This window comes from Drosophila miranda (assembly GCF_003369915.1).
Source record: "Drosophila miranda strain MSH22 chromosome Y unlocalized genomic scaffold, D.miranda_PacBio2.1 Contig_Y1_pilon, whole genome shotgun sequence".
Classification (NCBI taxonomy): domain Eukaryota; kingdom Metazoa; phylum Arthropoda; class Insecta; order Diptera; family Drosophilidae; genus Drosophila; species Drosophila miranda.
The window spans coordinates 3006829-3295186 of NW_022881603.1; the positions used below are offsets into that span (position 1 = coordinate 3006829).

At 44.4% G+C, this 288358-nt stretch overlaps 12 protein-coding genes, 1 long non-coding RNA gene, 1 other non-coding gene and 7 pseudogenes across 25 annotated transcripts; 8 read left to right on the forward strand and 13 right to left on the reverse strand.

Annotated features, from left to right (window-relative positions):
* Nucleotides 1-10388: 10388 nt before the first annotated feature.
* Nucleotides 10389-26037, reverse strand: LOC117190482 (annotated as a pseudogene).
* LOC117190483 lies at nt 16048-18328 on the reverse strand. The gene is made up of 2 exons (XM_033395551.1): nt 16763-18328; nt 16048-16685 (listed from the first exon to the last, which is right to left on the reverse strand). Exon 1 carries the CDS (start codon nt 17834-17836, stop codon nt 16961-16963), a length of 876 nt encoding a protein of 291 aa, XP_033251442.1. The 5' UTR covers nt 17837-18328; the 3' UTR covers nt 16048-16685; nt 16763-16960.
* A 2033-nt stretch (nt 26038-28070) lies between the features above and the next one.
* LOC117191259 lies at nt 28071-31058 on the forward strand. Its single transcript, XM_033396177.1, has 2 exons — nt 28071-29302; nt 29380-31058. The coding sequence occupies exons 1-2, from the start codon at nt 29295-29297 to the stop codon at nt 30800-30802; spliced, it is 1431 nt and encodes a 476-aa protein (XP_033252068.1). The 5' UTR covers nt 28071-29294; the 3' UTR covers nt 30803-31058.
* A 2467-nt stretch (nt 31059-33525) lies between these two features.
* Nucleotides 33526-36359, forward strand: LOC117191949. Its single transcript, XR_004474119.1, has 3 exons — nt 33526-34592; nt 34651-35004; nt 36245-36359. It is a non-coding gene; the product is annotated as an uncharacterized LOC117191949 (long non-coding RNA).
* Nucleotides 36360-45693: 9334 nt separating this feature from the next.
* LOC117190190 lies at nt 45694-50393 on the reverse strand (annotated as a pseudogene).
* An 83-nt stretch (nt 50394-50476) lies between these two features.
* On the reverse strand, nt 50477-54661 carry LOC108159994 (serine protease inhibitor 42Dd). Its single transcript, XM_033395839.1, is given in 5 exon segments — nt 50477-50734; nt 50788-50921; nt 50982-51308; nt 51311-51676; nt 54252-54661. Coding segments are annotated over 5 exon segments (1068 nt in total). The 5' UTR covers nt 54399-54661; the 3' UTR covers nt 50477-50640.
* On the reverse strand, nt 51700-52969 carry LOC117190775. Of its 3 annotated transcripts, XM_033395836.1 has the most exons (3): nt 52414-52790; nt 51966-52356; nt 51700-51873 (listed from the first exon to the last, which is right to left on the reverse strand). In XM_033395836.1, coding segments are annotated over exons 1-3 (402 nt in total). In that variant the 5' UTR covers nt 52415-52790; the 3' UTR covers nt 51700-51863. The 3 variants fall into 3 exon arrangements, with proteins under 3 accessions (XP_033251727.1, XP_033251726.1, XP_033251725.1); XM_033395835.1 differs by lacking the exon at nt 52414-52790 and adding an exon at nt 52809-52969 and having other exon boundaries at nt 51700-52386; XM_033395834.1 differs by having other exon boundaries at nt 51700-52356; nt 52414-52796.
* LOC117190776 (serine protease inhibitor 42Dd-like) lies at nt 53063-53927 on the reverse strand. Of its 2 annotated transcripts, XM_033395838.1 has the most exons (3): nt 53561-53927; nt 53387-53500; nt 53063-53313 (listed from the first exon to the last, which is right to left on the reverse strand). In XM_033395838.1, exons 1-3 carry the CDS (start codon nt 53816-53818, stop codon nt 53299-53301), a joined length of 387 nt encoding a protein of 128 aa, XP_033251729.1. In that variant the 5' UTR covers nt 53819-53927; the 3' UTR covers nt 53063-53298. The 2 variants fall into 2 exon arrangements, with proteins under 2 accessions (XP_033251729.1, XP_033251728.1); XM_033395837.1 differs by lacking the exon at nt 53063-53313 and having other exon boundaries at nt 53325-53500.
* A 21-nt stretch (nt 54662-54682) lies between the features above and the next one.
* On the forward strand, nt 54683-57787 carry LOC117190774 (annotated as a pseudogene).
* On the forward strand, nt 57777-62332 carry LOC117190194 (annotated as a pseudogene).
* A 3550-nt stretch (nt 62333-65882) lies between these two features.
* Nucleotides 65883-142245, forward strand: LOC117190536. The gene is made up of 6 exons (XM_033395589.1): nt 65883-66105; nt 100112-100711; nt 128314-128423; nt 131321-131514; nt 137941-138070; nt 138148-142245. The coding sequence occupies exons 2-6, from the start codon at nt 100547-100549 to the stop codon at nt 138221-138223; spliced, it is 675 nt and encodes a 224-aa protein (XP_033251480.1). The 5' UTR covers nt 65883-66105; nt 100112-100546; the 3' UTR covers nt 138224-142245.
* LOC117190537 (pre-mRNA-splicing factor syf1 homolog) lies at nt 103770-104459 on the forward strand. Of its 4 annotated transcripts, none has more exons than XM_033395590.1 (2): nt 103770-104085; nt 104150-104459. In XM_033395590.1, the coding sequence occupies exon 2, from the start codon at nt 104211-104213 to the stop codon at nt 104442-104444; it is 234 nt and encodes a 77-aa protein (XP_033251481.1). In that variant the 5' UTR covers nt 103770-104085; nt 104150-104210; the 3' UTR covers nt 104445-104459. The 4 variants fall into 4 exon arrangements, with proteins under 4 accessions (XP_033251481.1, XP_033251482.1, XP_033251485.1 ...); XM_033395591.1 differs by having other exon boundaries at nt 103770-104053; XM_033395594.1 differs by having other exon boundaries at nt 103770-104053; nt 104150-104441.
* On the forward strand, nt 142241-142759 carry LOC117190195 (putative deoxyribonuclease TATDN1; the record flags this gene model as incomplete). The annotated part of the gene is made up of 2 exons (XM_033395255.1): nt 142241-142485; nt 142543-142759. Coding segments are annotated over 2 exons (366 nt in total), but the record flags the coding sequence as incomplete, so codon positions are not given.
* A 1775-nt stretch (nt 142760-144534) lies between these two features.
* LOC117189757 (protein MTSS 2-like) lies at nt 144535-231740 on the reverse strand. Of its 6 annotated transcripts, XM_033394834.1 has the most exons (18): nt 230824-231737; nt 186526-186779; nt 159409-159470; nt 158444-158517; nt 154852-155306; nt 154524-154781; nt 154322-154402; nt 153865-154176; nt 153575-153589; nt 153254-153371; nt 152184-153008; nt 149872-151740; nt 149052-149188; nt 148595-148861; nt 147485-147827; nt 146246-147109; nt 145475-145626; nt 144541-145108 (listed from the first exon to the last, which is right to left on the reverse strand). In XM_033394834.1, exons 2-18 carry the CDS (start codon nt 186595-186597, stop codon nt 144983-144985), a joined length of 6030 nt encoding a protein of 2009 aa, XP_033250725.1. In that variant the 5' UTR covers nt 186598-186779; nt 230824-231737; the 3' UTR covers nt 144541-144982. The 6 variants fall into 6 exon arrangements, with proteins under 6 accessions (XP_033250727.1, XP_033250725.1, XP_033250726.1 ...); XM_033394835.1 differs by lacking the exon at nt 146246-147109 and having other exon boundaries at nt 144550-145108; nt 230824-231735; XM_033394836.1 differs by lacking the exons at nt 145475-145626; nt 146246-147109 and having other exon boundaries at nt 144535-145108; nt 230824-231738.
* Nucleotides 167741-168490, reverse strand: LOC117189759. Its single transcript, XM_033394840.1, has 3 exons — nt 168239-168490; nt 167992-168168; nt 167741-167935 (listed from the first exon to the last, which is right to left on the reverse strand). The coding sequence occupies exons 1-3, from the start codon at nt 168476-168478 to the stop codon at nt 167756-167758; spliced, it is 597 nt and encodes a 198-aa protein (XP_033250731.1). The 5' UTR covers nt 168479-168490; the 3' UTR covers nt 167741-167755.
* On the reverse strand, nt 171517-171589 carry Trnak-cuu. The gene has a single exon. It is a non-coding gene; the product is annotated as a tRNA-Lys (tRNA).
* Nucleotides 171790-172685, forward strand: LOC108159419. The gene is made up of 3 exons (XM_017292686.2): nt 171790-172103; nt 172163-172339; nt 172404-172685. Exons 1-3 carry the CDS (start codon nt 171843-171845, stop codon nt 172572-172574), a joined length of 609 nt encoding a protein of 202 aa, XP_017148175.2. The 5' UTR covers nt 171790-171842; the 3' UTR covers nt 172575-172685.
* On the reverse strand, nt 195285-197088 carry LOC117189758 (annotated as a pseudogene).
* A 9056-nt stretch (nt 231741-240796) lies between the features above and the next one.
* Nucleotides 240797-242284, reverse strand: LOC117191319. The gene is made up of 2 exons (XM_033396220.1): nt 240990-242284; nt 240797-240919 (listed from the first exon to the last, which is right to left on the reverse strand). Exons 1-2 carry the CDS (start codon nt 242070-242072, stop codon nt 240890-240892), a joined length of 1113 nt encoding a protein of 370 aa, XP_033252111.1. The 5' UTR covers nt 242073-242284; the 3' UTR covers nt 240797-240889.
* Nucleotides 242285-265474: 23190 nt separating this feature from the next.
* LOC117190200 lies at nt 265475-270828 on the reverse strand (annotated as a pseudogene).
* An 88-nt stretch (nt 270829-270916) lies between these two features.
* LOC117190201 lies at nt 270917-272448 on the reverse strand (annotated as a pseudogene).
* Between the last annotated feature and the right edge of the window lie 15910 nt (nt 272449-288358).

The window sequence follows — 288358 nt, forward strand, 5'->3', positions numbered from 1 at the left end:
TTACGAACTTCCGTAAACGGAATTCTCGAGTATTTTCGAAATATATATATGTCTTATAAAACTTCTATTCCGGTATATAAAACAACCATATCCGTGCCATAATTTAAAGCGGATCGGCTACTAATTTTACTTTCACGTTGGCCTTCTAGTTATATAATTATCATATTTTTCTCTTCTTTCCAATTTAATTTCTTTTACGCCATATTCTCTACACTTAAGTCCTATATACATATACACATATAACTAGGTATAACCTGCGACTATTTCCTCCTTCTTTATTTAATTACTTTATGCTAAGTTTATACTTATCTGGAAAACCATGAAGTCCAAACCCTTAAATTTTGAATTATTAAATAATAATTAGTAGATAATAATGGAACATTAAACCTTTCGTGGTTTGTCCTGAGTAGAGCCTGAGGAAGTCCGATGATCAAATAGAGATGCGCTCGATTAGGGTTATGCTGTCGATTAAACGGCATACAAAGGTAGGGAGGGTAGAGAAGGGGTCAAAGTCATCTGAGTTCCCCAAGAGCGACGGAATATAGCCTGACTATTTGTCGGTAGTCGATTAACCAGTTAGTTAAAATTCCCATTCTTTTCTTTTTGATTTCTTTTGTAGAGTTCCTTTTGAATATTAAATCAAGTGTACCTAAAACATCTTTGCGAATGTGTTCGTATAGCAGATAGGAGAGTAGGAAAGATCCCACGACATTCCGGCGAGCTAGTTAGAGCATAGCTAGAGGTACACGTACACGTACACGTACACGAATCCTGCTATACTATTGGCGTCTGACCGTCAAAAAAAGTATGTACAACCTCCATCCGTACATACAATCTCACACCTCTACGAATATGAATTTCTGGCACATTACAAATTTGAACTTTAACACCTTCCATGACAGCCAACCGTGTGACCTCAGGCGCAATTTTGTGTAAATAACAAGAAAATCACAAAAACAACGACATCGACCTCTCTGCGCCATGCCCCAAGGCGAGGACATCCTCCTTTCTGGGTCCAAAACTTTGGCTTCTGCCATTTGATGCTCTTGCTGGAGGTATAATGATTATATACCCAAAGGAGAAGCATTTCCACTGGCATAGGGCATTGCACAGACCATTCTCTTTATTCACTCGTTATATATTTATATCCTACGGAATCGTAGGAACAATCGGCCAAAGAAAATATAACCAAAATTGAAACAAGTGAAACAATAGACTGGGAAGGGTATCCAAAGGCTTCCGTCATCGAGGCTTACCCTCCTTTCTTTATTGTATACATATACAAAGTGTGTCCGTGTGTCTGTTTATCTAAGTGTTGTTGTAGTTGGCCATTATGCGCATAAAATATAAGAGGGTTGTTCATATACCCAGCACAATGGATGCCTAAATCTATGCTGAGGCATGGAGAGATGGTGAAAGACTTCTGCCGTTAGCGCGTTTGAGAGATTTATTTTAACATTTTTATACCCGATACTCAAAATGAGGATTGGGGTATATTAGATTTGTGGTAAAAGTGGATGTGTGTAACGTCCAGAAGGAATCGTTTCCGACTCCATAAAGTATATATATTCTTGATTAGCATCAATAGCCGAGTCGATTGAGCCCTGTCGTCTGTCCGTCTGTCCGTCCGTCCGTCCGTCCGTCCGTCCGTCCGTCCGTCCGTCCCCTTCAGCGCCTAGTGCTCAAAGACTATAAGAGGTAGAGCAACGATGTTTTGGATCCAGACTTCTGTGATATGTCACTGCTACAAAAATATTTCAAAACTTCGCCCCGCCCACTTCCGCCCCCACAAAGGACGAAAATCTGTGGCATCCACATTTTTAAAGATACGATAAAACCAAAAACGCAGAATCGGTGAGGATGACCATATCTTCTACAGTGCAAAATCTGAACCAGATCGTATAATGATTATAGCCAGAATCAAGAAAACAATTTCATTCTTTCTCGCTCTGTCTCTCTCTAACACACAGGTTTCATGGTCGGCTTTGCCAATTGCAGAATATGAGTTCAAGGATCTCAGAACCTATAAGAGCCAGAGCAACCAAATTTGGTATCCACACTTCTGTGATATCGGACCTTGACCGTTTCGTGTCCAAATTTCGCCACACCCCCTTCCGCCCCGCAAAGGACGAAAATCTGGGGCATCCACAAATCTCAGAGACTATTAAGGCTAGAGTAACCAAATTTGGTATCCGCACTTCTGTTAGATCTCACTATAAAACGTATATCTCAGAATTTCGCCCCACCCTTTTCCGCCCCCACAAAGGACGAAAATCTGTTGCATCCACAGTATTGCACATTCGAGAAAACTAAAAACGCAGAATCATAGATAATGACCATGTCTATCAGATTGCTGAATCTGGATCAGATCATATCATTTTTATAGCCAAAAGGAACAAATCAATTTGCACTGTCTACGCAGCCCCCGACGTCACGCTCAGACTGATTTTCTGTCTCTCTCGCACGCACTCCTTGTAGTTTCGTTTAATATTAGCGGCGTCTGCCGGAGGAGAGCCATACTGACTTAGTATCGGGTATAACTGTAGAGTTGCGGTCTCCGCAGCAACTCACAACGTTCCCCCTCGTTTTTCTTTTTGCCCTGGGCTCTCCCTTTTCCCCCACCCCTCCCACCAACTTCTGAATTCCTTTTCCCTCCTTCTTTTTTTTGTCATAAACCATTTGGGGAACTGTGAATGTTGTTGCTGTCTTGTTACTTACAATTAGGCGCACGAGTCAGCAGAAAGCTGGGGAAAAGACGGCAAAATTGGAGCTGGCAACACTGGAGGAAGGCAAATGGAAAACTAAATGAGAAAAGCAAATTGGAAAATTACAAGACTGGCAAATGCATGGGGTCAGCGTTTATGGAAATTGAAAGGAATTGAAAAGATTTTAATGCACATTACGCAAAAGTTTTTAATTTCAGCAAAATGTCAGCAACAAGTCCGAGGCTTGAACTGTCCCTGGACAGTGGAGAGAGGACAGTGGAGTACCCCCTATCCGCGCTGTATCTAAATATGTAACCTTTTTGAATCCATTCCTGGTACATTTGTCAGGATTCTAGGGTTAATTTCAGTACCCGCGAGAGACTGATCTGATCTGATGGAATGAATCTATAGGTTGCTCTAGTTCGATTAATCTCCTAGAAAAGACATCCTGAGTCCCAAATTCGAGAAACGATGGCCTTTTATGTTCCATTATGGGCGGCAAGAGGTGGGGAAACGAGATTGTCAGCCCAATGGGTTAAGAGAAGAAAAGGCCATATAGCCAGTGCCTGGCCTCGCGCCGGAAGTTTTGTTTTTGGCAAAACAATAAACCGAAATTATGGTCACTGACAGCTGACATTTAAGCCAAACATAGCCAAACCAAACGGAATTGAAGGCATTCAAACGGAAAACTCAATCCCTTGCTGAGCTGTAAGTGGCATATACGAGGGGGTGCTGGAGCTGACCGGAGGCGGATGGAGGGAGCCCACAACCCCAATCAATTTTTCAATGAAGTTCTTTAAAGTTAACCCTTAATTTGCAATATCATTTTCGAGCAATTTGTGAAGGAAGCCGGCAGCTAATGCAGCATGACCACGAGCAATTTCAGAGAGAGGAGAAACGAGACGAAAAACTAATAATAACGAGGTGGAACGTTGTGAGTTGCTGCGGACACCGCAACTCTACAGTTATACCCGATACTAAGTCAGTATGGCTCTCCTGCGGCAGACGCCGCTTATATTGAACCACACGACAAAGAGTGCGTGCGAGAGAGACAGAAAATCAGTCTGAGCGTGACGTCGGGCGCTGCGTAGCCACTGAAAATTGATTTCTTGCTTTTGGCTACAAAAATGATCCGATCTGGTCCAGATTCAGCAATCTGATATATATGGTCATTATCTATTATTCTGCGTTTTTAGTTTTCTCAAATGTGCAATATTGTGGATGCAACAGATTTTCGTCCTTTGTGGGGGCGGAAGGGGGTGGGGCGAAATTCTGAGATATACGTTTTATAGTGAGCTCTAACAGAAGTGCGGATACCAAATTTGGTTACTCCAGCCTTAATAGTCTCTGAGGTTTGTGGATGCCCCAGATTTTCATCCTTTGCGGGGGCGGAAGGGGGTGTGGCGAAATTTGGACACGAAACGGTCAAGGTCCGATATAACAGGAGTGTGGATACCAAATTTGGTTGCTCTGGCTCTTATAGGTTCTGAGATCCTTGAACTCATATTTTGCAATTGGCAAAGCCGACCATGAAACCTGTGTGTTAGAGAGAGACAGAGCGAGAAAGAATGAAATTGTTTTCTTGATTCTGGCTATAATAATTATACGATCTGGTTGAGATTTTACACTCTAGATCATATAGTCATCTTCTACGATTCTGCGTTTTTGGTTTTATCGTATCTTTAAAAATGTGGATGCCACAGATTTTCGTCCTTTGTGGGGGCGGAAGTGGGCGGGGCGAAGTTTTGAAATATTTTTGTAGCAGTGACATATCACAGAAGTCTGGATTCAAAACATCGTTGCTCTAGATCTTATAGTCTTTGAGCACTAGGCGCTGAAGGGGACGGACGGACGGACGCACAGACGGACAGACAGACAGGGCTCAATCGACTCGGCTATTGATGCTGATCAAGAATATATATACTTTATGGGGTCGGAAACGATTCCTTCTGGACGTTACACACATCCACTTTTACCACAAATCTAATATACCCCAATACTCATTTTGAGTATCGGGTATAATTATAAATGGCGGCACAGAATTCTTTGCAAACACTTTTTCACGCTTGATTAATTTCGGTTCGGCAGTTGCTGCCGGTTCGCACTGTGCCGTTGCCCTTTCTTATTTTTATACCCGATACTCAAAATGAGTATTGGGGTTGTGAGTTGCTGCGGACACCGCAACTCTACGGTTATACCCGATACTAAGTCAGTATGGCTCTCCTCCGGCAGACGCCGCTAATATTAAACGACACGACAAGGAGTGCGTGCGAGAGAGACAGAAAATCAGTCTGAGCGTGACGTCGGGCGCTGCGTAGCCACTGAAAATTGATTTCTTGCTTTTGGCTACAAAAATGATCCGATCTGATCCAGATTCAGCAATCTGATAGATATGGTCATTATCTATGATTCTGCGTTTTTAGTTTTCTCGTATCCTCAATATTGTGGATGCAACAGATTTTCGTCCTTTGTGGGGGCGGAAAAGGGTGGGGCGAAATTCTGAGATATACGTTTTATAGTGAGATCTAACAGAAGTGCGGATACCAAATTTGGTTACTCTAGCCTTAATAGTCTCTGAGATTTGTGAATATCCCCAGATTTTCATCCTTTGCTGGGGCGGAAGGGGGTGTGGCGAAATTTTGAAACAAACTCGTCTCGGTCCGATATATTAGGAGTGTGGATACCAAATTTGGTTGCTCTTGCTTTTATAGTCTCTGAGATCTAGGCGCTAATGTTTTACTCTAAGCAAAGCCAGCTATGCTACGTGTGTATTAGAGAGAGACAGGGCGAGAAAAAATTAAATTGTTTTCTTGATTCTGGCTATAATAATTATACGATCTGGTTCAGATTTTGCCCTCTAGAAGATATAGTCATCTTCTACGATTCTGCGTTTTTAGTTTTTTCGTATCGTCGAAATTGTGGATGCCACAGATTTTCGCCCTTTGTGGGGGCGGAAGTGGGCGGGGCAAAGTTTTGAAATATTCTTGTAGCAGTGACATATCACAGAAGTCTGGATCCAAAACATCGTTGCTCTCGCTCTTATAGTCTTTGAGCACTAGGCGCTGAAGGGGACGGACAGACGGACAGACGGACAGACGGACGGACGGACAGACGGACAGACAGACATGGCTCAATCGACTCGGCTATTGATGCTGATCAAGAATATATATACTTTATGGGGTCGGAAACGATTCCTTTTGGACGTTACACACATCCACTTTTACCACAAATCTAATATACCCCAATACTCATTTTGAGTATCGGGTATAAAAATATAAGAGGCGGCAAAAAGCGGCAGCGGGTAAGCGAGTCTGAGTCCAAGGCAGTCGCAGGTGGGTGAGGCCATACAAATTGTTTTGAATTTAAATTGGACAACAGTGGCAGACATTTTGTTATCACATATTTTGCAGCTTTAATCCCCACCCAGACAGCCACTGGATCAAACGGAATGTGTAACTACAGCTCCAAGGTTGAGGCAAGGAGCAACTGTTGCCCCAATCCCTCCCACCCGTCAGCCCTGTCAATCTGTCCCTGCGCCTGCACCTTCACTTGCAGCTGAAGTGCAAATGTGCAGTGTAATTAAAAGTGTGTGCACGTTCAGGCCAGGGCACAAGCAATTCAGACAGAAAAGAGCAAGCGAAATGGCAATTTCTGAGGCCCAACCTCTGCCCTGCCCTGCCTCGATAGTTGGCTGACTTTGGGGAATATGAACTCTGGTTGCGGTGGCTTACTAATACCGATTGCCGGGGGCGGACGGTATTCAGTTGGCCAATCCATAACCATAAGCCTACCTCTGCAGCTGGAGTCGTCTCTCTCTCTCTCTCCCCCTCCCTCTCTGTTAACTATCAATTAACATTTGCCAAGGCCATGAACCGATACGATACCGCAAGAGATCCTATCCCTTTGAGTCCCGTCCAGGTAAATTAGTTTCCAGGTGAAATCAGAATCGCAATCAGAACTACAGCCACAGTTGAAAAGGGAGTCGAAGAAGGACAAGTACTCTAGTTGAATATGTGATAATTGGGTTTTTGCTTTTTCGATAGACTGCACAAACGTCCTTAGTCCTTGGCTCTGTAATTTCAACCTTTGCCGCTATCCTGAAAATTGCCGGACAAAAAATGAAACATTTCCATAAAATGTATGCAGAAAATAAAACAATTTATCCATTGCATGTGTGAAACGGTAAATCAACATGTGTTGAAAATATTTGCTTTCAGGGAGAGAGATAGAAAATATAATATTCAGCAAAATTCAGACAAGAATAACTTTCATCGAAGCCAAAGTACTACCATAAATGAAATATTAGCTTTCGCCGATATTTCAGCAAATGTTCAACAGTGTTAAATTTTTGATTCGGATTTTCAATTGCGAAACCCAATTTATGGCTATGTCGTGTGGCAGTGCTTTAATATAGACAAATGAATATTGCCACAATGAACGCCATTAAACCATCTGCGACGTGGGCTGCTATCCGAAAAGAAAGTGCGAACAAAGTATAAATCTTGGGCCAGCATTGTCTGGGACCCGGACCCGGAGGCGGAGTCGGAGCTGGAGCCGGAAACCAAATCCAGAGGCAGATGCAGAGGCAGAGACACAGCCAGGGCCAAAGCCAAAGCCAAAGCCAAAGCCACAGCCAAACATCGAAGCACTTAGCAACTTCCTAATTTATGGTCCTGTCTGACAATGTGCAGGGGAATGTGACGGTCCGCACAGACATACTCGTAGAGCACATGGCAGACGATTAGCCACAGACGATTGCACTGAAACAAAGCCTGGTGAGGGAGGGGCGGAGGGCAACGATTGGTTGCAGGATTGGGATGTGGGGGAATCCCAGGCAAATCGATTGCCATTTAAATATTTCTGGGCTTTCGTCTTTGCCACTGAAGCGAGGCTGACTGGCATCGATGTTGGTATACTTTTAATTAAATAATGCTGGATTGTTTTTGAGCTCCTGCTTATAGGTGCTCCTGCTACCATATGCATATGCATATCTCCTTTTTGGCATTTATTGGTAGAGTAAATGCTCAACGATAGTCACGTAGTTGGCAAGAGTTCCAGGCGAGAGCCACAAATGTTCGCCAAATGCAAAGTTGTTGCTTTGTTTTTCCACACAAAAATAAAATCAGACGAGGGGGAACGTTGTGAGTTGCTGCGGACACCGCAACTCTACAGTTATACCCGATACTAAGTCAGTATGGCTCTCCTCCGGCAGACGCTGCTAATATTAAACGACACGACAAAGAGTGCGTGCGAGAGAGACAGAAAATCAGTCTGAGCGTGACGTCGGGCGCTGCGTAGCCAGTGCAAATTGATTTGTTCCTTTTGGCTATAAAAATTATCTGATCTGGTCCAGATTCCGCAATCTGATAGATATGGTCGTTATCTATGATTCTGCGTTTTTAGTTTTCTCGAATGTGCAATATTGTGGATGCAACAGATTTTCGTCTTTTGTGGGGGCGGAAGGGGGTGATATCGATATCGATTTGATATATGTACATATGTATGAAGGGATGGCAGGGAGCCCACAAAAAGGAGGCCTGGCTTTCCAGCAGCAACAGCATTAGGGTCAATTACCGCTGATAACTGAATTGTCAACACAGTAAGACTTCCCTCCAAAACACATTGTTTCGCTCCCAACTAGCAGTAAAAGTAAGTATCTATGTGATACCCAGTGTATGTGTGTGAGTGTGTGTGTTTCTTCTGTGGTGTTTGTGAGTGGGTGCACTTTCATTATCTGTGCAAATATTTGCTCAGAACGACAGTTGGCAGTCGTCTCCTGCCGGTCTCATGCGAGAGTGGCCAGCTCGACACTTTTGGGCTTCCTAGCGCAACTTTTAAGCAGCTTAGTGCTCCCGCCGTCCGGTCCCTGCGAGCCTGCAAAGTGAAAGTTATTGTAGAGACGACACACATCCGCACGACCCTTGCGGTGCACATTTCATAAATGTGGTAGAAGAAAACTATTTCCATGTTGTTTAGCTGCGTGCGCTTTCCCCGAAGTTTCGGGCTCTCATGTTGTCCCTCTAACTTTTTGTCTATGGAAAACTATGCTCGAGGTGCTCCCAGAGGACGGGGACACGGCCAAGGCAGCCCCTCCGATGGGTATGTTGTAAATATTTGCCTTTGTGGCACGGATGCAAGCACGTCTCATGTTCTGACTTCAGTACCCACCTGAAGCGACATTTTGCCAGGAAGTTGATGTGCTAACTGTCGACTAACAACAAGAACAGCCATACAGTTAGGCCACACTCCTAACAATATATGGAAAATACTTACGTGTGCGTGTGTTATTGGGAAATTTTCAATTTGCAATTGGAAACCCACTGCGTGGGGAGGTGCGTGTGGGTACAGCACCGAGTACGGAACAAATTTCATACTCGAGAAAGCTAATTAACTTCTCTTTACGAGGCATAAACTCCTTTGTACATTGTATATACCTACATATATATTGTACGTTTCTTTACGTATTAAAACGACGAGGGCCGCGCCGCACACTCCCCACCAAGGATGGGGAGGCCCGTGTGAATTTACGACTGGAATGTCAGAAGGGGGAGGGGCAGGGATGTCTGTCTGCTGGTACTTAGCAAGTTGGTGTATTTATTTAGCACGTGTTCCCATCTCCTACCACGCCAAGGACCTACGAACCGGTACATTTTCGACTTGCTTTTAATTAAGAAATGCCTTGCAACTGTTTTGGCAATCATTGAGCGTTAAGCGTTGGCCCTAATGAAAGGCACTCGGAGGGATAATACGAGCCATTAGGGGGCGGATGTAAATGAAGGTCTTGATTCTTAACGGTAGAATATCACGATCTGCTGGGTCTGGCCCCCTACAATGCAGGTAATAGCACCATAAAGTAAGCTGTAAATTTCTAATATTGTCATCAGCTCGAGTGCTCTCCCGCTCTGTAGCTCTGTAGCTCTGTTAACGTGAGACCGGCATTGGTATGGTACGGTTATGCATATGCATTCCGCTCTCTCAACTGCGCACTCTCTCGAGCTCTGTTCCCTAGTCAACAAAATACCTTTTGCCCATTATCAAAACTTTCATTAAGCCAAATTGCATAAATAAATTAAATAAAATTGCATACTCGGTTTCGGAGAACACTCCATTATAATACCCCCCCCCCCCCACACACCACACACACACACACACACACTAGGATGTGTTTAATTAAAATGTCAGAATCATTTCCATACAGATTTTAATTGCATTTTTTGGTTTCTGAACCAATAGTATAACTATTAACACATGTAAATGTAAATACATGTATGTAAATGATGCTCAAAAGCCTGTTTAGGCAGAAATGAAATGCATTTGCATATTTAATGGACAAAACGGACAAAGACAAAGTCCTGACATCTGTATAGTGCTCGACCTGCAGCATATATTGAAAAATATATTAAAAAAGGATAATTATCAAATTTCCTGACCCAGAAATTATTGAAAAGGAAAAAAGTGCCAAAGGATTGTTCTGGCATGGTTTGTATATTGTTTTATTCCGTATCAAATTGTAAATTATTTGTATGTATATAGAGTACATTATATATAGTCTGCATTATACAATTCAATGTTTTGTTACAAAATCGGTAGGCATTTACAGATGCTCGCGCTCGGTATCTTTGTAGCGGGAAACATTGTTTGTTTAACATAAATAAAACAGAAATTAAAAGAAGGCTTCTTAGATTGGTTTTTTCGTTGGTTTCTTATATTAACTTTGTTGCTTTATTATTACAATTTCAAATTATTTCAAAAATACAGCTTATTTTTAAGTTAAAACGAGAATTACTGACATCAAAAGCGAATCATGTCTGATGCTGCTCAATCCCCAATCCTTTCGCTCACTAAATAAGTAATGTTTTACACAACAATTTAATGGCGAAGGCGGATGATCGAGTGGCGGGACACCAGCTAGGATGGATCGCTTCGAATCTATGATAGTCTATTGTCATGAATCTCTCCCGTGGCGGTTCGTACAAAGATGAAGCTATTTATAGAAAGATTTTGTAAATATCCCCTCCCCAGTTCTAGTCCTCATCCTGTGGCGTTGCTCCTGTGGAAGTGGACGCATGGTCTTTGGCACTTTCGCTGGCTTTGCTGTCAGAGGCGGATGCTGCCGCGGACGCTGGCACCGAGGGGCCGCTTCCACTGCCGTTCTTGTTACGCGCATCCGTCTCATCGCCATTGCCTGCATTGGCCTTTGCCTCCAAGGCGCGAATGCGGTTCTCCTGCTTCACGATGATCGCCTTGAGTTTCCGTATCTCATCCTGGATGCTTCGCAGATCCTTTTCCTGTGAGGGTTCAAGCCATTGATTAGTGGGAAAATCTCGCCCGCGAGTCCAAGTACTTACCGACAAAACCGCTGCCGGAGGTCCACCCTCACTGGCATCATTGTTGTTCGCAGCTGCGTTATAGCCGATGCTCAGACTGCTGCTGGCAGCTCCGGAACTGCCACCGCCGCCCCTGGGCTTGTTGAGTATGTTGGCCTTCTTGTTGACCGACAGAGACTTGCTGGCCGATGAGGAAACGTAGCCACCCTGTACAATAGAGACGCGATCCTGATTAGGTTTATTAGAATATCTGTTCGTTTCGGAACACAACAAGGAACAATGAACACAACAACAAGCGCCACGCGGCATGCGTATTAAGGGCGAGTTTAAGCCAAGAGAAGTACAAAAGTTTCGTTTAAGAGCGGTCTGTTAAATGGTGGATTCGTGTGCTGTGTGCTGTATGCTGTGGGTGCGGTCTGTGACTGTGACTGGTTGTGGCTGGGAAGACGAGACACAAACGTATATAACTCAGAAATCGGAGAAAGCAGGCAGGCGAAGGCAGGACAATCTGGTAGTCAATGACGGGCAGAGCAGCGCAAAAAGGCAACTAGAAGAAGCCGTTGGAATACTTTTGCATGGGGCAACGACACAGAGGCAGCGGCTGCCTCAACAACTTCGAGCCGCATTGCCGCCTGTGTGTGAGCCCTGAGAGCACGCATGCTGGTTCTTACAAATCCGATGACCGTACACTCTGTGTGCGGGCGGATCAGCTGGCAGAGAGGCCAAGGCTTTCCTGGACCCAGCAGTGAGCGCTGTATTCCCAACGTTAGGTAGGCAGAACGTGCAGGTGCAGGAGGGTCGCAATGACCACTTACTTTGAGCGAGAATGTGAGGGGATCTGCGTCCTTGCCGTCTATCCACTCCTCAGCCGTAGTGGCGGCGTCCTCCGCCAGCGTGTCGGGATAGAGATCCTCCTGAAACAGGTCAGACTTTCGGGGCACGGTCATTGAGATAACCTGGCAGAGGCCGTTGTTGTTCATGCGATAAAACTTGGCCACCTCACAGGTGGTCACGTCACAGCCGCGCTTTGGCATCAGGCCAATGCCTCGTTGCGGCTCTGTCGTCTGAAATGTGTTGATGTAATGAACGAACGGTGGCTCTGGCGTAACCTGCGGATGTAGAGTTGAAGAGAGTAAGAGTGGTAGGTTCGTCTATACGCTTCCGTTCACCCACCTCGAAGTACCTAATGACTGAGTCGCCCTTGCCGCAAAGATAAATCACATTCGTGTCTGCGTCGTATAGCGGGAACATTATGCCGTTGGACGTATCAAGCTCGACCATGACAATAGGCTCGTTCAGGGCGTCCGGGGCTCTGAGCGAATACTGACGCTCCGAGCTCCGGTTGAAGCCGGTGGTGAAGATGAGGCCGTGGCGCAAGAAGATTGCGCGCGTCGCCTTTGAGCCCTCGTGACACATGGCCTCACTTACCAGTTCGGCGGTGCGCGGGTCGTAGATGCGGATCTTCTTGTCCTTGCAGGTGGTGACGAGCTTAGAGCCGTCCCAGTTGAAGCAGGCGCTGTACACGATGTCCGGATGCGAGTCGATGTGGACGAGGATCTCGCCAGTCCCCACATTCCAGATGACAACCTAAAGATATCAATTTATCAGTGAGGGATATATCACTGATATCACTACATAACAGAGGGATGTATTTAGAGATGCTCACCTGATTATCCGAGCCGGCGGTGAGTAGAACGTTGAGTGCCGATGGATGCCACAGAACCAGACCTACGCGACGCTGATGGAACACCATATCAACGACGGGCTCGGTGAGGGTGCGCGACAGTCCTCCATCGGGAATCTGCCAGACCTTCACCACACAATCCTCAGACCCGGAGGCGATCACATTATCGTTATGAGGGCACCATGCTATGTCCAGCACAGGTCCCTTGTGTCCGCCCACCAGCGGATGATCGGCGGCAATGCGTCCAACCTGAAAGCAGTCCACGAGATTGCCATTGGAACGCTTTGCTAAATTTAATTATTAATTTTTACGGCGTCATCGCCAAACTCTGACGACATCAACCGACATCTCCCCCCACGACCCATTGGCCCAGTTTCCGGATCATTATTTATAGCCGACTCCATAGCCGGCTGCATTCATTTCTGCTAAACTGCTAAATGCGCTAATCTCCGACGCACTTCAAAGCATTTCGTAATTCACGAACTTCATGCTGGCTGCCCCTTGGCGGCAAGCAAGGAAAATGGTCGCCTTATAGAAGAGAAGATGTCGCGCGAATACGGCGAACAGAGTAGATAATGTTATTATACCACGCGCCAAATAGACTGTTTATAATATTGGCGCAAAAGGTCCATGGATGTTTCGTGCTTTTATGATTTTATTTTTACTTAATTCTTTTCAACCTCCTCGTCTTGTCGATACCGCCAAAAGTGCCCATTGAACCCCAGTTCCGATCACTCGTTCTCTCATAGTTCTAGTTCGCAGAACTAGAACTATCGGATGATAATTCATATCGATACTTACGATATTTCGTACAACGTTAATAGTAAATACAATTGTAGAGTTATAATACTAAACAATCTAACAGCTCGGCCATCCTGACAATTAGATCGCCCTCGATCGTAAATATGTAATTAAGAGTAATTTTAATTTAATGTGTATATATATAAATTGTTAACTATTTAAGTAGGAGTCACTTTCACACTGATTACGCCAATCTGCCCATTTCCTTAATCGGCATGCCTCTATAATGCCCTCATACGGGATTTGACTTATTTGGCAGTTTTCAATGTCATTTAACACATATCTGTCGTTCGGCAATACCTTTTTGATGATGTACGGACCCCTGTACTTCAGAACAAATTTTTTATTTGTACCTATTGTGGTGTCAATGTTTCTCATTACAACGAAATCGCCTTCCAAGAACTCAATATGATTTTTGTGATTCCTTTCAAAATACTCTTCACTCTTCTGCTGACAATGCTCGATTTTATCCAAAGATTTCTTACGTACTGATTCTAAATTGAGTTCGGTCTTGTTTATCATCTAAGTATTCTGTTAACGCGTCAATATTACAACCCCTCTGTTGGACTCCGAATAACAACACTGAAGGCAATTCTTTCGAGGTCGAATGGACTGAGTTATTAATTGCATATTCAGCCTTTATTAAAAATTTGCTCCAATCTTCGTGATTTATTGGCTCAGTTATTTTGGAGAGCATAGCTTTCATAGTTCTGTTAACCCGTTCTACCTGACCATTCGCTTGGGGTGAAGCAGTTGCCAATTTCACGTGTTCTATATTATTTTCTAGCTAAAATTTACTAAATTCTAATGATGTAAAACACGTTCCTCTATCGCTGATAATTCTACGTGGACGACTATAAAATTGAAAATACTTTGAAAAACATGTGTTGACTTCTTTAGTGCTTGTCGTATTTACAGAAAACAATTTTACAAATTTCGTAAAGGCGTCAATGATAACTAATACATGCTTCTTCTTTGATATAACAGCGGGAAGTGGTCCAAAATGGTCTACGTGTAAGGTGTCGAATGGGATTGGTCGCTTAGGAATATTGTGAAGTGTTTGATTATTCGCATGTGTGGGGACTGAAAACATGATACATTTTAAACAATTTCCTATAAAAAAATCGATTTTAGATCTCATATTCGGGAACCAATAATGTCTTAAGATTTCTTTCATACATTTCTCGGTTCCTAAGTGACATAAGTTTTCGTGAACTCTTCTGATTATTTGCGTTTCCATTTCAGCTGGGACATAAAACAGCTCAACGTCGTTCTCACCTATTTTATAAACAATTCCGTCGCTCAATGAAAATTTCATAACAGGTCCATGCTCCAATTGTTCTTTTAATTTTCCTATATGGTTGTCCCTGTTTTGTGTTATCTGAAGCTGAAGATTAATGTCGTCGCACTCAATCACGGAAACTATTCGGTCTTTGCTTTCATGAATTGTCACTATTGGTTCATATTCAAAATCTTGATTAAGCGCTGAAGGATATCTACTTAAGGTGTCCACATGGGACATATATTTTCCACTACGATGTTTTAAAGTGTAATTATAATTTGCTAGCTCTATGGCCCATCTGGCGATATTTGAATGAAGACGTCCCTTTCCTAAACATAAAACTACTGAGTTACAATCTGTTATAATTCTAAACGGAATCCCTTCTAAATAAATTCGAAATTTCCTCAATGAATAGATCACAGCTAACGTTTCCAGTTTGAAACTTTCGTATCTTGCCTCTAGTTTTGTCGCTCTCTGTGAAAAATATGCTGTTGGGTGAAACTTATTGTCATCTTGTTTCTGCAACAAAATTCCACCAAAGCCTTCACTACTTGCATCACAATGCCATTCTGTTTCTCGATTTGGATTATACAGAGCTAATACTGGTGACGAAATCAGTTTTTCTCGAAGATATTCAAAAATTTGTATGCATTTGTCTTGAAGCTCAAACTTAGTTCCAGGTTTTGTAAGTTCTTGTAATGGTTTTGCTATTTTTGAGTAAGCAGGGATGAAACGCCTAAAATAAGAGAATAATCCCAAAACCTTTTGCATTTCATGGCGATCTTTAGGCAATGGCAGATGCTTAATGGTTGCTGTGTGTTCACAGTTTGGGCTTATTCCCCTACCAGAAAGGGTATATCCCAAGAACTCAATACTTTCATAACCAAATTGACATTTACTAACCTTAATTTCTAGTCGATATTCTCCGAGAATTCTTAAAACTCTACCTACTGTTATAAGATGTTCGTTCAACGACTTGGAACCTATAGCGATATCGTCCATATAAACTACTACATTACCCTCGCGAATTATTGGTTGTAAAATGAAATTAATAAATCTCATAAATACTGCTGGTGCATTCATAAGTCCAAAAGGCATTCTTGTGTATTCATATTGTCCGCTAGGTATGACAAATGCTGTATACTGCACCGAACTCTCTGCTACTTTTACTTGGTGATAACTGTGTTTCAAATCTAAAAGTTTAAAAATTGTGTTCCCTTCTAATCTCTCTAAGCAGTCGTCTAGTACTGTCCTCTTCTTTTGTTATTTCAATACTATATATATACGGTATATCTATGTCGGTTCTTTCTAATGATTCACTTGCCATATGCTTTTGCTCGTTATCTTTCAATAAAAGGTCAATGTTATTACAATTCAATTGGTCACTAATCTTATTCTCATAATTTTCATCCTTTAATAATCCATTATTATTGATATCTGATAACATCATCTCACTATCTCTATTTGTCAATACTACATTTTCAATTTGCTCACTCTCAATGTTCACTAATACTCTATTTTTATCTAAGTCACTGTTCACTAATACTCTATTTTCATCTAAGTCACTGTTCACTAATACTCTATTTTCAATTGAGACCATATTGCTTTGCGTAACTCGCTTTACATTTTCAATTTCATTTTCAAAAATTAATTTTATTCCATAATTTTCAAGGAAACTGCGCCCCAGAAGGACATTACACGAAATATAGTTGTTTGGTACAACGAAAAATATAAGTTCTTTTTCAATGTTATGAAAAACTAAATTGACAAATATTTTTCCAAAAATGCTTATTCTCGAACCGTTAACTCCAAAATACTCTGTCGGTCTTAGTACACCATCAAAATTTTCATAAGGTATCGCCGAGCGCTGCATCAAATTAATAGCGCTACCGGTGTCCAACATGCCAGAAAGAAATTTAATTTGATACCTGCGTTTTATATCAGTGTAAAAATATACCACTACCTGATTAACAATAGGAACAAACATATTGTTCTCCTCTCTGTCGTCCATTGGCGGGTTGCTGGCTGTACCCACGGATCGCTGGGTTGGCATAGGCTTCTGTTGGCAATCCTTCACCTGGTGCTGCATGGATCCACACTGGAAACACGATCCCTTCTCCCGATTAGGTGCGGGACACGATGAAGCATAATGGCCATGTGCTCAACAATTATAGCAGCGCACCTGGCTCCGGTCATTTCCGGAAGCGGTCGTCTCAGTACGCTTAAAATTCGTCTGGGTACTCTTCCTCAAAGCCTCGTATTGTCGAGCTAGCTTCTTAAGTTTTCCGATGGTCGACGCTGAATACAATAAGGCGATACTGGAAGATCGATCACGAAAACCATCAATGATGAACTGCACTGTCAATTTCTCTTCGATGTCGGCACGCATAGCAATTTCTTCCATGCGAAGAATATATCCCATTACGGAGTTTTTCTCCGGGTTGAAAAAGGTTTCCTTCAACAGAAGTACCACGTCGGCAGTTGAATTGCTGCGGCCAAAAGTTTTAAGGAAGTTTCCCTTAAACTCGTCGTAAGTCTTTGATTTGTCGACACGCATGAACAAGTCCGCCTCTGTTCCCGCCTTCATCAACATGCGCACACAACGAAGCTTAAAATTGCTGCTTTCGTTCACGCCTCCGCAAATCCGTTCAAAATTCAAGACCCATTCAGAGGCTTCATCATTTTCACTGACAGAAAAAGGGGCAATAAGTTGCTTGACCATTCGGATGTCATCGGTCATATAGTTGTCCATTACCATTAAGGCAGCCAGTTTCTTCTTTTTCTCAGCCACCCTTATTGCGGCGTCAAGTAATTCTTCTTCTTTCATATCGTCGATCTGCTCATTTTCAGACACTTTTCCATCCGATTCAATATCCGATTTATTCACCGGACTTTCAGAAACTTCGTCCATTCCACCACTTATGGCAAGCTTACGAAGTTGCCTTAGTGTTGCGCTGGCTGGAAAAATGACCTCCTTCTCCAGCAACCACTCTACAATTTTTTCTTTGTCAATGTTTGCCATGGTCTCCTCGGCCATTTATAAAATGTCGGGGATGCCAGTAGACAAATACTTATGTAGGCAGATACTTTAAAGGGCTACGATCCCACTTCTGAAGTTATTGGCGCAAAAGGTCCATGGATGTTTCGGGCTTTTATGATTTTATTTTTACTTAATTCTTTTCAACCTCCTCGTCTTGTCGATACCGCCAAAAGTGCCCATTGAACCCCAGTTCCGATCAGTCGTTCTCTCATAGTTTTAGTTCGCAGAACTAGAACTATCGGATGATAATTCATATCGATACTTACGATATTTCGTACATGGAAAATATATGTCCCATGTGGACACCTTAAGTAGATATCCTTCAGCGCTTAATCAAGATTTTGAATATGAACCAATAGTGACAATTCATGAAAGCAAAGACCGAATAGTTTCCGTGATTGAGTGCGACGACATTAATCTTCAGCTTCAGATAACACAAAACAGGGACAACCATATAGGAAAATTAAAAGAACAATAGTAAATACAATTGTAGAGTTATAATACTAAACAATCTAACAATAATTATAATCTTTTTCAAAATAATTCACATTGAATTCAGTGATAAGTGATATATAACTGTGATCTTTATTGGTATATCATATGTCCTTAAAGGACGCATACTTGAATTCTCAGAAGTTCATTTTAATTTCATAATTGTGGCTACACAAATTAGAGTGCTTACGATCCCTGATATTAAAACATATATCCTAGAGAATCCCTTGCCACATGAGAGCCCTGACCACTTGACAGGCCTCACTCGTCCGTTCATTGTCGCTCCGCCTTCCGGCCAAGCCAAATCCAGTACTCATAAAATATGTAAAATAGAGCGTGTGAAAGCCGCTTTACATCGAAATCGACGCTTAAAAAAACGGCAGCAAGCTGAAACCAAAAACTTTCGTAGATGTTCGCCGCACATTTTGCATTCAAATTTGTTCCAATTAGAACAGCGCCCGCCGGAGGCCACTGCCTACAATTGCCTTTTGACCAAATGCGGCCAATGGATCATCGTGGCTGAGGTGGAAAATAGTGGCTAGTGGAACTGTGCTGCCCACGCATCCATTTGGACAGGGACAGGGACAGCGACAGCGACGGCGAGAGACGACAGCTGTACGGATGCGCATGTGGCTCGATTTGGAATCGATTATTGAAGAGTGAAAACGAAACTTATTGGAAATCATAAGAATAATATGTACTTTATGGCCAAATAATTCCCACCAGCAGAGTGTGTTGCAATGCAAACATTTTCCCAAATATCATTTGTGGTCTCTCTGTCTCGGTTGTCTCTCTCTCTCTCGCTCTCTCTATCTTTTGCTGGTAAAATTAGACAATTTGGTTTGTCATGTTGGCTCTGGGCCAAATTACAAAAGTGCGCCAACCAAAAGAACTGCGAGAGACTCAAGAAAGAGACAGAGAGAAAAAAAGAGGGACAGACTCATCCGCAGAATTCATAACTATAAATACATATCGGAGTATCCATCCGAGTATCCGAATCGGAGGGAATCAGGCGAAATCCATCGACGTCACTCGCGAGTCGCCCGTCCAGTCCTCAAATGGCTACAAACTTTATGCCAAAAAAGTACCCTATAAATAGTTGGCCATTGTCCGATTTAAAAATACGTACTCGGCCAGAGGCTACGCCGAGTGAATATTTTTATAATAGGGCTTTCCTATACAGACGCTACAGGGCTGGGGCTGGGGCTGGCTATGCATACTCACTTTATTGTGTGGCAAGACGATAAAGGCACCACCGCCCGCCGACTCCACAATGATGGCCAGGAACTTTGGATTGACGGCGCAGAATGTGGAGTCCCAGCTGGACTTGGAGACGCGTATGTTGTCGTAGCACTGCTCCCGCTTCAGGGCCTGGCCAATATAATTGCGAAATTTTTAACTGCGTACCACCCGAAATGACATCTTGGGGCTGTGCTGGAGTCGGCTCTCTTGGGTTTCGCTTGGGTTGGCGGCAGGTCAATGGTCAGTCGGTTGAGTTTCTCTGCGTTTAAAGCTCTGCAAGAAGAGAAAATGTATTTAACTCTCTCTCTTTCTCTCTCTCTCACGCGGTCTGGGCATACTACTTCGAGGGGATAGCGAGAACTAAGCGAAATCTGAATTTCGAGAGGCGTATAAACGATCATTAGCTGCGCTCGAGTGTGTAGTGTGCCGATGTGTTTAACGCGTTTTCTTTCTCCGCGTTTCGCAGAGCCACGATTTGTTTTATAAATTTGCTAATGCCTTGCCTGCTTGCTTGTTGCGAAAATCAATAAGCTTTCCCATTCGAAGATTACCAACTATTGTTGCATCGAAGTCGGTTATGGCATCAGCTTTAATAATATCAATTTTTGCGACTCGAACCGGAAATTGGATAAAGGGGACGCCTAGAACAACGCTTTCACCCGACACCTGCCGCAAAGGCGCCACTCTCGTCAGTGAGCAACCAGCCAAGCCGAAACGTGTCGAATTATCAGTTTAGTCAGAGAACAACCTCTCGGAACTCGGAACCCCTTTTTATATGACATCATAATGCTGAAATATAACCATAATGAATCGGCTGCCAGCACGTGAATTATGGCACAAACCTCCAAGCCGCCAAACTGACAAAACTCCGAAAGAGACTTCTAGATAGCCCCGGAATTCGTTGTATACATTTCTGGGTTGGGCTGCCTTCTGTCCTCTCCCTGTCTCCGTTCCGACCAGCTTTCGTTCTTAATCAGAACGAGGGGAACGTTGTGAGTTGCTGCGGACACCGCAACTCTACAGTTATACCCGATACTAAGTCAGTATGGCTCTCCTCCGGCAGACGCCGCTAATATTAAACGACACGACAAGGAGTGCGTGCGAGAGAGACAGAAAATCAGTCTGAGCGTGACGTCGGGGGCTGCGTAGCCAGTGCAAATTGATTTGTTCCTTTTGGCTATAAAAATTATCTGATCTGGTCCAGATTCAGCAATCTGATAGATATGGTCGCTATCTATGATTCTGCGTTTTTAGTTTTCTCGAATGTGCAATATTGTGGATGCAACAGATTTTCGTGTTTTGTGGGGGCGGAAGGGGGTGGGGCGAAATTTTGAGATATAAGTTTTATAGTGAGATCTAACAGGAGTGTGGATACCAAATTTGGTTGCTCTAGCTCTTATAGTCTTTGAGCACTAGGCGCTGAAGGGGACGGACAGACGGACGGACGGACAGACGGACAGACGGACAGACAGACAGACAGACAGGGCCCAATGGACTCGGCTATTGATGCTGATCAAGAATATATATACTTTATGGGGTCGGAAACGATTCCTTCTGGACGTTACACACATCCACTTTTACCACAAATCTAATATACCCCAATACTCATTTTGAGTATCGGGTATAAAAAGTGGCGCAAATTTTTTTTACTTTTATGCTTTGTTTTGCTTAAAAGTATTCATATTTATTAGTCGGCCACAGCCACAAAAGTTTGTCATTGACCCGCTAAAATACCAAAAAACCGAAAACCGAAAAGAGCCCTCAAAGCATATGTACGTGTATTTCTCGCCACAAGGTTAGCCCTTGGCTGTTTCGATATCCGTATCTGTATCTGTTCTGGGGTGTTGGCCAGCTCTCGCTTCAGTGTTTGAGAGGCGGCTCCTATCCTATCGCGACGGCCTCTCTGCTGATAAAGAAATATCAGCTAGGAGCTGCCTAAATACAGCAAAGATAATTTTCAAGTGATTCAGCACGTCTATAGCAGCTTTGAAATGTTTGGGACCAATTGGAAAATTCTCCAAAACGAGCACAGAATGTGTATATAGCCAAATATCTATATCTATATCTATTTCTATATGGCATGTATCGGATATTTATGTGAACACCTTCGCTTGCAGGCGGGAAAAATTGTTGGCTGAAGGTCAAACTTATTAATAGACGAGGGGGAACGTTGTGAGTTGCAGCGGACACCGCAACTCTACAGTTATACCCGATACTAAGTCAGTATGGCTCTCCTCCGGCAGACGCTGCTAATATTGAACGACACGACAAAGAGTGCGTGCGAGAGAGACAGAAAATCAGTCTGAGCGTGACGTCGGGGGCTGCGTAGCCAGTGAAAATTGATTTGTTCCTTTTGGCTATAAAAATGATCTGATCTGATCCAGATTCAGCAATCTGATAGATATGATCATTATCTATGATTCTGCGTTTTTAGTTTTCTCGTATCCTCAATATTGTGGATGCAACAGATTTTCGTCCTTTGTGGGGGCGGAAGGGGGTGGGGCGAAATTTTGAGATATACGTTTTATAGTGAGATCTAACCGGAGTGCGGATACCAAATTTGGTTACTCTAGCCTTAAAAGTCTCTGAGATTTGTGAATATCCCCAGATTTTCATCCTTTGCGGGGGCGGAAGGGGGTGTGGCGAAATATAAGGATATATAAGGAGTGTGGATACCAAATTTGGTTGCTCTAGCTTTTATAGTCTCTGAGATCTAGGCGCTAATGTTTTACTCTAAGCAACGCCGGCTATGCTACGTGTGTGTTAGAGAGAGACAGGGCGAGAAAAAATGAAATTGTTTTCTTGATGCTGGCTATAATAATAATACGATCTTATTTAAATTCTGCAGTCTAAAAGATATGGTCATTCTCTTCTGCGTTTTTGGTCATTCTCTTCTGCGTTTTTGGTTTTCTCGTATCTTTAAAATTGTGGATGCCACAGATTTTCGTCCTTTGTGGAGGCGGAAGTGGGCGGAGCGAAGTTTTAAAATATTTTTGTAGCAGTGACATATCCCAGAAGTCTGGATCCAAAACATCGTTGCTCTAGCTCTTATAGTCTTTGAGCACTAGGCGCTGAAGGGGACGGACGGACGGACAGACGGACAGACAGACATGGCTCAATCGACTCGGCTATTGATGCTGATCAAGAACATATATACTTTATGGGGTCGGAAACGATTCTCTCTGGACGTTACACACATCCACTTTTACCACAAATCTAATATACCCCAATACTCATTTTGAGTATCGGGTATAATTAAATCATCTTCGGGCGAAATTTTAGTTTATTTTCATATAGAAACATTCACACAACGAAGCGATGTAAGTCGCATTTGATGTGTTTATTCATTTCGTTGGCATTGCTGGCATTTTCCATGCCTGAGCTACCAACCTCGCCCCAATCCTCCTCCTCCCTTCCCGCTCCGGAGCGGCAAACCCCATTGCATTTTCATCTAAGATTTCCAAATGCCAAAAATGTGGGCGTATCATCGGATTCTCACACTTGCACTTGCGCTTGCCTTTGCTTTAAAGTTTAAACAGAAGCCCTGCAGCGATAATGGTCCTCCACATAACGGAAGTTGATACTAATACTTAAGCACAATTGTATCCATACATATATGCATGTAAATATCGTATAAAGAATTGTATAGGAGTCTCGCCATGCGGGTGGTGCGATTGAGTGCTCAATGTCAGATTAAACAGAAATGCATTAAAGTGGGTGGAAAAAGTCAAAGACGACCGACATCATTTGATGATGATGTTGCCTTTGGGACATGCCATGCCCCATGCCTCCATTTGATTGCTGTTTTGGTCCAGCGGGCAAACGGGCTCCCTAGTTCCCGATCTCTCGAGCGGCACTGGCCACAAATCGACTTAATGCTTGATTGCAAATCTTGGCGCTTTGTTTACCGGACAATTCTAATTGCTAACAAATGTGGTCGTGTCGCTGCTGCTTGGCGGCGTGACTAAAGCACCCGGTGCCCTCTCAGCGGGAGAGAGGTTGCAGGGATAGAAAGAGAGCGCAGATGACTCGACGGTGCAGTCAATTAAGCGTAGTAATTTTCAGCAGCCGCCACAAATGCAATGCTGTCGAATGTGAGCGCAAATACACAAAGTAAAGTGAAATAAAGTTCAAGTGATAGAGGAGGGGGGATGCTTCGAATGCTCCAATTGTGCCAATGGAGGCCCCGTTACAGTGTTCCATTGTGAATGCGGCAGCGTGGCATCTAATAAGCTCACAATGGCGAAGGTGTCATCATGGCATGTACTTGCAACACTGAGGCATGCAGCATGCCTTCATGCATCCATCCATCCATGAGTCATTCGACTAACCGCCACTGATGTCCGATAAGTGGGGAGGAGGAGACCACATTGCTTATCGGCTGTCAGCTGCATTGAAAACTTTCGCTGCCGATGATGTCATTGATGCACTGGGGCAACGTCATTGGATATTCGTTTAAGGTTCATCAAACTGTTTGTTTGTCCCCTCTATGAACTTTGTGTTTGACTGGAGATTAACTTGAAATTTTGACAAAAACCGCGCAAGTGTCGGCTTGGTGGGTGTCGCCGTCGCCGTCGCCGTCGCCGTCTCCATTGCCGTTGCCTCTCCTGTTTGAGTGAAAGTGGAACTCTGTTGCTCAAATTAACTACTTGCATATGCAGCCCGCCCGACACCGCCCGTGATCTGTCTTCCCCTCGGCCACATGAGTGGCGGCTGTCGCTTGTTTTTGTTGCTGCTGTCTTAATTGCACAGCGATTCAGCCTCTGCTTCTTCCCCACCGTTTTGTCTACTTGTTGCTATTTTCTGCTTAGTCAGACTGGGCAGCAGGCCGTTTGTTTGGTCGTCTTTTTGAACACTGTCGTTTAATTTGCATATTTATCTCTCTCTCTTTCTCTCTCTGTATCGCAGTGTGTGTGTCTGGGAATGCGTTTATGCATTTGCTTGTATTGCGATATGCACCCTCTAGTAACAGGCAACTAGTTCCGCACTGGTGCCGCACTAGCTACCATTCTCACCTCCCTGGTTCCAGATCGATTACCCGCAATGTATTTCAGCGGAGAATTTAACACATGCATGTCCTAGGGAGGAACCACCCCTGGTTCCCGCTCGATTACCCTTCGATTACCCGTAGCTAGTTGCAGCTTGCCTCAGCTGATAACCGCAATAACCAATAACAGCTGTTCAGAGGCGAAGAGAAGGAGATCGCCATCTAAAGCAGCGTATAAACGTATTGTGTGTGTGTGTGTTTGATGCCAGTGCGTCTTTCATACAATATTTTGTCACTAATTGGTGTTGGAATCGCGCCCAAGAGCAACAGAGACAACAGCCACAAAAACAGAAATAACTGTGCGTGGGGGCGTATGCTAGCTCGCACTTTCTAAGACGCAGTCGCGACGACACCGTCGCCTCAGCCACCGCCACCGCTGGAGGTCACCCGTTTTTCACACTTGTTTCACACACTCCCATGCGCCCAGAACAGACACATGCTGTGTCTGATATTCTACGCTTTGACCAACTTGGAGCCACAAACGTGGCTCCGTTTGCTACAAATATTTCAAATTTTAAATTATCGTCTCAAGTTGGCGCCCACATCACGCACTTCAAAACGCTGCCGCATTCTCTTCGACCCCCTCTGGTGTAACTTGTTGCTTCAGCAAGCAACAATTGGCACATTCTCTCTATCCCCTTTCCTTTCCCGCTCATCCGATTCAGTCACAGTCCCTCTCTGGCTCTTTCTCTCTCATCTCTCACTACTCACTCTCTGGGCATAAACAAGCCGAACATTAGCCGGAAAACTAACACAAATTACAGTCAAAGCAGAAAAAACAATTAATACAGTAAAGTGCGAAGCAACAAATTCGGCTGCTGCTTGCTTGCTTTCCGATTTGTTTGATTTCCTTTTCTTTTTTGCACATTTTTCGGCATACGTCGCTATCTCTGTTTCTGCTGCTGCGGCGGCGCGTCTAAAGACGCTGCTTCTCTTTATTCCCTTTTTTGGGTATTGGACTCATATAACACCGTGCGAGAGTGGGAGAGAAGTAGTAAAATTTTTATAGCTGCACTCTTCACATGCACTGCGCTCTCCGCTCGCAAACTGCCGCAGTAGTCGCACTTATATTTTTACCGTGATTTTTAATGATTTTGTAATACGCGCGTTTATTGCTGAAGTATTCAATTGATTAGGCCGCTTTCTGGTCAGATAAATCACACAGTTCTTCAGTTGCCACACTACAAGTTGCCTCTAAATAGCCGCCGTGATTCATTTCACTTGACATTTAATTCTGCTGCCACACTTGCCAGGCCAAAGTCGCCGCAAGAAACCAAAATACCATCACTCGCACTCTCACTCATCTGGAGATTTACCTTTTGCCAGCGATTTGCAAATAGGTTTCCCACAGCAATTTCGGACTTTCAATAACAATTTTGAATTGAACAGCTAGCTGAAGATTTTTCAATGCGCCAACCAGCAGTGTGACCGCGGATTTATCGTTAGAATATACCGTCCGACCCTCAGAAATATACCAAAATGTACCGTCTCATTTTAAAAATATACCGTAAATACACTGACGAATACTAGTTCTATTATACATATTCCTCGTTTTTGATGTTCCGTGGAATATTACTAGCTATTTAGAAAATATAGTCATGCCCATATAATTTTATCCGATTAGTGAATCTATTTTCTAATTGACTGGTTCATTTTAAACACTGGCTTTTATTGCATTTTGTGTATAAAAAGTTTTTTTTATCGAAAATGGGCAAACAAAAACAACGAAAGAGGATAGTCGTTACTATTGTTCAATTTTGATATTCCGTCGAATATTATTAGCTATATAGAACATTTAGCCATGCCCACATAAATATATTCGAATAGGTCAAATCAAAAAAACAAAAGAGGATAGTCGTTCATATTGCTCAATTTAGAGATTCCGTTGAAGAAATCGGGCTAGCTAAAATCCTTAATTCTGCCACATAATTTTATCCCATTGATTAATAAATTTTCTACAAGAATGGCTAGTTTTTAGTCCTTGCTATTATTGTAAAAATAGGTTTAAACGAAAAAGTTCAACAAAAAAACAGTCGCAATGATGCGTGTAAGCCGTAGTATGGGCCTTTGTATACCCTATTTCGTTAATTTAATATGAAGATAAAACGTAACTAGGTTAGGTTAGGTAGAGGCGGTTGCAAGGCTCGCTCGGAGCCCGCCACACTTAGGCCGGTTTCGGCCCATTGTGATACCGTTTGGGATCATTCCCTTCCTGCAAAGTGAGACTTCATGTCAGCAGTTGTTCCAGCCAGATGCTCTTATAAAGTTAGCGATCTTTCTGGGACATAGTGTAGACATCTCCGAGATGTCGGTTAGAAAGGCAGATCCTAAGTGTTGTAGCCTTCTTCTGCTGAGAGCTGGACAGGAGCAGAACAGATGTTCCAATGTCTCCTCCTCGTCTCTGCAACTACGGCAGAAATCATTATGTGGGGCTACCTGTAAGCGTGGGTGCCTATTAGCCAATGTCCTGTAAGGGAACGTATGACTGCGCTGCACCTTTTCTGCCTAGTTTGCAGATCTCAGAGGTGCGCTTTTATCTATGGTCGGCCATGATAACCACTTAACGTCTGCCATTCGCTTGTATTACTCCTTTATGATAAACTTACAGGTTGCCATAGGCATAAAAATATCCTCCTTATCTTGTTAAAGGCGGGTTGTAGTACCAGATCTGGCCAGCTCGTCCGCTATACAGTTGTTATAGAGGGCTGATATGTGACGGCCCATATTTGGATGGACTTGTTTGTGTGCACAGAGCTGTAGCTTATCTGCATGCAAGGGAATAAACGGGAATAAAGCGAAAGCTTTTGACGGGAGAGCGAGCTTTGGGTTATCTTGGTGGGTTATCTAGCCCTTGTTCTTTAGAATGGGATGAAGAAACAAAATCAAAGCACAAGCGCTGGATCATTCGATCCATGGAACTAAATTGTGGAAGGTCAGTTTGGTGGTACGGCGAGATAAAAGAAAAGAAAAGAATAAAATGTTATACACGTGTCTGAAAAAAAAAGAAAAATTGAAATCAATAAATCGTCGAAAGTAGGGTGCACATGCCAAGCTGCCCCAAAAATTAAGATCAGTGTGCCGAAAAGCCGAAAGATCAGTGATTCTCCAAAGATAAACCCGGTTTCAAGCCCCAAACGGTAATTACATAACCCCCCGCTTTGACATGTGGCTGATAAAATTTTTCTTCGCCAAAAGGGGTCTGAACTTTGCCGGTCGATCTCGGTTTCTCCAGTGTAATTTAATATTGACGAAAGTTATCCAACGGAGGTCAAACTTCTGCCGCACAACGAAAATTTGCGATCAACCTTATTTTTGACCTTGGCAGAGGACATACAGTTGCCTCTGAAATTCTATGTCGTGGCCTGGATAGGCACAGACATATCCATATCGGATGTCTTCAAGGAAAATGATTGACACACACACACACACCCACTGAATTCAACCGTAGCTACTATTGCTATTATTATTATTTTTTTTGCATTTAAATTTTGTACATTATAATCTAATCTAGGACACATCAATGCATGCAGGCCTGTTGCAGCGATGGAAAACCAAACGTAAGCTACCACTAAAAGTAAGAAAAACACCGCTTTGCTTATAATTTGATTTGTTCTTCTAAGCTTTTCTCCTCTTTATATATATAAAAAAACCCCTAAAATTAAGTTGCTGTAACTGTAGATAAATAAGATGTTATGAAGATTTGAGGTGATGCTGCGGATGGTTGTTAGTTGGAGTGGAGTTAAAATATGAAAATACACTGAAGATTGATCAACATGAAATTGGAGTAGAATAACTATACAGGGGTATTGGGAATGGGGAACATATAGAGGTTTAAGGGTTAACACAAGAAATAGGCGAGCAGAGTTAACATGGTAGGGTGGGTAAACGCGGAGATTACAAGACCTAACTCTGTGCGGAGATGCATATGGCACTATTGATTTGATTTGTATAACACCTAACGGCCAGGTTAGCACCAGAATCTCTTGTATGTGTTTAGCTGGAACAACTGAAAGATCCCCCCATCCGACGAGCCCTAGCCGAAAGATCCCACACAGTGCTAACCATAACATCTATGCAAGTTGTCTAGTTTGTGGAATGCGTCTCGAAAGCTACCACACCAGAACACCGGGACACATTACAAAAGTGGCGCCCAACGTGGGGCACGATACAACAACAACCGTAACAAAACTTTGTGTCTCAGTTATTGTCAGCATATAGAATTTTTGCTTTTGTTTCCTTTCCGGAAAACTGCAATGGTTGGTGCAAGTCACAGTCCATTCTGTCCGAAACGATGAGGGAGCATCGGGTCTATATGCGTGCCAGGAGCTAAGTGGAAGAAAATTGTATTAATGTCTGTGGAAATCTTTAAGATTTAGAATGCTAGTCATTAAATCTTGATGCCCGGAACAATTGGTATATTTTTTTTCTGAAGCTTCAGCTCGTGTTGAAGACAATATTTTTTTTTTAATAGTATATTTTGGGAACAAGTCATGGTGTGATATGTATTGCCATAATCTTTGTATGTTCCAAATCTCAATACCCTTGATCCGTATAGTTTATTTTTGGAGTGAATTTGACATTTTCGAGCATTTATTCGGTAAAATTCTTAAAGATTGATTTGTGTGTGCACCATGGCCGTAAGACGAAGCTTAGATATGACCACATCCACAAATAATGAACAGGTTTGCAGAGTCTGTTCACACCCAATGATTTCATTGGATTTAAAACTCATAACACGATGTAAACATATTTTCCATAGAACATGCATTTTGAATTGGCTTGATAAGTCGCGATCTTGCCCAACATGTCAAAACAATGTTACAAGAAACAGTTTATTAGAGGTTCTTTCCGAAAATGTTGCCGACCACAATCTGAACCTGGAAACAAATAGTTTGGAGAGGATTCTGTTAACTAATAGTCAAAAGAAGAAAAAGAGACAGTCGCAGCAATCAAATGAGATAGTAGATCTCGAGGATAACAGTAACGTATTGTCTAATTCTGCTTCTGCGGATAACCCAAACCAAGATGTAGGTTTCTTAGAGCAGAGAATATTATCACAGGTAGATCATCGAATAACTTCGCAAATTAGTCAAATGCAGTCCATGATCTCGGAACTGTCTCGTCAAATTTCTAAGTTAACAACAGACAGGGCAGGAAGAACGGATGCAATACCTAACTTCCATACCAATGCAGATGATAATGGAAATAACAATGAACCTGATTGGGGAAGAAGAACTACTAGAGCTTCGTCACTTAATCTAGAAAGAGATGTACCCACCTTCATACCCAATGAATATAGAAATAGTAGCAATCTACCGGAGAGAAATGATAGTTTCAATCTAAGTCGCGATGTGGGAAAAGTAGAAAATTTGATTAGTAGCTGGAAAGTGCAGTATAATGGCTCACGCAATGGTATGCCGGTAGGGAAGTTCATATACATGATTACAGCTTTGACAAATGATAGCTTACGAGGAAACTTTGAAGTGTTGTGCGAACACATTCATATTCTCTTTAGTGGCCGAGCAAGTGAATGGTTCTGGAGATACAGACGCACTGTAGACAGAGTAAACTGGTCCGATCTTTGTAAGTCGCTGAATTCCTATTTTCTTGAACCGCTATCTGACGATGACGTGAGAGAATTGATAAGAGATCGCAAGCAGCAAATCCGCGAAAGTTTTGATGAATTTCATAACGGAGTTATGCATTTAGTAGATCGCTTACAATACCCTATTAGCGAGAGTCAACTAACGTCAATTCTGAAACGAAATCTGAGACCGTTTATGAGAAAGGAGTTGTTCTATATAGAAATCAATTCGGTTAGCCAGTTGAGAAAATTAGTCCTTAGACGAGAAGCTTTTAGTGAGGAGTATAACACCGCTAACCCGAAAGCAAACACACGAAAGCAAATTAATGCATTGGAGTATGACCAAGAACGTTCAGATAACCATCTAGGAGAGCAAGAAATTTGCGAACTAAAAAGAACTAGAGCCTTAGAAGAGATTCAATGCTGGAATTGTCGCAGGTTTGGCCATAAACACGCAGATTGCCAATCTGATAAGAAGATATTTTGCTTAGGTTGCGGAGCTGAAAATATAATAAAACCAAATTGTGAAACCTGTCAGGAAAACCGAAGGTTGAGCGGCAACAAGAACAGCAGTTACCGCTCAAATCCTCAACATTAAATAAAGAGCATTCTTCTTCTTACTGTCCGAAAGTCAATATAATTCCTAAATATTTAAATTCTAAAAATATTCAAGGTAAATTATATCCAATAGTCCCGTATCATAAAAGACTTCGAAACTATGAAGAAATAAGAGAAAAAATATTTGGTAGCGATTTAGTTAAAAAACCCAGTTGTGTCCGAACTAAGAGAAATACCATTCGTTTTCGTAACGTTATAAGAAAAGTTAAAGATAGAATGAGGGGTATATCGCTGAGTCTAGATTCGATTGTTGATATAAAAAAGGATATTACACCATTTGTAAAAATAGATATATTTGGTAAGACTTATGGAGGATTTTTAGATTCTGGTGCATCAGTTTCATGCCTTAGTGGGGAAGCTGCAAAGGAATTTATAAGCAAGAATAGGCCCCATATTGCAAGCAAGTCGCAAGTTGAAACAGCTGGAGGACAAAAATACAACATTCTTGGTTACGTAGAAACTGAAGTAAGCTTTAGGAATCAGACTAGATTGTTAACCTTATATATAATTCCTGATTTGAAACAAAACCTTTATCTGGGAATGAATTTTTGGAATACTTTTGGCCTGATGGAGAAACTAGCGAAAACTTTGTCAATAAATAAGATTGAATTGCCAGAATTGTTAAATGCCGAGCAACAACAACGCATGGAAAAGGTTGTGGCTTTGTTCCCAGATTTTAATACGGAAGGCTTGGGGAAAACGTCTATGTTAGAGCATTCAATCGAATTACTTCCATCGGCAAAACCAATAAAACAGAGATATTTTTCAGTATCCCCGGCTGTGGAAAAACGGATTCATGCGGAAATCGATGATATGCTTAGTTTAGGAGTAATAGAAGTAGCACCGCCAACTTGTTCTTGGAGTAGTCCCGTTTCAGTAGTACAAAAGGGTATCAGATTTCGTATGTGTCTAGATTCGCGCAAGGTCAACTTAGTGACGATAAAGGATGCTTATCCACAACCCAAGATAAATGGTATTTTATCGAGGTTACCGAAAGCAGAATTTATTTCATCTTTAGATCTGAAGCACGCCTTTTGGCAAATAAATCTGAAAGAATCTTGCAGAGATCTAACAGCCTTCACTGTACCAAATCGCCCTTTGTATAGATTCAGAGTCATGCCTTTTGGACTTACGAACGCTGCACAAACAATGTGTCGATTAATGGACATGATTATTCCACCCCATTTCAAGAATAGAGTCTTTGTCTATCTTGATGATTTGTTGTTAGTTAGTGAAACATTTGAGGATCACCTTGGACTGTTGACAGAAATGTCCACTGTGTTGAGAAATGCAGGCCTGACGTTGAACTTAGACAAATGTCGCTGGTGTGTTCCTAAAGTTCGTTATCTTGGTTATGTGATAGGTAAAGGTTGCATTAAGGTAGATACAGAAAAGGTCTCCGCCATCAGAAATTTGCTCCCACCTCGTTCGGTGAAAGAACTCAGAAAGTTTCTGGGATGTGCGGGTTGGTATCGCCGATTTATAGAAAATTATGCATCCCTGACAGCACCACTCACAGACCTGACCAAGAAGGTTAAGTCTTTTCAATGGACTGAGGATGCACAACAAGCCTTTGAAGAGGTAAAACATCGATTAACCTCAGCACCGTTATTAGTCACACCCAATTTCGAGAAACCATTTATAATTCAATGCGATGCATCCAATATCGGTGTCGGTGGAGTCCTGGCCCAGTTGGACGAAGATGGCATAGAACGGCTAATTGCATATTTTTCTTATAAGCTAAATCAAGCCCAACAAAAATACTGTGTAACCGAATTGGAGTGTTTAGCTGCAGTATTGAGCATAGAGAAATTTAGGGAGTATGTAGAGGGTCTGGAGTTCAAAGTCATAACGGACCACGCTAGTTTAAAATGGCTTATGAGGCAGACAGACTTGAATGGCAGACTAGCTAGATGGGCACTAAAACTGCAGCATTTTAATTTTGAAATAGAACACAGAAAAGGAAGCTTGAACATAGTCCCAGATGCCCTTTCTCGACTACCGACTGAAGAGATAAGCGAAATAGAAGTGGTGTTGCCTGAAGTCGACCTACAATCGCCTCACTTCTGGTCCAATAGCTATACCAAGTTAAAAGATACAATTACAGAGAATCAAAGCCGTTTGCCAGACTTGAAAATTGTAGATCGTTACATTTACAGGCGAACTCAGTTTTACCAAGGAGACTCAGTGTCAGAGTCAAACTGCTGGAAACTTTTGGTACCATCAGAATTGACACAGTCTGTATTGTATAATGCACACGCGCCTACTCATAGTTCTCATGGTGGCATCGGAAAAACGTTGGAAAAGCTTCGTCGAAATCTTTTTTGCCCAAATATGATAAAAGACGTCAAAGAATTTATTGCGAGATGTGAAGCTTGCAAACAAGTGAAAGCCCCAAACATAACTCTCAAGCCTCCAATGGGAAATCCTGTAGTCTCTGAGCGACCATTACAACGGCTCTATATGGATTTCATAGGACCTTACCCTCGATCAAAGCAGGGAAATATAGGAGTATTTGTTGTTTTGGACCACCTAACAAAGTTTCATTTTTTGAAGCCGTTGAAGAAATTCACTGCAGACCTTATTATAGAATTCTTAAAAACAAATATATTCCATGTATTCGGTATACCTGAAGTTATAGTAACTGATAACGGAAGCCAGGTTAAGTCGAATATATTTAAGGGATTCATGCAGGAGTATGGGATAAAGCATATGTTTACTGCAATTTACAGTCCACAGGCTAATGCCTCAGAGCGCCTTAATAGATCAATTATATCTGGTATCAGGGCTTATCTAGGGAAAGACCAACGGCTATGGGACGATAAGCTCGGTGAGATATCCTTCGCCTTGAGATCTTCACATCATGCCGCAATAGGATTTTCACCATATTTTGCGTTGTTTGGTAATCATATGATAACGCACGCAGACAACTATGAATTGCTGAGGAGGATAGAAATGCTTAAAGAGGGCGAGAATATTTTGACTACAGACAAACTGCAAATTGTTAGAAACAAGATCATGGAAAACATCAGTAAGGCATATAAAACCAATAAGAGAACGTACGATTTGCGCACAAGATACGTTACGTTCGAACTCGGCGAACACGTCTATAGACGAAACTTTGCCCAAAGTAACAAGATCAAGGCATTTAATGCAAAATTAGCTCCTAAATTCTTGAAGGCAACTGTAGTTCGAAAGTTTGGTAACCACTGTTATGAATTAGAAGAAGATGGTCAACAGATAGAAAAGTTCCATGCCAAAGACCTACAAAAGTGCGTAACTTAAAAGATGACCGTTTTCCAGCTTATTTTGAACAAGTAGAACTGCTTAAAAATAACCTGTGGTGTGACGGCCAATATTTGGATGGACTTATTTGTGTGCACAGAGCTGTAGCTTATCTGCATGCAAGGGAATAAACGGGAATAAAGCGAAAGCTTTTGACGGGAGAGCGAGCTTTGGGTTATCTTGGTGGGTTATCTAGCCCTTGTGCTTTAGAATGGGATGAAGAAACAAAATCAAAGCTCAAGCGCTGGATCATTCGATCCATGGAACTAAATTGTGGAAGGTCAGTTTGGTGGTACGGCGAGATAAAAGAAAAGAAAAGAATAAAATGTTATACACGTGTCTGAAAAAAAAAGAAAAATTGAAATCAATAAATCGTCGAAAGTAGGGTGCACATGCCAAGCTGCCCCAAAAATTAAGATCAGTGTGCCGAAAAGCCGAAAGATCAGTGATTCTCCAAAGATAAACCCGGTTTCAAGCCCCAAACGGTAATTACATAACCCCCCGCTTTGACATGTGGCTGATAAAATTTTTCTTCGCCAAAAGGGGTCTGAGCTTTGCCGGTCGATCTCGGTTTCTCCAGTGTAATTTAATATTGACGAAAGTTATCCAACGGAGGTCAAACTTCTGCCGCACAACGAAAATTTGCGATCAACCTTATTTTTTACCTTGGCAGAGGACATACAGTTGCCTCTGAAATTCTATGTCGTGGCCTGGATAGGCACAGACATATCCATATCGGATGTCTTCAAGGAAAATGATTGACAACCGTTGATTGAATTCAACCGTAGCTACTATTGCTATTATTATTATTTTTTTTGCATTTAAATTTTGTACATTATAATCTAATCTAGGACACATCAATGCATGCAGGCCTGTTGCAGCGATGGAAAACCAAACGTAAGCTACCACTAAAAGTAAGAAAAACACCGCTTTGCTTATAATTTGATTTGTTCTTCTAAACTTTTCTCCTCTTTATATATATAAAACGAGGTGGAACGTTGTGAGTTGCTGCGGACACCGCAACTCTACAGTTATACCCGATACTAAGTCAGTATGGCTCTCGTGCGGCAGACGCCGCTAATATTGAACCACACGACAAAGAGTGCTTGCGAGAGAGACAGAAAATCAGTCTGAGCGTGACGTCGGGCGCTGCGTAGCCACTGAAAATTGATTTCTTGCTTTTGGCTACAAAAATGCTCCGATCTGATCCAGATTCAGCAATCTGATAGATATGGTCATTATCTATGATTCTGCGTTTTTAGTTTTCTCGAATGTGCAATATTGTGGATGCAACAGATTTTCGTCTTTTGTGGGGGCGGAAGGGGGTGGGGCGAAATTCTGAGATATACGTTTTATAGTGAGATCTAACAGAAGTGCGGATACCAAATTTGGTTACTCTAGCCTTAATAGTCTCTGAGATTTGTGGATGCCCCAGATTTTCGTCCTTTGCGGGGGCGGAAGGGGGTGTGGCGAAATTTGGACACGAAACGGTCAAGGTCCGATATCACAGGAGTGTGGATACCAAATTTGGTTGCTCTGGCTCTTATAGGTTCTGAGATCCTTGAACTCATATTTTGCAATTGACAAAACCGACCATGAAACCTGTGTGTTAGAGAGAGACAGAGCGAGAAAGAATAAAATTGTTTTCTTGATTCTGGCTATAATCATTATACGATCTGGTTCAGATTTTGCACTGTAGAAGATATGGTCATCCTCACCGATTCTGCGTTTTTGGTTTTATCGTATCTTTAAAAATGTGGATGCCACAGACTTTCGTCCTTTGTGGGGGCGGAAGTGGGCGGGTCGAAGTTTTGAAATATTTTTGTAGCAGTGACATATCACAGAAGTCTGGATCCAAAACATCGTTGCTCTAGCTCTTGTAGTCTTTGAGCACTAGGCGCTGAAGGGGACGAACAGACGGACGGACGGACGGACGGACGGACGGACGTACGGACGGACAGACGGACAGACAGACAGGGCTCAATCGACTCGGCTATTGATGCGGATCAAGAATATATATACTTTATGGGGTCGGAAACGATTCCTTCTGGACGTTACACACATCCACTTTTACCACAAATCTAATATACCCCAATACTCATTTTGAGTATCGGGTATAAAAACCCCTAAAATTAAGTTGCTGTAACTGTAGATAAATAAGATGTTATGAAGATTTGAGGTGATGCTGAGGATGGTTGTTAGTTGGAGTGGAGTTAAAATATGAAAATACACTGACGATTGATCAACATGAAATTGGAGTAGAAGAATAGGGTGGGTAAACGAGGAGATTACAAGACCTATTGATTGATTTGATTTGTATAACACCTAACGGCCAGGTTAGCACCAGAATCTCTTGTATGTGTTTAGCTGGAACAACTGAAAGATCCCCCCCATCCGACGAGCCCTAGCCGAAAGATCCCACACAGTGCTAACCATAACATCTATGCAAGTTGTCTAGTTTGTGGAATGCGTCTCGAAAGCTACCACACCAGAACACCGGGACACATTACAGATAGCAAATTGCTGAGCCATCTCGTGAAGACATTTGCGGCAGTTTGCCACGGTGGCCGAGTTCGACGAAATCGCATTAAGTGATTTGATCGCATAGATGTTTAGCTGGGTTGCTGTGGCAGTGACCGTTTGAAGGCAGTATAGAACCTACCTGATTGCTGTAACTTCCGCTTGGAAGAAACGTAACTAATAAACACCTTTTCTATAATTGATATGTTTTTGAAATATTCATGCATATGATTAGTATCTTGTATATATATGTGTATGTATGTGTATGTATATATGTATATCTCGATCCTGATACCTATTCTTGGTCTCTGTAAGAATACAATAAACTGCAAAATATCTTTGTGATATTTAAAACAGAGACTTAATTTTTTTTGCATTAATTGGAGCATGGGATGACAAACATTTTCTCAAATCTATAATATCCATTTCCCCAAGGGTATGCCAGAGCATGATGCAATTATACAAGGTGGTCTCGTCGGCAAAAGTTAGTCCCTTAACGTATGCTAGCAATAAGTGCGAGTGAAGGGCACATAGTATAGTGAGTGTGAGTGAGACGGTATATGTTGATGTTGATTAACCCTTAACAGGCCCGTGGGTTTTAAAATTTAAAAAAAAAATGATTTTACTGATATATTAATATTTAAATTTTATGCAGCCATTAATAATTTGTCTTCAACATTTTTAGTTATATTAAAATGTTCTTTTACATAATATATAAAGATTACTTCTAATTCTGTGGTATTTTTTTTATATGCTTTTTATAATTTTGTTGTTGTCGGGACATAAGGGTTAAGAATATATCAAAAAATTCGTCCGTGAACAACCTTCATCATCATGCAGTGACGATAAGGGACAACACGAACGAACTTCGGCTCCCGACGAGACCACCTTGTATAAGTGCATCATGTGCCAGAGTATGGAATGGGACTCACTGTCGTCAACCGGTTATAACCGATTCAAATAATACGACGAATTCCTTGAATTTGATCTTCCGTCGAATAATACTAGCTATATAGAACATTTAGCCATGCCCACATAATTTTATCCGCTTAGTGAATCAATTTTCTACTTGACTGGCTTATTCTAAACACTTCTATACCGTTGAAAATAAAAATTTAGTAGATTGACAAAATATACCGATATACCGTAAATATACCATCGCTTCAATTGTGACCTCAAAAAAATATCGAAAAGTATTAAGAACACCGCAAACGGTCACCCTGCCGACCAGTGCAATAAAATATACGGTCTTCCCCTCAATATACCAAAAGATACCGTCTCATTTTTATCCGCACCACTAACCATACAGTATACTGGCGCTAGCCAGTGTGTGACGCTTTCGTTGTATGAACTGGCACATCTATATACTATATGGTTAGTGTCCGCACTTAGGCCACTTAACCTACATAGCCCCCTTTAGTTCAACAGGTGCACAACTGAGTTAAACCGCGGAAAATATTACTGTTTGTCAATTCTTCTTGTAAATCCATCCTACTCTTTACAAACAAAGAATCGTACAATATCTTTCAGCTAAGCTGAGCTACAATTTTTCAAGATTCATAATTTTTGTGGAGATTATTTTAATAGCCACTGGTGGGCAATGAGTTAATCGTTCTCTGTCCATGTTAGGAAATCATATTTTTCGATTTTTATATTCGATGTAATATTACTAGCAAGCTTGGAGCCTCAGCCATGAACACAAAATTTAGTTTTATTGATGAATCAAGTTTAAGTAATTCTTATGGGATTGTGTCTGAAATACGGCTTAGGCAGATAGGGTCCAACAATAAAACGTAAGTGAAATGTTTCGTCTTTTGAACATTTGCTACCAACTGCGGGTATGGACATATTTATACCCTATTTGCTTTCTGTTTTCCTAGCTGATTTTAAAGGTAATTAATAATAACCTCTCTCATATTGAATTGTTTTATTCCTTTTCATGCAATTGATTAGTGCCCTGTATTTGTATATGTCTCCATTATAATACCCGTTCTTGGTCTCTGTGAGTTGACCAGAAAATGCTTAATTAAAGCAGAGACTGACTAGTTTCTGCAAACATTGGATCTATAATATATATATATATATAATATAATATTTTGTATCCAAGGGTATACCTTGCTAATGATAATGGGTTCAAACGTAAGTAAGTATGAAATGTAGGTAAATTATTGTGATGAAAAATCCGATAGATATTTTTGTGCGATATAACGGAATTTATCAGGTTTCTATTTCAAATGAACAATCACAATCATGGTTCAAAATTCCATTTTTTCTAGCATAAATTCTTAACATGGACGTTTAAGGACTTTCTGCTGTTTTTTTTACCTATTTCGAATACCAAGAATTCCTAATATTTGTACGAAATTTTATTACCAACATATTTTCCATGCTGCAGCTCTGAAACTGTTCATGCGGTCTAAGAAACTGTGGATGCGCACTCCATTTGAATTTCTGTTGCTGCTTTGTTTGCCGGCGGTTTATTTGTTCCTGAAATGGCTTTGCTGTTAATTTAATTTGTATCAAAAAACACTGTGGAGATAATGTTTTTTATCCCCAGTCGGCCGACTAATTATTTCGAATTAAATAAAACTCGGCGCAGAAATAAAATTACGATATGTTCTTTAATGCGTGACATCCAAATTGCAAGTGTGGCTTGCCTGCCCTTTACATTGCCGCTCCGATCGCTAAGCGCAGCTTCGCTCGGCCGACGTCGGTAGGCAGACGCAAAGCGGAGATAGCGAAGAGCGAGCTGGCAGAGAGCGTTTAGCAGGGCAAGCAAGCGCAAAGCTTTAACAAACAAATGAGTGACATAGACATAAGTAACAAACAAAATAAGCGGCTGAGGGCCAAGAATTAGGTGCTATTTGGCAAGCAGCTCATCGGCTGGGTTCTGCTCCGAACATTCACCCCCCGTTGAAAGGCAAAGGCTTTCAACAGATCCGTCCTGAAGGGGCAGAACCGCTATTTTTCCAACGGCCCTCTTGAAAAGGCCCTTTTGAGTGCGGATGACGGCTACTCTGATGGTTCCATCTTTTCCTGGGATGACGCTCTCAATGCGGCCAAGCGGCCACCTTAATGGTGGCAGCGTTTTCTCCTTGATCATGACGAGCGCTCCTAGCTTGATGTTTGGAGACGATGACCGCCACTTGCTCCGCTCCTGAAGAATCGAAAGATACGCCGTGCTCCATTTTCTCCAAAACGCCTGCTTCATTTGACACAGCCGCTGCCATCGACTAAGTAGGTTGACCCGGAGATGCGCCACATCTGGCTCGTCGAATGCAGCTTTCGGGGCTCCATTGAGAAAGTGGTTTGGCGTGAGCACATCTAGATCATCGGGACTTTCTGTAATTGCATAAAGCGGACGGGAATTTAACAAAGCAGAGATTTCACAAGCCAAGGTCTGAATTTCATCAAGAGTAAAAATGTAGTTCCCGACGATGCGATGAAAATGATATTTAGCTGCTTTAACAGCCGCCTCCCACAAACCCCCAAAATGAGGTGAGCGAGGGGGGATGAATTTCCAGTCGATTCCACTAGAAACGCAGAGATGTGACACAGCCGACGTATGAGGATCGCTGAGGAACATTTGCCGAAGCTCCAAAAGCTCATTTTTTGCTCCTACAAAATTTGTAGCGTTGTCTGACCAGATGATTCGAGGTTTGGGACGTAGACTTATAAAACGCCTTAATGCTGCCAGAAAGGATTCTGTAGATAGATCCCGAACGACTTCCAAATGAGTTGCTTTGGTGCTAAAGCATACGAAGACAGCGATGTAACATTTGATAGGAGGCCTGCTTCTGACTTCCGACTTGTGATAAAAGGGTCCGCAAAAATCAACGCCCGTTGTGTGGAATGCTGGATTAGTCCTTACGCGATCCGCAGGCAAGTTTCCCATGATATGTTCCCTCAGCACTGGCTTCAAACGAAAGCATCTAACACATTTGCGAATGATTCCCGCAACATATTTGCGTCCGCCAATAGGCCAGAATTTTTGCCGAAGCAGTCCGAGCAATCCTTGAGCTCCTGCGTGGAGAAACCTTTCGTGAAAGAAGATAATAATAGAGACAGTGACAGGATGTCCCTTAGGAAGCAGGATCGGGTGCTTCGCGTCGTAGTCCAATTCGGCATTTTGGAGGCGGCCTCCAACACGCAGCAATCCAAAGCTATCCAGAAATGGATTCAGTGAGGCCATCGTGCTTTTTGGGGGTAGGGCCTGTTTGCTGGCGAGGGCCCTTATCTCTTCCGAAAATTGTTGCTGCTGTATTGCCCTTATGAGCAAATGCGTACCATTTTTGATGTCGATTACGGTAAGTTGACCCTTCGACCGCGCTATGCCTTTGTCCTTGAGAATGTAGAATCGATATATGTAAGCAAAGACGCGCTGCATGGATCCGAATGAGTTTTGAAATTTGCAATCGTACGATACATCCCTTTCGTTTGAAACAACCAATGCTGCATGACGACGTTCTGGTACATCGGTCGGCAATTGCAAGCCTGCAGGCCACTCTGAGCTCTCAAGACGCAAGAATGGTGGTCCAGAGATCCAAAGGCTGCTATCCATTAGTTCAGCGGGCGTGGCTCCACGTGATATGATGTCGGCAGGATTCAACTTTGTGGGCACGTGATGCCAAGTCATTCCAGCGGTGAGCTCCTGAATCCGCTGAACTCGATTAGAAACAAATATATTAAAATTCAATGGTGATTCTCGAATCCAGGCAAGGGCTATGGACGAATCCGACCAGCAATGTATTTGGCATGGAGCTGATAATCCCTTAACTATGGTGGACACTAGTTCGGCTAATACGAGGGCAGCGGACAGCTCAAGCTTGGGGATAGTCATACTTTTCAAGGGCGCGACTCTGGATTTAGAGCATAAGAGATGACTTTGCACAATGCCAAGAGCTTCCGAACGCATGTATACACAGGCGCCATATGCTGCTTGGCTCGCATCACAAAACGCGTGCATTTCTAATCTGGCTTGCTGCCGAAGCACGTAACGTGGAAACTTAAAGTTTTTAACCATCGACAACTGCGAAGTCAGCTCAATCCAAGTCGTATGTAGATCCTGGGGCAGGCTTTCGTCCCAATTCAATTTTAGGCTTTCGTTCCATAGCGACTGCATAAATATTTTAGCTTTTGTGATGATGGGAGAGATGAGCCCTAGAGGATCGTAGAACCTAGCTAGTGTAGACAGGACCGAACGCTTCGATATTGGGCCTGCAGCGGTTCCGACGTGAGCGAAGCTAAACAGAAGATTGTCCGTGGTGGGATCCCAAACTAGACCAAGCGCCTTGGTTACTTCAGTCCCGTCATGAAAGGTAAGGAACTTTTCGCGATCCGCCTCCGATACGCCTTCCAAAGCAGCGGGTTCATTGGAACACCATTTACGTATGGGAAAACATCCTTTCGAAAGTAGCTCCTTTACCTGCTGACGAATTTTGATGACAGAATCAATGCTGTCCCCTCCAGATATGAGATCATCGACATAGAAATCTCTTCGAACAACATCAGCGCCAAGCGGAAAACGCAACTCTTCATCATTTGCCAATTGATGCATAGCACGAATTGCTAAGAAAGCGGCAGGTTTGGTTCCGTAAGTAACAGTCTCCAACTTGAACACCTGAATCTCCTCCTTCGGGTCATTGCGCCATAGGATGCACTGCACGTGCGTATCGGGATGGGAAACGCGTACACAGCGGTACATTTTGCAGATATCGCCACACAAGGCGACTTTAAAAAAGCGGAAACGAAGCAGAGTTATCAGAATTTTAGGTTGGATGGTGGGTCCAGCCATAAGCGCATCATTCAGTGATACTCCAGACGCTGTTTTGGCAGATCCATCGAACACTACGCGTAATTTGGTGGTTGTACTATCCTGCTTGTGGACGCAATGGTGAGGCAAGAAGTACTGCGGGAGGTCTGACTGCCGCGAAGCTGGCGACATGTGTCCTAAATCACGATACTCCTGAAGAAACTCCATATATTTTTCCTTAAGCTGTGCATTTTTTGCTAGCTTCCTCTCCAAATTGAGAAATCTACGTAGCGCCTGCTGATACGATTCTCCTAATTCCTCTAGACTGAATTTGGTTGGCAAACGCACGGAGTAAGCTCCGGACTCTAGGCGAATGCAGTTTGTGACGAAATGCTGTTCGCAATGAACATCTTCCTCCGAAATTGATGAGGGCGAATAATCTCCATCGACTTCCCAAAACCGCCTTACAATATCGCACAAATTAGTCTCGCAAGCGGAGATGACAGGGGGATCTTCAACGGCTGCTAGCGCCGCACGGGCTTTCTCAGAGTTTTTAATACTTCCTGACACTATCCAGCCAAGTTTCGTCTTCTGCAATGTTGGCAATTGGTCTGACAGTCGAATCTGTCCAACGCACATTAATTCGAAAAACAAACCAGCACCTATCAACAGATCGACACGCTGGGGCTTGGCGAAATTAGGATCAGCTAGTTTTAGGTTATTTGGCATTGGCCAATCCTTTGCGTCTAGGCCGAAGTTAGGCTGCATTCCTGTGATTGAGGCAGTGATAATTGCAGAGAGGAAACCGCGATAGCTTTCGTCTTGAGATTGCAGGACGATGTCCACAGCCTTGCTGGATGGTAGAATTGACTCTCCAATACCGGCGATTTTAACGTGAGACGGGTGAGGATCTAACTGCAGCTGATTGGCGAGTCTCGATGTTATAAAGTTAACCTGAGAAGCGGAATCTAAAATGGCACGACATGGAATAAGCGATCCAAAACGGCCCCTGACATATACGATTGCAGTAGCTAGCAGCACGTTTTGGCTAGGCAGAGATTTTTGACTCGAGGGGGGAGGGCTAATATATTTGCTTGCTACTAGGGCACTTGCAGGATCATGCTGGGTCGATTCCGTGCTCGGCGACGGCAACTCAGCGTCAGCGCCCGACTGCATGTGGAGCAGTGTGTGATGCTTGGCTTGGCAATTTCTACATGCCCCTGACTTGCAGCGTTGCAATGAATGGCCTTTGTTGAGGCAGTTTAGACATAAATGGCGCTTCTTCACCTCCTTGTATCGAGAAAAAACAGGGAGATCTATAAATGCCTGGCATCGGGATATGTAGTGATCGGAGGATTTGCAATACTTGCATGTTGAGCTATTATGATCGTTAATGGAGGTGATTAGGGTGCTAGGTTTACTTTCTCCCACCTGCTGGCTAGGAATTGTTACCATAGCCGATCCCAAATTTTCCAGCATCCGACATCTTGCTTCCAAGAATGAGGCCATGCTTGACCACCGAGGCAATCCTGACGTCGGCAAGTTCTCTTCCCATTTCTCCTTGGTCTTGTGGTCCAATTTCGTGCCTATGATGAAGATCAGCAACCCATCGGAAATCTCCTGCGGGGTCGCCAAGGTCTGAAGCGCACGCAAGTGCGAATTGATTTTGTCGCTGAGCGCGCGCAAGCCGATAGCTGAGCCCTTCTCCACCCCTTGCAACCCGAAAATAGCCTTGACGTGTGCCTGAAAATGTAACAGTTTATTATCGAATCGCAACATTAGCAAATTCAACGCCTTGTCGTAATTCTCCTCAGAAAGTTCCAAGGAACGAATCGTATCCAGCGCAGCACCATCTAGACATCCACGAAGATATTGGAATTTTTCGATGATTGGTATACGATGGTCTTTGTGCACCATTGTCGAGAACATCGAGTGGAATTCTGGCCAATCCATGTAGTTCCCCCGAATCGCGGAAGCTGCAACTCGGGCATTCGAGAACGGCCTATACTATTATAGGCGAACAACGATGCGTTCCCCTCGAGAGTATGCCGAGCCGTTGAATTGGCAACATTTACCGTGCGAGCCGCCATCAACTCCCGCGACAGCCTGGACCTAACCTTGACATAAACATTCGAAAAGTCCAGCCGGGCATCATGGGCTAACTGCAGGAAATCCAGCCTTTCAAGGCTCGTTTGAGCGGCATCGAAATCCGCATTCATTCGCTCGATCTGCTCTAAGCGAGCTTGAAGTTCTGCCTCATCTAACTCGGCAAGCTCTCCCTTGGTGAGAAAGCGATCCATGGCCTTTAGTTGGCGCGCGATGGACTCGGCCTTGTGCTTGTAGAAATCTACATCACTCGGCATTGCTGCGTTCGCGACATTGGTAGGCTCAGGTGCTGCCATGTTGAGGTTTTAAAAGAGTCACTCAGCACGACCGAAAAAGACACCCTGTATACGTATAAACGTGGGAACCGAAAGCAAAGGGATTACAGCTAATGCCTTTAGCTGTGCGGCTGTGCGAGCTGTCCGATTCCGCTTTGTACTCCGCTTGTGTGTATTAGTGAGTTCGCTGCACTGCCTACCGCACTGCACTGACCGAATTGTCGCGACAGAGAAATTAATAGCCAGCAATGCGTGTATGTAGGTGTATGTAAGTGTGTTTTAGCACCGAATTGTGCTTAACCGCCGAAAATTTGCTAGGGCTAACGAATGTCGATCGCGAATGATTATTAATTGACACTGCAACTCAGAGATCACGTCGGGGTCACCAAATTTTATGTGGAGATAATGTTTTTTATCCCCAGTCGGCCGACTAATTATTTCGAATTAAATAAAACTCGGCGCAGAAATAAAATTACGATATGTTCTTTAATGCGTGACATCCAAATTGCAAGTGTGGCTTGCCTGCCATTTACATTGCCGCTCCGATCGCTAAGCGCAGCTTCGCTCGGCCGACGTCGGTAGGCAGACGCAAAGCGGAGAAAGCGAAGAGCGAGCTGGCAGAGAGCGTTTAGCAGGGCAAGCAAGCGCAAAGCTTTAACAAACAAATGAGTGACATAGACATAAGTAACAAACAAAATAAGCGGCTGAGGGCCAAGAATTAGGTGCTATTTGGCAAGCAGCTAATCGGCTGGGTTCTGCTCCGAACAAACACCATGTCCACACACCTCTGTCAGTCATAAACAGGCACTTTACCACCTCCACCAAGGGGTATTCCAACAGCAGCGCTACAAAGGCCGCCACCGCATGTGTCAAAACGAACAGGACCACAACATTGGCGAACTAACCAACAAAGACCTCTGTCAAATGGTTAATTTAAATAATAAATTCACTAACCAAAGAGAAAATAGTCACGTAGATCGGCTGCCGGAAGTACCCGGCCACGACGCGCAGGACGACAATGTGCCAGAGGAAGACTTGGAAGGAGATCCGCGCCAGGGGTCGGAACACCGGCAAGGTGCAGAATCTATAGGCGATACCTACCACCAAGCAGTGAGAGATAGTTAGTGGAATAGGTTTGCTTCTCTCAACCACCCACCTCCCACTTTGCTGCACATGAAGTATACGAATCCCCCGCAGATCAGGACACACAGATTCCTGTACAGGCCCGCATAGAGGGCCAGCCACAGTGACGGCTTCTCAAAGTCGTGCCTGATGAATATATAGCCCGAGAGGAGCAGAGCCAAGGCAGCCGGAACCAGCAGCCACAGGCCCAGCTCGTACTTTCGTTGTCCGCGATAGACAACGGCATTGTTGCGCTGCTTCAGGTAGAGGGTTCCGCACACAAAGCCCAGCAGATACCCGGCCAGATAGGTGTAAAAGGGCGGATATATCTGGTAGAAGGTGTCCGATTGTCGAAAGTACAAGTAGCGATATGTCCTAAAAGGATCACATGAAACTGTAAACGGTCACAAAACGAGAACCGAGAAAACTTACTCTGGTCGCAGGTGGTAGACGGCGTCCAGTTTCAGGAAGTATGTGAGCAAGGCAGGCACACCGAAAGCCAGCAAGAAGAGAATGACGTAGATGGGTTTTACCAGCATTGGAAGCCTGAAAGAACACTTGAGTGTGTGCAGATCATACCACTGAAGTTCTAATACTTTTTGCCGATGATAATAACGATCAGGAAGAGCTCAAAGAGCTGCATGTCTGCCGCCAAGTACCAGGTTTGGTGGGAGCACTGCAAGGAGAACAGTCTTATGAGATATTCCAGGACACGCTCAGGTGAGACATAGTACCCACACTGTCCTCCAGCAAATGGTTGTTCACGAAGAAAACATTCTTCCACCAGTTCTCGCGGCAGAAGACTCGCTCGGCCTCCGTCAGGTGCCGCCAGAAGGGTCCATTCTGCAGGAGGGCCAGGAACGAGCCATTGAACAGGATCAAAGCCAGGAGCGAGGGCAGTAGTCTAAAGTACCTGTAGAAGAACACCCGAAAGTAGACTCCGATGCATTCCAGGACTTTGGGTGCACCAGCTGCCATCGGTGAAGTTCACATAGAGTAGGAAGCCGCTTATCACAAAGAAGATCTGGATGAATACGCTGCCGTTCTGGAAGATCGACGTCTCGAATCGAAATAGGAACTGCTCGTAGAACTCTGGGTTCTCAATCTGCATCGTCATGAAAACCATCAGCGTGTGGCCCAAGATCACAACAAACACCAGGGTCAGGCGATAATAGTTGCGCACCAGCGAGAAGGAGGTGAGCAGCTGTTCCCCTATTAAGATCAAGCCATACTAGTGAGAATGCACACCTCCAGTGAAGGCACTACCTACTACGATGCTGTGGTCACTGCTGATAGAAGAGGTTGCCCGCCTGGGAGTCGTGCTTGCTCAGAAGATGATCATAGAGGGTGGAGAATACAGTGATCAGCAGGATTACAGCTATAAGAGCGTAAACAGTCAGATCAAGGACATCTGTGGAATAGAACAGTGAGTGTTAATCCACTTTGGAATCTCTGTGTAGGTGTGAGATACTTGCCGTGCGGCAAGCTTTCGCCCGACTTAACTCGATGAGGCTGCGCACACGCAAGGAGTATTTCTGGCTAAATTCCAGATTCAAACAGCTATTGACCAGTGGATCGTTGAGCAGTCGCTCTGGCGCAGATCGTCCATGCACTCTGGAATAGTAGGAGCTCAGGTCCTCATCCAGGACCCCTCCATCGTACAACTGCTGAAGATCCAGTTGACAGCGCTCCAGGCAGATACCCCTGAAGAGCCGATCGTGCCGAAAGCGATGCTTGACATCACGGGAGAGACCTTCGATTTGCTCCCACAGAGTGGAGCTGGCATTCGGCACGATCTCGGCATAGACCAGGCAGTAGGTGTGGGAGTCGCTTCCCAGGCAGAGGTCGTAGTCGTCCAGCTGATACAGGGCGGGCATCCGCTTGTATAGAGTCACTGAGGATTATCCTTCCCTCGATTATCCTTCTATAAAGGCGGTAAACGGCCACTTACTATTGAGCTGGTCAGAGGAAACGATAGCCTGGCCCCATCCTAGGCGGAGGGAGGCTAGAACAACTAGAGACTGCAGCAAGCGGAGCATCTTGGGTGTGTTCCACTAAGCACTCCAAGATCAACTATTAGGAATCTTTGATCGATTGGTGATACAGAGTCACCGATTGCATGCTCATCTTTCATGCATGGGTGAGCTCTCCCAAAGGTATTTCTATAAATTACTTGGAGTTGACGAAAACAACTATTAAGTGTCGCGCGATTATCTTTATTTTATTATTTTAGCATTGAAGCTAAGTGTATCTCAAGTACCAGCAGATAGTTCAGTGCCTTCATGTCGTAAAGTACGTGTCGTACGTACCATTGAATCTGCGAGGAACTGGATTAAATATTGGCAAAGCTTTATTGAAAACGGTGCTCTTACATGCTGGGATAGTACAAATGCTTGTGTATGTTTAAGATCATTGATCTTGTGCAGTCTTAAGTTTTAGTTTGGTCTGAAGATGAGATTTAAAGTTTTAAAAATTTTCCAGCAAAGAGAACTGTCAGGTCCTTGTTTATGATGGATGCTCGGCATAAAAGTGTTTGGGATCTGGCTGGATTCTGGGGATCCGGGAACGCATCATCAACATACCTGTAGATGCAGATGACAGTAGGGTCTCGTAGTATCGGAATAGCATTAAATTTTATGGGTGTGGGTGGGTTAACAGCTCAAAGTTGTAACAATTTTCCAGAAAATAGAATTGTCTGTTTTTGTTTAATAATGGATGATCGATATATAAGCGATTGGGGCCTGCCTGGGTCTGGGGAACCGAATTAATCACCATTGTTATACCTGGAAATGGAGCAGTAACACAGGACTCGCATGCTTAAATGGATTACATTTGTAGTATAAGGAGGCCACTAGGTTATAGTCGCAATGGAGTGTGTACACAGTTTAGATCTTTGTCTGTTTGCCGGCAAAGAGAATGGTCGAATCCTTGTTGATAATGTAATAGTTAAATGGATGATCTGCATAGAATCGAATGGGTTCCGGCTGGAACATAGGCATCGAACACATCATCCTGGAAAATGGAGCAGAAAGACAGGACGCACATGATTGAATGTATTGCATTTGTTGGGATGTTAGAAAGTCGGGGCTCGCACGATTATAAGTGGAAAATGGCAGTAGTCGTTGCTTGTTAGATGAATGATTCTAAAGATGGAATTTGATTAATATATTATTTCCTCAATTTTCCACTAATTTCCAGTTGAACAATGCATAACCCTAACAAAGAAACCCGGACACAAACAAAGGTCGAGGAACTTTTAATTTACATTAAACGAGGGGGAACGTTGTGAGTTGCTGCGGACACCGCAACTCTACATTTATACCCGATACTAAGTCAGTATGGCTCTGCTCCGGCACACGCCGCTAATATTGAACGACACGACTAAGAGTGCGTGTTCTCCCAGGTGCCCTTGAAGTGGATGGCAGACCACATTCTCGCCAGGCTTCAGCAGCGACAGCTTCTGGTACACGTTCAGGGAGAAGATGGCCAGCCGGCGTGAGAATTCCACTTCTGTGGTTTCTGGCATCGTGACGTCGTGACTGGCGGTCTGGACCGGCTCGACGAACGGAGAAAGGGTGATGGTAAGGAAGAGCAGCGAGAGCAGCCAGCAAGCTGCAAGGGAAAGAGTGGAATGAGCTTTGATTTCATATGAAGATTTGTATACAATATTTATGTAATTTTTGTGGACCGATGAGTCACCTCCACAAATGTTCGTCACTATTCCACTATGTTTTGCCGTCTCGATGGGGATTTACACGACTCTTTTATCTGAAATATTTACTGCGTCCGCTAACTGTTGATTTGAGCTATGTATCTCCAGTACCGCCCCTCTTCTTTATTTTCGATTTGTTTGCTTTTGTTTTCTTTTGTCCGCTGCCCCCACGCTCTTGGTTCCAAGTGAATGGCGCTCTCCGAGTGCTCATCGATTTTATGCTTTTATATCTGGCCACACCACAACAACAATTGGTTCTCTTGCCGCTCACATCCAATATATGCATGTGAATATATCCAAAGTATAGTAGCACAAGGGGGTGCATTCCCAGAAAGCTCTCTTGGACATTATTTAATAATAGTTATAATAAAACAAGTCATTTTTTAATTTTGATGTCACAGCTGCACAAAAAACATCTATTCATTACTGCTTCTCTCTCGCATCAAACAGGTCGTCGAAGACCAGAAAAGAGGGAGTACAAACCCTTCCATAATTGTATCATGCCTATGACATCACACCAAAACTAAATAAACTGGTTCTTCTCTTGATATTTACCTCCACTGCTATTTCTCTTAGCTCTGTAACTTTAATCAACGCGCACTCTTCTCTTCTCTCGTAGCTCTCTTACCATTTAATTCCACAGGTCTATGCATTCTCCAAAGTGTACTTTTCTAGCGCTAATTAGTGCATTCAATCAACCTATTTCCACAAATGTACGTTTCATACTGACTCCAGTGTGCTCTTATCAGCCCAAGCCTGGTTCTGGCACACAGCGAGCTCCGCTTAAATATTTCTAGAATGCTGATAAGAAAACAAACCCCAATGTTTGTTTTTTTACTGTTTCGAAAATACTATCGCGTAAACAATATAACTCTATGCACCTTTAAAGATTAGAGTTGTATTCTTATTCAATTAATTTTAGAATAATAATTTATGATAGAATAATAATTTATGATAGAATAATAATCTATGATAGAATAATAATTTATGTTACACCCCAGCCGTCACGCTTCCCACAAAGAGGATGACATGAAAGAGGATTACGATCACAGATCGTATAGTGGAAGGGTCTGTTGGCGTGAAAGGCCTTTGGTCGATCCACTGGGGTGGCGGGCAGGATTCGCATTACCATAACAGCAGCTAGTGAGAGGAATGGAAGTGTTAGTCCAGTAGAAACTCCTTCGGGCACTCACCCATTGCGGTGAGTTCCCACCTCGTTGACATCTATGAAGGCTTTGTGTAACATCTGGGAGACCTTGATGGCCTCCTGGGACTCCAAAATCTGGCCCAGCTCGGCCTCGTCGCTGAATATACGCTTCATGCCCATCTAAGAAACGTCAAGGATCTTACATCGACTGTTTTTCAACAAACTATTAGCCAGGCTAACCTTCTTAAAGGCTGAGGACAACTCCTGCTCGAATTCGACTCTAAACTTTGGGATCTTGACATCAACTTTTATGAGGGACATTTCGGATGTAATAGCCTTTAAGGAGGTGGTCGGTAGCTTTTGCTCCAGAGTCTTCAGACCTGTACTTTCGTTGGGCAAAATTATAATCATGGATAGGTATGCGTATAACATTTTGATGGCTCTTGCCCCCAGTTTGGGCAGTTCCGCATACATAAACTTGTGCACAACCTTCATCATGGACACCTTGATGGGCTTGCCCTTCTCCAGGAAAAACTCCGCCTCGCGCGTATCCTCCTCATCGAACCTCAGACGCCCTTAAAGTAAATGGCATTGACTAGGACCAGGCGAGTGCTGTTGGTCAGGGCGCCCGGGCTGACAATATTCTTGATGAGCTTGTTGGTCTCCTCCTCCACCCAACTGTTGATGGTCTCCGCAGCTGAGCTGCTCCTGAAGTCGATGCTCATCGGCTTGGAGTGATACTTCTTCTCCAGAATACTGGCAAACCTCTGATTGGGCTTGCACTCCTTCATGATGAACAGCTTGTTTGCCATCTTCAGGGCCTTGCACTGCCGAAAGGCAGAGAATACAGCCTCGAAGCCATCGGCTATTTTGTCCACATTGCTGGCACTGAACCGCAGTCCCTCGTCCAGTTCCCGGGCTGTGGCCGTCCCCTCCTCTGCCCCCATGCGCACTAGTGAGAATGCACACCTCCAGTGAAGGCACTACCTACTACGATGCTGTGGTCACTGCTGATAGAAGAGGTTGCCCGCCTGGGAGTCGTGCTTGCTCAGAAGATGATCATAGAGGGTGGAGAATACAGTGATCAGCAGGATTACAGCTATAAGAGCGTAAACAGTCAGATCAAGGACATCTGCGGAATAGAACAGTGAGTGTTAATCCACTTTGGAATCTCTGTGCAGGTGTGAGATACTTGCCGTGCGGCAAGCTTTCGCCCGACTTAACTCGATGAGGCTGCGCACACGCAAGGAGTATTTCTGGCTAAATTCCAGATTCAAACAGCTATTGACCAGTGGATCGTTGAGCAGTCGCTCTGGCGCAGATCGTCCATGCACTCTAGAATAGTAGGAGCTCAGGTCCTCATCCAGGACCCCTCCATCGTACAACTGCTGAAGATCCAGCTGACAGCGCTCCAGGCAGATACCTCTGAAGAGCCGATCGTGCCGAAAGCGATGCTTGACATCACGGGAGAGACCTTCGATTTGCTCCCACAGAGTGGAGCTGGCATTCGGCACGATCTCGGCATAGACCAGGCAGTAGGTGTGGGAGTCGCTTCCCAGGCAGAGGTCGTAGTCGTCCAGCTGATACAGGGCGGGCATCCGCTTGTATAGAGTCACTGAGGATTATCCTTCCCTCGATTATCCTTCTATAAAGGCGGTAAACGGCCACTTACTATTGAGCTGGTCAGAGGAAACGATAGCCTAGCCCCATCCTAGGCGGAGGGAGGCTAGAACAACTAGAGACTGCAGCAAGCGGAGCATCTTGGGTGTGTTCCACTAAGCACTCCAAGATCAACTATTAGGAATCTTTGATCGATTGGTGATACAGAGTCACCGATTGCATGCTCATCTTTCATGCATGGGTGAGCTCTCCCAAAGGTATTTCTATAAATTACTTGGAGTTGACGAAAACAACTATTAAGTGTCGCGCGATTATCTTTATTTTATTATTTTAGCATTGAAGCTAAGTGTATCCCAAGTACCAGCAATATCTACCTCCACTGCTAGTTCTCTTAGCTCTGTAACTTTAATCAACGCGCACTCTTCTCTTCTCTCGTAGCTCTCTTACCATTTAATTCCACAGGTCTATGCATTCTCCAAAGTGTACTTTTCTAGCGCTAATTAGTGCATTCAATCAACCTATTTCCACAAATGTACGTTTCATACTGACTCCAGTGTGCTCTTATCAGCCCAAGCCTGGTTCTGGCACACAGCGAGCTCCGCTTAAATATTTATAGAATGCTGATAAGAAAACAAACCCCAATGTTTGTTTTTTTACTGTTTCGAAAATACTATCGCGTAAACAATATAACTCTATGCTCCTTTAAAGATTAGAGTTGTATTCTTATTCAATTAATTTTAGAATAATAATTTATGATAGAATAATAATTTATGATAGAATAATAATCTATGATAGAATAATAATTTATGTTACACCCCAGCCGTCACGCTTCCCACAAAGAGGATGACATGATTACGATCACAGATCGTATAGTGGAAGGGTCTGTTGGCGTGAAAGGCCTTTGGTCGATCCACTGGGGTGGCGGGCAGAATTCGCATTACCATAACAGCAGCTAGTGAGAGGAATGGAAGTGTTAGTCCAGTAGAAACTCCTTTGGGCACTCACCCATTGCGGTGAGTTCCCACCTCGTTGACATCTATGAAGGCTTTGTGTAACATCTGGGAGACCTTGATGGCCTCCTGGGACTCCAAAATCTGGCCCAGCTCGGCCTCGTCGCTGAATATACGCTTCATGCCCATCTACGAAACGTCAAGGATCTTACATCGACTGTTTTTCAACAAACTATTAGCCAGGCTAACCTTCTTAAAGGCTGAGGACAACTCCTGCTCGAATTCGACTCTAAACTTTGGGATCTTGACATCAACTTTTATGAGGGACATTTCGGATGTAATAGCCTTTAAGGAGGTGGTCGGTAGCTTTTGCTCCAGAGTCTTCAGACCTGTACTTTCGTTGGGCAAAATTATAATCATGGATAGGTATGCGTATAACATTTTGATGGCTCTTGCCCCCAGTTTGGGCAGTTCCGCATACATAAACTTGTGCACAACCTTCATCATGGACACCTTGATGGGCTTGCCCTTCTCCAGGAAAAACTCCGCCTCGCGCGTATCCTCCTCATCGAACCTCAGACGCCCTTAAAGTATATGGCATTGACTAGGACCAGGCGAGTGCTGTTGGTCAGGGCGCCCGGGCTGACAATATTCTTGATGAGTTGGTCTCCTCCTCCACCAAACTGTTGATGGTCTCCGCAGCTGAGCTGCTCCTGAAGTCGATGCTCATCGGCTTGGAGTGATACTTCTTCTCCAGAATACTGGCAAACCTCTGATTGGGCTTGCACTCCTTCATGATGAACAGCTTGTTTGCCATCTTCAGGGCCTTGCACTGCCGAAAGGCAGAGAATACAGCCTCGAAGCCATCGGCTATTTTGTCCACATTGCTGGCACTGAACCGCAGTCCCTCGTCCAGTTCCCGGGCTGTGGCCGTCCCCTCCTCTGCCCCCATGCGCACCATTGCCGCACACATTTGTATGGATAGGGGCGAGTAAATGAGATTCTTGCCGGGATTCGCATTGCTTAATTGCTCATGCAGGCCATAGCCGAACTCCTCCAGGTTCTTGGTTGCACTAGGATCTGTCATCGTTGTTTATCGGAGCAACTTCTTATGCTGGAATATAATGGATGGGTTACTCATTCCCAATATCTCTCTATAGCTTTCTCTCTTTCTTCCAGCTTTCTTCCCAGACTAGCTATCGCCTATACTACTAGAGCCTGAATCGCTCGTCTTCTGATTAATATCAGCCTAATGTTCTCTCTCTCGCGCTGAGGCACTTGCTTCCTCTCTTGGAATTTATCTAATCGAGACACAGTGCGCTCTGAGTACCGGTCTGAGTCACGATAATCACCCACACCGCTGGGCGTTAGTCAGCCCCGTACCGCCACCCGAACACCTACCACCGAGAGCTGCACTGCTCGATTCCGTTTCCAATATTTAATTATATTTCTATCTCCTCGTCGAGCAGTAAGTAAACAATCAATCAGAGCGTCGCTGGCATGGTGTAGAGACTCTGTTATTCTCACCTGCTAAAGCCAATCAACTTGTGCCTTTCATTCCCTGCAAGCAGCAATTGGCGGATTATCGGACAGCTCCACGACACAAACAAATTAAAAACAGATTCCAATTTGACACAAGTTTCCAAACACTAAGCAAAATCGAAGTTTTTATACCCGATACTCAAAATGAGTATTGGGGTATATTAGATTTGTGGTAAAAGTGGATGTGTGTAACGTCCAGAAGGAATCGTTTCCGACCCCATAATGTATATATATGCTTGATCAGCATCAATAGCCGAGTCGATTGAGCCCTGTCTGTCTGTCCGTCCGTCCGTCTGTCCGTCCCCTTCAGCGCCTAGTGCTCAAAGACTATAAGAGCTATAGCAACGATGTTTTGGATCCAGACTTCTGTGATATGTCACTGCTACAAAAATATTTCAAAACTTCGCCCCGCCCACTTCCGCCCCCACAAAGGACGAAAATCTGTGGCATCCACAATTTTAAAGATATGAGAAAACAAAAAACGTAGAGTTGTAGAGAATGACCATATCTTTAAGACTGCGGAATCTGAATTGGATCGTATCATTATTATAGCCAGCATCAAGAAAACAATTTCATTTTTTCTCGCCCTGTCTCTCTCTAAGACACACGTAGCATAGGCGGCTTTGCTTAGAGTAAAACATTAGCGCCTAGATCTCAGAGACTACAAAAGCTAGAGCAACCAAATTTGGTATCCACACTCCTAATATATCGGACCGAGACGAGTTTGTTTCAAAATTTCGCCACACCCCCTTCCGCCCCCGCAAAGGACGAAAATCTGGGGATATTCAAAAATCTCAGAGACTATTAAGGCTAGAGTAACCAAATTTGGTATCCGCACTCCTGTTAGATCTTACTATAAAACGTGTATCTCAAAATTTCGCCCCACCCCCTTCCGCCCACACAAAGGACGAAAATCTGTTGCATCCACAATATTGCAGATTCGAGAAAACTAAAAACGCAGAATCATAGATAATGACCATATCTATCAGATTGCTGAATCTGGATCAGATCAGATCATTTTTATAGCCAATAGGAACAAATCAATTTGCAGTGGGTACGCAGCGCCCGACGTCACGCTCAGACTGATTTTCTGTCTCTCTCGCACGCACTCTTTGTCGTGTCGTTTAATATTAGCGGCGTCTGCCGGAGGAGAGCCATACTGACTTAGTATCGGGTATAACCGTAGAGTTGCGGTGTCCGCAGCAACTCACAACGTTCCCCCTCGTTTTATTATCGAGTGAGGCGACTCATCATATTATATAGTACTCACATATGTCGCCCATGAGACAATTTCACATCACGATATCTATATGGGCTATATGGGAAAAAAATTTGTTAAAAGTATTGGAATGTGATTTCGACTATCGGTGCCACAACCATCCATCTATTGAACGTCTATTTGTATTCACATTTGCTGAGAAGCTCATTGACATTCGAAAGTGAAAAAATACACCAAATTTATTTTAAAAAGTGAGATAAAATATATTTTTGTACTTGCAGATGACGCTGGCCGAGGATAGCAGAAATCAGTTTTCTCGGGAACTGGTGGATGCCATCACCAAGAATGTTCTCCAGCAGAGTAGTCAGCCAGGCGTCAACACAGTCTTCTCGCCGGCCTCCATACAAAGCTGTCTGACGCTGGCCTTCATGGGGGCATCCGGATCGACGGCCGAAGAGTTGCGGAAGAGCCTGCACCTGGGACCGGGCGACAAGGCGCACATTGCCCGATCCTTTGGCGAGTTCTGGACAACCAACTGCAACTACGGCGATAGGAGACCCCTTCTGAACTCTGTGAACCGCTTGTATGTGAACGAAACGCTGGAACTGCAGCCGGAGTTCAATGCGTTTGCCTGGGACTTCTTTAAGTCCAAGGCAGAGCCGGAAAGTTCTCCGACGCTGTGGCCGTGACGGGGCAGATCAACTCCTGGGTAAAGGAGCAGACGGAAGACAAAATCAGAGAGCTGCTGCAGGCCGATGCGGTCAACCAGGACACGAGTGCGGTGCTCATCAACGCTCTGTACTTCAAGGGCAAATGGAAGAAGCCGTTCACTCCCGAGATCACACAACAGGTCGACTTCTTTTTGAATTTGCGAGACAGCGTCAAGGTGGACATGATGTACCAGGAGGACAAGTTCAAGTACGCCGAGCTGCCCCTCTTGCAAGCACGGGCCGTGCAGCTACCCTACGAGAACTCGAACATCTCCATGCTGATCATCTTGCCCGACACTACGTGCGGCATACTAGATCTGGAGGAGCGATTGAAGTCGGTAGATCTGGCCGATATTGAGGGGGCCATGACCTTGAATGATGTCGATATAGCCTTGCCCAAGCTGACCATCGAATTCGATGTGGATCTCACGGACGTACTCAATCACGTGAGAAGACGTGCCCCGTCTGATGATCCGAACTGATCTGATGTTTTTCGGTAGCTGGGGATATCGGAGGTATTTGGCAACGAGGCCAATCTGGACGGACTCTTCACCACAAAGACGGGGTAGAAGATCTCGGCGGCCAAGCATCGGGGATACATCAGCATCAACGAGGCAGGGTCTGAGGCAGCGGCCGCGACATGTGAGTAGATTTTCCCCTATTCCGGCAATGACGTTTCTAGCTAATTTCTTATGCTTACATGCTTCCCCTTGCAGTCATGAAAATTGTGCCGATGAGTCTGAACATAAGCAAGAAGCTGTTCAAAGTGGACCAGCCATTCGTTTTCTATATACGCAGCAGCCAGGCGGTCTTCTTCGCCGGTCGCGTCGTCTCCCCCAGTGATCTGAAGAGAGAGTCCATTGCATCACTGGACACTTCAAGTTCTGCTAATATTAGCCAAGAGAGTAAATAAAAATCATTTGAGAACCCACACAATCGTTTCAATTGAGCTGCAGTCAGAGCCCGCAATCTTCTACTAGCTCCCGTGTATAACACGTCTCAGAGCAATCTCCGCTCTATTCATAGGCACACTCATCGGCGAACAGTTCTTTGGAGGCAATCAAATGAGATTCTACATGTGTAAGTTGGAGGCTGAGATCAATAGCTGGCTGAGTCTAAAGTTCACGCTACCCCCATCTCGCCGCAGGCCTTACGCTCTTCGCAGCCTTTGTGGCTTGCCAAGCCTCGGAGGAGATTTACCAAATACTGGCAAAAGATTATTATGCCAGCAAGAATCTCATCATCTCCCCCTACGCCATCGATACCATCCTTAGTCTGGTCTACATGGGAGCTGCAGGCGCTACCGCCACAGATCTGCAAAAATACCTGAAATTATCGTCAGAGGACAAGCAACTGGTGACCAGCAAACGAGGTCCTCGAAGGCCTCTTACAGCCACGAGCGGATGGTTCCACCTTGAAGCTGGCAAACCGCATTTATGTCAACGATCGTTTCCGTTTGAAGGAGGAGTATAACCAGGTGGTTCGTGACGCCTTTCATGCTGATGCACAGATGTTTAGCGTCGCCGGCGGGGTGGATCCGACAGAAAGTATCAACAAGTGGGTACAGGAACAGACGAATGGCAAGATCTTGAATCTTCTGGAGCCCAACAGCCTCAAGCCCGACTCGATGGCAGTGCTACTGAATGCCATCTACTTTAAGGGTGGCAGTCCAAGTTCGATGCCAGCAACACTCAGGAGGGCAATTTCTGGGTGACGGGAGAAGAAACGGTTCCCGTTCAGATGATGTCTCAAACGGGTTACTTTAAGGCCCGCTACTTCAACGATCTCCAGGCACAAGTGATCGAGCTCCCGTACCTGAACTCCAACCTTTCCATGTTTCTGTTCCTGCCCAAGGAACGCGATGGCCTCAGAGCTATGGAACAGAAAATCTCTGGCTTCTCTCGGCATATGCATTGTATGGAGGCTGTTGTGAAGTTGCCTAAGTTCAAAATAGAGTGCGGCGAAAACCTTAAGGGAACCCTCCAAAAGGTAAAAAAAACGAGGGGGATCGTTGTGAGTTGCTGCGGACACCGCAACTCTACAGTTATACCCGATGCTAAGTCAGTATGGCTCTCCTCTGGCAGACGCCGCTAATATTAAACGACACGACAAAGAGTGCGTGCGAGAGAGACAGAAAATCAGTCTGAGCGTGACGTCGGGCCATTGCAAATTGATTTGTTCCTTTGGCTTAAAAAATTATCTGATCTGACCCAGATTCAGCAATCGGATAGATATGGTCGTTATCTATGATTCTGCGTTTTTAGTTTTTTCGAATCTGCAATATTGTGGATGCAACAGATTTTCGTCTTTTGTGGGGGCGGAAGGGGGTAGCACGAAATTTTTAGATATACGTTTTATAGGTAGATCTAACAGGAGTGAGGATACCAAATTTGGTTACTCTAGCCTTAATAGACTCTGATATTTGTGGGTGCTCCAGATTTTCGTCCTTTACGCGGGCGGAAGGGGGTGTGTCAAAATTTTGACACAAAACGGTCAACGTCCGATATCACAGGAGTGTGGATACCAAATTTGGTTGCTCTGGCTCTTATAGGTTCTGAGATCCTTGAACTCATATTTTGAAATTGGCAAAACCGACCATGAAACCTGTGTGTTAGAGAGAGACAGAGCGAGAAAGAATGAAATTGTTTTCTTGATTCTGGCTAAAATAATTATACGATCTGGTTCAGATCTTGCACTCTAGAAGATATAGTCATCCTCTACGATTCTGTTTTTTTAGTTTTCTCGTATCGTCGAAATTGTGGATGCCACAGATTTTCGCCCTTTGTGGGGGCGGAAGTGGGCGGGGCAAAGTTTTGAAATATTCTTGTTGCAGTGACATATCACAGAAGTCTGGATCCAAAACATCGTTGCTCTAGCTCTTATAGTCTTTGAGCACTAGGCGCTGAAGGGGACGGACAGACGGACGGACGGACGGACGGACAGACGGACAGACGGACAGACGGACAAACAGACAGGGCTCAATCGACTCGGCTATTGATGCTGATCAAGAATATATATACTTTATGGGGTCGGAAACGATTCCTTCTGGACGTTACACACATCCACTTTTACCACAAATCTAATATACCCCAATACTCATTTTGAGTATCGGGTATAAAAATAGTCCACTATACATGTGCCTCGTTAAACCTCACCCTTGCAGTTGGGAATCCGAGAGCTGTTTACCGACGATTCCGATCTGAGCGGCCTATTGGCAGATAAGGCCAACGGGAAGATCAGCAAATTCGCTCACAAAGCGGTTTTGGATGTCAACGAGGAGGGGGCCGAGGCCTCTGCCGCCACAAGTACGTGCGATTTGCTTATCAGACCTGATTATGGGTCTATGATTATACTCACGTACATAAATGCTTATATATTCGCTCGAGCTTCACCATGGTGCTTAGCTTCGATCATCCCTTTGCTTTCGTCATACGGGATCAGAGAACTATCTACTTCCAGGGTCATGTGGTCAGCCCCTGAGTAATCGTTATGCTGTGTACGGATGTCAAATTAAACGAAAATATTTTCAAAACATATAAACAACAAGCGGGATCGCGGCAAGGGCAGCGACACTACTTTTATACCCGGTACTCAGTCAGTATAAATGTGAACTTACGATTTAGGTAATTTATACAATATATTTTATATAAAAATATAATTATTAAAAATATAATATAATAATTAATGTGAACTCTCTCTCTTTTGAAATCTCTGCTCTTAAGGAGTTTGCCAAGGAGTTTGACGACCCGTACGTTACGAAACAACTGTACATCTCGTTAGTACGTCCTATATTGGAGTATTGTTCTTGTGTGTGGAGCCCGCAGTATAAAGAGCAGCAGGCTGTTATTGAATGCGTGCAAAAGCAATTTTTAATTTTTGCCCTTCGGAACTTTAACTGGGACTCGGGTAGAATCTTGCCACCCTACCGGTCTAGGCTAAATCTTATCGACCTGCCGTCGTTGCACCATCGCAGAATATGCAATGGCGTAATGTTCGTGCACAAGCTCCTTCTTGGGACTGTTGACTCCCAAACTCTCTTGGGTCAGATTGACTTGGCCGTTCCATCCAGACCTACCCGTACTTTTAGGCCTATCCGTCTACCCATAAGTAGGTCTAATTATGCTGATCATAAACCTTTTAGGGTTTTATGCCATAATTATAACTCCCTCTGTCAAACCCTATCCCCTGAACTGTCTCTTAAACTAATTGCATGCAATATTTATAATCATTTAAATTTAGCTAACTTTTAACTTATCTTTTTCCGCCTTTAATCTAAGTACCATTATTAACAGATAATTTGTTAATTTAATAAATAAATAAAAATAAAAGGTAAAAATTGATGAGAGATTGCGAGCTCTCTCAATTTTCAATTTTTCAACAAATTTTTCTTGAGAGATGGAAAAAACATAGATTGAGAGAGAGGAACCCCGACCGCTAGTTATGTTTTAGGACATTTTATTTTTCTTTGCAACATACTGGTTCTTATTTATTTTCATACCCGAGGGCACGACTGCAGAGGAGCTGAAGCAAGGCCTCGCATTGGAGGGAGCCGACAAGAATGAGGTTGGCCAACGATTCGCTCAGCTATTGGCCAAAGGACAAACGAAAACTAAGGAGGATGAGGATGGCGTCCAGTTCAACTATGCCAACCGTCTCTACGTGGCTGAGCGCTTCAGGCTGGCCCAGGCCTATCAACAATTGGCCGCTAAAGGCTTTGACGCAGCTGCCGAGAAAGTAAACTTCGCTCAAGGCTCGAAGGTGGCCCAGAAAATCAATTCCTGGGTAGAGGAGCAGACCCATAATCAAATTAAGGACCTCATTAGCGCCGACTCCCTCGACGCTGAGACGGTCGCCATCCTGATCAATGCGATCTACTTCAAAGCCGACTGGGTGCACAGTTTCGCCGAGTACAAAACGGACCTGCAAGACTTTATCCGCCATAATGGAGCAAGGGTCAAGGTGAACACCATGTATCAGTCCGACTTTTTCAGGTACGGCGAGCTGTCCTCTCTGAAATGCCCTACAAAGGCACGGACATTGTGTTCCTGATCATTCTGCCTCTGGAGGAGCAGGGACTGCCCGAACTTGAGCAAAAGCTTAGTGGACATGACCTGAACGTGATTAGTTCGCAGTTGCCCAGACAGATGGTGGAGATACAGCTACCCAAATTCAAGTTCGAGTTCGATGTCTCCCTGAAGCCTGCACTGAAGGAGGTGAGTATGAGTTGGAGAAGGAGGAGGATATGAGAACCGATGTGTAGCCGATGCATGATGCTTTCAGATGGGCATCGAAGCCCCGTTCGGTCCTCAAGCTAACTTCAGCTGCCTGCTCCAGACCCCGGACCCCCTGAAGATCACCGAGGTGAAGCACAAGGCTCTCATCGAGGTAGACGAGAACGGAACCACTGCCAGTGCCGCCGCAGCAGTCAAGGTCTCACTAGAGTCTGCGTTCATGGGGGAAGTACAGCAGTTCACCGCAGACCACCCCTTTTTCTTTGCCATCAAGGACGCGCAGAGCACCTAATTCTTGGGCCACGTTAACCAGCCCTAAGCTGAAGTTTTGTTGCGGTAAGTGTTTCCAATAAATTGAGTGAAACTTAGCAAGTTCCTGCGGTCAATAAATGCCATCTGATGTCAAGTGCAAAAGACAGACGAGTTGTTGATTAGTTTCGGTTGCATAGTGCTGAGGGCCACGGCCACGGCCACGTGAAAATGCTGTGGCTGTAATTAAACTCTCCCGAGCTGCAGTTGACATTGATTTGGAAGGCGGACTTGGTCTTTGTATGCTCTTGGTCGTACGCCCGCCGCCCGCCTGACAGTTTGGCAATACTGTATCAGTCCGGCAGGTGTGTACACGTATGTGCAGCGGCCCATATATCAAAGTTAGTATAGCTATCAATCCATGACACAGCAGGCAGCAAATGGAGAGAGAGAAGGAGGAAAGAAATACGAGAATCTGCTCAGGGAAGAGGAAAAGCTGGGAATTTGAATGGCAGTGGTAAGTGGCCAAAGACCAAGCACACGGGCACACGAGACGGATGGACACACGAGCACACGGGCACACGGGACAGATGGAGACGCAAATGGCTGAAACTGTGTTGGCGATTTGCTGCAATCATCTACATGCAGCTTACAATTCCTCTTGGTTCGCACTCCCCACTCCCACTCCCACCACACCACACCGAGTGCATCTAGATTGCTGTTGTCTGTGCTTTTTGTTGGCTACTTTTTGGCAAGCGAATTGTTGGCGTGGATTTCTTAAGACCCTTGACGGATGATGGTCCAGGACACACACATACATACACACACGCAGAGAGAATCGGATCCTTTTGGCCTGACCTCTTGTGGCAGATATTTGCATGTTTCTAAACAGGTGTAAATTAAATTTGAATACTTTTACGGCTGCCTGGGACAGCGCTGGACAAAGGCCGTCTGTCTGCCTTTCTGCCTGTCCTGTCCTTGTGCTTGTTGTCCCTGGTGGCAGATTTAATTCAATTTTGTGAATTTTACATTGCTTTGAGGGCAGGCCATAATTAAAGTTTATTGTTTGTCGATTCATGTCGAACAGATGCAGCTGACTGCAGGGAAGTGTAGCAAATGAAGCCGTTGTGCACGCGTTCAGAAAAATGTCAATTAAAACCATGCGGTTGCTTTGTTTCATCCTTTTGAATTCAACAGTTTTTTCCGCTTCTGTGCCACTGTCGAAGGTCGCTGCGACTCAGGCCGATACGCGTTCTCCCTGCTCAGCAAATGTCGCTAATTGGTGGCTAGGGCAATGCCAAAAACTTCGACGGCGTTGTCTTTGTCGTTGTCCTGGGCAACGCTTCGAGTTTCCGTCAGCAAATTGAAATTGAAATGACAACGGGACAGAACGGAAACAAAAGACAGGAGGAGCCAGAAGGAGGTGGAGCAGCCGCAGTTCCAGTGCGAAATGAAAGGGAAATGCAACTCGCGAATCTGCAAATAAGAAATTTAACGACAACACCCAAGGCTGGGGCTGATGTGGCCTCAGAGGTAGCTCCTGCAGGTGGAGTGGCAAGGGAAACTAATACGCTTCCCCGGACCTTCCTGGGCCACTGCCTGCACATGGGGGGTCTTGCATGTGTGGGCATTCCTGCGTTTGACAGTCCTGACGGCTCGCTGGCTCATTTTGCCCAATTGACGGTTGATGGCTGACGGCTGATGGCTGATCCAGCATGTGCAGCTGTTAGCCCATACTGTGGATGGTGATGGCAGTCGTAATTGTGCAATTAGTTATCAGTTGCAGGTGCACTCAAAGGGAAAACAAACTACTTGTTTGCGTTTTTTCGTCCAATGCATAATAATTTTCCACATGAGCGAGTGACCGCAAAAATTCTAAACTTCATGGCAATCCTTTCAGCTACCAGGTGGCCTTGTACGAATACACACAGTTATTCCATATGCAGCAGGCAGCAGACAAATGGAACTGGCCAAATTGTATTTGTAACTTCTTTCAAGGACGTATGACAAGTTTGGTAATTAAGGAATTATGTCAGCCATCCAGAGGGTTCTCTAACCACCGCTCCACCTCTTTATACGAGTGAATGCGAGTATGTCTGCTGGAGGCAAGGCATATCTTGATTGCTTTCGGTTGCCTTGGTTTTTACACATACATATGTATGAATGAGTCGTGTGTTGTATATTGCAGTTTTGCAATTGGTATTTAATTTTCAGGAGTCACTCTGTTAGGACTCGAATCATCTTTCACTGTAAGGACTCCCAGTTGCAAGTGAAATATTCATTGAATACAGGGACAAGGACCGCCCACAAAGCGTAAACTCCTGCAACACCCACACCGCACCTCACCGCACCTCGCCGTACAGCACCACACCATACAGCAGCACAGTTACGTTACATGGCCAGGGCACCACAAAAATGATAATAAAATACCAACACGCTTCGGTGGCTACTGGACACAATTTACCGCTCGTCTAGGCATCGTTGATTCCGGGCCAAAAAAGGGCGAAGCGTCAGGGAAAACAAGCTAACGCTCTCCTCACGGATAAAAGTACAACCGGACAGCCGGACAGCTGGACAGCCGGACAGCAGCTGCCAATGTGCGTATCTGGACGTGGCAGGTTAACGAAATACTTCAGCCTTTTAGCTGAAAGTTGCCTGCCTGTCTAAAGGGCATCGCTCCTCTACCGGATGTCCCTTTTTGGGCCCTGGCCGACTGTGTGTGGGCGGGTGTTTGGTTGAAGCTCGGGGCGTTGCGGAAAAGTGCTAAACATTGTTAACACTTTAAATTTAATACCTGCTATTGAATATTAACGAGGAGTGCAAATGCAGGATTTACTCAGAGGCAGGCAATTATCACGCATACGAGTTGCCTTCCACTTCTGTTTCCTCTACGCTTTTCTTTGGTTAATTAACATTTGTTTGCCAATTTTGCCACAAGCAGACCCACAGCCATTCAAAATACAAATGAAAATCTGTGCGAGACACGAGAGAGGCTTCATTCAGCCCGGCTGTGCCTTTTATTTCCGATTCAGGTGCGTGTCCAAACATTGCCCACTTGGAGTGGTTCTTCTGAATCCTCTTTACTCTAATGGACAGCCACAAAGTGGGAGAATGCAAAAAATGCTTTAGTTTGTCTACTTATAAATTATTGCTAGGTAACCCTTTCGGGCCAAAAAGGATTAAGAACAAGCACGTGGTGCACAGATTCTACAAAGCTACAAAAGTTTCCCCTGAGATATTTCGCTGATAATTAGATGCCAATCCTCCCAAAACGCACTCTGGCCTTCTCCCAAAATTAAACTGTCAAAGGAATTATTACTACCCAAACACGTTTGACAAGGCCTGAGGGGAGCATGAGGCTACACAGCTCGCAGCCTTTCCAGCATGTTGGAGGCGTCATTAGCGTCAGTCGAAAGCTCTGTTTCTGAGCCCGACTATTCGTAGAGAGGTCCTGTAGGCAACCTCGCAGACGCCTGCGCCTTGGGAGGTTGCAAGGCTTGTTGGGTTGCATGTCCAACCTGCAACATGTTGTGTTTTGAATGCCTCGGCGGCAAGTGTCCGTGTCCTGGCCGTATAAAAAGAACGACCCGAGCTGACAGTCGAGCAGTTTGAAGCTTGACAACAACGCGCGTGTTCCGCGATCGCGAACAGAATCCTCTAAAGGAAGCGCTGAAGAAGCGACGGTTACACTTGTAGTTCGTCCAGTGGTATTTTCCAGGTGTCTGTGGCTTTTGTGCTCGTGATCAGAGATTCATGAGAACATAAATCAGAAGTTTAATCAATCTCACTTGCCGACTTGCAGTTTTCCCGCCAGTTACTTCGAGGTGATTAGGTATACGACAGGTAAGCCAGAGGCACAGAGCCCACAGAGGCTCCTACTTTGACCTACAAAGACCTGCAGGACATGTCCCCAGTTTGACTGTGTGTATGTGTGAGAACGTGCGGTCATTTGGAATGCGTCCAGGCACCGTCCATGTCCATCCTCTCCTGCATTTTATAGCCTTATTAAAACATAAACAAAGATAGTGGCTGAAACAACGAGGCACGTTCCGTCTGCGAGTGCGAAAAGGCAAAAGGACTTTAAAGTGCCTGAGAGCAGAGAAGTAATTACTCGTATCTTTGCCGCCCCCCACCACCATCCATAGGTGTCTTCAATATCCAATTTTAACGGCAGCATCCGCTGGAATAATCAAAATTTATCGCAGGCGCATTAAATTTGTAGCTGCCGCAACTTTCACTCCGAATCTTTAGGTTATATTTTTCTGGGGGAGTAGAGAAAAAGAGTCTTTACGGCTGTTAACATCTCTAAGTAAGCTCTAAGTTGCCTGTAGATCTGCCTTTGTGTGTTCCGGCTGGGTGGAAAACGCTGTGCCATGTTGTGCATTTTTATTACGATTACACACGGCTCGCACGAGACAGATCCCACAAATACGGAGCCGAGATGGGGCTGCGAGCATCCACAAAGGCATCTCTCGTAAATTCTAAATTTGTCAAACAAAATATGAGCCAAAATAGAAGCCAAAATCAAACCCTCTCTCCCGCCAATCCAGTCATAGCTGCCTTTGGGTTTCTATAATCGGATTTAGCCATGTTACCTAGCAGTTTCATAGCCTGTTCTCCTTTCGTCGTGCGGATCCGGACGGAAGCTATTCATCAACTGTGATTCGAGGCACTCTTGAAGCCAGGCTGTTGCAGAGGCAGAGTTGGACATGAAGTGTAGAGTTGGACGGTTGCCATTGCCGTTGCCTAGCTCATCCTATCACATTTATTTTGTGGCAATAGAATTTTAATTTGGTCTCAAATTTCGCTGCGAAAAGGCATTTCTCATCTGCGTATTCATTCATTCATCTAATGTCTTTTTTCAATTTGTAATTCCATATATTTTCCGAGTACTTGGCAGTGTTTTTGCGCTTTCTGATGAAAGGCAAACAGAGTGCTGGGAAAAAGGTTTATCACTCCGGAGTCCGGACCCTAGAGACTCGTATCTAGGAATTCGGCAGTATACAGAAACCCAAATTGTTTGCTTTACTCACTCCCGAGTATGAATAAATAATTCTACGTTACAAGCCAAGGTTTCCTCTGGCTGTGGAATTCAGTTATTTGGGCGCATTAGGATAAGGGGGGCTGACTAAGCCCACTGCTCACCTGTCGCCTTCATCCCCTATGCCTCTGTTCCATATGTTTATGCTGGATTAAATGTTGTTGCTGCCAAACTGTAAATGGGGGATAGCGCACACCCACATAAAGCAATGCAGATATAAATATGTATGGGTGTTTTATTTATTGTATCTTTAAGCAGAGCCCAGCAGCTGCTAGAGAACAAACCCAAGGGACACCCACACCCCGCCGAACGACCGCCCACTATGTGATAATGAAGTCTAGACCGGATGGCAGAAGTGCGGCGGCATTCGCCATAGTTTTCCCATAGAGCTACAGCTCTCCTACAGCTCTGCTCCGATCAACATGATATCAAAGTCAAGTTTTCCCCGTATTTCTGTGTGTGCATGTGGCTGTGTGATTGTGTGTGTGTGGTGGCCTTGTTTGGGACTTCTGTGGTTCATTACTTCGACCGCATCGTTATTATTTGTCAGGCACAAAGGAGCCCGTGTCTGTGGCGTCTATTAATTATATTTGCCTCATCTAATTGATAAAGGGAATGCCTGCCAATCTCTAGGGCCCAAGGTTGTTCATATTTTCGGGCATTTTGGGGCATATGATATGTGACTGGCACCTTTGAGCACCTGCAATTAATTGGCAGCTGCTGGGGACTGCTACTGCGGTATTCTGGCTCCCAGGGACAGATACGCTTATTTGCATATCACTCATACGCAGTGCTGTACGCACAGCAGCTCAACCCTGAGAGCCCTGGCAGCTGCTGAAAATTGCAATACTTATGGAGAGTGAAAATGGAAGTGCACATCAGAGTATGAGCATCAGAGAACGAGATAAGACCACTATATACTTGCAAAATATCACACTTTTAGACGGGGAAATCAGTTTGTTGTTGAGATAAAATTAAAAGCACATAAAAGGTTCAAAGCTTCCACTTGGCCTGTCAATGGCAACGGTCTAATCCTGTCCGGTCCCATCTTTTCCCATGTGTGTGGCCCTCGGATTTACGCCTTGATGCCACCATTTCCACTTACTTTAATACAATTTTTCTCGTTTTTCCGGCAGCACTCTGAGCCTCCAGCTACCCCTCAACGGGCCCTCCACTGCCCTGCCAATGGCTTCATTGAATTTTCACCCACAACACACTTTTGGGGCACAGAAGCTTCTTGTTGCTGCGGTCGCATTTGATTAAAGTACCGGACCGGACTCGGCCGACCCTTCCCGTTGTCTTCCACTCATTGATGACGACGAGGACATCGATGAGAACGGTCATGTTTGTGCTTGTGCTGTTTTTATGGTCTAACGGATTTTGCTTTTTGGCCTTCCTCCGACCATTCCCCTTTGCCTCGCGCAGACTTGTGTTTTTGAAACTTTATTGAAATTTTATTGCACGAAATTTGTGTCTCAACAAGGGCAGCTGGGGAGGGGCGGGGGGAGAGGGATGGGATGGGATACGCTCAAAGGCACTGAATGACCATTAAACGCTTTGTCTACAAAACTGTGAAGCCTTCCAGGAATGTGGGCCAATAGAAAGCAAACAAATATCGCATTATATTAAAAGCAATTTCAACTCCAGCGACAAAATGCCCATTTGACTTACTTCCCAGCCAGAGAAGGGCCCTCGGAGATGGAAGATGGAGTGTGAGGCAAAAGCGATTGCGGCACGTTGCTCAACTTGATATTATAATGGGCTGCTGACACATAGAATATGCAAAATGAGCCAGCCCACCACACAAATGTGCAGAACAATTTGCAGTAATTGCACAATGATTTCAAGCAGCCAGAAAGCTTTTTGCCTGCAAACAGAAAATTATGTAGAGCGCCGACAGTCCCAGTCCCAGTCCCAGTCCCACTCCCAGAGCGGCAACTAGGCAGGTGGGCCAGTCCGGTGGGCTGGTGGGCAGCCGGTCGCTGGGGCATGTGGAATGTGGCTGGTGCTGCTGGTGGGAACACTTCAGTCACATTAGCAATGCATATTTACGTTGATAACACGGTTGAGTGAACAGCCGCTGACGTAGGGCTGCGAGGCTGCCGCCTGAAAGTTGCACTCGATCAAGTGGAAAATCAAAACTAAAGAAAACCTCGAACCGAAACCGAAAACAAGCCATGAACTCACTCGAAGGGCGACTTACTGGTCCAGAGGGAGAGTGAGTGGGAGTGCATTCCAAGAAGGATTCGGTGACCAACTCAAGATAGCTGACCGCAAACTGGAAGGACGTTGAATGGCACCAGGATACACACCGAAACTTTCTTTGGTTCAATTTCAAAGTGTCAGATGCAGTCAGTACAGCCTGAACACTAACTAGGATAGATCGAAGCCGAGCGGGTGCCATAGAAGCAGGGGAAGCCGTCTGTCCGGTACATCCCAACCCTCCTGGGGAGCTAAAACTGTCCGTGCCCTTTCCCTTTGAGCGGACATGGTTGTATGGAGGAAAAAATGATGGCATATGCCTCAGAGAATCACTCACCATGTCCGCAACTGCGTTCGTCTTTGCCTTTTCTCTGGCTTTGGCTTTGGCTTTGGCTCTGGTCATTGACAATCTCTACGAAACTTCTGCTCACTGCCACTGGCGGCCCCTTTTTGTTGCCGTTTTTTTCACCCAATCACCTGTCCAAGTCCAGAGCCAATGACCAATCCTCCAGCCTCCGCAGCGGTTGCACATGCAGAGCACAATCAATAGGATTGTATATCCGTCAATGCAGCAGTCGCTGGGATGTTTCGAGTGGCCAAATGAATTTTCTAAAAGTTTTCTCGCCGTTTTGTGCATTTCCTTTTTCCCTTTTTATACCCGATACTCAAAATGAGTATTGGGGTATATTAGATTTGTGGTAAAAGTGGATGTGTGTAACGTCCAAAAGGAATCGTTTCCGACCCCAAAAAGTATATATAGTCTTGATCAGCATCAATAGCAGAGTCGATTGAGCCATGTCTGTCTGTCCGTCTGTCCGTCCGTCCGTCTGTCCGTCTGTCCGTCCCCTTCAGCGCCTAGTGCTCAAAGACTATAAGAGCGAGAGCAACGATCTTTTGGATCCAGACTTCTGTGATATGTCACTGCTACAAGAATATTTCAAAACTTCGCCCCGCCCACTTCCGCCCCCACAAAGGACGAAAATCTGTGGCATCCACAATTTTATAGATATGAGAAAACCAAAAACGTGGAATTGTAGAGAATGGCCATATCTTTAAGACTGCGGAATCTGAATTGGATCGTATTATTATTATAGCCAGCATCAAGAAAACAATTTCAATTTTTCTCGCCCTGTCTCTCTCTAACACACACGTAGCATAGGCGGCTTTGCTTAGAGTAAAACATTAGCGCCTAGATCTCAGAGACTATAAAAGCTAGAGCAGCCAAATTTGGTATCCACAATCCTAATATATCGGACCGAGACGAGTTTCTTTCAAAATTTCGCCACACACCCTTCCGCCCCCGCAAAGGATGAAAATCTGGGGATATTCACAAATCTCAGAGACTATTAAGGCTAGAGTAACCAAATTTGGTATCCGCACTCCTGTTAGATCTAACTATAAAACATATATCTCAAAATTTCGCCCCACCCCTTTCCGCCCCCACAAAGGACGAAAATCTGTTGCATCCACAATATTGAGGATACGAGAAAACTAAAAACGCAGAATCATAGATAATGATCATATATATCAGATTGCTGAATCTGGATCAGATCAGATCATTTTTATATCCAAAAGGAACAAATCAATTTGCACTGGCTACGCAGCGCCCGACGTCACGCTCAGACTGATTTTCTGTCTCTCTCGCCCGCACTCTTTGTCGTGTCGTTTAATATTAGCGGCGTCTGCCGGAGGAGAGCCATACTGACTTAGTATCGGGTATAACTGTAGAGTTGCGGTCTCCGCAGCAACTCACAACGTTCCCCCTCGTTATACCCGATACTCAAAATGAGTATTGGGGTATATTAGATTTGTGGTAAAAGGGGATGTGTGTAACGTCCAGAAGGAATCGTTTCCGACCCCATAAAGTATAGATATTATTGATCAGCATCAATAGCCGAGTCGATTGAGCCATGTCTGTCTGTCCGTCTGTCCGTCTGTCCGTCCGTCCGTCTGTCCGTCTGTCCGTCCCCTTCAGCGCCTAGTGCTCAAAGACTATAAGAGCGAGAGCAACGATGTTTTGGATCCAGACTTCTGTGATATGTCACTGCTACAAGAATATTTTAAAACTTTGCCCCGCCCACTTCCGCCCCCACAAAGGGCGAAAATCTGTGGCATCCACAATTTCGACGATACGAGAAAACTAAAAACGCTGAATCGTAGAAGATGACTATATCTTCTAGAGTGCACATCTGAACCAGATCGTAGTATTATTATAGCCAGAATCAAGAAAACAATTTCATTTTTTCTCGCCCTGTCTCTCTCTAACACACACGTAGCATAGCCGGCTTTGCTTAGAGTAAAACATTAGCGCCTAGATCTCAGAGACTACAAAAACTAGAGCAACCAAATTTGGTATCCACACTCCTAATATATCGGACCGAGACGAGTTTGTTTCAAAATTTCGCCACACCCCTTTCCGCCCCCGCAAAGGATGAAAATCTGGGGATATTCACAAATCTCAAAGACTATTAAAGCTAGAAGAACCAAATTTGGTATTCGCACTCCTGTTAGCTCTCACTATAAAACGTGTATCTCAAAATTTTGCCCCACCCCCTTCCGCCCACACAAAAGACGAAAATCTGTTGCATCCACAATATTGAGGATACGAGAAAACTAAAAACGCAGAATCATAGATAATGACCATATCTATCAGATTGCCGAATCTGGATCAGATCAGATCATTTTTATAGCCAATAGGAGCAAATCAATTTGCAGTGGCTACGCAGCGCCCGACGTCACGCTCAGACTAATTTTCTGTCTCTCTCGCACGCACTCTTTGTCGTGTGGTTCAATATTAGCGGCGTCTGTCGCAGGAGAGCCATACTGACTTAGTATCGGGTATAACTGTAGAGTTGCGGTGTCCGCAGCAACTCACAACGTTCCACCTCGTTTTTTTCTGATTTCTAGACTTTTTTCCCCCAGCAATGATGGTATCAAATTGAGTTCGTTTTTTTTCGCTGGGCTTTAAGCTGCTTTAAAGTACAAAAGTGGAAAATCAAGGAAATGGTTGACCCCGAGGGCGATTACAGAAATCGATTGCAGACTACGGCGTTTCAGATTTCTCCCCACTCCTGACCCCACATGACAAATCGGCACAGACCTTTTCGTTGGGCATGGTTATCCAAGCAATTAAATTCGACAAACAATGAAAGCATAAAAAAGACATCAGAACAAACGAACTTATGGGCAATTTGGGGCCAGCGAAAGAATGAGATGATAAAATTAGGCAACAGCAACGGCAACAGCAGAGGCAGAGGCAGACACAATCAGGGCAGCATCAATGATGATTACGATTACGGATATTATTATGTTAATCGAGATTATGATTACAGTCATCAGCGCCTCATCAGGCAGGCCAGGCCACAATCTGCTTCAGCGCCATCCCTGTTCCTGTTCCTGTCCCTGCCCCTGTCCATATTCCCATTCAAGCTCAACTTCAGCCGGGACACAGACACACAAATCTCTTGACAAGGCAGAGGCTGCCCCAAAAGAGGCGTGCCGTGGTCTGGCTGTGGGAATGGGGGAATGAGGAAAACGGGGATGTTTTAATGCCTACACTTATACATTTTTATTTGTTGGCATTCCGCAATTTATGTTATATCTCTTGTAGCGCCTTCAAGGGAAACTCCTACGAATGCTGGCCGCGGGCAGAAAAAACTGTTTGCCTGTCCGCCACTCCCTTAGCCAGGTCGTCTGTCTGGTTGTCCGTCTGTCAGTCGGTAAGGCCGTCACTCTCTCTGTCCATTTGTTGGTGTGCTCAAAGCTCTGTCAATGGCTGGCGGGCGGCTGGCTGGAAGAGCGTCGAGCTGCCATTCCCAGGCGGCTACACTTTGAGAAAGTTTTCAGGCCTCAATGTGGGCATGGAATCCCGTCAAAGGGCATTTCAATGAGCCGAAGGGGGAGTGGAATCTGCCAAGAGGCCAAATCAAATTATGTCCACTTTGTTGTCCTGACACCATGGACCTGACAAATCAAAGTACGTTATGCCCGAGATGTGCTCATTAGGTCTGATATGATGATCTGAGTGTCATCTTATTGTGCTCGTCATTAGAAGTGCGTGTTCCGGTTTCTCTCTGAGGATTGAGGACTGAGGACTCACATCGATGCGTATGCGCAATGTGTATTTTGCAATTTCAAAGTTCGGCGGGCCCTCTTCCACAGGTATAGGAACACGGGGAGCATTGACTGAGATAAGTTTTTTCTTCGACTTTCAGAAATTCCTGCGGTCGGTTCGTGCCTCGGCCGTTGTAATGCTGGGAATGCTGTTTGTGATTTTTCTTGCTTGCCCTTTCTTTTTGCACATTTTTTACCATGTCGCAGCAGTGCTTTCCCCCTTCTCTCTCTCCCTTTCGCTGTACCTACTCCGTTGTTTATTTTTCCGTGTTTCCGCTGCTCATTCTTTCTCGAAAGTCACTCACGCGTAAGGCACGTTGCGTGCTTTATGAATCTCCCCTGGGTTCCTTCTCTATTACGAGTACGAGTACGAGTACAAGTACCTTCTAGACAGCTTCAACTTACTTCTCTCCATCTATGAGCGATTCTCTCTCCTTTTTCTTGCTCGTGGCGTTCTCCTACTTATTTCCGGGTGATTTTCAACTGCGTCCTTTGTGCTTTTCCTCAGAGCACCATTTCCTTCTCGGCACTCTTGTTTATTAAGTCTAATTCAATTCTGTATGAATTTTATTTGTTGCTTACATTAAGGCGCGAAGTCCTGGTCTTAGCTTCGTCTTGAAGATCTAGGGTTCCTTTTCAGGAGCGCTGAGAAGGGCTGAGTGGGGAGGGCTGTCGTCGCAGTTGTAATTACACACTTGCCCATTTCGGGAAGGGAGGGGGAGGGAGTTCTTCAATGAAGGTTTTTAATTAAAACTTCGATAAATAAGCTCAATTTATCCAGGAAGAAATTTACAATTTAACAAAGGCAAAACAACGCTCTTTCCTGTGTCTCTCCATGTCGCTCCATGTCCCTCCCTGCCCCTCCGTGTCTCTGCCTCTCATCCGCTTGTGTGCATTTCTTTGAGAGTGCAGATTTCCCCCATTTTAATTGAAATTTGCCAAGGCAAGGCGGAGACATGCTTGGTTACACAACGGCGCAGGCAGAACGAGAAGGATGCCAACAAAATTAATTTGACAAAGTACATTCAGAGGAGAGGGGCAAAAATCGTAAATAAATATCTATAATATTGCATTGGCCACATTTTTCATGGCTCTAGCATTTGCAAAGTGCATTCCTGCTCTGATTTGGGTAATTTGAAAAGGCTTGATTGCATTTGCAGCAACATGCATATAAATTTGAGTTAGCATGTGGATCCCAGGCAGGGGACTCCTCTGACTGGAGGAGAACAAGTGCTGTTAGGGTGGCTCATAAATTTTTATCGCTCTTGACATAGACACACACACACACGCACAGAGCCCTAAAGACAAAGAGAGCGAAAGAGCGAGCGCCAAGTAAGCACACATGAGCTGCCAAAATTGCTAGACACACAGAGACACAGGACGCAGTGAAAGTGCCCCCAAGTGGATCGGAGACGGGGACAAGTCAAATCAATTGACGCCAAGACGCATCTGCACACAGATTCAGACACAGTCACAGCCATTTTTATTGTCATTGTGTTTTCCATGTGTGCGCGTGTATGGGTGAGCCATACGATTAACCTACAAACAGAGGCAGGAGGGACAGAAGTCGGAAAAGTCTGTGGCAGGTCCACATGCAACTGCAACAGTTGCACACTGAGCCAGACATACATGCCCCATGGACGTGTGGACGTGTAGATGTGTGTTACGACCGACCCGACGGCGGCGACAATCGTGAACAAGGTTTACACTCTTTTGGCCAAAAGGCAAACACAACGAGTGGCGGCAAGTGAGTAAGTCTGTTTATGCCAGTCTGTGTCCCCTCTCACTTACCTCTTTTTCCACTCACCCCCTCCAGTGTCTCTGGTTTGTTTGTGTTTTTATTTTCCGGTTCAACAGATGCTGACAGTCGATGACAGGGCAACCCGAAAAAGGGCAGCGCGAAAAATCTGCACCTGCCCCAGCTCCAGAGCCAGCCCCGAACACCGCTCCCTCTTGCGCCTGATTAAGTTTTTGCATTAATTTTCTTGCATCCTCGACGATGTCCGCCCCTTAGATCGGAGCTTTAGCCCTCGTCCTCGCCTTGCTCTGCCTTGTTTGCTTAGCCATTAGCCGTGGAAGCTGTGACCCGCGTGGCATGGCTTTGGCTTTGAGGATGCGGGCGGGCTCCTAGCCGTTTGCTGACCTTTCTCTCCGCAGCTTCTTCTTCGGCTTCTGCCAGATTTTGCCTTGCTGGCTTTTCACGCTTCGGCTGCAATCAAATTTATAGGATGCCCCCTGAAACTTCTCCCCCTTCATCAGCAGCACACAAATCGCACAAAGTCGATTACGAAATTTGCCTGTGGAAGGCAACCTTTTTATACCCGATACTCAAAATGAGTATTGGGGTATATTAGATTTGTGGTAAAAGTGGATGTGTGTAACGTCCAGAAGGAATCGTTTCCGACCCCATAAAGTATATATATTCTTGATCAGCATCAATAGCCGATTCGATTGAGCCATGTCTGTCTGTCCGTCTGTCCGTCTGTCCGTCCGTCCGTCTGTCCGTCCCCTTCAGCGCCTAGCGCTCAAATACTATAAGAGCTAGAGCAACGATGTTTTGGATCCAGACTTCTGTGATATGTCACTGCTACAAAAATATTTAAAAACTTCGCCCCGCCCACTTCCGCCCCACAAAGGACGAAAATCTGTGGCAAAAATTCTGGCTATAATCATTATACGATCTGGTTCAGATTTTGCACTGTAGAAGATATGGTCATCCTCACCGATTCTGCGTTTTTGGTTTTATCGTATCTTTAAAAATGTGGATGCCACAGATTTTCGTCCTTTGTGGGGGCGGAAGTGGGCGGGGCGAAGTTTTGAAATATTTTTGTAGCAGTGACATATCACAGACGTCTGGATCCAAAACATCGTTGCTCTAGCTCTTATAGTCTTTGAGCACTAGGCGCTGAAGGGGACGGACGGACGGACGGACGGACGGACGGACGGACGGACGGACGGACAGACGGACAGACAGACAGGGCTCAATCGACTCGGCTATTGATGCTGATCAAGAATATATATACTTTATGGGGTCGGAAACGATTCCTTCTGGACGTTACACACATCCACTTTTACCACAAATCTAATATACCCCAATACTCATTTTGAGTATCGGGTATAAAAAAGAGGGACGCAGCAATTTTCTGCTTTATTCTCTGTGATTTTTCCCTGTCTGATGATTTTGAAAACATTTGCAGTTTTCGGGTACTCGAGCAGACACGGCCTGCAAAAGTTTACAGAGGCCCTCGCTCTTTGAGTTGTTGATGACATGTTTGGGTGCCAGATAGAAACAACAGAAAATGTCAACAGCAGGAAAGTTTTCATTTGCGAAAAACAGGAAAAATTAATTCAAGTTCCGCTCGCTCCCTCAGCGCGCTGTGCTTTAAAATGTAAAGCGAAAACTTTTGGCCGGTCCCGCAGTTCTTTTGCAATATATTTATGTATGTTCTCTCCGGCCCCGACCCCAGTCCCGGTCTCGGTCCCGCCCCCGGCCCATGCCAAGGCACAGATGTCGCCGGTACTCGTACTCGTAGGTTGCCAACTGTCTTGCGACTTCTGCGTGGGCCTAGCAGATTTAATTAAATTTTTCTGTGTAGCGGAAAACATTGTCAGGGCTGCTTCTTGCGCCAAAGTTCGCCGGGTTGCTGGGGCACTCGGAAAAGAATTAAATTCTATGATAGATAGTCCCCCATGGCATACGCATATTGATATTCCCCTGCCCTTCCATGCAACTAGCATCATGACTCCGATGCATTCAGAGTTTCTCTCCAGCTCTTACACACTACGAGAGATTCACGTCGCATTAGCCAGTGAAAAAGCGTCTATTCCTGGCCCCCTTTACGCCAGGTTCTTTGAGAGCGATGCAAATGAATATGCTCACCACTCACCACCTGTGTGGCCGGCAGCGCAGGGATTTCCAAAACGGTGAAACGGGTGAAGCAAGGAAAATGTTGTATGGAGCAACAAACTTCACTGGCAGACAGATTTCCCATTAAAGTTTATCAGCATCACAATGTAAAATGGCGGTGAATTTGCACTGTACCTTCCAGAGAAGCGGCAGAGTCAAACAAACGAGCAATAATCTTCGTTATTTTTCTGCATCAGAATCAGAACTTCCCTACGCTCGTACTTAGACTGCTGATAAACACTTCATTAGTATTCCAGAATGAACCCAGCAATTAGATATCCTACCAACTGGCTCAACTGGCTACTCTGTCCGTAGAGAGCACCTGGCACGCAGGATAGGCAGGTGTTGAATATTCAGTTACGTATTTATCAAAATTTTTCCCAGCTATGTGCAGTGGCCCCAAGGCGACCCCAAGCCCCCGCAATATGTGCACTTGCCTGGAATAGATTGCATTTTCCCTGGAAACCTAATTATATCATGTTGAAATTAGAGGAGGTGGGTGGAGAGCAGACTGCCGTGTAGTTGTGCGAGTGTAGCCGGCGTGCTGCCCAGGTGCAAACTGCTCTTGACTTGGAAACGAGGGGGAACGTTGTGAGTTGCTGCGGACACCGCAACTCTACGGTTATACCCGATACTAAGTCAGTATGGCTCTCCTCCGGCAGACGCCGCTAATATTAAACGACACGACAAAGAGTGCGTGCGAGAGAGACAGAAAATCAGCCACTGCAAATTGATTTGTTCCTATTGGCTATAAAAATGATCTGATCTGATCCAGATTCAGCAATCTGATAGATATGGTCATTATCTATGATTCTGCGTTTTTAGTTTTCTCGAATGTGCAATATTGTGGATGCAACAGATTTTCGTCCTTTGTGTGGGCGGAAGGGGGTGGGGTGAAATTTTGAGATACACGTTGTTTGAGATGCCAAGCTTTTTTGGCACCTATGTGTTTCAAAAATGAAAAGAGATTTTGGGTTAAACTTTATAATTCGTATTTAATCTTGGTGGCTTAGCGGAAGCCGATTGCTTGCTATTGCCAGATAAACTTTATGCGAGATCGATATGCAACCAATGCGCAGAGGGGTTAGCATAGAACTAAACTATAGACGACGGCGTTAGATCAATGTGATTGCCGAGGTGGCGGCAGCAGATCAAAGTAGTTGCCGAAGTGGCGGCGGCAGATAGCCCCTTTAGCGGGAGAGCGCAGCAGCTCTGCAGAACGTCAACGTTTTACAACATAGGCGGCTCTCTCTGCTCATACAATAATAATGTTAAAGTTACGGTTATTCTTCAGCGGCTGGCCCGAACATACTCCCCCCGTTGGGAGCTAGTCTCTCAACAGATTCCTTAAGGGGCAGCAAACATAGCCGAGGGACGGCCCTCCTGATGTTTCCTGAGGATGTCTTCAGGTCAGCGACGCGACACACTCCGTCCTTGCCCAAAACGACATCGACCACTCTAGCCAGTGGGCAACGCATTCGAGGAAGATTTTCGTCCTTCACCAGAACGAGGTCGTTCTTACAGATGTTTTGCGCGGGGGTACGCCACTTCGCGCGCTCTTGCAAAAGAGTGAGATACTCTTCGCGCCAACGGCTCCAAAATATTTGCTGTAGTTGGGTGACCCGCTGCCAGCCATCCAGACGATTGTAGTTCAGCTTCGTTAGGTCAGGCTCGAGGATTTGCTCATGGGGGCCGCCTAAAAGCAGATGAGCAGGAGTCAAAACGTCTAAATCATCAGGATTTTCTGAAAGCGAGAGCAAAGGGCGAGAGTTAACAATTGCAGTGATCTGACAGATCAGAGTGCGCAGCTCGTCGAAGCTAAGCACAGATGGTCCAACTGAGCGGTACAGGTGATATTTTGCGGTCTTCACGGCCGCTTCCCACAACCCGCCAAAATGCGGAGAGCGAGGTGGGATGAAACGCCAGTCGATCGAGTCAGCCAAGCAGGATTCGTGGAGCTCCTTCATATGCGGTTCGCTGAGACAAAGCTTCTTTAGCTCCAGAAGCTCGTTCTTGGCCCCAACGAAGTTTGTCGCATTGTCCGACCAAATTTGACTTGGCCTTCCTCGAGTGGAAGTAAAACGCTTTAGTGCGCCTAGAAACGATGCTCATTAAGTCCTCGCTGAGGACTCACTCCGCTTGCCTCCCCGGACTGGGAACGCGCCAAGTGTAAAGTGTTTGCCCAAGTGGCGGACGGCCAAAAGAACGCGACCTCGCCCCGTCAAAGCTTATTTATAGATACGAGTACCTCAACAAAGTTTTTAATAACACTTAAGTCGGGAAAATAAAAGGTGTGCGCCAGGATATTCGCCGGGCAATGCAATAGGAGGAGAGGAGGCAGACACACACTTGAACCCAGCTCCCTGGTCGCTGTTCTCGTCGGTCATTTGCTGTGATTAGTATAAATGTGTAACAGGTAGTGACCCATTTTCCGGACACCATTGAATCAGAAAGAGGATATGGCTTTAAAGACCAGCCACCGCGGGGAAAGTGCTCCGGATACACTCAGCGGATAAAAGAGCATCGGACACCGCCATGACGAAAAAGACAACCGATGTTACTACGTTTTCGAAAACTTACACTCATTTTAGTACAAAAATGTGGGATAGGATGGTACAGAAAATAGGATTATAATATTGATTTGTTGATTTTTCTCAGTGTAGCTCTGGGTCTGCGCTTGTGAGAGTTTGTGTCCATGTCGGCAAGAGATGCTCGCGTGAGTTGAATCCACTTTTTGAAGCCAGCAGCTCGTTTCACGAAGATTAACATCAAGCACACCTCTGGGGGCGTCATGTGTGCGTGGAGGGCGTGTTAGACGGAGCCATAAAGAGCCGCCATCATCGCTGTAATCAACACTTTAAGGCCAACACGCTTGTTGGCCCCGTTTTGGCGCCACCATTTTGTAATCATTAAGCTGTGTCGACGACCCTTAGAGCGACGAGAGAAAGGGGTATTGTACGACGGGACGCCAGCCTGACCAGAATCGACATTGGTATTGCCACCAGCCTCATAAAATAATTTGTTTATAGCTGCGACCGTTTTTGGCCCCATTAGCAGTTCAAATCCATGGCAATAAATCTCCGAGCTGGAGGCAGGCCAGGCGAACTCCTTTGCAGCAGAAAGCCTGATGCCAGATGCCAGACATAAAAGCGTATTTTATGACTTAAGCACCACAAAGCCACATGACGCACAGCCCACGGGCGACGGCAAAGACACACATGCGGAAAGTTAATCACACATAAAATGTGATACTTTACTACAAAATTCGACGTTGGACCCAATAAAGTTTCCCAATTGTTGGGCTGGCTCAATTTCGTCGTAACACAAAATAAATTGCATTTTGTGGATTTTGCATTAACAAATTACAAACAAATGAAGTTTCCCCTAAAAACAATCTCAATTAGTTGTGGTCCGAGTGCTGCTGGCCACAGCATTCCGGCCAGAGCCATTCCAAGCTAAGTTCACTCGAAGAAAAGCAGGGAGCGAACTAATACCCTTCGGGCTAAGAAAAATTTCAGGTTATCTTTGAGCCGCACAGCACTAATCCATCATATCCTCCTAGAAAACCAGAAAGAAATAAACGGTATTTTCGTGATAAAACATGAAATAACACCCTTCTTTATTGCTAATCGATCCACAAAGTAAATGTGTGCCATCAATCCTTTGTGGCACATATTTCTCACTGTGTGGCTGCGGATAGCTAAAGGTTAACGCATGTCCATCATCCGCAACAGAGGCAGTCAACATGGCCCCGGTGCGATCGAGCGGAAGTACGCAATCTCACACACACACACACACACACCACACGCACACACGTACATATTCGGGACCCCAAGCCCTGGCAAACTTTTCTGCGGAAGCTTTTGTAAGAGCGGTTTCGAAGAAGTTTTGATCTACCTGCGGCATTTGAGGCATTTTAATCAACTATGGGCCATCAACTTGGCATGGGGCTAATAAATATTGGGAAACTCTCTGGCCCCCAGTGATTGGCGTGGCCTGGACTGTGTCCAGATGCAGATGGGAAAGTTAGCTTGCCATTCACAAGTGACAGACGGACTGTATCTACATATCTATCTTTTCCGTTGTAATCCCCCAGAGATACTAGCAGTTTTTAGAGTGAGTCGGGGGTTGTTATCATGTCACATACTCCATCTTGCCATTGCACACAAATCCTTGACTCCTTGAGTGCATCGTTCTGGCCCATTGGTGTGGGAAGCAGGCAAATGTGCTTTTGATGACATTTTAAATGCTGTCCGTCGTGTCAGGGAATGCCAAAGCAGCAAGAGCATCAGCACTAGCATCAACCACTCTGGCCTGATCCCGATCCAACCTTCATGAAGCTAATCAACCCGTTTTCCCTATTTTCAATTGACGTGTTTTCCAGCTTGTGATTCCGTTTTGGCTTTTGGCCTCAAAAGAGAGCTCAACTCATTCGTAGAAATCGAAAGGGGAAAAACATAAATTGGTTTCCAACAAAGCTAGCATAAAACGAGGTGGAACGTTGTGAGTTGCTGCGGACACCGCAACTCTACAGTTATATCCGATACTAAGTCAGTATGGCTCTCCTCCGGCAGACGCCGCTAATATTAAACGACACGACAAAGAGTGCGTGCGAGAGAGACAGAAAATCAGTCTGAGCGTGACGTCGGGCGCTGCGTAGCCAGTGCAAATTGATTTGTTCCTTTTGGCTTTAAAAATTTTCTGATCTGGTCCAGATTCAGCAATCTGATAGATATGGTCGTTATCTATGATTCTGCGTTTTTAGTTTTCTCGAATGTGCAATATTGTGGATGCAACAGATTTTCGTTTTTTGTGTGGGCGGAAGGGGGTGGGGCGAAATTCTGAGATATACGTTTTATAGTGACATCTAACAGAAGTGCGGATACCAAATTTAGTTTTTCTAGCCTTAATAGTCTCTGAGATTTGTGGATGCCCCAGATTTTCGTCCTTTGCGGGGGCGGAAGGGGGTGTGGCGAAATTTGGACACGAAACGGTCAAGGTCCGATATCACAGGAGTGTGGATACCAAATTTGTTTGCTCTGGCTCTTATAGGTTCTGAGATCCTTGAACTCATATTTTGCAATTGGCAAAGCCGACCATGAAACCTGTGTGTTAGAGAGAGACAGAGCGAGAAAGAATGAAATTGTTTTCTTGATTCTGGCTATAATCATTATACGATCTGGTTCAGATTTTGCACTGTAGAAGATATGGTCATCCTCACCGATTCTGCGTTTTTGGTTTTATCGTATCTTTAAAAATGTGGATGCCACAGATTTTCGTCCTTTGTGGGGGCGGAAGTGGGCGGGGCGAAGTTTTGAAATATTTTTGTAGCAGTGACATATCACAGACGTCTGGATCCAAAACATCGTTGCTCTAGCTCTTATAGTCTTTGAGCACTAGGCGCTGAAGGGGACGGACGGACGGACGGACGGACGGACGGACGGACGGACGGACAGACGGACAGACAGACAGGGCTCAATCGACTCGGCTATTGATGCTGATCAAGAATATATATACTTTATGGGGTCGGAAACGATTCCTTCTGGACGTTACACACATCCACTTTTACCACAAATCTAATATACCCCAATACTCATTTTGAGTATCGGGTATAAAAAAGAGGGACGCAGCAATTTTCTGCTTTATTCTCTGTGATTTTTCCCTGTCTGATGATTTTGAAAACATTTGCAGTTTTCGGGTACTCGAGCAGACACGGCCTGCAAAAGTTTACAGAGGCCCTCGCTCTTTGAGTTGTTGATGACATGTTTGGGTGCCAGATAGAAACAACAGAAAATGTCAACAGCAGGAAAGTTTTCATTTGCGAAAAACAGGAAAAATTAATTCAAGTTCCGCTCGCTCCCTCAGCGCGCTGTGCTTTAAAATGTAAAGCGAAAACTTTTGGCCGGTCCCGCAGTTCTTTTGCAATATATTTATGTATGTTCTCTCCGGCCCCGACCCCAGTCCCGGTCTCGGTCCCGCCCCGGCCCATGCCAAGGCACAGATGTCGCCGGTACTCGTACTCGTAGGTTGCCAACTGTCTTGCGACTTCTGCGTGGGCCTAGCAGATTTAATTAAATTTTTCTGTGTAGCGGAAAACATTGTCAGGGCTGCTTCTTGCGCCAAAGTTCGCCGGGTTGCTGGGGCACTCGGAAAAGAATTAAATTCTATGATAGATAGTCCCCCATGGCATACGCATATTGATATTCCCCTGCCCTTCCATGCAACTAGCATCATGACTCCGATGCATTCAGAGTTTCTCTCCAGCTCTTACACACTACGAGAGATTCACGTCGCATTAGCCAGTGAAAAAGCGTCTATTCCTGGCCCCCTTTACGCCAGGTTCTTTGAGAGCGATGCAAATGAATATGCTCACCACTCACCACCTGTGTGGCCGGCAGCGCAGGGATTTCCAAAACGGTGAAACGGGTGAAGCAAGGAAAATGTTGTATGGAGCAACAAACTTCACTGGCAGACAGATTTCCCATTAAAGTTTATCAGCATCACAATGTAAAATGGCGGTGAATTTGCACTGTACCTTCCAGAGAAGCGGCAGAGTCAAACAAACGAGCAATAATCTTCGTTATTTTTCTGCATCAGAATCAGAACTTCCCTACGCTCGTACTTAGACTGCTGATAAACACTTCATTAGTATTCCAGAATGAACCCAGCAATTAGATATCCTACCAACTGGCTCAACTGGCTACTCTGTCCGTAGAGAGCACCTGGCACGCAGGATAGGCAGGTGTTGAATATTCAGTTACGTATTTATCAAAATTTTTCCCAGCTATGTGCAGTGGCCCCAAGGCGACCCCAAGCCCCCGCAATATGTGCACTTGCCTGGAATAGATTGCATTTTCCCTGGAAACCTAATTATATCATGTTGAAATTAGAGGAGGTGGGTGGAGAGCAGACTGCCGTGTAGTTGTGCGAGTGTAGCCGGCGTGCTGCCCAGGTGCAAACTGCTCTTGACTTGGAAACGAGGGGAACGTTGTGAGTTGCTGCGGACACCGCAACTCTACGGTTATACCCGATACTAAGTCAGTATGGCTCTCCTCCGGCAGACGCCGCTAATATTAAACGACACGACAAAGAGTGCGTGCGAGAGAGACAGAAAATCAGCCACTGCAAATTGATTTGTTCCTATTGGCTATAAAAATGATCTGATCTGATCCAGATTCAGCAATCTGATAGATATGGTCATTATCTATGATTCTGCGTTTTTAGTTTTCTCGAATGTGCAATATTGTGGATGCAACAGATTTTCGTCCTTTGTGTGGGCGGAAGGGGTGGGGCGAAATTTTGAGATACACGTTGTTTGAGATGCCAAGCTTTTTTGGCACCTATGTGTTTCAAAAATGAAAAGAGATTTTGGGTTAAACTTTATAATTCGTATTTAATCTTGGTGGCTTAGCGGAAGCCGATTGCTTGCTATTGCCAGATAAACTTTATGCGAGATCGATATGCAACCAATGCGCAGAGGGGTTAGCATAGAACTAAACTATAGACGACGGCGTTAGATCAATGTGATTGCCGAGGTGGCGGCAGCAGATCAAAGTAGTTGCCGAAGTGGCGGCGGCAGATAGCCCCTTTAGCGGGAGAGCGCAGCAGCTCTGCAGAACGTCAACGTTTTACAACATAGGCGGCTCTCTCTGCTCATACAATAATAATGTTAAAGTTACGGTTATTCTTCAGCGGCTGGCCCGAACATACTCCCCCCGTTGGGAGCTAGTCTCTCAACAGATTCCTTAAGGGGCAGCAAACATAGCCGAGGGACGGCCGTCCTGATGTTTCCTGAGGATGTCTTCAGGTCAGCGACGCGACACACTCCGTCCTTGCCCAAAACGACATCGACCACTCTAGCCAGTGGGCAACGCATTCGAGGAAGATTTTCGTCCTTCACCAGAACGAGGTCGTTCTTACAGATGTTTTGCGCGGGGGTACGCCACTTCGCGCGCTCTTGCAAAAGAGTGAGATACTCTTCGCGCCAACGGCTCCAAAATATTTGCTGTAGTTGGGTGACCCGCTGCCAGCCATCCAGACGATTGTAGTTCAGCTTCGTTAGGTCAGGCTCGAGGATTTGCTCATGGGGGCCGCCTAAAAGCAGATGAGCAGGAGTCAAAACGTCTAAATCATCAGGATTTTCTGAAAGCGAGAGCAAAGGGCGAGAGTTAACAATTGCAGTGATCTGACAGATCAGAGTGCGCAGCTCGTCGAAGCTAAGCACAGATGGTCCAACTGAGCGGTACAGGTGATATTTTGCGGTCTTCACGGCCGCTTCCCACAACCCGCCAAAATGCGGAGAGCGAGGTGGGATGAAACGCCAGTCGATCGAGTCAGCCAAGCAGGATTCGTGGAGCTCCTTCATATGCGGTTCGCTGAGACAAAGCTTCTTTAGCTCCAGAAGCTCGTTCTTGGCCCCAACGAAGTTTGTCGCATTGTCCGACCAAATTTGACTTGGCCTTCCTCGAGTGGAAGTAAAACGCTTTAGTGCGCCTAGAAACGATGCTCATTAAGTCCTCGCTGAGGACTCACTCCGCTTGCCTCCCCGGACTGGGAACGCGCCAAGTGTAAAGTGTTTGCCCAAGTGGCGGACGGCCAAAAGAACGCGACCTCGCCCCGTCAAAGCTTATTTATAGATACGAGTACCTCAACAAAGTTTTTAATAACACTTAAGTCGGGAAAATAAAAGGTGTGCGCCAGGATATTCGCCGGGCAATGCAATAGGAGGAGAGGAGGCAGACACACACTTGAACCCAGCTCCCTGGTCGCTGTTCTCGTCGGTCATTTGCTGTGATTAGTATAAATGTGTAACAGGTAGTGACCCATTTTCCGGACACCATTGAATCAGAAAGAGGATATGGCTTTAAAGACCAGCCACCGCGGGGAAAGTGCTCCGGATACACTCAGCGGATAAAAGAGCATCGGACACCGCCATGACGAAAAAGACAACCGATGTTACTACGTTTTCGAAAACTTACACTCATTTTAGTACAAAAATGTGGGATAGGATGGTACAGAAAATAGGATTATAATATTGATTTGTTGATTTTTCTCAGTGTAGCTCTGGGTCTGCGCTTGTGAGAGTTTGTGTCCATGTCGGCAAGAGATGCTCGCGTGAGTTGAATCCACTTTTTGAAGCCAGCAGCTCGTTTCACGAAGATTAACATCAAGCACACCTCTGGGGGCGTCATGTGTGCGTGGAGGGCGTGTTAGACGGAGCCATAAAGAGCCGCCATCATCGCTGTAATCAACACTTTAAGGCCAACACGCTTGTTGGCCCCGTTTTGGCGCCACCATTTTGTAATCATTAAGCTGTGTCGACGACCCTTAGAGCGACGAGAGAAAGGGGGATTGTACGACGGGACGCCAGCCTGACCAGAATCGACATTGGTATTGCCACCAGCCTCATAAAATAATTTGTTTATAGCTGCGACCGTTTTTGGCCCCATTAGCAGTTCAAATCCATGGCAATAAATCTCCGAGCTGGAGGCAGGCCAGGCGAACTCCTTTGCAGCAGAAAGCCTGATGCCAGATGCCAGACATAAAAGCGTATTTTATGACTTAAGCACCACAAAGCCACATGACGCACAGCCCACGGGCGACGGCAAAGACACACATGCGGAAAGTTAATCACACATAAAATGTGATACTTTACTACAAAATTCGACGTTGGACCCAATAAAGTTTCCCAATTGTTGGGCTGGCTCAATTTCGTCGTAACACAAAATAAATTGCATTTTGTGGATTTTGCATTAACAAATTACAAACAAATGAAGTTTCCCCTAAAAACAATCTCAATTAGTTGTGGTCCGAGTGCTGCTGGCCACAGCATTCCGGCCAGAGCCATTCCAAGCTAAGTTCACTCGAAGAAAAGCAGGGAGCGAACTAATACCCTTCGGGCTAAGAAAAATTTCAGGTTATCTTTGAGCCGCACAGCACTAATCCATCATATCCTCCTAGAAAACCAGAAAGAAATAAACGGTATTTTCGTGATAAAACATGAAATAACACCCTTCTTTATTGCTAATCGATCCACAAAGTAAATGTGTGCCATCAATCCTTTGTGGCACATATTTCTCACTGTGTGGCTGCGGATAGCTAAAGGTTAACGCATGTCCATCATCCGCAACAGAGGCAGTCAACATGGCCCCGGTGCGATCGAGCGGAAGTACGCAATCTCACACACACACACACACACCACACGCACACACGTACATATTCGGGACCCCAAGCCCTGGCAAACTTTTCTGCGGAAGCTTTTGTAAGAGCGGTTTCGAAGAAGTGTTGATCTACCTGCGGCATTTGAGGCATTTTAATCAACTATGGGCCATCAACTTGGCATGGGGCTAATAAATATTGGGAAACTCTCTGGCCCCCAGTGATTGGCGTGGCCTGGACTGTGTCCAGATGCAGATGGGAAAGTTAGCTTGCCATTCACAAGTGACAGACGGACTGTATCTACATATCTATCTTTTCCGTTGTAATCCCCCAGAGATACTAGCAGTTTTTAGAGTGAGTCGGGGGGTTGTTATCATGTCACATACTCCATCTTGCCATTGCACACAAATCCTTGACTCCTTGAGTGCATCGTTCTGGCCCATTGGTGTGGGAAGCAGGCAAATGTGCTTTTGATGACATTTTAAATGCTGTCCGTCGTGTCAGGGAATGCCAAAGCAGCAAGAGCATCAGCACTAGCATCAACCACTCTGGCCTGATCCCGATCCAACCTTTTATGACTTAAGCACCACAAAGCCACATGACGCACAGCCCACGGCCGACGGCAAAGACACACATGCGGAAAGTTAATCACACATAAAATGTGATACTTTACTACAAAATTCGACGTTGGACCCAATAAAGTTTCCCAATTGTTGGGCTGGCTCAATTTCGTCGTAACACAAAATAAATTGCATTTTGTGGATTTTGCATTAACAAATTACAAACAAATGAAGTTTCCCCTAAAAACAATCTCAATTAGTTGTGGTCCGAGTGCTGCTGGCCACAGCATTCCGGCCAGAGCCATTCCAAGCTAAGTTCACTCGAAGAAAAGCAGGGAGCGAACTAATACCCTTCGGGCTAAGAAAAATTTCAGGTTATCTTTGAGCCGCACAGCACTAATCCATCATATCCTCCTAGAAAACCAGAAAGAAATAAACGGTATTTTCGTGATAAAACATGAAATAACACCCTTCTTTATTGCTAATCGATCCACAAAGTAAATGTGTGCCATCAATCCTTTGTGGCACATATTTCTCACTGTGTGGCTGCGGATAGCTAAAGGTTAACGCATGTCCATCATCCGCAACAGAGGCAGTCAACATGGCCCCGGTGCGATCGAGCGGAAGTACGCAATCTCACACACACACACACACACCACACGCACACACGTACATATTCGGGACCCCAAGCCCTGGCAAACTTTTCTGCGGAAGCTTTTGTAAGAGCGGTTTCGAAGAAGTTTTGATCTACCTGCGGCATTTGAGGCATTTTAATCAACTATGGGCCATCAACTTGGCATGGGGCTAATAAATATTGGGAAACTCTCTGGCCCCCAGTGATTGGCGTGGCCTGGACTGTGTCCAGATGCAGATGGGAAAGTTAGCTTGCCATTCACTAGTGAAAGGAGGACTGTATCTACATATCTATCTTTTCCGTTGTAATCCCCCAGAGATACTAGCAGTTTTTAGAGTGAGTCGGGGGGTTGTTATCATGTCACATACTCCATCTTGCCATTGCACACAAATCCTTGACTCCTTGAGTGCATCGTTCTGGCCCATTGGTGTGGGAAGCAGGCAAATGTGCTTTTGATGACATTTTAAATGCTGTCCGTCGTGTCAGGGAATGCCAAAGCAGCAAGAGCATCAGCACTAGCATCAACCACTCTGGCCTGATCCCGATCCAACCTTCATGAAGCTAATCAACCCGTTTTCCCTATTTTCAATTGACGTGTTTTCCAGCTTGTGATTCCGTTTTGGCTTTTGGCCTCAAAAGAGAGCTCAACTCATTCGTAGAAATCGAAAGGGGAAAAACATAAATTGGTTTCCAACAAAGCTAGCATAAAACGAGGTGGAACGTTGTGAGTTGCTGCGGACACCGCAACTCTACAGTTATACCCGATACTAAGTCAGTATGGCTCTCCTCCGGCAGACGCCGCTAATATTAAACGACACGACAAAGAGTGCGTGCGAGAGAGACAGAAAATCAGTCTGAGCGTGACGTCGGGCGCTGCGTAGCCAGTGCAAATTGATTTGTTCCTTTTGGCTATAAAAATTATCTGATCTGGTCCAGATTCAGCAATCTGATAGATATGGTCGTTATCTATGATTCTGCGTTTTTAGTTTTCTCGAATGTGCAATATTGTGGATGCAACAGATTTTCGTTTTTTGTGTGGGCGGAAGGGGGTGGGGCGAAATTCTGAGATATACGTTTTATAGTGACATCTAACAGAAGTGCGGATACCAAATTTAGTTTTTCTAGCCTTAATAGTCTCTGAGATTTGTGGATGCCCCAGATTTTCGTCCTTTGCGGGGCGGAAGGGGGTGTGGCGAAATTTGGACACGAAACGGTCAAGGTCCGATATCACAGGAGTGTGGATACCAAATTTGTTTGCTCTGGCTCTTATAGGTTCTGAGATCCTTGAACTCATATTTTGCAATTGGCAAAGCCGACCATGAAACCTGTGTGTTAGAGAGAGACAGAGCGAGAAAGAATGAAATTGTTTTCTTGATTCTGGCTATAATCATTATACGATCTGGTTCAGATTTTGCACTGTAGAAGATATGGTCATCCTCACCGATTCTGCGTTTTTGGTTTTATCGTATCTTTAAAAATGTGGATGCCACAGATTTTCGTCCTTTGTGGGGGCGGAAGTGGGCGGGGCGAAGTTTTGAAATATTTTTGTAGCAGTGACATATCACAGACGTCTGGATCCAAAACATCGTTGCTCTAGCTCTTATAGTCTTTGAGCACTAGGCGCTGAAGGGACGGACGGACGGACGGACGGACGGACGGACGGACGGACGGACGGACGGACGGACGGACGGACGGACGGACGGACGGACAGACGGACAGACAGACAGGGCTCAATCGACTCGGCTATTGATGCTGATCAAGAATATATATACTTTATGGGGTCGGAAACGATTCCTTCTGGACGTTACACACATCCACTTTTACCACAAATCTAATATACCCCAATACTCATTTTGAGTATCGGGTATAAAAAAGAGGGACGCAGCAATTTTCTGCTTTATTCTCTGTGATTTTTCCCTGTCTGATGATTTTGAAAACATTTGCAGTTTTCGGGTACTCGAGCAGACACGGCCTGCAAAAGTTTACAGAGGCCCTCGCTCTTTGAGTTGTTGATGACATGTTTGGGTGCCAGATAGAAACAACAGAAAATGTCAACAGCAGGAAAGTTTTCATTTGCGAAAAACAGGAAAAATTAATTCAAGTTCCGCTCGCTCCCTCAGCGCGCTGTGCTTTAAAATGTAAAGCGAAAACTTTTGGCCGGTCCCGCAGTTCTTTTGCAATATATTTATGTATGTTCTCTCCGGCCCCGACCCCAGTCCCGGTCTCGGTCCCGCCCCCGGCCCATGCCAAGGCACAGATGTCGCCGGTACTCGTACTCGTAGGTTGCCAACTGTCTTGCGACTTCTGCGTGGGCCTAGCAGATTTAATTAAATTTTTCTGTGTAGCGGAAAACATTGTCAGGGCTGCTTCTTGCGCCAAAGTTCGCCGGGTTGCTGGGGCACTCGGAAAAGAATTAAATTCTATGATAGATAGTCCCCCATGGCATACGCATATTGATATTCCCCTGCCCTTCCATGCAACTAGCATCATGACTCCGATGCATTCAGAGTTTCTCTCCAGCTCTTACACACTACGAGAGATTCACGTCGCATTAGCCAGTGAAAAAGCGTCTATTCCTGGCCCCCTTTACGCCAGGTTCTTTGAGAGCGATGCAAATGAATATGCTCACCACTCACCACCTGTGTGGCCGGCAGCGCAGGGATTTCCAAAACGGTGAAACGGGTGAAGCAAGGAAAATGTTGTATGGAGCAACAAACTTCACTGGCAGACAGATTTCCCATTAAAGTTTATCAGCATCACAATGTAAAATGGCGGTGAATTTGCACTGTACCTTCCAGAGAAGCGGCAGAGTCAAACAAACGAGCAATAATCTTCGTTATTTTTCTGCATCAGAATCAGAACTTCCCTACGCTCGTACTTAGACTGCTGATAAACACTTCATTAGTATTCCAGAATGAACCCAGCAATTAGATATCCTACCAACTGGCTCAACTGGCTACTCTGTCCGTAGAGAGCACCTGGCACGCAGGATAGGCAGGTGTTGAATATTCAGTTACGTATTTATCAAAATTTTTCCCAGCTATGTGCAGTGGCCCCAAGGCGACCCCAAGCCCCCGCAATATGTGCACTTGCCTGGAATAGATTGCATTTTCCCTGGAAACCTAATTATATCATGTTGAAATTAGAGGAGGTGGGTGGAGAGCAGACTGCCGTGTAGTTGTGCGAGTGTAGCCGGCGTGCTGCCCAGGTGCAAACTGCTCTTGACTTGGAAACGAGGGGGAACGTTGTGAGTTGCTGCGGACACCGCAACTCTACGGTTATACCCGATACTAAGTCAGTATGGCTCTCCTCCGGCAGACGCCGCTAATATTAAACGACACGACAAAGAGTGCGTGCGAGAGAGACAGAAAATCAGCCACTGCAAATTGATTTGTTCCTATTGGCTATAAAAATGATCTGATCTGATCCAGATTCAGCAATCTGATAGATATGGTCATTATCTATGATTCTGCGTTTTTAGTTTTCTCGAATGTGCAATATTGTGGATGCAACAGATTTTCGTCCTTTGTGTGGGCGGAAGGGGGTGGGGCGAAATTTTGAGATACACGTTGTTTGAGATGCCAAGCTTTTTTGGCACCTATGTGTTTCAAAAATGAAAAGAGATTTTGGGTTAAACTTTATAATTCGTATTTAATCTTGGTGGCTTAGCGGAAGCCGATTGCTTGCTATTGCCAGATAAACTTTATGCGAGATCGATATGCAACCAATGCGCAGAGGGGTTAGCATAGAACTAAACTATAGACGACGGCGTTAGATCAATGTGATTGCCGAGGTGGCGGCAGCAGATCAAAGTAGTTGCCGAAGTGGCGGCGGCAGATAGCCCCTTTAGCGGGAGAGCGCAGCAGCTCTGCAGAACGTCAACGTTTTACAACATAGGCGGCTCTCTCTGCTCATACAATAATAATGTTAAAGTTACGGTTATTCTTCAGCGGCTGGCCCGAACATACTCCCCCGTTGGGAGCTAGTCTCTCAACAGATTCCTTAAGGGGCAGCAAACATAGCCGAGGGACGGCCCTCCTGATGTTTCCTGAGGATGTCTTCAGGTCAGCGACGCGACACACTCCGTCCTTGCCCAAAACGACATCGACCACTCTAGCCAGTGGGCAACGCATTCGAGGAAGATTTTCGTCCTTCACCAGAACGAGGTCGTTCTTACAGATGTTTTGCGCGGGGGTACGCCACTTCGCGCGCTCTTGCAAAAGAGTGAGATACTCTTCGCGCCAACGGCTCCAAAATATTTGCTGTAGTTGGGTGACCCGCTGCCAGCCATCCAGACGATTGTAGTTCAGCTTCGTTAGGTCAGGCTCGAGGATTTGCTCATGGGGGCCGCCTAAAAGCAGATGAGCAGGAGTCAAAACGTCTAAATCATCAGGATTTTCTGAAAGCGAGAGCAAAGGGCGAGAGTTAACAATTGCAGTGATCTGACAGATCAGAGTGCGCAGCTCGTCGAAGCTAAGCACAGATGGTCCAACTGAGCGGTACAGGTGATATTTTGCGGTCTTCACGGCCGCTTCCCACAACCCGCCAAAATGCGGAGAGCGAGGTGGGATGAAACGCCAGTCGATCGAGTCAGCCAAGCAGGATTCGTGGAGCTCCTTCATATGCGGTTCGCTGAGACAAAGCTTCTTTAGCTCCAGAAGCTCGTTCTTGGCCCCAACGAAGTTTGTCGCATTGTCCGACCAAATTTGACTTGGCCTTCCTCGAGTGGAAGTAAAACGCTTTAGTGCGCCTAGAAACGATGCGAAGGTCAAATCCTTTACGAGCTCCATGTGTATAGCCTTAGAAGTGAAACAGATGAATACGCTAATGTAGCACTTGATCGGAGGCCTCGTGCGGATTTCTGATCGGTAGAAAAAAGGTCCACAGTAATCTACTCCAGTGACTTCAAAAGCTCGAGATCCTTCCAAACGTTCCTTAGGTAGGTCTCCCATGATGTGTTCGACCATGCGCGGCCTAGTCCTGAAGCATCTCACACATCTGCTGACGACCCTTGACACTGCCTTAACACCTCCAATGGGCCAATATTCCAGCCGAATTTTGGATAGCAAGGCGCGAGGTCCGGCATGGAGGTTTCTTTCATGATAATATCTTATCAGCGCAAAGGTAATGGAATGTCCCTTTGGCAGAATGAGCGGGTGCTGAGCGTCAAATTCTAGCGATGAGTTGCCAAGACGACCTCCAACTCTAAGTAGTCCAGAATGATCGATGAACGGGTTGAGCGAACTAATAGAACTGGATTTCATGACTTGACCATTGCGCCGAATCTCCTTTATGTCCATCCACAAATTTGCCAGCTGAATGTGTCGAATTAGAAGATGCGTTTCTTGCCGAATATCAGAAACGGTGAGTCCTGTATGCCTAAGACGATGTATAAATTTATGCATGTAGGCGAATGTGCGCTGCATGCGAAAAAATGAATTCGCAAATTTGCATCCGGACGTGAGATCGGCATGTGGAGACGTGATTAGCAATCCTCTCTTGCGAAGCTCCAAAGTTGCTATGTTGTTAGATGGAGATACAGGCCACTTATCCTTGGAGCCTAGCAAAAAGGATGGGCCGTGAAACCATAGCTCTGACTGGATAAGATGGTTGGGAAGCGAGCCTCTCGAGAGAATATCAGCAGGATTTAAAGATGTGGGAACATAGCGCCATTCCATGGCTGCCGTCAACTCCTGAATTGATGCCACTCGATTTGCCACGAAAACTTGAAATTTAGCTGGCTCGTCCCTAATCCAAGAGAATGCTGTTGACGAATCCGACCAGCAATAGAACCGACCTGTAAAGATTCCCATGTCCTTTACATTCTGCATGATTTTCGCAAGCAAATGGGCTCCACTTAATTCCAGCTTAGGAATCGATATAGTCTTTAGCGGCGCCACTCGCGACTTTGAGCAACGTGGCTCAAAGACTGGGCTTCCCTGGACACGACATACACGCAAGCGCCATATGCTTCTAAGCTGGCATCACAGAATCCGTGAACTTCTGTAGCCACACTAGAACGAAGAACCAAGCGAGGAAATGAGATCCGAGAAATGCTTGCCAAACTATTTCTCAAGTCCATCCAAGTTGAATGCAACGCTGAGGGTAGGCTTTCATCCCAATCCAAATTTTCTCTCCAAAGCTGCTGAAGGAAGATTTTGCACCTGACAATGACTGGATTTATCAATCCAAGAGGGTCGTAGAACCGCGCAATCGTAGATAAAACCGACCGCTTTGATGGCTTTGAGTTTGTGTCCAGTGCGGACAAGGCAAAAAGCAGCTGATCCGAAGCAGGGTCCCACGCTAAGCCGAGAGTTTTGGCAATGTCGCTTCCATCATTAAACTTTAGGAAATTCTCTATGTCATCTTCAGGGGTTCCCTCAAGTACTTCCTGGTGACTGGAGCACCATTTCCTAAGTCTAAAATTACCACGGGACAGTAAAGCTGATGTTTGGTGCATCTTGTCCATGACCTGTGCGACCGAATTACCGCCCTCCTGCCGCAGAGCAGCTGAGCCAAGAGGGTAGGACTCACCCTCGTCGATGGCCAGCTGGTGCATTGCGGCCCGCTAAAAATGATGCAGCCCTAGTCCCGTATGTAACAGTGTCTAATGTGTAGACTTGAACCTCGGACTCGATGGAATCTCGCCATAGGATGCACTGATACAAATTGTCGGGTGGAGACACTCGTACGCAGCGGTACATTTTACAAATGTCCCCAGTGAGAGCGACTGGATATGTTCGAAAGCGAATCAATATGTTAAACAATGCAGGCTGAATAACAGGGCCTGTCATCATCACATCATTTAGAGAATATCCAGTTGATGTAGCTGCGGATCCGTCGAAAACGACACGGAGTTTTGTCGTCGTACTGTCCTCCTTTAGGACACAGTGATGGGGCAAGAAATATTTGCAGAGACTACGGGAATCAGGGTTGACTTGGTGCATATGATGCAAATCAATGTACTCCCTCATAAAGGCGGAATACCGCTCCTTGAGTGCAGGATTACGCTCCAGTTTTCGCTCCAGACTGATGAACCGTCGATAAGCCTGAGCATAAGATTCTCCTAAACGATCAGTATTGTTATTTAGCGGCAGACGAACTGCATACTCCCCGGATGGCAACCGTGAAAGGTGGCTTACGAAATGTGCTTCACAATGGTCTTCTTCTTTGGTATTCAACCCAACACAATTCTCGACTTCCCAAAACATACGAAGAGTTTTATCCAACCTTGCTTCCATCTCAGCTATCGAATCTGGACAATTGTGCGTAGCCAAAAACGCCGAGCTTGATACCTTCTGTCCACCGCCAGATACGATCCACCCAAGCCGGGTCTTCTGCAGAAGAGGCAGTCCATCGGTGAGTTTGATTTGCCCTACGCAGAGGAGATCATAAAAAACGCTCGCACCAATGAGAAGATCAACCCGTTGAGGATTGAAAAATGCAGGATCAGCGAGCTGAATGTTAGATGGAATACGCCAATCGGATACATTTACTGTCATACTTGGTTGAGAATCGGTAATCGTGGGGCGATGAGAGCAGTAAGTGTAGTTGTGTAAGCAGAGGTGCGAGAATGCATACAAATGCTTATGGTGGATCCCTCAGTAGAAACGCTGGTATCGCCCAGCCCAGACACAAGTGCAGACGATTGAGTTCTCCTAAGCTGAAGCTGCTGGGCGAACCTGGATGTGACGAGATGCAGCTGCGATCCTGAATCTAAGATGGCACGACAAGGAACTAAAACGCCAGACCGATTCTTTACGAGAACCACGGCTGTAGCCAGAAGCACGACATCAGAGTGAAGACCTTGGCAGCAAGAGAGGTAGACGAAGGTAGAGACGAGCTGCTAGCAGAATTTTGAGCAACGGAAAGAGTGTCCGGTTGAACGGCCAGATCGGGAGTAGTAATACCTGGGCAGCCTTGTGTTGTGGGCTGTATACTATCGAAGTGCAACAAACTATGATGCCTACCGCCGCATACTCGACATTTTCCACTATTGCATGCGCGGGTCCGGTGCCCCGGCTTTAGGCAATTGAAGCATAGGGAAAGCTTCTTCACTTCTTTGTGGCGCAGCAACGGTGAGAGATTTCCGAATATCTTGCACGAGTATATTCCATGGCCCGCTGAGTGGCAAAAGACGCATACAGACGGGTCGGCGGAAGAGTTGGAAGCTACAAACGTTTTCTTAACCTGCGTATAGGAATGGTTTTTTCCCACCTGATCGCTACTAGCGTGTGTCGCTGTAGCATATTCCAACCGCTCCATTTTCTGGCAGCGTTGCTGCAAGAATTCGAAGAATTCCTCTGCGGTAGGTATAGCATCCGACGATGTGTGCTCCTCCCATTTGGTTTGCGTCTTCGAATCCAACTTCTGCAGCAGCATGTTGATGACCATGAATCCTAAAATCTCCTCAGCAGTTCCCAATGTCTGCAACGCTCGCATGTGTAAATTGACTGCATCCGAAAACTCCCGAAGCCTTTTAGCAGAAGGCGAGTCTACCCTCTTTAGCCCAAGAATCTTCTTGATGTGTGCCTGGAAAACAAGTCTTTTGTTATTAAGGCGTTTATTAAGTATATCCAGAGCCGCACGATAATTGGCACTGGAGAGCTCTAACGATCGAACCGAATCCAAAGCCGCATCAGCGAGGCAAGAGCGAAGGTGTTGGAATTTCTCGATGTCACTGAGATCCGCATCCGCTTCAATCACCGATTTGAACATTGCCATAAAATCCGAGAACTCGACGTATCCACCAGAAAACTTAGGCACCTTCAGCTCAGGAAGTCGCTGCTTGTGAGCCATGATGATGGTACTATGTCCGGAATGGCTTGGCAGAGTCGTAGAATGGGCAGCGGCGTGTGACTGGCTTACTTCAACAGCAGCCAGCAACTCAGCTTTCAACGATATGAAAAGAGAATCGAAGATTTCGCGCAGCTCACTCCCAATCTCGTTTTGATCGAGAGCCTCCAACTCATTATGGGCCTTATTAAATTCCTCTCGAATTTCTGCCAACATATCAAGGTGCACCTCGACTTCCGCGGCGGTCAGCTTATCGATTTTACTCCCCGCGAAGGATTCGCCAAGCCTGTGCAATCGATCATATAATGACTGACTTTTACGCTTATACAGACTCAGTCTGGAATCAGCCACCACAATATTTCCGCCCGCGCCTGTATTCGGATCGTTGTCCATGTTAACCGTTGTGCAATTCGACACAACAACGGGAAATGAAATACCGCTTAAGCGACGATGTATAGACGCGAGAGCGAGAATGCAAGACACGAAAAGTCAAGAACCGCGGCTGCAGCTGCGCAGAGAATGAGAGATTCGACGCTTAAAGTACCGGAATTTGTCTATAAATATTCCAGCCGCACTCTCACTGAATTTGCACTTTAAACTGTTTTTCAACGTGCACCCAAATGTATTTGTTGGTAGTTAAACTACCCAACAACAAAATATTGTATAAATAATAAGTGTTTTAACGGAACGCGATTAAGCAATGGTTTTATATCACGTCGGGGGGTCACCAATGTTTGAGATGCTAAGCTTTTTTGGCACCTATGTGTTTCAAAAATGAAAAGAGATTTTGGGTTAAACTTTATAATTCGTATTTAATCTTGGTGGCTTAGCGGAAGCCGATTGCTTGCTATTGCCAGATAAACTTTATGCGAGATCGATATGCAACCAATGCGCAGAGGGGTTAGCATAGAACTAAACTATAGACGACGGCGTTAGATCAAAGTGATGGCCGAAGTGGCGGCAGCAGATCAAAGTAGTTGCCGAAGTGGCGGCGGCAGAGAGCCCCTTTAGCGGGAGAGCGCAGCAGCTCTGCAGAACGTCAACGTTTTACAACATAGGCGGCTCTCTCTGCTCATACAATAATAATGTTAAAGTTACGGTTATTCTTCAGCGGCTGGCCCGAACACACGTTTTATAGTAAGATCTAACAGGAGTGCGGAAACCAAATTTGGTTACTCTAGCCTTAATAGTCTCTGATATTTTTGAATATCCCCAGATTTTCGTCCTTTGCGGGGTGTGTCGAAATTTTGAAACAAACTCGTCTCGGTCCGATATATTAGGAGTGTGGATACCAAATTTGGTTGCTCTAGCTTTTGTAGTCTCTGAGATCTAGGCGCTAATGTTTTACTCTAAGCAAAGCCGCCTATGCTACGTGTGTGTTAGAGAGAGACAGGGCGAGAAAAAATGAAATTGTTTTCTTGATGCTGGCTATAATAATAATACGATTCAATTCAGATTTCGCAGTCTGGTCATTCTCTACAATTCTACGTTTTTGGTTTTCTCATATCTTTAAAATAGTGGATGCCACAGATTTTCGTTCTTTGTGGGGGCGGAAGTGGGCGGGGCTAAGTTTTGAAGTATTTTTGTAGCAGTGACATACCACAGAAGTCTGGGTCCAAAACATCGTTGCTCTAGCTCTTATAGTCTTTGAGCACTAGGCGCTGAAGGGGACGGACAGACGGACGGACGGACAGACGGACAGATGGACAGACAGACATGGCTCAATCGACTCGGCTATTGATGCTGATCAAGAATATATATACTTTATGGGGTCGGAAACGAATTCTTCTGGACGTTACACACATCCACTTTTACCACAAATCTAATATACCCCAATACTCATTTTGAGTATCGGGTATAAAAAGCTTGAAAATTGAATTGGCTCCGTGCACTTAGCATGCAGGAGTACGAGTACGAGTACTCCCACGTATAGACATGGGAAAGGGCCTTCCGTATCCTTTGCTTCGACTGTAGTATCTGTGTGCTGTTTCATAAGCCAGATGCACTATCTGCTACTATATTTAGACTGCCTGAATAGCGTACAAGTACGTTCTTCATCCATACCTGCACACGGCGGGCGGGCATCCACAGCAGGCACTCCACCCGCTGCATCCTAGTGGACTGCGATGATTCAGATGGCTGGATGCTGGCTTCTGGCTTCAGTATCGATGTGGGTTTATTTGGCCTGCACTACACGCTTACCTGATTTGCGAGGCAAGCACGTGAGCCGATTATACATACATTACATACGAGTGGAAGCTGCCGTTGCGGTTGCAATCATGCTGCTTGCTTTTGCAGATACTTTTGGTTCGAGCTGCGCAATTTGTTGAGCATTCCCGGCAGCATTTGAAAATGGGAAAAGTTCGAATTGGAGCTCTGGGCTATAAGCCGAAGATTAAATTTTACCTAAACATTTCCTGCTTTTTGTTTACTTTTAGCACATCGCGGCCACCTTTGAGCGGATGCGGATGTTGCTAAAGCGGAAGTCCGCACGGTTCTAGCTGTTGGGGAAATAGCAGAGGGGAAAGTGGTGCCAGAACATCCACATTAAAACGGAAAGCGGAAATCAAACTGAATTGTGACGCCACACTCGGACTCATAATGTTCGAACCCAAGCTGCTCCAGAAACAGCAACACACGAGCAATAAAACATAATGTTGAAGCAGCAGTAGCTGTAGCTGTAGCACTGAGGCAGAAAGAACACACACAAATGTACACAGAGCCAAAGGCATTCCATTGAAAGTACACGACAAAGAAGGATCCTCTTGCACCAGAGCCAGGAGCAGAGCCTCTCAAGTGAGGCCAATTCCTTGAGCGACAAACGATTTACAGTCTGAACAGACGACGACGACGGCGACGGCGACTATGACAAAATGGCGGACTTGGAACGCATACGCCTCGTGCTGCTTGGCGGGGCCGGAGTGGGCAAGAGCTCCATTGTAAAGCGTTTCCTATTTAAAACCTACACAGACAAGTACCGCGCCACCGTCGAGGATCTCTACAACCGCGAGTACGACCTGGGTGGCGTCACGTTAAAGGTGAGTCTGTGTCCGGGTACGAGTCCGGGAACAAAGCCCTACAATGCTGTTAGTGTAAATATGAAAAAGTCTTGCTGTGCTAGGGGTTCATGGTAGTTATTTGCTGACATTTGAAGAGGACCTTTGTTTTCCGTCGCGTATTGTTCGCTTGCGCACAAAGTTGATAAGTTAAAGTGCAAGCCTGCAATTAGAGGCGGACTTCATTGAGCCAATCAAAGTGGCCATCAACTGGCAGAAATGCTGCACGTAAACACATTAATTAGGCGGAAATCTACTAATTGGATGTCTGCAGAATAGCCTGTCCGAAAATCTCAGACAGTATCACTACCTCTAGGCATTAAATTCCATATGCAAAGTATAAGCCGCCTAGACACGTGTGTTCCTTGGTTTCCCTGGTCTCTCGGCAATAGAGTAGAAGGGATGCCGACCTGGGAGGTTAGGGCTTTGAGTACGGCTTCTCAATGCCTGTTCTGTTACTGCCCGAGGGCATAAATATGGAGGATTACACATATGTACATATAATCGTATATTTATGAGGAAAACGAAAGTTGAACGAATGTCCTCTTGTTAATTTACACGTCTATCTTTCACACGTCCTTCGCTTTCTATAAAGGGTCTCCAAAAGCTTCCTTATGGACAGATCGATAAAGTCAATAGCTGGGACCAGGATCACCAGGTCACCCTGGTATATTATATATTCTTTCGTTCTGGTATATTGTCCGTTTTGTGTAAAATAAAATATTTGTAAAATAATAATAAGAAAACCAAAATTTATAGAAAACATATAAATTAAATAATAAAGTCAAGAAAATCAGTAAAAGCAGCAATCGTAAACACCCGTACCCGTACAGTAATGCTGTAGCATTAAATATTATTTGCTGTTTCCTTTTATTGCGTTGTTGTTGTTTTTTATACCCGATACTCAAAATGAGTATTGGGGTATATTAGATTTGTGGTAAAAGTGGATGTGTGTAACGTCCAGAAGGAATCGTTTCCGACCCCATAAAGTATATATATTCTTGATCAGCATCAATAGCCGTCCAGAGACGTAGAGGATGACTATATGTTCTAGAGTGTAAAATCTCAACCAGATCGTATAATTATTATAGCCAGAATCAAGAAAACAATTTCATTCTTTCTCGATCTGTCTCTCTCTAACACACAGGTTTCATGGTCGGTTTTGCCACTTGCAAAATATGAGTTCAAGGATCTCAGAACCTATAAGAGCCAGAGCAACCAAATTTGGTATCCACACTCCTGTGATATCGGACCTTGACCGTTTCGTGTCACAAATTTCGCCACACCCCCTTCCGCCCCCGCAAAGGGCGAAAATCTGGGGCATCCACAAATCTCAGAGACTATTAAGGCTAGAGTAACCAAATTTGGTATCCGCACTTCTGTTAGATCTCACTATAAAACGTATATCTCAAAATTTCGCCCCACCCCCTTCCGCCCACACAAAGGACGAAAATCTGTTGCATCCACAATATTGCACATTCGAGAAAACTAAAAACGCAGAACCATAGATAATGACCATATCTATCAGATTGCTGAATCTGGATCAGATCAGATCATTTTTATAGCCAATAGGAACAAATCAATTTGCAGTGGCTACGCAGCGCCCGACGTCACGCTCAGACTGATTTTCTGTCTCTCTCGCACGCACTCTTTGTCGTGTCGTTCAATATTAGCGGCGTCTGCCGGAGGAGAGCCATACTGACTTAGTATCGGGTATAACTGTAGAGTTGCGGTGTCCGCAGCAACTCACAACGTTCCCCCTCGTTGTTTTTGCTGTTGTTTCTGGTCAAGTGCTTTGAAGATGTGGGGAATGAATGTTTATGTTTCCGACTAAAGTGCTTCTTTTGTAAATCACTTTCGAGCTCCAGAGCCATGCAAAGCCTGAGGTTGAAGGTTGAATTAAAATTCCTGCACTTATAATTATCTCCTGCTGTTGTCCTTTACGGACGCACATGTACATACATGTGTACATATGTACTTCCTTTCACCGCATGTATTTTCAAATGTCAATTAGTTGAGTTAATTGAGCGAAAGTGCAAAATGTGAACCGCAATATCGTTTATATAAATTTACGGAATTCACTCGCCTCTGTCAATCTTTTGGCTTCTATTGTCCCCTTGCCCCCCCTGGTCCTAGGTCTTTTGGCCTTTGTTGGGGCAGCAGAGCCCTTTTGCGAGGCCAGCTTTGCGCAGTTCGAGGAGCTGTCGTTGAACAAGCGCATGGAAGAGGTGGCCAAGAACGAGGAGGCCACCGAGGAGGACGACATCGATGTGGAGCTGCGCCTGTCGCGCTTCGAATACCTCATAGAGAGGCGTCTGCTGCTGCTGAACACTGTCCTGCTGCGCCAGAATCCGCACAACGTTCACGAGTGGCACAAGCGGGTCAACCTGTACGAGGACAAGCCCACGGAGATCATCAACACCTACACCGAGGCCGTGCAGACAGTCCAGCCCAAGCTGGCGGTGGGAAAGCTGCACACCCTCTGGGTGGAGTTTGCCAAGTTCTACGAGTCCAATGCCCAGGTGGAGGACGCCCGCGTGGTCTTCGAGCGGGGCACCGAGGTGGAGTACGTCAAGGTGGCGGATCTGGCCGCCGTGTGGTGCGAGTGGGCGAAGATGGAGCTGCGCCAGCAGCAGTTCGAGGCAGCCCTCAAGCTGATGCAACGTGCCACGGCCATGCCCAAGCGGAAGGTGGCGTATCACGACGACTCGGAGGCAGTGCAGTCGCAGATCCCTGCAGGTGTGGTCCATGTACGCCGATCTGGAGGAGTCCTTTGGCCCCTTCAAGACCTGCAAGGCCGTCTACGAGAGCATCATCGACCTGAAGATCTGCACGCCGCAGGTGATCATCAACTATGGCATGTTCCTCGAAGAGCACAACTACTTCGAGGAGGCCTATCGGGCCTACGAGAAGGGCATTGCCCTGTTTAAGTGGCCGAATGTGTACGACATCTGGAACTCGTATCTAAGCAAGTTCCTCGCGCGCTACGGGGGCACAAAGCTGGAGCGGGCCCGCGACCTCTTCGAACAGTGTCTGGATCAGTGACCCGCTGAGCAATCCAAGTACTTTTACCAGCTCTACGCGAAGCTGGAGGAGGAGCACGGCCTGGCCCGGCATGCCATGTCCGTCTACGATCGCGCCACGTCCGCCGTCAAGGAAGAGAAGATGTTCGACATGTACAACATATTCGTGAAGAAGGCCGCCGAGATCTACGGCCTGCCACGCACCAGGGAGATCTACGAGAAGGCCATCGAGGCTCTGCACGAGCAGCATATGCGCCACATGTGCGTCAAATTCGCCGAGCTGGAGACGAAGCTGGGCTAGGTGGATCGAGCCAGGGCCATCTACGCTCACAGGTGAGTCGACATTTAACCGTTGGATCGTCAATATTCTAAGCTCTCTTCTGCTTTGTCCCAACAGGTGTGCGATCCCCGCATCACGGCGGACTTCTGACAGACCTGGAAGGAGTTCGAGGTGCGTCATGGCAACGAGGATACGATGCGTGAAATGCTGCGGATCAAGCGTTCCATTCACCTACAACACTCAGGTCAACATGATGGCTGCCCAGTTTGTCAACACGAACACGAATGGTGTGGCTGCCGATGCTGGTGCTGGCTCCGGACCGGATGCCATGCGGCTGCTCGAGGAGAAGGCCCGCCAGGCGGCGGCCGAGGCCAAGCAGAAGCCCGCCGAGAAGGCTAGTAGTAAAGGATAAGGGACGGTCATATTTTAGACTGAATTACCAAATTCGCAACATGCTGCAGCAACATATGCTTAAGAATGTGCAGCTTGGCAACATGTTGAATGTAAATATGCATCATATTGCTATGTTATTACGTGATCATGTTAAATAAATACTTATAAGATATTTTATTAACATTGAATTGGGAAACAATTTCTGCTATGTTATTAACTGGTCAAGTTAAATAAATACTTATAGGATATTTTATAAGTATAGAGGGTTGAATGGTAAGAGAACACAAATTAATGGAGATATATACAGGAGCACACAAAGAATAAAATTATAATAGGAAGACATAAAAATTAATTAAGCTACTTATATTAAATATACGGCCGTCCCTTATCCTTTACTACTTGGTGGCGCCACCTATCGGTGATAATGTGAACTAACTTCGATATCAATCCTGTTTCTCAACCATGTAAAATCCTCTCAAATCGATCCTTCGCTCATTTATATTCTCTCTCCTCCCTCTTACTGTCAATGAACCTGTTTTTACGATTGGTCCCGTGTTGCGATTCAAACAACCCTCAAACAGGTAGGTCATCCCTTTGCAATGAATCTAATGTGATAGTTTAGAGGTATTTTTTAAGTGTTTCCTGAAAAACGGATTCGATGCCCTTGAACCTTTCTACTTTCTCTATAATTTATATTCCTCCTTTGTGTACCTAACACTGTCCCATAGCAAAATGCCTATATAATAACTACTCACAGCTAACAGCTAGTACATAAACTAGGAATCTTTCAACAACGATGGATGACCTTGAAATCATTTTTATCGATTCCCAACCGAAATCAACCATAAATCTGGACTCTCAGCCGAGCTCCGTAGACCTGTCCTTGATTTTTGGGATTAAGACCCAAACCTATCTCGAGAGCAACTTGACCTGGTTAAGTGACATTAAATGGGATGATGACGACGATGACCCAAGGAATGCAACGCCTAATAATGATAATCCATCATACATTTTCCCGGATGATGACAACATTTTCGATTTAGTAGATAATCAGGATGATGATAAAAAATCTCAACTCCAGGAACTACTTCGGGATGAAGATGATGATGACTTAATTGCTGCGGTAAAACTAGCTGAGGCGAAATTTTAATAATACGAATACATATTTATATAATAAGAATATTTTATGAATTTTTCTAAAAATAAGGTGGATTTTTAAGGTGTGTTTTTTCAGTTCATTGCGGGAACTAAAAGATGTTTTTAAATAGCACAACTCGCAATGAAATGTCCTCATTTCGAAGTAAAAGTGAACTAACCTATCTCAGTAGCTTACAGTTCTTATATAGGAAGTGATCAGCATATAAACAAAAATTCTATGCATTTTTTTCTGTTTTATAATTTTGTCATGTTGACAAAAATGTAAATATAATATTTGAACCAATATACAGCAGTGTATCCATAATTCATCCCTTATTACTCAACCACCAATCAGACTTAAGACATCTGGCCATTACAGCTTTAAAACCATTTACTTATAATCACTCAACTACCAATCTGCTCAGATCACATTTGTATAAAATTTAATTAATGAGAGTATAAAAGATCATGCAATCTTTCAAATAATTTAGTATAAAATCATTAGTAGTTTGAATAGTTTCTATTACTACAATGGTATGTAAGAATATTTAAATCTCTATATAGAAAATGATAAGCACTTAATCAAATATATACCTAGGCTTTCCTAGAATTACTTAACGAGACAAAGCCGGCGGTTGGATACACAAAGGTTGAGTACCTGTGCATAGGATTTGAGTACAAGATCAATGGATGTAAAATAAAAAAAACATCATTTGGAAATAAAGTAGTCCTTTATTTAACTGATAAGGACAACGACCCGCTTTGGATATTTTTACCTAAAAGTTATGTAACCAAATTTTCCACAAAAACGCCCTTTAAGATGTTGAAGGAGCATGGAATCTCACATCTTATATATAAAGGAAAAGAGATGAATAGATATAGCACTGCCCATTTCCAATTTATATGTAAAGAGTAAATAAAGATTTCCCATTATATATATATGTAAGAGAAGAAGAGACAACTATACATGTAAGGACAAAAATAAACAAAAAGGTTAAGAATATACATATGTAAAAAAGAGATGGCTAGATATAGTACTTATCATTTCCAATACATGGGTAAAGAAAAATATAAGGGAAACAGAGCAAAGACGTGGATATAAAGAGTCCTGCTCTTTGAATCATTATCAGTAATAGAGTCAAGAAGACAGCTGCAAGATGCATGCCAAACAAATACAACTTTTTTTAGTGCAATTCGAGGAGATGATCTTCGAGGAGCACGTACAAATTCTTGAAAATTTGATGAGCATTTTGGAGGATCTGGAGTAAAAGGAGCTTCAGTACTCCAAGTTTGGCTTTCATTATAAGCTATGCCCCTGGAGTGATGACGATGCAACGGACGGACCTGACACATGCCTGTGTCATACCCTACCAAATAAGAAAGCAGAAGCTATAGACCTAATGTTAAAGTACTATAACTTAAATAAAAGATTGTATCCCAGCTCAAAAAATCAATAAACATCTTAAATGTCTCTGAAATAATATTGTGTTTTATTTTAAACGAATTTTCTTAAACATTTGTATTATTAACTTATCATTATAGTTAAAATCATTTTTCTTAAATTGTTTTAAAAAACAATTTAATGTTTTTTTGCTGCTTTTAAATATTCCATATAGGATACAGTAATGACCGCATGTATTTGAAAAATAACCTTGCAGTGGTTGTTTATTAAATGTAAACTTTGTGGAATTTTTCCTTAATATTTTTAAAAATTCTTTATTTTGGGGATATTGACCATATGAATCAAAAAATTCTGCTGAATATTTGTTTTCAAAGTAAAAAGCAACCCAATGAGTTCCTGAATGGCTTGAAGAATCTGTGTTTGCTATTATTAAAGCAGGATATTTCGAAATTACTTGAGGCAGCTGATCAGAGGGATAAACTCCTTTAAAAATTGTTTTTGTTTTTGAATGCTTGGAAATCAACTTATCGATTTGCAATGTATTCATTTTTACAATAGAACACGAATATTTCTATGTTTATCAATATCAATCATTGAGTCATATTCACAGTATACCAGACAAGTAACTGCTTCTGTAAGAGGCTCCGAAAATCGTCCTTCAATTCGGATGGCTCCTTGTGATATTAAATTTGAGCATACAGTTGAATTGTGATGGTCTGCAGTTAGGTCAAATGCTAATATAAAACTATTTTTATCAAACATTTCCTTTGTAATTTGTAAGCCTCGATCATAATGTTTTATTCCACTTGATCTGAATAGCATATTATATCCTCTAGAGCTTTGAGCATTTTCAGAGTTCGAGAAATCAAACTCAAGTGCCTGCGATGGTACTTGTACTCCATTAACCAATAGATTAAAGCGTTAAATTTTAAAATGATCAAGATGGAAGGGGTTTAATGCCCGATTTCCAGAATATGATTTGTTTTTTACCATGCAAAAAGCCAAAAAATTGGGAAGCTGTCCAATAACTGCATTGTCAATTGATAATGTATTATTTCCTGGATATATTGTAAATGATTTTACTTGAACTTTGCTGTATGGATAAATGGCATTTTTAGTTTGTAAAACATGATGATGAGCCAATAAAATGCTCGGATTAATAGTTATGTGGTTCATGAATAGTTGGGCCTCCAATATTTTAAGATTTGATTCAGTTTCAGATTCCATTAAATAAAATGCTGTTTTTTCAATGTTAAAAGTAATCCTCAAATCTACATTATTTATAAGCAGTTTTGGTTGATTAAATATATCTCCATGAACTTTTCCGAATAGTTCAACCTTATTACTGTTTTGAAAAATATTTTTGAGCATAATGGATCCATCGGTGATGACGTATCTACCAGATATTAATTTACCATAATTAGGATAATAACCTTGAGAGGCTAAGTGACTTTCACTGGCATCACTACCATAGTTTAAAATCGTTTGCAAATACGATCTATAATGATAGTTATTATCACTCTGAGAAACCAAAATATTATTTAAATATACGGACGAACTTCTAAACATTGAATGCAAAATATTATTCACTACTCCAACATCGTTTCCTTCAATGTTGGTATTATCACTTTTTCTTAGTTGCACAACAAGTCTTAAGTAAACACTTGACAGGTCTCGATATGTTTCCCCATTTCCTAAGCAAACGAATTCAATTGAAGAAGCACTGTCCAACGAAGCTATGGGGTTATATGAAATTTCTTCTGTTCTCAGAATAGAGCTTTGTGTAGGATGTGGCTCAAAGAGATCCAATTCGCTTTTCATACATTCAATATGGGTGGTCATTTTGATTTAGAAAAAATGTCTCTTATAGTTAATTTCTTTGTTGATTTTTTTTTTTTTGGGTCTCGACTGCGTATGTTTGCTTCCTTCTTTAGATGATAAATGAGATAGTTTTTTCCTAGACCTTCTCTTTTTATTCTTTTTACCTGCCCCATTCTGGAATCGGGTTAACTTATTAATGGCTTTATTTGACAGGTTTTGCAAAGCAATTTTACTTTGTTCTTGGATAATAGTTCTTAAAGGTTTTCGACCAAACTTATTTATTACTGCCTTTCCAGTCTCAGAAGCTTGGTTTTTAATAGCGTTTATCCCCGAAAGGAATAGTGGTTTTATGTAATTAAAAAGACCACTAAAAAAATTCCCAATTCCTCTACCTTGTTGGATAACTCTGGGTGAAACATAAAGACTTCCTATATGATTCAACCCTCCTCCACACTGATTTAAATAATATTGTTGATAAGATTTCGTCATGGTGGTTATTTCTACTCTGAATAAATTTCCATCTTTACAGTATTATTTATAGCATTTCTTTTGGTTTTTTAAAGTGAAGGGTAACAAAAATTGGAATTGCTGAAGATTCAAATGGTACTTTATACCCTTTGGAATCGGTAATTAAGATCGAAATTTCTTTTGGAGACCATATTTCAATGGGATAATATTCAATATTGTTGAATTGTATAAGTTGCTCTTTTCCATTATAATGTAATACTCGAAGACATCGAGGTCTTTTATTTCCAACACATCTTGGTTTGATACTGTCAGTGTAAACAAAAATCAACCCATTTTGAAACTGTTCAGACTCTATTGACTCATTTTCATATCGAAATGTTTCTCCATTTACTAAGCTAATAACGAATTCTGTTGTTTCTTCAGATGCGATTGAGGTATTCTCAGGCCTGCTTTTTATACATTTATTTAGATATAAGTCTGTAATTCCTACTTCCCAGTCATCGTTCATGTTTTCAGGAATATTTACAATGTTTGTAAATGCACACTTAACGTTATCATGATATACATTTAACGAATCATTACTAAGTACTGTCACGAAAAACTCTGTTACATTTACCATTTTTAGTTCTACGTTCTTTGCAGTTTATTAATTATAGGAAAACCAATTAATTTTGTTTTTTCCAATTTGCACGGCCTTACTGTTTCTAACAGCCCTCATCAACTTTTCTCGTCCACTTACGTATTTCAAGTCTTGAAATGGATTTGGTTCACTTTTATACCTATTAAGTTTTACTCTTAGCTTTCGCTGTTTATCAGTAAGCTTCACTTTAGTCAATGCTGATTTTTTTGATGCTTGAGTGTCTAAAAATTAAGTATCCTCAACTTTACGCTTATTAGGTTTTGAGTTGAAAGATTTTTCGGTCAGAAAATCTTCATCATCGATGTCGTTAGGTAAATCAGAGAACTCATTTGTGATAGAGAGTTCCTTTTTTGAGGACTCATTATTTGTATTGTTAAGAATGGAAGTATTAGGTTTTACATCTAACCAAACTGACTCGTCTTGTGTTTGTATTCCAATGCTTTGAGGTGGTGAAAGTCGTTTGTTCTGCGTAGTTCGTATATCCATTGTCTTATTTCTTTTTTTATTTTGATAGTAACACAATTCTTGACGTATTTTAATCCATTTATTAAAGTCACTAGTTTTTTTATCATTTAAAATAGGCAAAAACGTTATATTTATTAAATCGTTTTTCTGGGCATTATTTACCAATTTTTGATATGCATTCGGATGAATTAAAATAACTTTGGTTAATTGATGCTTATTTTTAAGCATTGTTCAATATTTTTCCAAAAATCCCCGAAAGCAATGAACTTATTAAAACAGGAAAGAATCCTCCTTTTTGGATGAGAACTTTTCTGTTAGAATTTATTGACCGTTTTGGACATGAAATAAGACGTAATGCATTTTTATACTTTTTTAGAGCATATAGTTGCTTTTTTGATATCTTATGATTTCCTCGTAGAGTATTCAACACTATCTCCACTAATGCTTTTACTAACTCAATGTCACAATTACTTATAATTGCATTTCGAAGTTAATTATTTGCCCTTTTGAGCACATACAATAAATGTTTGTTCGCTTTCAGTCGATTTAGATTCTTTTTGTAAACCATTTTCATCTGAAAAGCAAACCGTATACTCAGAATTAAAAATATGTGTACGAAATCTAAGGAGATCATTTATTCCCTGAGTAAGATCAATAAGTAAATAACCATGTGGTTCATCTGTCACCTCCTTATATATTCTGAAGAGCTCCTGAGAATTTTCAGGATAAATTTGTCTTACTAAGCATTGAAATTGTAGCTTATCTCTAGGATTTTTGAACGCAACGATGTATTTTGTGTTTAGTGAAATATCTCGAGTATGTGATGATTTATGAAATATATTTTGTGTAACCACTATTACGGATAAATTCCTGTGGTGTGATCCTTTTGTAAATAGCTCACAGACATTTTTATTAAATGCACCCATCATAAAGCCATCTAGTATTAAAAGAATAGGCTCATGATTTTCATTTTCAATTGTTTCGGGAACTCCTTTATAGTATTCGATGGTATTAAAATTTGGCTTAGCATGCTCCTCTCCATAACACCAAATTATTCGATTAATTGAAATGCTCAGCAAATCATTCCTTTTGTTTATTAAATTTTCTAAAAACGTTGTCTTACCAGATCCTGAAGGTCCGCTAATAAGCATTGTAAAAGGATGTATAAATTGCTTAAACATTTTTGGGTTATGTTTTATTTATTAATATTTTATAAATGTTTTCTAACATCTAAGATATTCTAATTACGCGTCTCCTGATCGCGCTTTTTGGGGCAGTTTTTTTCTAAGTGAGTATCAGATCCGCAATAATTACAATAAACAACTTGTGTGTATCCGCTTTTGTGAGGATCCTTTTCAATCCTTACTACAAGTGCTGAATATAAACTGAAAATCTAAACATATGAGTCACTATTACAGTAGATAGCGTAGTTAGAATTTTCCAAGATAACAAATAGCTTAAATAAATTATTTAGAGCACATCTCAGAGGAATTTTTTTGTGGATTCTACAGTTTGTAAAAAAATTTGGATAAAATGTGAGACTTTTTCCTATATCGATATCAATAATATTATTTGTTAAATACTTAGATAAAAACTTTTTTTTAATTTCACCACGTACAATAACGGTGCTTAATCTATTTAGTGGTGAAAGTATTTCACCTAAACTTAAATATGATATTTCACCATCTGACCATTCCAATCCATTTATGGTTTGACGATTAATATTTTGTTGTTTAATCATTTCATTATCCAATTCATTCAGATGATATGGTGGTTTGAAATGAAAGAAGTTTGGTGTTACTGTTCCGGTTTGCATAAACGCCAATTCCTTAATAAAAAGTTGTTTATTATTTCCAAAGAGATATTGAAAATCAACTATAACGCTTGAATTCCTGTCGATTGTGTTCATGTTGGGTTGAGATTTTGTAATAAACTGAATGAGTCGTTGATTCCTATCTCCTTTATATACAGCCCAATTTAGTAAGAGTTCTTAGTTTAACAAAAGAATTCAACCCAAATGGACACGCTTCAATCAAAAAGAATTAGGTCCACTAGAAAGAAGCAGGATCACGAAGTCATTTTCGGTCTCGAATATTATGTAGTACATAATTTAAAACTTAAATGCGGTTTTTCAACTACAAGAAAATTCACTCCAATGATATGGATGCAGCAAAGCAAAAACAATTTCGTCGGTTTAGATAAAGATGAATGGATGCAATTGGTTACATACAAGGAGTATATCCAATTGAAACTTGATCAGTATGATTTTTTGATGCCTGATACAATTATAGACCATCCATTATTGCCCACAATTAAGTGTAATTTTAGATTTCGAAAATCAGATAAGCAGTATGTGTTTATAATAAATCAGTTTGGAAATAAAATTGAATTTGATAGTGAGTCCTGGAGATCGTTTTTAAGATTAGGCATTTTTTTTACCACATTTTTATGTTGGAATACGATACTTAAGCAACAAATTATATACCTCTACCATAATAATATTATTCCTAAGTGTGCAGCCTTACAAAAATTTGATGTTCAACTAGCTGATTTAGACGGTACTTATGATAGAAATGTGCAAATAGATTTAACCCGTTTATGCTTTGAAATTTCCAAAAAAATGTGTAATCAAATAAAACGCGATGTTCTTGAGTATAAGCAAACACTTTTAAATAAGCAATCATCCCAACATAACAATAGAAAATAAAAATTATATTAAAAATGAGTAAGCAACAAGTTGTTAATGAAATACATAAGCCTGCTAGAAGAAATTTCATTCGTCGTAAATTCGTACAAAAGGGAATTAATGACACGTGGCAAATCGATTTAGTTGAAATGATACCCTTTTATAAGGAAAACAAAGGATATAGGTACTTGCTGACAGTAATTGACACGTTCTCGAAGTATGCATATGCAGTTCCCGTTAAGTCTAAAACAGCTTTAGATGTTTTATCAGCATTGAAGAAAATATTAAAAATATCTAAACATAAACCTAAAAATATTCAGTCTGATCAAGGAAAGGAGTTTTTTAATGTAGCCTTCGGAGAGTTAATGAACAAGAATAACATTAACCATTACCACACAAATACACACCTTAAGGCATCTATTTGTGAACGTTTTAATAGAACATTAAAAAATCGTATGTGGAAAATCTTTAGTATGCAGGGTAATCATACGTGGATTTATACCTTGCATGACTTACTAAAAGATTATAATAATTCATATCACCGTACTATAAAAATGAGGCCTATAGATGTAAACAAACAAAATGAAGAGTTTATTTTGAAAACAGCTTATAATATTTGTAAGGTATTTCCTAAACACAAGTTTTCCATTGGTGATCCTGTTAGAATAAGTAAATATAAAGGTATTTTTACAAAGGGCTATGATCCAAACTGGACAACCGAAGTTTTTAAAATTTTAAAAGTAAAGTCTACTAATCCTGTAACATATGAACTGGAGGACTATAAGGGGGAAATGATCAAAGGCTCATTTTATGATCAAGAACTCCAAAAAGTTAAAGATGAAAATGCTTTCTTAGTGGAAAAAATACTCAGAAGGAAAAAAGAACAAGTTTTTGTTAAATGGTTAGGTTTCGATGAAACACACAATTCATGGCTAGATAAAAAGAGTATATTAAAATAATTAAGCACGCAAAATATTTATCAGATTTAATTTATTTTTGTGTATTTTTTACATTGAAATATAGTTTTAATTATACACAAATTAAAAAATAATAATAATATAATGTTAAATTTACTTATACCATATTTTATGTATTATTACTAGCACCTAAAATATTTTTAATTTCATAGTGATTATGAGCTAATGTTGAAATATTATCAGGTAATATAAATCTTTTGTCATCCTTATAATTTAGACTTATCTTATTTACAATTTCAGTATACATTTTATGACCTCTACTTCTAATAACTCTCTGTTGTCCATAATAAGTTTTTTTGTGTTTAATGCATTCAATATAATGAGTATGAGTTAATCGTTTCACTACTGACTTTTTTACGCCTTTAACCTTTTTTACGTTATAGTCAGTGTTATCATCTTTAGCAATTAAATATGAGTATGCTTTCGCTTTTAACCCTGCAAACGACGTCATTATTTTTCCTGCATTTTCGTCTTTCATTAATCCAAGCTCTTTGTTATTTGCGAGATTGATACCGAATCTGTTTGAGGCTAGGTAATTGGTTGTATCAAAGCGATTAGGATTGAATTTAATTAAATCATAAAAATCTTCTTCTGATGATATAATAAATGAATCTGTATCCATATATAGTATTTTTGATGATGGACATTTTACAGAATGAAAATTATAGAAATAGTCATACATTAACCATTTTGAAAGTTCTAGTACACTAACTCCAATGTATATGGGCTTATCATAAAAAATTCGGGACTTAGTTGATTCAATGGCAGCCAAATTATCTCCAAAGATTTCAACACTGTGGAAATTATGTCTTGCTATGCGTTGTCTAAACCCTGCTGAGTTTTGTCTTGAATCATAATGCTTAACTAATGCAACCTCACGACGTTTTTCTACATTCTCCATTGTTTTACCGTAAACGGCATTAACCATTAATTTGTAAAAGTTTATCTCAAAGTCATTGCTAGCTAATTTTCTAAGAGATGTATTGAGGTCAATATAAGGTTTCAGCCAACAGGACTGATTAAATCATAAAACTCTAGATATTTTTTCTAAAATCATACCTTGCTCTATACATAACTGTAGCTGCTTCAAATGGATTATATAGTTCTTTTTATCACTTAAGTCAGCTATTAGTTTTGTCTGCTTTCCTCCTGGTGGAATCTTATTTTCGGGGCAAAAAGGTAAACTATTATGCTTATTATGAATATCATCAGGATATCGCATATCTACTTCTAAAATATATCCAACATCACTAGATGCCGATATGCTAAGAACGTTGAAAGATGAAATTTCATCGTTACTTAGAAATTTAAAATTAGAAAATGGAAGGGGTTGACTCATAGCCCATCCATATAAGTTGTTGGCGTCAATATATGAAAGGAAATTTATGGGTTCGGTAGGCTTAAATTTATTATTTAAATATTTGTTATTTGCTGTTGCAATCCGTTGAGTACATTGGGTCAACCCTCCACGAACAGCAGTTTTTAAAAAATTATAAATGTCAGGATCACTAACAAGTTCTAATTCTACCCTTGTGTATTTTAACATTGCATCCCATGAAACTGAAGGAGCAGTAACATAATTAATGGGGTCTAACCTCCTGTACACTCGGGAACAAAGACTCCTAAAATTCTCAAATACATCAGCAAGAATTAAAACATCGCTTTCCAAATATAATTTTAAATAATCTCTAATAGATTTGCAATTAAATGCGCTCCAAACCTTCTGAGCAAAGTTGTAGTCTTCAACACTACATTCCTCATCATTCAGTGAATTATAAAAATTATCTCGCGAAGGAAGCAGGGATTCATCAAATTTTTCAAAACTATCCAAATAATCATAGGGAAATACTCCCTTTCGTCGTAGCATATCAAATTTTTCACCTTGATATTTAGTTTTCAAAATTTTAAAATTCGCTATGTTCATATAACTAGCGAGTTTTTCTAAGCTTGAATTTAAAAATCTATTTGAATCTATATATCTAATTTTATATTGATGAAGATAAGATTCATCGAGCTTACAATTTTGAGTTAACGCAATATATAACTCTTTATTGCAAGGAATGGTTCTTAGTTCATCTTTTATTGACGTAACAAATAAATGTATATCATAACGAGACAAGTTATGAAAAACTACCGGGAAAAAGGGATCGCTTAATCTAAATGTCTGTTTACACAGCTTATGAATAGGACCTACATATTGTCCTGTAAACTGATCAAAGAATTTTTCTCGATCATCATCAGAAATTTGTTTCTCGCAGGCATAGCAATCACCGTGTTCCTGATAATCCTCATCCCAAATGTTAAACTGAAAGATTGGTTTTTTATAGGACTTCCAGTACTTCTCATAAAGTCCATCGGTTTTCATCCTAAGTGCTTGACAAAATTTTTGGATACAATCCGGTCCTGAAATAACGAAATCATAATGTTTATGAGCTTATTGCCTTTGCTGGAATGTTAAAATATTTACCTTCGTATGTCCACATCTCATTTAGATGTTCATTGTATTTATGTACAATATAAAATGATGCTGCACATGCTGTATGCCTCTGTGCCATAGTAGTTGATGATTTTGAGGGATCATTAAGATTTATATGGTAATTTTCCAAAACTGCTTCGATGTCAGCATAAATTACTACTGGTGGAGATAGTTTTTTAGAAAAACTTTTGAATACAGTTTCGGTATTAGGTTCAGGATACAAAGCAGCAACTTTTCCACACTCTTTAGTGTCATGTATAGTATTTGTTGTACTATAAAATTGCAAGCAGTTCTTGCAAAAATATGCAGTATTATGGGATTTACTATGTTGTGAATAACATAATTTTCTCATGCACGTTATATATGCATAATGCATCATTTGCATATTATCACTATTAATTCCAAGCAAGTTTATGTGGTAAGTCCGAATTTTCTTAGTCCTCACTGTGGGTCCCACAACGTTTTTTCCATTCTCATCGACTTCATAAACATTGATGCTAAAATCCTCATTTGCTGATTCGAATCGCTTGATTCCTTTGCTTGTTATTGGAAACTCAATTCCGGAAAAATTTAATCTTACTCCTTCATAATAAATGATGTCTTGCCGTATGTTTCCGCATCGATAGGATGATGGTATTGTTAACTTATCTCGGCAAATTTTTTTTAATGCTGCTGTTTGATATATAGTTTTAAGGTGTTTTTCATAGGCCAATGATGCTAAAACACACCACTTGAAACAAAAATCATCATAATTTTTAACATTTATGAGTGCATTTCGTGACTTAATTTTTTTGGAAGCTTGGATAAACCTGTTTGCAGCGATATGCTCTAGTTTTATCATGGTAAGTTCAAAATATTTAAAACACTTTATTGCCCAACCTGAATCCTTCTCCTGGAATTCACTGCTGAGAGTTATCAAATTTTCTATGGTATCATTTAGATGATCATCAATCAGCTCGTTTTCATATATTGGTTTGTATGGAGTAATGAAATGCTTCATTGTTTCTGTTAAGCTTTCATCATCAGTGTTTTTAACGTATAATCCATATACTTTTAAATTGTATTTTATGGATCTGTACTCACTCATGCAGTGACGCAATAAATTGATAATATCATTTTTGCAATCATGAAAAAACTCTTTTAAATCAATCTGTTCACTTTAATTTGAGTGAACACGATATGATTTTAAAGGAAATCGCGACTCCGTTGAAATTAAAATAACGTTTTCATTTTCCTCTAGTTGAGCTGCTCTTGCATTCTTATGTTTGTCCGACATCATATGGCGTCTTTCCCTAGACGAAGGGTAACTTTCACCGCAAATTGAACAGTCAATAATCCTTAGTTCCATCGGAGTATCCAATCGAGGCCGTTTTGAAGCTCCTGACGTTGAAGGACCTTGAAGATCACTTGAATTAGATCCTTTGCTCATAAGAATCTCAAAAGCATTCCTAGGTCCCAAGCATGCTTCATAATGACTATCAAACTCTATTAAGTCGATGGACTTAGAGCAAAGATCACACACCACATTATTACGATAATCAGAGCATCTCTCATAATGAGATTGAAACTCTGAAAAGTCAACGGACTTATCACACATGTTGCACTTAACTTTTGATGCCATTTTAAGTTTTTTTTTTTTTTTTTTTTTTTTATCGAACTAACCACTTTCACTATTGAAATAGGACTAAGGGTTTCCTTTTTAAATGGTATCTTTTTAGGCCCCCAAACACCTTCTTAATCTTTTATATCCAAAACAAACAGTACCTGCTCACAAACCTGTTTCAAACGATTCCTACTGGGTCAATCTAATAATATGAGGGAAAGGTTACAACCTCTATTCTACCTGAAATCCACTTATTCTTTTTATGTAATCCTCACTTGGAAGAAACCTGTTTCAAACGAATCCTATGATTCTCTTGTAATAAGAGGAAGTGAAATTCAACCAATCAAAAGTAAAACCGCAAACATTTAAAATAAATAGTGGTTAAATGTGTTATATTTATTATATACATATGTTTATATTATTTTTAGAAAAATACATAAAATATTCTTATTATATAAATATGTATTCGTATTATTAAAATTTCGCCTCAGCTAATTTTACCGCAGCAATTAAGTCATCATCATCTTCATCCCGAAGTAGTTCCTGGAGTTGAGATCTTTTATCATCATCCTGATTATCTACTAAATCGAAAATGTTGTCATCATCCGGGAAAATGTATGATGGATTATCATTATTAGGCGTTGCATTCCTTGGGTCATCGTCGTCATCATCCCATTTAATGTCACTTAACCAGGTCAAGTTGCTCTCGAGATAGGTTTGGGTCTTAATCCCAAAAATCAAGGACAGGTCTACGGAGCTCGGCTGAGAGTCCAGATTTATGGTTGATTTCGGTTGGGAATCGATAAAAATGATTTCAAGGTCATCCATCGTTGTTGAAAGATTACTAGTTTATGTACTAGCTGTTAGCTGTGAGTAGTTATTATATAGGCATTTTGCTATGGGACAGTGTTAGGTACACAAAGGAGGAATATAAATTATAGAGAAAGTAGAAAGGTTCAAGGGCATCGAATCCGTTTTTCAGGAAACACTTAAAAAATACCTCTAAACTATCACATTAGATTCATTGCAAAGGGATGACCTACCTGTTTGAGGGTTGTTTGAATCGCAACACGGGACCAATCGTAAAAACAGGTTCATTGACAGTAAGAGGGAGGAGAGAGAATATAAATGAGCGAAGGATCGATTTGAGAGGATTTTACATGGTTGAGAAACAGGATTGAGATCGAAGTTAGTTATAATTTTATTCTTTGTGTGCTCCTGTATATATCTCCATTAATTTGTGTTCTCTTACCATTCAACCCTCTATACTTATAAAATATCTTATAAGTATTTATTTAACTTGACCAGTTAATAACATAGCAGAAATTGTTTCCCAATTCAATGTTAATAAAATATCTTATAAGTATTTATTTAACATGATCACGTAATAACATAGCAATATGATGCACATTTACATTCAACATGTTGCCAAGCTGCACATTCTTAAGCATATGCTGCTGCAACATGTTGCGAATTTGGTAATTCAGTCTAAAATATGACCGTCCCTTATCCTTTACTACTTGGTGGCGCCACCTATCGGTGATAATGTGAACTAACTTCGATCTCAATCCTGTTTCTCAACCATGTAAAATCCTCTCAAATCGATCCTTCGCTCATTTATATTCTCTCTCCTCCCTCTTACTGTCAATGAACCTGTTTTTACGATTGGTCCCGTGTTGCGATTCAAACAACCCTCAAACAGGTAGGTCATCCCTTTGCAATGAATCTAATGTGATAGTTTAGAGGTATTTTTTAAGTGTTTCCTGAAAAACGGATTCGATGCCCTTGAACCTTTCTACTTTCTCTATAATTTATATTCCTCCTTTGTGTACCTAACACTGTCCCATAGCAAAATGCCTATATAATAACTACTAAGGCTGCCTCCAATATCATGTTTGATATTGAGATTGATATTGGCGACAGCGAGGACGGCGACGACGATGAGGAGGAGGACCCGCAGCAGCCGAGTGGAGACCAGGCCGAGGCAGGCCAGGCCACAACCAAAACCGATGACGAGGGCCTCATCATGAAGAAACTGCGCTTCGAACAAAAGGCCATACCGGCCAAGGTCTTTGGCAGCCTCAAGCCGACAAATCAATCCGATTCCGATGAGGGATAAATCTTTTGTTTCTTTTGATTACGCGAAATATAAATGTATGTCTGTGGAATACTTTCCTCGATTTGAGACCTATTCTTCGGAGACCTATTCTTCGTTTTGTTCGGAAATTCATAAGTTCCTCGAATCTCAGCAGGCGTTGGCAATGTTTCCCTGCCAGAGTTTGAGCCTTGGGATATCTCATTCCTTTCGAATCAGCTGTTGGAAGCACATCTATTCTCTCTATTTTTTAGATTTACATTTTTTTTATTCGGAAAAAAAAGCAAAATTTGTCTGGAACTGTCTGAAAAATAAGAGAACTTTCGTAACCTGTCGCGAGAGACTCATTCAGCGATGAAGTCTGTACGCTTGATGCACGCCCTGTGCAGGCGTTCCTGGCCAGACGCAGAGATGTGGAACAGCGACGGCACTACGCCGAGAAATGTGACTCGGTGATCAAAGGCGTTGTGGTGGGCGTGTACGCCAAGGAGGGTGACCGCCAGCCCAAGATGACACCATCCGGCGAGAAGTTTGACGATCGCGTCCAGGGTAAGATCACTGATCTCATACGCGAGACGGGCCTGAGTGGCCAGCTGGGAAAAGGCCGTGTCTTTATGAACGTGGATGCGGAGTTCCGTGCTGCACAGATGTCTTCGTGGAGTCGATGGAGTATGCGGAGCAGGCGGCCGAGGGGAGCGCCTTGGCCGTCTGGCGCTACAACACCAACAAGCGCCGTCGGGACCGCACACTCATTCCCAAACTGGAGCTGTACGACTCTCCCGACTCGGATGCCTGGATGCGGGGCCTGTTCAAGGCCGAATCGCAGAACCTGGCCCGTCGCCTGGCCGATACGCCGGCCAATCAGATGACGCCCACAATCTTCGCCCAGTCAACGGTGGATGCCCTGTGCCCCTGCGGGGTATCCGTGGAGGTACGCAGCATGGACTGGATCGAGTCCAAGAGCTTGAACAGCTTCTTGATGGTGGCCAAGGGCAGCTGCGAGCCGCCGATCATCTTGGAAATCGCCTACTGCGGCACCGCACCCGAGGACAAGCCCATCCTCCTGCTGGGCAAGGGCATCACATTCAACAGCGGGGGCCTCTGCCTCCGTCCCAAGGACTGCTTGTCCATGTACCGCGGCTGCATGTCCGGTGCAGCCGCCTGCGTGGGCGTCATCGGAGCCGCCGCCGCCCTATCGCTGCCCCTAAACATAACGGCACTGCTGCCGCTGTGCGAGAACATGCCCTCCGGAATGGCTGCCAAGCCTGGCGACGTGGTGTCCCTCCTCAATGGCAAAACTCTCGGCTTCGTGGTCGTCAGCAAGGCTGGTGTGATGGCCATGGCCGATCCCTTGCTCTACGCCCAGACGATCTACAAGCCGCGCATGGTCGTGGACATTGCTACATTGGGCTACGCCGTCTGCCCAGCGCTGGGCGGAGCAGCAGCCGGAATTTTCAGCAATTCGAACTTCGTCTACAAGCAGTTCGAGAAGGCCGGTGCCCTTACGGGGGATCGCGTTTGGCGTCTGCCCCTGTGGCGCTACTTCAAGGAGCTGATCATGCCGAACGACACCTTTGACATCAGCAACCGCGGACGTGGCCCCGCCTCCAGCTGCATCGCTGCCGCCGTTCTGCACGAGCTGGTGCCGTGCGTCGACTGGGCCCACCTGGACATCCGCAACGTGGGCATGCTGACGCGCTACAATCCGCTGCCATATTTGCTGAAGGACCGCATGACTGGCCGTCCCACTCGCACCATCGTTCAGTTTCTGTTTCAGATGGCTTGCCCCGACGGCAAGTAATCTGATTATGTTCGTTACACAATTCCTTTGTTAATGTTCCGCGTTCCAAATTTGTTAATTGAATTTGGTGATCTGTTGTTGTTATTCGACCAAAAATTGCTGCCTTCTCGTTTCATTTGTTGTACCGTTGTAGCTGAGCGTCTTTGGTGCTAAGTGCGTCTTGCGGGAAAAGTTAGTGGATTATTCGCGCACAAAAAGAGCCGAAAATGTTTATGTTTTTCTTTGCTGTACGATTATAGGCGATGAACTAAAAAGATATAAAACAAAATACTAAAATACTAAAAATACTAAAGGCAAACAGGACTATAAAAATAACGAAAAATACCGAAAAAGTCACCTTCGGCTTATCTTAAAAGGTTTTCAGTTCAAAGCTAATGAAAATATATGCCTGTTGTTTTCTTTCAATTTAGAGAATAATATCGGGAGAAACGTATATAAAAATGGGTTTAATTATTTATTCTCGTATATTGTTTTTTGACAGTGTATGCCTCGCCCTGACTCCCTTTATAATTGTGATTTTTATACCCGATACTCAAAATGAGTATTGGGGTATATTAGATTTGTGGTAAAAGTGGATGTGTGTAACGTCCAGAAGGAATCGTTTCCGACCCCATAAAGTATATATATTCTTGATCAGCATCAATAGCCGTGTCGATTGAGCCATGTCTGTCTGTCCGTCTGTCCGTCCGTCCGTCTGTCCGTCCCCTTCAGCGCCTAGTGCTCAAAGACTATAAGAGCTAGAGCAACGATGTTTTGGACCCAGACTTCTGTGATATGTCACTGCTACAAAAATATTTCAAAACTTCGCCCCGCCCACTTCCGCCCCACAAAGGACGAAAATCTGTGGCATCCACAATTTTAAAGATATGAGAAAACCAAAAACGTAGAATTGTAGAGAATGACCATATCTTTAAGACTGCGGAATCTGAATTGGATCGTATAATTATTATAGCCAGCATCAAGAAAACAATTCCATTTTTTCTCGCCCTGTCTCTCTCTAACACACACGTAGCATAGCCGGCTTTGCTTAGAGTAAAACATTAGCGCCTAGATCTCAGAGACTACAAAAGCTAGAGCAACCAAATTTGGTATCCACACTCCTAATATATCGGAACGAGACGATTTTGTTTCAAAATTTCGCCACACCCCCTTCCGCCCCCGCAAAGGACGAAAATCTGGGGATATTCAAAAATCTCAGTGACTATTAAGGCTAGAGTAACCAAATTTGGTATCCGCACTCCTGTTAGATCTTACTATAAAACGTATATCTCAGAATTTCGCCCCACCCCCTTCCGCCCCCACAAAGGACGAAAATCTGTTGCATCCACAATATAAACCAAATTTGGCTGCTTTAGCTTTTATAGTCTCTGAGATCTAGGCGCTAATGTTTTACTCTAAGCAAAGCCGCCTATGCTACCTGCGTGTTAGAGAGAGACAGGGCGAGAAAAAATGAAATTGTTTTCTTGATGCTGGCTATAATAATAATACGATCTGGTTGAGATTTTACATTCTAGAACATATAGTCATCCTCTACGATTCTGCGTTTTTGGTTTTATCGTATCTTTAAAAATCTGGATGCCACAGATTTTCGTCCTTTGTGGGGGCGGAAGTGGGCGGTGCGAAGTTTTAAAATATTTTTGTAGCAGTGACATCACAGAAGTCTAGATCCAAAACATCGTTGCTCTAGCTCTTATAGTCTTTGAGCACTAGGCGTTGAAGGGGCGGACGGACGGACGGACGGACGGACAGACGGACGGACGGACGGACGGACAGACGGACGGATGGACGGACAGACGGACAGACAGACAGGGCTCAATCGACTCGGCTATTGATGCTGATCAGGAATATATATACTGTATGGGGTCGGATACGATTCCTTCTGGACGTTACACACATCCACTTTTACCACAAATCTAATATACCCCAATACTCATTTTGAGTATCGGGTATAAAAAATAGCCAAATATGGCGGGAATCGAGAGATTTCCGTGCGAATAGACAGCACTGGCATCTGCCACATTCTAGGGGCCTTGTCATGGCTGGGAACTTCCTGCTCCGATGGCACATCTCCTTCATCCTCCTCCCTTGTTAGTGTTTAAGCTGATTATTTGCTGTTCAAACTTGTCTTACACCGCAAGCACTCTGCGTTAGTACGAGTAGTAAGGGTATATCCGGGAAAAGATGGGGCACAAAGTTGATTAATAGGTGTACGGGATAGGGCGGAAGATGGAGGTGACGTTGCCATCATCACCGTCATCACCATCATCATTATGATCATCATAATCGGCGTGGATGTGGATGTGGATGCTGGCAGAATTGATGTTGAAAGGCGTTCTCGTTCTGGGGCTCTCTTTCCAGAAAAATGTCGTTTTAATTAATTTCATTTTGGCGCCCAATGGCCATCTTAAGGACGCCAGGTAAGGCGTGGGCTGAATCTTTGTGTCTAGATTGAATTCCACTCGAGGGCTGTCAGTAAGGCTTAAAGTGATTTATGCAATCTCCAACGGCAAAATGCATCCAAATCAATTTTACGTAGACCATTTTGCCTCCTGCTTCTACTAATGTTTCTGCTGTCGAGGCTCTCCTTAATGGCCTCTACTCGAGTTGGGAAACAAGAAGCAACTGCAACCCGCTGTGACTGATTGTCGGAGCTGCGTGTGGCCATCAACGGGAACATTACATTGCACTAAACGATTTTCTGCTCCTAAAAAGCAATTTTGTGTCGTACGAGCGAGTGTGTATGACGCAGCTATCCAGCTATGAACTCGATGCCTCCGAACCGAACCAAACCGAACCGAACAATGAACAATGCCTGCCACAAAGACACGAAGAGAATTGGTGCCGAAAATCCAAATTGTGTCATTTCGGACGGACAGACAGACAGGGCTCAATCGACTCGGCTATTGATGCTGATCAGGAATATATATACTGTATGGGGTCGGAAACGATTCCTTCTGGACGTTACACACATCCACTTTTACCACAAATCTAATATACCCCAATACTCATTTTGAGTATCGGGTATAAAAAATAGCCAAATATGGCGGGAATCGAGAGATTTCCGTGCGAATAGACAGCACTGGCATCTGCCACATTCTAGGGGCCTTGTCATGGCTGGGAACTTCCTGCTCCGATGGCACATCTCCTTCATCCTCCTCCCTTGTTAGTGTTTAAGCTGATTATTTGCTGTTCAAACTTGTCTTACACCGCAAGCACTCTGCGTTAGTACGAGTAGTAAGGGTATATCCGGGAAAAGATGGGGCACAAAGTTGATTAATAGGTGTACGGGATAGGGCGGAAGATGGAGGTGACGTTGCCATCATCACCGTCATCACCATCATCATTATGATCATCATAATTGGCGTGGATGTGGATGTGGATGCTGGCAGAATTGATGTTGAAAGGCGTTCTCGTTCTGGGGCTCTCTTTCCAGAAAAATGTCGTTTTAATTAATTTCATTTTGGCGCCCAATGGCCATCTTAAGGACGCCAGGTAAGGCGTGGGCTGAATCTTTGTGTCTAGATTGAATTCCACTCGAGGGCTGTCAGTAAGGCTTAAAGTGATTTATGCAATCTCCAACGGCAAAATGCATCCAAATCAATTTTACGTAGACCATTTTGCCTCCTGCTTCTACTAATGTTTCTGCTGTCGAGGCTCTCCTTAATGGCCTCTACTCGAGTTGGGAAACAAGAAGCAACTGCAACCCGCTGTGACTGATTGTCGGAGCTGCGTGTGGCCATCAACGGGAACATTACATTGCACTAAAAGATTTTCTGCTCCTAAAAAGCAATTTTGTGTCGTACGAGCGAGTGTGTATGACGCAGCTATCCAGCTATGAACTCGATGCCTCCGAACCGAACCAAACCGAACCGAACAATGAACAATGCCTGCCACAAAGACATGAAGAGAATTGGTGCCGAAAATCCAAATTGTGTCATTTCGTAAAGTGTTTTTAATAAAGTTTGCTCATTCCGGCCAAACAATGCGTTACAAATTTGCGTCACAATAGCCAAGGCTGAATGGGGAGCAGCAGCAGGGCAGGGGACGCTGGAGGGCTGCCGCGGTGAGCAGACACTGACACTGCTAAACGTTTGGCTTTGGCTTTGGCGTTGGCGTTGGCCTTAGCACGCTGTTGACACTGCGGCTGGGAACAATGCATATCGCGTATACGCCACGCAGCACGCTATACAAAATAACATATGCCGACACTCGGGATTAGGTGGCATCAAGTGAGCATTGAACGAGGCACGAACCATCACCCAGACACCGACACCACTACGGCGTACTCGTCCTTGTCCTAGGCATGGAAGAAGGCTCGCTCTTCTCTTTACATTTAAAATAGAGACTCCTCACAGAATTTCAAGGTTAAGTGAAATGGCAGTTTTTTATACCCGATACTCAAAATGAGTATTGGGGTATATTAGATTTGTGGTAAAAGTGGATGTGTGTAACGTCCAGAAGGAATCGTTTTCGACCCCATAAAGTATATATATTCTTGATCAGCATCAATAGCCGAGTCGATTGAGCCCTGTCTGTCTGTCCGTCCGTCTGTCCGTCCGTCCGTCCGTCCGTCCGTCCGTCCGTCCGTCCGTCCGTCCGTCCATCCGTCCGTCCGTCTGTCCGTCCCCTTCAGCGCCTAGTGCTCAAAGACTATAAGAGCTAGAGCAACGATGTTTTGGATCCAGACTTCTGTGATATGTCACTGCTACAAAAATATTTCAAAACCTCGCCCCGCCCACTTCCGCCCCCACAAAGGACGAAAATCTGTGGCATCCACAATTTTAAAGATATGAGAAAACCAAAAACGTAGAATTGTAGAGAATGACCATATCTTTTAAACTGCGGAATCTGAACCAGATCGTGTAATTATTATAGCCAGAATCAAGAAAACAATTTCATTTTTTCTCGCCCTGTCTCTCTCTAACACACACGTAGCATAGCCGGCTTTGCTTAGAGTAAAACATTAGCGCCTAGATCTCAGAGACTATAAAAGCTAGAGCAACCAAATTTGGTATCCACACTCCTAATATATCGGACCGAGACGAGTTTGTTTCAAAATTTCACCACACCCCCTTCCGCCCCCGCAAAGGATGAAAACCTGGGGATATTCACAAATCTCAGAGACTATTAAGGCTAGAGTAACCAAATTTGGTATCCGCACTCCTGTTAGATCTCACTATAAAACGTATATCTCAAAATTTCGCCCCACCCCCTTCCGCCCCCACAAAGGACAAAAATCTGTTGAGTATATTGAGGTATATTGAGGATACGAGAAAACTAAAAACGCAGAATCATAGATAATGATCATATATATCAGATTGCTGAATCTGGATCAGATCAGATCATTTTTATAGCCAAAAGGAACAAATCAATTTGCACTGGCTACGCAGCACCCGACGTCACGCTCAGACTGATTTTCTGTCTCTCTCGCACGCACTCCTTGTCGTGTCGTTTAATATTAGCGGCGTCTGCCGGAGGAGAGCCATACTGACTTAGTATCGGGTATAACTGTAGAGTTGCGGTCTCCGCAGCAACTCACAACGTTCCCCCTCGTTCTTTAATAAAATTGCGGGAAACCAATTAAAATTTGCTCATCAAATATGAAACCGAACGTGGTGTGAGTGCGGGTGCGGGTACGGGTGCGGTCTGCAATCAAATTTGAGTCATGGAATATTTCATTACACGTAATTTTTGCTCATCAATGTTGCATGCTCCGCCTCCGTTGCAGGTGGACATTTTGGACACGTCCTCTCCATTGACACGGCGCACGCGTTCATGCTCGTCTATGCCGCCACATCAGCGCCCAGCTTCCAGTGTGTGAAGCAGTGCTTCGAGGAGATCCGAGAGCAGCGCTGTGACTTCCAGGTGAGTGGTGCATCCAAAGTTGCAGGTGGAGGTGGAGGTGTAGATGGACTCCTGCATTTTGGATGTAATCACTGGTGCGGGCTGAAGAGCTGTAGTACGAGAGAAATCGATCATACGCAGTGTGATGGCCCCAGCCCGCAAAGCAATTAAAATGCTCTCATTTGAGGCGGAGCGCCAGCAGATGAGAGAATAGGCCCGCACTGAGCTCTTGTTCTCCAGCTCTGCAGTTGGTTGCTGTTATTGTTTTCCTATTCGCTTTCCGTTTTCCGCTTCGCGCTGCCATTGTTCCCGAGTGTCAATTATCGCGCACTCTTCCCGTCCTGCGGGAGCCGCGGGAGCGGTTCTTTGTTTGTGCCGGGCCTTTCAGCTTCCAGACTTTGAAGTACAATTGCAGCTGCTCCTAATACGCGTACTCGACTCTCTCTGCTAATTCCCTTTTTGTCGCCTTGCAGGACATTCCTATTGTGATTGCCGGGAACAAAGCCGACCTGGCCCCCACCCACTGGGAGGTCAAACAGGAGGAGGTGACAGATTGGGTTTTCTGCGAGCTGCTGTGTTTAAGGTAAGTCCAGCCATTAATTCAACAAAATACGAGTATACGTAGCCCCCCAAATAAAATTGTACAACAGCTGCGGCAGGCGACAGCAATTAGGGACCAAAAGAGCCAGGGCCGGGGCAACCCCCAAAACCGCACAACCACCAAAACAGCTGCAATTTTCATAAGTAACGCAACAAAGTGGAATTAAAAAAGCCCGTCCAACCAAACCATTCAAATAGCAAGGGAAATGCCAAATGGAAAACTGAAACTGCAAACTGCAGAAGGCAAACGGCGCAATTAAATTGCTACAAATGAAATTAAGCGACGGCGAGCGTGACAGCAGGCAGAGCAGTGAAAGGGAGTGCCGGCGAGCACTTCCCGGAGCCTTTTGCCACCGAAATCAGTTGCATTGTCCGAGGATGGGGTTGCGGTGCTCATTAAGTGGCATTTGTTGGCAAAAAAAATTGGCCATTCCATGGGCAGCAGTAACAGTGAGAGTAACAGCACCTGATTTAGATCCTTATCGAAAACAGCAATTCGCCGTGCAACATTTCCCAGGAAATATTTCCACCCAATAGTTCCTAATTGGCCATGCCCGGTGGCAATTGGTGTCGCTGTCGCATAGAACATTAATTGCCTGGTCCCATTGATACCTACAAGTATGCATGCCATACATATGCATAAGTTTTACTTCCATTTACTTCCAACTGCATTCAATGATAGTTTTTCCGACTGCGAGAGAGCGGACAGGAGTAGGATATTGGCAGCTTACTGCCGTTATATCTCTTTAAGGCACTGTAGCGCCATTTGGCGTATAATAATTGTTATTAGGATCGAATTTTATGAAGTCTTGTGTAAGTTAGGCTAGGGCAAAGCGGGAGCGCAATAAAAGATCGCTCTTTAGCTCTTGGCGAATTCGCCCCGCTTTGCCACCGTAGGTAAGATAGGCGAAGAAGAAATTGTTCTGAATATATGAAAAAACTCGAGAAAAATCTATTGAAACGAACGCACGCAATCCTTTTTTTTCGTCGTCGTAAAATATAATAATTTTCAGGCACTATGCGATCTACTGGAACTGACCTGATTAACTTTTGTGTTTTCAACATCAACACTTTTAATGCATTTCTCGCGTGACAACTGGCCCTGAAAGGGGTATTCATGTCCTCTCCCATGAAAGAGCCTTGCACTTGCCTCCACCGAAGGCAGTTTTCATGTTGTAATTGCGACCTTAATAAACCGCAAACCAGGACTCGTAAAAATCACTTACAATCACATACGTGCCAGCCGCCCTGAAGGGGCTTGGCATAATTCCATTTAAGGTGAGGAGGAGGAGGAGGAGGAGGAGGAGGAGGAGTAGGAGGAGGAGCGAAGCTGAACCAAATCCCGGGGCAGCGGATGGAGGAGGCGTGTCGAGGCCGGCTCGTGTTGCGGGTAAAACATGCGTGCGTAAACTTATTTAAAAGCACCAGACACCACACAGAAGGCGCACTCAACCGAAGAATGGAGATGGCAAAAGATGAAGCAGGACACGAGGCACAGGGCACAGGACACGGGACACGGGCGGCAGAACACAGTACTCACGCCAGCAGACTATTCGCGTTAGCATTACATACAAAATCCCTGCTGGATTAAAAATTTACGTAGATTGATGGTGCGGTTTTGGGCTGCGCTGTCGGGCTGGGACGTGTTGGGTCGCGCCTTAACCCCTCGGCCACAATCTCGCACCTCAACACAGCTCAACCGCAGACCCCATCCCCATCCCCACATCCACTCCCACTCCCACTGCGCTGCCACAGCCCCACAGACTTGACGTGGCATGTTCTGTGAAGCATTCTCCAGCAGCAAGCGGCAATGCAATTTGTTGCTCTGCTGATGCTTCCTGACCATCTGGCTGTCTGTCTGTCGGCTCTGTCTGCGGTTAAGCGCTACGAGAGTACGCCACTCCAAGTGCATTTATCAGCCTGACTAAATATAGATAAATATACATATGTATGCAACTATAGAAACTGTGTACATGCATACTCACGGGTAATTGGTTTGCTTTGTCAAAGGTGGAGCATTGTATTTATACAGCATTTAATTGCAAAGTTATGCGCATTTCTCTGGACATGTTTATTCTAGTAATATGAAAAAACATTACTGCGGCTATGTGGCCAACACTTTTACTTTGATTTACTGCCGTGGCAGTTTATGGCATTAACAATTCAGGCATCTATATGCTTGTGTTGCCCACTCGACCATGGCAATTAAATGAAAATCTGTGGATTAAATACATAAATATTAATTCTTTTTTGCTGTTGAGTGAGCCGTAAAGGTTTTAAATTGTGTCCCAAAGCCACTTTCCCCAGGTAGTAGATACAGTTCAACATATGCATTAATATTTAACGAAATTAAATTCTCAGAAAAGTATATTTGAAGCATCGAAATTTGTCGCATATTTTAAAAGTTTTCAGTGCAGGTGTTACCTGTTTACTTGGCCATATTGATAGATACATATATCAACACGTATGTGCGGGCATGGCAACCGTGCCTCTTCCTCGTCTCCGGCCTTGCCGCAGCTTGTCGGCACAGCGAATCAGTTTGGTGGCCGCAAGTTACAGCGAAACCATGACATGCTCAATTCAGCCATTAGCCACTATTGCCACTGCCCCTGCCACTGTAACTGTTCCTGCCCCCGGGTCGTTGGCGTTGAGGCCCCTGTCACATGCCACTTGCCCCATGTTCCACATTGTTGCGGCGCACAAAAACACTGAATGCTATGCATCGAACATACAATATTGTTGCTGTTGTTTGCTGTTTGTTTTTTCGGAATTTACATATTGGCCGCTTTATTTTCGCTTGTCCGAATTTTCGGATGTATTCATACGGAGCTCCCAAAAGTAACCACTAACAAACACTTTTTGGTTTTTTTTTCATTGCAGGGCCAAGGTCCTCGAGTGCTCAGCGAAAGAGGACAGCAACGTGACCGAGCTGTTCAAGTCCTTGCTTTCCCTGTCCCGCTTCCTGCCCACCAGCAGCGGCAGCAGCGGGTCCGGTGGCGGGGCGGCCGGCGAGGCGGCGCCCAGCGGATTCAAGCGCCGCTCCTCCGCCTACGTCAGTGCCTCGTCCAGTCGCAGTAAGTATGGGGCGATCGGAACGGGACCTTATAGAATGTCTGGCCAACGGTTGCCATGGCTATGGTCATGGCCATGGACCATCGCCAGTGCTTGCAACATTCCCGCTGCTTTGGCTTTGGCAGTTTCAAATATCAATTAAACATTCATATTCGCCGGCTATGATTGAAAGTTTGCTGTGTCACACTATTCACAGTTACGCAGACGGCGGCCAATTCCGGCCTTCCATGGGTCCTTCAGTCGAGCTTTGAGCGGAGCGTGCCACTTCCAAATCCAATTACAACATTATTCCGAGCTTTGAGCGCCTCCCCATAAATGCAATTATTAGCCCACGTCTCTGGCAGGTCAACGGTGTAATTAATCTGGGGCTTATGGCCATGACTAGGACCCAGTGGCCGTCCAGCTTAATCAATTATTGAAGGACATTTATTAATTTATTCATTTTAAATCACACAGAACGGTACAGGCCGACCCAAAGTCGGGTGCCAATTAATGGGCTCTCTTTAAACATTGCTACATTTGTGCCAATTTCGTTAATTGAACGCAATTAGCATGGCTGCTACTCGCACAATTGCAGGACCCTAATTAAATGTGGAGATTCGGCAGCCAAAATGGATCAGGCTATCGCCATCGCCATCGCCATCGCCATCCAGCTCCCATCCCACCCCCATACCATACAATTGACAAAGACAAACTCTTTTTCATTATTCATCATTTCATTAACACCAGCCAGAGACAAGGGAAGACAAAATTCTGTTTGTGGAAGGGAAACACTTTCTCGACGGCCCAGTCCCGAATTTGATCAAAATGTTCGTGGGCCAAGCACGTGTATTAATTAAAGAGCTTGACCTTTTAATTACCCCATTATGGAATGCTTTATTATCTCATTACAAACTTGGCGCGCGGCATGTGAAACAGAAAACAGAAAGAATAGCAGACGTCGGCCGATGGGAGACGGGGACGGGGACGCGCCTCAAGAAGTTTTCAATTTTGGATCCGCAAAGTATAAATATCTAGTTAATTAATGTTTCCCCAAAATGTTGCCGCTGACTCCTTCCTTCCCTCCGGTTCTCCACATTGCTGACAATAATTGAACTGTTTGCCTGGAGGACTTTTGATAACATTTTTAGTTGCCCCAAAACCATGTTTCTCCCTTTAAACATATTCTTGCTTGTTCCTTTCCATTCCATTCAGTTCAAGTCATTCAAATTAAGTGCAAAGTTGGCCGCTGGCAGACGCCTCGGAGTGAAGATTGTATTCTAGCCCATACATTCCAGCAAATTTAAATTTAAATGGGACTTGCCACAGTCGAGTAATTGCCTTAAAAAGTACAACGCGGCATATGCAAAAACAAATCGGAGAAATTTCATTTGCTGCGCTGCCATTTTGCGGCTGGGATTGTGCATGTCTCTGTGAGTGTTTCAGTGTGCCAGGACACGTGCTTACAGCTCAGAAGTGTCGGTTTATGTGTGCTTGAGTGAGGACATCAAAATGGCCTCGCGCGTAAGCTGAAACCATGAGACAAAGCCAAGGCTGCAGGCCACATACATATACACATGCTGCGGCTAGAAAGCGGCTTCCCCAGCCCCTCCATTACGCTGGGTCGTTGAGGAGGTTTCGGGTGGCACCGCAAACTCAATTGTGAGAGTTTTTTAATATACTTCAAATGCGAAATACGTTCTGCGCCACGTTTATGCGTTGAATTTGTTGCCAGTTAAAGCTCAAACTTCCCGATACCCTGCCCATCGAGCAGCTAGGCCCGCAATCTAACTCGTATAAACCCATTTTATATGGCCAAATCCATTTAGTCGCACAAGAGCAAGGGGAAAATTGGAGTATTGGAGCATTGGAGCAGTGGAGCACACAAATATTTTGTGTTTTCTTTCAAAAAGCCACACGAAAAAGGGGAAAATAAAACAAATTTAATTTAAATTTCTGTTACACGGCATACGCATCAATTCCCGCCGCATATGCACAATTCATATCTACAACGAGGGGGAACGTTGTGAGTTGCTGCGTACACCGCAACTCTACAGTTATACCCGATACTAAGTCAGTATGGCTCTCCTGCGGCAGACGCCGCTAATATTGAACCACACGACAAAGAGTGCGTGCGAGAGAGACAGAAAATCAGTCTGAGCGGGACGTTGAGCTTTTCGTGGCCACTGCAAATTGATTTCTTGCTTTTGGCTACAAAAATGATCCGATCTGATCCAGATTCAGCAATCTGATAGATATAGTCATTATCTATGATTCTGCGTTTTTCGTTTTCTCGAATGTGCAATATTGTGGATGCAACAGATTTTCGTCCTTTGTGGGGGCGGAAGGGGGTGGGGCGAAATTCTGAGATAAACGTTTTATAGTGAGATCTAACAGAAGTACGGATACCAAATTTGGTTACTCTAGCCTTAATAGTCTCTGAGATTTGTGGATGCCCCAGATTTTCGTCCTTTGCGGGGGCGGAAGGGGGTGTGGCGAAATTTGGACACGAAACGGTCAAGGTCCGATATCACAGGAGTGTGGATACCAAATTTGGTTGCTCCGGCTTTTATAGGTTCTGAGATCCTTGAACTCATATTTTGCAATTGGCAAAGCCGACCCTGAAACCTGTGTGTTAGAGAGAGACAGAGCGAGAAAGAATGAAATTGTTTTCTTGATTCTGGCTATAATAATTATACGATCTGGTTGAGATTTTACACTCTAAAACATATAGTCATCCTCTACGATTCTGCGTTTTTGGCTTTATCGTATCTTTAAAAATGTGGATGCCACAGATTTTCGTCCTTTGTGGGGGCGGAAGTGAGCGGGGCGAAGTTTTGAAATATTTTTGTAGCAGTGACATATCACAGAAGTCTGGATACAAAACATCGTTGCTCTAGCTCTTATAGTCTTTGAGCACTAGGCGCTGGACAGACGGACGGACGGACGGACGGACGGACGGACGGACGGACGGACGGACGGACGGACGGACGGACAGACGGACAGACAGACAGGGCTCAATCGACTCGGCTATTGATGCTGATCAAGAATATATATACTTTATGGGGTCGGAAACGATTCCTTCTGGACGTTACACACATCCACTTTTACCACAAATCTAATATACCCCAATACTCATTTTGAGTATCGGGTATAAAAACGAGCCCCAGGCCCAGACCCACATCCATCCGTTTCCACCCCAGCACATACGATACGCGTATGTGTTTGCTTTCGTGCTGGGATGGCAGTATTTTTATGATGCCGCTCCGGCATCAAAACCTAGGTTTTGCAGCGAGCTCTGCCTGACTGAAAGTCGGCTGGGGGTTGCGCAGGGTTAGAGAGCATCGCTTAGTCGGTATTTACTATCCCTTTGGCAGCAGTGGGCGCCGCTCTTCTCTCGCGCTCTGCGCTTCAGCGGCATCTATTGTCCTTTTCATTTTTTATACCCGATACTCAAAATGAGTATTGGGTTAGATTATTCGATTTGTGGTAAAATTGGATGTGTGTAACGTCCAGAAGGAATCGTTTCCGACCCCATAAAGTATATATATTCTTGATCAGCATCAACAGTCGAGTCGATTTAGCCATGTCTGTCTGTCCGTCTGTCCGTCCGTCCGTCTGTCCGCCCGTCCGTCCGTCCGTCTGTCCGTCCCCTTCAGCGCCTCGTGCTCAAAGACTATAAGAGCTAGAGCAACGATGTTTTGGATCCAGACTTCTGTGATATGTCACTGCTACAAAAATATTTCAAAACTTCGCCCCGCCCACTTCCGCCCCCACAAAGGACGAAAATCTGTGGCATCCACATTTTTAAAGATACAATAAAACCAAAGACGCAGAATCGTAGAGGATGACTATATGTTCTAGAATGTAAAATCTCAACCAGATCGTATAATTATTATAGCCACAATCAAGAAAACAATTTCATTCTTTCTCGCTCTGCAAAATTGAGTTCAAGGATCTCAGAACCTATAAGAGCCAGAGCAACCAAATTTGGTATCCACACTCCTGTGATATCGGACCTTCCCTGTTTCGTGTCCAAATTTCGCCACAACCCCTTTCGCCCCCGCAAAGGACGAAAATCTGGGGCATCCACAAATCTCAGAGACTATTAGGGCTAGAGTAACCAAATTTGGTATCCGCACTTCTGTTAGATCTCACTATAAAACGTTTATCTCAGAATTTCGCCCCACCCCCTTCCGCCCCCACAAAGGACGAAAATCTGTTGCATCCACAATATTGCACATTCGAGAAAACTAAAAACGCAGAATCCTAGATAACGACCATATCTATCAGATTGCTGAATCTGGACCAGATCAGACCAGATTATAGCCAAAAGGAACAAATCAATTTGCACTGGCTACGCAGCGCCCGACGTCACGCTTAGACTGATTTTCTGTCTCTCTCGCACGCACTCTTTGTCGTGTCGTTTAATATTAGCCGCGTCTGCCGGAGGAGAGCCATACTGACTTAGTATCGGGTATAACTATAGAGTTGCGGTGTCCGCAGCAACTCACAACGTTCCCCCTCGTTTTTATACCCGATACTCAAAATGAGTATTGGGGTATATTAGATTTGTGGTAAAAGTGGATGTGTGTAACGTCCAGAAGGAATCGTTTCCGACCCCATAAAGTATATATATTCTTGATCAGCATCAATAGCCGAGTCGATTGAGCCATGTCTGTCTGTCCGTCTGTCCGTCTGTCCGTCCGTCTGTCTGTCCGTCCCCTTCAGCGCCTAGTGCTCAAAGACTATAAGAGCTAGAGCAACGATGTTTTGGACCCAGACTTCTGTGATATGTCACTGCTACAAAAATATTTCAAAACTTCGCCCCGCCCACTTCCGCCCCCACAAAGGACGAAAATCTGTGGCATCCACAATTTTAAAGATATGAGAAAACCAAAACGTAGAATTGTAGAGAATGACCATATCTTTAAGACTGGATTGGAATGGATCTGAATTGGATCGTATTATTATTATAGCCAGCATCAAGAAAACAATTTCATTTTTCTCGCCCTGTCTCTCTCTAACACACACGTAGCATAGCCGGCTTTGCTTAGAGTAAAACATTAGCGCCTAGATCTCAGAGACTACAAAAGCTAGAGCAACCAAATTTGGTATCCACACTCCTAATATATCGGACCGAGACGAGTTTGTTTCAAAATTTCGCCACACCCCCTTCCACCCACGCAAAGGACGAAAATCTGGGGATATTCACGAATCTCAGAGACTATTAAGGCTAGAGTAACCAAATTTGGTATCCGCACTCCTGTTAGATCTTACTATAAAACGTGTATCTCAAAATTTCACCCCACCCCCTTCCGCCCACACAAAAGACGAAAATCTGTTGCATACACAATATTGCACATTCGAGAAAACTAAAAACGCAGAATCATAGATAATCTGGATCAGATCAGATCATTTTTATAGCCAATAGGAACAAATCAATTTGCATTGGCTACGCAGCGCCCGACGTCACGCTCAGACTGATTTTCTGTCTCTCTCGCACGCACTCTTTGTCGTGTCGTTTAATATTAGCGGCGTCTGCCGGAAGAGAGCCAAACTGACTTAGTATCGGGTATAACTGTATTTTCGCGTTTTTTTTTTTCGGACAACAATGGGGTTGCTGGTGACAGTCGCCACAGAGAAGTACTCTGGTCGTGCAACATTCTGGCACACAGACAATCAACTGCTGACGAGTTCAATAATTCCATTTGCACGGATCATTTAGCCAGAGATAGACTCAGACTGCTTAATAGGTTTTAAACTGCTATAACTAATTTGAGTCGACTCCAGTTTTGTGTGTGCCTTCGTTATGGTTTCCATGATTCACACCTCGGTTCATCGCAGTCCGTTGTAAGTCCTTTGTTTGTCTTGGGCTTTATTGGACGCTTGACTGGCTCATAAAGGGCAGCAGCTCAGCAAACAAGCAAACACCTTTTGCTTAAATTGAATACCTTCTGGCTTGGTAATGGCAGGTTGATGGGGGATTAGTCGGAAGTTAATCACTTCACTGGCGTGGCTTAGTCGACTCGAATGGGTAAATGGTTGCTGCAACCGGTTTCGAGCACCTTTCCGGAGCTGAGTTGTGATAAGAGGAAAATGCCAAAAGGGTCTTGCATCGGTCTTATCTCCATACTCGTTCCATCTGTGCAACCGACTGCGAAAAACTCATTTCGAGAAGCACATGAATTGCGTAGAAGTTTCTCGAGTGTGGTGCCCCTGTTTCCTTCTCAAGTTAATTATGCCAGCTCTCGGTGGCAGCAGTGCATACTTGAATGGGTTCCTCAGCCATGTGGCAGCTGCAGTTGCTCCAGCAACCGTCACACGCGCCACGGGACAAGGGCCACGCGTTACCGCATTCGGGAAATTGGATTACAAACTGCAGCATTACCTTTGAGGCGAAACGAACAGGAAATTTTCTAATTAGGAAATATTAAATTCCGTTACAGACAAAAACCGCATGAACTGTCCGGCTTTGGGCGCGGCTGGGGGCAGCGGCGACAAGAAGCCCTCCAGCCTCGTCGATGCGGTAGATGTGGCCAGCACCAGTGCCGAAGCGAAGCTGAAGCCGCGTTCCAGGTGAGTGCCCCAGGAGCCTGCATTCTGCGTGCGCCGTGTCTCTAATCGCCCAATATCCATATTCACTACCATTTCAGATCCCTCATCCGCCGCGCCTCCCGCAAGACCAAACAGCAAATCAACAACGCATCCGATGACTGCAATTTGCAGTAAATATTCAAGGCGTCGGGGGCATAATTAAATTATGGATTATGTGGCCACACAATATGTATTATTAATAGTGGATTGCAGTTAATTAGTGTGCATAAACAAAGGGCGCGAATATTTTTGTTCGATTTAATGAGTTGATAACGTGTTTACGGCATTGCTCAAAGGCAAACAAACCAGTAACCCAGTCACCCAGTATCCCTGTAACCAGTATGTGTTGATAATAAATGTACAACTCGATAATTAGTGTATGCAAGCTATACGTATTTGCATATTGGCTATCTAATGCATTATTTTGTGCCACAATGGCATACTCCAAAATGAAACTCCATGCCTGGATGCGTTCAGGAAAAATATTATTTAAGGAGTGCAGATTATATTCCCATTTGTAGCATTTACCAGACCGCATCCAGCAGTCGAGTCCGATGGTCGCTATCCATTTGTCAGATATCTATGCCAAAATGTCTCTCAGTTTTACTTAGAGAGCGAGACTGTCAGTCAGGGAATTTGCATCTATGGTTCTATGGAAAAATAACTCTTAAGCAGAGTTAATTGCAAAAATTCAGGGGAAATCGGTTTAGGGTCTGCATTAGGATGGGCTGTTAATTCCTTGAACTGAATTGAGTGGCACACCATTTCGATTTATTGGTTACTACTGCTTAGGGGGACCAGTTTATTTATATTTGAAATTACTTTTTTACGACTAAAGAATATAGATTTTCCACAGAGAATTTTGAGAACTTCACTCTTGCCTGAGGTGGAAATTTGTGCGCGGAATTTGAATTTAATCAGTGACGGGAGAGGGGGAGGTCTGGCGGGGCTTCGAAGAATCCTAATACAGTTCATAGAGTTCATTTTGACGAGAAATTAATGGCTCAGTCGTTGTTATTCTGGGAGAAGACTAAGTTGAATGCGTTTTCCATTGGCTGGCTATCATAATACCTGCAGGTATAATAACTTAAACATAGCTCTAAGGTTACTTCTAAATGGAATATACATATTTACAAGTGTACACATACTTAATTGCACATCTAGCTGACACTGTAGTCAATATTGAAATCGTTTCAAAAAATCTTGATGTTCCAATGGTGGTGGATGGGTAAAGAGGTTTGGATTTGAGCAGCTCCTCTCCACTTGAATCAGACATGAAGGCCAAAAGGAAATCACAACGAGAAAGAGTGTGGGGAAATGAATACCATAAAGCAATTTCGTGGCATTTTCTTTTGGCTTTCAAGAACCACTGAAAAAGTAGGAAAATCTTTTACGGAAAGTACAACATACATAAATTTACTATGCAAAAAACGTAATTGTAAAATAAATTTGATGCGTTTTTGAGGAATGTTTATCAAGGATTATACAGGGTGTACTACTTATGCTAAATGGCCAAAAAATCAAAGTTCCCACAAAGCACACTTTGGTTAAATTTTTCGGTGCTTTGTGGGAGATTTACGATAAAGAATATTCGACAAATCTGTTGCATGCAAATTATTATCCATTTCCACACAAGTTACAGTTACAGTTACAGTTGCAATGGTGTGTATGCATGTGTTCTGTGGGTGCATGTGATAAGAAACTCTTTGTGTTGTCTCTCTCTCTCTCTCTCTCTCTCTCTCTCTCTCTCTCTCTCTCTTTCTCTCTGAACTACTAATTTAATAAGATTTATTTGAAAGACTACGGAATAAACTGTTAGATGGTACAGAGCATGGCAGGAGATAACTAATGGATTTGTAAATGAAAAGAATAAAAGCAGACGCAAAGTGAATTGTGATGGTATATTGTAGAATACATAACATACATACACACCAGCATATACATATGTATGTACAGAGTATAATATAACTGTGCAGAAAGGTTGATTTGTTCAGTAGTTTAAATAGAGATTTATTTTAATTTCTTTGTTGATTTAGTTATTTAGTTATATATAATATGTATAAGAATAAAATGTGCAGCGGAGTTTGTTTTATATGTAATACGGTTTATACATTGTTACTGCGTGTAGTTAAATGAAACAAATCTTAAGAGCCCTCACTGGCGCTCGATCTCTTATCAACCAACTGTAACCTACATACAAACATACACACAATACGTATGCATACATATATATATATATATCAGCGCCTAGTGGGAACACATGGGGGACCCGGCATTTTTTTAACATTTCACCGTACACCGTATATCAGTATATCAGTACATATGTATATCAGCTGGCTAAACCACTTATCCAATTTAGAAATACACACACACACATATGTTTTTTTGTATACGTAATTCGATTGTTCTACCAATTAAAGTTAAGCCCAAATGGGAGTCGCTCTACTTACCACCACTAAATCCAAAAATACTGTAACCTAAAAATAGTTAAAAGCATAAAACAAAAAACCAAAGTAACTTTCTAGGTGTGCGTACATATGTGTATCACTGTCATGTACTTGTAGACTAATTGAATTTCAATTCAATTCGGCACGCCAGCCATGTAAATGGAACAGTAAGCAATTTCCACTAAATCAATTAAAAGTAGTGCCGTGACCCCGTATCCGCTCTCCCTTTACAGTAAGCCAGCCAGCCGCAGTGTCCATTAAAAGTAACTAATGGAATTTTATTCAAATTATAAATTGCATTGGCCTATAAATCCGCCATTTTCCAGCTTAAAGCAGACGTGTTTGGTGATGATTTGAAATTTGCATAATGCATATATCCATATGGGGAAGCCTATTACCACTCCGAACAATAAACAGCTTTTCTAGCGCGCTGCTTAATTGGTTCACATTATGCAAAATTTCGAATGCAATTTACAGTGGCATTGATTTTGCATTAAGCTGGCTCAATTCCATGCACTGCAGCGTGTGTGTAGGCTTATATTGCGAATGAGAAATGCTCAGGCCAATCCTAGTTGCGTGGCCCGTTGCTAGAAGACTTAAAGTAGCTTAATTAGCATTAATTTCTCTTTGAATTTGAAATTTCAATGAAATCCGCATTACCGTGGCGCCTTCTGACGGTGGTGAGGTGAGGTCACTGCTAGCACATTTAATACGACACCTGGCGAAAAATACTCGTACTATAGTCACACCTGTAAAGCTCTTGCTCACGCGTCAATGCATTTTTAGTGAATTTCCAGATGGGCGTCACTGTAACCGAATTAGCAATTTTTTTATAGCTAGTTTTTAGTCAATAGAAGCAAGTATTTAGAATAAACCAGTTAAGAAGAAAAATTATTCACGATTCGTATAAAATTATGTGGGCGGCTAAGTGTGCTATATAGCTAGTAATAAACAACAAATGAGTCCGCAAAAACCAGCAACATTGATGTCACAACCTGCGACTATGAACATTTTTGTTAAAACAGTGTTTTTGTCAAAACAAAAAACATGCAAGTACTTAAAAGTAGTTAATCCTGATTAAAATTGATTCATCAATCATATAAAATTATCTGGGCAAAACTGCGAGATCTTTATAGCTGGGAATAATCAACGGAAGAAAGAATAACCAGGAATTAGTCGTTCTAACCGGATGACAACAATGATTACCGGCAACACTAATTCCCATACCCTGAGAAAAGGATGTTATAGAATTGAGAAAATGTTTTCATCCCAGTCTGCGTAGGTATCAGGATCGAGATAAATATATAAAAGATACTAATAATGTACTTGAATATGTCTAAAGAATATCAATTTGAGAAAAGGTCTTAATGAATTAAGTTTGATCTTCATATTATATTAACGAAATAGGGTATACACGCTTCTTGTCTTCAAATACCAGCAACATTGCGACAGTTTTTTTGTTAAACTTTTTTGTTTAAGCCTTGTTTTAGCCAAAATACAATAAAAGCAAAGACTAAGAACTAGCCAATCTTGTAGAACATTTATTCATCAACAGCCTAAAATTATGTGGGCAGAACTAAAGGTTTTAGTTAGCCAGGATTATTCAAGCGAATAAAGAAATTGAGCAATTAGAACGACTATCCCCTTTCGATTTTGACCTATTTCACTAAAACCTTTTTTGGTTGACCATTTTCGCTAAAACCTTTTGGCGTTCGGTGGCCTCTACATTGGGGTCAATGGCTGCTCCCTGAAGACTGAGGAAAAGGCCGAAGTGGTTCGGCAGCTGCCAAATGATCGCATAATGCTGGAAACAGACTGTCCCTGGTGTGGAATACGGTCATCGCATGCGGGCCATAAGCACGTGAGCACAAAGTTTCCCACCGTCAAGAAGAAGGAGAAATGGACAGCCGAATCTCTGATAGACGGACTCTGTGAGCCCTGCCAGATCAGGTAAGTCACGAATACGTCATAGTACAAGCTCCAATCTACAACTATTTTTTATTTCAGCCAAGTTCTCGAGGCCATTGCGGGCATTAAGCAGGAGCCCAAGGAGAAGCTGGCTGAGATCTACTATCAAAACACTTTGAATGTGTTCTTCAGCCGAACAGGGAAAACCAGAACCGAATAAAACCAATTGCAGTTACATTCAATGCGTTTACATATATTTTATTATTGTTTGTCATGTCTAGATGCAAATGAATTGAAAAATACGCTTTACAACTTGGATTTGCGTGTTACTCTTAATGCTTTTAATTTTCAGTTGATACAGGGAAAACACGTTACTTGTAAGATTCACATTTAGAATTGTAAATAATTGTTGCTCATTGCTATGTTAATTAACTGTGGTGATTATGCATTTATATGTGGTGTATATGTATATGTATGTAGAATCGATCGCCAAAAAATATATATGCACGTACTCGTATGGATTCCTGTATGTATATTACAGTAAGAATCTGGCCTCTAGTCTACACGGCTATGCATTTAAAACGAGGGGGAACGTTGTGAGTTGCTGCGGACACCGCAACTCTACAGTTATACCCGATACTAAGTCAGTATGGCTCTCCTCCGGCAGACGCTGCTAATATTAAACGACACGACAAAGAATGCGTGCGAGAGAGACAGAAAATCAGTCTGAGCGTGACGTCGGGCGCTGCGTAGCCAGTGCAAATTGATTTGTTCCTTTTGGCTATAAAAATTATCTTATCTGATCCAGATTCAGCAATCTGATAGATATAGTCATTATCTATGATTCTGCGTTTTTCGTTTTATCGAATGTGCAATATTGTGGATGCAACAGATTTTCGTCCTTTGTGGGGGCGGAAGGGGGTGGGGCGAAATTCTGAGATATACGTTTTATAGTGAGATCTAACAGAAGTACGGATACCAAATTTGGTTACTCTAGCCTTAATAGTCTCTGAGATTTGTGGATGCCCCAGATTTTCGTCCTTTGCGGGGGCGGAAGGGGGTGTGGCGAAATTTGGACACGAAACGGTCAAGGTCCGATATCACAGGAGTGTGGATACCAAATTTGGTTGCTCTGGCTCTTATAGGTTCTGAGATCCTTGAACTCATATTTTGCAATTGGCAAAACCGACCATGAAACCTGTGTGTTAGAGAGAGACAGAGCGAGAAAGAATGAAATTGTTTTCTTGATTCTGGCTATAATAATTATACGATCTGGTTGAGATCTTACATTCTAAAACATATAGTCATCCTCTACGATTCTGCGTTTTTGGTTTTATCGTATCTTTAAAAATGTGGATGCCACAGATTTTCGTCCTTTGTGGGGGCGGAAGTGGGCGGGGCGAAGTTTTGAAAAATTTTTGTAGCAGTGACATATCACAGAAGTCTGGATACAAAACATCGTTGCTCTAGCTCATATAGTCTTTGAGCACTAGGCGCTGAAGGGGACGGACAGACGGACGGACGGACAGACGGACAGACAGACATGGCTCAATCGACTCGGCTATTGATGCTGATCAAGTATATATATACTTTATGGGGTCGGAAACGATTCCTTCTGGACGTTACACATATCCACTTTTACCACAAATCTAATATACCCCAATACTCATTTTGAGTATCGGGTATAATGACAGTACAAGATTCAGTCCAATGGAAATGTTATGTAGCCTAGTGCGAAAGACGGGGTATGATTAGTCTCGTCTCTGAAATTCCCCTCTCCGCTTGGCTTTTATGTGAGAAGTGTATCCAATTTCTTACGAGTATACGTGTATGCATTCCTTGAAGAATCGCAGTAAAGTTGCAGTGGGATTTAAAGTACATATCAATACTGCATTGTGTTTAACATCTAGGACAATTCGGTATTGTATATATGTATGTTTGTATAAACTTTTGTTAAATATGCTCAGACCTATCCCAATTGACAAGCAGTTCGACAAGCCATTGCAGTTGGAAACAAATAAGGTTAAGGGATAACTCAAAACAAACACAATAAACATATGTATATAAGATATATTTCATTTATTAGGCGTCAGATTATTTCAATTGGTTTTTCAAATCATATTCAGATATATGTATGTACATAAAGAATGGAAATTATGATAAATACATAAACATAATATAATATTTAAAGGTAAATTCGAGATTGAATTATAAATAAACACGAATGGGTTAACCAACTGTCTTCCATGTTCTTTGTCGTATTCACTTAACGAAAGAATAAATCCTTTTTGGATGATTTTTGGGAGACGGGAAATCGGGTGAATTGTTGATTAGTGCAAGTGTGGCCTAACACGCTCGTTAAATATCATTATATATTGTATATAGTGTACCGTAATCATATGTGTTTGTTTAGGTTGCATGTTGTATGTACGAGTTTTCAGTTTCAAACCAAACTCTGCAATAGCCTGCAATCGAGCAGGCCTCGGGGCCTCTTGATTATTTCATATGTTAATAATAGTAATAAATAATATTCTTTTGCTTAGGTCTTTGCGTTAATTAAGTGTATTTTAGGAGCGCTGCGATCGTTGATCTTCTGGTTACGTTTCAACGGGGCTCCGCGTTTTATCTGATCCATCAGCGACTCGTGACAGATGCGAGGGTCCGGCTGAAAGATTCATCAAAGATAGGATTAGAAGGCTATTGACCTCAAAGCGTAGATTAAATAGCAGGGTTAATTGGTAGAACTAGGCACTGAGTGGATTAGCTGCCAGCTGGCCTAGTAGACTTCAATAAACGAGCGAACGAGAAGAAAAACGAGGATCGAACTAAATACCTTAGCACTGGCATCACAGTGGCCAGTGCCAGAGCCAGTGGCTGTGGTGTTGGGATAGGTGGGAGGTCTACGATATTGAGAACTGGGGCGCGATAGATTTTGTGGATTCTGATAAATCTAACATTTGGCACCGGCATAAAGCATAGTGAATGTTGGCTATATGTTGGAGTGGATATGCTTTGGTTGTGAACTACTTACCAGGGCCTTGCTATTGATGAGATTTCGCACGGCAAATGCGCGGCCGGACATGCCCTGCTTGGCCAGTTTCGCGTTGAGATTCTCGAGGAACTCGGCCTTGGTCTTGGCCCGAATGCTGCCAGTCTTTTCGATATTTGTGCTTGTGGCGTAGTCTATGAAATGCGTTGCGGTTGTTGTAGTTGTTGTGGCAAAAAAAAGAACATCGTAAGCAAAGATGATCGATCAGTGAGTGGGCCGGATGGGTTCGAGGAGTGTGGAAAAAGTGGTTAGGATTTAAGATTTAAGATTTAAATTTAAAATGGTGAATCCAAAATGCAAAATAAAACTCAACAATTGCTGTTCAACATTCTGCCTGAAAGTGCTGGTTGACAAAGTGATGATTGATGATTAGGAAAGTTGATATGAAAGTTGCTTTCTGAGCGAGAGACTGAGGGAATCTCCCCATCTCCCTGCAATCTACTGTTTGTCCAACATTTTCCGAGGCGCACTTGACACAAACGCAATCAGGTTAATGGGCAACACTTTCCCAAAACCCAAACTCAAACTCAAACGCAAAGAAACCAAAATAATGCAAAACATAGGCAGCATGCGCTAAAAGTACGAGTAACTTATAAATAAAAAACATTTTCGCAAACAAAATATAATTTTTCCAATGCCAAGTAGGAGAGGAGCGAAATCAGCAAACATAGCACAAATATATAGAGCATCGCTCATTCATTGAAATCAAGTCAAATCAAATCAAATCAATGGAACGCCGGCTCGCTTTCTTACTTGGATGATGTGCCTGGGCATGGGACATGTGGGCGTGGGCATGGACATTGGCATGGGCGTTCGCATTCGCGTGGCCATGGCCATGGGCATTATTGTGGTTGTAGTAAGCAGCGCCGCCATTGCTGTTGCCCCCAGCAACCTCGCGATAATAATGCTGTTGCTGTTGATGCTGCTGCTGTTGTGGATGATGTATTTGCTGCTGGTGCTGCTGCTGATGGTGGTGATTGCCACGCGCCGTTGTGGCATAAATACTAGCCGAGGATACAGACCCAGATCCAGTTACGGGCGAGCCGCAAGTGGGCGAGGCTGAGGGCGAATGGAACTTGCCGGCCGTCGTTTGTATGAATGGATTCGTTGACACGAATATCTTTTGCTGTACACTGGAGTGCCGCGACGGTATGGGTGGCTGGCGCTGCTGTTGCTGTTGCTGCTGCTGTTCCGCCAAATGTTGCTGTTGAGCTGCTCTCAGTTTCTGCTGCTGCTGTTGCTGCATCTGCTGCTGGGGAAGACGCAACTGTGGACGCTGATTTACATGGCCATTGCCATTGCCCATGCCTGCCGGCTGTTGGTATTGCTGATGATGCTGCTGCTGCCGTAAACGTTGCTGCTGCTGCATCATGTTTTTTGGGAGCGTAGCCGTGGCCGAATCTGCTGCATAGGCACTCAACTGAGAGGCCGCACTCTGGCCAGCATGGGGGCGTGTCATCTTCTTGGGCATCGTGGCCGATGCTCCGGCACTGTAAATGGGTGGCGGTGGCGGATCCTCCAGTGGAGGCGGGCACGTGTAATGCTGCTGCTGCAGATGTTGGTACTGCTGCTGCTGCTGCTGCTGAGCCTGTCGCATGCTAAGGATTGGGGCAGCTGCTGAATTTTTGTTAAACGAACTTGAATAGTTGCCAAAATCTTTACTGCTAGCTGCGGCTGCCATCGGCGCTTGAGGCGGCTGATAGTGCGAGCTGTTGGCGGAGTTGGCCGACGCCACTGCCGCCGCTGATGCTGATGGGGAGGCGGATGAGGAGTTTGAGAATGAACTGACTTTGGAGAGCAACGATGATGTGGATGAAGACAGAGGAAACTGTGGCAGTGCATTGAATGAGGTGGCCGGTGTTAGAATGGATGCTGCCTGAATGCTGCTGGCCAATGCGGCCGCTGTTGATGGAGTTGATGACGAGGTGCCGAAACTAGCGTAAATTCTATGCTGCAGCTGTTGTTGCAGTGGCTGTTGGTGCTTAGATTTACCGTCATAGTGTTGCTGCTGTTGCGGCTGGGACATGGACAGGCCGCTCCGCGTGTAGATCGACTCGCCTCCAGGTTGCTGCTGGTTGCCGTAGATGCCCTCGGAAGCATGCTGTTGATGGTGCTGCTGCTGCTGCTTGCTGTTGAGTCGTGCATTCAGCTGTGCAATTAGATTCGGATTCACCTTGGGCTGTGTCGGTGGCAGTGGGTGCGCATGCCCATGCCCATGCCCATTGGGACTTGGGCTGCTGGTGCGGAAGCTGGACATGCTGTTGACCAGCTTGGGTTGGGCATAGATGCCCCCACCGCCTCCTCCGCCTGCGGCCGGTGACGAGGTGCGGAACGTCTGTGCATATGCGTTATATGTTCGGTGTTCGGTGTTCGTGTGTGGCATGAGAAGAAAAAGAGTAAAACAAAAGGCACAAATTAAAAGTTAGCCAAAAGCACAGCGAAAGCTAAGTGATAGATGAGTACGCTAATCTTTATCGCATTACAACTAAGCTGGATGGGGCAGAGGGACTAGCACTAGCTCTTGATATGCAAGTATGAATGTTAGATTAGTCAAGCATTCTCCAGGATGTGTCGCTGCGGCCTTTGTTGGTTAGTCGTTGGTTAGTAGACATCGACACGCCCATCGACTCGCCTCCGACTCTTTGGGTCACTTACGGCATCCGCAGTGGGCGGTGGTGCTGGTAGGGCATGTTAGACAGGTGGCGTTGGCGGCTTCTGTGCCACATGTTGCTGCTGCTGTTGCTGCTGTGGATAGCATTGCTGTGGATGATATTGCTGCTGTTGCTGTTGATGATTAAAGCGTTGCTGGTTGGGCGGTGGCAGGGGTGGGCCAGCAGATGCCAGGCCCGGCTGCTGCTGTTGGCCATTGGCCAAGGCATGAGCATAGGCCTGCAGATCCATATAGGAGTCATAGTAGGCCTCATAGCTCAGGTCGTCGTTCATGGGGGAGTTGTGCACTGACTTTTGTACGAGTACGAGAGGTGTGTGGGGTGTGGTTCGACAGGGCAGGGCAAATGCAAATTGAAATGAAAAGAAATTATAAGTTAAGCAAGTCGATCTCTAAGAAAGTCGGTTCCAGGCTCGGAAGACTCGTGCACACACCTGCAGTGGGGGTTGATATTGCTGTTGCTGTTGTTGTTGCTGGTGTTGCTGCTGCTGCTGTATACGTCTTAGCGTACCAGGCGATGCCGGCTGATGCCGCATGGCTGCCAGGGCTCGCACCGTCTCCGACACCTTCAGAGCGGAGCTCGGCATGCCCGCTGGAGGGGCGCTGGACATGGACTCCAGCATAAAGGCTGGCGGCGGTGGTAGATGCTCGCTGGAGCTGCTTAGCGGCGTGTTATGTTGCAGCTGCAGATGCGTCACTTGCTGTTGTTGCATAATTAAATCATAGATAAAATAATAAAAGCAAAAGAACAAGAAACAACTCTCGTGTGTAGAGTGTCTAGAAAGTTTCAAGGCTTAAACGGCTAACTTGGCCCGAACTTAGTCTAACTTAATTAATTTGAGAGCCATTAATCTAAGCGCCGGTCGGAGCCCGGTCGGTAAACACACTTACCCCCACCGAAGCATTGGGACTGGGTGTCACCGAGGAGCTGCGTCGCACTGGCGGCGGTGGCTTGGCCTGATTGATGGACGAACGACGTGCGATCCGCGTTGAGCCACCTGCTCCTACTAATCCTCCTCCTGCTCCTCCTGTGGATGGTTAAAGAGTTCCATTAGCTATAGAATCACCTCGGAAATATTCATTAGCTTCATGCTGTTAATTACAGTTACAGGTATTATTATATGTACAGTAATCGATTTATACACTTGGCACACAAAACACAGGACACCATCTAATACGAGAGAGCCCCAGTGAAAGCGCTGGTAGGATCTGTGTAGGATGAAAGAGACCCAAATACGAGAGAGAGAGCGAGAAAGAGATTGATCTGATGATCCCCAAAGCGCTTAAAGCCGCGGTAAGATGCACCATGAAGCCATTCCATGTTTGAGGCTAGTTCTATCTGTCAGACAGAGACAATGCCTGATTATCTGATTAATGTTCAAGCAGTTGGCAGTTAGTGGCGGAGTATCGTGCAGTTAACTTGGAGGTTATTTGAGCTGTGTGCAGGTGGAGTGATGATATGATCGGTGTATGGTAAGCCAATTACATTTGCGAACAGGGTTAGGGCACACAAAATCGTGGCCAAATGAATGAAGCAAATCAAATAAAGTTAGGAGAGAGAGAGAGAGAGAGCACAAGAAACAACAATTAGAACCCAAAGCCAGAGTAAGAAGCAATTGAAGAACCAAGTTTTGCTTGGAAGAAACGCAGAAAATCAATAACCAAATAAATCAAATCAAAATAAAAAATCAAAAATCAAATCGAAACGAACCCGACAACGAGGCCGGCCTGGGCGTGGCATTGGCATTGGCAGTGGAATTCGTATTCGTATTGGCTTGATGGTTAGCTTGGGGGTTGGCGGCATTCAAGGAGCACACATATGGATGGGCGGCTGGTGGCGCTGATGCTGGTGGTCTGCAGGGGGCAGTGGCAGTGGCAGTGGCAACGGGCAGCGGAGCAAGAGCGTTTGTCGATGTGGAGTTTGTGGATGCAGATGCAGATGATGGTAATGATGACGATGATGATGGCTGTGGCAGACCACCGCGAGGTGACAATGATGATAATGCTGGGTTTGCTTTTATTGCAGATGGAGGAGATGCTGATGTTTTTGATGTTGCTGTCGCAGCTGCTTGGGGCGTCTGGTATTGCTTATGATTGGATGTTGCTGTTGTCTGATTTTGGCTTGGCATTCTATGGTTGTGGTTTTGGTTTTGGTATGGATGCGGGCTCAAGATTGGATCTGATGCGGATGCAATAACAACGGCTGCTGCTGGGCCATTAGTGACATTACAGTTTCTGGTTTGGTGCGACTGTGGTGAGTGTTGTTGTTGCTGCTGCTGCTGCTGTTGCAGTGGCTGCTGTGGCGTTTGTTGCTGCTTCTGCTGTTGCTGTTGCTGCTGCTGTAATTGCTGTTGAACCTTCTGCTTCTGCCTGCGTATTTTGGCATCTAAGTCGGCCTTAAAGTCTGACTTTCGGGGTATCAATGGCTTGTCGGCCACACTGGGAGGCTGATTCGAACCCGTACCCGTACCTGTACCATTGAAAAGGCTCAGGCAGAGGCTGGTGGGCTTTGGGGGCATCTGTCGCCGCATCACAGGAGGGTCTACTGGGAGACTACCGTTATCACTGACTGTCCCTTGTGCCGGCTGCTGCTGCTGGGGCGGCTGCTCGACGTGGTTTGCTTTACCTCTTTGCGGGCTGCCGCGTCCGAGCAGCTGCAGCTGCTGCTCGCTGGAGGCGCGAAACGAGGAGAGTCGCTGCTTGGCGGGCGCCACAGTTGCTGTTGCCGGCGGGGGCGCCTTGCAACTACCCGAGTCCGGCGAGTCCGGGGATCCGGCTAGATTCGAGGGCAGCTGCAGCAGCTCGCGCATCTCGTGGAGCTGCAGCTGCGACTGCACCTGGGGGTCCTTGGTGCGCAGCAGGACTATCTCCGAGTTCTGCTTGACGAATTCAATGTCCGGGGTGTTGGGGATCTGGTGGTCGTAGATCACCACGACGGCGCTGCCGCTGTCGCTGCAGGTGTCCACGTAGGCGTGCCGCGGCTGCCCCGACAGGCAGATGCTGTCGGAGGCGGCCAACGAGATGCTGTCTGCGGACACGGACACGGAGGCGGAGGCGGGCGCATATAGGGAGCGCCCCTCGCTGCCCGACCCCCCGTTGTAGGGGTCGTCGCGGTTCGCACTCACAAAGTGGGCGAACGTGGGGTTCTCGTAGCCGCCCGCTGTCAGGCCGCCGGTCAGCAAACTCGTCTCGCTCACATAGCAGCGACTCAGCTCCGAATCGCTGGCGCCCAGAAGCTCTCGTTCTCGCCGCCTGGCCTCCACCAGCGTGGGGTCCATCAGTTGGCCACCCTCCTCTCCGGCCAGCTCCTCGGAGGTGGTGTCCGACGTGTCCGTGCCGCAGCCGCTGAAGTTGGTCTGGTTGCTGATGCCGCACAAATCGATGTTGGTGGTGCTGGTGGTGCTGGCGGTGCTGCCGATGCAGGCGGGGGGCAGGTTGTTGTTCTCGCTGCTGCTGCTACTCGTTGTCAGGTTGTTGTTGCTGTTCTGCCTGCCCTTGCCCTCATCAATCTCACGTTGAAACGAGTCTAGTTCGCCAATTAAATTATTTAATGCTTTGATTGAGTCTTCGAAAGATTTGTCTATATATTATATTATTTTGCATTCATTTGTTGGTTGGTTGTTGTTGGTTTTTGGTGGTGGTGTTCGTTGGTGGTTTCATTTGTTGGTTGAATATTGTTTGTTGTGCATTTTGTGATTTTTTGTTTTCGTTTCGGATATGGTGGATAATATGAAGAGAAGAGAGAGAGAGAGGGAGAGAGAGAGAGAGAGAGAGAGGGTGTGGACGGGTGGGAAAAACATAGAAATAAAGAAAAAAAAGGTTGGGTTACAAAATATTCACGGTTCGATGTGGCTTCTATAGTAATAATCTTAACGGGGAGATCAACAAAAAGAACAAATTGCCAGGACAACATATCGGATAGGAGGAGGAGGGGGTCAGGATCGAGTGATGATTCGGGGTACACCGGGGTGCTCTGAAGTGCTGGGTGGAGATGACCAGTGATCGATCAGTGATTCAACTTACCCATTTCCTGCTGCTCGGCCTCGGACCGCTTTGGTCCCCCTACACTGGGGGCGGCCGCTGCAGGGGATGGACCCGTGGCCGGAACAGGAGGCGACACACTACCGGTTGCTGCTGCCACGGATGCCGCCTGCTTCTCGAACATGGAGGCCTTCTGCAGGACAGAGGCACGCGACCTTTCGTCCGTGTCCTCGGCACTGGCCGGCGGCTGCGATCCCGCCTGCTCGGTGATCTTGAGCACCTGCACCTGCACCTCGCTCGTCGGCGGCGTGGGCGAGCTGACCTGGTAGACGAATCCCAGTCCGGCGCCGGTACCCGTGCCCGTGGTGATGCTGCTTCCACTGGGCGTACCTGCGGCAGTGGACGTGGGTGAGTTGGTTAACAGGGGCGAGTAATTGTTCTGGGGCGTGGAGCTGCCACTGGACGGCGAGGTGGTGTTCGTGTTGGTGCTGGTGCTGTGGGTGTGCTGGCCCGCGACGGAGCCGCAAGCGACCGTCGAGTCGATCGATGGATGCGAGTGCAGCGACGAGGCCGTCGAGGATATGGAATGGGAGCGTGTGGCATGATGCTGGGCAGCGTGAGGCGCTTGCTGCTGCTGCTGTAGAAGCTGATGGGAGCCCGAGGAGTCGTTGGAATGCTGCGAGCAGATCGAATCAATGGAGCTCTGCTGCTGCAGAGGCGGTGGCGTGGGCTTCTGCTGCTGCTGTTGCTGCTGGTGGTTAGTGAGCTTCAAGGCCGCCATGTTGGCCAGTTCGGACATGTTAACGTATGTGGGCGGACTCTGCTGCTGCTGGAGCTGCTGCTGTGTATGATGTGCTGCGGACAGCTCTGTATGGTGGTGGTGGTGGTTTTGTTTACGGTTGCGTTGGCGGTGGATGTTGCAGATGAAGTTAGCAAGTACATGCGTGGTGGAAGGAGTGGGGAGAGAGTGTCACAACACGGTTTTATTAGTAAGAATCCCAGTAAGAATCTTGGGATTATGGCCAATGGCAAGCGTGCAACTAACACACACACAAACAGCGACAGGGAGAGAGAGAGAGACTGGGACTGGTACTGGTATCAGGATCCCTTACCTTTCGTGATATGAGCCGGTATCGGTGAGGGGCACTGACGCTGCAGCAGGCCGCCGCTTCCACTGCCCTGACGGTGGTTGCTCTGCGCCGACAGCGGACGCTCCAGCGACGAGCAGCGCTGCAAGGGGAGGACGGGGAAACGGTTAGTTTTCGCCCAGAGCCATAGCTGTCGCTTAGGACATTCGATGGCTTATTCCAAGATGAAGCGACACGGGAGTCTGGGTTCTGAATATTCTGGCTAAGGGGTGCGAGAGGCGCATGCAAATGAGCGCGCATTTGGGTTCTACGATGGGTTCTCCTCCAAGCTCTCCGTGTACTCACCACATGGGCCGGCTTCTACGGGCGGTGGTCACCCAACAGAATGAGAAAAACACTTAATACCATGTAAAGAAGGCTCGAGTCGATGCCGCCGACTACCTGCTGTACCTGGCGGAGACGCTGCATCCCGCTGCTGGGTTGCCACTCCACCAGGCGGAGGTGGACTCTACGGGCGGACACCGTTTGTGCCGTGCCTCCAATCAAGGCCGATATTCCCCTAACACTCTCTTTCTATGGCGGACAAAAACTGGACGGGATCTCGACTCGCAGTCCCTGGACCCCTCCATACTTACGACTGGCAGAGGCGGACGACTGAGCGATGCGGCCGGAGACTTCTGGGTGGCCGGTGTGGTCTGGCCCGACGATGGCTGTCCGTTGGATGGGGCCACCGACCCATTGTTGATCCCGTTGCCGCTCCCGGACTCGTGGATGGTCTCTGGGTTCTGGAACGTGTAGACAGTCAGTGGCGGGCGCTGGTGACCCTTCTCGTATGCCGTGGAAATGGTGTGCGGTCGGTCGGCCGTGGGCGGGAGGGTGTCCACCACGTCCTGGGAATGTGGCGGCCATGTCGACACATTTGCCGTCTGGTTCGTTGCGTTCGAGACCTAAGCGGGGGTTGAAAGTCGAGGGGAAATCGGTTAGCAAGGCCGTGTGGGATCTCTTGGGGCACAGACGAAAACACATCGGACTTCGAATTTGGTCAAGTCGAACGGAAGAGAAACAACAAAATAAGAATAAAGAAATGAAAACCTGTGTTGTTAGAGCTGGCGATGAGCAAAAGCCACTATCACTGGATTCACCAGGTTTCAAGCGAATTGCGGGCGTTACAAACTAAAGGAAACGGAAACGAAAACGAAACACAAAAGAACATTGATGAAAGCCAAGGAAATGAAGGACGCAACAATTTCGGTTGTGGGTGGAGGTGGGCGGAGGTGGAGGCTGAGGACTTCACCTGCGACAGGAAGCGCGGATAGTGATGATGGCCCGGAGAGTTGCTGGAGCCGCTGCTGTTCATGCTGCTGATGGAGCAGACAGAGCTCTTCCTGGATCCCAGAGAGTTGGAGCAGCCGCCGCCCTGGGAGCCGGATCCGCCGCCCGGCGACTCCGGATAGAGATTGATGCTGGCCTTGGCATCGTGGATGAACTCCTCGGAGGCCTGCGGCAGGACACTGGGCTCCTTGGTGACCAGAGCAATGGACTGCATGGCCTCCTGCAAGCGCCAGAGATTAGTTAGATCTTCCTCGCGTCCAATGCCACGACTCAATCGAAAGAAAACCCACCTGCAGATGTCCCAGCTCGGACATCACCTCACACTCCTCGTGCACCACCGGCTGCAGCATGTGGACGAAGCTGCAGTAGCGCAGCCGCTCCTCCACCATGGCCGCTCGCAGCGAACGCTTCTCCACCTCCTCCAGCTCGGCCCGGCGCAGGGTCACGTCCTGCATGTGCGAGTCCATCAGCGACTGGAGGCCGTCGGTCTGGCCCTTGCGGGCCTTCTTCTGGAGCCGCAGCGTGTCGCTGGAGCGCTTCTTCAGCTCACTCCGGCAGCGCTTGTATTCTTTGGCATGGTCCTTGTCGATGGTGGCCACGGTGCGTTTCCAGTCCTCGATCTTGTCCTGCAGCGGCTGCACCAGACAGTCCATAATGGCGCTGGTGAAGGTCTTCAAGCGGGTCTCCACTGCCTTGTGGCGCAGGCAGACCCGGGTCAGGGCGGTGGCCATTTCCTTGGAGGCGCCTGCAGAGCCAAAAATAAAGAAACAAAGAATTACTTAATGCTATATTTTTATTTATTTGTGCAGAAAATTAAATTACTGAAGGGGAACAGAAATGAGGCAATGGAGCGATTTGGGGAACGATGCTCTGGCAGCGGAAATGTTTGGAGCCATGCAACAAGAGTCGCACGCCATGGGCTGTCGCTTCAATTGGGAGGCGCAACCGACATCGCATGCGGCACGATTCGGGACCAGTAGCCTCCTGTCTGTGTGTGTGTGTGTGTGTGTGCCCATTATGCCATGTTTAGAGACAGGAAAACTGGTCAGGCCAACGGATCATGCTCCTGCATCTGGTTCTGCGCCTGCTCCTGCCATGGCATATCACAAACGAATGACACCCAAGCCCGATTATCTCCGACATTGACTGGGACTGCTCCTCTGGCTTTCCCCCCATTCCCACGACTATCCTCAGTCACAGGCACAGTCTCAGCCCCAGCCCCAGCCTCATTCATCGTATTAGCCTCCTGGTAAAAGGTAATTATCTTTCGACAGCTTATTGATTCTGCTTTGACTTGCCTTCAACGCAGCCTTCTCGCATGTGCTTGTATTCCGTGAAGCACTTGCTCCAAATCCCACTTAATTGAATAAGAAAGACCAGACTCTGGTCTCTGCACTCGGAAAATCGTCGGAAACCCTCTCTGTGATATATTAAGGACTTTGGCCCACATCGGTCTTATTTTTTCTCAGTGGACACGCAGCAAGCACTGGGTGTGCCATGTGCGAATCGAGAGCCGAGCATCGAGTTACACCCTCCTGGAAGCAGGACAATTGACACTTGGGCCGATGCCTGACCGACCTCTGCAAGCCTGCCTTCGACTAAGCCAGCAGTAACCACTAAAACTAATGAAACCATTTAGCAAGTGCAAATGGTGACGGGCACCGGGGGCGGGCCAAGCTGGCGTTTGCCAAAGCATAAAGGTGGTGGCTAATGGCTAGAACCACGGGGATATGCACTCAGTACGCCGGGCAGGGCAAAGGGCGTACGTACACTCCTGGCCGCGGACACTTGCCACTTGCCACACGCCACATGGCAGGCAGGAGTGGATCAATATATGCTAATGCAACCCCCAATTGCAGAATGCAGGATTTCCAAGCCGGTTTTAGCTCTTGTATAACCATCGATTCAGCCATCGGTGAGCATTGGCGCTCGCTGGCAGATAAATTGAGACATTTAATGGACTGATGGACTCTTGTTTACTCGAGTCTCCGTTGATAGAGGTAATCAGTGGTCCATAAGTCACACTTCTGAATAGAATTCCCGATAAATCTGCCCTGCGGATCATTATTTCTTATGCATTTTAAGTCTCCCTAAACTCCACTATGGGCTACTGTGTATTGCTTAGAAATATCATTCTTTTCAGTGTGTTTTTTCCCGTAGTACACGCTGTTTTATTGGGAAACTAGACACACCCCACTGTGGAACAGAAAGGGTGATAATTTCTGAGCCGCTACTGTGCTTGCCCGTAATGTTGTTGTTGTGTTTAACATTTGCACGCTTCCTCTCCAGCCTACTCTCTGATACGCTCCCTCCCTCTATGTCTATCCCATGATGCAATTATACAAGGTGGTCTCGTCGGCAAAAGTTAGTCCCTTAACGTATGCTAGCAATAAGTGCGAGTGAAGGGCACATAGTATAGTGAGTGTGAGTGAGACGGTATATGTTGATGTTCATTAACCCTTAACAGGCCCGTGGGTTTTAAAATTTTAAAATAAAATTATTTTACTGATATATTAATATTTAAATTATATGCAGCCATTAATAATTTTTCTTCAACATTTTTAGTTATATTAAAATGTTCTTTTACATAATATATAAAGATTACTTCTAATTCTGTGGTATTTTTTTTATATGCTTTTTATAATTTTGTTGTTGTCGGGACATAAGGGTCTATCCCATGGTCTATCCCATGATGCAATTATACAAGGTGGTCTCGTCGGGAGCCGAAGTTCGTTCGTGTTGTCCCTTATCGTCAGTGCATGCTTGCTTGTTGATGATGAAGGTTGTTCACGGACGAATTTTTTGATATATTCTTAACCCTTATGTCCCGACAACAACAAAATTATAAAAAGCATATAAAAAAAATACCACAGAATTAGAAGTAATCTTTATATATTATGTAAAAGAACATTTTAATATAACTAAAAATGTTGAAGAAAAATTATTAATGGCTGCATAAAATTTAAATATTAATATATTAGTAAAATCATTCTATTTTAAAATTTTAAAACCCACGGGCCTGTTAAGGGGTAATCAACAGCAACATATACCGGCTCACTCACACTCACTATACTATGTGCCCTTCACTCGCACTTATTGCTAGCATACGTTAAGGGACTAACTTTTGCCGACGAGACCACCTTGTATAATTGCATCATGGTCTATCCCAGACCAGAACTCATTGTCGTTTCTTTACACTGACCAATGCATTTGCTAGTAAGCTGTGTATGTGTGCAAATCAAGCAGAGCAAATGCGAAATGTCAACAAGAACCGCCAGGGAAGGGAGTCGAGGCTCTGCTACCCTGTCCGCTCGATAGAACAAACTTCTCTGTGCCCGAGACCCCAGTATTGTATTTGAATCTGTGCAGAAGCACACTCTGGAAGGGTATCAATGCAGGGTACTAAACACAGGCAGACTGCTCCGGTCGATCTACCTCGGGAGACGCTCACAAAAGCTCTCTTGCTCTCGTGTATGTGTATGTGTGGGTAGCTTTTGTCCCGTCTCCTGGGCGAAGTGAGAGGTGAGGCCCGATGCCATTCGGGCGTTCGGGCAGTCATTGCATAATCGGGCGGAATGACGGCCTACCCGATGAGTACGACGCGAAGAGTAGCCAATAAATATATGTATATAAATAGCAAAACCAGAAGAAATGCGTGAGCACAGACAGAACGCAGAACACAGAACAACAAACAAGATGTGGAAGTGGAAGGGGGGAATAGAGAATGGGGAAGCGTGAAATGTGTAAAAATCAGATCGATGACCGCCGCAGACTGAGCGCGGATGGACGGACGGAGGCATGAATAATGAGAAATAGGTGGGAGGGAGAGAGTGAGAGGGAATTACTGGGGGCAGACAAATACCCCACACTGTTTGCACTTACCTCTGGAATTGGTGGCCGCATCGGCTATCTTCTGGAAGGCATCCAAACAGGCGGCGATTGCCTGTATGGCAGCCCTGTAAGCAGATAAACATAACAGCATTATTACTCATATTATCCATTACAGAGGAGGCTAGGATCCAATAAACAACTACTCGTGGGCGACATATCAATTGAGACACATGCTCATAAATAGAAATGAAGAGAGACAGCTGCACCGCCTCGACTCTGCGCGTGCAAAACGAGATGAGAAGAGAAGAATGAATGTCTGGCTTCGAGAGTTTGAGCTTGAAATACCCTGGTCTATGCCAAGTCGTAGTAACCACTTCCGAGGTTATCAAATCATGCTTCTCTCTGTAAGGATTCGCTAAAGCGGCTGGCATCTGCACCCGCGCCCGCACCCGCTGATGTGTGTCAAGCGCAATGGGCAAGCACTCGGAGCTAGTTTTGGCAAACTCTGACGATCCCCGCCTCGGACAACATGATTTGAGGCAATGATTAATGCAAGCCACATGTGTGTGTGCGAGCATAACCATTTACCCGCCACGTACCGGTGCCCAGACAGTGCCCCCCGTCCCCCAAGCGTATTTGGGCCAAGCCTGAGCATAAAAACGGAAAAAAGCAACAGAGGGAAAACGAAAACGACGGCGTCGGTGGTCCGACCCCAGACCCCACCAGCCCCCAGCCACTCTCCGACAAACAGCACAGAAATAATCATAGATTTTGGGTACTCCTGAAACAGATATGAATCGTCTTGGGATATGCTTTAGATTAGTCCACACAAATTCAAATATCTTTCAGGAAAACCACTGTTACGGAGGCATTTTGTTTGTTTGTTGGGAAGTCGGGAGAGGCGTAAAAGCTAATCGAGGTAAATGAGCAATTTGTTTATTTATTCATTTGCATGTTCGGGATCCCATTCCGTTCTTAGAGTTTCGCAACCGCGTGGGGAAATCAGTTTTACTCACCTCAAGCATGTGTGCAATTTGCTGGCCTTTGCCACGAAGTCATCCCACAGTGGAGAGGTGTTCTGCAAGAGAGAGAAAGGAACAGAGAGAGAGAGAGAGAGAGAGAGATGTTTAGTTAGCAGTCAGACAATCAAAGAAACCCATCCCCAACATATCTTATGTGAAGGCGGAGGAGAAGGCAAAGTCCGGGCCGGGGAATGCTATAAACTTCTCATCTATGAGGAATTTACTGTCCGACAAATTGGGCGTACGTGTTGCATAAAAAAGGTCGTGAGAGGAAGGAGCCCAGATTCCCAGATCATCTCGGTTCGGTTTGCCTTTGGCACATTTCAAATTCCATTATCTCTCGCACAAAAGTTCAAAGTTCAAACTGCTGACAACTTTCCATCATCATGATTTTCGCTCGGATTAAATCTAATTGAGTTTGACTTTCGTTGTCTGTGCATTTCATTAAATCTGAATAAAGCAAAAACGGAATAACGAATAGATGACCCCACACCAAGGGTCAAGTGCAGTCAGTAAGTGAGGCAGAGAGAGAAAGAGATATATAGAGATAATATAATCAAATTGGGGTTCGACACCACAGGATATCGGGCCACAGTTGGGGGAAGTTTTAATGGAATTCGCTTCCTGCCAGCAGAGTTTGCTAATTAAATTTTGCTGCCTTCTATACTCTGTTTGAGGAAGTACATACACGAATGCGTACTATGTGATTTCGATGCCGCGGAATCGCCCTTTAACATGGGTGCTCAGCTTATGCTCAGTTTATGGATACAACTTTTGCGTAAAGTTGAAATTCCCAGAAGATATACCTGTTTAAGGGGTAGGATGATGCCTGCTTTGAGGATTAAAACCTCACTTGCAAAAGTATATTAACAGCAAAGGATATAAGCAGCTTTCAGCGAAGAGAATCATGATTACTGTGAGTGCACATGATCCGTAATCCTCTCCTCCCTTTCTCTTTCCCTTAGCTCTCTTTTGTGCTGCTTTAAGGGAGAGCTTAGCCAAGAGAATGCTCCACGGATGATGCACAGTGGGGCCCCAACAACAGCTCGGCTTCGTATTTGGTCAAAACCACAACAGCTGCTGGCCAAGTCTCAGTGTCAGGCTGGCGAAACGGCAGCAAATTGTTAAGAGCCAAGAGCCATAAAAGGCAACTAAAGATTTTATGTGTGTGCGAGTATGCTTACAAAAAAGACGACAGAATTAACAGAAAACAGAAATAATATGAAGTAAAGTAGCACAAAATGGTCAATAAAAGTGAAGACGGGATTTCGGTTTTCTTTGGATCTGCTTTGGGCCATTTAATGTTTCAATTACACAACAAGTGACATTGAAAGAGAGCGTCCAAAGGAGGAAGCGAAAATTTACTGACCAAGTCACCCGCTATCAAAGTGCAGAGGATGGGGATGGATCCCCACCAGCCCGAGACCCAGCCATCAACATCAACGTCGGCCAAATGGTAAATGGTAAATGCCAAATGCAGTTCCATTTCACTTTCAGCTTTTGCGCAATCAGCCACGAAATTAGGCAAAACGAACAGAAACTTAAATAAAAGCCAGCAAAATGTCAATTGTAAAATCGATTTAAATGCAAAAAAGCCCGAAACGTAGCCGGCTCTGGGCCGGGCCATGCCAGGGCAGGCCAGGGCAATTGCATAAACCAAACCCGGGCGGCGAGTGCATTGGACCTGGCCAAAAGCCGAAACCATAACAAAGGTGAAACAACCGGAACAATTCAAAAGGAACAGATATCGATTTTTGGCAATTTTCTGCAAGCTTTTCGTTTGACCCCCATCAAAATATAAATGGACAATAATAGTTATCGTATGCACAAAAAATACCACCCTCAAGAAATAAATAAAAGAGGAAAGAGAACTGCAAAAGGAGCACTTCAACAATCAATAAAATGTGCTCTACATAGTGTACTTACATACATACTCTTACAATACATATATATGAATTCACTTTCATAATCACTTTTTCACTGCGATTTCCATGGTTCTTGGCTTCCCTTTTGCGAAGCCTTCTTCCTATGCCAAATATTATCTACGACGCAATTCGGGTCCAGATATTTCCCTCTCACTCCCACTCCCCAACGCTAAGAACCGTGATGCAGTTATGCTTTCAACGCACTCTCCTCGTCTCGCTCTCACGATCCTCTCTGAGCGAGGCCACTCTCTCGAGAACAAGAGAGCAGCAATGTGAATAGGAGCATGATGCAATTATACAAGGTGGTCTCGTCGGCAAAAGTTAGTCCCTTAACGTATGCTAGCAATAAGTGCGAGTGAAGGGCACATAGTATAGTGAGTGTGAGTGAGACGGTATATGTTGATGTTGATTAACCCTTAACAGGCCCGTGGCCCGTGGGCAAGCATGCACTGACGACAAGGGACAACACGAACGAACTTCGGCTCCCGACGAGACCACCAATTATACAGCATCATGAATAGGAGCATATCAGGAATAACAGAGAGAGCCGACTAACGGATACACGGCACAAGGCAAGAGAGAGCACAGCCAGCAGAAGATCCTACACTGAGAACAATCTCGTAGTCAGTTTATGCAAAGCCAAACTCGATATTTATGTATGTATAGCGAGAACATAAAGCAACGTAAACAACTTTAATACCCTTTATCGGGTATACCCGCTGCTATACATTAACTAATCGATCCTTGGAAAGTGTATTCGGGAAAAGTTGTTGTAGAGTCATAAACAAAAACTGACGGTCGATGCCGCCTTTATTGTTTTCCATTCTTCTGCTGGTTCCCCGTACTTCCTATATGTGAATACATTCATTTGTACGAGTATGTCGCTCTGTCTCTCCACAGATGAACCATATTTGGCATACGTTCGTGTGCGATTCCCTTTCAAATGTCAGACCGCATAGGGTGCTGTCTCAACATGCAAATAACCCGCCCCAAAAGTGGGTTTCAGCCACAGAGAACGGCAGAAACACCATTCCGAAGCGATATTTCAGATCATTAGGCAGGAAAACGTGGATTTGGTTCATTATAAATTCATTCAAGATCAAATTTCTCCAAGACCAAAGTTTGGATTCATTAAAAGTGCCTGTTGTGTGGGCCGCCTTAGCCAGAAGGAATTCGAAACTAAATCAACAAAATATTCAATATTTCTGCTCAAGGCAGAAAGAATCAATAATTTCCATAAACCTTTAAGCTGGATTTTCCAATTTTTAAACAAAGTTCGACTTCAAATCGCTGCCCACATGATTTTTGATGTATTTTATGTTATTTTTGCAAAATGTCTGTGTGTGTGTGAGTGGCGTGGCGCAACCGACATCGAACCGCAACTTGATAAGCGTCTTTTGCCCCGTCTGCGTGGGCCTGCAGCAAACTTTTTATGAATGAACATTTCGTTGTCATACGAAAAGGAGGGTGCCACCAGGCCAGGCGATGGCAACGGCAACGGCGACTGGCGGACCGAAACACGCAAAGCTGTCATTACATTGACCAGACCCCCAGCACGCGTTGGCGTTGGCTCAGAGTCTCAGACGGAGACTCTTGGGTCTGGGCTTATGAATGAGTGTGGCGCGCTGGAAGGAGGCATGGCAGGTTGGTCGGGCATAGCGTCATATCTCCGACGACATATCTCCGCCCAGTACATTTTGCCGGCGGAATTATGTCGCTTTTTTTCTGGCGGACTTATGTCGTTTGAAAGCGTCATATCTCCGCTCGGAGATATGACGTTTTGAAACGACATATCTCCGCCGTGTCACAAACGACATATCTCCGCGCGGAGATATGACGTTTTGAAACAACATATCTCCGCCGTTCCACAAACGACATATCTCCGCGCGGAGCTATGACGTTTAGAAGCGACATATGTATGTATGTATCTCCGCGCAGCGATTTTGAGGAAATTATGCCGATACACCATCAAAAAATACAAAAAAAAACGAGGGGGAACGTTGTGAGTTGCTGCGGAGACCGCAACTCTACAGTTATACCCGATACTAAGAAGGTATGACTCTCCTCCGGCAGACGCCGCTAATATTAAACGACACGACAAGAAGTGCGTGCGAGAGAGACAGAAAATCAGTCTGAGCGTGACGTCGGGGGCTGCGTAGCCAGTGCAAACTAATTTGTTCCTTTTGGCTATAAAAATGATCTGATCTGATCCAGATTCAGCAATCTGATAGATATGGTCATTATCTATAATTCTGCGTTTTTAGTTTTCTCGAATGTGCAATATTGTGGATGCAACAGATTTTCGTCCTTTGTGGGGGCGGAAGGGGGTGGGGCGAAATTCTGAGATATACGTTTTATAGTGAGATCTAACAGAAGTGCGGATACCAAATTTGGTTACTCTAGCCTTAATAGTCTCTGAGATTTGTGGATGCCCCAGATTTTCGTCCTTTGCGGGGGCTGAAGGGGGCGTGGCGAAATTTGGACACGAAACGGTCAAGGTCCGATATCACAGGAGTGTGGATAACAAATTTGGTTGCTTTGGCTCTTATAGGTTCTGAGATCCTTGAACTCATATTTTGCAATTGGCAAAGCCGACCATGAAACCTGTGTGTTAGAGAGAGACAGAGCGAGAAAGAATGAAATTGTTTTCTTGATTCTGGCTATAATAATTATACGATCTGGTTGAGATTTTACACTCTAGAACATATAGTCATCCTCTACGATTCTGCGGTTTTGGTTTTATCGTATCTTTAAAAATGTGGATGCCACAGATTTTCGTCCTTTGTGGGGGCGGAAGTGGGCGGGGCGAAGTTTTGAAATATTTTTGTAGCAGTGACATATCACAGAAGTCTGGATCCGAAACATCGTTGCTCTCGCTCTTATAGTCTTTGAGCACTAGGCGCTGAAGGGGACGGACGGACGGACGGACGGACGGACGGACGGACGGACAGACGGACAGACAGACAGGGCTCAATCGACTCGGCTATTGATGCTGATCAAGAATATATATACTTTATGGGGTCGGAAACGATTCCTTCTGGACGTTACACACATCCACTTTTACCACAAATCTAATATACCCCAATACTCATTTTGAGTATCGGGTATAAAAATTGTTAAAGAATGCCGTGTTGTTTTTAATATTATAAAAACGTATTATTTAATATGTAATATGTAGATAATTTATTGTTTTTAAACATGTGCATAGAAAAGAATGTTATAGAATATTTTTTTCTGTGCAATAGGCAAAGCGTGCGAGGCGCGCGCCAAAAATATGCCGCATTATTCTGCTGCATTCATTCCGATTCCAGACAGTAAGAACATGGACTACGAAAATATTAAATTTGAATTCAGAGAAGGAAGCCGAGCGGGCTGCTCGTTACTGTTGTTTTCATTATGCGAGCAACAAATTTATGTAAAAACGAGGGGGAACGTTGTGAGTTGCTGCGGAGACCGCAACTCTAAATTTATACCCGATACTAAGTCAGTACGGCTCTCCTCCGGCAGACGCCGCTAATATTAAACGACACGACAAAGAGTGCGTGCGAGAGAGACAGAAAATCAGTCTGAGCGTGACGTCGGGGGCTGCGTAGCCAGTGCAAATTGATTTGTTCCTTTTGGCTATAAAAATTATCTGATCTGATCCAGATTCAGCAATCTGATAGATATGGTCATTATCTATGATTCTGCGTTTTTAGTTTTCTCGAATGTGCAATATTGTGGATGCAACAGATTTTCGTCCTTTGTAGGGGCGGAAAAGGGTGGGGCGAAATTCTGAGATATACGTTTTATAGTGAGATCTAACAGAAGTGCGGATACCAAATTTGCTTACTCTAGCCTTAATAGTCTCTGAGATTTGTGGATGCCCCAGATTTTCGTCCTTTGCGGGGGCGGAAGGGGGTGTGGCGAAATTTGGACACGAAACGGTCAAGGTCCGATATCACAGGAGTGTGGATACCAAATTTGGTTGCTCTGGCTCTTATAGGTTCTGAGATCCTTGAACTTATATTTTGCAATTGGCAAAGCCGACCATGAAACCTGTGTGTTAGAGAGAGACAGAGCGAGAAAGAATGAAATTGTTTTCTTGATTCTGGCTATAATCATTATTCGATCTGGTTCAGATTTTGCACTGTAGAAGATATGGTCATCCTCACCGATTCTGCCTTTTTGGTTTTATCGTATCTTTAAAAATGTGGATGCCACAGATTTTCGTCTTTTGTGGGGGCGGAAGTGAGTGGGGAAAAGTTATGAAATATTTTTGTAGCAGTGACATATCACAGAAGTCTGGATCCAAAACATCGTTTCTCTAGCTCTTATAGTCTTTGAGCACTAGGCGCTGAAGGGGACGGACGGACGGACGGACGGACGGACGGACGGACAGACGGACAGACAGACAGGGCTCAATCGACTCGGCTATTGATGCTGATCAAGAATATATATACTTTATGGGGTCGGAAACGATTCCTTCTGGACGTTACACACATCCACTTTTACCACAAATCTAATATACCCCAATACTCATTTTGATTATCGGGTATAATAAAAAACGAGGGGGAACGTTGTGAGTTGCTGCGGACACCGCAACTCTACAGTTATACCCGATACTAAGTCAGTATGGCTCTCCTCCGGCAGACGCTGCTAATATTAAACGACACGACAAAGAGTGCGTGCGAGAGAGACAGAAAATCAGTCTGAGCGTGACGTCGGGCGCTGCGTAGCCAGTGCAAATTGATTTGTTCCTTTTGGCTATATAACTTATCTGATCTGGTCCAGATTCAGCAATCTGATAGATATGGTCGTTATCTATGATTCTGCGTTTTTAGTTTTTTCTCGAATGTGCAATATTGTGGATGCAACAGATTTTCGTTTTTTGTGGGGGCGGAAATTCTGAGATATACGTTTTATAGTGAGATCTAACAGAAGTGCGGATTCCAAATTTAGTTACTATAGCGTTAATAGTCTCTGAGATTTGTGGATTCCCCAGATTTTCGTCCTTTGCGGGGGCGGAAAGGAGTGTGGCGAAATTTTGACATAAAACGGTCAAAGTCCGATATCACAGGAGTGTGGATACCAAATTTGGTTGCTCTAGCTCTTATGGGTTCTGAGATCCTTGAACTCATATTTTGCAATTCGAAAAACCGACCATGAAACCTGTGTGTTAGAGAGAGACAGAGCGAGAAAGAATGAAATTGTTTTCTTGATTCTGGCTATAATAATTATACGATCTGGTTCAGATTTTGCACTCTAGAAGATATAGTCATCCTCAATGATTCTGCGTTTTCAGTTTTCTCGTATCTTTGAATTTGAGAATGCCACAGATTTTCGCCCTTTGTGGGGGCGGAAGTGGGCGGGGCAAAGTTTTGAAATATTCTTGAGCACTGACATATCACAGAAGTCTGGATCCAAAACATCGTTGCTCTCGCTCTTATAGTCTTTGAGCACTAGGCGCTGAAGGGGACGGACAGACGGACAGACGGACAGACGGACAGACGGACGGACGGACAGACGGACAGACAGACATGGCTCAATCGACTCGGCTATTGATGCTGATCAAGAATATGTATACTTTATGGGGTCGGAAACGATTCCTTCTGGACGTTACACACATCCACTTTTACCACAAATCTAATATACCCCAATACTCATTTTGAGTATCGGGTATAACAACTTCGGCTTTAGAAAGTAGAAAATTATGCGGCAGGAATATGAAATGAAAGTGCTTCCCATCCCATCCCGTCCCGTGCCGTCCCGTCGCTCCTCCTTCGGGGAAGGGGCTCGAAAGTTTACAGAAACCCCCATCATAACAGCAAAGTTTTGCTTTGAGCTGGTAAACGAATGGAAGACAATAGCGCGCTGCTTGGCGAATCGATTGGATTGGACCCGATGCGAATCCATCAATCGATACTCCGCAGTTATGCTGCCAATCACCCGGGTAATTCGATAACTGACAGACAGCTTGCTGCATTTGCATATCGCACTTCTAACAATGCCCCATTTGTGACCCCAAAACTGACTCTGGCTCCCGCTGACTGCTGGACTGCTGGATGGTGGGTGGGGGAGGAGCATGGGTAGTAGTATCTGTTTTGGACGGCGTAACCAAAGAAGGGGCTTGCAACATGCATCCAAGCGATATGGCAACCGCAACTTGAATGCCGGTTGCAGTCAACGCGTGCCACAAACCGCAGAAACAAAACGTAACGAGAAGTTCGCGGGGTTTACGAGGGAAAAGAGCTCTACAACAAAGAGTTGCCACGAAAGATTGGCCTCTGAAAACCCCTAGAAATTATGATGGATCTATCTGTTGGGATCCGTCCTTTCGGGCCCCCCAAGTACATTGATTCATAATAGGGAATCCCTTTAATAATAAACATACTTATGCACAATATAATCTAATTTTATTTGCGGCTATCTGCAGGTCACTTCTTCACCTTTTCAGTTTCGCCCCTGATTTCAAAGCAGACACTATTGGGTCGCGGGACATTCTTCTCGTCGAAAGCCTCGAAGCTGATGACCGTTTTGTAGCGTCCGTGCAGAGTGGCGCCCCGAATGTTCGTGAGCATCAGCCTCAGATGGAAGGGCTCATGGATGAGCGTGGTCTAAGATCGGGCAGGTTGAGAGAGCAAAATCCCAATCGATTTGTGGGAAAACTTACACCAGCTTTTTTGATGCAATCCTGTACCACTTCCTGGCGATTTGTGACAAACGTCGTCCAGTACTTGAACCAATACTGGTCCTTGTCGTACATGATGGCGCAAAAGTCCTGCGTGGCCATGGTAAGGACAGTCGGCTCCCAGTTTCCCCGCTGGTAGTGGAACAAGGCGAACTTGGCCTGGAATGGGGGGAAGGGGACGGGGGTGGATTCAACTTATTGATTCGGATGCCGGGGCGATGGGAATTACGGCTATGCGATCGTTGGGCTGCAGGTCCCAGTTGGTGGTGGCATTTCCCGATATGTGTATGGTGTCGGGATCCTGTTCGACAGTCATTTTATCGAAATTGATGGCGTCGCGGATGAAGATTGTCCCGGGGCGGGCTTCGGTGCATGGCGCGAATATGTCCGGATCCTCGAGCAGCAGTTCGTAGTCGGTGGCCCAGATTCCGGCCAGTCCCACGTGGATCAGAAACAATATTCGGCACATTTTTGCATGGCAAGGGGTATTTGCTACGTCGTTATATAGCCTCTAATGTCGGAATGTCGGTAATTGCCGGATTAACCAAACATAATCTAATCTACTGTAATCCGCACGCGAAACAACAATGAAATTTCCACAGAACAGCTGAAATATACAGGAAATATAGCCCAAGATCGGACCGATTTGCCTGGAGAGCTCTCATAGATCAATATTCGTAATATTTGTTTATTTATTTATTCCAATCCACCCTAAAACTCTCCCGTTTTTCGCTCTGGCAATCTCAAGCTGTGCTCAACTTTCATTTGACATTGAGAGGCTGATTGAATTCAATTCTTTCCTCTTTTTTTTGCATTCAAAAACAAGAGAATAATACTAAAATGTTGCCCAAAACTATTTTGCATAATTGGGCGTGTGTGTGGTAGACGAGACGACAGTGCCACACCCACCATAATAATAAAAGCGAAAAAATAAAAACAATCCCTAACAATATCTCGGCTGGTATATCGCAAATGCAATTTCATATTCATTAAAATTAATTGCTCCTTGATTGCCCCATTCGTTGTAGATGGAGCAGAAATTTAACATGCAGAACACTCAAACAGATGTACAATTTACATGCACACATACGCACACACACACAGCCCAGCACAGCATGTCAAATGTGAGACAGCGACAGGGAGACAGGCGGACAGATGGAGAGACGGAGAACAGCGCGGGACGGACGTAGTCGCCGTGGAGCAGCAGCAGTGGAAAGAGCCACAGCCGCATACCCGCAATATAATTTAACGAATAATGCAGAGTAATTAATACAGCTATCAACTTCTCTTCGAGGGGAAACTGCTTCTTTTCTCTTCTCAGATTACCTCGTTTGCATGTGTGGGAACAGGACAAAGAGAGGCTTGGCATTCATCAACAGTTTTGCGAGAGACTTCAGCATTCACTTAACTGTAATTAAAGCTACCCAAAGTGTCAGATGGGCAGGGGAATAAGCGATGACTTCGGTGCTGGCTAAACAAGACGCTCTCTGCTTTCCATCAAGCTTTAGCTCCGAAAAATACTTTGATTCGTGCCTGCAGCCTCGTTCGATAAGTACACACACAGAGAGCGCAGAACAAGAGCATCTCTCTCTCTCTCTCTCTCTCTTTCTCTCGTTGATGTACTTGAGCAGCAGCAAAGAGAGCACGTGCCTGCAATATAGCCCCCTCCCCTCCAATAGCACATGCGAATATGTCAGCTCAAAGAAATCCATTTCCCAGCACTCGTATGTGGGCTCCTTTTGTTCTTTCCGCTCTGAAGGACCTTGCACTAGTTAGCCACGGCCTGGCGGCTTCATCCTGCTCTCATCCTGTTAGCCATAACGCAACGCCACACACAGAGTGCATTGTGAGCTGTCTGTTCGATTTGCAGTCGAGAGGCATAACCTTGAATGTGGCTTTTAGACATTTTCAAACGAGCAAACAATGCGAACGGCCAAGAGAGAGGGGGAGGTGTAGGGGGAGGGGGAGAGAAAAACTTCTGTACGATATATTGTCATAGAACTGGCAACACATTGCGTCTGCTGCGAATGCTGCCATAAATAAAAACTCATTAGCTCTGGCCTATACCTACAGACGTTTACGCTTTTGTGTGTGTGTGTGTGTGTGTGTGTAGTCGTGGGGATGTCTGTATCTATTCTTACGTCTAACAACCCACACAAAATCGAGATACCACAAAATGCGAAAACCTGGAACGTTTAAGCCTTAGGGCAAAGGTCGCAGACTAAAACGAGGGGGAACGTTGTGAGTTGCTGCGGACACCGCAACTCTACATTTATACCCGATACTTAGTCAGTATGGCTCTCCTCCGGCAGACGCCGCTAATATTGAACGACACGACAAAGAGTGCGTGCGAGAGAGACAGAAAATCAGTCTGAGCGTGTCATCGGGCGCTGCGTAGCCACTGCAAATTGATTTGTTGCTTTTGGCTATAAAAATAATCTGATCTGATCCAGATTCAGCAACCGGATAGATATGGTCATTATCTATGATTCTGCGTTTTTAGTTTTCTCGTATCCTAAATATTGTGGATACAAAAGATTTTCGTTCTTTGTTTGGGCGGCAGAGGGTGGGGCGAAATTTTGAGATATATGTTTTATAGTGAGATCTAACAGGAGTGCGGATACTAGATTTGGTTACTCTAGCGTTAATAGTCTCTGAGATTTGTGGATGCCCAGATTTTCGTCCTTTGCGGTGGCGGAAGGGGGTGTGGCGAAATTTTGACACAAAAAGGTCAAGTTCCGATATCACAAGAGTGTGGATACCAAATTTGGTTGCTCTAGCTCTTATGGGTTCTGTGATCCTTGCGAGCATATTTTGCAATTGGCAAAAACGACCATGAAACCTGTGTGTTAGAGAGAGACAGAGCGAGAAAGAATGAAATTGTTTTCTTGATTCTGGCTATAATAATTATACGATTATACACACGGACAGACAGACATGGCTCAATCGACTCGGCTCTTGATGCTGATCAAGAATATATATACTTTATGGGGTCGGAAACGATTCCTTCTGGACGTTACACACATCCACTTTTACCACAAATCTAATATACCCCAATACTCATTTTGAGTATCGGGTATAAAAATTAGGAAACAATCGAAAGGAAAAACGTGAAAATAAGAGGGAAACAAAAACCCACGACCCTGAGATTAAGAGTCTCATGCTCTACCGACTGAGCTAGCCGGGCATACTATTTAGGCCAAAACAAATATCCACAAGGAATATTCAATATAGTATTTCCATTTCTATAAATAGTCTTTCGAAACAAAATTTTCCGAGCAGACTTTTCCTAGGATGGTATGGACATTGTGTGTATGACTATCGATAGATTATCGATTATTGATTTCACTTTATTTGAAGTTTTCTTCGAACTCGATTAATTTTTACTCCTTTATCGATCACTATGAAACAGCAAGTATTTTAGGGTTTATCGGAAAAGGAATGGCATCTATGTATATCTGTTTATTATTCACCTATTGCTTCAAAAGAAAAACCAAAAATAAATGTCGTCCAACGTGGGGCTCGAAACCACGACCCTGAGATTAAGAGTCTCATGCTCTACCGACTGAGCTAGCCGGGCATGTGGGCCAATCGAATGCGATCCGTATCCGGCCAACACCTGCCAGGGCTGATGTCGATCTCAGTCTTGATTCCACCTCGTTCCACTGCGCCATGATATAAATATAGGGCATCGTTCGAAATGGTTTCGACAACGCCTTTTGCAAATTCCATTAAACTGATTGCGATCGGATGGTTAATTGCAGTTACAATTACAATGCACCCAATCCGTATATAAACGGTTCACGGCGGAACGTGTGGCTCCATCGCGAAAAATGTTGACCCATCCAAAGTGCCTGTTCGTAGTGCTCCAGCTGAGTTTCGTCAGCCTATCTCGGGCGATCGAGTACGAGTTCCTCCTGGAAAGGGATGGTCTGATGGCGCCGTGCGAGAATCATCCGGGCAACCCTTCAGGCTTGGATGCCCTCTTCGACATGTCCATATTGAACATAACGCAGAAGGCAGAGTCCACTCTACAATTGACCGGAGATACCGTGATCGTGTGGCAGGATGTCGAGCCGAGCGATACCATAACGGTGAGTGCTAAACGGTCTCTTCAGCCTTTCCCATTTATAAATCTCCTATTTGTAACCAGCTGTTCGGACAAATCTACCAATTCGAGCAAGGCAACTGGCAGAAGACGATGTTCTCGGCTAGCAGCAAGGACTTTTGCAAGAACATGTTCGAGAAGAATCAATACTGGTACAAGTTCTGGACGCAGAACATCATCAACTCCAAGGACGTCAGGAAAACTTGCATCAATACCCGCGGCGTGAGCAGTTTCTATCCACAAGTCCCTGTTTTCGCTCATTTCTGCCTATGTTCCTCCATTGCAGTCCCTGGTGAAGCACGAGTCATTCGAGCTGGATCTGAAGGCCAGTGTGAACGTGCCCAATCTGGGAGGTCGCTACAAGCTGGTGGTCCTGTTCGAGGCCTTCGACAAGCGTAACGTGAAGCGTCCGGTGTCGAGTTGCAGCGAGTTCCGCGGTATAATCCGAAGAGTCTAAGTCTAAAGTCGAAAAGTCATCATATATGCATGTTGAATCGGATATGTACGGTGAAATACCACTAAAATGGATCCGCTGTTCTTTAAAAGTCTAATTATATATGCATGTGGCATACAACATGCAACAAAATACAATTAGAGCTAAGATTGCCATCAGGTGGCGCACATCAGGGCATCAGGGCATTGCAGAGCGCCCCTGCATTGCCTCTTTGTTCAGTCCATAATGGAACACCAGGAGGATAGCAAGGAAAAGTGCCGGTCGCACGACTGGTGGGCCGAGTTTTGTCAGGACTCGGCCATCCACGGCATGCCGTATTTGGCTAGGCGGGACCTGCACTGGGTGGAGCGCCTCTTCTGGCTGGCCATGATCCTGGCCTCGGCCTACTACGCCATCAGCAGCTGCTACTCGGAGTGGGAGCGGTTCCGCAGGGAGGTTTGGTTCAGTTCAGAGAGCAGGGAAATTTTCACTTTTTGCGGAAGACAGTGAAGCAACAACTGCAGTGGAAAATCACTTTAAAGCGGAGATTTCCATTTCTCAAATATGACAATTTGCCTCGGCTTGGGGAGTCTTGGTACAGTTTATGGTGTCTTCAATTTACACACATTCGTCCACACTTGCCCAAAAGCCGAGTGCAGTCAACGAAGCGAAACGATATTGTTTGTATTGTTGTTGTGTAAAGCTAACAACCTTTAAAGTTTAGCTTAATTTTTGTTTCTTCAGCGTTGCGTTTTCCTTTGCGCGGATTGAACCTGGGTCGGAAAATTAGAAGCTTTTCAATTGCCGGCTGGAAGAAGCCGTTAGAAAACCAATTCATAAATGAGAATTAGCAAATAATGTAAACAACAGACAACAAAAAAAAAAGGAACGCTGCTTTCGTTCCTTTACGCTTATTATGGAAATTATAATGGCTAGATCCAAGAAGTTCTCTGTTTCTGGGATAAATTTGTTCTGGTCTGTTGCCAAAAAATAAAGTAAGACCAAAAACCAGACGGAGAGCCAGCCAAGCAATTAAAATGGAACTAGTTTTAGTGTGTGGAGTGGATGGATGGATAGATCTCTCTGTTTGGGGCTGTTTAACCTTTGGGAACACCGCCGCCTCTCTCTCTCTCTCTCTCTCTCTCTCTCTCTCTCTCTCTCTCTCTCTGTCTTTGAGTTGCATCTCTTCCATATTTGTGACATTTGTGGCAACTTTGCGAGAGAACAACAAAGAACCGCAGCCAACAATCTTTAGCCATGAATGAGGCCGAGCAAAGCAAAAAAAAAAGCACACACTCGGGCATATTGCACACGTTCTCTCAGTATAGTATGTGTTTCTGCTCTAGTTCACACTCAGGTTGAAACGAACAACAACAACCTCTGCACAATTGCGTGTTGAACAATTTCCAAATTTCATAAATACCAAATGCACTCGCCCGCATCAGACAACCGCAGCAACAGTGTATGCACGATGCTCTACACGCTCTCCGCACTTTGCTCTCCAGCCAAAAAGCTAATTCCTACTCTCCGAGGGCAGGGTGTATTTCGATATAACGTATGATATTTTCGCTTACTTTCTCTTCACTCATCCTCTGCGTTGTGTCGTCGTGCACTCAAGCTAATTATGCCATTGAGAGAAAGGACTCTGGGGAGGATGCCTCACCTTGCCTGAGAGCGATGTTTAGAGGGACTTTGCTATTAATAGCAGCAGCAGCAGCAGGCGGCCACAAGGCGGCACTTCTTATCTTATTTCTTTCAACTGCAACTCCTACCCTTTCATCCTTCTCCTCATCCTCCTCCGACGACCAGCCTCTAGTTTTTTTTCGGGCAGACGAAACGAATTCCGACACCTGTCCAGAGAGCAATGACGAACAGACAGAGCAGCTGTCGGCAGCGAGAGCGGGACGAACGAGAGTGTTGAATGTGCTGAAAATGTAATTTTCGTTTCCACTCACACAGCATGGCAAATGAAGCAAGAGGAAAGAGAAAAGAGGATAGAGGGGAGAACTTTCTCAGAGAGCTCAACTGGAAATGCCCTTCCCATGGGAAGTCTTGGCTTGGGAATAGGCAGCTGATGATGGGGTGAAACGAGATGGGATCAGCCATTTCAGTGCATGGAAAGATCATTCTGACATTCTGCAACTACTATATAATACATAATCCCTTTAAAAGAAGGATGTTCTACTTAAAGAGAGGATGAGCCTACACGCTGGGGAATGATATTGAGGGAGAAAATGGGAGGCAAAGTGCTTCCGAGCGGCATTCTAATGTATTACCTGCTTTAAATTAATGCCATTAGGTTCCTAATCATTGGCAGCTGTCGGTAGTTCATCCAAGCCCAGCCCATCGTTCCCTTCCCCTCCCCCAAAGGCTCGGCCCCGCTCGGCATTAATTTAGTCTTGTTAAATGGAATTGTATACAGGCGCAATAAACATTTACTATGTACGAAAGTAAGTTGCCCCAAATGGCGTCATGAGAGCCATAAATTATTGATACCACACAATAGACACTTGGCAATAAAATCAATTAATGATAAAAATAAACGAGGGGGAACGTTGTGAATTGCTGCGGAGACCGCAACTCTACAGTTATACCCGATACTAAGTCAGTATGGCTCTCCTCCGGCAGACGCCGCTAATATTAAACGACACGACAAAGAGTGCGTGCGAGAGAGACAGAAAATCAGTCTGAGCGTGACGTCGGGTGCTGCGTAGCCAGTGCAAATTGATTTGTTCCTTTTGGCTATAAAAATGATCTGATCTGATCCAGATTCAGCAATCTGATATATATGATCATTATCTATGATTCTGCGTTTTTAGTTTTCTCGTATTCTCAATATTGTGGATGCAACAGATTTTCGTCCTTTGTGGGGGCGGAAGGGGGTGGGGCGTAATTTTGAGATATACGTTTTATAGTGAGATCTAACAGGAGTGCGGATACCAAATTTGGTTACTCTAGCCTTAATAGTCTCTGAGATCTAGGCGCTAATGTTTTACTCTAAGCAAAGCCGGCTATGCTACGTGTGTGTTAGAGAGAGACAGGGCGAGAAAAAATGATATTGTTTTCTTGATTCTGGCTATAATAATTATACGATCTGGTTCAGATTTTGCACTCTAGAAGATATAGTCATCTTCTACGATTCTGCGTTTTTAGTTTTCTCGTATCGTCGAAATTGTGGATGCCACAGCTTTTCGCCCTTTGTGGGGGCGAAAGTGGGCGGGGCAAAGTTTTGAAATATTCTTGTAGCAGTGACATATCACAGAAGTCTGGATCCAAAACATCGTTGCTCTCGCTCTTATAGTCTTTGAGCACTAGGCGCTGAAGGGGACGGACAGACGGACAGACGGACGGACGGACAGACGGACAGACAGACATGGCTCAATCGACTCGGCTATTGATGCTGATCAAGAATATCTATACTTTATACGTTTAACATTAACTCTGCTCTTTACAAAAAAAAGATAAGAGATCAATTACAAGAGAGCAGTAGTTAAAGCTTCCATTGAAGAGCTTAATGTCTAATTTAGAGAAGCAGCGTGGATTTGTGGGAGTTATGTTTTAAAGCTTTACTAGAAATCATACGATTACTCCGTTAGTCGTGGAAGCTATGTGTAAGCTTTGCTTAGCATCGTACGATTACTCCGTTATCTAGGGAAGCAAGGTGTAAGCTTTGTCTAAAATTGTACGATTACCCCGTTGGTTGTGGAAGGTAAAGTTCCGATCGTAAGGGCTAATGCAAGTAATAGAACTGCTGGCTAGATCATTGCTATAGTGAAGCTGTGCGATTTCGGATGTGTCTTTTTATGCAAATATATATATACAAGTGAATTTGAAAACGTTGTGCAATCAAACACGTGCCAAGTAAATTGAAGTTCTGGTGGACTACATTATTCCTTTTGGATTAAGAAAAATAAAAGGGATTTGGACCTTACAATAGTGACACAGCTTTAACAGTCTCGTATCATAGGGCTGGAAATCTTACTACGTTCGACACCTCCAAGAACGAGGTCGTCAAAGTCCATCGATTTCTTAGTAGATCTGGGAAAGACCTCGGATTTCCCAGAAACCAGCATCTACATAAACCAACGATAACTACAACCAAATAAACCAGAAAGAGCCGTCCGAAGATATACTAGAGTGAAACCCGAAGTTATGTGGAGGCATACTTGAGCTGAAGTACATTTTGGAGTAAGACGAGAAGAATGGTTTTCTTGCGAATTCGGAGAAACTAATATGCCGCACTCGTCACCCTTCTCGCTTATGAATTAAGCGCGCGGCTAAGGCTTTCGCATATAGTTCTTCGCAGTGTGTGGAGTGGTTCTCAAACTGTGAAAATAAAACATTATTCTGCGGCGATCCACACTGCCGTTTAATAGTCGTCGTGTGAAAATGTACCAAAGTATTAGTTTTGAGTCTCGTCATGAGATTTTCCATTTATTAAAGATTAGGCTACGCACTAACTATTTTTGTATTGTATAGATTTAAAAAGAAAAAAAACCAATAATGTATATAATTACCCATAATTAGAAATTAGCGCAAATGAAAACCACATTTTTTTTTAGATCAGCCGTTGAGTGGCAAATCGTCGTCGTACGGGTATGGAAATGTAAAGAAAATCGGTGTTTCATCCGAATTAGAAGTGAAGACCTGTATATTCATAATTTTTCTCCCTTCCTCAGAATATGTTCCTACGTCGCCCTTGAGCTCAACGGACACGCCGGATAATTCGTATAAAGTATGAGTGAGTTACGAACTTATATATCTGTCTTATAAAACTTCTATTCCGATATATGAAACAACCATATCCGTTCCATAATTTAAAGCGGATCGGCTACTAATTTTTCTTTCACGTTTGCCTTCTAGTTATATAATTATCATATTTTTCTCTTCTTTCCAATTTAATTTCTTTTACGCCATATTCTCTACACATAAGTCCTATATACATATACACATATAACTAGGTATAACTTGCTACTATTTCCTCCTTCTTTATTTATTTACTTTATGCTAAGTTTATACTTATCTGGAAAACCATGAAGTCCAAACCATTAAATTTTGAATTATTAAATAATAATTAGTAGATAATAGTGGAACATTAAACCTTTCGTGTTTGTCCTGAGTAGAGCCTGAGGAAGTCCGATGATCAAATAGAGATGCGCTCGATTAGGGTTATGCTGTCGATTAAACGGCATACAAAGGTAGGGAGGGTAGAGAAGGGGTCAAAGTCATCTGAGTTCCCCAAGAGCGACGGAATATAGCCTGACTATTTGTCGGTAGTCGATTAACCAGTTAGTTAAAATTCACATTCTTTTCTTTTTGATTTCTTTTGTAGAGTTCCTTTTGAACATTAAATCAAGTGTACCTAAAACATCTTTGCGAATGTGTTCGTATAGCAGATAGGAGAGTAGGAAAGATCCCACGACATTCCGGCGAGCTAGTTAGAGCATAGCTAGAGGTACACGTTCCGAAATCCTGCTATACTATTGGTGTCTGACCGTCAAAAAAAGTATGTACAACCTCCATCTGTACATACAATCTCACACCTCTACGAATATGAATTTCTGGCACATTACATAGATTGGCGCCCAACGTGGGGCCAGAGTACGAGTTACTACTGGTCAAAACCCCCAAAAACTTTGCTCGTTGCAATTTTAATTTCCACATTAAAATTAATACTTCCCGTCCAACTACTGTAACGGAGGATATTAATGGAATTTTGGGTTTAAGATTCTGAGTTTCGGAATACCTAACCAAATAGAATCCGCCAGGTAGCAAGGGATGGAAACTGATATTTTTTTTTGTTACCAGAATTAATTTGCGAATATACGACAGCTATTCACAAAGGCGGATAGGTCGGCCAAATTATAATAGGATAACACCAAAAGAGTTTATGAGGGAAGAGTATCGATGGCTTTCGGAAGTCTAATTTTGTAGATATAGATTTGGAAATTAGCCATTGCCAAGGTTACTGACCACATAAACATACCATAGACCAATTTAGATTTCATTGAGGTTATATTCCGGCGACAAGAGAAAGCGTATATCGGACGGAGTCAAGCTCGAAAAGGACATATATTGGGTATTTAGGAAAATTTTGTAGAATTTATTGAAGCTTTGGTCCTATAATTAGGGATTTCCACATTTAGTGATCAGAACTCGTATTACTGGGTTATCTTAACATGTCACCAGTACAACGTACCCCAGGGGGCAAGGCGTCGGGTGACGTGGACGCCCAGATCTGTGGTATATGTCAAGAAGCCATAAGAAGAAGTCAACTAATATGTACTGCGTCTTGTGGGCACCGGTATCATGATACTTGCATGAAAGAATTCGTGAAAAATAACAGAAATTGCCCCGTATGTAGGGCGGAGTTGAATCCGGAGGAACTTTCGTTTGATGAGAATACTCTAGCAGCCGAATTACCACCCGACATGGGTTCGGGTATAGTGCCGTTAGAAGGGGGATCCAACCCGGAGTCAAACGCTTCAGAGAGAGGACATCAAAAGTCAAGAGGGGCTAGGCCTAAACAGGGACGGGGAACTACATCGCGCAGAGGGATGCATACTAGGTTGCAGTCTCAACAATTTCGGGATAATTCTTTGGGCAGTATCAGCCATAGGTCGGGCGAAGGAGATATGTCGGAAAGAACCCTTGAGGTTATACAAGCCCTGATAAAAGGTGAGCAGAAAGATATGATGGTGGAGCTAAGTTCATTCGTTAAGAATTTGATCGAAGAAAATCTCCGCGGACAATTAGGTAGGATGACTATAGCTTCAGATAGCACGCCTGTGCAAGCGACAAGGCAAAATCACGAGCCTAATATAACAGGAAACTCGTTGTCTTCAGAAAATGGAAGGGAAAGGGGATTACCACATCCAAATGTATCTAACAGGGCAATAGCTCCTGGGAAGGCCGCTAATATCTTAGCCAGTGGGCGACTAAAGTTTGACGGATCCAAAGACGCTATGCACGTCGACGAATTCCTGTACAGGGTTCGTTCACTTACATCCTCCACTTTAAATAACGATTACGAATTACTCTGTGACAATATGCATCAGCTTTTCTCGTCTAAAGCCAGCGATTGGTTTTGGAACTTCCATAGAAAGAACCCACAGTTTTCTTGGCAAACTTTTTCTGCCTCGTTTAGACAACGATTCGATGATGCTAAAGATGATTTCGACTTGTATGAGTTGATTAGAAAACGCCGTCAGAGAGAGGGTGAATCGTTTGACGATTACCAGACAGCCGTCGAAGAATAAGTGTCCAGGCTCTCACACGAGGTTAGCGAAAATAAGTTAGTAGACATTTTAAAACGTAACGCAAAAACGGCCCTCAGATATGAACTCTTGCATCTCAAAATCAGCGATCGAACTGGCCTGAGAGAAGAAGTTCGCAAGCATGAAAACTTCTGTAAAGACAACCATAACCCTTTTCCAAGAGGTAAATTTTGCAAACCGAATGTAGCAGAAATACTTACGGACAATGAAGATATGGAGGAAGAAGACGTTTCGCAGATTTATCGTAAGAAACTGGTATGCTGGAACTGCGACCAGGAAGGGCATCGTTTTGAAGATTGTTTAGGAGAAAGGCGAATTTTCTGCTATGGGTGTGGTGCTAAGGATATTTATAAACCTCGATGCGTCAAATGTAACCCTCGAAAAACTTGAAACGGGATGTACCGACCGGAGCCCAGTCAGTACATCCGACCAAGAACAGCAACTAAACGAAAGTAAACCAACTACCTTAAGAGGGCTTTCCGAAGGGGTAGTTGACGTAAAACCGGGTATGATACTACACCAAATTTGTACAGGTATAGATGTAGCGACTCAAACGATGGAGAGCAAAGAGTTAGTTCAGAAAATGTGAATACATGGTTTAAATTGATAGTTAAGCCCAAACGATCGACGGTCCGGAGACGAGCGTTCTGGAAAAAGGTCCAATCTGTTCGAAAACGTTTAGTTTCAGCAGTTATTCTGAGTTCAGATAACCGATTGTACACGGAGGTAATGATCGAACGGCAAACTTATAAGGCTTTGCTGGATTCAGGAGCAACCATTAGTTGTTTGGGTGGGAGAGCAGCAACCTTTTTAGCACATCACCCACAATCTCAGAAGTGTTTGGGAACCATACGCACTGCCAGCAACGAAGCTTGTACCGTAGTGTCCAAATTGGTGGTCCCGATTGAATTCCGTAAAATAGTTAAGGAAGTAGAGTTCTTTATCATACCAGATTTAAAGCAAGATGTTTATTTAGGAGTTGACTTTTGGAAAGATTTCGGTCTTCTATCCCAATTATTGACCCGAGAAGGAACTGTGAGCTGTTTGGAGAATAGAGACGACACGATTATGAAGGAAACGCCTAAAATGCATTCCCCAAATGAAGAACAAAGGAACCAATTAGAGGCGGTAATAAGAACCTTCCGTCATATGAATGCGACGGACTAGGTCGTACACACCTAATACAACATTCTATGGTAATCAATGCCGAAGTACCCGTCAAACAACGACATTGGCCCATTTTCCCCGCGAAAGAGAAAGTGATGTTCGAAGAAGTAGAGAAGATGATTAAGCTGGGCGTGATAGAACCTTCAAATAGTCCATGGAGTAGCAATTGCGTCCTAGTAAAGAAAGGGAACAAGAATAGGTTATGCCTTGATTCTCGAGAGATCAACAAATATACCCGAAAAGATGCATACCCCCTTCCCCTAGATGGGATACTCAGTCGATTGCCACCTGCCAAATACATAACGGGACTCGATATGAAGCATGCTTATTGGCAAATTCCCCTAGAGGAGTCTTCACGCCAATACACCGCGTTTACCATACCTAACCGACCGCTGTATCAATACAAAGTTATGCCTTTTGGTCTAACCAATTCCTCACAAACCCTCTGTCGTTTAATGGATAAGGTAATACCTGCTAACCTGCGTACGAGAGTGTTTGTTTACCTCGATGACTTACTAATTTTATCAGACGATTTCGAATCCCATTTAATGTTACTGAGAGAAGTTGCAGTACACTTACGAAAGGCTAATCTTACGATAAACATTGCCAAGTCGCACTTTTGCATGCGTGAGATTAAGTATCTGGGGTTCATCATTGGATACGGACAGGTAAAGACGGATCCGAGTAAAATTGAAGCTATTAAAGAATTCCCCGTTCCCAAGACGGTGAAACAATTGCGACGATTCCTTGGTCTTGCTGGGTGGTACCGTCGTTTCGTCGACAATTATGCAACGGTAAGTTGCGCCCTCACAGAACTATTAAAGAAACCGAAAGCGTATGCGGGGAACCCTTTGGCCAATCAGGCATTTGAAAAACTTAAACAGTGCTTGACGTCAGCTCCCATTTTGTCTACTCCTGATTTCTCAAAACCCTTTTTGCTGTTATGTGATGCTAGTACTGTAGGAATTGGTTGTGTGTTAGCTCAGAAAAACGAAGAAGGAGAAGAATTACCCGTAGCATTCATGTCCGAGAAGCTATCTAAGGCTCAGAAAAACTACTCAGTCACGGAATTAGAATGTTTAGCGGTGATAAAGGGAATTAAAAAGTTTCGTGCTTATGTAGAAGGTCAGGCATTCGAGGTGATAACCGATCATGCCTCATTACAATGGCTTATGCGTCAGAAGGAGTTGTCTGGTAGATTAGCTCGATGGGCCATAAAACTACAGGGATTCTCTTTTGAGATAACGCACCGGAAGGGCTCACTAAACGTGGTAGCGGATGCCCTATCGCGTAAAGAGGAAATTACTGTTTCTGAAATGGAAGAGAAGTGTCCGATAGTTGATCTATCTGCCGCAGAATTTAAATCACCAGAATATATGACCTTAATTGATAATATTCGCGCTAAGCAAGACAAATTACCAGACTTGAAGATTCTCAATGATTTTTTCTACAAAAGAACCGAACCTGATCAGGGAAATAATGGTGTATCTTGGAAATTGTGGATCCCTAGGGAACTCACCCAAGGTGTAATCTCACGGGCCCATGATCCGCCCAATGCCGCCCACAGTGGAGTAGGGAAAACCATCGAAAAGATTAAAAGATATTTGTTTTGGCCAAAAATGAACAAGCAAATACGTGAGTATGTAACTCATTGTGAAGTGTGTCGTCACACCAAACACCCGAACACCGTGTTGAAACCACCCATGGGAAAACCAATGCGGTCTGATCGTCCGTTTCAAAAGCTTTATATGGATTTGCTGGGTCCATATCCCCGATCCAAGAAAGGGCATATTGGTTTACTTATTATCGTAGATCACTTCACAAAATTTCATTTCCTATGCCCCCTTAGGGTGTTTACTTCCAATCGGGTGTGCGATTACCTCGAAAATTATTTGTTCTGTACATTTGGAGTCCCCGAGGTGATATTAACAGATAACGGATCTCAATTCGTTTCTGGAGCCTTTCAGGCTTTTCTAACCCGCTTTGGGATACAACATATTCGTACGGCGATATATTCACCACAGGCGAATGCCAGTGAGAGACTCAATAGATCGGTGTTAACAGCTATAAGAGCTTACATAAGCCGGGATCATTCCACTTGGGATACCAAATTACCGGAAATCAGTGCTGCTCTCAGATCCAACATTCACCAAAGCACCGGTGAATGCCCTATTTCCTAACCTTTGGACAAAATACGATTCTGAATGGCAAAGACTATGAGTTGCTTCGCCGCTTAAGACTCTTATCGGAGGATAGCCGCATTAGTTATCCGGAAGCACTACAAATTATTCGCGAATCGGCAAAGAAAAAGGTGAAAGAGTCACATGAACAAAATGCTAGGCGATATAATCTACGCTGTCGGAAAGTAGAGTTTAAGGTTGGAGAGCCAGTACTTGCCCGCAATTTCTGCCAAAGCAATGCTATTAAAAAGTTCAATGCAAAGTTAGCGCCGGTTTTTATTTCAGCCGTGGTATCTAGACGAGTTGGCTCATCCTATTATCAACTGAAGAACGAACAGGGTAAAAACTTAGGAATATTTCACCTCAAAGACATACAAGTGAAACACTAGGCAACTGTCCTTTTTCCGTTTAGGCTTCGCCAGTTAAAACTAGCGCTTCCTCAACTGTGGTGTAGTGGCCAGTTGTGACTCTAAAACTCCAGAGAACAGCTTGAGAAGTACGGCCCTCGCGTTTAACATTAACTCTGCTCTTTACAAAAACAAGATAAGAGATCAATTACAAGAGAGCAGTAGTTAAAGCTTCCATTGAAGAGCTTAATGTCTAATTTAGAGAAGCAGCGTGGATTTGTGGGAGTTATGTTTTAAAGCTTTACTAGAAATCATACGATTACTCCGTTAGTCGTGGAAGCTATGTGTAAGCTTTGCTTAGCATCGTACGATTACTCCGTTATCTAGGGAAGCAAGGTGTAAGCTTTGTCTAAAATCGTACCATTACCCCGTTGGTTGTGGCAGGTAAAGTTCCGATCGTAAGGGCTAATGCAAGTAATAGAACTGCTGGCTAGATCATTGCTATAGTGAAGCTGTGCGAATTCGGATGTGTCTTTTTATACAAATATATATATACAAGTGAATTTGAAAACGTTGTGCAATCAAACACGTGCCAAGTAAATTGAAGTTCTGGTGGACTACATTATTCCTTTTGGATTAAGAAAAATAAAAGGTATTTGGACCTTACAATAGTGACACAGCTTTAACAGTCTCGTATCATAGGGCTGGAAATCTTACTACGTTCGACACCTCCAAGAACGAGGTCGTCAAAGTCCATCGATTTCTTAGTAGATCTGGGAAAGACCTCGGATTTCCCAGAAACCAGCATCTACATAAACCAACGATAACTACAACCAAATAAACCAGAAAGAGCCGTCCGAAGATATACTAGAGTGAAATCCGAAGTTATGTGGAGGCATACTTGAGCTGAAGTACATTTTGGAGTAAGACGAGAAGAATGGTTTTCTTGCGAATTCGGAGAAACTAATATGCCGCACTCGTCACCCTTCTCGCTTATGAATTAAGCGCGCGGCTAAGGCTTTCGCATATAGTTCTTCGCAGTGTGTGGTGTGGTTCTCAAACTGTGAAAATAAAACATTATTCTGCGGCGATCCACACTGCCGTTTAATAGTCGTCGTGTGAAAATGTACCAAAGTATTAGTTTTGAGTCTCGTCATGAGATTTTCCATTTATTAAAGATTAGGCTACGCACTAACTATTTTTGTATTGTATAGATTTAAAAAGAAAAAAAACCAATAATGTATATAATTACCCATAATTAGAAATTAGCGCAAATGAAAATCACATTTTTTTTTTAGATCAGCCGTTGAGTGGCAAATCGTCGTCGTACGGGTATGGAAATGTAAAGAAAATCGGTGTTTCATCCGAATTAGAAGTGAAGACCTGTATATTCATAATTTTTCTCCCTTCCTCAGAATATGTTCCTACGTCGCCCCTTGAGCTCAACGGACACGCCGGATAATTCGTATAAAGTATGAGTGAGCTACGAACTTATATATCTGTCTTATAAAACTTCTATTCCGATATATGAAACAACCATATCCGTTCCATAATTTAAAGCGGATCGGCTACTAATTTTTCTTTCACGTTTGCCTTCTAGTTATATAATTATCATATTTTTCTCTTCTTTCCAATTTAATTTCTTTTACGCCATATTCTCTACACATAAGTCCTATATACATATACACATATAACTAGGTATAACTTGCTACTATTTCCTCCTTCTTTATTTATTTACTTTATGCTAACGTCATACTTATCTGGAAAACCATGAAGTCCAAACCATTAAATTTTGAATTATTAAATAATAATTAGTAGATAATAGTGGAACATTAAACCTTTCGTGTTTGTCCTGAGTAGAGCCTGAGGAAGTCCGATGATCAAATAGAGATGCGCTCGATTAGGGTTATGCTGTCGATTAAACGGCATACAAAGGTAGGGAGGGTAGAGAAGGGGTCAAAGTCATCTGAGTTCCCCAAGGGCGACGGAATATAGCCTGACTATTTGTCGGTAGTCGATTAACCAGTTAGTTAAAATTCACATTCTTTTCTTTTTGATTTCTTTTGTAGAGTTCCTTTTGAACATTAAATCAAGTGTACCTAAAACATCTTTGCGAATGTGTTCGTATAGCAGATAGGAGAGTAGGAAAGATCCCACGACATTCCGGCGAGCTAGTTAGAGCATAGCTAGAGGAACACGTTCCGAAACCCTGCTATACTATTGGTGTCTGACCGTCGAAAAAAGTATGTACAACCTCCATCCGTACATACAATCTCACACCTCTACGAATATGAATTTCTGGCACATTACACGTTACACACATCCACTTTTACCACAAATCTAATATACCCCAATACTCATTTTGAGTATCGGGTATAAAAAAACGAATCAACAAAAATGCGCCAGGCAACGTTTCGTGTCGTTTCGTTGTGTCTCCTCAAGAGGCTTTAGATAAATGCGAAATGCGGAATGTGCGGAATTTGTCTTGTTTTGCTCTTGCTATTTTGTAATTTAATTGCTGCTTTTGCTATTAAATCAATTTTCAAAAAATACGATACTTTTCGGTATTAAAAAACGAATTTCAAAACCCTTTTGCATTCATTTATGACTCTATATCAGAACTAAATGGTTTTTTGTCTCCGACCTTGCCTTTAATTATTTTGTTTCTTCTCTTTTTTCTGTGCTCGAGGTTTTTCTTTACACACGAGAGAATTCCGGCCAAATGCCGAGAGTTCTTGACACACTCTGAGACACAATTGGAGACAATGAGAACAAGTTACAGCAAAAAGCAAAAGCATAATTCCATTTTGTTTATTTTCCGAATGTTATTTGAGGGGGTTCAAAGAGACTGAGAGAGAGAGGGAGAAAGTGTGGACGGAGATTTCCCCCAAAATTGATATGGAATTCCCAGAACAGAACCCACAGACGGAACAGAACTTTCTGTCGAAATGCTCGTGTTCGAAGGCGATTCCGAATTTCCGCTGAAACATCAAAAAGAACTCACCTTCATGTCATTGATAATCTGTTGGAACAGACTCCCCAGAGCAGAGCTATCGCGTTCCAGACTTAGATCCATTTTTCCTTAGTTTTATGTGACTTGCTCTCGATATGGTTAGGGTCGATCGAATTTCGAATTTCGGATTTCGTTATTCGTTCAAGTATTCGCTCGGAATGACTGGTTTCCTTCTAGATGTATGTTATTTATTTGATTACTTTTGTTTCATTTTCATTGGAAAAGCCAAGTGATGAGTGGGGGATCTGTAAAAGATGTAAACATTGTAATTTAGTACAGACATATAAATAGAATTACTTAACAGACTAATCTACAAGCACTTCCGAGTGGAAATCTGTGTCTCATCTGGATCATAAATTACCGGAGTTTTGTCGGCTACTAAGGCGGGTTCGGACGAGCTCTCGTAAAACGATGTCTTCCCAAACAAGAAATTATGCTTAATTATGACAGATGGGGAGAGGGAGTTTCCCTCTGGCGTAGGCGCAACATGGGGACTGCATTTGGGGATCGTTGACCCACATTGGGAGAGAGCTATCAGTGTCATGATTTTTATACCCGATACTCAAAATGAGTATTGGGGTATATTAGATTTGTGGTAAAAGTGGATGTGTGTAACGTCCAGAAGGAATCGTTTCCGACCCCATAAAGTATATATATTCTTGATCAGCATCAATAGCCGAGTCGATTGAGCCCTGTCTGTCTGTCCGTCTGTCCGTCTGTCCGTCTGTCCGTCCTTCCGTCTGTCCGTCCCCTTCAGCGCCTAGTGCTCAAAGACTATAAGAGCTAGAGCAACGATGTTTTGGATCCAGACTTCTGTGATATGTCACTGCTCCAACAATATTTCAAAACTTCGCCCCGCCCACTTCCGCCCCCACAAAGGACGAAAATCTGTGGCATCCCCATTTTTAAAGATACGATAAAACCAAAAACGGAGAATCGTAGAGGATGACTATATGTTTTAAAATGTAAGATCTCAACCAGATCGTATAATTATTATAACCAGAATCAAGAAAACAATTTCATTCTTTCTCGCTCTGTCTCTCTCTAACACACAGGTTTCATGGTCGGCTTTGCCAATTGCAAAATATGAGTTCAAGGATCTCAGAACCTATAAGAGCCAGAGCAACCAAATTTGGTATCCACACTCCTGTGATATCGGACCTTGACCGTTTCGTTTCCAAATTTCGCCACCCCCCCTTCCGCCCCCGCAAAGGACGAAAAACTGTGCATCCACAAATCTCAGAGACTATTAAGGCTAGAGTAACCAAATTTAGTATCCGCACTTCTGTTAGATCTCACTATAAAACGTTTATCTCAGAATTTCGCCCCACCCCCTTCCGCCCCCACAAAGGACGAAAATCTGTTGCATCCACAATATTGCACATTTGAGAAAACTAAAAACGCAGAATCATAGATAATGACCATATCTATCAGATTGCTGAATCTGGACCAGATCAGATAATTTTTATAGCCAAAAGGAACAAATCAATTTGCACTGGCTTCGCAGCGCCCGACGTCACGCTCAGACTGATTTTCTGTCTCTCTCGCACGCACTCTTTGTCGTGTCGTTTAACATTAGCTGCGTCTGCCGGAAGAGAGCCATACTGACTTAGTATCGGGTATAACTGTAGAGTTGCGGTGTCCGCAGCAACTCACAACGTTCCCCCTCGTTTATTGTTCATGCAGTGGGCCTAATTGTTAATTATTAATCGATAATAGATAGGAGGGGGGTGGGCAGCGCCCGTCCGCCCACAGGAAGTTGCAAGTTGCGCGTCCACAGCATAAATACGAATTATCGTCGAAGCACTAGACCTGAGGCCTGAGGCCCATACAAACGACTTTCATTAGGAAAGTGCAATAGTTGTGACCCATTTGTAAGTCGTTGGGTACGTGTCTGCTGGGGTTCTCCGCCAGTTGTACGGTTTTCGAAAGTGCGAGCCTTGAGAGCAATTAGTGCTTGAGAGGCGTCAAACGTACAGATTTTCAGAGTCAAGTTGTTGCATTAACCTTCGACCGAGGGCCAGACAGCCCAGAAAGAGGACCAGGCGCGGCTCGAGTCTCAAGTCTTAATGGCCATAACTCAAGTGAGACCTGCACTTGAGGCCATATCTTACTCTTTTTGGGCTGATTATGACATTGACGGCAACTCCGAAAGAAGTTCTTATACATGTGTTTTTATACCCGATACTCAAAATGAGTATTGGGGTATATTAGATTTGTGGTAAAAGTGGATGTGTGTAACGTCCAGAAGGAATCGTTTCCGACCCCATAAAGTATATATATTCTTGATCAGCATCAATAGCCGAGTCGATTGAGCCCTGTCTGTCTGTCCGTCTGTCCGTCCGTCCGTCCGTCCGTCCGTCCGTCCGTCCGTCCCTTCAGCGCCTAGTGCTCAAAGACTATAAGAGCTAGAGCAACGATGTTTTGGATCCAGACTTCTGTGATATGTCACTGCTACAAAAATATTTCAAAACTTCGCCCCGCCCACTTCCGCCCCACAAAGGACGAAAATCTGTGGCATCCACATTTTTAAAGATACGATAAAGCCAAAAACGCAGAATCGTAGAGGATGACGATATGTTCTAGAGTGTAAAATCTCAACCAGATCGTATAATTATTATAGCCAGAATCAAGAAAACAATTTCATTCTTTCTCGCTCTGTCTCTCTCTAACACACAGGTTTCATGGTCGGCTTTGCCAATTGCAAAATATGAGTTCAAGGATCTCAGAACCTATAAGAGCCAGAGCAACCAAATTTGGTATCCACACTCCTGTGATATCGGACCTTGACAGTTTCGTGTCCAAATTTCGCCACACCCCCTTCCGCCCCCGCAAAGGACGAAAATCTGGGGCATCCACAAATCTCAGAGACTATTAAAGCTAAAGTAACCAAATTTGGTACCCGCACTTCTGTTAGATCTCACTATAAAACGTATATCTCAGATTTTCGCCCCACCCCCTTCCGCCCCCACAAAGGACGAAAATCTGTTGCAGCCACAATATTGCAGATTCGAGAAAACTAAAAACGCAGAATCATAGATAATGACCATATCTATCAGACTGCTGAATCTGGATCAGATCGGATCATTTTTATACCCAAAAGGAACAAATCAATTTGCACTGGCTACGCAGCGCCCGATGACACGCTCAGACTGATTTTCTGTCTCTCTCGCACGCACTCTTTGTCGTATCGTTTAATATTAGCGGCGTCTGCCGGAGGAGAGCCATACTGACTAAGTATCGGGTATAACTGTAGAGTTGCGGTGTCCGCAGCAACTCACAACGTTCCCCCTCGTTCAATTTCCGTTTGACGCTTCATGGTACGGGCGCGCGGGGCTAGTACTTCAATTCTCTTTTACGCTGCCTTCGCCTCCGAAATGCTCTTTGGCTTCGTCAATGCCTCGGTCAGCGTCGAGTCGGTGTGAAAGCATATCAGTTTCTGCGTGCCGAAACCGTAGGGCAGCGTGGTCGCTGATGTCTTTGGCGCGGCACAGTGGGGACTCAGCCGAAATAGTCAAACAATTGTATGAGTGCTTTAGATAAATTTAATGTACGCATCTAATAGAGAATTTGCCAATCGAATTTTCAAGATAGTTTTAGTTTAGGAGATATAAGAACTCAAAGTTTAACATTTTTTCAGTGTTCATTTTTTCCGCTCCAAAGACATCGGCGATCCGCGACCACCGGTTCGACGGTGCTGAGGCTCGAAACTTTGAGTGCTTATATCTCCTAAACTAAAACTATCTTGAAAATTCGAAATTTCCCTCTCTCCCCCTCTCTCCTTGAGAGCAGCGCAATTATGCGTAAATGCAGATGAGTGAGTACGTTTAGGGCAGACCGGCAACGCGTCCGTGTCCGAGCAACAGCTCGGAAGACTAGGGCTCGGCAGAGCGGCAGAGGCAAGGAACCAAGAAAGCTTTAACGGCATTTTTTGCAGGCGAGCGCTTTAACGACTGAGAAGATCCTGAGTAAACAATTATTCTTGGGCTACAGCTAATTCCGTTTAAAAATAAAAGCCAGCTGATAAACCAATCAAGAAAAAACTATAGTATGAGCAATAAGTTGACCGATATCAGGGCTGTGTTGTATGCCACATTGTGGTTCACACTCTTAAAATAGGCATTGTTTCAGGAAAATCAACAAAGCTTGGAACTTGGATAGTGTTTTTATCGGTGGGAAATGGTTTGCAAGTCTGAGGGTTTCCACTCTTAAAATGTGACACATTCCTTTGGAGGAAGCACTTTCGTTTCGGCACTGCTTCTCCTTCGTAAAGCAACAATCAGATAATCCACTGCTGGAAACTTTCTTATCCACTCCATATATTTATGTACGAATGTTTGTCTTTCGTTCTCCCCGGCCCCATAAGTTCTAAGGGGATTCCGGTTAAACAAATAATATTACAGCTGCATATAAGTGTGTGGGACAGAGAGAGATCTGCTATGTGACTTGGGCTTCTGCCAGATTTATACGGTACGAGGTGTCGTCGTCTCTAATGCCGCAAGGTAAACGATACTTTGTAGATGGCAATTGTTGTGCTTCCGAGAGCGCCGAGAGCCCCCATGACTTTACACTTTCACCGGCAACAAACAACAACAACAACAACAACTGTGAGCATCTGTGGCCAGCCGCCAAGAGTCGAGATGTCTCTCCGTTGGTGGATCTGGGGTGGATCAGGGGCCTGGCTCCAGTCGAGCCAGTTGGAAAAGCGGGATGCTGCGCCGTTCGAAAAGAACGCATAAAACGATGATGATAATCTAAAGATCAAGTTTTTTATGTTGCTCGAACAAAATCGACAACGTCACCACGCACACATACACAAGCATTTATGTGTGTTTATCTGCATGCACACAATGCGAGTATGTGTGATTTTCTATCTTTAGCGTCATCTGTGCTTTGCCTTGCATTTTCATTCCATTTGATGTTTTTTTCTGGGACTCGGTGAGGGCATCTGCTTTTCCTCTGCCCCACAAACACACACAGTCTCGTATGGCGCGTCATTAACCCAAATTTTCTATGAATAAAATATAGCGCAAAAAGGAAAATACTCAATGTTTATGGTGGAGCAATATTGAGCGGATTTCTTGTTTTTTTTTGGTTTTTTTCTGTTTTCGAGTTTTGTTCTCAATTAATTGAATAATTCGCAGCTCGTTTCGAGGGCTGCTGAAATGCGTCCAATCTATTGGATAATAGGCTGTTAGCCTGATAACCTGATTGATAAGGTTTCTGGTTATGCTTCGGTTGTGTTATCTAATCAGCAGGGACTCGGGAAGCACAATCGATTTGCTTTTGCCACACGTGTTGCAAGCTATGTACTATCGGTCGCAAGACAGTGAGAGAGTGGGAGTGAGAGGTAGAACCAACCAAAAAGTAGAACAGAAAACATAAATATTTCGCAACAACAAACGCCCACAAATCTGCAGACACCACACAACCGTATATGTTTGCATGTGTGTGGGTTCCCTCTGGAAATAAACTTTCGGCATTTAGCCGCGTTTAATCGATTTGTGCATACATTTGTGTACATATGTACGTATGTTTACACATGGCGGGGCACAGAACATATGTACATATCTACTTTGGCCCCACAGCCCATGGGAAGAGAGAGAGCGAGACAGGCGATACAGAGATATGGCATTGCCTTACAGCATGTTTCGGGCTATATTAAGAGATTTTCCACTCGCATGATCATGATAAATCGATGAAATTAGCATCTGCCTGTGGGAAAACTTATTAGAATGTGAAAATATTTCACAGGCAAATGAAAAATGAACTTGTAAAGTCACAGATTTACATACCACAAAAACATACGCATGAACCTCGAAAATTGATACTTTCTGCAAAGCAGTGAAATTTATAATAATTGTAAAATAGACTCAGGGAAAAAGAGTTGAATATTCTGTTAGTATTCAAATCACATACATATGTATTTATGTAAAGGACAGTGTATCAAGCAGTTAACACTATCCCATCTAAATTAACATTTGAACTTAAGATACCATCGATAAGACCTAACCGATATAACCAGACTTAACCGATGTTTAAAAGACCTAACCGATAAGGGGTTATCGATATGGGAGTGGGTTGTTGGAAGTAGAAGCAGAAATTGAACAAACAGTCGGAAGAACAGACTCATTAATTGCACATCTTAAATCATACACTTTGTACTCTTTTTCGAAAAACACTATTAATAAACGATACATTATTATTAATCTTACATTTGGGGTCTCGTCCGCGTCGAACACAGAGCTCGGAGTGTGAAAAATTAGAAGAGTTTTTCTAATCAATTACCGAAAACTTTGGGGGGCTGTAATTTAAATTATTTATTTGGCGGGGCGAAAAACTTGATACGCTCGATCTAATTCAAGGTTGGCGAACACCTATATTTTCTTCACAATTCAAATCTCTTACTCTACCTAACCTACGGTGGCAAAGCGGGGCGAACTCGCCAAGAGCGAGAGAGCGAGCTTTTATTGCGCTCCCGCTTTGCCCTAGCCTAACTTACACTAGACTTCATAATTCAGATCAATAACTAATAATTGTGGCCATGGATGGAAGGTCACGCAACACCGGCCCCGTTGAACGCCTGCATCGGCTTCAACACATTGGGAGCGGCGCTAATTTGTGTATGGGCCGCCGAAAAACCGCTCCAGTGCTAGTTCTTATTTCGACGACCCTGACCATGCCGTCCTTTCCTGCGTGCGTGGCGATGACCCTCCCCACGAGCCACTCCTGAGGCGGCAGATTGTCCTCGGCCACGATGACGAGGTCTCCTTCCTCGAGGTTCGGTTGCTGCTGGTGCCATTTGCCCCGAATTTGCAGCCCCAGGACATATTCGCGGGACCATCGCTGCCAAAACGCTTGTCTGACTGACGAGACAAGTCGCCATCGCCGCAAGCAACTGAGACTCTCTTGGTCCGGAGTCCGCAGTGCTGGGGGGGCCATGAGCGACCCGCCTGTCAGCAGGTGCCCGGGTGTTAGGGCCTCGCCGTCGCTTGGATCTTGGCTGATGGCTCCCAGCGGCCTCGAGTTCATTATGGCCTCGATGCCGACGAGGACTGTGGCGAGCTCTTCAACGGTTAGGAGCGCGCTGCCTACCTCCCGTAGGAGTAGGCTCTTGGCAGTTTTTACACCTGCCTCCCATAGCCCTCCCATGTGAGGAGCTCGCGGCGGTATGAACGCAAATTCGCATCCGTTCTTTGACGCGAAGTCGCGAATTGCGTCTCCTTGCTCCTTGAGCCTGATCCGCAGAGCGCTGAGATGGCGGCTCGCTCCGACGAAGTTCGTCCCGTTGTCGCAATGAACGACTTGGGGATATCCTTGGCGTCCGACGAACCTTTAAAAAGCCAACAAAAAACAATCAGTGGTTAGATCGGAAACTATTTCTAGGTGAACCGCCTTGGACGCAAAACAAACAAAAAGCGCAATGTATGACTTGTATGGGGGCCTTCCGCGAATTTTCAATGTCGTGTGCACTGGTCCACAAAAATCAACGCCGCAAATTGAAAATGGGCGGAGAGCACGGAGTCGATCTGCGGTCCCCATGAGTTGCGTCAGCAATCGAGGCTTGCATTTAAAACAGCGCATACACGATCGAACTGTCTGACGGTAGACCTCCTGAGCGTTCATTATCCACACGCTCTGTCGAAGGATGCTCACAAGTGCTCGTGGGCCGACATGAAAATTCGAATGGTGCAGATGACGAATTGCGAATAGCTTCGCACGAATTGCGAGCGCTTGGTCAAAAGCAGAGGAAACTTGGCATCGTATGATATAGGAGCTTTGGCTAGTCGCCCCCCACTCGCAACAACGAAAGGTTGCACCAAGTCCCTGTGTCTTCATGGATGAATGGGTTCAACCGCTGAAGACTAGGACCAATTGTAGATCCTTTCCTAACCTTTTCAATTTCTCCTTGATACTCGTGATGCTGGATGATTTCGACAATTTTATAAAAAGCTTCATTGTATTCGGTCGGTGAGATAGTTTTTTCGAAATTTAGGCTTGGGTCTTTACATTTTCTTATAAAGCGGAACACATACACGAACACTCTAAGCAGTTTGAGGTGTGACGAGAATCCCTCGATGACATCTAACAGCTCCGAACTTCGCTCAGCCGCGGTCAACCCGACCGCAGTCTTCCTCTTTTCCAGCTGAAGATCATCGGAGTGTTCGAAATGAGCGTTCTTGGGCCAGTTTTCTTCTTCCTCTTTCAGAAATGATGGTCATTCGAACCAAATTGACTGAACGATTTCGTCGACGTCACAACCTCTTGAGACAATATCTGCTGTGTTCTGTTTCGTGGGTACATGCCGCCACGTAGCATCATCTGACCACTCTTGAATCTCAGCCACTCTATTTGAAACGAAAGTCGACAACGACGATGGATGAGACCGGATCCAATGGAGAGTTACCTCTGAATCCGACCAATAAACGACTCGTTCAATGGGCACGTTTAATAGGGGTTTGATTCTGTGACAGAGATCTGCGAGAAGGTGAGCGGCACATAACTCAAGCCTTGGGAGCGTTTTGGTCTTGAGCGGCGCTACTTTGGATTTCGAAGTCAACAAGGATATTTTTAAACCTTCTGCAGTTCTGCTACGTATATAGACGCACGCTCCATACGCTCTCATGGAGGCGTCAGCAAAGGCATGTATTTGAACCGGTGACATCGGATCGGAATACACAAACCGAGATATGGATATGTCTTCCAATTGAGATAGTGTATTTTTCAACTTATTCCACGCTGTTTCCAAATGCAGCGGGATCGACTCATCCCAATCTAGTTTGTGGTTTATCTGATTTTAGGTGTGTCATACAAATTCGACCCAATTCTTTCAATGCCTCATTGATATCTCGAATGCGAATTCTTTCGCGAGCGTTGTTGGCCTGACGACGTTCTTTTTCTCGAATCGCCTTAACAGCTGGTTCTGCGTCATCATCATCATCCGCCGAGGAGCAGTATCGCCGTGGTCTTTTTGATGATTTTGAACCCTGCGAAAGTTGTTGCAATTGGGTTGCATTTAATGATTCTATAGAGCTTGTTGGTTTTGTATCGGAAACATCTAAGCTAGTCAGGTTCGAGGTGGTGCAGACTGCTGCTATAGTGTTGGTTACTGTATGTTCCTTCCGTTTTTTTGTTTGTTTAGTTGTTGATGTTAATGAATTTCGATCTGTTTTTAAATGCGCCAATCCATCTTCACCAACTGTTTGAACTGATGTTCCAGCAGCTCCCATAGACAGAACTTCATGAACAAGTGTATTGGACGTGTTGGTAACAGAAGAGCTTCCACTTCCTGCGGTGGTGACGTTTAAAAGATGCGAAGGTGAATTGGGAACAAACGAAGACATTGCATCTATATTGTCAATTGATGCCACGTTTGTTATAATTTAGGGCTCACAATGATTGCGCAGTACGTTGAGTGCATCATCTATTCTTTCTTCCATGCGTACTCCTTGAAATACAGAAGCCATTGTATGTAAACTAGTTACAGGAACCATGTCGTTCGCGTAGCTCGAATTTGTGCCACCATTTAACACAGAATGGCCCCACCCTCCTGAAGCAGTAACAGACGGTTCCCCAACGGATTGGGTCAAAGGGGGTGGGGAATTTACGGGCGTAGAAGGATTTGAACCGAAACTACTAATACTTTGATCAGCTACATTAGCTGGTAAATACATTTGTTGCCTAATGATGTTGCCGAAGAATTACCAGCTCCAGCCACTTTCACATTAACTCCAGAACTAACTCTAGTGAATGTATCTGCACTCTGCACCGCAGGACTGTTTTGCTGACTGTGATGGGAATGGGCATGAGAATGTGAAGTGTGATTGAGCGAATGATGACCATGCGGCCCAGCCGTGGATAACGAACTATGCTGTGCTTGTACTACTTGGCTTTGATTGTGTGCCTGTGGTGAGTTGAATATGGCTGGTGGATGGACAGGTGGTTGTCCGCTGATGCTAGGCAAACTACCGGCACTAGCTCTAAAAGAACTCATCGGCGGAAGAGAAGTTGACACTGGACCACTTTCGCTACCCATGTTGATTCCAATACTTGTTCCACTCGACAACCCGTCCGCATTATGCACTTGTTGGTCCAAAGTATGACAAGTCAATGGAACAGTATTTTGATAAGAGGCTTGTCCCATATAATTATTACCACTGTTCATTTGGGATGGACACCATGCACCGCTACTCGTAACAGCTGAATCAAAATACTGGTCAACCGTTGTCGTATTAGGAAATCAATTGTTGCCTCCATTGGCGTCATGGATAGAGTTAAAATCAATCGGATACATGCCATTTTCTACTCCAAGGTTTCCGTAAGGTGAGTGATACCCCCCTCCACCTCCACGGTCAGTTCCGGCTGTGCCCGTTGGTTGTTTGTTTGCTATTTTATTGAAACAGTTTTGAAACACTTCATACAAGTGCATTGGCTCGTCATCACTGGTAGCCATATCTGCACCACAATTAAAGACGGAGGTTTGGCAATGGATGCTAATATCCAGTTAATTGAATTTTATACTATGTTGGGAATCCCTTTTGTTGCAGCGAGAGTACCGATGTAGAGCCACATCCTATGTATACGTACATATGTATATAGTTAAATATCCGCAACTCGATTTTAAGTTTTTTAAAAAAGACTTTTATTTTACAACTTAAATATCTTTATGTCACAAGATTTAAATGACTTCCCCGACTTGACTTTGGGTCTGCTTGTCTCAAACGGATCTGATCTCTCTGCTGCTGGCTAGTTTCCATGAGCCCTTCTCTTGGAACTCCCGACTCTGGCTTCGGGCGTTGCTTTCCTCGGCTGCATCTTCGTGTCGGTGGCGTACGTGCCTGGATCGATATTTGGGGATGCGTCGGCTTTGATGAAAGGCATCCACTGCTGGCGATCGGTGTTGCATTACATGACGGAGCTAGGAATGTGATCCTCCTTGGTTTTAAGTCGAGCTTTGATTGGTCCTCATGAGTGGCGTGATTCTAAAGAATCGATTTCTCGAGAGTGGCGTGATTCTAATGTTGATGAAACAATGTGGTCCATTGTTTATATTATGGGGGGCCCTAGCTTGGAGTATGGGAAGAAACAGTTATTGATTCTTGAGTGGGGTCCTGTTACTTGTGTGGATGGGGTGGATGAATTGTACATAAACATAATGTGTATGGGATGTGGGGAATAATGGATATGTCACTCCCCCAACGTTTGTTATTAGCCTGTGCCTAGGCGATTACCCTCGGGTATAGTGACGGGGTGTCAAGTGCGGTGGCTGAGGTTGGTTCCTCTTCTGCTTCTATTATAGGGTTAATACATTTAACCGTGACTCTTTTAGAAGTTTTCTTAAATTTAACAGCTACATAACTTAGTAGTACTAATATAATTATGACAAATGAAATTAGTAGACTTATTTGTAATAGGTTACTATATTTGGTGTATTGCATAATTATTTCATTAGTTTAGACATACGACAGTGGTTTTATTTTAGTTATGTTGTTGTTGACATAAACATTCTGGGCAAAATCTAACATTGTGTTTGATATTGTAAATTCATTTAATTGGATTGAACAGTTGTAGATTTTTATAATGGTATTTCCTTCCGCTATGATTTCTTGGTTTACACAATTCTGGTTTAGCGTTGTTTTTGGAAGATTCCATGTGATTAGTATATTGGGTTCAATAAAGTTTATTTGAAAGTTTTGAAAAGTTTTGGAATATGGACATTTAGTGGGAATTTGCATTAAAATTCCTTTTATACAATTGTCATTGGTTTTCAATCTAGTTTCTTTAACAAATACTTCTTCATTTGTTATGTAGTACTTGTCGTATGTCATATCTGTTAACATGTTATTTAATTCGTCTGGATACGGAACGATTTTATAGATTGGTACTTTTGTAATGTCTTTGGGAATGTTGGAAATTATTAGAATTTCGTTGTTATCGGATTTTAGCCATGTGGAGGTTTTTATATTTAGTATTTTCTCAGAATTTATTTGTTCCAGGTAGTCTTGTTTTAATAATTTTGGATTAAATATACCGAGCCTAGTTAATTGCATACCTAGTTCTATATCTTCGATATATTCTGTGAAATGTTGTAGATTGAATATCAAAATTTCTATTTGTTGATTCCTGTCTTTTTCTTCATTTAGTTTGTTTATAACGTTTATTCCGCTATTAACTGCATCTATTACCAAATTTAGTTCATTCATTTGAATGCTATGGCTGGCTAAATTTTCTATTTTTTGTTCCAAATCGACTTTATCTTCCTGATCTAGTGTTCCAAAGAGATATTTGTAGGCTGTTCCTACTATATTGATTAGGCCTCTTTTATTTCTTTTCGTTATTTTTAGCCCGTTCATTTCTCTTTGCAATTTGTCTACTAGATATTTTATTTGGATTATGTCCTGGAGTTTAGTGGCTTGCATTAATAAATTTTGGTATAGTTCTTCGGTTTTAGTTACATTAACAGTTAGATAATGGTATTTGTAATTGATAGGTATGTTAATCGATCCAGTTTTGAATATCATATATCCGTTTTGGGATTTTATAGGATTTATTTCTATGTTTTGGCCCTGTGCTTTCAATGTTGGGTTTATTTAGTTGGGTGGCATAATCAGGTGAGCCTGCATAAATGAATATATCAGCTGGTGTCCTATTTGTGGTATTATGTTTGGTTTTATGATTATAAGTATAAAGAATTAATTCAAACTTCGTGAATCTATCTTCTGGGTTATCCTCGCTAGATATTATTCTTAATTTTTCATTTACTGTTTTATGAAATCTTTCTACGTCAGATATTCCATTTTTGCTGGAAGTGATCTCTATTTTGACGTTTTCCGCATTCAGCCATGCTTGCAATGCTGTGCACATAAAAGCTGAATCTTTATCGGCTTTGATTTCAATTGGTTTGCCCATCTCGTTAAAAACTTTCATGATGGCTCTTTTTGCTTCTAACCAGTCACGACTTTTTACTTCTACAAGAGTGGCAAACTTCGAGTATACGTCAATACATGATAGGAACTGTTGGTTACCAACCATATAGAAATCTATGACGTATTTCTCTCTGATGTTCAGTATTTCCGGTGTAGTTTCGAATGCCAACTTCGTATTTCTATGCTCTGTTTTGGCAATATTACAAGTAGAACATTCGTTTATGATTTTTTGGATTAGTTTTTGATAATCCGGGTAATAGTAATAGCTTGATTTAATAGCTTTGGTTATATTGTTAGAATTAATGATTTCTAAATAGGCTTTTTGGAATGGAGGAAAATCTATTTCGTTATGGAAATATAATGCGCTCTTTTTGGTGCATAGATATTCCTTTATTATATCCTTCGCTAAGGTGTTAGTCATTTCCTTATACGTGATCTTGATGATTAGCTTGTGAAAATAACGAATTGTTTCTACCTTATCTTCATTGCCTTTTATTAGCTCAATTTGCCGATTGTAATAGTTAATTGGTCTTTCCGTGATAGCAATGTGATTTAGATTGTCTTCCTGTGCGCTATGTACAGTTGCACCAACGCTATTGGAAGCTTCTCCAAGGAGATTTTCATTAATCTTTACCCTTGATAAGGCATCAGCTACATGATTTTCTTTGCCTGGTAGATATTTCATTTTAAAATCAAACTCATTCAGTTTTATTTTCCACCTTTGTAATTTCATATTTGGCTCCTTGAGGTTGTTCAACCAAATCAAGGGTTTATGATCGCTTTGTATCTCGAATGTTCTACCGAACAGGTATGAACGGAAATACTTGGTTGCCCATACGATCGCTAATAATTCCTTTTCGATGGCTGAATAGTTTATTTCATGTTCATTTAGGGTTCTGCTAGCGTAGCAGATCGGTTTGTGTTCTTGTGACAAAGCCGCTCCCAATGCTATGTTACTAGCGTCGGTTGTTACCGTGAACATTTTGTCAAAGTCTGGGAACGCAAGGATAGGGTCTGAGGTGATGAGTACTTTTAGTCTCTCAAATGCCTCGACGTACTTTTCTTCCTTGGGGTCTATGACAGCTCCTTTCTTTAGTTTGAGTGTCATGGGTTTTGCTATGTTTGCAAAATTAGGAATGAATTTCCTGTACAACCCGCACAGACCTAAGAATGACTTTATTTGTTTAGTCGTTTCTGGTATTGGAAATTTGACAATGGCAGAGATTTTGCCTGGATTTGGTACTATTCCTTCAGTAGTGACTACATGACCTAGGAATTCAGTTTCCTTTTTCATGAATTCACATTTATCCATTTGTAGCTTCAAGTTGGCGTCTCTCAACTTTCCAAATACTCTCCTTAGTGACAACAAGTGTTCTTCCAATGAAGTGGAAAATATAATGATGTCATCTAAGTATACAAAGCAATCTTTGAAGATTAACTCTTCTAGCAGATTGTTCATACATCTTTGGAAGGTAGCTGGGGCAGTGGTTAGCCCAAAGGGCATACGAGTGAACTCGTAATGTCCATGCTTAGTGGAGAACGCAGTTTTGGGGATTGAGCTAGGTTCCATGGGTATTTGATGGAAACCTTTTGCTAAATCGATTGTCGTAAAATACTGACATTTACCTAGTTTGTCTAGGATTTCATCCATTCGTGGAGTTGGGAATTTGTCCTTAACTGTTATTTCATTTAGACTTCTATAGTCTACTACCATTCGATATTTTTGCTTTCCTGAAGCATCTATCTTCTTCGGAATCATACATATGGGCGAGCAGTAATTCGACTTTCGAATTATTCCCTGCCTGATCATATCTTTGATTTGCTGGTTTACCTCCTGATCATGTATCTGGGCATATTTTTATGGTCGTCTGTAGACCGGGTCTTCATGTTGAGTTTTGATCTCGTGCTTGATTGTACTTGTGAAAGTCAAATTGTCACCTTCTCTGTACTGCACATCCTTAAACTCATATAAGACCTTCTTTAACTCTTCCCTCTCTTCGTCGTTTAAGTGTTCCAATCTTAATTGATTACATTCCCTTAATTCACTGTCTAGAGCGGAAGCGAAGTATTGATCTCCCTCTGGAGATGGGTCAAGGCACTTAGGTGCGATCTTGTCTTCTTTTGTAGAGGGATCAGTGCACTTCTGTGCGGTCTTGCCGGCTTCAATAGCTTCTCCACTCTGAATGATTGGGTACGACCTAGCTCCTAGTGTTACAGTGTCATTTCTGTAATCGATGACGGCTTTACTTGCCATCAAGTATTCTCTTCCTAATAAAATATCATAATTTTCGGAAAAGTTATGTATGTAGAACTTTTGTTCGGACGGACATGTTTTGTTCGCATTCCTCATTATCCACTTAGTTAAACGGACAGGTTCCTTGATGGTATGGACCGTAAGGTTATCGTCTTTTATCTCGGAATCTGTATAATTTTCTTTCATGATGTTGATCGATGATCCCGAGTCAGCGATACACCTTAATATTCTTTTATTAATGGTAATGTTTATATAGGGTCCTCCTCGGTTTCTTCCGAGGCGGCTTGATGAAAATTTACGTCCATCTTCGTTTGGCCACTCTGGCTCTCCCTCCCTCTTTTAGTAGGTTGGTTGGGTCCACTCCCACTAGCTTGGTTTTGAGATATTTGCTGATTGAATGGATTCTGAGCCCTACATTGATTCAAGGAATTTTTGAACTCATTGTATAATCCAGGATTTTGGGAATTTTGATTTTGATTTGTTCGATTAGTCTGACCTGTTCCAGATGAACTCTGAGTTTGATTGTGATAGTTAGTAGTATTATAATTTGGATAATAGTTTCCAACATTCTTTCGATTTGATTGAGACGATTTCGATTGATCTTTATTTGTACCTGAATCTGTTGTACTAGCTTCGTACAATCCTTCTTCTTGTGCTGCCTTCTTAAGATTAGACAATGTGGTAATATCTTTTCTTGCTAAGGTCATGAACATTCTGTCAGGAAGTTTTCGAGTAATGACATCTTTAATTGTGTTCTTCAAAGCGTTTTTATAAATGACATTATTTTCTGGTATGTTTTCTAAGTTTAGCTTATTGTTTATTAATAATGCTTTTATCTCTAATTCTTCTATAAACTTACGAAGACTGCCGTTGAATCTGGTGGTGTATAGTTGTCGTAAGAGTTCTTCATATGGTGTGTGATTTTTGAGCTCGTTGATCAGCGCCGTCTTCAGTTCGAGCCACGTGTTGGGTTTTATCATTTGCGATATGCGTTGTGCCTCTCCTGACAGTTGGATCTCGGTCGCTCCAAATAGGATCCTTTGTTGGCGAAGATCTTCAGTTGGATATAATCCGCATACATATTCGATTCGTTTGATAAATGAGCTTAGCTGTCCAGATGAACAGTCATAGGCAGGTATTTGTCTGATCGACAGCAGTGCCTGGTTCAAGTGGATTTCGCTCAATGATAGTGGTGGTAACGCCATGTTGTTGGTGTTGATTGGGTTTTGTTTTGTTTTCAGTAGTTTTTAACTTTATTTTGGTTCACTTGTAAGTTTTTTGATTTTGTATTTAGTGTTTCACTGTTCTTGGTGGATCACTATCTCCGCTTACTTCAGTTCACTTAATTTTAGTTTTGCAAATCGTATGTGCTCGTAACACATAGGTTCTTTGGCGGATTTCACAATTTTATTAACGATTCCGGGATTACGTGATCACAGTAATTAGAAATTACACAAGCTGACCATTACCGAAATATAGGAGTTAATTTTAAATGAAATCCTACCGACTGCGCCAGTTAAATATCCGCAACTCGATTTTAAGTTTTTTAAAAAAGACTTTTATTTTACAACTTAAATATCTTTATGTCACAAGATTTAAATGAATTCCCCGACTTGACTTTGGGTCTGCTTGTCTCAAACGGAACTGATCTCTCTGCTGCTGGCTAGTTTCCATGAGCCGTTCTCTTGGAACTCCCGACTCTGGCTTCGGGCGTTGCTTTCCTCGGCTGCATCTTCGTGTCGGTGGCGTACGTGCCTGGATCGATATTTGGGGATGCGTCGGCTTTGATGAAAGGCATCCACTGCTGGCGATCGGTGTTGCATTACATGACGGAGCTAGGAATGTGATACTCCTTGGTTTTATGTCTAGCTTTGATTGGTCCTCATGAGTGGCGTGATTCTAAAGAATCGATTTCTCGAGAGTGGCGTGATTCTAATGTTGATGAAACAATGTGGTCCATTGTTTATATTATGGGGGGCCCTAGCTTGGAGTATGGGAAGAAACAGTTATTGATTCTTGAGTGGGGTCCTGTTACTTGTGTGGATGGGGTGGATGAATTGTACATAAACATAATGTGTATGGGATGTGGGGAATTATGGATGTCACTATATATATCTTGTGTAAAACAATTATTTTTCAATTTCAGTCCAGGACAACTACAGGCAATATATGTATGTTTATTATTACATTAAACTTGTATTTAAAATTGACGAATTACATAAGAATCGTTTCTTTTAATTTACACATTGTAAATATACTTTTTATTTACTAATTTTAAAACGTTATGAACATTTTCAATATACTTTAAAAGATTCTTTACCTAGCATTCACCTTGCTTTAGTTTTCGTGTGCTCAGGAACGCCATCTTTATTGTTCCTAATGCTTCATCAGAGAGGCACGAAATCAAATGATTAAATTTTTCGATCACCGGTATGCTGTGTTGGACAGAATTTCGCTGCCGTTGCAAGGGAAGTTCTTGTACCGAAAAGTAAAAACGCAACCATTCATATGTACGGTTTATTTGTGACTAAAACAATTCTCTGCTCGCAGGCAGATAGAGACCGAAACGAAAGGGAGAACAAAAAGGGAGATAAGAGAACGTCGCTTCGTTACGTCTCTCACTCATACATACGTCTACATACTCGTATGTCTGTCAATACATGCGTGCATTGCTAGAGATGGTCATTCTTCAACACCCTTTCTCAATGCGTGCATGCTTACAAATTCTATTTAACTCAATTTAAACTTAACAATTTTGTAAATTCGACATGCTTTCTCTTAGGGAGGTTCTTGGTCAAGATATCTGCAATCATATCTGTTGTACTAGCATACTTTAACTTAACTTGACCTTCTTCTACAATCTGTCGTACAAAGTGATATCTAATATCAATATGCTTGGTCCTTGAGTGATGCACTGGGTTCCTAGCCAGCTCTTGTGCGCTCAGATTATCGCCATATAAGGTAGTTGAGGTAGCTTCATCTCCACAGCCAATTTCAATGATTAAGCGACGTAAGAATATGGACTCCTTACACGCAGCCGACAGTGCCATGTTTCTGCCTCCGTGCTGCTAAGTGCCACGCTGCTTTGTTTCTCAGATCGCCAAGAAATTGGGCCACCTGCCAAAAAATAAACATAGCCCGTATACGACTTCCGGTTAGTTCGATCGCCGCCCCAATCCGCATCCACATATCCAGTAAGTGGCTGGTGACACCCTTTGTAGTGTAGTTTGAAGTTCATCGTCGCTGCCAAGTACCTCAGAACGTGCTTCACACCAGCCAGATGCTCTGCGTGCGGATCTTTGTTCCTCTGGGCCAGCTTTGCAACTCAATGCAAAATGTCCGGTCTGGTTGTGAGTGCCAGCCACATCAGCTCACCAATCATGGATTGATACATGACAGGATCAACCTTTTGACACTGCTCATTAGTACAATCCACCTGGAACCCCGCATCCAACGGAGTAGCCACTGGTCTACATTTGTCCATGTCGTGAGCTTGCAATAGTTCCTTGATGTATTGCGAGTGGCCTATGGTGATAGGCCCAAGCTCACCTTCACGGTGCACCTCCATGTTTAAAAACAGCTCTGGAACACCTTTGTCGATACATTCGAACGCATTTGAAATAGCCGATTTGATACCGAGCATGTCCTCTTTGGACTGGCATGCTATAAGTAAATCGTCAACATATACCAAGATTAACGATAAGTTACCTTTCCCTCTCTGCTGGTAGAGGCAATCAACGCTACTGATCAACGCCTCCTCGTAGGATACTGGAATCTTTACGTCGCTGGCAACCATAGCACCAAGAATGTTGTACTCCTTTCTCGGACGGCCAGGTTTGCCGGTCCGAATCAGCCTTGGTCTGCCAGGTCCAACGCGAGGAGCTGACTCATCTGACTCAACCTTTTCTGTTGCGCTCTCGTACCCATCAGTACCGCTGCTACTGGGATTCTCCCCGTCAACGCTTGCACCATGGCTGCTGTCTCCACCGCTGCTGTCTCCACCGCTGCTGTCAATGTCATCAGTATCGCCACCTGACTGCATGCTAACTTCTGCCTTCGGAAGTTCGAATGTGACTGTATCCTTGTCGTCTTGGATCTAGTCAAAGAGAACATCTCGTCTCTCAATCACCTGATGAGACACAGGGTCATACAGTCGATAGCCTTTAGCCGCTACTGAATATCCAACCATGCGATATTCTTTGCCTTTTGGTTGAAGTTTACTCTTCCTTGGACCCTTGTCCAAAGCTACTGCAACGGAGCCAAAAACCTTTAGATGACCAACAAAAGGTTTCTTACCAGTCCACGCTTCCATAGGCGTCATACTGGTCAGCGCCTTGGTCGGTGATCGATTCCGTACATACACAGCTGCGTTGACTGCCTCAGCCCACAAGGATTCGCCTAATCCTGACTGGACCAGCATACATCTTGACATTTCCACCAGAGTGCGGTTTGCCCTCTCAGCAACGCCGTTTTGCTGTGGAGTGTACGCCACTGTCAGCTGCCTCTCAATCCCATTAGTTTTCAGAAATTCATCAAACGATTTGTTGACAAATTCACCGCCATTGTCGCTCCGGATACATTTGAGACTTTTTCCCGTTTGCCGTTCAACCAGGGTTTTGAACTCGACGAACTTCTGGAAGACTTCATCCTTTGTCCGCAGGAAATACACAAATATACGCCTTGATTTGTCATCGATGAAGGTTAGAAAATACTTTGATCCAGCAAGCGACTGTGTGCCAAAGGGCCCGCACACATCTGCATGAACTAGTTCCAATATATCTTGAGCTCTACTGGTGGTTGCAACAGGAAATGGTTGCGCATGAATCTTGCTGACCATACATGTTTTGCAATTCATATTCGCCGGGAAAACCATATTTTCAATGCCGCGCACCATTCCTTTGCTGATCAAATCTTTCATACTGCTGATGTTCAAGTGGCCGTACCGTTTATGCCACAGGGCACCATCAGCCTTAACCGCCGCAAAACAGTTGTTTTGTTTTCCTGGAAACATATACAAGTTTCCAGCTCTGTTCGCCTTTACAATGCATTCGCCATTTTGGATAACTCGTGCATATTCTTGTCCAAAAGTGACGAAACACTTATTCTGTACAGCGCTGCTCACCGAGAAATAATTTCCATTTATTTCGGGCACATAGAGAACATTCTTTAACAGCAGCGTGCATATCTCTGTCTTCAGCTCTACTTCCCCTTTTCCTTCAGCTTTTAGGAAACCGGAGTCAGCCAGACCAATCATTTCTGTGTGTTTCTCGAACTTTGTGAATAACTGTTTCTCACAACACATGTGGCTTGTGGCACCACTATCCAAACACCACATACTCTTTTTATACCCGATACTCAAAATGAGTATTGGGGCATATTAGATTTGTGGAAAAAGTGGTTGTGTGTAACGTCCAGAAGGAATCGTTTCCGACCCCATAAAGTATATATATTCTTGATCAGCATCAATAGCCGAGTCGATTGAGCCCTGTCTGTCTGTCCGTCTGTCCGTCTGTCCGTCTGTCCGTCCGTCCGTCCGTCCGTCCCCTTCAGCGCCTAGTGCTCAAAGACTATAAGAGCTAGAGCAACGATGTTTTGGATCCAGACTTCTGTGATATGTCACTGCTACAAAAATATTTCAAAACTTTTTCATGAATTCACATTTATCCATTTGTAGCTTCAAGTTGGCGTCTCTCAACTTTCCAAATACTCTCCTTAGTGACAACAAGTGTTCTTCCAATGAAGTGGAAAATATAATGATGTCATCTAAGTATACAAAGCAATCTTTGAAGATTAACTCTTCTAGCAGATTGTTCATACATCTTTGGAAGGTAGCTGGGGCAGTGGTTAGCCCAAAGGGCATACGAGTGAACTCGTAATGTCCATGCTTAGTGGAGAACGCAGTTTTGGGGATTGAGCTAGGTTCCATGGGTATTTGATGGAAACCTTTTGCTAAATCGATTGTCGTAAAATACTGACATTTACCTAGTTTGTCTAGGATTTCATCCATTCGTGGAGTTGGGAATTTGTCCTTAACTGTTATTTCATTTAGGCTTCTATAGTCTACTACCATTCGATATTTTTGCTTTCCTGAAGCATCTATCTTCTTCGGAATCATAGATATGGGCGAGCAGTAATTCGACTTTCGAATTATTCCCTGCCTGATCATATCTTTGATTTGCTGGTTTACCTCCTGATCATGTATCTGGGCATATTTTTATGGTCGTCTGTAGACCGGGTCTTCATGTTGAGTTTTGATCTCGTGCTTGATTGTACTTGTGAAAGTCAAATTGTCACCTTCTCTGTACTGCACATCCTTAAACTCATATAAGACCTTCTTTAACTCTTCCCTCTCTTCGTCGTTTAAGTGTTCCAATCTTAATTGATTACATTCCCTTAATTCACTGTCTAGAGCGGAAGCGAAGTATTGATCTCCCTCTGGAGATGGGTCAAGGCACTTAGGTGCGATCTTCTCTTCTTTTGTAGAGGGATCAGTGCACTTCTGTGCGGTCTTGCCGGCTTCAATAGCTTCTCCACTCTGAATGATTGGGTACGACCTAGCTCCTAGTGTTACAGTGTCATTTCTGTAATCGATGACGGCTTTACTTGCCATCAAGTATTCTCTTCCTAATAAAATATCATAATTTTCGGAAAAGTTATGTATGTAGAACTTTTGTTCGGACGGACATGTTTTGTTCGCATTCCTCATTATACTCTTAGTTAAACGGACAGGTTCATTGATGGTATGGACCGTAAGGTTATCGTCTTTTATCTCGGAATCTGTATAATTTTCTTTCATGATGTTGATCGATGATCCCGAGTCAGCGATACACCTTAATATTCTTTTATTAATGGTAATGTTTATATAGGGTCCTCCTCGGTTTCTTCCGAGGCGGCTTGATGAAAATTTACGTCCATCTTCGTTTGGCCACTCTGGCTCTCCCTCCCTCTTTTAGTAGGTTGGTTGGGTCCACTCCCACTAGCTTGGTTTTGAGATATTTGCTGATTGAATGGATTCTGAGCCCTACATTGATTCAAGGAATTTTTGAACTCATTGTATAATCCAGGATTTTGGGAATTTTGATTTTGATTTGTTCGATTAGTCTGACCTGTTCCAGATGAACTCTGAGTTTGATTGTGATAGTTAGTAGTATTATAATTTGGATAATAGTTTCCAACATTCTTTCGATTTGATTGAGACGATTTCGATTGATCTTTATTTGTACCTGAATCTGTTGTACTAGCTTCGTACAATCCTTCTTCTTGTGCTGCCTTCTTAAGATTAGACAATGTGGTAATATCTTTTCTTGCTAAGGTCATGAACATTCTGTCAGGAAGTTTTCGAGTAATGACATCTTTAATTGTGTTCTTCAAAGCGTTTTTATAAATGACATTATTTTCTGGTATGTTTTCTAAGTTTAGCTTATTGTTTATTAATAATGCTTTTATCTCTAATTCTTCTATAAACTTACGAAGACTGCCGTTGAATCTGGTGGTGTATAGTTGTCGTAAGAGTTCTTCATATGGTGTGTGATTTTTGAACTCGTTGATCAGCGCCGTCTTCAGTTCGAGCCACGTGTTGGGTTTTATCATTTGCGATATGCGTTGTGCCTCTCCTGACAGTTGGATCTCGGTCGCTCCAAATAGGATCCTTTGTTGGCGAAGATCTTCAGTTGGATATAATCCGCATACATATTCGATTCGTTTGATAAATGAGCTTAGCTGTCCAGATGAACAGTCATAGGCAGGTATTTGTCTGATCGACAGCAGTGCCTGGTTCAAGTGGATTTCGCTCAATGATAGTGGTGGTAACGCCATGTTGTTGGTGTTGATTGGGTTTTGTTTTGTTTTCAGTAGTTTTTAACTTTATTTTGGTTCACTTGTAAGTTTTTTGATTTTGTATTTAGTGTTTCACTGTTCTTGGTGGATCACTATCTCCGCTTACTTCAGTTCACTTAATTTTAGTTTTGCAAATCGTATGTGCTCGTAACACATAGGTTCTTTGGCGGATTTCACAATTTTATTAACGATTCCGGGATTACGTGATCACAGTAATTAGAAATTACACAAGCTGACCATTACCGAAATATAGGAGTTAATTTTAAATGAAATCCTACCGACTGCGCCAGTTAACTATCCGCAACTCGATTTTAAGTTTTTTAAAAAAGACTTTTATTTTACAACTTAAATATCTTTATGTCACAAGATTTAAATGAATTCCCCGACTTGACTTTGGGTCTGCTTGTCTCAAACGGAACTGATCTCTCTGCTGCTGGCTAGTTTCCATGAGCCGTTCTCTTGGAACTCCCGACTCTGGCTTCGGGCGTTGCTTTCCTCGGCTGCATCTTCGTGTCGGTGGCGTACGTGCCTGGATCGATATTTGGGGATGCGTCGGCTTTGATGAAAGGCATCCACTGCTGGCGATCGGTGTTGCATTACATGACGGAGCTAGGAATGTGATACTCCTTGGTTTTATGTCTAGCTTTGATTGGTCCTCATGAGTGGCGTGATTCTAAAGAATCGATTTCTCGAGAGTGGCGTGATTCTAATGTTGATGAAACAATGTGGTCCATTGTTTATATTATGGGGGGCCCTAGCTTGGAGTATGGGAAGAAACAGTTATTGATTCTTGAGTGGGGTCCTGTTACTTGTGTGGATGGGGTGGATGAATTGTACATAAACATAATGTGTATGGGATGTGGGGAATTATGGATGTCACTATATATATCTTGTGTAAAACAATTTTTTTTCAATTTCAGTCCAGGACAACTACAGGCAATATATGTATGTTTATTATTACATTAAACTTGTATTTAAAATTGACGAATTACATAAGAATCGTTTCTTTTAATTTACACATTGTAAATATACTTTTTATTTACTAATTTTAAAACGTTATGAACATTTTCAATATACTTTAAAAGATTCTTTACCTAGCATTCACCTTGCTTTAGTTTTCGTGTGCTCAGGAACGCCATCTTTATTGTTCCTAATGCTTCATCAGAGAGGCACGAAATCAAATGATTAAATTTTTCGATCACCGGTATGCTGTGTTGGACAGAATTTCGCTGCCGTTGCAAGGGAAGTTCTTGTACCGAAAAGTAAAAACGCAACCATTCATATGTACGGTTTATTTGTGACTAAAACAATTCTCTGCTCGCAGGCAGATAGAGACCGAAACGAAAGGGAGAACAAAAAGGGAGATAAGAGAACGTCGCTTCGTTACGTCTCTCACTCATACATACGTCTACATACTCGTATGTCTGTCAATACATGCGTGCATTGCTAGAGATGGTCATTCTTCAAAACCCTTCCTCAATGCGTGCATGCTTACAAATTATATTTAACTCAATTTAAACTTAACAATTTTGTAAATTCGACATGCTTTCTCTTAGGGAGGTTCTTGGTCAAGATATCTGCAATCATATCTGTTGTACTAGCATACTTTAACTTAACTTGACCTTCTTCTACAATCTGTCGTACAAAGTGATATCTAATATCAATATGCTTGGTCCTTGAGTGATGCACTGGGTTCCTAGCCAGCTCTTGTGCGCTCAGATTATCGCCATATAAGGTAGTTGAGGTAGCTTCATCTCCACAGCCAATTTCAATGATTAAGCGACGTAAGAATATGGACTCCTTACACGCAGCCGACAGTGCCATGTTTCTGCCTCCGTGCTGCTAAGTGCCACGCTGCTTTGTTTCTCAGATCGCCAAGAAATTGGGCCACCTGCCAAAAAATAAACATAGCCCGTATACGACTTCCGGTTAGTTCGATCGCCGCCCCAATCCGCATCCACATATCCAGTAAGTGGCTGGTGACACCCTTTGTAGTGTAGTTTGAAGTTCATCGTCGCTGCCAAGTACCTCAGAACGTGCTTCACACCAGCCAGATGCTCTGCGTGCGGATCTTTGTTCCTCTGGGCCAGCTTTGCAACTCAATGCAAAATGTCCGGTCTGGTTGTGAGTGCCAGCCACATCAGCTCACCAATCATGGATTGATACATGACAGGATCAACCTTTTGACACTGCTCATTAGTACAATCCACCTGGAACCCCGCATCCAACGGAGTAGCCACTGGTCTACATTTGTCCATGTCGTGAGCTTGCAATAGTTCCTTGATGTATTGCGAGTGGCCTATGGTGATAGGCCCAAGCTCACCTTCACGGTGCACCTCCATGTTTAAAAACAGCTCTGGAACACCTTTGTCGATACATTCGAACGCATTTGAAATAGCCGATTTGATACCGAGCATGTCCTCTTTGGACTGGCATGCTATAAGTAAATCGTCAACATATACCAAGATTAACGATAAGTTACCTTTCCCTCTCTGCTGGTAGAGGCAATCAACGCTACTGATCAACGCCTCCTCGTAGGATACTGGAATCTTTACGTCGCTGGCAACCATAGCACCAAGAATGTTGTACTCCTTTCTCGGACGGCCAGGTTTGCCGGTCCGAATCAGCCTTGGTCTGCCAGGTCCAACGCGAGGAGCTGACTCATCTGACTCAACCTTTTCTGTTGCGCTCTCGTACCCATCAGTACCGCTGCTACTGGGATTCTCCCCGTCAACGCTTGCACCATGGCTGCTGTCTCCACCGCTGCTGTCTCCACCGCTGCTGTCAATGTCATCAGTATCGCCACCTGACTGCATGCTAACTTCTGCCTTCGGAAGTTCGAATGTGACTGTATCCTTGTCGTCTTGGATCTAGTCAAAGAGAACATCTCGTCTCTCAATCACCTGATGAGACACAGGGTCATACAGTCGATAGCCTTTAGCCGCTACTGAATATCCAACCATGCGATATTCTTTGCCTTTTGGTTGAAGTTTACTCTTCCTTGGACCCTTGTCCAAAGCTACTGCAACGGAGCCAAAAACCTTTAGATGACCAACAAAAGGTTTCTTACCAGTCCACGCTTCCATAGGCGTCATACTGGTCAGCGCCTTGGTCGGTGATCGATTCCGTACATACACAGCTGCGTTGACTGCCTCAGCCCACAAGGATTCGCCTAATCCTGACTGGACCAGCATACATCTTGACATTTCCACCAGAGTGCGGTTTGCCCTCTCAGCAACGCCGTTTTGCTGTGGAGTGTACGCCACTGTCAGCTGCCTCTCAATCCCATTAGTTTTCAGAAATTCATCAAACGATTTGTTGACAAATTCACCGCCATTGTCGCTCCGGATACATTTGAGACTTTTTCCCGTTTGCCGTTCAACCAGGGTTTTGAACTCGACGAACTTCTGGAAGACTTCATCCTTTGTCCGCAGGAAATACACAAATATACGCCTTGATTTGTCATCGATGAAGGTTAGAAAATACTTTGATCCAGCAAGCGACTGTGTGCCAAAGGGCCCGCACACATCTGCATGAACTAGTTCCAATATATCTTGAGCTCTACTGGTGGTTGCAACAGGAAATGGTTGCGCATGAATCTTGCTGACCATACATGTTTTGCAATTCATATTCGCCGGGAAAACCATATTTTCAATGCCGCGCACCATTCCTTTGCTGATCAAATCTTTCATACTGCTGATGTTCAAGTGGCCGTACCGTTTATGCCACAGGGCACCATCAGCCTTAACAGTTGTTTTGTTTTCCTCGAAACATATACAAGTTTCCAGCTCTGTTCGCCTTTACAATGCATTCGCCATTTTGGATAACTCGTGCATATTCTTGTCCAAAAGTGACGAAACATTTATTCTGTACAGCGCTGCTCACCGAGAAATAATTTCCATTTATTTCGGGCACATAGAGAACATTCTTTAACAGCAGCGTGCATATCTCTGTCTTCAGCTCTACTTCCCCTTTTCCTTCAGCTTTTAGGAAACCGGAGTCAGCCAGACCAATCATTTCTGTGTGTTTCTCGAACTTTGTGAATAACTGTTTCTCACAACACATGTGGCTTGTGGCACCACTATCCAAACACCACATACTCTTTTTATACCCGATACTCAAAATGAGTATTGGGGTATATTAGATTTGTGGTAAAAGTGGATGTGTGTAACGTCCAGAAGGAATCGTTTCCGACCCCATAAAGTATATATATTCTTGATCAGCATCAATAGCCGAGTCGATTGAGCCCTGTCTGTCTGTCCGTCTGTCCGTCTGTCTGTCTGTCCGTCCGTCCGTCCGTCCGTCCGTCCGTCCGTCCGTCCCCTTCAGCGCCTAGTGCTCAAAGACTATAAGAGCTAGAGCAACGATGTTTTGGATCCAGACTTCTGTGATATGTCACTGCTACAAAAATATTTCAAAACTTTTCCCCGCCCATTTCCGCCCCCACAAAGGGCGAAAATCTGCGGCATCCACAATTTCGACGATACGAGAAAACTAAAAACGCAGAATCGTAGAAGATGACTATATCTTTTAGAGTGCAAAATCTGAATCAGATCGTATAATTATTATAGCCAGAATCTAGAAAACAATTTCATTCTTTCTCGCTCTGTCTCTCTCTAACACACAGGTTTCATGGTCGGTTTTGCCAATTGCAAAATATGAGTTCAAGGATCTCAGAACCTATAAGAGCCAGAGCAACCAAATTTGGTATCCACACTCCTGTGATATCGGACCTTGACCGTTTCGTGTCCAAATTTCGCCACGCCCCCTTCCGCCCCCGCAAAGGACGAAAATCTGGGGCATCCACAAATCTCAGAGACTATTAAGGCTAGAGTAACCAAATTTGGTATCCGCACTTCTGTTAGATCTCACTATAAAACGTATATCTCAGAATTTCGCCCCACCCCCTTCCGCCCCCACAAAGGACGAAAATCTGTTGCATCCACAATATTGCACATTCGAGAAAACTAAAAACGCAGAATCATAGATAACGACCATATCTATCCGATTGCTGAATCTGGACAAGATCAGATAATTTTTATAGCCAAAAGGAACAAATCAATTTGCACTGGCTACGCAGCGCCCGACGTCACGCTCAGACTGATTTTCTGTCTCTCTCGCACGCACTCTTTGTCGTGTCGTTTAATATTAGCAGCGTCTGCCGGAGGAAAGCCATACTGAATTAGTATCGGGTATAACTGTAGAGTTGCGGTGTCCGCAGCAAATCACAACGTTCCCCCTCGTTCAAATTATCTGCGTCCAACGCATTTAATAGACTGCACTGCTTGTTCTCCACTCTTGCTGCCCTTTCCACAATTGCGCTCTCCTTCTTACACTGAGCCTTCATATGCCCGCGCTCACCACACTTGAAACATATCATTGTATTGTTTCTCTTCTTTTGCGCTCTGTGCGCGGCCGGCTTATGTACTGCGGTATATGCCTTTGCGTATTCTTCCTTCTTCCTTCAGTTTTACGCATAGAACATCGAAAGTCGGCAGACTGTCGCGCGTCTCTATGGCGACAACGAAATTTTCGAATTGTTCTGGAAGGCTTGACAACAAAACAATTGAGCGCAGTTCATCATTTAGCTCGATTCCTACTGACCCAAGGCCATCAAGAATATCCACGAACTCATTAATGTAGCTTGAAACGCTTTGCCTTTGGTCCATGCGCTTGCTTAGCAATTTCTTGTACAGTTGAACCTTTCGTACAGGTCCACTTGGTTGATGAACACTCTTTAATTTGTTCCATGCTTCGGACGACTTACTGCAACTTTTAATGTATCCCAACTGTGAAGTTTTAACACTCAATGTGATCATGGCCAGCGCCTTTTCATCCTTGGCCTGCCAATTCACACCTTCGGGAACATTCGTTGGTAGCAGGTCACCAGATGCCACACTCCAACATTCAGCGTGCACCAACACAGACCGCATTTGAATACACCAGGAGTCATAATTTCCCTCCTCTAATTTGTCTATTTGATACATCCCGCTCATTGCTGATTATCGTTTAGTCTCTGAGTCACACCGATGTTAATAGTTCGTAACTAAAACAATCACTTTACTTTTAATTTACAAAATCCGAACCTGGGCCCATAACCTGTTGGACAGAATTTCGCTGCCGTTGCAAGGGAAGTTCTTGTACCGAAAAGTAAAAACGCAACCATTCATATGTACGGTTTATTTGTGACTAAAACAATGCTCTGCTCGCAGGCAGATAGAGACCGAAACGAAAGGGAGATAAGAGAACGTCGCTTCGTTACGTCTCTCACTCCTACATACGTCTACATACTCGTATGTCTGTCAATACATGCGTGCATTGCTAGAGATGGTCATTCTTCAACATGCTGTTGTCGCTATGGACTAGTCTCTCAAAAAGGCGAATGAAATTTTTGAATTCCGAGTGTTTACCACTAAATTTGGGTAATGCCAATTTCGGAAGTCTAGCATGAGTTGGGGCTGAAGAAGACACTGGCTTCGTCTCGCTTGCTGCATCAAAGGCGGCGATAAGCGACATTATCTATCCTTTGGTGACAATTATCAGCTCTTCCAACTCGGCTGCATATGCATCATCACCTGTTATGTCCTCGATTTGCTCCTGCAAATGGTTAGCCTTTTCATTTGAAGCATTCAAACAATCTAATCTACATTGTAATTCCGGTAATTGCAAAGGAATCGACCCTTGATCTAATCGATCCTCTAAGCGGCGAATGCTTTTTACTCGACTTTTGAGCTTAATCTTTAAGTCTTCAAGTCTTTGAATTGAATGTCGTAGCACGAGGTATCAAGGGAAAGAGTCGTTGCAAGTGACGGCCGAACACAATATACCCGTTATATACAGGGTAGCGCGTCACTTGGCAAGTAACAGCCGAAAACAATATACCCGTTAGATACAGGGTAGCGCGTCACTTGGCGCACCGTTAAGCTCAAGAGCGGCAACGAAAATTCTCCCAACAAATACAACGCAAGCAGCAGTGGAGAAGCGAAAGCGAAAACGAAATAATGCACCGGTGCTGCTGCTTGTATGGATGTGTGGGTATTTTCTATACGCCGTGGCATGGGTGAACGAACGAACAAACTTTGTGAGGTTCTAACGACAAGAAAGGTAGAACAAAATAAAGGGGGGGGAGGGCGACAGTGATTGCAGTAAACGAAAGATGTATGTATGTACATATAACTGTTGCGTCCAAATAGCGGTTCACATAAGTCTGTATGTGTCGATAAGTATGTATTTATGTGTTTTTAGTTATATTTATGCAATTACTAATAAAATGCATGCAATCAAGCTCTACTATATGTATGTACATATATCATACGTCTGTGCCTAGAATTGAAGGCGATGTGCAATGTTTTCAGCACAAGACACCTCAAAGAGAGATCTGAATGTCTTTTGCTCAGCCTTCAATTTCTGCACAAATACCTCTGATTCCTCTTTTGGATCTTTGAATCCAACTGCTACTTTCCTGTCTTTATCGCAGGGCATCCCTCGGCGGTAGCAGAATTTGCACAAAAATTATTGTTGGCGCGACCGACGCGACGATATTTTACAAATTGATTGCCGATTGCACACACACACGACGCGAGCAACGAATATGTTTGCATATGTATACTGCAATTTCTTGTGTCACTGTCACTTATTGTTGTTGCCTATAATTCACTTTACAGTCCACCCGGGGGCGCCATGAAAAATTAGAAGAGTTTTTCTAATCAATTACCGAAAACTTTGGGTGGCTGTAATTTAAATTATTTATTTGGCGGGGCGAAAAACTTGATACGCTCGATCTAATTCAAGGCGAACAACTATATTTTCTTCACAATTCAAATCTCTTACTCTAGCTAACCTACGGTGGCAAAGCGGGGCGAATTCGCCAAGAGCGAGAGAGCGAGCTTTTATTGCGCTACCGCTTTGCCCTAGCCTAACTTACACTAGAGTTCATAATTCAGATCAATAACTAATAATTGTGGCCATGGATGGAAGGTCACGCAACAGAGTGTGCGAAAAAGAAAAAAAAAAGAAAGCAGAAGCTGATGCAAGAAGAGGATTGTTGAAAAGTTGTTAAAGTTGTTGTTTGTAGCTATGTACATAAAGTTGTAAAGTTGTTGTTGGTGGCTATAAACATTAAGTTGAACAATCCAAATTCTGTGAGCATAACAGTAGACATGGAGTTTAATAAAAGATCGGTCGTTTAATTCGGTTGGAAAATTGTGAAATTCATTGTCGCGCCGCAGCGTCGCCTTGTCCGTGCGCAGTACGTACGCAAGCAGAAACGAGGGGGAACGTTGTGAGTTGCTGCGGAGACCGCAACTCTACAGTTATACCCGATACTAAGTCAGTATGGCTCTCCTCCGGCAGACGCCGCTAATATTAAACGACACGACAAGGAGTGCGTGCGAGAGAGACAGAAAATCAGTCTAAGCGTGACGTCGGGTGCTGCGTAGCCAGTGCAAATTGATTTGTTCCTTTTGGCTATAAAAATGATCTGATCTGATCCAGATTCAGCAATCTGATATATATGATCATTATCTATGATTCTGCGTTTTTAGTTTTCTCGTATCCTCAATATTGTGGATGCAACAGATTTTCGTCCTTTGTGGGGGCGAAAGGAGGTGGGGCGAAATTTTGAGATATACGTTTTATAGTGAGATCTAACAGGAGTGGGGATACCAAATTTGGTTACTCTAGCCTTAATAGTCTCTGAGATTTGTGAATGTCCCCAGATTTTCATCCTTTGCGGGGGCGGAAGGGGGTGTGGCGAAATTTTGAAACAAACTCGTCTCGGTCCGTTATATTAGGAGTGTGGATACCAAATTTGGTTGCCCTAGGTTTTATAGTCTGTGAGATCTAGGCGCTAATGTTTTACTCTAAGCAAAGCCGGCTATGCTACGTGTGTGTTAGAGAGAGACAGGGCGAGAAAAAATGAAATTGTTTTCTTGATTCTGGCTATAATAATTATACGATCTGGTTCAGATTTTGCACTCTAGAAGATATAGTCATCTTCTACGATTCAGCGTTTTTAGTTTTCTTGTATCGTCGAAATTGTGGATGCCACAGTTTTTCGCCCTTTGTGGGGGCGGAAGTGGGCGGGGCAAAGTTTTGAAATATTCTTGTAGCAGTGACATATCACAGAAGTCTGGATCCAAAACATCGTTGCTCTCGCTCTTATAGTCTTATAGCACTAGGCGCTGAAGGGGACGGACAGACGGACGGACGGACAAACGGACAGACGGACAGACAGACATGGCTCAATCGACTCGGCTATTGATGCTGATCAAGAATATATATACTTTATGGGGTCGGAAACGATTCCTTTTGGACGTTACACACATCCACTTTTACCACAAATCTAATATACCCCAATACTCATTTTGAGTATCGGGTATAAAAACACGCACAGACACGTTGTGTGTGATACACACTTATAAACAGAAAAGACAAGCACTCGTCGGGTACACAGACACAAGTCGAAAAGAGCCGCAAAATGATGCAAACACCGCCGCCGTTGCACTGGAAAGAGAGAGAGAAGGAAGAAGCTGTACCAGGAACGTCGCGCCCGAGTGCAAACGAGATGAAAGATTTTGAAAATGCGGAAAACAATACTGATGACAAGATTGATCAAATGATAAAGTTGCTTAGTTTGAAAGTGCTTTGCGATGAGCAACGAGAAATGAAGATCGCTCCAGATAATTTTACAAAAGTTGTGAGCGATTGTGATGGAAAATCGGCTCCCATAGAAAAATGGTTTGAGATATTCGAAAAAAATGCCGACGCATATGAGCTTACTGAAAAGCAAAAGTATGTGCAGGCCAGCGGTCTGTGAACGGTCTGGACATAAGAAACGAGTATAAGTATGCCATGTATCGCTGTAAGACTTTCAGGGCCTTGAAAGAAGAGTTCGATATCTATGATCGTTTGAACATATCGGAAAAGAAGGGCAATAACGAACAGCATAAAACGAGTTTCAAGCAGCAAAGCGGTAAAAAAGAATATTGCTATAACTGTGGATCAGGAGAACATAAACACAAAGACTGCAAAGCCGAAACAAAGTGTTTTAAGTGCAATCAGAATGGTCACATTTCGCGTAACTGTCCTTATGAAGCAGATAAAGTTGATAAAGTTCGCGTCATTTTGAATCGCAGTCGCATGAAAAAAATTCAAATAAACGGCATTGTAGTTGACTGTCTTGTGGATACAGGGTCAGATTATACCAAAATCAAAGAGAGTATGTTGAAGACCATGAAAAACGTTAAACTTTTGAAGTGCACAACTATGTTGCGCGGTCTGGGTCAGATATCAACAAAGCCTGTTGGATACTTTAATGCAGAAGTTACCGTGGATAAGTGGCAGACCACACAGAAGTTTTTAGTAGTCCCCAGTAGCCAGATTGATTTCGACGCACTTTTGGGGCATGATTTCATTAAAAAGTTCCGTTTCGTCGCTGATATGCAAGGATACACGTTTTTGAAGCATGACGCAGATCCTGTGCCAACAGATGAGCATGCTCTTATGTATAATGTAACTGAAGAGTCATCCTTTGTAGCTCCGCCGCAATATCGAAAAGACGTTGAACAGATGATAAGAAACAGTTACCAAATGCCCACAGAAGTTGCAAAGCAGTCTCCAATCCAACTAAAGATAGTTCCCGACGGAGTAATCAAGCCGTTTCATCACTCACCGAGTCGTTTATCAACAGACGAAGCCAGTGCCGTAAAGAAGCAAGTCGAAGAATGGATCGAGCAAGGAATCGTGCGCAAGTCGTCTTCAATTGTAGCGAGCAGAGTTGTCGTCGTGAAGAAAAAAGATGGTACACTTAGAGTTTGCGTAGACTACAGGAAGTTAAACAGCATGGTATTGCTGGACTGCTTCCCAGTCCCGATCATGGAGGAAGTCTTGGAAAAGCTGCAGTCGGCTAAGTGGTTTACCATAATGGACCTTGAAAACGGATTTTTCCATGTGCCTATGGAAGAGCAAAGCAAGTCGTATACGGCCTTCGTCACAAAGGAGGGATTATTCGAGTTTAATAAAGCGCCTTTCGGATTCAAGAGCTCGCCAGCTGCGTTCATTCGGTTCGTAAGCTATATTTTTCAAGAATTAATGAATTCTGACATTATGCAGCTTTATATGGACGACATAATTGTTTACGCCGCGTCGCCCGAGGTATGCATAAGGAAGACGAAGTTGGTCCTGGAGACAGCTGCGCAGTTTGGCCTAAAGATCAAGTGGAAGAAATGTAGCTTCATGCAGCCACGCATTCTGGGCCACGCCTTCTGGGCCATATCATTGAGGACGGGAGAATCTGGCCCGGCAAAGAGAAGACAGCAGCTGTCAGTCGGTTTGCTACGCCCAAAGACATTAAAGCAGTTCAAGCCCTTCTGGGACTCACAGGCTTTTTCAGAAAGTTCATCCCTGGCTATGCACAAGTTGCCCGGCCGCTCACGAATCTACTCAGGAAGGAAGCAGTTTTCAACATTGGCGAAGCAGAGCAACAATCGCTACAAACCTTAAAGAATCTGCTTGTAATCGCACCTGTATTACATTTATACTTACGAGAAGCGCCAACGGAACTCCACACGGATGCATCCAAAGAAGGTTTCGGAGCAGTTTTGTTGCAGCAGTTTGATGGCAATTTCCACCCGATTTACTATTGGAGTAAAAAGACTACACAAGCTGAGTCCAAACGTCACAGTTACTATTTGGAGGTCAAAGCTGCATACCTCGCACTCAAGAAGTTTCGTCACTACCTGTTGGGACTCAAATTTGATCTTGCCACTGACTGTGCGGCGTTTAAGCAGGCAACAACGAAAGCAGATATACCCAGAGAAGTTTCCCAGTGGATTCTGTATATGGAGGACTTTACATTCAAAGCAGTACACCGCCCAGGGGACAGAATGAAGCAGCACCCATATCAAGACTACAAGCTTAAAGGAGGTCTTCTCTTCAAATCTGTAAATGGCAATGACGTATTGGTGGTTCCAAGGCTGATGGAAAGGGAAATCATTCAAGGATCGCATGAAGTTGGTCATTTCTCCACAGCGAAGACAATGCACTCAGTTCAGCAGCACTACTGGATTCCGCACCTTGAACGGAAAGTAAATAAGTTGATTACTAATTGGATCAGTTGTATAATTTTCAGCAAAAAGTTGAGCAAACAAGAAGGCTATCTTCATTGCATTGACAAGGGTGACACACCACTATACACGCTGCACGTTGATCATTTGGGACCAATGGATGCGACAGCCAAGCAATACAAGTACATTTTTGCTGTGGTAGATGCATTCTCCAAGTTTGTGTGGCTGTTCCCAACTAAGTCAACAGGTCACGAAGAAGTTGTGAAGAGGCTGAGCGATTGGTCATTTGTGTTTGGTTTTCGCATGCGCATAGTCAGCGACAGAGGAGCAGCGTTTACATCCAACGCATTCAGCGAGTTTCTCACCGAGAACAAAGTCGAACATGTGTGTACAACGACAGGTGTGGCGAGAGGCAACGGTCAGATTGAGCGGGTGAACCGTTCAATTTTGGGTATCATCGCAAAGCTCTCAGCTCAGGAGTCAACGAAGTGGTACAAGCATGTGCCACAGGTCCAGATGGCGATTAATTCGCATGTGCATTCTACGTTGAAGTCGTCGCCATTCTAGGTCATGTTTGGGACAAAGATGCACAGACAAGCTGAAAGTCGACTATTGGAGGTGCTCAACGAGGAGTTGGTTACGCAGTTTAACAACGAGCGCCAAGAACTGCGTGACCAAGCGAAACAAAACATTGAGAAGGCGCAAGAGGTGTACAAGCGCAATTATGATAAAAAACGACGACCTGAGCACGGCTACAGACTAGGAGACATGGTCGCGATCAAGAGGACGCAGTTCGTCGTAGGACGCAAGTTGGCCAGCGAGTATCTAGGCCCATATGAAGTCACCAAGGTAAAGCGGAACGGTCGCTACGACTTCAGAAAGGTTGCACAAGTCGAGGGGCCAAATATCACAGCAACGAGCAGTGACAATATGAAGCTATGGCGTTTTGTCTCAGAGAACGATGATATATTATCATCTGGGATGAAGATGAGCAGGAGGGCCGAATGTAAAGGACAGTGTATCAAGCAGTTAACACTATCCCATCTAAATTAACATTTGAACTTAAGATACCATCGATAAGACCTAACCGATATAACCAGACTTAACCGATGTTTAAAAGATCTAACCGATAAGGGGTTATCGATATGGGAGTGGGTTGTTGGAAGTAGAAGCAGAAAGTTGAACAAAAAGTCGGAAGAACAGACTCATTAATTGCACATCATAAATCAAACACTTTGTACTCTTTTTCGAAAAACACTATTAATAAACGATACATTATTATTAATCTTACATTTATGTATATTCTTTCGGCTCCTTTTATCTCTTTCTAATGTGCCCGAGCACAAAGTTGCGCTTCCTATTCTTCTTTGTCCGCTTTTGCCGCGCCATTTTCTTGTTAGTGTTAAACAAAAGTGCCGTTAGTTAACCGGCGTATGGTACTCTCGCACTTTTTCACGTCTGCTTGTGTGTTGATTGCCGGTTTCATAATCACGTTCTCTTCTTTGTCTTTTCTTCTTCTGTTGCCTTTTCAACTCCTGGTCTCTTGTTTTGACTCTTCTACTTTTGCTGTCTTTCCATCTCCTGCCTCTCATTCTTCTTCCACCACTTCTCATGATTCGTTGAGTACTTTGTAGCTCTCCGCGTTTTTTGTTTGTTTTGCTATCTCCTTGTTCTCTTTGGTCTTTGCAGAGCTTTTGTTTTGCCCGCATTTGGAATGGACAAGAGACTTCCTCAACCATTTCGGCCTGGCCATAATTAATGCCCATATGAGGGCGCAAGAAGGAAATCCATTAGAGTGTCGGTTTTATAGCTGAACTCTTGACATTCTCGTTCGTTCTTGCCACGACACACGCGACACAGCACCAAGAAGTCCCGGAGACGAATCGAGGCGGCTTTACGTGGCGGAAAAGCCAGGAAAATCGAAAGTAGTTACGAAATAGGCCGAATAGGTCAGCACCGAGAGTGGGCGTGCCTCAAATACATACATACATATATACATATATATATATATATGTAGTGTGTATGTATAAATGGATTCACGCCTCTCCATGAATCCATTCATCCAACCATCCCAACCAGCCAAATGCACACATATGCAGTCCACTAATCAAACGAAAACGAAATTCGTTTGGCGAGTGGCCGCCCAGACAAACGACACAAGCAACCGTTACAAAATGCTGCGGCGGCGGCAGCAGTGGCGGCGTCATGCAAACAAATGCAGTCATTCAGTCAGTAAGAAAAATTGAACCTGGAAATATTCCCAGACATTTTTTTTTTTTTTGCTCACCAATTGACAAGCCGGCTCAAAATAGTGCCCGAACAGCCTTCTTGCTTGCATTATTATCCGAAAATAAAATCCAAACGAGGTGGAACGTTGTGAGTTGCTGCGGACACCGCAACTCTACAGTTATAACCGATACTAAATCAGTATGGCTCTCCTCCGGCAGACGCCGCTAATCTTAAACGACACGACAAAGAGTGCGTGCGAGAGAGACAGAAAATCAGTCTGAGCGTCTGAAACAGATTTTCGTCTTTTGTGTGGGCGGAAGAGGGTGGGGCGAAATTTTGAGATATAAGTTTTATAGTGAGATCTAACAGGAGTGCGGATACTAAATTTGGTTACTCTAGCGTTAATAGTCTCTGAGATTTGTGGATGCCCCAGATTTTCGTCCTTTGCGTTGGCGGAAGGGGGTGTGGCGAAATTTTGACACAAAATGGTCAAGGTCCGATATCACAGGAGTGTGGATACCAAATTTGGTTGCTCTAGCTCTTATGGGTTCTGAGATCCTTGAACTCATATTTTGCAATTGGCAAAACCGACCATGAAACCTGTGTGTTAGAGAGAGACAGAGCGAGAAAGAATGAAATTGTTTTCTAGATTCTGGCTATAATAATTATACGATCTGATTCAGATTTTGCACTCTAGAAGATATAGTCATCTTCTACGATTCTGCGTTTTTAGTTTTCTCGTATCGTCGAAATTGTGGATGCCGCAGATTTTCGCCCTTTGTGGTGGCGGAAATGGGCGGGGAAAAGTTTTGAAATATTTTTGTAGCAGTGACATATCACAGAAGTCTGGATCCAAAACATCGTTGCTCTAGCTCTTATAGTCTTTGAGCACTAGGCGCTGAAGGGGACGGACAGACGGACGGGCGGATGGACGGACGGACGGACAGACGGACAGACGGACGGACGGACAGACGGACAGACAGACATGGCTCAATCGACTCGGCTATTGATGCTGATCCAGAATATTTATACTTTATGGGGTCGGAAACGATTCCTTCTGGACGTTACACACATCCACTTTTACCACAAATCTAATATACCCCAATACTCATTTTGAGTATCGGGTATAAAAATAACGTATGCTGCATAATTAAAAATTACACGGCTGAAAGGTAACGGTAAAAGCATCGGAGAGCAAACAGAGTTTAGCAAATGCTTTTTCGTTGTCTTTGCTTCGCTTTCGCGTCGTTTGGCTACTCCTCGGTTTCCCTTGCTCGTCGTTGTCCAGGCTATGATGTTTTCTGCAGACGCAAGTAGCACCCGAATTTCTAGAGCCAAAACACGATTAGAGGTGGAACAACCAAATTTGATCCCCATGCATTTAACGTTTTGATTTCAGTTTTTGCCAAGCCTCCACGTCGCCCTCGCAATTATGTACACACATATAGGAGTATATAACTGGGGCGTACTATATGTACATAAATTATTGTGCAAAAAACTACCTTCGATTAGGGGGTATCCAATGGTAGAATAGAGCTTCCCTACGTTATTTGTTTAGCAATTGTGTTGGGCTCTGGAGAAGAACAGAGTCGCCAGCCTACTGTGTTTGCCAATGCACCGGGAGCCGGGAGGCCTTTCTCCATAAAGATACGATTTGTGTGTTCCTTTTGTGCAGTCTTGTTTGCATTTTATTAAGACGCAAGATTGCTGTTGATTCAGCGCAGGAGCGTGAGCAGGCACAGACACAGGCATAGGCAATGGAATACCCTCATGCCCGACAGCTGTTTGCGGTTAATTTTTTTCATTTTCCTTCTGTCTTGTTAGCATTCTCTCGTGTTCTCTCCTTTTATTTTTGGCAATTTCGCCAGCAGGTGTGCCAGCATCCGGATTGAGTTACTCTAGAAGCGGGTTGGCCGAGAATCTGATAGACCCAAGCCAACATTTTCTACTCTTTTGGTCAAGGTATCATTTATCATTATCGTCAGCGAGGATAGACTTTCAAATTTGTTAAATTTTATACCCTTATTTATTATTGTTACCAGAAAGAACATAAGCTTTGCGTAGAAAGGCGATCTACAGCTGCCACACTAACAAGGGATCTGAAAGGGTATCACAAGCTTCGGCCCGCTCTCTGTGTGAGTGCATCGCCAGACATTCTAGGCGTATCGTTTACGAGAAAAGACAAAACCACGAAACCTTTGGTGTTTAATATTGGCTAAAAATGTGTTTAAACAAATGTGCGAAAAAATAATCTGGAATCACGAGCAGCCCAAGCCCATCCCAGAAACAACTGAAATGTGGAGTAATATTAAAAATAATTACCGCTTATCTCTTCCATTAGAAAAAGAGAGCAAAGTCGTTTGAAAGGTACGCAAACACACACACACACACATACACATTAGGGCAGCTAAGAAGCCAGCATGGAAACCTCACCGCCCGGACGCCGTGGTCGTCGAGGCGAAAGGAAAAACCTACAGCGAGGTGCTGGCCCTGGTCACCCAGAGAGAAGACGGTCAGCTTCAGGACCTGAGTACGAGCGTCAACAAGGTCCGCCGTACCGCAAATGGTAACCTGCTCCTTGAGCTGAACAGAGGCGATAAAGAAAGCGCAACAAAGATAAAGGATAGCCTCGAATCGGTACTGGATGGAGTAGCGGAGGTACGAGCCCTTTCCGAAGACACGAGGACGAGGGTGCTAGCGATCAGCGACCTGGACCCGCTAGTAACCACGGAGGACCTTGTCAAGGCCTTAGCGGAACAATTTGCCATCGAAGCCAACTCGGTGAATGTGAGAAGCCTACGCCCATCATACCGGGACACCCAGACTGCCGTAATTGGACTGCCGAGCAAGGATGCTCAAGTGGTCCTCGGCAAGGGCAAGCTCAAGGTGGGATGGACGGTATGTAAGATCAAGGAGAAGGACTCGCAGCCTAGGTGCTACAAGTGCTTGGAGATTGGGCACATTGCGCCAAACTGCCATAGTGCAGTGGACCGAACTGGGTGCTGCATTCGCTGCGGCGTCAATGGGCACAAGATAGCAGACTGTCCAAACAAGGCAACCTGCTTCGTCTGCGCCGGGAGAGGCCAAGAGGACAGAGGCCATCAATCGGGAAGCCGGCAGTGTCCCTTCTCGAAGTTAAGAGAGGTAGCCGGAACAAGAGGATGGAAGTGATCCAGCTCAATCTGAATCACTGTAGGGCCGCACAGGACCTGCTCCTGCAGACGGTGAGAGAGCTCAAATCGGACCTGGCCATACTCAGCGAGCCGTACAAATCAGGTGACAACGAATCCTGGGCGACCGACAGAACAGGGAAGGCATCCCTGTGGGCATGTGGAGGCGATCCCTGCAAACTCAGAAATGTGCTGGCAGGAGACGGATTTGTGCGCGCGAGAGCTGGCAACCTATGGGTATTCAGCTGCTACCTAGCGCCCAGTCTACCCCTCGAGTCCTTCGCCCGAATCATTGAGGATCTAGCTGAAGACGCAAGAAGCCGCGGGGCAGTCCTAATCGCCGGGGACTTCAACGCGTGTGCGGGTGGGGCTGCCAAGTCACCAACGCAAGAGGCCGAATCCTGCTAGAAACTTTTGCATCGCTAGACCTAGCGCTGCTGAACGAGGGCTCCCAGCAAACCTTCTGCAGGGGTGGCGCTGGGTCAATCATTGACCTAACGTTTGCGAGCCCTTCGCAGCTGCGCAATGCAAGGTGGCAAATAGGAGAAGTGTACACCGGAAGCGACCACGAAGCCACAGTATGCAACATTGGCGAACGCCCCTGACCCAGCAGGTCAAGCGCGAGGAGCAAAGCCTACATCGTGGACACGCTCAACACCAGCGCTCTGGCCAGAAGCCTCGAGACGTGGGAGGCCCTCGGCGACACAAGCGCCAACGAATCGGCCAACCAGCTCGCCTTGCGAATGGAGGAGACCTGTGACAGGAGCATGAGACAGCGGAAGCCATTCATGCGGCCCCACGAGCCAATCGTGTGATGGAACGCCGACATCGACAGGCTCAGGACAACGTGTCTAAGGGCCAGACGAGCTATGCAGAGAGCGCGACGCACGACTCGGTTCGACACATCGCATGAGGAGTATAGGACCGCCAGGAAGGCACTGAAGCATGCAATTCGGAGCAGCAAGCGGGAATGCTTTCTCCAGCTCTGCGACACAGCGGAACAAGACCTCTGGGGCAGGGCTTACAAAATCGTTATGAAGAGGCTAAGTGCCGGGAGCAAGGCGCCAACGGACCCCAGCACCCTTGAGGACATAGTGCACACCCTGTTCCCAAGCGAGCAACAGAGGCGTCCAGGCCCCTTAGAAAGCGACGCACCGATCACGGGCATCGAAATGATCACGGAAGCGGAGATCCTGGAAGCCGGTAGGAGCCTGCCCAGCAAAAAAGCCCCAGGCCCGGATGCAATCCCAAATAGGGCTTTAAAACTGGCATTGGCACTACAGCCATCCGCCTTCGCCGAGGTTTTTAATAAGTGTCTGCTAGAAGGTACCTTCCCCGATAGGTGGAAGATTCAAAAGCTACTGCTGCTCAACAAGCCAGAGAAACCACCAGGTGAGCCTACCTCGTACAGACCAATTTGTCTCCTAGACAACGCGGGGAAGGTATGCGAAAAGCTCATTGCACGTAGGCTCAGCCGTGCCATTGAAGATGCCGGCGGCTTGTCGCCCAACCAGTATGGCTTCCGGAAAGGCAGATCAACCCTGGATGCCATTGGCAACGGTAACGACGTTACACACATCCACTTTTACCACAAATCTAATATACTTCAATACTCATTTTGAGTATCGGGTATAAAAACGCGTTCAACTCCGCGGACTGGGGTAAAACGATAGAAGCCCTACGGAGGCTACGGATCCCGGAATACCTCCTGAGAATAGTGGACAGCTACCTCAGCGAGAGGGTGCTGCTGTACGAGACGAGCGAAGGGATAAGATCATATAGAGTAACTGCTGGAGTCCCGCAGGGGTCGGTGCTGGGGCCGCTCCTGTGCAATACGATGTACGATGGAGTTCTGCGACTGAACCTTCCCGAGGGCACGACGGTCGTGGGGTTTGCCGATGACGTCGCCATCGTAGTGGTAGCCAAGGACCTTGCAACAGTTGAAGCAGCTGCGAACGGGGCAATCCGTGCCGTGGAGACGTGGCTCGCCATAGCGGGATTACAGCTGGCGGCTCACAAGACGGAGGCAGTTCTGATTAGCAGCAGGAAGAAGGTGGAGACGGCCCGAGTGTCGGTCGGCGGACACGACATTACATCGCAAAGGGCGCTTAAATACCTAGGAGTTATGCTGGACACTAGGCTTTCATTTAGAGAGCACTTGGAGTACGCCAACACAAAGGCCGCACAGACTTGCCGAGCACTCTCGCGAATTCTGCTCAACACCAGGCGGCCAAAGCAAGCGAGGAGGAAGCTGATCACCAGCGTCGTCTCCTCTCAGCTCCTGTATACTGCCGCAGTGTGGTCCAAAGCGACGAAGGTGCCGAGCGAGTAGTCGAAGCAACGCACCGCTTATGTGCCATCAGGATCGCCTGCGCGTTTAGAACCATATCCGACGACGCAGCACTGGTCATCGCGGGATTAATCCCAATAGCAGAGCAAGCGAGGGAAAGGGCCGAGGTGTACAAGCTATCTCGCAGGGACACCCACAATCCTCCCACCGGAGTCGAGAGAGAATCACCCAGGCACGAGACCGTCAGGAGGTGGCAGATGAAGTGGGATTCCTCGACTAAAGGACGCTAGACCCACCGACTTATTCCGGATATCAAGCTGTGGTTGGAAAGGAAGCACGGACAGGTGGACTTCCACCTCACTCAGATGCTGAGCGGTCACGGATGCTTCAGATCGTACCTGAAGCGGTTTGGACACGAAACGGAGGACTGGTGCCAATCATGTGGTCGAGGTATCGTGGAGGACGCTCACCACGTCTTCTTTGAATGCCACCGTTTCGAGTACGAGAGGCGCCAGCTAGAGGACGAGCTAGCCACCAGCATTATCGTCGGAGGGATCGTGCCGCTCATGGTAGCGAATCCCAAGGCGTGGGATGCCACCACTAGGTTCGCCGCCACTATAATGCGGGAACTACGGGGAGCAGAGAGGGAAAGGAAAGTGTCGCAGGAGTAAGGAGGAACGGCTGTGCGAAGCAATGCTTTGCGGCCGTACCGCATAGCTACGCCCATTACCCCACCAACAAACCAAAGTCCCAGACCCTCACAACTAGTTGCTGACCTTATATAAGTACTAGTATTAAAGCAGAATAAAAGTAATTGAATACAAAAAAAACACATACACATTAGCCGAAAGGGCGTCGTGACATTACAAACAAAAACGTGCGATAAGAGAGCATGAAGGAGGAGAAGGAGAGGCACAAGTCGGGTTTATTTCATTGAAGATAACGAAACAATTCAGGTAAAATCTTGAACAAAGATGAAAAGGGAGAAGGAGAGCATAGCCTGCACTTGCGCAAATAGAGCAGCAACAGACGGAAACTTCAAAAGGGGAGTTTGTACGAGTGCTGTTTCGGTCTGGTCTGGCAATGAAAGGAGTTTTCATGGCTGACTGGAATAGACACTGGAAGTCCTTGGTGCTGCTTCTGCTGCTATAAATCCTCTTCTCACTGGAAGCTGGTCATACTTGTTGTTCAGGGAACGGAACTGCAGTTGCCTCCACCCCGTCCCACACAATCTCTTTTATAATTAGCCCACTCCAAATGAGGCCAAGTGCTTTCTTGATTTTGCTTTTTTGTTCTTGATTTATCTGCTCAACACACACAAAGAAAGGGGAGAAGGAGAGCAAAGCAACACTTGAAGGATACTTACAATGCATTCTCCTCTCTCCAAGCAGTCGGCGTGCATCTGCTTTCAGCACACAAAAAAGTATCCCACGGATACTTTTTTGTTCTTGATTTATCTGCTCAACACACACAAAGAAAGGGGAGAAGGAGAGCAAAGCAACACTTGAAGGATACTTACTATGCATTCTCCTCTCTCCAAGCAGTCGGCGTGCATCTGCTTTCAGCACACAAAAAAGTATCCCACGGAGCCGTAAATGCAGTCGTTTATTTGCGATTTCGGGATGCTGCCACTGCTGCTGCAAACAATTAAGCGTTTCCTCCCCTTCAGACCATCCTGTGGTTGTTGTTGTAGCATTGCATTCCAGGCGGCAAAAGCGCACAAAGGAGTGTGTGCCCGTGTGAGTGCTCCACGCTCTCCCAGCCAGCCCTCAACTCCTGCTCCTGCTTTTCCTCACACTCTCCCTCCGCCTCCTGGTTTGGATGGTCTGTGTTGTTCAAACAAACTACCCCGAGCGACGCGGCACCGTTGATCCTGTCCCTTGCCTCTCCTGTAGTTGTTGTTACTTTTGTTATACACTCACAGACACGGGACACGCACACACACATTCACTGGCATGGCAGACAGACGCTTCATTTCTGTTTGCCTTTGAAAATTGCATAAATTATTCGCTTTTCAACTCGAAATCCGAACCATACACACTTTTCCCTCCTCCTTGCAATTCGGTTTCGGTGATTTTTCTCGCGCACTTTTCGCACACCTTTTTTCGTCGGCCAGACAACAGTTAGATGTCTCTTTAACTGTTATTTTCTGACTTATTTTCGCTTACTTCTAATTTTTCGACTGCATTCTCGTTTTCTTTCGTTTTGCGTTTCGGTATCATCGACGCGACGACTCAAGTTCGTATTTTCTTATAGACAAAGACAAACAGACAACCCGCAAACACAGCTCTAAACCACTTTCAGCGGCGTCAGGGTACAGAAACTCTATGAATAATGCGGACTGGCACTAGAACACATTTCAATTCAAATTTCCAGGCGCCTTCAGTTTACATTTGTTTTAAAGAATAGCAACGGCCACCGCGTAACCGACGGCCAACGGGAAAAATTCGACAATGCTGCAGAAACAGTGTGACCGCGGACTTATCGATAAAATATACCGTCCGACCCTCAGAAATATACCGAAACATACCGTCTCATTTTCAAAATATACCGTAATATACTGACGAATTCAAGTTCTATTTTACATATTCCTCGTTTTTGATATTCCGTCGAATATTACTAGCTATATAGAACATTTAGCCATGCCATCATAATTTAATACTGTTAAAGTTATTTTATTTGTAAGACAGCAGAAGATTAGTATACAGAATTATATGTGCTTCCGAGTAACATACGCAAGAGACAGACGCCGAAAGAAAAATATCGATATGAGAACATCGATATGAGAACATCGATATGCAGCAGGGCACATGCGCAGTGTTGTTAGAGATCAATATCTAATTATCGTGGCGGTAACTTTGAACACTCCTCCTCAACACAACGCATGTTTACAAACTTTAAATATACTTAACTAATATTCAATAACATGTCAAGCACTTATTAACGATCTTTTAAACCAAATGCGAATACAAATTTATGGTGCTTAACCTTGGCTAAGTTCTTTGTGAGGACATCTGCTATCATCTCATCGGTTGGCAGATACGCAATGTTGACTTCACCTCTCTTGAGAACCTCTCGAATATGATGTATCTTGACGTCGATGTGCTTTGTACGTGCATGAAACATGGGGTTTCTAGCAAGCTGCTGTGCTCCAATGTTGTCGCCGTACATCTGAATAGCTGACTCCTTGGACATCAGCTTCAAGTCAATCAGTAGGCTGCGAAAGTATATCGCCTCTTTTGCTGCAGATGATAAGGCTATGTACTCTGCCTCCGTGGAACTGAGGGCAACCGTCGATTGCTTTCTTGACTCCCAAGAAACCGCTCCTCCTGCCAACATGCATACATAGCCAGTGAATGACTTTCGGTTCCTCATATCACTTGTCCAATCTGCATCAACAAAACACTCAATTGCCTTTCCTTGCTTTTTGTAGAATATCTCCCAGTCGATAGTTTTTCCCAAATATCGAAGGATGTGCTTGGCTGCCGCTTCATGCTCGGAATGAGGATCCTTGTTACGTTGTGCTAATTTGTTCACCGAATGCGCAATGTCCGGCCGAGTCATAACAGCAAGATAAGATAACTCTCCAATTAGCTTTTGGAACGATGTGATGTCGACCCTGCGGCAGTCCTCTTTGTTGCATGCCACCTGGTAACCAGCTTCAAGAGGCGTGGACGTCTGTCGACAATCTTTCAAATTGTACTGTTCGAGCAACTCTCTAATATACTTCCGTTGGCTGATTGAAATCGCACCCGTACTGCCTTCACGTTTCACCTCAATACCTAAAAAGTATTGCATAGGCCCGATGTCAACCACATCAAATTCTGCTGCGATCTTTATCTTGATATCAGATATATCATCTAGGTCCTTACACGCCAAAATAATGTCATCTACGTAGACAGCTATTAGACACATATTTTTACCTGGCTTACAATATAGACAGGGTTCGTTGACAGTCGGTATAAAGCCAATGCGTCTCAGCGTTGCATCCAACGTAGAGTTCCACACTCTTCCTGATTATTTTAGGCCATATATACTTTTGTGAAGCCTCAAAACGTGATTTGGGTGAACTTCGCTGATGAAGCTCTCAGGTTGTCTCATAAAAACCTCATCTTCCAATTCGCCGTTGAGATACGCCGTGACAACATCCATTTGATGTAGGTGGAGACCATGTTCGACTGCAAGTGCAATTATCAACCTGATAGTTGCGTGGCGTACAACTGGTGCAAATGTTTCCTTGTAGTCGATCCCGTAGCGTTGGCTACAACCTTTCGCCACCAGACGTGATTTGAGCCTGTTCACGCTTCCATCCGGATTGGACTTAACTGCATAAACCCATCTGCATCCAATGGACTTTTTCCCGCTAGGCAATTTAGTAAGCGACCACGTGCCGTTCTTCACGAGAGATTCGTACTCGTCCTTCATTGATGCTTTCCATATCTCGCCTTCAGTAGACCGTTCAGCTTGTGCGTAGTTTTGTGGAACTTGTACGTCTGCTGCCAGTATCGCATTGAGCATATGATACTGCTTCCTTGGTCGTCCTAGTTTGCCCGTCCGTACTATGGTTGGGCGTCCTGGTCCTCTTATTGGTTCTGGAATTACAAGAATGTCATTACTAGACCTAATCTCCTCCTGATTTTCTGGCTCATTTTCTGTATCTTTAAATTGCTCGCTATCCATTTCGGGTTCAGAGTCCTGGTTTTGTTGAACCTCAATTGATGCCATGTCATTGGAACATGATGCATCTAGTTTGCCCCCTTCAGGTTCTACAAAAATGACATCCCTACTCTCTACGAGTTTCCTGGTTTCTTTACTGACCAAACGGTATGCTTTGGCTGTATCCGAGTAGCCCACCATTATATACTCTAAGCCTTTCTGTGCGAACTTTGATTTCTTTGTTTTATCTAGAGCTATCGCTACTGAGCCAAAAACTCTTAAATGCGATACCACTGGCTTTCTACCTGTCCATATTTCAAAAGGTGTCACCCCGCTCAAGCAGCTGATTGCCACTCTATTTCGCAAATACGTGGCAGTTCGAATCGCTTCTGCCCAATAGCATTCACTTAACCCAGCATGCAGCAGCATACTTCTTGCCATTTCTACCAATGTTCTGTTGGCCCTTTCTGCAACTCCGTTTTGTTGAGGTGTATATGGCACTGTTAAGTTTCGCTTTATTCCATTTTGGTTTAGGTAATTATCAAAAACGTTTGATATGTATTCTCGGCCATTGTCGCTTCGTAAATCCTTGACTTTTCTCCCAGTTTGGCACTCAACTTGACTTTTAAATTCTTTAAAAGCCTCGAAAACCTGATCTTTGGTTTTTAGGAAACTTACTGATACATATCTTGAACAATCATCAATAAATGTGGCGAAATATCGTTTGCCTCCCATTGACTGCTTTTGCATTGGACCGCATACATCAGTATATATTAAGTCTAGAACGCCCTTTGACCTGTTTGTGCTCGATTGAAATGGTTGCACGCAAATTTTACTTTTTGCGCATGTTGCACACACTTGTTTTGGCTTGTATATGCCCTTGAGACCTATTACCATCTCCTTGTTAACCATTTCCTTTAATGCGTCAAAATGTACGTGGCCGAACCTATTGTGCCATTTGAATGCATCTGCCTCAACATTTACAATGTTCATACACTTTTCCTGATTGTCCTGAACCATAAACAATCCATTTTCCAGATGTGCCTTTATAACTATTTTTCCGTTTTCAAAAATCATCGCTTGATTTTTCTCAAACACAACTTTTTTTCCATGTTTTAATAGTTTTGTGACCGATGTAAAATTGTACTGCAAATCTGGTACCAAGATAACCTTTTCCAGCGTAACGGATCTATCACCGAACTTTACTTGAACAGTTCCATGCCCTTCAGCAATATGTGATTTACCGCCGTTGCGCCACTGTCTATGCACCATGCATTTAACATCTGGTCATTTGGCTTAGCTAAACTTAGGATTGGTACTAATTTTTCTGGTTCCACTTTGGCATATTCGGTTACGCAAAGCATTGTACCCAATCTTTCCCCGCTTTTACTGTTTGCGCCCTTGTTGTTTGCTCCTTCCTGCTTGCTTTTAGCACGGCATTCCGATTTAAAATGCCCTTCCTTTCCGCACTTAAAACACTTTTTGCCCTTCTTAAAGTTTTTCTTAAAATTTTTGTTGTCATAACTGACGTGTAGTTCCGCGCTACTTGTAATTTCCTTGCTAATGCTATCTTCCTGCCTATTCGCTTCTTCAGAAATTTTTATTTTTAGCATGCTCAAGCTCGGCAAATCATCTCGCGTCTCAATCGCAACAACAAAACTTTCATACGATTTAGGCAAACCATTTAGCAACACAACTGATAAGATCTTTTCATCAACCTTTATGTTGACCTCTGCTAAAGCCTCGTGTACCACCTGGAATTTCCGCAAATATTCCTGTGCACTTATACCATCCGACATTTTTAACGTCAACAATTGTTTAATTAAAAGCACTACCCTTGCTGGTCCGCTTGGCCTGTGAATTTTATTTAGCTTTTGCCATGCCTGTGACGACGATACACAATTTTTAATATTGTTTAGTTGGGTCGATTTAACACAAAGTAAAATTGACGCCAACGCCTTTTGATCCTTTAGTTCAAAAGCTGCACGTTGCTCATTTGTTGCACCTTCACTAAGCTCAATTTTACCACTGACGATTGGCCACAAATCATTTTGTATGAGAACACTTCTCATCAAAACTTCCCATGTGCTATAATTGTTTTCGTCCAGATTCTCAATATTGAAATTCATATTTCCACTCATTTTTTATACTTATTGTCCCACAGTGCAAAATTTGTAACTGTCGATCGTCTCATGCACAAAGCAACTACGACGACAATACTGTTGTCCGTGTCTTTCTTTTGTTTTTTCGTATTCTTTTAAGTATCCCTTCGAGTTTCTATTTACACACACACACTCGCGATTTTCTATGCCTTGGTATACACACTTTTGGGTATACACACTCGCGGTTTTGTGCGGCTTGGCATACGCACTTTTTGGTATACACACTTGAGTCTCCGTTCGCATGTTCCGATTCGCTGCAAAAATCTAATCAAAAAAACACAATGCGTATTTGTTCAACTTGTTCTTTAGCCTTTCTATGTACACACATACACTAATGAGTCTATGCCATTTTTTTAGCACTGCTTTTCACTAAGCACCAAACAATGTTTATTGTTTCTCACTGTTTCTGTTCTGAATAGGCAGGCTTAGTGTAGCGATGATACCGTGTAAAATTAGGAAATTGAAGTGAAAATTATAACGAAGAAAATGAATTGCTAAGCGTTTCATATGGAGGGAAGAGGAGCCACAGCAACGAGAGGGTAAGGCTGCTGCACATGGCAGGGAGATCCAAAACGTTGTTATTCAGATCTCAGGTAGGGAGGGTACGTCAGGGGTAAAAACATCGACACCTCGACCTGGTCCACGTCTGTGTTGAAGGAAGTTACTGTAATGTTGTTTGTCGAGTAGAGTCCGTTTGCAGTTTTTTTTGTCGGTTACTTTTGTTGTTTCAATTTGTTCGAGATGTCCAATTAGTTGGTATATTGTGCGACCTGAGGGCTTGGGAAGTACCCAGCCCTGGGATGACTGGCTAGCCGGCCTTGCCCCGAAGAAAACAAAGGTTCGTAACAATAATGGCGCCCAATCTGAGACAGGGAAGTGGACTCGCAGTCCTGGCTCTACCATTGTAGGCCGTCTAACCCGGGAATTGTAGTGACCAATATCGGTGCGTGAGTGAACGGTATAGGTATAAAAACACATCCCCGGTGATTTAATGTAACTCTTTTTTATTAGCTGCGCGTCCGTCTCTCACAATCGCCATTTACAAAGTGCCCTCACTCTCTTCTCGATGTTTCTTATCCGATATCTCACTATTGGTATTTCCCACCGAGTGTATCGATGGTGCGGTAAATACCAATGCGCGCTGTATGCTATTTTAAATACTAGTTGAATGCCTCACTAATTATTACCTTGCTACAATTCGTCCATCCTGACCGGAGTGCTCCTGAACTCCTTACATTTAATTTAGTTTCTAGATAGGTTGATTTATTACAGTTGGGTGTGGTTTACTCTTAATATTCTAAGTTTACGTGTTACAATCATTTTCTTCATTTTGATTCCCTGTGACATTTGCATTATTACCATTTTCAATCCACGGCTTCATATTTGCCACCGCCCAAACTCCTTTATACGGGATCCTTGATTGTTGAAACCCCTCTACATCTTCTAGCAAATACCTATCATTTTTTAACACCTTTGATATCTTATAAGGTCCTTTGAACTTCGGGATAAGCTTTTTAGACACCCCTGTATGAGTGTCGAAATTTCTAACCATAACTAGATCATTATCTACGTACACGTGTGGCTCCCTTCGCTTTGAATTTGTTGCTTGTTTGTTATAAGACTGTATTTTTTCCTGATGAGTGCCTGCTACTGCTCTAATCTTTTCTATATCCCTTGTTGCCCGCTGTTCGGTTAGTTCGTCTAGATGATCTTTTAGTAAATCTGAAACCTTTCCTTTTTGTACGACCCCAAACAACATTCTGCTCGGGTGTTCATTAATTGTTCTTTGAATTGTGTTGTTCATCGCGTGTTCTACTGTTTCCACTACCATATCCCAATGTAATCCTTTTTCCGGGTCAACAAGCTTTGCAATCATGGGTCCCAAACTTCTGTTCACCCTTTCTACCTGCCCGTTGGCCTGTGGCGACCCTGTTGCTATCTTTACGTGTTTAACATTGCTCTGTTCTAAGAATTCTTCAAACTCTTTTGACGTGAAACAGCTTCCTCTGTCTGACACAATGCATCTGGGTCTACTGTAAGCTCGGAAATAATCTTTCATTGCAATTACTGCTTCCTTTGTGCTAGTGGTTTTGGTCGTATAAAGTCTTACGAATTTGGTGAACGCGTCTATTACTACTAAAACATGTTTGTTGGCCCTGCCTTTGTCGACTGGCCCGAAATGGTCGATATGTACTACCTCGAATGGTCCTGACCCTTTTGGTATGTTGTGTAAAAACCCTTCCTCTTTTCCGTGTTTTGCTGAGTACGCTATGCATTTTAGACAGTTTTCAATGTGTCGCTTGGCTTTATACCTTACGTTTGAGATCCAGTAGCTTTTCGATATAGCGTCGGTCATCTTGTCTATACCGACGTGCCCTAGTTCATCGTGGTACTTATAGAGTACGTGGCCTTCCATTTCCTCGGGTACGCAGAATAGGATAGTATTGTTATCTTTTTTCCTGTATATTATTCCGTTTCTCATCTCATAATGTTTGTGTTCTGATTTCTGTAACGTTTCTCTCAGCTCCATCAGTTTTTTATCCCTGTTTTGGCATATAATTAAATTTTCTTCAAAGGTGTTTGTGTCTACCGTGAGTATCTGAACGGCTCTGCTTAGCGCATCTACGTGTTGCATTCTACTTCCTGACCTGTGTTCTAACTTGTAGTCATAATTTTGTAACTCTAACGCCCAGCGGGCAATGCGTGGATTGAGTTCTTTTTTGTTTAGAGTCATAGTTAGCGCGTTGCAGTCTGTCACTATTTTGAAGGGTATGCCTTGCACGTATACTCTAAACCGTTGTAGTGCATAAATTATCGCTAGTGTCTCCAGTTCAAAGCTGTGGTATTTTGCTTCGGTAATTGTTGTCCGCTTGGAGAAATAAAACACCGGGTGCATTCTGCCATCACCCTTCTTCTGCATTAGAATTGACCCGAAACCTAACGAACTTGCATCGCAATGTAATTCTGTCGGATCTCTGGGATTGTAAAGTGCCAAGATCGGTGCTTCCAACAAATTACTTTTGAGTTGTTCGAAACATTCTAGTTCTACGATACCGAATTCAAACTTCCTGTCTTTTTTGACCAAATCATAAAGGGGCTTAGCTTTCGTAGAAAAATCTTTTACGAACCGTCTAAAGTAAGAACATAACCCTAAGAAACTCTGCACTTCGTTCGTTTTCGTGGGGACTGGGAACCCTTTTACTGCCTGTAATCCCTTCGTATCTGGTTTAATTCCGTTACCCGATATGGAATAGCCCAGGTACTTAACTTCTGACTGTAAGAATTCGCATTTATCAATCCTTAATTCAAGTTTATTCTCTACCAATCGTCTCATCACTTCTTGTAAAATTTCCATGTGACTATCACTATCTTTAGTTGCTACCATAATATCGTCCATGTATATTATAACTTTGTCTTCCTTTACCATATCTGCAAAAATGTTGTTTGTGAATCTTTGAAACACCGCCGATGCATTTCGTAACCCGAACGGCATCCTCAACCATTCGTATTGTCCCATGGGGGTCGTGAACGATGTGTATTTAACTGAATCTTTATGCATAAATACGTGGAAGTATCCATTCTTCAGGTCTAACTTGGTGAAAAGTCTTTTCCCTGACAGTTTATCTAGTAGGTCGTCTATCAGAGGTGTTGGGTAATTGTCCTTTATCATACCTTTATTAAGTGTGCGATAATCGACGCACAGTCTCAACTCTCCCGAATTCTTTTTTACCAGTACTATAGGCGAAACGTATTCTGACTCACTGGTTCTGATGTAACCTTTTTCTGTGTATTCGTCTATCATTTTCTGTACTTGGGCTTTTTCGCTATACGACAGTCTTCTAGGTGGGCAATGAAACGGTTTTTCGTGTTCGAAATTCAACTTCATTTCCCACTTGGTTTGTGGTAAGTTTGGTCTTTCTGCGTTTACATACGCTGTCCTAAACATGTATTTAAGTCGTCCTGCGAGTTCTTGGCTACAATCTGTCCCTACTTTCAACTCCCAGTCGTTTTCTTTGTCTGGATACTGGCTTGGTAGTTCGTTGAAATTGGTTTTTACGCTCTCGCAGGTATCGCTGTCTTCCAGACACTCAACCATTGCAGAACACTCATTTTCTACCTTGCCTCCACTTTCTACTTCATGCTTATTCTCTTTAACACCCTCATCTTTAACTTCACATTCATATTCTCCTAAACACTCATTCTCTATTTTCCACTCATTTTTTTCTAAACACTCATTTTCTCCTAAACACTCATTTTCTTCTAAACACTCATTTTCTCCTAAACACTCATTTTCTTCTAAACACTCATTTTCTCCTAAACACTCATTTTCTTCTAAACACTCATTTTTTTCTAAACACTCATTTTTTATTTCACACTCGTTTTTTGTCTCACTCTCCTTCTCCTTGCAAATGTCACTTACAATTTTAAATTTGCATAAATTCATAAAATCCCTACCTAACACAGCCTCATAGCCCATCGACTCGTCTGCCACTACTAGTAATTCAAAGTTGATTCGATTTTTGTTAATAATTACAAAACTGGGTATTTTACCAAAGATGTTAAGTTTGCTATTATTTAGTCCAACATAAGCGTAATCCGCATTTTTATTCAAAATAAATTCAATTTCTCTGTTTTTCTTGTCTTTGTTAAACTTATATAAACTTAAATCATCTTCTTTGATTTCGTTCGAACTTAATCGTGAGCGCTCTTCCACTTTATTTAGGTTATTTTCCGACTGGTGCTCTAGACACGATAACTTCATAAAACTTATTGGGCTCCCTGAGTCGATGAGGCAATTTAAGGACAAGCATTTGTTATTGTAATTGCTAATGTATATATTAAATTTGTATATATAATCGTTATGTACCTTGTACTTCTTTTCGTCACAGTGTGACACCTGGTGACTCATGCTGCCGCATCCGTAGCACGCTCCTCTTTCGCGCTTGGGCTTGCGGCACTCCCCTGCCACGTGGCCCAAAGAGTTGCAGTTGTAGCAGCGAATGGGTGTTGGCGAGGCTCCAGTGTTTGCCCCTTCAGTTGAACCGTACTTCTTTGGCAGCATGATCTTCTCGAACGCCTTGAGTAGTTGATATGGAGCGCCAAAGCACTGCATGTGGGCTTGCCTACGCAGGCCTACATCTGGGATACCTTCGATGACTCCGTCAATAAACTCCTCGTCGTCAATGACTATGCGGGATGCCAGCGACACTTTGGCGTTGAAGTACATCGAGAACTCCTCGCCACGTGCCCATGAACGGGACTCGAACTTGCGACGGAGCAACAGTTTGCTTTCCTTGGGATGGAAAGTGTCTTCCATGACGTTCAACAATTGATCGATTGGCAGCGACATGTGCTCCGGACTCGAATGCAGCCACACCAATGCTTTGTCCTTAAGCTTCGACATTAGCAGCATTAGTAGCTTCTCATCCTTCAGTTTGTTCACTTTTGCGACGGCCTTAAACTGCGCGATCCAAGTTGTGACGTCATCGTTGTTTCCAGAAATGTTGCCATGATATGTTGGCAACATGTCTTTGGCGGCATTTAGCAACATGACGCCAGCGTCATTGCTGTCGGCTGGTGTTGTGTTCTCTCCTCTCCCTTCCTTCTCCCTCTCGCTCTGCAGCTTCAGCAGCTCGATTTGCAGTTTTAACATTTCAACCTCTGCTCGATATTCGCCATGGTTGTTGTTGTGCCCAGGCGCTTGCGGTGCTTTTTCGTTCTTCTCTTTGCGTTCGCTCTTCGTCGAGTCTTGATCTGCGGCCGCCTCATCTTCCCTCTCGTTCTCGCATGTTTCGGCTGCCGGTGGTCCCTGTCCCCGCAGCTCTACTGGTATTTCGTTAAGTCTCGCTGCCATGGCAGCTTTGCTTCCACCTTTTGGTAGATTGAGGTACTCCAGCCATTCGCGCAGCTGGGCGGCCGAGAACTCCTCCGTGCCGACCAAGTCCGACATGTTTTTTTTCAGCGATGGCGTCTTCGACGGACGAGATAATAAAAATTTTCGCTATTTTTCACTGGCGGCGATTGATCGTATCCCACTTCTGAAATTGTAGGCCGTCTAACCCGGGAATTGTAGTGACCAATATCGGTGCGTGAGTGAACGGTATAGGTATAAAAACACAAACCCGGTGATTTAATGTAACTCTTTTTTATTAGCTGCGCGTCCGTCTCTCACAATCGCCATTTACAAAGTGCCCTCACTCTCTTCTCGATGTTTCTTATCCGATATCTCACTATTGGTATTTCCCACCGAGTGTATCGATGGTGCGGTAAATACCAATGCGCGCTGTATGCTATTTTAAATACTAGTTGAATGCCTCACTAATTATTACCTTGCTACACCATCAAAGAGGGAGAGTACGGATGCGAATCACACAGACGTCGAAGAAAGTATAAATATCCAGCAGAGAAGATAGATCTCGAGTGGTATTTTGCAATCTGGGGTCCATCGGTGTTCCGGTGGCCTGTGAGGGACTCGACGAGTTGGCTCACAGAAGCACGGCGCTGAGGGATCTGAGGATGCAAAGAAAATCCACAAAGTAAAAAGTTTTTTTTGGTGTTTGATGATTCGGCTCTTATCTGACAACGGGAAGCAGGAAATCTCAAGAGGGGATTTGGTTTGGCACTGGCAGAGGAGAATCCACAAGCCAGTTAGCAACCGGCCCGGTGCCTGGTGTGCAAAATGAGAACCTGAAGAAGAAAAAAGAAATACCCGAAGTTAGGATATGGACAGAAAGATTTCTGTTTTTCGCTTCCCCTGCTTACCGCTGGATGCAGTCGGGAGGGTAGATTCTCAATGAGATTTTTGTTCTGAGTGGCCCGTGGGGACAGAAGTCGGCCACGCGTTGCACTCGGAGCAGCTACAACATCCCGCAACGAACATTCAGTAGGGAAGTAGGCGGAAACAGCGACTGTAGGGAAGTGAGCGCCCTTGACTCTTAATCTTCCAAGGAAGATAAGATTAGTCAACAGCGCTCGCAAAGTTCTAGACGTTGGACAGGAAAAGACGTAGAACACCATGTGCGGAGTTGGCCCTAGTAGTAGTTGTGGTTCCTTTCCCCTTATTATTGTTTTGCCGTATTAAGTGTTTTTGTGCTGAAGATCAGTGAGCTAGCGTTATAGCAAAGACTATACAATACCAAGATGTTGCATGAGCGACCAAAAAGCTGTTCTATGGCGGGTCCTAACAATAGGACCCAAACGGCACGAGGGAGCGCGCGGGGTTTCAATTCCCTTTTCGCCTGTACTTCGTCTCTACCGCGACCCCGCTGCCCATCGGTTTCGTCTGTTCGGCAATGCCTTCACCAGCAACGAAATAATTCTGGACTCTAATTCGAGCCTCAGCACTGAACTCATATTCACTAACTAATTTAGCAAGCTGAGACAGCCAAAGGTCCCACTGTGCCGCGCCAAAGACATCAGCGACCACGCTGCCCTACGGTTTCGGCACGCAGACACTGACATGCTTTCACACGGACTCGACGCTGACCGAGGCATTGACGAAGCCGAGTAGCATTTCGGAGGCGAAGGTAGCGTTAAAGAAAATTGAAGTACTAGCCCCGCGCGCCCGTACCATGAAGCGTCAAACGGAAATTGAAAAAGCATTTGTTCCTCATGCAACATCTTGATATTGTATAGTCTTTGGTTATAGGTAGTGTTTATGCGATTGTTCTGAAAGAAAAATAGATAATTGTAGTGAATAAAAAGATAAGTAGGATAGTTCGAGGTAGGGAAATATAGGGCCAAGTTGATGAGCGCGTACAACTTGCGGTCTAAACAGAAAATGACCCGCAGGACTCCTCCACCAGGTAACCTCCAAGGACAGATGCAAGGCGGTGACACACAGGGCGCTGAGGGGCGTGGAGACGACAGCTGGAATTTGCCAGGCCAATCCAACGCACTGCCCTCCGAGATTCTCTCAGGAGTAAATGTCGCCATAGCGCAAGCACAGGAGACGTGGAGAGGCAGCATGGCAGATACCCTGAGTAAGACGCTGCTGGAGGAGTTCCGTCGCGGCTTTATGGAGCTGATGGGGGCCATAACAGAGGTGATGGCGCCTCTGCGCCAGAACGTGGAATTGATCCAAGACCTGAGATTGGAAAGAGACCAGAATGAAATCAAAGATAATAATGGCGATCAGCAGCCCCTAGCTCAACTCAGGTAGAAGCCGAACACAGGGACCATTCCCAAAAGGTCCAAGGACGATGACTCATGGAATTCCCAGTCGCCTCCAAGGAAGCCGGCGAGGTTGAGCCAGAACTGGCGCCGAGGAATAGGCGATGCGGACCTGGATCCAGGTGCTGGAAGGCAGAGACGGGAGACATCAGGAGACGGCGGAGGTCCAACAGATCTGCCACCATTTGTAAGGAGAGATGATTGGAGAGGAACGAGATGGGGACGCGTCGACAAATGGGAAATCCACTTCGACGGAGACCCAAATAAGATGACGGTGCAGGACTTCGTGTTCAGGGTCGAGTTCCTCCGTAGGCAGAACCGACGGTCGTGGGACGAGGTCTTTGACAACTTTCACCATCTCGTCAAAGGACAAGCGGCGGAGTGGTATTGGCAATTTGTCCGAGAACGGCCTCCGGAAGTATGGGAGGATTTGAAAGACGAGTTGGTGTCCCGGTTCCGAGCAGTGGGTGGCGAGTTCGAGCGGCTACGCACCTTGCATGAGCGACGACAACAATCTGGCGAATCTGTGGAAGAGTACTTTAGAGCGATGCGCAGGCTGGCAGCTAGACTCACCACACCTTTGGTTGAGTCCGAAATGGTGCGAGTCTTGAAGAAGGGACTCGATGACGAGATCGCCCGCTACGTTTACGCGATCCGAGTCCGAAACGTGGAGCAGCTGAGGGAAGAGTGCCTGGAAGTGGAGTACCACTTTCGCGGACGCGAGCAGAAGTCGACGTTCCGTCCTGCGCCGAAATTCCATTCAGCCGGGAAGCGAGTGGAGGAGCTAGAGCCGGAAACGGAGTTTCTGGATGAAGACGAAGCAAGGATAGTAGAAGAAACTCACCTGGCGAACAAACGCAGGCTGTGTTGCTGGAATTGCGGCCAGCTCGACCACGGGTTCCGAGACTGCGTGGCGAAGGAACGCAAAATATTTTGTTACCGCTGCGGAAAGCCAGAAATGTTTACTCCAACGTGTCCAAATTGCTCGGGAAACGCACGATCGGGCATGATGAAAGCGGGAGATCAGCGCTCGGGACAGAAGCCCGCGAAGAAATGAACGATGGTCCACTAATCAATATAGAAATTAAGAATAATAGCCCGAATAAATTTAATAAAAATAGTTTGAAGTTCATACCGGCCGAAGAGAGGATGAGGAGATACATACAAATTCGAAACCAGATCTTTGATGACAGGCAGCTGGAGGGGATGCGCGGTGTCAGTCGTAGACTCCAAAAGGCCCGTTCCAGATTTAAGGAAAGGCGACAGACTCGCAAAGAGGTGTCCGAGGCAGTCAGACGAGGAGCAGGACGCGATCCCAGAGTATTTGCCGAAGTGCAGATAAGAGGTCATCGGATTGCTGGACTCCTAGATACTGGGGCATCCGTTAGTGTCTTAGGAAAGGGCAGCCGTGAACTCCTTGCCGACCTCGAGGTGGAAATGGACAATTATGTCTCGATCATCAAGACAGCCTCTGGAGAAGACAGGTCCATAGTCGGCAAAACCAAACTCTGCGTAGGATATAACGGAATGAATAAAGAGATCTTGTTTTACGTATGCCCGTACCTAGAGCAAGCCATGTACCTGGGTATTGATTTCTGGAGATCCTTCGCGCTGGCTCCCACAGTCCTCGGAGAAGAGCCCAGTCGATCCAGCGAGGCCCAAGTAGGCGATATCCAAATGTCACAAATCAGCCAGTACGCCGAACATCGCAAGGAGGACGTGGATGTGGAAGCTTGGACCCTGGAAGACACGGAAACCGAAGAGCTGGAGAAGGTAAAGAAGGAGTTTCTGACCTAGAGCAGCATCGGATCCAGTTGATCGAGGGCGCAGAACCATTTAAAGATCGGCATTACCCTCAATCCCCAGCGATGCAGGAGGTGATCTGGAACGAGGTGGATAAAATGCTGGAACTAGGAGTGATCGAGGTCAGCGATAGTCCATGGAGCAATCGGACGACGGTGGTGCGAAAGCCAAACAAAAATAGATTCTGTTTGGACGCGCGGAAACTGAATCAGCTCACCGTAAAAGATGCTTACCCTCTTCCTAGCATCGAGGGTATACTATCCAGGATTGACCAGACATATTACATTTCCAGCGTCGACCTCAAATTCGCATTCTGGCAAATTAAATTGGACCCAGAAAGCCGGAAGTGCACCGCATTTACCGTTGCAGGCCGTCCGCTGTATCAATTCGTGATGATGCCCTTCGGTCTTTGTAACGCTGCCCAGAGGTTATGCAGAGTGATGGATAAGGTGATCCCGACTCAGCTCAGATCAAACGTTTTCGTTTATTTGGACGATCTTTTGGTGATAGCCCCAGATTTCCAGACGCATCTGCGATATCTGCGATTGGTGGCCCAGTGCCTGAAAAGAGCGCATTTGACGATAGGTCTAAAAAAATCCAAATTCTGCTTTAAGTCGCTGAAATACCTGGGGTTTATCATCGGAGGCGGCACGCTGCAAATGGATCCCGATAGGGTTGTGGCGATACAAAAGATCCCGAGCCCGAGTTCAGTGAAGGAGCTACGGAGCTTCATAGGAACCGCAGGATGGTATAGGCGCTTCATCAAGGACTTCGCCACCATCGCGGCACCGTTAACAGATGTTTAGAAGAAGCATCCGCGCGGGAAGTTTTCCTTGCCAACGGAAGCGAGGGCGGCCATAGAATCCCTGAAGAAGGCACTCACCACGGCTCCTGTATTAGTCCATGCCGACTTTAAACGCCATTTCTACATCCAGTGCGACGCCTCAAATTTTGGAGTGGGAGCAGTGCTTTTTCAGCTGGATGACGACAAAGCAGAGCGCCCAGTGGCATTCTTTTCTTCCAAGCTAAACAAACATCAAATAAATTATTCGGTAACGGAGAAAGAATGCTTAGCTGCGGTATTGGCGATTGAAAGATTCAGGCCATATGTGGAATTGATGCCGTTCACGGTAATCACTGACCACGCCAGCCTTAAATGGCTAATGTCACTCAAGGACCTGAATGGGCGTCTAGCGAGATGGTCATTGCGGCTGCAGAGGTTCGACTTTGAGATCGAACACCGCAAGGGAGTCGAAAATATAGTGGCGGATACACTATCACGCTGCATCGAGGAGGTGGTTCTAGACCCAACGGAAATCCTCGGATTCCAGACGACGGAATTCAAATCAACGGAATACCAGGAGTTGAAAGGAGAAGTCTGCAGGAACAAAGAATTATTGCCTGACCTGCGAATAGACGGGGACCTGGTATTCAAGCGAATGGGCTTCGCGCAAATCGACGACCAAGTGGAAGGTTCAATGTGGAAATTATGGATTCCCGCGGCACTGACGAAAACGCTCATCGCGAAGGCCCACGAAGACCACACAGCTGGACACGGTGGAATGAAGAAGACCTTGCATAGGTTAAAAAGGCACTACTACTGGCCGGCGATAACGGCACAAGTGCGGGAATACGTCCGAAGCTGCAACGAATGCAAGGAATCCAAAGCTCCCAATTACCGTAGCCAAGTCGGGATCGGTCAGGAAGTGGTCACGGAGAGGCCATTCCAAAAGATCTACATAGACTACCTGGGAAAGTATCCCAGGTCAAAAAGGGACAGGCCTGGATTTTCGTCGTCGTAGACCACTTTTCAAAATTTACCTTCTTGAAGGCGATGAGAGAGGCGACCGCTGCGAACGTCGTTCAATTCCTGGTGCAAGAGGTATTCTACAAATTCGGGGTGCCAGAGGTGATCCACTCCGACAACGGAAAGCAGTTCCTATCGAAGGCGTTCATGGACATGGTCAGCGGCTTCGGGATCCGACACATGCGCACAGCAGTCTACTCGCCGCAAAGCAATGCAGCCGAGAGAGTAAATCGGACGATACTCGCTGCAATAAGGACGTATTTGGAAAAGGATCACAGAGACTGGGACATCTACCTACCGGAGATCGAAGTTTAAATCCGTGACTCGGTGCACGAAGCCACAGGCGTAACGCCGTTTTTCGCTGTATTTGGACAACAGATGTTTCTGAATGGGAACTGCTATAAGCTGGCGAGGAAGCTGCAGTCTTTGACGGAACATGAAGTGCACGCGTTAGATCCCGCGGATAAGCGACACCTCATTCGCGAGCAAATTAAACGCAGCCTACACCAAGCGTATGAGCGGAGCAGCCAGCGATACAACAAACGGGCCCGAGTCTTTTTCGCCAGACCTGGCCAAGAAGTCTACAGGCGCAACTTCACCCTCAGCGACATTGGCAAAAGCTACAACGCCAAGTTCGCCCGGAAATTCCTAAAATGCAGAGTCGTACGTCCAGTAGGGAATAACGCCTACGAGCTGGAGGATATGTCGGGGAGGCCGGTGGGGATTTTTCACGCCAAAGACCTAAAATTGTAGCGAAAACTTCAGACTGAGTCAGAAACAAGGAAAACGCACTCACGTAGGGAATATCCGATCAGTGGGTGTAAGCCTACGTTGGGAGCTGCAAGATCCTAGGCACCGTAATGTCCGGGAAGGCCAGCAGTTTTAGGGAAACGTGTAACTCTTCGATGTTTGCGAATAATTCTCCGGCCATGGTCGCTCGAATTTTCGCTAGGTGTTGCATGCGAAGATATCGATAGGTGATACCCCATAGAAGCGGTGAGGAGGAAAGAAGTTTGAACAGAGCGGCAAGGCCAAAATTTAAGGGGAAAAGGTTAGCTATGAGTGGCGCCACCTGGTCCTGGAGAGTGAGAGTTCCGCGCGCTCTCCGGAGCCGTTATGAGAGAAGATATCCGATCTCATCCCATAACGGAGTCCCGAAGCCAACTCACCCATACCCCAAAAAAAAGTGAGCCGCCAGCAGCCCGAATCAGGCCATGCCCTTGAACCTAGTTCAAGGGCGATAGAAGAGAGAGCGATGGGGATCAGCGGCCCGGGAGCATTAAACAGAGCAGCTAAGCCAAGAGGGGGTTCAGAGAAAGAAATTCCCGCAACGGAGGAGCATGCGCGCCGGACATAGTGATCTAGTGATTTTTTTTGTTCTGAAAGAAAAAGTGAGTGGGATGAGGATGGAGTAGTGGCCATCACCCTGAAAAAAAAAGATAAATAAATCTGTGATTCCAGGGGATCCAGATCAGTGAGAGACCAGGAACCAGGACTAGCGGGACGGGAAAGAGACTCAAGAAGCATAAAAGTGAGTCCGCTCCAAAGGGGGGAGTAAAGAAACCCCAAATTAATTTTTTTTGTTGGCCAATCCGTAGGGAATAGGTCACAGCTCCGCCATCCTGGCTTGCTTTTTGCTGGGCTCGAATACACAATCCTGGCCACATAGAGCGAGTCCCTCGCCCATTTAGGGAGAGAAAAAAAAAGCATCAATCAACATATTTACTCCCATTATTTATTTTTGTTAGACGTCTCCATTTATATGTATATGGTAATCCCCTAATTTAAGTCCGCCCATATTATATCTATATGTAACTTATTTATATTTATTATATTAATTATTTCTATTTATGTATTTATTTATTAACCGCCCGTAGTGATAAGATGAGGGGGTATGAATAGGCAGGCTTAGTGTAGCGATGGTAACGTGTAAAATTAGGAAATTGAAGTGAAAATTATAACGAAGAAAATGAATTGCTAAGCGTTTCATATGGGGGGAAGAGGAGCCACAGCAACGAGAGGGTAAGGCTGCTGCACATGGCAGGGAGATCCAAAACGTTGTTATTCAGATCTCAGGTAGGGAGGGTACGTCAGGGGTAAAAACATCGACACCTCGACCTGGTCCACGTCTGTGTTGAAGGAAGTTACTGTAATGTTGTTTGTCGAGTAGAGTCCGCTTGCAGTTTTTTTTGTCGGTTACTTTTGTTGTTTCAATTTGTTCGAGATGTCCAATTAGTTGGTATATTGTGCGACCTGAGGGCTTGGGAAGTACCCAGCCCTGGGATGACTGGCTAGCCGGCCTTGCCCCGAAGAAAACAAAGGTTCGTAACAATAATGGCGCCCAATCTGAGACAGGGAAGTGGACTCGCAGTCCTGGCTCTACCATCAAAGAGGGAGAGTACGGATGCGAATCACACAGACGTCGAAGAAAGTATAAATATCCAGCAGAGAAGATAGATCTCGAGTGGTATTTTGCAATCTGGGGTCCATCGGTGTTCCGGTGGCCTGTGAGGGACTCGACGAGTTGGCTCACAGAAGCACGGCGCTGAGGGATCTGAGGATGCAAAGAAAATCCACAAAGTAAAAAGTTTTTTTTGGTGTTTGATGATTCGGCACTTATCTGACAACGGGAAGCAGGAAATCTCAAGAGGGGATTTGGTTTGGCACTGGCAGAGGAGAATCCACAAGCCAGTTAGCAACCGGCCCGGTGCCTGGTGTGCAAAATGAGAACCTGAAGAAGAAAAAAGAAATACCCGAAGTTAGGATATGGACAGAAAGATTTCTGTTTTTCGCTTCCCCTGCTTACCGCTGGATGCAGTCGGGAAGGTAGATTCTCAATGAGATTTTTGTTCTGAGTGGCCCGTGGGGACAGAAGTCGGCCACGCGTTGCACTCGGAGCAGCTACAACATCCCGCAACGAACATTCAGTAGGGAAGTAGGCGGAAACAGCGACTGTAGGGAAGTGAGCGCCCTTGACTCTTAATCTTCCAAGGAAGATAAGATTAGTCAACAGCGCTCGCAAAGTTCTAGACGTTGGACAGGAAAAGACGTAGAACACCATGTGCGGAGTTGGCCCTAGTAGTAGTTGTGGTTCCTTTCCCCTTATTATTGTTTTGCCGTATTAAGTGTTTTTGTGCTGAAGATCAGTGAGCTAGCGTTATAGCAAAGACTATACAATACCAAGATGTTGCATGAGCGACCAAAAAGCTGTTCTATGGCGGGTCCTAACAATAGGACCCAAACGGCACGAGGGAGCGCGCGGGGTTTCAATTCCCTTTTCGCCTGTACTTCGTCTCTACCGCGACCCCGCTGCCCATCGGTTTCGTCTGTTCGGCAATGCCTTCACCAGCAACGAAATAATTCTGGACTCTAATTCGAGCCTCAGCACTGAACTCATATTCACTAACTAATTTAGCAAGCTGAGACAGCCAAAGGTCCCACTGTGCCGCGCCAAAGACATCAGCGACCCCGCTGCCCTACGGTTTCGGCACGCAGACACTGACATGCTTTCACACGGACTCGACGCTGACCGAGGCATTGACGAAGCCGAGTAGCATTTCGGAGGCGAAGGTAGCGTTAAAGAAAATTGAAGTACTAGCCCCGCGCGCCCGTACCATGAAGCGTCAAACGGAAATTGAAAAAGCATTTGTTCCTCATGCAACATCTTGATATTGTATAGTCTTTGGTTATAGGTAGTGTTTATGCGATTGTTCTGAAAGAAAAATAGATAATTGTAGTGAATAAAAAGATAAGTAGGATAGTTCGAGGTAGGGAAATATAGGGCCAAGTTGATGAGCGCGTACAACTTGCGGTCTAAACAGAAAATGACCCGCAGGACTCCTCCACCAGGTAACCTCCAAGGACAGATGCAAGGCGGTGACACACAGGGCGCTGAGGGGCGTGGAGACGACAGCTGGAATTTGCCAGGCCAATCCAACGCACTGCCCTCCGAGATTCTCTCAGGAGTAAATGTCGCCATAGCGCAAGCACAGGAGACGTGGAGAGGCAGCATGGCAGATACCCTGAGTAAGACGCTGCTGGAGGAGTTCCGTCGCGGCTTTATGGAGCTGATGGGGGCCATAACAGAGGTGATGGCGCCTCTGCGCCAGAACGTGGAATTGATCCAAGACCTGAGATTGGAAAGAGACCAGAATGAAATCAAAGATAATAATGGCGATCAGCAGCCCCTAGCTCAACTCAGGTAGAAGCCGAACACAGGGACCATTCCCAAAAGGTCCAAGGACGATGACTCATGGAATTCCCAGTCGCCTCCAAGGAAGCCGGCGAGGTTGAGCCAGAACTGGCGCCGAGGAATAGGCGATGCGGACCTGGATCCAGGTGCTGGAAGGCAGAGACGGGAGACATCAGGAGACGGCGGAGGTCCAACAGATCTGCCACCATTTGTAAGGAGAGATGATTGGAGAGGAACGAGATGGGGACGCGTCGACAAATGGGAAATCCACTTCGACGGAGACCCAAATAAGATGACGGTGCAGGACTTCGTGTTCAGGGTCGAGTTCCTCCGTAGGCAGAACCGACGGTCGTGGGACGAGGTCTTTGACAACTTTCACCATCTCGTCAAAGGACAAGCGGCGGAGTGGTATTGGCAATTTGTCCGAGAACGGCCTCCGGAAGTATGGGAGGATTTGAAAGACGAGTTGGTGTCCCGGTTCCGAGCAGTGGGTGGCGAGTTCGAGCGGCTACGCACCTTGCATGAGCGACGACAACAATCTGGCGAATCTGTGGAAGAGTACTTTAGAGCGATGCGCAGGCTGGCAGCTAGACTCACCACACCTTTGGTTGAGTCCGAAATGGTGCGAGTCTTGAAGAAGGGACTCGATGACGAGATCGCCCGCTACGTTTACGCGATCCGAGTCCGAAACGTGGAGCAGCTGAGGGAAGAGTGCCTGGAAGTGGAGTACCACTTTCGCGGACGCGAGCAGAAGTCGACGTTCCGTCCTGCGCCGAAATTCCATTCAGCCGGGAAGCGAGTGGAGGAGCTAGAGCCGGAAACGGAGTTTCTGGATGAAGACGAAGCAAGGATAGTAGAAGAAACTCACCTGGCGAACAAACGCAGGCTGTGTTGCTGGAATTGCGGCCAGCTCGACCACGGGTTCCGAGACTGCGTGGCGAAGGAACGCAAAATATTTTGTTACCGCTGCGGAAAGCCAGAAATGTTTACTCCAACGTGTCCAAATTGCTCGGGAAACGCACGATCGGGCATGATGAAAGCGGGAGATCAGCGCTCGGGACAGAAGCCCGCGAAGAAATGAACGATGGTCCACTAATCAATATAGAAATTAAGAATAATAGCCCGAATAAATTTAATAAAAATAGTTTGAAGTTCATACCGGCCGAAGAGAGGATGAGGAGATACATACAAATTCGAAACCAGATCTTTGATGACAGGCAGCTGGAGGGGATGCGCGGTGTCAGTCGTAGACTCCAAAAGGCCCGTTCCAGATTTAAGGAAAGGCGACAGACTCGCAAAGAGGTGTCCGAGGCAGTCAGACGAGGAGCAGGACGCGATCCCAGAGTATTTGCCGAAGTGCAGATAAGAGGTCATCGGATTGCTGGACTCCTAGATACTGGGGCATCCGTTAGTGTCTTAGGAAAGGGCAGCCGTGAACTCCTTGCCGACCTCGAGGTGGAAATGGACAATTATGTCTCGATCATCAAGACAGCCTCTGGAGAAGACAGGTCCATAGTCGGCAAAACCAAACTCTGCGTAGGATATAACGGAATGAATAAAGAGATCTTGTTTTACGTATGCCCGTACCTAGAGCAAGCCATGTACCTGGGTATTGATTTCTGGAGATCCTTCGCGCTGGCTCCCACAGTCCTCGGAGAAGAGCCCAGTCGATCCAGCGAGGCCCAAGTAGGCGATATCCAAATGTCACAAATCAGCCAGTACGCCGAACATCGCAAGGAGGACGTGGATGTGGAAGCTTGGACCCTGGAAGACACGGAAACCGAAGAGCTGGAGAAGGTAAAGAAGGAGTTTCTGACCTAGAGCAGCATCGGATCCAGTTGATCGAGGGCGCAGAACCATTTAAAGATCGGCATTACCCTCAATCCCCAGCGATGCAGGAGGTGATCTGGAACGAGGTGGATAAAATGCTGGAACTAGGAGTGATCGAGGTCAGCGATAGTCCATGGAGCAATCGGACGACGGTGGTGCGAAAGCCAAACAAAAATAGATTCTGTTTGGACGCGCGGAAACTGAATCAGCTCACCGTAAAAGATGCTTACCCTCTTCCTAGCATCGAGGGTATACTATCCAGGATTGACCAGACATATTACATTTCCAGCGTCGACCTCAAATTCGCATTCTGGCAAATTAAATTGGACCCAGAAAGCCGGAAGTGCACCGCATTTACCGTTGCAGGCCGTCCGCTGTATCAATTCGTGATGATGCCCTTCGGTCTTTGTAACGCTGCCCAGAGGTTATGCAGAGTGATGGATAAGGTGATCCCGACTCAGCTCAGATCAAACGTTTTCGTTTATTTGGACGATCTTTTGGTGATAGCCCCAGATTTCCAGACGCATCTGCGATATCTGCGATTGGTGGCCCAGTGCCTGAAAAGAGCGCATTTGACGATAGGTCTAAAAAAATCCAAATTCTGCTTTAAGTCGCTGAAATACCTGGGGTTTATCATCGGAGGCGGCACGCTGCAAATGGATCCCGATAGGGTTGTGGCGATACAAAAGATCCCGAGCCCGAGTTCAGTGAAGGAGCTACGGAGCTTCATAGGAACCGCAGGATGGTATAGGCGCTTCATCAAGGACTTCGCCACCATCGCGGCACCGTTAACAGATGTTTAGAAGAAGCATCCGCGCGGGAAGTTTTCCTTGCCAACGGAAGCGAGGGCGGCCATAGAATCCCTGAAGAAGGCACTCACCACGGCTCCTGTATTAGTCCATGCCGACTTTAAACGCCATTTCTACATCCAGTGCGACGCCTCAAATTTTGGAGTGGGAGCAGTGCTTTTTCAGCTGGATGACGACAAAGCAGAGCGCCCAGTGGCATTCTTTTCTTCCAAGCTAAACAAACATCAAATAAATTATTCGGTAACGGAGAAAGAATGCTTAGCTGCGGTATTGGCGATTGAAAGATTCAGGCCATATGTGGAATTGATGCCGTTCACGGTAATCACTGACCACGCCAGCCTTAAATGGCTAATGTCACTCAAGGACCTGAATGGGCGTCTAGCGAGATGGTCATTGCGGCTGCAGAGGTTCGACTTTGAGATCGAACACCGCAAGGGAGTCGAAAATATAGTGGCGGATACACTATCACGCTGCATCGAGGAGGTGGTTCTAGACCCAACGGAAATCCTCGGATTCCAGACGACGGAATTCAAATCAACGGAATACCAGGAGTTGAAAGGAGAAGTCTGCAGGAACAAAGAATTATTGCCTGACCTGCGAATAGACGGGGACCTGGTATTCAAGCGAATGGGCTTCGCGCAAATCGACGACCAAGTGGAAGGTTCAATGTGGAAATTATGGATTCCCGCGGCACTGACGAAAACGCTCATCGCGAAGGCCCACGAAGACCACACAGCTGGACACGGTGGAATGAAGAAGACCTTGCATAGGTTAAAAAGGCACTACTACTGGCCGGCGATAACGGCACAAGTGCGGGAATACGTCCGAAGCTGCAACGAATGCAAGGAATCCAAAGCTCCCAATTACCGTAGCCAAGTCGGGATCGGTCAGGAAGTGGTCACGGAGAGGCCATTCCAAAAGATCTACATAGACTACCTGGGAAAGTATCCCAGGTCAAAAAGGGGACAGGCCTGGATTTTCGTCGTCGTAGACCACTTTTCAAAATTTACCTTCTTGAAGGCGATGAGAGAGGCGACCGCTGCGAACGTCGTTCAATTCCTGGTGCAAGAGGTATTCTACAAATTCGGGGTGCCAGAGGTGATCCACTCCGACAACGGAAAGCAGTTCCTATCGAAGGCGTTCATGGACATGGTCAGCGGCTTCGGGATCCGACACATGCGCACAGCAGTCTACTCGCCGCAAAGCAATGCAGCCGAGAGAGTAAATCGGACGATACTCGCTGCAATAAGGACGTATTTGGAAAAGGATCACAGAGACTGGGACATCTACCTACCGGAGATCGAAGTTTAAATCCGTGACTCGGTGCACGAAGCCACAGGCGTAACGCCGTTTTTCGCTGTATTTGGACAACAGATGTTTCTGAATGGGAACTGCTATAAGCTGGCGAGGAAGCTGCAGTCTTTGACGGAACATGAAGTGCACGCGTTAGATCCCGCGGATAAGCGACACCTCATTCGCGAGCAAATTAAACGCAGCCTACACCAAGCGTATGAGCGGAGCAGCCAGCGATACAACAAACGGGCCCGAGTCTTTTTCGCCAGACCTGGCCAAGAAGTCTACAGGCGCAACTTCACCCTCAGCGACATTGGCAAAAGCTACAACGCCAAGTTCGCCCGGAAATTCCTAAAATGCAGAGTCGTACGTCCAGTAGGGAATAACGCCTACGAGCTGGAGGATATGTCGGGGAGGCCGGTGGGGATTTTTCACGCCAAAGACCTAAAATTGTAGCGAAAACTTCAGACTGAGTCAGAAACAAGGAAAACGCACTCACGTAGGGAATATCCGATCAGTGGGTGTAAGCCTACGTTGGGAGCTGCAAGATCCTAGGCACCGTAATGTCCGGGAAGGCCAGCAGTTTTAGGGAAACGTGTAACTCTTCGATGTTTGCGAATAATTCTCCGGCCATGGTCGCTCGAATTTTCGCTAGGTGTTGCATGCGAAGATATCGATAGGTGATACCCCATAGAAGCGGTGAGGAGGAAAGAAGTTTGAACAGAGCGGCAAGGCCAAAATTTAAGGGGAAAAGGTTAGCGAAGAGTGGCGCCACCTGGTCCTGGAGAGTGAGAGTTCCGCGCGCTCTCCGGAGCCGTTATGAGAGAAGATATCCGATCTCATCCCATAACGGAGTCCCGAAGCCAACTCACCCATACCCCAAAAAAAAGTGAGCCGCCAGCAGCCCGAATCAGGCCATGCCCTTGAACCTAGTTCAAGGGCGATAGAAGAGAGAGCGATGGGGATCAGCGGCCCGGGAGCATTAAACAGAGCAGCTAAGCCAAGAGGGGGTTCAGAGAAAGAAATTCCCGCAACGGAGGAGCATGCGCGCCGGACATAGTGATCTAGTGATTTTTTTTGTTCTGAAAGAAAAAGTGAGTGGGATGAGGATGGAGTAGTGGCCATCACCCTGAAAAAAAAAGATAAATAAATCTGTGATTCCAGGGGATCCAGATCAGTGAGAGACCAGGAACCAGGACTAGCGGGACGGGAAAGAGACTCAAGAAGCATAAAAGTGAGTCCGCTCCAAAGGGGGGAGTAAAGAAACCCCAAATTAATTTTTTTTGTTGGCCAATCCGTAGGGAATAGGTCACAGCTCCGCCATCCTGGCTTGCTTTTTGCTGGGCTCGAATACACAATCCTGGCCACATAGAGCGAGTCCCTCGCCCATTTAGGGAGAGAAAAAAAAAGCATCAATCAACATATTTACTCCCATTATTTATTTTTGTTAGACGTCTCCTTTTATATGTATATGTTAATCCCCTAATTTAAGTCCGCCCATATTATATCTATATGTAACTTATTTATATTTATTATATTAATTATTTCTATTTATGTATTTATTTATTAACCGCCCGTAGTGATAAGATGAGGGGGTATGAATAGGCAGGCTTAGTGTAGCGATGGTAACGTGTAAAATTAGGAAATTGAAGTGAAAATTATAACGAAGAAAATGAATTGCTAAGCGTTTCATATGGGGGGAAGAGGAGCCACAGCAACGAGAGGGTAAGGCTGCTGCACATGGCAGGGAGATCCAAAACGTTGTTATTCAGATCTCAGGTAGGGAGGGTACGTCAGGGGTAAAAACATCGACACCTCGACCTGGTCCACGTCTGTGTTGAAGGAAGTTACTGTAATGTTGTTTGTCGAGTAGAGTCCGTTTGCAGTTTTTTTTGTCGGTTACTTTTGTTGTTTCAATTTGTTCGAGATGTCCAATTAGTTGGTATATTGTGCGACCTGAGGGCTTGGGAAGTACCCAGCCCTGGGATGACTGGCTAGCCGGCCCTGCCCCGAAGAAAACAAAGGTTCGTAACATTGGATAGTGTTAAGCTATTAAGCGTTTTTAACAACTGTTGCAATTTGAAGTTAATGAAAGTCGAGAGGCTGTTTATAATTCACAATTTATTTGCATATGTAAACCAACTTATCGCTTATGTACATATGGGGATGATTGGGGCGAACGATTGATGCGAGGATGTTAGTCTAATAGCTGCGACGATTAGCTCAAGACTACCCATGCAAGGGCTGACGGGCCAAATTGCCGGGCCCTATGCAGCAAGCTTAGACGCGAGCGAGAGCGTATGATAGCCCGAGAGCGTTAGAGCTGCTCGGGGACGCTGTTAAGCCGAGTCCGAGAGATTGCGACATAAGGAGACGAAAGAATTCCGCTGCATGCGCATATGCGGTAGCAAATGATCTTTGCAGTGGGGGCATTGGAAACGACAACACCAAAATGCATTTCCTTTGGGCCGCACCACTGGCAATAACTTAAAATATTTAAGCTGCTTGACCCGACATACTCCCCCCGTTGGAAGCCTGACTTTCAACAGCATCTTTAAGGGGCAGCAGGCACAGCTTGTTGACGGCGCGCTTGGTGATTCCAAATGACGTCTTCAGCACAGCAACTCGGGCAACGCCATCTCGTCCAGGCAAAAGCTCGACCACTCTCGCCAGTGGCCACTTCATGGGTGGAAGATTCTTATCCTTGACAAGAACCAAATCTGCGACTGCTAAACTAGGCTTCGCAGTGCGCCACTTTGAGCGCTGCTGCAGTGACGTTATGTACTCCTCCTTCCACCGGGACCAAAAGAGCTGCTGCAGGTACGAAACGCGCTGCCAGCCGTCCAGGCGATCGAAGTTTAGCTGCGTGACGTCAGGCTCAGCGAACGCAGCAGGAGGGCCACCATTCAAGAAATGCGCTGGAGTTAGAACATCTAGATCGGCAGGGCTCTCTGAAATTGAAACTAAAGGTCTTGAATTAATCACTGCCGTGATGTGGCACAACAGCGTCCGCAGCTCGTCAAATCCAAGAACCGAGTTGCCTATCGCACGGTAGAAGTGGTACTTGGCCGTCTTCACTGCAGCCTCCCATAGACCACCAAAATGAGGGGAGCGCGGAGGAATGAAATGCCAGTCTATAGCCTCGACCAAGCAAAAATCCAGCGCTTTAATTCCATCAGCTCATTCTTAGCGCCGACAAAATTGGTTGCGTTGTCTGACCAAATTTGCCGCGGCTTCCGTCTGGTACATATGAAGCGCTTTAGTCCATGTAGAAAAGCAACTGTGGATAAGTCCTTTATAAGCTCCAGATGAACAGCCTTGGTAGCGAAACAAATGAAGACGCAGACGTAGCACTTGATTGGAGCCTTGTTGCGTGCCTCCGGTTTGTAGAAAAACGGCCCACAGTAGTCCACGCCTGTGATCTCAAAGGCATGAGAACCACCGAGCCGCTCCTTTGGAAGATCCGCCATAATATGCTCCAATACCCTGGGCTTCAGTCGAAAGCATCTTACGCACTTGTTTACTGCCTTGTTTACCGTCTTCCTCCCCCAATAGGCCAATATTGGGATCGAATTAGTCCAAGCAAAGCTCGAGGACCAGCGTGCAGATTCCGCTCATGAAAATGGGAGATTATTGCAAGAGTCATTGGATGGCTGCTGGGCAAGATGATGGGATGACGGCCATCAAAATCAAACGAAGAGTTTTTCAGTCGAACATCTACCCTGAGAAGTCCAAGCTGATCCATGAATGGCGATAACGATGCGATTGAGCTCGATGAGGAGACTGCTCCCCTTGCCCGCAGTGACTTCATGTCCTCCCATAGCTGAGTACGCTGGACGTCAACAAGTCGTAGCAATACCTGGGTTCCATGTTTAATGTCTGAGACAGTGAGTCCGGGGCGCCGAATTCGGTTGCAAAACTTGTGAATGTATCCGAAAACGCGTTGCAAAGAAGCAAATGAATTCGCATACTTGGAATCAGCAATAATGTCCATGTAGGGCGATTTGACCAGAAGAGCCTTCCGACGAAGTTCAAGGGCTGGCTTATCAGGTAGCACAGTGGGTGGCCAGTCATCTGAGGAGCCGCAAAGAAATGGAGGACCATGAGCCCAAAGAGGTGACTCATTCAGCTCAGTCGGATGAGCCCCTCGAGACAGAATGTCGGCTGGGTTTAAAGCTGTGGGAACATAGCGCCATTCCATTTTTTCGGTCATTTCCTGAATCGTTGACACTCTATTTGCAACAAAAATATTAAATCTTGACGGCTCGTCACGAATCCAAGAGAGCGCAACGGCAGAATCACACCAACAGTAACACCTTCCCTTGAATACATTCATTCCAGCTATCTCAGATATGAGCCTAGCCAGCAACTCCGCTCCCCAAAGCTCCAACTTTGGTACTGTAAGTGTCTTCAAAGGAGCCACACGAGATTTGGCACAAAGTAAGTGACTGCTGAAATGCTGACCCTTGGACACGACATAAATGCATGCACCATAAGCCTCGATGCTGGCATCGCAAAATCCGCGAATTTCCAGCGTAGAGTCTGGAAGAAGCACACGCCGAGGAAATTCAAGTCGACGAATCTGACCAAAAATGGTGCATATTTCCTGCCACTCGGTGTTCAGTGCGACTGGAAGGCTTTCATCCCAGGACAACTTCTCTTGGCACAAACGCTGGAGAAAGATTTTGGATTTAGTAATTACGGGACCAGCTAGTCCGAGAGGATCGTAGAATCGCGCTATGAATGACAAAACAGAGCGCCTGCAGGAATTCAAAGAAGATTGAAGGGCCGAGAACGAAAATAATAGTAGATCAGAAACCGGATCCCACGCAAGTCCTAAAGTTTTAGTCACATGGCTGCCATCGTCGAACTTCAAAAATGTTTCCTTGTCCTTGTCCGGTGTCCAATTGAAACACACGCAAGTCTTCTTCCCTGGAGTTTCTCCACAGAATACACTGCAAGTTGCTATCCTCGGTCGAGACTCTTACACAACGATACATCTTACAGATATCTCCCGTAATCGCAACGGCGTATGACCGAAATCGAGCAAGAATATGAAACAGTTTGGGTTGGATTACGGGACCAGCCATTAAAACGTCGTTCAGGGAATATCCAGATGAGGTTGAAGCGGATCCATCAAAAACGACGCGAAGCTTGGTCGTAGAACTATCTTCCTTCATGACGCAATGGTGAGGCAAAAAATATCGGCAGTTGCTGATTGACTGGGTAGGAACCTGAGACATATGGCCTAAATCAAGGTACTCCTTTATAAATTCTCCATACTGAGATTTAACATCAGGGCGACGATCTAACTTTCTCTCAAGGGTCAGGAATCTACGAAGCGCTTGATTGTAAGATTCTCCAAGGAGATCCAAATTATATTTTGCTGGCAGCCGAACACAATAATCGCCTTTATGTAGTCGACGGAAATGCTGCACAAAGTGTGCTTCACAATCTAGCTCTTCTTTGGTAGACTTTATTATTGGTTCGATGCAATTTTCTACCTCCCAAAACCTCCGAAGAAGCACCTCAAGCCGATCCTCTGGAACCTTTTAAACGCGAACAACTTCCAGACACGACCCATCCCAAGCGCGTTTTCTGAATTGAATGCAATCCTGGCAGTAGCTTGACCTGACCAACACACAAGAGCTCGAAAAAAGACTTGCGCCAATTAGCAGATCGACGCGCTGCGGCTTATAAAACTCCGGATCAGCTAGTGGTATGTTAGATGGAATGTTCCAGTTTTGAGTGTCAATTCCAAAGCTTGGCTGTCGATCGGTTATGCTAGAGGCTACAATGGCAGTGATGAGAGTTGAGTAATCCGATGAGCGAGAGTGCAGGCTAACGTTGACCGAAAATCCATCCGTGACGAAGCTAGAGTCGCCTATTCCCGAGACTGCAGTCGATGATTTCATTTTTCGAAGCTGCAGCTGATTCGCGAAACGAGAAGTTATTAGATGCAACTGGGAGCCGGAATCCAGCAACGCTCGGCAGGGAACTAAAACTCCGGAACGATTTTTGACTAAGACCGTGGCCGTGGCAAGTAAAACAACACCATTCCTGAGATCTTGGGCAGACGAGGTAGCCGCTGAAATAGAGGGCGCGGTGGTATGCTCAGACGGCGCTGATTTCCCTTGGACTGCGGTATCTTCAGGGCTACCAAAATGAAGGAGGGTATGGTGTCTACCCCCGCAGGTACGACAGTTGCTCGAGGTGCACTGAAGTAATCGATGCCCTGTTCTGAGACAATTTATACACAACGAAAGCCGCTTGGCTTCTTTATGGCGATTTGTGGGGGACAGCGCTTTAAACTTCTGGCAGTGCTGGACCTCGTGAGCACCATCGTTGCACAGCGCCCAGCCTGCTACGGTTTGGTTCGTTGTAACCAATGGGGACCTAGAATTTTTATGCTTTCTACTTCTGCCCACCTGATTGCTCAACGCATAGCTTGCCATAGAAAAATCCATCGTCTCCAATGAACTGCATCGCTGCTCCAAGAACGAGGCCATAGATTCCCACGACGGAATTAAGTTTGCGGATGCGGGGTCGTTGAATCGTTCCTCCCACTTCTCTTGGCTCGCTGGATCCAGTTTTCGGATAATTTCCTGCACGACGATGCATCCTGCGATCTGCTCAGTGGTGCCCAAACCCTGGAGCGCGCGCATATGTGAATTGAACTTGTCTGAAAGCTCCCGAGGCATGACCACTGACCCAGGCTCCACAGCCTGGAGCGCCAAGATCTCATTGATGTGTGCCTGAAAGACCAATCGCCGATTATTGAATCTGTTTTCCAACAAATCTAATGCCACAGCATAATTGCCATCTGAGATTTCCAGCGACCGAACAGTCTCCAATGCCGAATCCCGCAGACAGGAACGCAAATGCCGGAGCTTTTCTATGTTTGTTAAGTCCGGATGGCTGTCGATGATGGTGGCAAACATTGAATAAAAGTCCGTCCAGTTCGCATACCCGCCGCTAAACGTCAGCAATTGTATAGTAGGCAGGGATGGTACTTGTCTACGGTGAGGTAGAAATGGCGAGCCGGCAAACTCAACCGTAGTATTTCCTCCAGCCAAGGTAGAATGAAACGGCATGCGGCCGCTACTCTTAGCCATTTCCCTCATAATCGCCGCCTTCAGCGAGCTTGCAAGTAACTCAAAAATGTCACACAAACCACTGTGAATTTCGCTTCGATCCAATTCCTCAAGCTCGCCGTGCAACATCGCAAATTTGCTGATCAACTTCTCGACTTGCTCTTGCTTTACCACGAGCATGTAGTAGTCACAGTCTGACGACTCATTCTGCCAAGCGGTAGCTAACCCTTTCATTTTCTCGCATAATTCCGTTGACTTAAGCTTAAAAAAAGACACCCTGTTTTGCTCACTGGTCATTGGAATTTCGTTTGCAGCATTAATTTCCATGGTAGCGGCAGCGTTAGCAGAAAGACCAACGTCTCTAGCGGGAAGATGATCGCAAAGAGTAACACGAGCAATAGACGACAAGAACCGAGCCCAGCAAGCGAACAGCTATGTACGAACTGTATATACAAAGGCGACCGGTGTAAGAAACGTTTCTTGCGGGAAGATGATCGCAAAGAGTAACACGAGCAATAGACGACAAGAACCGAGCCCAGCAAGCGAACAGCTACATATGTACGAACTGTATATACAAAGGCGACCGGTGTAAGAAACGTTTCTTGCGGGAAGATGACCGAAAAGAGAAGCGCAAGCCAACAGCTCCGTGCACTACCGAATATGCAGGGGAGGCCGGTGTATATATGTATGGATAACTTATGTGGTCGATGACACTGGCTGAGATGGCAATTAGTTAAGATCTTTGAATGCTATACTAGCTTGTGATTGCACTAATGGATTATTTATTGCACAATCACGTCGGGGTCACCAAATAATAGCTGCGACGATTAGCTCAAGACTACCCATGCAAGGGCTGACGGGCCAAATTGCCGGGCCCTATGCAGCAAGCTTAGACGCGAGCGAGAGCGTATGATAGCCCGAGAGCGTTAGAGCTGCTCGGGGACGCTGTTAAGCCGAGTCCGAGAGATTGCGACATAAGGAGACGAAAGAATTCCGCTGCATGCGCATATGCGGTAGCAAATGATCTTTGCAGTGGGGGCATTGGAAACGACAACACCAAAATGCATTTCCTTTGGGCCGCACCACTCGCAATAATTTAAAATATTTAAGCTGCTTGACCCGACAGATAGTTTTTAATCCTTGCTTCTATTGTATTTATTGTAAAAAAAGGTTTAAATGAAAAAGTTCAACAAAAAAAAAGTCGCTATATTCCGTGTAAGCCGTAGTATAGGCCTTTGTATACCCTATTTTGTTAATTTTATATGAAAGTATATATATTGATATGAAGATAAAATAAAGACCTTTTCTCAAATTGACATTTTTTAGACATATTCATGTATATGATGACTGTTTTGTATATATATCTCGATCCTGATACCTATTCTTGGTCCCTACAAGAAGACAATAAGCTTTAAAATATCGTTGAAATATTGAAAATAATATTAAATAATATAGAATAATATTAAAATATATTGAAAATACATTTTTTTTGCCTGGGATGACAAACCTATTCACAATTTTACAATATCCTTTTTCCTAGGGTATGCAGAATGCCAATGTTGCGGGACATGCTGCTCGATTTCTCGGCACATGAGTCTGGCCCATAAAAATTGAATTTGACAACGGTAATGTGTCTGGAAAGAATCTCATTGTTGCAGGGAAATTGTTACGTCGAAAAATCACTCCGCAAAGAGAGGATATCCCACCATGAAAGAGAGAAAAATCCCAAGAAACGGATACGAGAAGTGCGTGCTTTTTTCCTGTTGCCCTTTTTATAGCTCATTCAAAATGACGCTCTCCCGGCTCAGTTTTTCGTTGCATGTATCAACAGGAAAGAGCACCACTGTGACCATCTGACCCTCAGAAATATACCGTAATATACCGATGAAAAAAATAACTTAGCCAGCCCCCGTTTATTTAAAAAATAAATGTATTTTGGTGCGATAATCTAAACGCATTGGGCGGTTAAATACAATTATTTTAAAAATCCTAATACTATTTATTTATACCATATATACTTTTTATCGAAATGACAATTCAATCCCAGCTATGGTTAAAAATAACATTTTTCCGATCTGAAAATGGACCTTTTAATTAAGCTGCTTGTCAATAAAGGCATTGAAACTCAAGGGGTTTTTATCAGAACGACTTGTCTTTGACCAAAAAGTACAAGCTTTCGTTGGAATAGATTAAAGCCTTAAATTGGTTTATATATTCTATTCATGATCGAGACTGTATTGTCTCGTAGTTGTCGTAATACCCATCTTTTGTCACATCCAGCTGCTGGCATGGAAAAATTATCAACAATGTACGGCTATTCTGATCATCGGTGGCCTAACTTCGCTATTTTTTAAATTTATATGTATATTTATTTGTTCAGGTTGTTGATCTTGGTGCAGTAAGTATAAATAAAATCACCGTCTGCATTATCACACAAGACCGGAGCTTAAAGAAATTAACAAAATAAGTGCAAATAAGGATATAAAAATTTTGTACAATAAAAAATACAGAGGAAAACAATACAAAATAGTAAGTCCAGGGGCTGGCTAGCACTGCCCTTAGTTGTCCACCCGCTCCACATTCAGATGAATGTCCGTTTTTGGCATTAACAGCAGCCTGGCATTGTCATACTCCAGGGGAATTGCCGTCTTGGAACAGGGCGTGTATCTGTGGTATTGCAGTAGGGTCACCAGTCCCACCAGCGGCTATGCAACCGCGCAAGCCGTCGCCAAAGGGCAGAAAGGACATGGCCGGCCGGGTTCGTTTGGCTTCGGTCTCAAAGCGATCCGGATCAAATCGCAAGGGTTCCTCATAGATGACAGTATACCGGTGAATCGCTGCCGTGGGTATGAGAACATTGTAACCCCTTGCTATGACAAATACCGATCCGGGCAGCTCAAACTCTTTGGTGGCTCGGCGCAACAAGAAGGGATAAGGTGTGTGCAGGCGCAGCGTTTCTGGAGGAGCAAGAGTCAAGATCAGGATGTGTGTGTGGTATGGAATTTCACCCACTTACCATTCAGAACTTGCTTCGTGTACAGCAGCTCCTTCAGCCCTTCCGTTGTCAGTTGTCCGCTGTGTTGTTCCAGAGTCTTTCGAATCTCTGCTCTGACCCGATCCTGCAGCTCCGGCTGCCGCGCCAATTCGTAGAGACAAAAGCTGAGGGTGGCATTTAGGGGAACCAGTCCGGCCAGGACGAAGCCAAAGGCCTGTGCTGCAATCTGGACATCGTCCAGTGGCTGGTCTATGTTTGAATATAGTTGCAGGAAGGTCTGCAGTGGCTGGCGATCCCTCCTACGCTGTTCCTGCAGCTGCCCGAGCACCACCTTTTGAAAGTAGGCCATGGCCGATACGGCGTAGCTCTTGTGATTGAGCAGCTGCGCGAGTAGGGGGAACTCCAATGCCAGATAGGCACGCCACAGACTGAACTTGCCCCAGTAGCTTTGGGTCCACCGGCGAAACTCCGTTTGATCGGCTGACAGTCCAAAGGCCATCGAGGCCACCACGTCCAAGTTATAGCTGTCCACCAGCTCGTTGATGTTCGGGGTCTGCAGACGTTCCTTTTCCAGGCTTCTCTGTACACCCCTGGAGATCAGCACGAGCCTGGGCAGTAGCTTGTTGATGTTCGCTGGGGTGAACACGCCCGTGGATTGAGCGTGGAGCGCCCGCCACTTGTGCCCGTCCAGCTGTAGAAGATTTCCCGATAGCGGCTCTGAGCCGTCATTGCTGTATAGACCTCGCGTGGTGAAGTTTCCCGCGTGTGTGACGAGAATGTGGCGCACCAGCTCAAGGTCCAGCACCAAAACGAACGGCTTGAGGCATGCAAAGAAGCCAACGAATGGCGCTCTTCCTTTGTACTTTGCGTATATGACTTGCAAATCTAATATACCCCAATACTCATTTTGAGTATCGGGTATAACGAGGGGGAACGTTGTGAGTTGCTGCGGACACCGCAACTCTACAGTTATACCCGATACTAAGTCAGTATGGCTCTCCTCCGGCAGACGCCGCTAATATTGAACCACACGACAAAGAGTGCGTGCGAGAGAGACAGAAAATCAGTCTGAGCGTGACGTCGGGCGCTGCGTAGCCACTGAAAATTGATTTGTTCCTTTTGCCTATAAAAATTATCCGATCTGATCCAGATTCAGCAATCTGATAGATATGGTCATTATCTATGATTCTGCGTTTTTAGTTTTCTCGAATGTGCAATATTGTGGATGCAACAGATTTTCGTCCTTTGTGTGGGCGGAAGGGGGTGGGGCGAAATTTTGAGATACACGTTTTATAGTAAGATCTAACAGGAGTGCGGATACCAAATTTGGTTACTCTAGCCTTAATAGTCTCTGAGATTTTTGAATATCCCAGATTTTCGTCCTTTGCGGGGGCGGAAGGGGTTGTGGCGAAATTTTGAAACAAACTCGTCTCGGTCCGATATATTAGGAGTGTGGATACCAAATTTGGTTGCTCTAGCTTTTGGAGTCTCTGAGATCTAGGCGCTAATGTTTTACTCTAAGCAAAGCCGCCTATGCTACGTGTGTGTGTTAGAGAGAGACGGGGCGAGAAAAAATGAAATAGTTTTCTTGATGCTGGCTATAATAATAAAACGATCCAATTCAGATTCCGCAGTCTTAAATATATGGTCATTCTCTACAATTATATGTTTTTGGTTTTCTCATATCTTTAAAATTGTGGATGCCACAGATTTTCGTCCTTTGTGGGGCCGGAAGTGGGCGGGGCGAAGTTTTGAAATATTTTTGTACCAGTGACATGTCACAGAAGTCTGGATCCAAAACATCGTTGCTCTAGCTCTTATAGTCTTTGAGCACTAGGCGCAGAAGGGGACGGACAGACGGACAGACGGACGGACGGACAGACGGACAGGCGGACAGACATGGCTCAATCGACTCGGCTATTGATGCTGATCAAGAATATATATACTTTATGGGGTCGGAAACGATTCCTTTTGGATATAATGAATCTAATATATTCATTTTGAGTATCGGGTATAACGAGGGGGAACGTTCTGAGTTGCTGCGGACACCGCAACTCTACGGTTATACCCGATACTAAGTCAGTATGGCTCTCCTCCGGCAGACGCTGCTAATATTAAACGACACGACAAAGAGTGCGTGCGAGAGAGACAGAAAATCAGTCTGAGCGTGACGTCGGTCGCTGCGTAGCCACTGCAAATTGATTTGTTCCTATTGGCTATAAAAATTATCCGATCTGATCCAGATTCAGCAATCTGATAGATATGGTCATTATCTATGATTCTGCGGCAAACATTGAATAAAAGTCCGTCCAGTTCGCATACCCGCCGCTAAACGTCAGCAATTGTATAGGAGGCAGGGATGGTACTTGTCTACGGTGAGGTAGAAATTGCGAGCCGGCAAACTCAACCGTAGTATTTCCTCCAGCCAAGGTAGAATGAAACGGCATGCGGCCGCTACTCTTAGCCATTTCCCTCATAATCGCCGCCTTCAGCGAGCTTGCAAGTAACTCAAAAATGTCACACAAACCACTGTGAATTTCGCTTCGATCCAATTCCTCAAGCTCGCCGTGCAACATCGCAAATTTGCTGATCAACCTCCTCGACTTGCTCTTGCTTTACCACGAGCATGTAGTAGTCACAGTCTGACGACTCATTCTGCCAAGCGGTAGCTAACCCTTTCATTTTCTCGCATAATTCCGTTGACTTAAGCTTAAAAAAAGACACCCTGTTTTGCTCACTGGTCATTGGAATTTCGTTTGCAGCATTAATTTCCATGGTAGCGGCAGCGTTAGCAGAAAGACCAACGTCTCTAGCGGGAAGATGATCGCAAAGAGTAACACGAGCAATAGACGACAAGAACCGAGCCCAGCAAGCGAACAGCTATGTACGAACTGTATATACAAAGGCGACCGGTGTAAGAAACGTTTCTTGCGGGAAGATGATCGCAAAGAGTAACACGAGCAATAGACGACAAGAACCGAGCCCAGCAAGCGAACAGCTACATATGTACGAACTGTATATACAAAGGCGACCGGTGTAAGAAACGTTTCTTGCGGGAAGATGACCGAAAAGAGAAGCGCAAGCCAACAGCTCCGTGCACTACCGAATATGCAGGGGAGGCCGGTGTATATATGTATGGATAACTTATGTGGTCGATGACACTGGCTGAGATGGCAATTAGTTAAGATCTTTGAATGCTATATTAGCTTGTGATTGCACTAATGGATTATTTATTGCACAATCACGTCGGGGTCACCAAATAATAGCTGCGACGATTAGCTCAAGACTACCCATGCAAGGGCTGACGGGCCAAATTGCCGGGCCCTATGCAGCAAGCTTAGACGCGAGCGAGAGCGTATGATAGCCCGAGAGCGTTAGAGCTGCTCGGGGACGCTGTTAAGCCGAGTCCGAGAGATTGCGACATAAGGAGACGAAAGAATTCCGCTGCATGCGCATATGCGGTAGCAAATGATCTTTGCAGTGGGGCATTGGAAACGACAACACCAAAATGCATTTCCTTTGGGCCGCACCACTCGCAATAATTTAAAATATTTAAGCTGCTTGACCCGACAGATAGTTTTTAATCCTTGCTTCTATTGTATTTATTGTAAAAAAAGGTTTAAATGAAAAAGTTCAACAAAAAAAAAGTCGCTATATTCCGTGTAAGCCGTAGTATAGGCCTTTGTATACCCTATTTTGTTAATTTTATATGAAAGTATATATATTGATATGAAGATAAAATAAAGACCTTTTCTCAAATTGACATTTTTTAGACATATTCATGTATATGATGACTGTTTTGTATATATATCTCGATCCTGATACCTATTCTTGGTCCCTACAAGAAGACAATAAGCTTTAAAATATCGTTGAAATATTGAAAATAATATTAAATAATATAGAATAATATTAAAATATATTGAAAAAACATTTTTTTTGCCTGGGATGACAAACCTATTCACAATTTTACAATATCCTTTTTCCTAGGGTATGCAGAATGCCAATGTTGCGGGACATGCTGCTCGATTTCTCGGCACATGAGTCTGGCCCATAAAAATTGAATTTGACAACGGTAATGTGTCTGGAAAGAATCTCATTGTTGCAGGGAAATTGTTACGTCGAAAAATCACTCCGCAAAGAGAGGATATCCCACCATGAAAGAGAGAAAAATCCCAAGAAACGGATACGAGAAGTGCGTGCTTTTTTCCTGTTGCCCTTTTTATAGCTCATTCAAAATGACGCTCTCCCGGCTCAGTTTTTCGTTGCATGTATCAACAGGAAAGAGCACCACTGTGACCATCTGACCCTCAGAAATATACCGTAATATACCGATGAAAAAAATAACTTAGCCAGCCCCCGTTTATTTAAAAAATAACTGTATTTTGGTGCGATAATCGAAACGCATTGGGCGGTTAAATACAATTATTTTAAAAATCACAATACTATTTATTTATACCATATATACTTTTTATCGAAATGACAATTCAATCCCAGCTATGGTTAAAAATAACATTTTTCCGATCTGAAAATGGACCTTTTAATTAAGCTGCTTGTCAATAAAGGCATTGAAACTCAAGGGGTTTTTATCAGAACGACTTGTCTTTGACCAAAAAGTACAAGCTTTCGTTGGAATAGATTAAAGCCTTAAATTGGTTTATATATTCTATTCATGATCGAGACTGTATTGTCTCGTAGTTGTCGTAATACCCATCTTTTGTCACATCCAGCTGCTGGCATGGAAAAATTATCAACAATGTACGGCTATTCTGATCATCGGTGGCCTAACTTCGCTATTTTTTAAATTTATATGTATATTTATTTGTTCAGGTTGTTGATCTTGGTGCAGTAAGTATAAATAAAATCACCGTCTGCATTATCACACAAGACCGGAGCTTAAAGAAATTAACAAAATAAGTGCAAATAAGGATATAAAAATTTTGTACAATAAAAAATACAGAGGAAAACAATACAAAATAGTAAGTCCAGGGGCTGGCTAGCACTGCCCTTAGTTGTCCACCCGCTCCACATTCAGATGAATGTCCGTTTTTGGCATTAACAGCAGCCTGGCATTGTCATACTCCAGGGGAATTGCCGTCTTGGAACAGGGCGTGTATCTGTGGTATTGCAGTAGGGTCACCAGTCCCACCAGCGGCTATGCAACCGCGCAAGCCGTCGCCAAAGGGCAGAAAGGACATGGCCGGCCGGGTTCGTTTGGCTTCGGTCTCAAAGCGATCCGGATCAAATCGCAAGGGTTCCTCATAGATGACAGTATACCGGTGAATCGCTGCCGTGGGTATGAGAACATTGTAACCCCTTGCTATGACAAATACCGATCCGGGCAGCTCAAACTCTTTGGTGGCTCGGCGCAACAAGAAGGGATAAGGTGTGTGCAGGCGCAGCGTTTCTGGAGGAGCAAGAGTCAAGATCAGGATGTGTGTGTGGTATGGAATTTCACCCACTTACCATTCAGAACTTGCTTCGTGTACAGCAGCTCCTTCAGCCCTTCCGTTGTCAGTTGTCCGCTGTGTTGTTCCAGAGTCTTTCGAATCTCTGCTCTGACCCGATCCTGCAGCTCCGGCTGCCGCGCCAATTCGTAGAGACAAAAGCTGAGGGTGGCATTTAGGGGAACCAGTCCGGCCAGGACGAAGCCAAAGGCCTGTGCTGCAATCTGGACATCGTCCAGTGGCTGGTCTATGTTTGAATATAGTTGCAGGAAGGTCTGCAGTGGCTGGCGATCCCTCCTACGCTGTTCCTGCAGCTGCCCGAGCACCACCTTTTGAAAGTAGGCCATGGCCGATACGGCGTAGCTCTTGTGATTGAGCAGCTGCGCGAGTAGGGGGAACTCCAATGCCAGATAGGCACGCCACAGACTGAACTTGCCCCAGTAGCTTTGGGTCCACCGGCGAAACTCCGTTTGATCGGCTGACAGTCCAAAGGCCATCGAGGCCACCACGTCCAAGTTATAGCTGTCCACCAGCTCGTTGATGTTCGGGGTCTGCAGACGTTCCTTTTCCAGGCTTCTCTGTACACCCCTGGAGATCAGCACGAGCCTGGGCAGTAGCTTGTTGATGTTCGCTGGGGTGAACACGCCCGTGGATTGAGCGTGGAGCGCCCGCCACTTGTGCCCGTCCAGCTGTAGAAGATTTCCCGATAGCGGCTCTGAGCCGTCATTGCTGTATAGACCTCGCGTGGTGAAGTTTCCCGCGTGTGTGACGAGAATGTGGCGCACCAGCTCAAGGTCCAGCACCAAAACGAACGGCTTGAGGCATGCAAAGAAGCCAACGAATGGCGCTCTTCCTTTGTACTTTGCGTATATGACTTGCAAATCTAATATACCCCAATACTCATTTTGAGTATCGGGTATAACGAGGGGGAACGTTGTGAGTTGCTGCGGACACCGCAACTCTACAGTTATACCCGATACTAAGTCAGTATGGCTCTCCTCCGGCAGACGCCGCTAATATTGAACCACACGACAAAGAGTGCGTGCGAGAGAGACAGAAAATCAGTCTGAGCGTGACGTCGGGCGCTGCGTAGCCACTGAAAATTGATTTGTTCCTTTTGCCTATAAAAATTATCCGATCTGATCCAGATTCAGGAATCTGATAGATATGGTCATTATCTATGATTCTGCGTTTTTAGTTTTCTCGAATGTGCAATATTGTGGATGCAACAGATTTTCGTCCTTTGTGTGGGCGGAAGGGGGTGGGGCGAAATTTTGAGATACACGTTTTATAGTAAGATCTAACAGGAGTGCGGATACCAAATTTGGTTACTCTAGCCTTAATAGTCTCTGAGATTTTTGAATATCCCCAGATTTTCGTCCTTTGCGGGGGCGGAAGGGGTTGTGGCGAAATTTTGAAACAAACTCGTCTCGGTCCGATATATTAGGAGTGTGGATACCAAATTTGGTTGCTCTAGCTTTTGGAGTCTCTGAGATCTAGGCGCTAATGTTTTACTCTAAGCAAAGCCGCCTATGCTACGTGTGTGTGTTAGAGAGAGACAGGGCGAGAAAAAATGAAATAGTTTTCTTGATGCTGGCTATAATAATAAAACGATCCAATTCAGATTCCGCAGTCTTAAATATATGGTCATTCTCTACAATTATATGTTTTTGGTTTTCTCATATCTTTAAAATTGTGGATGCCACAGATTTTCGTCCTTTGTGGGGCCGGAAGTGGGCGGGGCGAAGTTTTGAAATATTTTTGTACCAGTGACATGTCACAGAAGTCTGGATCCAAAACATCGTTGCTCTAGCTCTTATAGTCTTTGAGCACTAGGCGCAGAAGGGGACGGACAGACGGACAGACGGACGGACGGACAGACGGACAGGCGGACAGACATGGCTCAATCGACTCGGCTATTGATGCTGATCAAGAATATATATACTTTATGGGGTCGGAAACGATTCCTTTTGGATATAATGAATCTAATATATTCATTTTGAGTATCGGGTATAACGAGGGGGAACGTTCTGAGTTGCTGCGGACACCGCAACTCTACGGTTATACCCGATACTAAGTCAGTATGGCTCTCCTCCGGCAGACGCTGCTAATATTAAACGACACGACAAAGAGTGCGTGCGAGAGAGACAGAAAATCAGTCTGAGCGTGACGTCGGTCGCTGCGTAGCCACTGCAAATTGATTTGTTCCTATTGGCTATAAAAATTATCCGATCTGATCCAGATTCAGCAATCTGATAGATATGGTCATTATCTATGATTCTGCGTTTTAGTTTTCTCGAATGTGCAATATTGTGGATGCAACAGATTTTCGTCCTTTGTGGGGGCGGAAGGGGGTGGGGCGAAATTCTGAGATATACGTTTTATAGTGAGATCTAACAGAAGTGCGGATACCAAATTTGGTTACTCTAGCCTTAATAGTCTCTGAGATTTGTGGATGCCCCAGATTTTCGTCCTTTGCGGGGGCGGAAGGGGGTGTGGCGAAATTTGGACACGAAACGGTCAAGGTCCGATATCACAGGAGCGTGGATACCAAATTTGGTTGCTCTGGCTCTTATAGGTTCTGAGATCCTTGAACTCATATTTTGCAATTGGCAAAACCGACCATGAAACCTGTGTGTTAGAGAGAGACAGAGCGAGAAAGAATGAAATTGTTTTCTTGATTCTGGGTATAATAATTATACGATCTGGTTGAGATCTTACATTCTAAAACATATAGGCATCCTCTACGATTCTGCGTTTTTGGTTTTATCGTATCTTTAAAAATGTGGATGCCACAGATTTTCGTCCTTTGTGGGGGCGGAAGTGGGCGGGGCGAAGTTTTGAAATATTTTTGTAGCAGTGACATATCACAGAAGTCTGGATCCAAAACATCGTTGCTCTAGCTCTTATAGTCTTTGAGCACTAGGCGCTGAAGGGGACGGACAGACGAACGGACGGATGGACGGACGGACGGACAGACGGACGGACGGACAGACGGACAGACAGACATGGCTCAATCGACTCGGCTATTGATGCTGATCCAGAATATTTATACTTTATGGGGTCGGAAACGATTCCTTCTGGACGTTACACACATCCACTTTTACCACAAATCTAATATATTCATTTTGAGTATCGGGTATAACGAGGGGGAACGTTGTGAGTTGCTGCGGACACCGCAACTCTACGGTTATACCCGATACTAAGTTAGTATGGCTCTCCTCCGGCAGACGCCGCTAATATTGAACGACACGACAAAGACGGACAGACGGACGGACGGACAGACGGACAGACAGACAGACAGACAGGGCTCAATCGACTCGGCTATTGATGCTGATCCAGAATATATATACTTTATGGGGTCGGAAACGATTCCTTCTGGACGTTACACACATCCACTTTTACCACAAATCTAATATACCCCAATACTCATTTTGAGTATCGGGTATAACGAGGGGGAACGTTGTGAGTTGCTGCGGACACCGCAACTCTACGGTTATACCCGATACTAAGTCAGTATGGCTCTCCTCCGGCAGACACCGCTAATATTAAACGACACGACAAAGAGTGCGTGCGAGAGAGACAGAAATCAGTCTGAGCGTGACGTCGTTCGCTGCGTAGCCACTGCAAATTGATTTGTTCCTATTGGCTATAAAAATGATCTGATCTGATTCAGCAATCTGATAGATATGGTCATTATCTATGATTCTGCGATTTTAGTTTTCTCGAATGTGCAATATTGTGGATGCAACAGATTTTCGTCCTTTGTGTGGGCGGAAGGGGGTGGGGCGAAATTTTGAGATACACGTTTTATAGTAAGATCTAACAGGAGTGCGGATACCAAATTTGGTTACTCTAGCCTTAATAGTCTCTGAGATTTTTGAATATCCCAGATTTTCGTCCTTTGCGGGGGCGGAAGGGGTTGTGGCGAAATTTTGAAACAAACTCGTCTCGGTCCGATATATTAGGAGTGTGGATACCAAATTTGGTTGCTCTAGCTTTTGGAGTCTCTGAGATCTAGGCGCTAATGTTTTACTCTAAGCAAAGCCGCCTATGCTACGTGTGTGTGTTAGAGAGAGACAGGGCGAGAAAAAATGAAATAGTTTTCTTGATGCTGGCTATAATAATAAAACGATCCAATTCAGATTCCGCAGTCTTAAATATATGGTTATTCTCTACAATTATATGTTTTTGGTTTTCTCATATCTTTAAAATTGTGGATGCCACAGATTTTCGTCCTTTGTGGGGCCGGAAGTGGGCGGGGCGAAGTTTTGAAATATTTTTGTACCAGTGACATGTCACAGAAGTCTGGATCCAAAACATCGTTGCTCTAGCTCTTATAGTCTTTGAGCACTAGGCGCAGAAGGGGACGGACAGACGGACAGACGGACGGACGGACAGACGGACAGGCGGACAGACATGGCTCAATCGACTCGGCTGTTGATGCTGATCAAGAATATATATACTTTATGGGGTCGGAAACGATTCCTTTTGGATATAATGAATCTAATATATTCATTTTGAGTATCGGGTATAACGAGGGGGAACGTTCTGAGTTGCTGCGGACACCGCAACTCTACGGTTATACCCGATACTAAGTCAGTATGGCTCTCCTCCGGCAGACGCTGCTAATATTAAACGACACGACAAAGAGTGCGTGCGAGAGAGACAGAAAATCAGTCTGAGCGTGACGTCGGTCGCTGCGTAGCCACTGCAAATTGATTTGTTCCTATTGGCTATAAAAATGACCTGATCTGATCCAGATTCAGCCATCTGATAGATATGGTTATTATCTATGATTCTGCGTTTTTAGTTTTCTCGAATGTGCAATATTGTGGATGAAACAGATTTTCGTCCTTTGTGGGGGCGGAAGGGGGTGGGGCGAAATTCTGAGATATACGTTTTATAGTGAGATCTAACAGAAGTGCGGATACCAAATTTGGTTACTCTAGCCTTAATAGTCTCTGAGATTTGTGGATGCCCAGATTTTCGTCCTTTGCGGGGGCGGAAGGGGGTGTGGCGAAATTTGGACACGAAACGGTCAAGGTCCGATATCACAGGAGCGTGGATACCAAATTTGGTTGCTCTGGCTCTTATAGGTTCTGAGATCCTTGAACTCATATTTTGCAATTGGCAAAACCGACCATGAAACCTGTGTGTTAGAGAGAGACAGAGCGAGAAAGAATGAAATTGTTTTCTTGATTCTGGCTATAATAATTATACGATCTGGTTGAGATCTTACATTCTAAAACATATAATCATCCTCTACGATTCTGCGTTTTTGGTTTTATCGTATCTTTAAAAATGTGGATGCCACAGATTTTCGTCCTTTGTGGGGCGGAAGTGGGCGGGGCGAAGTTTTGAAATATTTTTGTAGCAGTGACATATCACAGAAGTCTTGATCCAAAATATCGTTGCTCTAGCTCTTATAGTCTTTGAGCACTAGGCGCTGAAGGGGACGAACAGACGGACGGACGGATGGACGGACGGACGGACAGACGGACGGACGGACAGACGGACAGACAGACATGGCTCAATCGACTCGGCTATTGATGCTGATCCAGAATATTTATACTTTATGGGGTCGGAAACGATTCCTTCTGGACGTTACACACATCCACTTTTACCACAAATCTAATATATTCATTTTGAGTATCGGGTATAACGATACAACTCTACGGTTATACCCGATACTAAGTCAGTATGGCTCTCCTCCGGCAGACGCCGCTAATATTGAACGACACGACAAAGAGTGCGTGCGAGAGAGACAGAAAATCAGTCTGAGCGTGACGTCGGGCGCTGCGTAGCCACTGCAAATTGATTTTTTCCTTTCGGCTATAAAAATGATCTGATCTGATCTAGATTCAGCAATCTGATAGATATGGTCATTATCTATGGTTCTGCGTTTTTAGTTTTCTCGAATGTGCAATATTGTGGATGCAACAGATTTTCGTTCTTTGTGTGGGCGGAAGGAGGTGGGGCGAAATTTTGAGATACACGTTTTATAGTAAGATCTAACAGGAGTGCGGGTACCAAATTTGGTTACTCTAGCCTTAATAGTCTCTGAGATTTTTGAATATCCCCAGATTTTCGTCCTTTGCGGGGCGGAAGGGGGTGTGGCGAAATTTTGAAACAAACTCGTCTCGGTCCGATATATTAGGAGTGTGGATACCAAATTTGGTTGCTCTAGCTTTTGTAGTCTCTGAGATCTAGGCGCTAATGTTTTACTCTAAGCAAAGCCGCCTATGCTACGTGTGTGCTAGAGAGAGACAGGGCGAGAAAAAATGAAATTGTTTTCTTGATGCTGGCTATAATAATAATACGATCCAATTCAGATTCTGCAGTCTTAAAGATATGGTTATTCTCTACAATTCTACGTTTTTGGTTTTTTCATATCTTTAAAATTGTGGATGACACAGATTTTCATCCTTTGTGGGGGCGGAAGTGGGCGGGGCGAAGTTTTGAAATATTTTTGTAGCAGTGACATGTCACAGAAGTCTGGATCCAAAACATCGTTGCTCTAGCTCTTATAGTCTTTGAGCACTAGGCGCTGAAGGGGACGGACAGACGGACAGACAGACAGGGCTCAATCGACTCGGCTATTGATGCTGATCAAGAATATATATACTTTATGGGGTCGGAAACGATTCCTTTTGGATATAATGAATCTAATATATTCATTTTGAGTATCGGGTATAACGAGGGGGAACGTTCTGAGTTGCTGCGGACACCGCAACTCTACGGTTATACCCGATACTAAGTCAGTATGGCTCTCCTCCGGCAGACGCTGCTAATATTAAACGACACGACAAAGAGTGCGTGCGAGAGAGACAGAAAATCAGTCTGAGCGTGACGTCGGTCGCTGCGTAGCCACTGCAAATTGATTTGTTCCTATTGGCTATAAAAATGACCTGATCTGATCCAGATTCAGCCATCTGATAGATATGGTTATTATCTATGATTCTGCGTTTTTAGTTTTCTCGAATGTGCAATATTGTGGATGCAACAGATTTTCGTCCTTTGTGGGGGCGGAAGGGGGTGGGGCGAAATTCTGAGATATACGTTTTATAGTGAGATCTAACAGAAGTGCGGATACCAAATTTGGTTACTCTAGCCTTAATAGTCTTTGAGATTTGTGGATGCCCCAGATTTTCGTCCTTTGCGGGGGCGGAAGGGGGTGTGGCGAAATTTGGACACGAAACGGTCAAGGTCCGATATCACAGGAGCGTGGATACCAAATTTGGTTGCTCTGGCTCTTATAGGTTCTGAGATCCTTGAACTCATATTTTGCAATTGGCAAAACCGACCATGAAACCTGTGTGTTAGAGAGAGACAGAGCGAGAAAGAATGAAATTGTTTTCTTGATTCTGGCTATAATAATTATACGATCTGGTTGAGATCTTACATTCTAAAACATATAATCATCCTCTACGATTCTGCGTTTTTGGTTTTATCGTATCTTTAAAAATGTGGATGCCACAGATTTTCTTCCTTTGTGGGGGCGGAAGTGGGCGGGGCGAAGTTTTGAAATATTTTTGTAGCAGTGACATATCACAGAAGTCTTGATCCAAAATATCGTTGCTCTAGCTCTTATAGTCTTTGAGCACTAGGCGCTGAAGGGGACGAACAGACGGACGGACGGATGGACGGACGGACGGACAGACGGACGGACGGACAGACGGACAGACGGACAGACAGACATGGCTCAATCGACTCGGCTATTGATGCTGATCCAGAATATTTATACTTTATGGGGTCGGAAACGATTCCTTCTGGACGTTACACACATCCACTTTTACCACAAATCTAATATATTCATTTTGAGTATCGGGTATAACGAGGGGGAACGTTGTGAGTTGCTGCGGACACCGCAACTCTACGGTTATACCCGATACTAAGTCAGTATGGCTCTCCTCCGGCAGACGCCGCTAATATTGAACGACACGACAAAGAGTGCGTGCGAGAGAGACAGAAAATCAGTCTGAGCGTGACGTCGGGCGCTGCGTAGCCACTGCAAATTGATTTGTTCCTTTCGGCTATAAAAATGATCTGATCTGATCTAGATTCAGCAATCTGATAGATATGGTCATTATCTATGGTTCTGCGTTTTTAGTTTTCTCGAATGTGCAATATTGTGGATGCAACAGATTTTCGTTCTTTGTGTGGGCGGAAGGGGGTGGGGCGAAATTTTGAGATACACGTTTTATAGTAAGATCTAACAGGAGTGCGGGTACCAAATTTGGTTACTCTAGCCTTAATAGTCTCTGAGATTTTTGAATATCCCCAGATTTTCGTCCTTTGCGGGGGCGGAAGGGGGTGTGGCGAAATTTTGAAACAAACCTCGTCTCGGTCCGATATATTAGGAGTGTGGATACCAAATTTGGTTGCTCTAGCTTTTGTAGTCTCTGAGATCTAGGCGCTAATGTTTTACTCTAAGCAAAGCCGCCTATGCTACGTGTGTGCTAGAGAGAGACAGGGCGAGAAAAAATGAAATTGTTTTCTTGATGCTGGCTATAATAATAATACGATCCAATTCAGATTCTGCAGTCTTAAAGATATGGTTATTCTCTACAATTCTACGTTTTTGGTTTTTTCATATCTTTAAAATTGTGGATGACACAGATTTTCATCCTTTGTGGGGGCGGAAGTGGGCGGGGCGAAGTTTTGAAATATTTTTGTAGCAGTGACATATTACAGAAGTCTGGATCCAAAACATCGTTGCTCTAGCTCTTATAGTCTTTGAGCATTAGGCGCTGAAGGGGACGGACAGACGGACGGACGGACAGACGGACAGACGGACGGACGGACAGACAGACAGGGCTCAATCGACTCGGCTATTGATGCTGATCAAGAATATTAATACTTTATGGGGTCGGAAACGATTCCTTCTGGACGTTACACACATCCACTTTTACCACAAATCTAATATACCCCAATACTCATTTTGAGTATCGGGTATAAAAAACGAGGGGGAACGTTGTGAGTTGCTGCGGACACCGCAACTCTACGGTTATACCCGATACTAAGTCAGTATGGCTCTCCTCCGGCAGACGCCGCTAAAATTGAACGACACGACAAAGAGTGCGTGCGAGAGAGACAGAAAATCAGTCTGAGCGTGACGTCGGGCGCTGCGTAGCCACTGCAAATTGATTTGTTCTTTTCGGCTATAAAAATGATCTGATCTGATTCAGATTCAGCAATGTGATAGATATGGTAATTATCTATGATTCTGTGTTTTTGTTTTCTCGAATGTGTAATATTGTGGATGCAACAGATTTTCGTCCTTTGTGTGGGCGCAAGGGGGTGGGGCGAAATTTTGAGATACATTTTTTATAGTAAGATCTAACAGGAGTGCGGATAACAAATTTGGTTACTCTAGCCTTAATAGTCTCTGAGATTTTTGAATATCCCCAGATTTTCGTCCTTTGCGGGGGCGGAAGGGGTGTCGCGAAATTTTGAAACAAACTCGTCTCGGTCCGATATATTAGGAGTGTGGATACCAAATTTGGTTGCTCTAGCTTTTGTAGTCTCTGAGATCTAGGCGCTAATGTTTTACTCTAAGCAAAGCCGCCTATGCTACGTGTGTGTTAGAGAGAGACAGGGCGAGAAAAAATGAAACTGTTTTCTTGATGCTGACTATAATAATAATACGATCCAATTCAGATTCTGCAGTCTTAAAGATATGGTCATTCTCTACAATTCTACGTTTTTGGTTTTTTCATATCTTTAAAATTGTGAATGCCACAGATTTTCATCCTTTGTGGGGGCGGAAGTGGGCGGGGCGAAGTTTTGAAATATTTTTGTAGCAGTGACATGTCACAGAAGTCTGGATCCAAAACATCGTTGCTCTAGCTCTTATAGTCTTTGAGCACTAGGCGCTGAAGGGGACGGACAGACGGACAGACAGACAGGGCTCAATCGACTCGGCTATTGATGCTGATCAAGAATATATATACTTTATGGGGTCGGAAACGATTCCTTCTGGACGTTACACACATCCACTTTTACCACAAATCTAATATACCCCAATACTCATTTTGAGTATCGGGTATAAAAAACGAGGGGGAACGTTGTGAGTTGCTGCGGACACCGCAACTCTACGGTTATACCCGATACTAAGTCAGTATGGCTCTCCTCCGGCAGACGCCGCTAATATTGAACGACAGGACAAAGAGTGCGTGCGAGAGAGACAGAAAATCAGTCTGAGCGTGACGTCGGGCGCTGCGTAGCCACTGCAAATTGATTTGTTCCTTTCGGCTATAAAAATGATCTGATCTGATCTAGATTCAGCAATCTGATAGATATGGTCATTATCTATGGTTCTGCGTTTTTAGTTTTCTCGAATGTGCAATATTGTGGATGCAACAGATTTTCGTTCTTTGTGTGGGCGGAAGGGGGTGGGGCGAAATTTTGAGATACACGTTTTATAGTAAGATCTAACAGGAGTGCGGGTACCAAATTTGGTTACTCTAGCCTTAATAGTCTCTGAGATTTTTGAATATCCCCAGATTTTCGTCCTTTGCGGGGGCGGAAGGGGGTGTCGCGAAATTTTGAAACAAACTCGTCTCGGTCCGATATATTAGGAGTGTGGATACCAAATTTGGTTGCTCTAGCTTTTGTAGTCTCTGAGATCTAGGCGCTAATGTTTTACTCTAAGCAAAGCCGCCTATGCTACGTGTGTGCTAGAGAGAGACAGGGCGAGAAAAAATGAAATTGTTTTCTTGATGCTGGCTATAATAATAATACGATCCAATTCAGATTCTGCAGTCTTAAAGATATGGTTATTCTCTACAATTCTACGTTTTTGGTTTTTTCATATCTTTAAAATTGTGGATGACACAGATTTTCATCCTTTGTGGTGGCGGAAGTGGGCGGGGCGAAGTTTTGAAATATTTTTGTAGCAGTGACATATTACAGAAGTCTGGATCCAAAACATCGTTGCTCTAGCTCTTATAGTCTTTGAGCACTAGGCGCTGAAGGGGACGGACAGACGGACAGACAGACAGGGCTCAATCGACTCGGCTATTGATGCTGATCAAGAATATATATACTTTATGGGGTCGGAAACGATTCCTTCTGGACGTTACACACATCCACTTTTACCACAAATCTAATATACCCCAATACTCATTTTGAGTATCGGGTATAAAAAACGAGGGGGAACGTTGTGAGTTGCTGCGGACACCGCAACTCTACGGTTATACCCGATACTAAGTCAGTATGGCTCTCCTCCGGCAGACGCCGCTAATATTGAACGACACGACAAAGAGTGCGTGCGAGAGAGACAGAAAATCAGTCTGAGCGTGACGTCGGTCGCTGCGTAGCCACTGACAATTGATTTGTTCCTATTGGCTATAAAAATGACCTGATCTGATCCAGATTCAGCCATCTGATAGATATGGTTATTATCTATGATTCTGCGTTTTTAGTTTTCTCGAATGTGCAATATTGTGGATGCAACAGATTTTCGTCCTTTGTGGGGGCGGAAGGGGGTGGGGCGAAATTCTGAGATATACGTTTTATAGTGAGATCTAACAGAAGTGCGGATACCAAATTTGGTTACTCTAGCCTTAATAGTCTCTGAGATTTTGAATATCCCCAGATTTTCGTCCTTTGCGGGGGCGGAAGGGGGTGTGGCGAAATTTGGAAACGAAACGGTCTCGGTCCGATATACAGGAGTGTGGATACCAAATTTGGTTGCTCTGGCTTTTGTAGTTCTGAGATCTTGAGCTCATATTTTGCAAGCAAAACCGCCATGAAACGTGTGTGTTAGAGAGAGACAGAGCGAGAAAAAATGAAATTGTTTTCTTGATGCTGGCTATAATAATTATACGATCTGTTCAGATCTTACATTCTTAAAGATATAATCATTCTCTACGATTCTGCGTTTTTGGTTTTATCATATCTTTAAAATTGTGGATGCCACAGATTTTCGTCCTTTGTGGGGGCGGAAGTGGGCGGGGCGAAGTTTTGAAATATTTTTGTAGCAGTGACATATCACAGAAGTCTGGATCCAAAACATCGTTGCTCTAGCTCTTATAGTCTTTGAGCACTAGGCGCTGAAGGGGACGAACAGACGGACGGACGGACGACGACGGACAGACGGACGGACAGACGGACAGACAGACATGGCTCAATCGACTCGGCTATTGATGCTGAATCAAGAATATTTATACTTTATGGGGTCGGAAACGATTCCTTCTGGACGTTACACACATCCACTTTTACCACAAATCTAATATATTCATTTTGAGTATCGGGTATAAAACGAGGGGGAACGTTGTGAGTTGCTGCGGACACCGCAACTCTACGGTTATACCCGATACTAAGTCAGTATGGCTCTCCTCCGGCAGACGCCGCTAATATTGAACGACACGACAAAGAGTGCGTGCGAGAGAGACAGAAAATCAGTCTGAGCGTGACGTCGGGCGCTGCGTAGCCACTGCAAATTGATTTGTTCCTTTCGGCTATAAAAATGATCTGATCTGATCTAGATTCAGCAATCTGATAGATATGGTCATTATCTATGATTCTGCGTTTTAAGTTTTCTCGAATGTGCAATATTGTGGATGCAACAGATTTTCGTTCTTTGTGTGGGCGGAAGGGGGTGGGGCGAAATTTTGAGATACACGTTTTATAGTAAGATCTAACAGGAGTGCGGATACCAAATTTGGTTACTCTAGCCTTAATAGTCTCTGAGATTTTTGAATATCTCCAGATTTTCGTCCTTTGCGGGGGCGGAAGGGGGTGTGGCGAAATTTTGAAACAAACTCGTCTCGGTCCGATATATTAGGAGTGTGGATACCAAATTTGGTTGCTCTAGCTTTTGTAGTCTCTGAGATCTAGGCGCTAATGTTTTACTCTAAGCAAAGCCGCCTATGCTACGTGTGTGCTAGAGAGAGACAGGGCGAGAAAAAATGAAATTGTTTTCTTGATGCTGGCTATAATAATAATACGATCCAATTCAGATTCTGCAGTCTTAAAGATATGGTTATTCTCTACAATTCTACGTTTTTGGTTTTTTCATATCTTTAAAATTGTGGATGACACAGATTTTCATCCTTTGTGGGGGCGGAAGTGGGCGGGGCGAAGTTTTGAAATATTTTTGTAGCAGTGACATATTACAGAAGTCTGGATCCAAAACATCGTTGCTCTAGCTCTTATAGTCTTTGAGCATTAGGCGCTGAAGGGGACGGACAGACGGACGGACGGACAGACGGACAGACGGACGGACGGACAGACAGACAGGGCTCAATCGACTCGGCTATTGATGCTGATCAAGAATATATATACTTTATGGGGTCGGAAACGATTCCTTCTGGACGTTACACACATCCACTTTTACCACAAATCTAATATACCCCAATACTCATTTTGAGTATCGGGTATAAAAAACGAGGGGGAACGTTGTGAGTTGCTGCGGACACCGCAACTCTACGGTTATACCCGATACTAAGTCAGTATGGCTCTCCTCCGGCAGACGCCGCTAATATTGAACGACACGACAAAGAGTGCGTGCGAGAGAGACAGAAAATCAGTCTGAGCGTGACGTCGGGCGCTGCGTAGCCACTGCAAATTGATTTGTTCCTTTCGGCTATAAAAATGATCTGATATGATTCAGATTCAGCAATGTGATAGATATGGTCATTATCTATGATTCTGCGTTTTTAGTTTTCTCGAATGTGCAATATTGTGGATGCAACAGATTTTCGTCCTTTGTGTGGGCGCAAGGGGGTGGGGCGAAATTTTGAGATACACTTTTTATAGTAAGATCTAACAGGAGTGCGGATAACAAATTTGGTTACTCTAGCCTTAATAGTCTCTGAGATTTTTGAATATCCCCAGATTTTCGTCCTTTGCGGGGGCGGAAGGGGGTGTCGCGAAATTTTGAAACAAACTCGTCTCGGTCCGATATATTAGGAGTGTGGATACCAAATTTGGTTGCTCTAGCTTTTGTAGTCTCTGAGATCTAGGCGCTAATGTTTTACTCTAAGCAAAGCCGCCTATGCTACGTGTGTGTTAGAGAGAGACAGGGCGAGAAAAAATGAAACTGTTTTCTTGATGCTGACTATAATAATAATACGATCCAATTCAGATTCTGCAGTCTTAAAGATATGGTCATTCTCTACAATTCTACGTTTTTGGTTTTTTCATATCTTTAAAATTGTGAATGCCACAGATTTTCATCCTTTGTGGGGGCGGAAGTGGGCGGGGCGAAGTTTTGAAATATTTTTGTAGCAGTGACATATCACAGAAGTCTGGATCCAAAACATCGTTGCTCTAGCTCTTATAGTCTTTGAGCACTAGGCGCTGAAGGGGACGGACAGACGGACAGACAGACAGGGCTCAATCGACTCGGCTATTGATGCTGATCAAGAATATATATACTTTATGGGGTCGGAAAAGATTCCTTCTGGACGTTACACACATCCACTTTTACCACAAATCTAATATACCCCAATACTCATTTTGAGTATCGGGTATAAAAAACGAGGGGGAACGTTGTGAGTTGCTGCGGACACCGCAACTCTACGGTTATACCCGATACTAAGTCAGTATGGCTCTCCTCCGGCAGACGCCGCTAATATTGAACGACACAACAAAGAGTGCGTGCGAGAGAGACAGAAAATCAGTCTGAGCGTGACGTCGGGCGCTGCGTAGCCACTGCAAATTGATTTGTTCCTTTCGGCTATAAAAATGATCTGATCTGATCTAGATTCAGCAATCTGATAGATATGGTCATTATCTATGGTTCTGCGTTTTTAGTTTTCTCGAATGTGCAATATTGTGGACGCAACAGATTTTCGTTCTTTGTGTGGGCGGAAGGGGGTGGGGCGAAACTTTGAGATATACGTTTCATAGTAAGATCTAACAGGAGTGCGGATACCAAATTTGGTTACTCTAGCCTTAATAGTCTCTGAGATTTTTGAATATCCCCAGATTTTCGTCATTTGCGGGGGCGAAAGGGGGTGTGGCGAAGTTTTGAAACAAACTCGTCTCGGTACGATATATTAGGAGTGTGGATACCAAATTTGGTTGCTCTAGCTTTAGTAGTCTCTGAGATCTAGGCGCTAATGTTTTACTCTAAGCAAAGCCGCCTATGCTGATTCAGCAATCTGATAGATATGGTCATTATCTATGATTCTGCGTTTTTAGTTTTCTCGAATGTGCAATATTGTGGATGCAACAGATTTTCGTCCTTTGTGTGGGCGGAAGAGTTTGGGGCGAAGTTTTGAAATATTTTTGTAGCAGTGACATATCACAGAAGTCTGGATCCAAAACATCGTTGCTCTAGCTCTTATAGTCTTTGAGCACTAGGCGCTGAAGGGGACGGACAGACGGACAGACAGACAGGGCTCAATCGACTCGGCTATTGATGCTGATCAAGAATATATATACTTTATGGGGTCGGAAACGATTCCTTCTGGACGTTACACACATCCACTTTTACCACAAATCTAATATACCCCAATACTCATTTTGAGTATCGGGTATAAAAAACGAGGGGGAACGTTGTGAGTTGCTGCGGACACCGCAACTCTACGGTTATACCCGATACTAAGTCAGTATGGCTCTCCTCCGGCAGACGCCGCTAATATTGAACGACACGACAAAGAGTGCGTGCGAGAGAGACAGAAAATCAGTCTGAGCGTGACGTCGGGCGCTGCGTAGCCACTGCAAATTGATTTGTTCCTTTCGGCTATAAAAATGATCTGATCTGATCTAGATTCAGCAATCTGATAGATATGGTCATTATCTATGGTTCTGCGTTTTTAGTTTTCTCGAATGTGCAATATTGTGGATGCAACAGATTTTCGTCCTTTGTGTGGGCGGAAGAGTTTGGGGCGAAGTTTTGAAATATTTTTGTAGCAGTGACATATCACAGAAGTCTGGATCCAAAACATCGTTGCTCTAGCTCTTATAGTCTTTGAGCACTAGGCGCTGAAGGGGACGGACAGACGGACAGACAGGGCTCAATCGACTCGGCTATTGATGCTGATCAAGAATATATATACTTTATGGGGTCGGAAACGATTCCTTCTGGACGTTACACACATCCACTTTTACCACAAATCTAATATACCCCAATACTCATTTTGAGTATCGGGTATAAAAAACGAGGGGGAACGTTGTGAGTTGCTGCGGACACCGCAACTCTACAGTTATACCCGATACTAAGTCAGTATGGCTCTCCTCCGGCAGACGCCGCTAATATTGAACGACACGACAAAGAGTGCGTGCGAGAGAGACAGAAAATCAGTCTGAGCGTGACGTCGGGCGCTGCGTAGCCACTGCAAATTGATTTGTTCCTATTGGCTATAAAAATGATCTGATCTTATCCAGATTCAGCAATCTGATAGATATGGTCATTATCTATGATTCTGCCTTTTTAGTTTTGTCGAATGTGCAATATTGTGGATGCAACAGATTTTCGTCCTTTGTGTGGGCGGAAGGGGGTGGGGCGAAATTTGGAGATACACGTTTTATAGTAAGATCTAACAGAAGTGCGGATACCAAATTTGGTTACTCTAGCCTTAATAGTCTCTGAGATTTGTGGATGCCCCAGATTTTCGTCCTTTGCGGGGGCGGAAGGGGGTGTGGCGAAATTTTGAAACAAACTCGTCTCGGTCCGATATATTAGGAGTGTGGATACCAAATTTGGTTGATCTAGCTTTTGTAGTCTCTGAGATCTAGGCGCTAATGTTTTACTCTAAGCAAAGCCGCCTATGCTACGTGTGTGTTAGAGAGAGACAGGGCGAGAAAAAATGAAATTGTTTTCTTGATGCTGGCTATAAT

Excerpts from the sequence above, each read along its gene's own strand:
- LOC117190537 (XM_033395590.1), top strand. The coding sequence starts at position 104,211 with ATGGCAACGAGGATACGATGCGTGAAATGCTGCGGATCAAGCGTTCCA.
- LOC117189759 (XM_033394840.1), bottom strand. The coding sequence starts at position 168,478 with ATGTGCCGAATATTGTTTCTGATCCACGTGGGACTGGCCGGAATCTGG. Across the intron at positions 168,169-168,238 it reads AGCCCAACGATCGCATAGCC|GCCAAGTTCGCCTTGTTCCA; the intron begins GTAATTCCCATC and ends CCCCCATTCCAG. Across the intron at positions 167,936-167,991 it reads ATTGCATCAAAAAAGCTGGT|ACCACGCTCATCCATGAGCC; the intron begins GTAAGTTTTCCC and ends GCCCGATCTTAG.
- LOC108159419 (XM_017292686.2), top strand. The coding sequence starts at position 171,843 with ATGTTGACCCATCCAAAGTGCCTGTTCGTAGTGCTCCAGCTGAGTTTC. Across the intron at positions 172,104-172,162 it reads AGCCGAGCGATACCATAACG|CTGTTCGGACAAATCTACCA; the intron begins GTGAGTGCTAAA and ends ATTTGTAACCAG. Across the intron at positions 172,340-172,403 it reads CTTGCATCAATACCCGCGGC|TCCCTGGTGAAGCACGAGTC; the intron begins GTGAGCAGTTTC and ends CCTCCATTGCAG.
- LOC117190483 (XM_033395551.1), bottom strand. The coding sequence starts at position 17,836 with ATGGCCGAGGAGACCATGGCAAACATTGACAAAGAAAAAATTGTAGAG.
- LOC117190776 (XM_033395837.1), bottom strand. The coding sequence starts at position 53,818 with ATGATGAAGGTTGTGCACAAGTTTATGTATGCGGAACTGCCCAAACTG. Across the intron at positions 53,501-53,560 it reads TGTCCTCAGCCTTTAAGAAG|ATGGGCATGAAGCGTATATT; the intron begins GTTAGCCTGGCT and ends GACGTTTCGTAG.
- LOC117190536 (XM_033395589.1), top strand. The coding sequence starts at position 100,547 with ATGGCGGACTTGGAACGCATACGCCTCGTGCTGCTTGGCGGGGCCGGA. Across the intron at positions 128,424-131,320 it reads TGCGAGCTGCTGTGTTTAAG|GGCCAAGGTCCTCGAGTGCT; the intron begins GTAAGTCCAGCC and ends TTTTCATTGCAG. Across the intron at positions 131,515-137,940 it reads CAGTGCCTCGTCCAGTCGCA|ACAAAAACCGCATGAACTGT; the intron begins GTAAGTATGGGG and ends ATTCCGTTACAG.
- LOC117189757 (XM_033394834.1), bottom strand. The coding sequence starts at position 186,597 with ATGGATCTAAGTCTGGAACGCGATAGCTCTGCTCTGGGGAGTCTGTTC. Across the intron at positions 149,189-149,871 it reads CAGGCCGGCCTCGTTGTCGG|GAGGAGCAGGAGGAGGATTA; the intron begins GTTCGTTTCGAT and ends AACCATCCACAG. Across the intron at positions 145,109-145,474 it reads TCATCAATAGCAAGGCCCTG|CCGGACCCTCGCATCTGTCA; the intron begins GTAAGTAGTTCA and ends TGAATCTTTCAG.
- LOC117191319 (XM_033396220.1), bottom strand. The coding sequence starts at position 242,072 with ATGTCGGACTTGGTCGGCACGGAGGAGTTCTCGGCCGCCCAGCTGCGC. Across the intron at positions 240,920-240,989 it reads GTGACGAAAAGAAGTACAAG|ATTGCCTCATCGACTCAGGG; the intron begins GTACATAACGAT and ends GCTTGTCCTTAA.